Here is a 288,358-nt window from a genome sequence, read left to right on the forward strand (position 1 = left end):
GCTGCCTCTTACAACATGAGTGAGCTACTTCACATGCTGAGAATTTGAGGCACTATGTTTTGAAAATTCCTTTCTTTGGGGGGTACCAAACTAAAGAAACGCTCTCCTCCCCAACTTGTTTCAGGAGTATCAGTTAACTTTAAAATATTTATTTTAAGTCGCGTTATTTTTATATGCAGGGTACACTGTTAGGGAAGTGGATGCACAAGGATACACAAGACGGTCAGCGTCTACGGCTCGCTCCAAAACACACTTCAATGACTTTATGAAGCTGAAAATTAAAACCTGTCTTAACTTCCTAATTTGCTGTTGTTGCCACTAAACGATAGTTAGCTATTAATAAAACATCCTAATTACACAGAACTTTTGCAGACAAGGGTCCAGAGAGCCTTGAAGTCCGGTTAACGCGCCCCTCAGATGAAAATCGTTAGCCATTTTTTTTTCCTCCTGCCCCTCGAAAGACTAAGGGTGGCGCTGTCGTCACTCGTTCCGCATTGGGGCGTGCGCGGAGGAGGCGGGTCCGCGCGCCACCCAGAGCCGCCCTCTCGGAGCAGGTAGGACGGAGAAAGTCGCTGGTGCGAGCCCGGGGGCTCGGCGACCTCAGCCCGGCGAATGAGAGCGCGTCGGCAAGCCTCGCCTCACGCCGGGGTCCCGCCGCGAGCACGCTGCAGGGGCCGCACCGAGCCCGCGAGTGGCGCCGCCGGCGTGGCCCCGCCCCCGCGCCGCCGGCCCCGCCCCTCGGCCTGCCGGCGTCCTGGATCACGTGCCTCGCGATCCAGGCAACCAGGAGCTCCCCGGTTCCGGAAGTCACGCCCGGCCGCACCAGGCTCCGCCCCGGCCGCTGACGTCAAACTCAGTCCCTACCACTACCGAGCCTCCGCGTCCCGGTCCGGGGAGAGTCGCGGTTTCCTCCGGGGCAGCGCGGCCGCCTCTGGACCCCGGGTCCGTGGAGCGAGGGCTCTGAGGTTGTTCAGTGGACCGGCCGCGGCGTCCTTGCGTGCGGTGCAGAAGAGCGGCGGCTGGCGGGCAGCCGGCCTCCCCGCCCGAGCTCTTCCCCCTCTCCTCCGCCCTCGCCGCACTTGGTTCCGCCGAAGCGCACGACGGTTCCGCCCCCTTCTTCCTTGTCATTGATGTTGTTGTTCTTGTCAGTGCCGCAGCCCCGACCGCCGGGAGCGCGAACCCGAGCCGGGGCCGCCCGGTTGGTGCGGTGGCGGCGGCGGCGGCAGCGGCTGCGGCTGCGGCAGCTACGCCGGCTGCGGGGGCTGCTGCGAGGACTGCGCGGGAGGCCGGGGGCGAGCGGCCGGCGGCGGGGCCGGATGGCTCTGTGCGGGCAGGCGGCCGGCGCCGCGTCGCTGCCCAGCGAACTCATCGTGCACATCTTCTCTTTCCTGCCGCCGCCCGACCGGCTGCGGGCCTCGGCCTCCTGCTCGCACTGGCGCGAGTGCCTCTTCTACCCGGCGCTGTGGCCCCAGCTCCGCCTCTGCCTCCGCGTCTCGCCCGCGGAGCAGCCGCGCCTGGAGTTCCTCATGCGCAAGTGCGGCTGGTTCGTGCGGGAGCTGCGCGTTGAGTTCGCCGCGGAGAATTACCTGAGCGGAGGCGGCGGGCCGGGCGACGGCGGTGGTGGCGGCGGCACCGACGCGGGCACCGGAGGGGAGGAAGGAGAGGCCCTGCAGCTCTCCTCTCGCTGGCTGGAAGTGCTGCGCATCTACTTGGAGCTGGTGTTGTGCGTGCTCCTCAGCATCCGAAACAACAGGTAGGCTTGCGTGGGCGCCACGAAGGTGGGAAAAGATCCCGTGGGATGCGCCGTCCTTCGGTGGATGCAGCTGTCGGTCCTGACCCAGCTATTTCCTGAGACAAGAGGCGATAACGGGACTTTGTGACACTTTATCAAGCACCATTCCTGGTGCCTCCCAGGCACGGTTCATTCATCCGTTCTTGGCCATGGAATAGAGCTACCAAGGCAGTGGCATTCTTAGTTTATGCGTGGGAGAGTTAGTTGAGAGTGAGGCCTGTGCAAGAAACAAGAAGGTGTTCTGAATTCTGTACCTGACCATTGGCAATAGTAATTCGTAGTGAGGTCATGAGTAGTTTATGTCCATAACCATAAGAATTAAGCTACAAGAAATCTTTAGCCTGGCGGTGATGGTGCACGCCTCTAATCCCAGCACTCGGGAGGCAGAGGCAGGTGGATCCCTCTGAGTTCGAGGTCAGCCTGGTCTACAGAGCGAGTTCCAGGACAGACTCCAAAGCTTCACAGAGAAACCCTGTCTCGAGAAAAGGAAAAAAAAAAAAGTTATTGGGGAAGAAGATAGCAGAGTTGAAGCCCCTCCCCGTGCATCATCTGACTGAATTTATTCCCAGTGATTCACACAAAAGTAACGCAGTATAACATGGGGTGGGGAAAGGACCTGGCCACGGGCTTTGAGGGGTGGGGGAAGGGGGTAAGTATGGAAATGTCGTTTTGCATCAGGACTTTACTATAATTGCACCTAAAGCTCATAACGCATGTTCAGACTCCGGGACAGACTCCATATCCTAATCAGTATTTCATTATCGTCCTATGAAAGTCTAGTGTCCTTCAAACCATATTTGTATTTTCTGTTTCTGGATATTTATTCCAACCTTACAGTGACACTCACAATTTGGGAGAAAATTTAAAAAAGAAGAACCCTATGTAGTTGTAATTGTAGCAGTTTACGAATACTGTAGTGGTTTTCTGATTTGATCCTCTAACGCTGTCAGTCAGATTCAGGTTAGAAAGTATTGTCCCACTTTACAGACTGAAAACAGGTACTTAATAGGTCAAGTGATGTACACATTGTCCTATAGCATTGTTTTTGTCTAAGAGCAGTGCCCTTCCTCTTACAATAAATATCCCACTGTTGCTACCTTAAATAGGGTTGAGAGAGACTGTGGTTAATGGTAGGCATTATATGTCTATGTGTAGGTTACATTTTTTCCATAATCTGTCTCAAGAGGTATAGCATATCATATCATATGAGGAAGCCAGGCGTGATACAGATCTAGAATCCCAGTACTTGGGAGCTAGTGGCAGGGAGCTCATGAGTTCAAGGTCATCCTCTGTTGAACTGGCTCTGCTCTCTGAGGCACACGTGATGAAGCTCAGACCCAGGATGGACGTAGGCTAGAATCTTTCCCTGTAAGACTGATGCTACACAGATTATTAGAGATGGGTTGATCGGGATATGAGAATTAGCCTGTAAGGGCTAGAGTTAATGGGCCAAGCAGTGTTTAAAAGAATACAGTTTGTGTGTTGTTATTTCGGGCATAAGCTAGCAGGCGGCCGGGGTGCTGGGGACACGGCCCCGCCACTCATATTACAACAGAATGGCCAGCCTAGTTTTTGTGCAACCCTGTCCCAAGACACAAAACAATACAAAATCAAACTTTGTGTCTTGGGACAGGGTTGCACAAAAACTAGGCTGGCCATGAAACATGGCTGCGTTATTCCAGGGTTCTGTTTGCTAAGCTTTTCACAGTGAGCCATTCTACTTCCTTGCTTTGATTTTTGTCAAGATAGACTATTAAGGCTAAAATGTTCTTAATCAGGTTGGAGACTTTTGTTAGAGTTGAACATAGCTGGGGAGCAGCTGATTCACTCTGAAATCAACTATCCCTGCGAAGGGGTGGTGGGCTGGGGGCAGGAATTTAAATGATTTGTGGGTGGATATATAGCATATGTAGACAGTAGCATTCCACGTTTTGTCCTTAGCTCTCCTTTTCTCTTCCACCCTTAGAATTTAAACTTCTGTTCTTATGTACTTGTTTGTGTACCCACATGCTCTCCTGGCTCTGCTGATCACTTAGAACAACTGCCAGTCATCCATGATTGTAAGGTTTTGCTTTCATCTGCTGTAGTGATGGAACTGTATACTGGGTTGCGTGATAGCATTATGTATGTATATACATATATATATACATATATATATACACACACACACACACATATATATATATATATAGCTTGCATTCTATCTGTGCTATTTCTTTTAAACTATGTTGGACTGGGGTATAGCTTTGCAGCTTTGCTAAGTGTTTTTCTGGCTTACAGGAAGTCCTGGGTTCAGTCCTCAACACCCACTTAAATTAGCAGTAGTAGCACATACCTGTGCTTCGATACTTGGAGAAGGCAGAAGGATCCAAATTCAAGGTCAGCCTTCGCTATATAATTAGATTAAGGTAAGGGTGGAATACACAAAACCCTTCTCTTTAAAAAAAAAAGAAGTTATGTTTATACATTTGGAAATAAGTTAATATCTTTATTTTTGGAAATGTCTAAAACCTCTGATACTGGAAATATTCAAATGCTAAAAATATAAATGATACTTAAGTTTTTAAATTGAAACCATTTTATATTAAGTTTCCTTCTTTTTTTAGTTGTTTTGTTTTGAGATAGGATTTCTCTGGCTGTCCTGGAATTCACTCTCTAGACCAGGCTGACCTTGAATTTACAGAGATCCACCTGCCTCTGCCACCACAGTGCTGGGACTAAAGGGGGTGTACCACCATTGTCTGGCTTAAACTAAGTTTCTTATTCACTAACTTTAGTTTCTAAAGTTTACTGAAGTTATTGAAGTTTCTTAAAGCCTATGGCTTTTTGTGTGTGTGTGCTTTTAGTGACATTTGTGATTCTGTGATCAAGAACTATGGACGTGGGCAATGGTGGCGCATGCTTTTAATACCAGCACTCCAAAGAGGTGGATCTCTGTAAGCTGGAGACCAGCCTGGTCTACAGAGCTAATTCCAGAACAAGCTCCAGAGAACCCTTGTCTCAAAAAAAAAAAAAAAAAAAAAAAAGAGCATTCTTTGTATAAGCTATGGACCTAAAAACTGTAAGTGGAGGCTGTTCGTTCATTTACCAGCCGCCCAGACCTGAAATAATCACACTGAAACTATGTTAATTGCAACACTGCTTGGCTAATGACTCTAGCGTATTCCTTATATCTTAAATTAACCCATTTTGATTAATCTGTGTATTGCCACATGGTTGTGGCCTACCAGTATCTGGCGTCTTCTGTAGCTACAGCTATATGGCTTCTCTGACTCTGCCTACTCTCTCTGTGTATCTTTTCCAGCCTGGCTTTACTGTGTTAAGCCATTGGCAGAAAGCAGCTTCTTTATTAACCAGTGACAATAAAACATACTCATATCATACAGAGGGCAATCCCACATCAAAAAACTGTGTTAACAATGTCACTTAGTAGTTTTTTGATTGTTTTCAAACCCTAAAATTTAATAACTAATGAGAGGTATAAATATTAACATAGTTTTTTAAAATTTATAATGCGTTTACTTTGCTTTCTGCCATTTTTTTAGGCGGAAGATTGTGAATCATTGTTTCAGATATTCCACTTCCAAGCTTTGTGCTGAATTGCTTTATTCAGTTCATAGTTACGTTATTTTGTTTCAGATATGTTCATGCCCCCAAAGGAAGAGAACTAAAACTGAAGCCTATAGTTATAGGGTGTTTTCAGGGTTATTGATTGTAGTTCAATTTTTGATTGGTCTTAATTATAAAATCCCCCTAGTCAGATAATAGCAGTGAATGCTGAAATATCAGAGACGTAAAGGAGCCAGCCACCAGACAAGACTTTTTACTCTACCGAACCCTCAAATTGAACAGGGCAAGACCCTGTCTTCACGAATTCTCAGACTGAATGCTGTCCCTACAAAACTTTAGATTGAATCCTGAGCTCCTGTCTCTTCCCACTGTATATTCCTCTCTCTGCCCAGCCATTATCGGGGGACCAGCTTCAGCACCCCCGTAAGGGCTCAGAGCAGGGCATCTACAGCAAGTGAAAATTAGCTGGGAAAAAGGATCCGAGGGGTAGACCAAACTGACTCAAACATCGCAGGGGGAGACGTGACTGTGAAGCTCCCCAGCAGATACCAGGAAGATTAATTAAAAATGGAACCTTGAAATCACTACAAAAAAAAGAAGAAGTTTTCATGCACTAACTACATTACTTAAGTGTAACTAGAAGTTTTATATGATTAATAATTGTAGAACACAGCAGCACTGTTGCACTTTCTGAGTGTTTCCGCTTCCCTGGTGGCTGGGAACACAGCCTTGGTAGTCATAGCAACCCGTGGGCATGGGAAGAAGGCAGAGTACTTGCTTTACGTCTAACTGCCTGGGTTAAAAGAAATCTCAGCTGGGCACCAGTGGTGAACACCTTTAATCCCAGCACTCGGGAGGCAGAGAGGCAGGCAGATCTCTGTGAGTTCTCCTGGTCTACAAGAGATAGCTCCAGTACAGGCTCCCAAAGCTACAGAGAAACCCTGTCTCAAAAAACCAAAAATACCAGCAGTGTGCCTGCCAGCACCCAGGTAAGAATTACTTTCTCTGGAGCTGGTTTTAGTGAGTCATGTCTTTTTTTCTGTATTTCTAGGGGTAAAGGCATAAACAGTTAATTTCCTGGGCTATGATCTTATGTTAATTGAAACCAAGGTGAAGGGTAAATACAGAATATCAGTGGCTTGTTGGGTTAGTGCAAAGACCAGTGGATTACACCTTCCTGAGTCTGCTGCTAGAGAATTCAGAGCCACACAGACCTGTTTGTCAGTAAGAGCAGACATATTGTCTCTCTCCTCAGTGCCTCCTGCATGGGACTCCTTTCTTGTCAATAAGTCCTGTCAGTAAGGGTGATTGTGGGGGACTAACTTACGTAGATCTGACTATGAGAACAAACGTGTGACTGGGTGCTTTCCCACCAGGGCTTCACGGTGTGGAGAAAGGCATCCAGTTGGTGTATTGTTGGTTCTACTGCAAAAGGTGATTCAACACTTTAATGCCATAGTTAGAAAGAACTTTTGTTCCATTGTGTTTTAGTCCTAGGTCATAGAAAATACGGTATAACTGAACCTGAAACTAGAAATCTCTGAGAGTCTCAGTATACTAACTAGGTAAATTACAGCTTAAATTTAAATGTTAGTTAATTAAATTCTTATAAAACTAAAAAGTATGCAGTTATTTTAATTTTTTTGGAATTCCCAAGGAATGTGTTGGTAAAAAGAGAAAAAAAATGAAAACTACAGAAAAAAATAAAACAAACTCACCAGATATAGTGAATGTATGCATCTTTTTGCAAAATTATAGTGTTTATACCTTTTCATCAATATGTACATTTTTCTCACAGTGAAAATTTTTGTGTGAGAGCTTTAAAAAGTTAACAGTACCATAGACAAACACAAAGCAGAGATGTTTTAAGTTTATGCTCGTATAGGTAAGAAGAGCACAATCTCTCTCTGTCTCTCTGTCTCTGTCTCTCTCACTCGCTCGCTCGCTCGTGCGCACACCCTCTCGTTTCTTGGGGTTTCTGTAATAGTGAAGAATACCGTGGATGGTATTCCTGGCCATATGGTTTTGTAAGAAGCCTTTTATGTTCACTCAAGGAGCCAATTTCTATTTTGCTTCATACTGCTACAGAAAGCAGAAAGACTTATAGAGCACAGGCCCTTGGAACTACAAAGAGCAACAGAGGTGACCTTCCTATTACAGCTGACACTGTTCTACAGGACTGTGAAAAGGCCTTCTCCCCACCTTTCAGTATAATTTCCAAATAGCTGGTCTTCGCTTGCCTCCTATTGAGTACAGAGGACCTCTAGAGCCTAAATGCCCAGGACAGGACATCTAGTACCAGAGAAGAAGGATGAACATCAATGAGATTGGAGTAATTTTTCTTTAAATGCACAGACACCAACATGATCATATGATCACTCTTTATGCATTACTTTCCTATCTGGTATTTTCTGATATTTCAGTTGCCCATCAGCCATCATCTAAAAATACTATATGGAAATTTTCAAACATGTTTTAAATCACATGTCATTTTTGATAGAATAATAAAATTTTAAACTACTGAGTTCTGGCCCTAGGACATGAATCATCCATCTATCCAGCACATCTGTACTGTGTATGCTGCCCACCTACTAGTCACTCACTAGGCACCTAGGTTATCAGATTGAATGACTAAACACCACTGTACTGAAGTTTAAGTAACCTATACTTAATAACAACCCCAAACACAAGTACAGGAGGAGTGATAGCAACAGTTCAGATATACCACAGAGAAGCTATAAAAGTATGCTTCTGTGATGTCTCTAAATCTCATCAGGTTGACAGTCAAGGTTAAACATTACAATTCCCAGTAGAACACACTTTCATAAATGTACCAAAGAATAAAAGCACCAAGGCATGAAATCTGGAAGGACAGATGGTCTGAAGCTGTGAAACAATATTGACAAGCATATTATGAAGTCAGGAAGAGTTGACAGGATGAAGAACTCAGGCATTCTCAAAGACAGAAAAAAAAAACTACACTTTAAGAGATCATGTTTGCAGCTTTCTTTACTGTTTATTGTAATTTTTCTCTTTCATTATTATTATCATTAATTATAAATTAAACTTTGTCATCAGTACGCAGATGTATAAAAACAAGGTCTATAAGAAGTTTGGTGTATCCATGGTTGCACAATCTGTGAGGGTCAGGGTCTTAGAACATGTTTTCTTACAGATAAGGCAGGACTACTATGTAAATATGTGAACAAATCAAGACACCATGACAAGACACAGTCTAAAGAAAATAAACTTTATAGCAATCAACTCAAATGAATTTTTATTAATTGCTTGCAAAAAATTCAAATCTTGAAACTCAGTAAGTTCCAGAAAACAAGGCACACACATATATTGCATACAGGCACCCATACACAGCTTGAAGAACTAAACATAATGGTGCAGCCTTTAATTTCAACACTCAGGAGGCTTAAGCAGGGGGATCACAAATTTAAGGAGAGCCTACTCTACAGAGCAGCTAAAGACTAGTCTGGGCGACTACTATACCCAGCAAAACTTCAATCACCGTAGAAGGACAAAACAAGATATTCCATGACAAAAACAGGTTTAACCAATACCTAGCCACAAACCCAGCTCTATACGAGTACTAGAAGAAAAACTCCAACCCAAGGAAATTGGCTACATCAACAAAAACACAGACAGTGGATGATCTCACAGCAGCAAATCCCAAAGAAGAGAAAAACACACAAAATAACATCACCAACAACGAAAACTAACTTCACAGGAAATAGTAATCCCTGGTCATTAATATCCCTTACTATAAATGGACTCAACTCACCTATAAAAAGACACAGGCTTTTTGGATATGAAAACAGAATTCTTCCTTCTGCTGCATACAAGAAACACACCTCAACCTTAAAGACACTTTGCCTCAGAGTAAAGGGTTGGAAAAAAAAATTTCCAATCAAATGGACCTAATAAACAAGCAGGTGTAGCTATCCTAATATCTAACAAAAAAGACTTCAAACTAAAATAAGTCAATCAAAAAGACAAAGAAGGACATTTCATATTAGTCACAGGAATAATCTGTCAGGAGGAAATTTCAGTAGTGAACATCTATGCACCAAATACAAGGGCACCTTCATATGTGAAAGAAACACTTCTAAAGCTTAAATCATACATTAAACCCCATACACTTAATAGTGGGAAACTTCAACACTCCACTCTCACCGCTGGACAGGTCAGTCAGACAAAAAACAGAGAAATGAGAGAACAGATGTTATGACTCAAATGAACTTAACAGACATCTATAGAGTATTCCATCCAAACAGAAAAGAATATACCTTCTCAGCACCTCATGGAACCTTCTCAAAAATTGGCCACATTCTCAATAACCAACTTCAACAGGTACAAAAAATTGGAATAGCTCCATGTATCTTACTGGATCACGATGGCTTAAAATTAGAATTCAATAGCAACACTAATTCTAGGAAGCCCACAAACACATGGAAATTAAACAATGTTCACCTCAATCATCAAGGGATCAAGGGAAAAATAAAGGAAGAGTTAAAGACTTCTTAAAATTCAATAAAAATGACCAATACAACATACCCAAATTTATGTATGGGACACAATGAAAGCAGTCTTAAGAGAAAAATTCATAGCACTAAATGCTTACATTAAGAAGCAGGAAAATCCCACACTAGTGAATTAGCAGAACATTTGAAAACTTTAGAACAAAAAGAAGCAAGCTCACCAAAGAGAACTGGACGGCAGGAAATAATCAAATTGAGAGCTGAAGGCGGGCGGTGGTGGCACACGCCATTAATCCCAGCACTCGGGAGGCAGAGACAGGCAGATCTCTGGGAGTTCGAGGCCAGCCTAGTCTACAAGAGCTAGTTCCGGGACAGGCACCAAAGCTACAGAGAAACCCTGTCTCAAAAAACAAACAAAAAAAAATTAGAGCTGAAATTAACAAAATAGAAACAAAGAAAACAATACAAAGAATCAGTGAGACAAAGAGTTGATTTTCCAGAAAATCAACAAAATAGACAATCCCTTTACCCAAACTAACCAAAGAGAGAGAATATCCAGATTAATGAAATCAAAAATGAAAAGGGGGACATAACAACAGACACAATAAATCCAGAGAATAATCAGGTTATATTTTGAAAACCTGTACTCCACAAAATTAGAAACTTAAAATGGACAACTTTCTGGATAAATACCACTTACCAAAATTAAATCAATACCAGATAAGCATTCTCTCCATATGTGTTCAATATAGTTCTTAAGGTCCTAGCTTAAGACAACAAAAGAAAATCAAGGGTATACAAATTGGAAAAGAAGTCAAACTCTCACTATTTACTGATGATATGATAGTTTACATAAGCAACCCCAAAAATTCTACCAAGGAACTTATACGACTCATAAACACTTTCAGCAATGTAACAGGATACAAGATTAACTCAAAAAAATCAGTAGCCCTCCTGTACACAGATGATAAATGGGCTGAGAAAGAAGTCAGAGAAATGTTACCCTTCACAATAACCACAAATAATATAAAATATCTCGGAGTAACTCTAACCAAACAAGTGGAAGACTTGTATGACAAGAACTTTAAATCTTTGAAGAAAGAAATTGAAGAAGACACCAGAAAGTGGAAAGACCTCCCATGCTCTTGGGTAGGCAGAATTAACATAGTAAAAATGGCAATCTTACCAAAAGCAATCTACAGATTCAATGCAATGCCCATTGAAATCCCAGAAAAATTATTCACAGACCTCGAAAACAAAGTATTCAACTTCATATGGAAAAGCAAAAATCCCAGAATAGCCAAAACATTCCTGTACAATAAAAGAACTTCTGGAGGCATCAAAATCCCTGACTTCAAACTCTACTACAGAGCTACAGTACTGAAAACAGCTTGGTATTGGCATAAAAACAGACAGGAGGACCAATGGAACCAAATCGAAGGCCCGGATATTAATCCACACATCTTCAAACACCTGATTTTGGACAAAGAATCAAAAAATATCAAATGGAAAAAAGAAAGCATCTTTAACAAGTGGTGTTAGCATAACTGGATATCAACATGTAGAAGAATAAAAATAGACCCATATCTATCACCATGCACAAAACTCAAGTCCAAATGGATCAAAGATCTCAACATAAAGCCAGCCATACTGAACCTTATAGAAAGTGGGACGTACACTTTGAATACATTGGCACAGGGAACCACTTCCTAAATATAACCTCAGTAGCACAGACACTGAGAGAAACAACTAATAAGTGGGACCTCCTGAAACTGAAAAGCTTCTATAAAGCAAAGGAGACAGTCAACAAGACAAAGTGACAGCCTACAGAGTGGGAAAAGATCTTCACCAAACCCACATCAGAAAGAGGTCTGATCTCCAAAATATACAAAGAACTCAAGAAATTAGTCATCAAAAGAACAAATAATCAGAAAAAAAAAAAACTGGAGTACAGACTTAAACAGAGAACTCTCAACAGGGGTATCTAAAATGGCTGAAAGACACTTAAGGAAATGCCCAAATCCTTAGCCATCAGAGAAATGCAAATCAGAACAACTCTGAGATTCAGTACATAAGTACATTGAAAATGCAAAAAGCATGGAATAATTTTAATAACCAAAGAGAAATATTACAGCTAAATAATATAATAGAGTAAAAATTATCAGTGAGGTCAATAGCAGACATGATCAAGCAGGTGCATCAGTGAGCTTTAAAATGGAGGCCCAAAAATGTGAGCCTGTTTCCACCTTGTCTGAAGGTCAGAGTTTGAGGTTGCTCAGAATTGTTTATATAACCAGGGCTACACATTCTGACCAAGGTATGGTTACTTGGTCCTTTTGACATTAAGATGGCCCATACAGGTAGATCTATTCCACCCTGGCCAGTGGTCAGGATATTCAAGAATACTTCTGCTCCTTTTTTTGAAATAGGAGGTTTGACCTTGGGAGTGACTGCCTGCAGGATACTTCCACATAGGGAGGCTCACTATCTAAACAACAGGATACTAATGGCTGATACCTCAAAGAATTGAAGCAAATAACTCTTCTGACATTTGTATCATGTTAAAGCAGTCTTTTGTCCACTTCCCCCTGCTGTATTGGGGTATAAAATTAAACCTGGGCAATTTCAGTATTCACTGGAACTCCCTCCCAATACTATCCTATGTTTTCTGTTTTATTATTTTCACTTGTGTCTTCGTCCTCTTTACTGTTTTTCTGATACCCATTCCTCTACCCTGATAAGTGGCATTTTCATTGAGGCTGGTCTCTGACACTTAGAGAAAGATGATTTGAAATTCATTAAGTTAGAGAAGCAAAAGAAAAATTAATTGAAATGAAGAGGACCTAAAATGACATGACTCCACCAACCAGCAGGTGCAAGTAGTGCAAGCAAGACAGTTACATTTCCTTTTCTGAGAAGGAACCTGGCATCCAGATTCATGAAGCCCAAAGAATGAGTACCCATCAGAATGAGCACCAAGTGGCCTAAACTGATATGATTGTAACCGAACTGAATGCAGAGGTAAAGAGAAGTTTTTATGAGGCCATCACATAAAGTGTGCCTTCGTAGGTCTGTCAGTGGACTTCACAGCAGATACCTTGCCCCAGAATGTATAGTCTGAGAATTGAACAAGAAAACAGCCCAGCTGGAAATCAGGCCCAAAATCGGGCAGACACCTCACCAAAGATGATGTGTGGGTTGCAAGTAAACTTACAAAAAGCTGTTCACACCATATGGTCTCAGGGAAATACAAATAAAGCAGTGAGATGCTACTGTGCATCTAGAGTGAAAAGTCTTAGTTCAGAGCTATAACATTACATGTGGATGATAGTAAGATGGTAGAGCAACAAGATTCACGTTCATCAGTGTAGGAATGAAAAGGCACAGCCAGATGATGTGCCATTGAGTTGCTGTGCAGATTATTGTGCATATGTGTATAGGTTAAAGTGCTGGGGTGGGCTTTGATATGACTTGCTTCCTTTTGTAGTGGGCAGCAGTGCTGCTGAGGCTCATAACTAGTAAAACTAATGAGAATAAGTGATTATTGAGTGCTCAGCCATAAAAGACTTCAAACTGAGCAGTGGTGGCGCATGCCTTTAATGCCTTTATTCCCAGCACTTAGGAATCAGAGACAGGTGGATCAAGGCCAGCCTGGTCTACAGAGTGGGTTCCAGGACAGAGCAGGGCTACACAGAGGATCACCATCTTGGAAATAAACAAGAAAGCAAATAATGAGCCGTCCATATAAAACCCCTCTAAGGCTCAGGGGTGTCACAGAAAAAGGGATGGAGGGCCAGAGGAATAGGTAAATGGTAGGTCATACCTGGGCATGACCTTGCTGTTGCATTCCTTAACTCCCAGCTATGATTACTTGCACAAGATTGGGCCTGTCAGCATCCTGTCATGGAAGGGAAGAACTGCTGGGCCCCATTTCACCCTGGGGAGCTATGTGCATTTAATGGTAACCTCTAGGAGGTTCCAGACAACTCATCCTGTCATGGAAGGGAAGAACTGCTGGGCCCCATTTCACCCTGGGGAGTTATGTGCATTTAATGGTAACCTCTAGGAGGTTCCAAACAACTCCTCCTTGGCTGTATTCCTGTGAGCTATCCTGAGTGATTTCAAAAAGTGTGGTGGGCGGTTATTTGGGAAGAGGAAGGGAATTAGTGTGAGTGGGAAGGGAAAGAGAAAAGGATAATGGGGTGAATATGGTCGAAACACACTACATAGATACATAAAATCTACTGTCATTCTAATAAACTGACTTTCAAGAGAAAAAGACTTTTTTTTCCAAAACCATACAAACTCATGTGTTATCTTGGCATATATGTCCACACAAAAACCTTCATAAGGATACTTACAGCAGCTAAAACTTGGAAGCAATCAATATGCCCTTCATAAGTGAATGAATAAAATGTGTTAATCTAGACAATAAAATAGCATTCAGTGCTCAAGAGTATAAGCTCTTAAACTATGAAAAGACATGAAAGCCTCAAAGTGAATTGCTAAACAAAAAGTCTGAAAAAGCTGCATGGGATGGTTCAACTGTATATAGGCAGAACTGCTGAGATGGTAAAAAGATCAGTGGTTGCCAAGTTATGGCGCCGTGACCCTGGCAGGTTACCCTGTGTGGAGGACCTCGGTGAGTGGGAAACAGACAAATATGCCATGCAGAGAGAGAGCTTGGGTATAGAGTTTATTTATTTAGTGGGTATTATGGTAAGGGGTTATGGAGGGGGTGCAGAGAAAAAGAGAGCTAGAGAGAGAGAGAAAAGAGAAAGAGGCTGCCTCTTCAGGAGACAAGACAGAGAGGGGAAGAAGAGAGGAGACCAGTTTACCTGCCTGTGCGAGGGGGAGGGGGGATTGGGAGTGAGTGTCCTTTTAAGAGACAAGCTCCCCAGGTGACAGGCCAGGCCAGCAGAATTATAACATCTGCCTTATGAGGTCTGGGATTCAGACTCTGGTAATGAGGCCTACTTGAAAGCACCTGCACCAACTGAGTCTTCTCACACACCACAGATCTTGTCTTTAATCCATTTAAGCCAATCTTTGTTTTTTAATTGGAGATTTAAGACTCTATGTTGGATTAGAGACTGGAGATCATTTACATTTAGGGTCTTATTGAGAAGTGTGTGTTAATTCCTACAATTATGTTATAGTTGTTTCCTGGTTGACTTGTGCAGTTCATTCTTAACTTTTATAATGGTGGCAGTCTGTCTCATTTGTACATAGTAATCTTTTAAGTATTTTTTGTGGTGCTGTCTTAGAGATCAGGAATTGCTTAGTTTATGCTTATCTGTTTAAGAGATGATGAATAACATTGCTAGATCTAGAATCCTTGGCTTGCAGTTATTTACTCTGGAGGCTAGAAGCACATCATCCTGAACACTCTTGGCCTTTACCATTTCTTCTGAGAGGTCTGATGTAATGCTAATTGGTTTGCCTTTCAAAGTAACTTGGCTCTTTTAGGGCTTTGAGTATTCTTTCTTTGGTTTTAATTCTTCACAGGGTCATGTTGAATTCTTCTGGTCATGTTGGGAGTTCTATATGTCTCCTGATCTTGGATGACAACTTTGCCTAGATTGGGGGGATTCTGCTGTAATTTCATTGAATGTGTTTTGAGGAGTTTGTTTGCTGTTTCCTGATACTTTTTCTCCTGCTTGGTCTAGTGTGCTGGCCCCTGGATCCATATGGTATGCTGTCCAGTGGGTCAGATTTTACCACCCATCTCTCAGACTTTGAAAGCAGAAAAAGCAGCAGTACCAAGGTTGGGGAACAGACACTTAAGTGTTCAGTTGTGCCCAGCATTATGACAGAGTTCCTATGGGCCTGACACCAGAGTTAGCAAGCAATCCCCAGTAGCCATCACCCTAGCTGGGCCATACCTGGCCTAGTTCTGGAGTTAGCACCAAACCCTAATTCATCCTTTGTGTTACAGATACCTTTAGTCTCCCTGTGTGAATCATGTCTGAGAGTTTTCTATAGATATAAAGCCTATGCAAAACATGGTTAGGGGGCAACCCAGAAAACCATGGTACCTGAATTAGGTATTTGCGCTTGGCATTGTATTTTTGGAAGCTTTATTCAGGTTGTTGTGAGCATATGGAAATCTACTGGCTAAAATGTAATATAAGGAAAAATAAAAATGTCATGGGCTAAGGGAAAGTGCTTCAGCCCACTGAGGATGGGACCTCTGCAGCCACAGAGCCTAAGTTCATCCTCAGAGTGTCTGTGTGTCTTCAATTCACAGGTCCGTGTGAACCTACACACCTGCCCCGTGTTATCTGTGACATGGCATGTTGGTCTCAGTCCCAGCTGTAAGTGTCCTTCATGTTTCTGTGTGGTGGAGCCCACACTTTTCCCACATAGACTGAGGTGCATGAATCAGTATTCCAGCTATAAGCAGTTACCTGGACCACTCTGGTTCTTGGGTGGTCACTTGCTTGGTGGAAACAGGAGACTTTTAGGGCTTGTAGATATAAAAAATGCAGTGACTGCTGCTCTCATTGGAGATAAAGCTTGACTACACCGCCTCTCCTGAAATGACTACCTCCACAGTACCATGAATAAGCTAGTGCAGGGGTCCCTTCCCCAGCATCTGCTTGGTGTGTAAATATCAGATTTCCCATTTTAAGCTGTGTTATAGGTTTTCTTTTAGTTCTCTTTCTCTTTTATATGTGTGGGTGTTTTGATTGCATGTATGTCTGTGCACCATGTACATTAATTGTCTGTAGAAGCTAGAAGAGGGTGCTGGATCCCCTGGAACTGGAGTTAAAGGCAATTATGAATCATCATGTGGGTACTGGGGCCCAAACCCAGTAAGACCCGTCTCAAAAAAGAAAGCTTAATCCACAAATTCATGTAGATTTGGAGATGGAGCCATTGGCATGAGAAGTAGATAGATCCTAAGTGTAAAACTATGGTAGCATTAATAAGTTTTGAAAGTAAGAGAGATAGGAACCAGTAAGCTTGATGAGTCATGCTGTGATTCTCTCACCTTCCTTCCCCGTGTGATACAGCAAGAATATGCTCATCGGTGCCTCCTTCCTGTTCTGTGACTGCCAGCCTCCAGAACTCTGTATGTACTAGGTAAATTTGTATCCTTTGTAAATTGCCTAATCTTGGGTATTTTGTTACAGCAACAGAAAATGCACTAAGACAGATGAATAACTCCGTAGTTGTTATGTTGCTATCAGCTTTGTGTTCAAAATATGAAAATCAGTCTATCTTCGTTTCATTCAAAGAAATAGGCTTTTAAATGCCAGGCTCCAGTATTATAAATCTTTAAATGTAAGTCTCCAGTCTTAATACATACATTTTGTAAGTTGCACGTTCATTTTTCCTTTTTGTTTCTCAATTTAAATAGAAATAAATGGCCTTCAACTCTGAACTTATTGCATTTACAACTATTTTCATTTGCAGAAAGCACTAAACTCAGAAGCTGAAAAGGCACTTCCTTCTAAATGTCATTTATATATGAAATTCTCAGTGAAGCAATCTAACGTAATGAATGAAATTTGCACAGTTGCTTAGAGTTTTGCTGGCTGTTATGCAGGTTTTACAGACATGCACAAGCCTAGTATATAGATTTGAACTGTCTTTAAAATGTGGTGGTTCCAACTTCTCTAATAGCTGTTACAAACAACTTTCTTTTCCTTTTTTTTATTGATATTTATTGAGCTCTACATTTTTAACTGTTCCCCTCCCTGTCTCTCCCCTCCCCCTCAGCACTCCCCCAAGGTCCCCATGCTCCCAATTTACTCAGGAGATCTTGTCTTTTTCTACTTTCTACTTCTCATGTACGTTAGATCTATGTATGTCTCTCTTAGTGTCCTCATTGTTGTCTAAGTTCTCTGGGATTGTGGTTTGTAGGATGGCTTTCATTGCTTTATATTTAAAAACCACCTATGAGTGAGTATAGGTGGTAATTGTCTTTCTATGTCTAGATTACCTCACTCAAAATAATGTTTTCTAGCTCCATTTTCCTGCAAAATTTAAGATGTTATTCTTTTCTGCTGTGTAGTACTCTGTTGTAGAAATGTACCACATTTTCCTTATCCATTCTTCAGTCGAGGGGCATTTAGGTTGTTTCCAGGTTCTGCCTATGACAAACAAAGTTGCTACGAACATAGTTGAACACATGTCATTGTGGCACAATTGAACATCCTTTGGATATACCCAAATGGTATTGCTGGATCTTGAGGAGGGTTGTTTCCCAATTTTCTGAGAAATCGCCACACATCCATAGGGGCCGTACCAGCTTGCATTCCCACCAGCAATGCAGAAGTGTTCCCTTTTCCCCACAACCTCTCCAGCATAAGTTATCATCAGTGTTTTTGATCTTGGCATGTAAGATGGAACCTCAGAGTTGTTTTGATTTGCATTTCTCTGATGACTAAGCATTTTGAACATTTCCTTAAGTGTCTTTCAGCCATTTTAGATTCCTCTGTTGAGAGTTCTCTGTTTAGGTCTGTATTCCATTTCTCTTATTGGATTATGTGTTCTTTTGGTGACCAATTTCTTGAGTTCTTTGTATATTTTGGAGATCAGACCTCTTTCTGATGTGGGTTTGGTGAAGATCTTTCCCCATTCTGTAGGCTGTCTTTTTGTCTTGTTGACTGTCTCCTTTGCTTTATAGAAGCTTTTCAGTTTCAGGAGGTCCCACTTATTAGTTGTTTCTCTCAGTGTCTGTGCTACTGAGGTTATATTTAGGAAGTGGTTCCCTGTGCCAATGTATTCAAAGTGTACGTCCCACTTTCTATAAGGTTCAGTATGGCTGGCTTTATGTTGAGATCTTTGATCCATTTGGACTTGAGTTTTGTGCATGGTGATAGATATGGGTCTATTTTTATTCTTCTGTATGTTCATATCCAGTTATGCCAGCACCACTTGTTAAATATGCTTTCTTTTTTCCATTTGATATTTTTTGATTCTTCGTCCAAAATCAGGTGTTTGAAGATCTGTGGATTGATATCCGGGTCTTCTATTCTGTTCCATTGGTCCTCCTGTCTGTTCTTTATTATTATGATGATGATGATGATGATGATGATGATGATGATGATGATGATGTAGATGTAGATGATGTAGCCGGCCAGAAGAGGGCACCAGACCTCATTACAGATGGTTGTGAGCCACCATGTGGTTGCCAGGAATTGAGTTCAGGACCTTTGGAAGAGCAGGCAATGCTCTTAACCACTGAGCCATCTCTCCAGCCCCCTCCTGTCTGTTCTTATGCCAATACCTCTTTTCAGTACTGTAGCTCTGTAGTAGAGTTTGAAGTCAGGCATTTTGATGCCTCCAGAAGTTCTTTTATTGTACAGGATTGTTTTGGCTATCCTGGGATTTTTGCTTTTCCATATGAAGTTGAGTAACATTCTTTCGAGGTCTTCGAAGAATTTTTCTGGGATTTTGATGGGCATTGCATTGAATCTGTAGATTGCTTTTGGTAAGATTGCCATTTTTACTATATTAATTCTGACTACCCAAGAGCATGGGAGATCTTTCCACTTTCTGGTATCTTCTTCAATTTCTTTCTTCAAAGATTTAAAGTTCTTGAGGCAGGCGGATCTTTATGAGTTCGAGACCAGCCTGGTCTACAGAGCTAGTTCCAGGACAGGCTCCAAAGCCACAGAGAAACCCTGTCTCGAAAAACTAAAAAAAAAAAAAAAAAAAAAGATTTAAAGTTCTTGTCATACAAGTCTTCCACTTGTTTGGTTAGAGTTACTCCGAGATATTTTATGCTATTTGTGGCTATTGTGAAGGGTGTTGATTCTCTGATTTCTTCCCCAGCCTTTGTATCATCTGTGTACAGGAAGGCTACTGTTTTGTTTTGATTTGATTTGATTTGGTTTTTTTTAGTTAATCTTGTATCCTGCTACATTACTGAAAGTGCTTATGAGTTGTAGAAGTTCCTTGGTAGAAGTTTTGGGATCATTTATGTAAACTATCATATCATCAGCAAACAGTGAGAGTTTGACTTCTTTTCTAATTTGTATCCCCTTGAATTCCTTTTGGTGTCTTATTGCTCTAGCTAGGACCTCAAGAACTATATTGAATAGATATGGAGAGAGTGGACAACCTTGTCTTGTTCCTGATTTCAGTGGAATCGCTGGGAGTTTCCATTTAGTTTGATGTTGGCTGTTGGCTTGCTGTATATTGCCTTAATTATGTTTAGGTATGTTCCTTGTATCTCTGCTCTCTCCAAGACCTTTATCATGAAGGAATGTTGTATTTTGTCTAAAGCTTTTTCAGCATCTAATGAGATGATCATGTGGTTTTTTATTTTTCAGCTTGTTTATAATGTGGATTACTTTGACAGAGTTTTGTATGTTGAACCATCCCTGCATCTGTGGGATAAAGCCGACTTGATCATGGTGGATGATGGTTCTGATATGTTCTTGGATTCGATTTGCCAGTATTTTATTTAGTATTTTTGCATCAGTTCAATGTTCATGATTGGTCTGTAATTCTCTTTCTTAGTAATGTCTTTCTGTGGTTTGGGTATCAGGGTAATTGTAGCCTCATAAAAAGAGATTGGCAATGTTCCTTCTGTTTCTACTGTGTGGAATAATTTGAGGAGTATTGGTATTAGTTCTTTGAAAATCTTGTAGAATTCTGAGCTGAAACCATCTGGTCCTGAGCTTTTTTTGGTTGGGAGACTGTTTCTATTTCTTCAGCAGTTATAGGTCTGTTTCATTTTCTTATCTGGTCTTGATTTAATTTTGGTAAGTGATATTTAGCCAGAAAGTTGTCCATTTCCTTTAAGTTTTCCAATTTTGTGGAATACAGGTTTTCAAATTATAACCTGATGATTCTCTGGATTTCCTGTGTTGTTATGTCCCCCTTTTCATTTCTGATTTTATTAATTTGGATATTCTCTCTCTTTGGTTAGTTTGGGTAAAGGGTTTGTCTATTTTATTAATTTTTTTTCAAAGAACCAGCTCTTTGTCTCATTGATTCTTTGTATTGTTTTCTTTGTTTCTATTTTGTTAATTTCATCTCTCAATTTGATTATTTCCTGCCATCCAGTTCTCTTAGGTGAGTTTGCTTAATTTTGTTCTAAAGTTTTCAAATGTTCTATTAATTTACTAGTGTGGGGTTTTTTTTTTCCAGCTTCTTTATGTGGGTGTTTAGTGCTGTGAACTTGCCTCTTAGCACTGCTTTCATTGTATCCCATAAATTTGGGTATGTTGTGTGATCATTTTCATTGAATTTTAGGAAGTCTTTAATTTCTCTTTTTATTTCTTCCTTGACCTATTGATGATTCAGGTGAGCATTGTTTAATTTCCATGTGTTTGTGGGTTTTCTGGAATTAGTATTGCTCTTGACTTTGTGGTTTTAAACCATGGTGATCTGATATGGTACATTGGGTTATTCCAATTTTTTTTATATTTGTTGAGGTTTGTTTTGTTACCGAGCATGTGGTCCATTTTTGAGAGGGTTACATGAGGTGCTGAGAAGGTATATTTTTTTCTGTTTGGATGGAATACTCTATAGATGTTTGTTAAGTCCATTTGAGTCATAACATCTGTTAGGTATCTTATTTCTCTGTTCATTTTTTGTCTGATTGACCTGTCCAGTGGTGAGAGTGGAGTGTTGAAGTCTCCCACTGTGTGGGGTTTAATGTGTGATTTAAGCTTTAGAAGTGTTTCTTTCACATATGAAGGTGCCCTTGTATTTGGTGCATAGATGTTCGGTATTGAAATTTCCTCTTGATGGATTGTTCCTGTGACTAATATGAAATGACCTTCTTTGTCTCTTGACTGATTTTAGCTTGAAGTCTATTTTGTCAGATATTAGGATAGCTACACCTGCTTGTTTCTTAGGTCCATTTGATTGGTATATTTTTTCAACCCTTTACTCTGAGACGATGTCTGTCTTTGAGGTTGAGATGTGTTTCTTGTATGCAGAAGAAGGATGGATTCTGTTTTCGTATCCAATCTGTTAGCCTGTGCCTTTTTATAGGTGAGTTGAGTCCATTTACATTAAGGGGTATTAATTACCAGTGATTCCTGTCTCCTGTTAATTTAGTTTTCATCATTGGTGATGTTAATTTGTGCGGGTTTTTTTTTTTTCTCATTTGGGATTTGCTGTTATGAGATCATCAATTGTCTGTGTTTTGTTGGTGTAGCCATCTTCCTTGGGTTGGAGTTTTCCTTCTAGTATTTCCTTCCTTATGTAGGGCTGGGTTTGTGGCTAGGTATTGGTGAAAGCTAGATTTGCCATGGAATATCTTGTTTTGTCCTCCCAACTTCTCTTCTTTTATACCTATTATTCTAAGATTTGGCCTTTTTATGGTGTCCCATATTTCATGGATATTTTGGGTTTAGCTTTTGTTAGATTTAATGTTTTCTTTGACTGATGAGTCTGTTTCCTCTATTGTATCTTCAGCACTTGAGATTCTCTCTTCCATCTCTTGTACTCTGCTGTTCATGCTTACGTTTGTGGTTCCTGATCTTTTTCTCATGATTTCTGTTTCTATGATTCCTTCGGCTTGTGTTTTCTTTGTTGTTTCTATTTCAGTTTTCAAGTCTTGAATAGTTTCTTTTATATGTTTGATTTCATTTTCTTGGTTTTAAGTGATTTGGTGATATCTTCCAATTTTTTTTACTTTTCCTCAATTTCTTTAAGGGAATTTCTCATTTCATCTTTAGAATTTCTAACATTCTCTTGAAGTTATTTTTTAGTTCATTTTTTTCTGTTTCATCCATATTTGGTAGTTCAGATCGTGCTGTTGTAGGGTCTTTAGTTTTACTTGTGTTGCTCTTTGTGATGTAGCATGTGATCTTACCTTTTCTATTCATCTTTTCCTCTAATAGGTGTGGTTAGGGCTGTCTGAGATTCTGTTGAATAATCTTCTAGGTGCCAGTGAATCCAAAGCTCAGATGGTTGTTCCTCGTGGTACAGTCAGTGTCACAGATCTAGTTACACCATTGGTTATTCCTGTTCCTGGAGATAGCTCAGTGCTCCTGTGCCTTGCTCTGCTCACTTGGAGTTTGCTGTCTCAGGCCTACTTTGGCCTAGGTTGCCACCTTTGCCCTGTTTCTGTAAATCCTGGTCTGGATCCCCTCCTGCAGAAGTCCCTGGCTTGGTGTTGAACCTGTTCTGGTGGAGATTGCTGACTCTGGTCACTGGCTCAGTCCTGTCCTGCCAGTGTCCCGGGACTGGGTTGGCTCCCGGTGAGCTATTTGCTCTCTTTCCTGGGTAGCTGGTTCTGACCCACTACCGTTCACAAGCAACTTTTAAAGAAAAGTTTTAAATTGCCAAGTGTCAGAGACCTTCTGTTATGGGTTACCTGGGAGGACAGTAGATAGTCTTCTTTGTGGCAAAAAAAAAAAAAAAAAGAGAGAGAGAGAGAGAGAAAATGATGAAAAAAATAGTGCTAGAATTTGAGAATCATAAAATACTATATTTGGGTGTTGTTTATTGGGTTTTGGTGATTAGGGTGGTTGAAGTGGGGTTTTGAGATAAATGGTCTTTCTGTGTAGACTTGGCTGTCCTTGAAGTCTGTTAATGTTTGTTTGCTTTTAAAATTTATTTAATTTTACTTGGTGCGATAGCACACACCTTTAAACCCAGGAAAGTAAGAGTAGGCAGATTTCTGTGAGTTCAAGGCCAGCCGAATCTTATATAGGGAGGTCTAGGACAGTCAGGGCTACATAGAGAGACCCTGTCTCAAAAGACAAAAACAGAGCAAACAAAAAAAGACTTATTTAATTTTATCTGTATGTGTGCGTGCCTGAGTATATGTTTGTATAACATGTGTTCCAGAGCCTGCAAGGTCAGATTTCCAGTATTAAAAATAAAAGCCATTGCAAAGTTCCAAATGGGTGCTGAGAATTGAACCCAGGTTGCCTGCAAGAGCTGTAGTAAGCACACTTAGTGGTTGAGTCATTTCTTCAGTCCCTTACATTTTTAAGAGTATGGTTTGAGATGTTGAAATGTTTATAGATTCATTCTGCTGTATAAACCACCAAACTCAAGATGTAGAACATTTTTTATCAAAGATATTCTAATCTGTCCTCCATCCTTACGCCTAAGGAAACAATGACCCAACCCTGCTATTTGATTGTTGTAGAATTTCATAGAGATAGAATAATACAATAAATACAGTTGTGTTGTATACAATAATACAATAAATACAGCTTTGCTTTATATCTGTATTATAGTATATATAAACACTTCATTCTTTTTTATCATTTGTTCCATTGTGTGGATATGTTAATGGTATATTTATTCACCAATTTGGTAATATTTAAATTGTTTCTAATTTTATTTCTGTTATGAATAAAGTTGCTGTGAACTTTTGGATCAAATTCTATCTCTTGAGTAAGGTCTTACAGTTGGAATTCTTGGCCTATATCTAACTCTTCAACAAATTGATGAACTATTTTCGGAGTGTATTATTTTGCACTCTCAAAATAACAGATGTGGGTTTTAATTTTTCCATACCCTCGCCCACACTTGGTGTTGTGAATCTCTGTGGTTATCTCACTATGGTCGTAGCTCCGTTCATTTTCCTGGTGAGTGATAATGGTGAACATCTTCTCACACGCAATTTACCTTTCTCCTGTCTTGCTTGCGGTGCCGCTTCAAACCTGTTAAATGTATTTTATTGGCTTTGGTTTTTTACTGTGTTTTGTTTTTCTTTTCTGAGATACACTCTAAATCTACCTCAGGCTGGCCTGGAACTCACCCTTTAGCAGTTTGGCCTTGGGCCTTTCCTATTGAGCCTCCCAGGTGCTGGAATTTCAATCATGTGCCTTCACATCTGCTTAAAATTCTTTTTGAGATCACAGTCTTTTGGTTTTTTCGAGACAGGGTTTCTCTGTAGCTTTGGTGCCTGTCCCAGAACTAGCTCTTGTAGACCAGGCTGGCCTCGAACTCACAGAGATCTGCCTGCCTCTGCCTCCCGAGTGCTGGGATTAAAGGCGCGTGCCACCACCGCCCGGCAAGAGATCACAGTCTTTTAATTAAATATATATATCTTAAAAATATTTCCTGTCATCTGTAGTTTACCCTTTATTTTTAACCATCTTTGAAAATAAAAGATTTTAACTTACCGAGCAACCTACGGTAAGGAAGGTCTAGCTCTTCTTGAACGACATGTAGTAGAAGTAAACACCTCTTGCCTGTGTGCTTTACTGTCCTGCACATTTGGGGGCATGTGATAGTCACCAGTGGAAGTTGGTCTGAAGGGAAAACACTGAGATCGTGTGATTCGTCAAAATATTAGTAGAAATTGAAAATGATGCAATTTTTTACTTTATAGAGTCTCATCCTCTAGACATTTTTTTTCTTTTAGAAGCATTATTTTTCTTTCCTCTGAGAAATTAACCTTTTTTTAATTAGATATGTAACAATACAGAATAACTTTCTTTTTGTTGTTTGGTTTGGGCTTTTGTTTTGCCTTTGCTTTCTGTATTGATTGGGAGGCATGACTGTTCCTAGGTATGCTGGAGTAGATGGACAGGGACATCTGGGAGAGTCCAGAGGGGACATAGCCACACTGAGCTGGACCATGTGGGGAGAAGGGAAGGAGAACCAGGTGCAGTAGCCAGGAGGCCAAAGGTACAAAAAGGTTGGGTAACCAAAATGTCTGGATTATAAAGGAAAGGGCAGCCTAGACCATGGACTAGAGAGGTGAGGGTAGAGGGTGGGGTATGCCAGTCACACCCTGTAACATGTAGGGACTGAGGGGACTGGGAGAACCTGGCAGCCAGGTCCACTTTGATGCTCAATAGACACTTCAGCTTTTTGTCCAGGTTTGAAACGTAACACTACCATTTATGAGTGTGGATCTTAATGTAACACTGCCATTTATGAGTGTGGATCTTAACTATTGGTTTGTTTTCTTGTGTTTTATTTAGGGTTTTACTGTTAGAAAAGTATTTTAGCTGAAATTATCTAAAGAGTTTTACATTGGTTTGGTTTGGTTTGGTTTGGTTTGGTTTTCCCGAGACAGGGTTTCTCTGTAGCTTTGGAGTCTGTCCTGGAATTAGCTCTTGTAGACCAGGCTGGCCTCCAATTCTTAGAAATTCACCTCCCTCTGCTTCCCCAGTGCTGGAATCAAAGGTGTGTGTGCCCCACTACCCCTGTCTCACTTGAGAATCTCTTGTGATTGACATCTCTTATAACTTAAAGTGCTGCTGTTCCCAGTGTAGCGTCATTACTTGTACCTAAGACCTGTGAGCTCAGCATTTGACTTTGGTCACAGTGTTGTCTCCAGTCTTTAAAGCTTGAGTAAAAGCTTTATACCTGGTCCTCCTCCCTTACCATCTTGCTGTTTTTCCATACTGTCGCTCTGAATATGCACAGCAGGCTGAAGGTGATTTGCTTCTAAGTGAGTTAAAAGGTGGAAATTCTTTTAAAAATCCTTTCTAGCCGGGCGATGGTGGCGCACGCCTTTAATCCCAGCACTCGGGAGGCAGAGGCAGGTGGATCTCTGTGAGTTCGAGACCAGCCTGGTCTACAAGAGCTAGTTCCAGGACAGGCTCCAAAACCACAGAGAAACCCTGTCTCGAAAAACCAAAAAAAAAAAAAAAAAAAAAAATATCCTTTCTACATATTTTAGTATGTGTGTATTAAGCATTTAGAAAATCATTTTAATCATTTTCTCCTATAGGAATCTCCAGAAGTTCAGTCTGTTTGGAGACATAAGTGTCGTACAGCAGCAAGGAAGTTTATCCAGCACATACCTCAGCCGGGTAGACCCTGACGGCAAGAAGATTAAGCAGTAAGTCACACAGTAAGCTTTACAGAACCATATGTTAATAATGAGTCTAGCTTTTGACTGAAAAAAATCACAGACAATCAAGAACAATGATATTTGTTTCCTATAAAATATATAGATATAGACAGGTGTGTGTGTGTGTGTGTGTGTGTGTGTGTGTGTGTGTGTGTGTAGGTAACCTACATGTGTGAAGATTTCAGATCTCCAAAGATCCCATGTGAATGCTGCATAGGTGTAGTATTAGGGGCGGCGGGGCCGCGTCCCCAGCACCCCAGCACCCCAACACCCCAGCCGCTCGCTCGGCTAGCTTATGCCCGAAATAACACACAAACTGTATTCATTTAAACACGGCTTGGCCCATTCTCTTCTAGGCTAATTCTCACATATTAATTTAGCCCATCTCTAATCATCTGTGTATGGCACCCCAAGATGCGCTTACCAGGAAGATTCTAGCCTGTGTCCATCCTGGGTCGGAGCTTCATCCCGGGAGCAGGGCATGGCATCTCTCTCAGGCGTCTGTTCCCGAGAGGAGAGCTGTGAGTCTCTGACCTCACTTCCTCTTCCTCCCAGCATTTTGTTCTGTTTACTCCACCCACAGGGCCAAGCAGTTTCTTCATTGGCCAATGACCTTCCTCCATCACATAGGCATGGTGGACTAACTATAATTCTAACCAGAAATCCTCCAGCAAGCTGGCTAACAGAGACTAGCCCTGTCAGCAACCTCTGGTTTGATGGAGAAAGCCTGCCTCAGACAGACACACGCACACAGTATTGGGATAGAATACATGTCCTAGAAACATCTTAAACAGTGAGTTTTAGTGGTGGTTATGTGACACAATAACATAAGCCTTTTAGGATAAATCATATTACTGTATATTTTATTTTATGTGTTTTAAGTGTTTTGCATGCACCACCTGAGTGTCTAGTTCCTACAAAGTCAGAAGAGGGAGTCAGATCCCTGGAGCTAGTTAGAAATGGTTGTGTGCCGCGATGTGAATGCTGGGAGATGAACCTGGATTCTCTGCAGAAAGAAGTTCTCTTCCAGCCCCTTACTGCTATTTAAAGGTGTTATTTTTTTATAAAGTAAGTCATATGTCATCAGTCTTTTCTTTCATGATGTTAATTTAAAAAATGCTATTTTCCTCAGATGAAAAACATTTCTACATGTTTAATGTATCTTATTTGTTATATTGTAATGTGAGTTTAATTTCACTTGTGGGTTGCTTAGAAATCAATTAATGAGAAGAAAATGTATCTCAACATTAAATGCTATGTATTGCCCCCCCCCCCTTTTTTTTTTTTTTTTGGTTTTTCGAGATAGGTTTTCTCTGTAGCTTTGGAACCTGTCTTGGAACTAGCTCTTGTAGACCAGGCTGGCTTCGAACTCACAGAGATCCACCTGGCTCTGCCTCCCAAGTGCTGAGATTAAAGGCGTGTGCCACCACCGCCCGGTGTATTCCCCTTTATTTAAAGTCATTATTAAAAGATCAGTGCTGAATGCTAGTGACATCATTGTGACATGTTTTTCTTGTAGAATTCAGCAGCTGTTTGAAGAAATACTGAGCAATAGTAGGCAACTAAAATGGCTGTCCTGTGGGTTTATGCTGGAAATAATCACCCCAACGTCACTGTCGTCTCTGTCTAACTCAGTTGCCAGCACCATGGAGCACCTGAGTTTACTGGACAACAATATTCCTGGCAACAGCACTCTCATCACTGCAGTTGAACTAGAGCGGTTTGGAAATCTGCGTTCACTTGCCCTGGATTTCTGTGACTTCACAGCTGATATGGCAAGAGTCTTAACCGATAGCAACCATGTGCCTTTGCAGCGACTGTCTCTCCTGGTCCACAATGTTTCAGTGATGCACAAGTCATTAGATAACATGCCAAATGATGAGCACTGGAAAGCCCTATCACGGAAGAGCTCCAGCCTTCGGGTTTATCTAATGGCTTTTGATGTCAAGGGTGAAGACATGCTAAAGATTCTGAAACCCAGTATACCACTTGAAAGGGTTCACTTTGACAGCTACGTCACTTGTGTCTCAGGGGCTATTGTTGATCTTATATCCAGGCAGTACGACAAGTTCCTCACCCATTTTATATTGATGAATGATGTAATTGACACGTCTGGTTTTCCAGATCTTAGTGACAACCGAAATGAAGATCCATTGGTTTTATTAGCATGGAGGTGCACAAAGCTCACTCTTTTGGCAATTCATGGTATGTGGTTTTGTTCACTATGACTTGATACTGACATCATACCTAAACTATTTTATGCTGGTAAATGTATCAGGAGTTGTTAGCAAGTTCTGTCTCAGCGCCCTTCTATTGCTTTTTCTTGCCGTGGGGCATTTGATAGTAATTAGCTAAGAAAACAGATGTGTAACTACCTGCAGTGGATATATTCACTCCAGTCAGAAGATCTGAAATGTTTAGGACAGAAAGAGGTAAAGCGTGGCTTTGATATTTATAGCCTCATCTTTTAGATTCTAGATTGATGTATTATATTTTTTAAATAATCTGTTAGGTACATGTTTATTTCTTAGCCATTCATCTTAGTATGAATGGAGTTGCTATTCAGATAAACTAAGAGAACATTTTACTTCAAAGACAGTCACAAATCCATAATCTCAGCTCTTGAGAGACTGAGTTAGGATTGTCATGAGTATGAGAGGGCAGTCTAGAGTCTAGGCAACAGAAGTGAGTGCTTTCTAGGCCAGCCTGAGCTACAGACTGAGACCTTGTTTAAAAACTAAGAATAAGCAGGGCATAGTGGCTCACACCTTTAATTCCATCACTCCAAAGGCAGAGGCAGGCGGATCTCTGAATTCAAGGCCAGCCTGGTCTACAAAGCTAATTCTAGGATAGCCAGGGACTCTACACAGAAAAACTCTGTCTCCAAACAAAACAAAACAAAAAAATACAATAAATATTAAAGCAAGCAAAGAATGTCTTTTTGGTCTTTTGCTTGTTTGTTTGTTTGTTTGTTGTTTTGAGACAGGGTTTCTCCATGTAACAATCCTAGTTGTCCTGGAACAAGCTTTTGTAAACCAGCCTATTATGCCGAACCTGTTTTGTTGTTTTGTTTTTGTTTTTTTAGATTTTTATTTATTATGTATACAGTGTTCTGGCCAGAAGAAGGCACCATATCTCATTACAGATGGTTGTGAACCACCATATGGTTGCTGGGAATTGAACTCAACCTCTGGAAGAGCAACCAGTGCTCAACCTTTAAGCCATCTCTCCAACCCTGCAAAGAATGTCTTAAGCTCACTCTGCTAACTCTTTCATTGTTTTTGAAACTTTTTTTCTTAGCCTAAAGCTGTGATTTTTTCAGGTTTTACTTGATGATTGGGCCATCCAGTTACAGGTAGTAGCCAGAAGCAGATCCATATTGACGTCGAGAGGCGTTGCTGAGGGGATGTGGTTGACTGATTAGGTGCTGACTGTGCAAGTGTGGGGCCAGAGTCCGATCCTGAGCTCACACAACTGCCAGGCAGCGTGGTGGCCGTCTCTAGTCCTCTACTCAGACAGACAGTCCCTGCGTCAAGCTGGCTATAGCCACACTGGCCAGTCGAGCTCTGCTTCAATTTCAAGATCCTGCCACAACAAAACAGAGAGCAACCAGGAAAGACAGCCAGTGTCATCTTGAGACCTCCACAGTCAGGCACACACATGCATACACACATGTACATGCAGTATACATGCAGTACACACTATAAAATAAAACAGGAATCAGCAGGGGGAAAAGGTTATTTAAAAGTTTACTTAAACCGCCCTTTTAAAGCTTTTTCTTCTTTCAAGACGTTAATAGAGGCAAAGCTTGCCTGTCATCTGTCCCCTTACCTTCCCAGAGGTGGCCTCTGTTCTAAAGTTGGTGCATACTCCTATGATTTTTATGATTTCTGATAATGAACAGTTATTTTTAAAGTTTCAAGTGTCTTGACTTTGGACTCTTGAGATACCATAGGAAATGATTTTTTACAATGAAAAATTCTAGTTTATTATATGTTAGGTTTTTTTGTTTGTTTTTGTTTTTTGTTTGTTGTGGTTTTTCAAGACAAGGTTTCTCTGTATATCCCTGGCTGTCTTGGAACTTGTTCTGTAGACCAGGCTGGCCTTGAATTGAGATTGCCTGTCTCTGCCTCCCAAGTGCTGGGATTAATGGCATGAAACACCACTGTGTGACTCTATATATTGTTAATAGGGACTTATATAAGAAATAAAATGTGCTCCTTATAATAAATCATTATCCAAAGTTAAAAATGTATTTATATACTTTAAATGTTTTTTGTTTTGCTGAATAAATACCAGAATAAGATGATCCACTACTTACCAGCTAGTGTTCTTAAAGATGGTATGAAACTCTTAGGTAGTCATGTTTCTCTGTTCTCAGTTTAAGGGGAAAGGACCAGCATGGTGAAATACCAGTGTGAAGCTTCTCACGAAGCACTTACTGAGGAACAGACTAACTTATCAGAGACAGAATAAAACAGAAGAGAATGACAGAGTTACCTTTTGCTTATCTTTAAGGTTACACCGTGTGGGCACACAACCTCATTGCCATTGCTCGTCTTCGTGGCTCTGATCTAAAAGTGCTTGAAGTCACCGAAGAAAGCATTGATTTTGACCAAGGTGAACTAGCCGACCAGGATGTGGATCCAGTACATAACCTTATTGAGCAGGTATCCCTGGGCCTTGGTCAACCTTGGCACGCAGTCTTGGACATTGAATCACTCAGTGTCTTCACTGAACCAAATCGTCATTTTTACAGAGAGATGCAAAGCTTCAGCGAAGATATTTAGCTTTTTTAAAATGTATAATTCCCGTGGCTACATATGCAAGTAGGGTCCCATTATGTTTTTTTTTTCCAGTAGTATAAACTAATCCTTTTGTGCTGTGTTTAATCAGTATTAGCTTTATAGAATTATATATGTATATTCTACTTCTTGATCAAAGAACGTAGTCGGGTATTGGTTTTAGAAGTTCAAAGTGACACTGTATAGGGCTTTCACGGTTAATGAGATTGTTACCAAACCTTAAGGACATACAGCCAATGATTATCTGAGGTTGCTGGCTAACTTTTTCACTGAGTTACTCTGCCTTTTTGACATTTTTATTCTTTGTTTGTCAGAATCCAGAGCTCAGGAGCCAAATATTTTTATACAAATATATATATATATATGAATATCCATAGCCTGGTGGATTTGTATGCAATGCACTGCATCTATGTATTCTGATAGCATCTCATTGATTTTGGTTTGAAATGGAAGGGAAAAATAGTATCCCAAATGAGTTACCTTTAACAAGGCTGAGTTTAACTTTCATTACCTGTATAATAATTGATATTGCCAATTACCATTCTGAATTTCATATAGTATAAGTTAGACATTGCTTAATCCCTTTTTAAATGCATTTACATAAACATGAGCACTCAAATTGCTGGATTTTTTAAACTATATCCGACAATTTTTTTCATCTGTTACATTCAAGTTAGCTTCTTTAGCCCAGATATCAAAACAGTAGAGGAAGAAAGGAACCATATTCCAGGGAAACCTCTGAGGCTAAGTCAAAGCACAGAACTGTAGGCGCACAGGCTTGCAAACCAACATTACTCGTGAAATCCCTAACAAGTCACTGGATTCTCTCTGTCAGCGCGCGTGTCAGCTGCCAAAGAATAGATTTACATGAAGAAGTGCCCACATGCTGGCAGGGGCTGGCTGGCTTTGGCCAGCCAGATACTGCTAGATTGTAATATTTAAGGTCGAATTTCGACCTGTGGTACACAGCTGTGCTGTGGCTCAGTCAGCAACCTCAGAACTCTGAAGAAAAAAAAAAAAAAGAAAAAAAGAAAAAAAATGCACCTGTTTCACTGTGAATAGTGAATGTAAAGGAAAGAAAGGAAAAACCAAAAGCTTGTTCCATCCCAGGTATGAGCTGCTATGATACATGAAGAACATTCCATGAAGTATGTTTTAAAACCTTGTTATATCTGAGCGGCTTTAAAAGCCAATTTCACTGTTTCAGGGCAACCGCGGTACAGACGTGGTCTCTGTGAGACTTCCACCTGACCCAAGTTTTAAGTGGTACGAATGTTGTGCATTTAACGTTAAGGACAGTCTGCAATAATAAAGTAAGTAGCCAACGTGGGTGCCCAGCAGTGCTGAGACCTGGCTGCTCTATTGTAAGCTTTGGAAACACAATTTATGCAACAGATGTCCAGATATGATTCTATTTATGGAAAAAGTTTATATGTTTTACAAATGGTTTTACCATCTTATATTAAATGACCTTTTGACAGGTGTGCACTGTTTTGTCTCCAGTGAGCACATACCATGCGGATTTTATATGTACATCAGTAGTGTGAATCCACTGGCACAGTGTGTGTAAATGCCAGATGTGGTGAGATTTTATCTTGTATATGTGATCTGATAAAATAACTCCTGACAGAAACTGTAAGGAAACCAGCTGAATGTCTGACCTGATGACTGATGTTGTGTGGTTTATGTTAAATGTATATTCTTTTAATCAATGAATAAAGCATTAAAAAGTGACCGTTGTGATGTATTTCATTGAATATGAAACACAGAGTGTTAATGTTTAATAAAAAATTTTAGACTGCCTGGTATAGAGAGTCTAAATTGTCACTTTGAGAAAAGGCAAGCTTAAAAACAAGACACTAAGCCAAGCATGCTAGCACACTTCTGTCATCCCTGCCAGCTCTTGAGAGATGGAGACTGGAGGATCAGAAGTTCAAGGTCATTGTCTTAGTTACTTTCCTGTTGAGGGGACAAACACCGTGAACAGGAATATTACAGAAGAAAGTGTTTAATTGGGCTTACAGTTTCAGGGGGCTGAAGTCCAAGATGAAGGAGGAAAAGCATGGCTACAGGAACATCTGAGAACTCACAAGGAGGCGGCAGAAAGAGCGAGCAAGCACAGGTCTTTCCATATCTGATTGTTCTATTGCTGTGAAGAGACGCCATCAACAGGGAAGCATTTAACTGGGGGCTTGCTTATTGTCTCAGTGGCTTAGTCCACCATTATGAGAGGAGAAGGGCACAGCAGGCAGGCATGGTGCTGAAGAAGTAGCTGAGTTTTACATCCTGATCCTTAGGCAGCAGCCTGGGGCCAGGGGAATGGGAGTACTCTTGGCCTGGCATGGGCTTTTGAAACCTCAAAGTCCATCCCCTGCAGCAAATCACCTCCAACAAGGCCACACCTAGTAATCTTTCCAGACAGTCTCCCAACTGGTGACAAAGCATTCAAATGTTATGAGCTATGGGGACCATTCTCATTGAAACCACCACATCCACCCTCGGTGACAGGCAACCCCTCCTTCTCAAACAGTCCCGTCAACTGGAGACCAAATATTCAAACCAAATATTCAAAGCCAGTGAGGTCATTTATTCAAACCTCTACAGTCATCTGCTAGTGCAAAGTGAGTTTGAAGCCAGCTTTGGCTGTGTGAGGCCCTAGCTCACAAAAGGCCACTAGACTGGTTAACAAAATCCCAGTGTAGTGTGTGTTTAGTATACATTATTGATACAGCAAATTTAAAGGTGCTTCTTATTTTTTTTAAATTCTTTATTAGATGCAGAAACATTTTAGTGAGTATTTAACCGTGAAAGCTCTATACAGTGTCACTTTGAACTTTTTGATTATTTCTTAGACAAACGGATGCCTTTGAGTGACTCAGCATGTGTGTGTACATAAATGCACCCATGTGTTTGCAAAGGAGAAGACTTAGTAAAGAGGATGAGCATCCAGGTGAAGGGTGAAGTACTGAACTGAAGGGCTCAGCTTCTGGGCTCTGGTTCTGCCTGCTTCAACACAAGCTCCTTTGTCAGTTTTCTTATCTCTTGGCAGGCCCCCTTAATCCCAGGAAGCAGATCTCTTGAGCTCGAGGCCAGCTGGTCTACAGAGTGAGTCTAGGACAGCCAGGACTTCACAGAGAAGCCCTGTCTCGGGGGTGGGGGGTTGTAGGAAAAAAAAAACAGCTTGTAGACCAATGAGATAATTGTTAAAAAAAAAAATAGTGAATATTTTCAACACAGTAAAAATACTACTTTACTTGTTTTGCAGGACTAAAAATATACCTTAATTATAAGGTGTTTCCCTTGCGTGTGCAAAGACCCTGGGATCTATCCCCAGCTGTGGTGGTTTGAAAGAAAATGACCCCCAAAGGGAGTTGCACTATGAGGAGGTGTAGGCTTGTTGGAGGGAGTGTCACTGTGGAAGTGGGCTTTGAGGTCTTCTTTGCTCAAACTTCCCTCAATCAACTTCCTGTTGCCTGCAAGATGTAGCACCTTTAGCTCCAGCACCACATCTGCTTGCACGCTGCTGTGCTCATCATGACAGTGAGCTGAACCTCTGAAACTTTAAGCAAGCCACCCCAATTAAAAGTTTTCTTTATAAGAGTTGTGGTCATTGTCTCTTCACAGCAATAAAAACCCTAACAAAGACACTAGCACTGCTAAAAAGACAAGAATAAAATAAAATCATTTTTCTGTATCTCCCACTGTCCTGAAATTAAAGAATTTAGGGAGTCTGTAGGGTGGGGCTGGAAGGACAGAGTGCTTACGACTGAACACACACACACACACAATGCAGAAATTGCTTTGCTTGGGCTTATGACAAGAATCACAGTGGCTCTTTATGACACCAGTAACAACTGCGTACCTGGAGTAGCACGCAAACAGATATGAATGATATTCAGGAGCCACACAACACTGGAATTGCTTTCTGGCCTTTGTCACATTCTCACAGAAAATAGCATACAGCATACACACTGGAAAGAATTAGGATCCCCGCACCACCCACTAGCCTGAAACATCTGTATTTTCTTTATAATTACTAAATAAACTGGTTTTTTTTTTTTCAAGACATTGTTTTTTCTCTGTGTAGCCCTGGATGTTCCGGAACTCGCTTAGTAAACCCAGGCTGGCCTTGAACTCATAGAGATCCTTCTGGCCCGGCCTTTAATCCCAGCACTTGGGAGGCAGAGGCAGGTGGATCTCTGTGAGTTCAAGGCCAGTCTGGTCTACAAGAGCTAGTTCCAGGACAGACTCCAAAGCTACAGAGAAACCCTGTCTTGAAAAACAAACAAACAAAGAGATCCTTCTGTCTCTACCTCCTGAGTACTGGGATAAAAGGTGTGCACGGCCACTGCTCAACTAGCAAAATTTTTACAGAGAACTTTTTCTGCACTTACTGTGTGTGTGAATACACCTGCGCATTTGCCTGCCACAGTGAATGTGTGCAGGTTAGAAGACAATTTCCCGGGGTGAGTCCCAGGGAGCAAATCCAGATTGTAAGACTTGCTGGCAGGTACCTTTTCTTACCCACTGAGTGATTCCCTGCCTCTTGAATAGAACTTTCAAATATAATCTTGTCAGTTGTCAATCTCTTCAAAAATTCAGTACTGCCAACACCACCAAGAAACACCCAGCAAATGGCTGATGTTTTAAGCCTTTTTTTTTTCAATATCCATTTGGAAATATATGCAATTAAAATTAAGACATTTAACAGCTTGCTTGCTTGCTTTGGTAGATAAGTTAAAATTGCTTACTATATGAATTTCAGTTTTAAGTGGATTTTTTCATTGTAAGTACTTCAAAACAGTGATGCTACAAATGGCTACAGACGGTCACCTCCACTCTAGTTCAGCTACTATCTGAGACACCACTGGCAGCAGGCATGAGCCACCAGCAGTTGCTTTAGGAAAGTTACATTTTTTTTTAATGTACATTATGCTTGAGCAGAATTGCAGAGGAAAGCAGAGTGGGGAGCTCAGGTAGAGACTCAGGCTACTACACTGTTGTGGACTAATCTTTCTGTACACTGTGAAGATGTGTCACTTGGATTGGTTGTAAGAACTTAGCTAAAAAAGAAGCCTAAGCTCTCAGCCGAGCTTTCCTGCTTAATAATCCTCTGTGTGGTTATTTGGGAGGTGGCAGGTGGGACCGAGAGAGACTCGCTACAAATGGAGTCCAACAATAGGGGCATGTATTTCCCATAGAACAGGAGAAAGCTTTAAAAATGGTTGCAAACACACAAAAGCTGAGCCAAACTTGGCTCATGTGGGCCATGGTACAGTCTCTCGGCCACTGCTGCGGGACTGAGCCGCCAGAGCACCATGATTAAGATGCTCAGCAGTTTCAGATTTTGCTCATGTGGACAGAAAAGGTTACAGATACACAGTAAATCAGGTTCAAATGAAAAAAAAAAACTCTAAACAGGTTACAGTATGTTTAAAGATGTGTCTAGAAAATGGGTATAGGCAGTCATAGAAAAAATGGTTTACAAATAAGATAAAGTCTGTAAAGAGACAATAATATAAAAGGAAAAAAACACACAGAGATGGGAAGCCTAGATCATGTATCACCAATATTGTGTTCATTTTGAATTTTTGAATGCTAGTGAACAGAGAACAACAGCTACGGAGAGACACTGGACTCGCTGAACTAAACCAGCCTAGATATTTTAAGAATGCAAGTCAGAAAATGTATTACTTTGGGGAAGGTTATGCTTTTGTTTCCTTCAAGGTTGATAGAGATCAGGTTTGATCAGGGGAGACCCCCTGAAAATCCTGGCTACAGGCATAAAGAAATAAACCTGGAAAACTACAACACAAGTGATGTCTATTTTACCTGCTCAAACATAAAAAAGAAATCATCTTTGCCTGGCTTGTTAGAACACATAGTTTATGCTCATGTTAATGCAGATATGTATGTTACCTTTGAAAGTTTATGTGCATTCAGAGCAGGGTAAGAGACACCGATGAAAATGGGTGGCCCAGGTGATCAGCCCTTCAGAGTGCCTCAGCTAGTTTCCTCAGTTCTGCATCCAAAATAGCTTCAAGGCTACTGGATGAGATGGTCCAGCCTCACAGACTATTCCAGGCAGGACTACAAATAAGCTTTGTACTTTTCCATTGTACAGAGACTGAACAACAAATGTTATGGCTAGTTTTTTCCAGAACTTGACCATTATCCCAATTTTCTCAGGGTTACCCAAAAATGTCATCACCTCCAGGCAACAGGAAGCAGTCTAGAGAATATGATACCCACATTCCCAAGAGGTGCAATAGGTAGTTTTTGGTTATTCAGTGGGTTATAGATGTTTGTCATCACTTAGGAGGCTTGGTTACAGATTGTTATTATTGGTCATGGTCAGGGAGAAAACTAAACAAAAGAGGTTAAATTTAAGTATCTCTTTCTAAAGGGAAAAGGGGGGGATATAATATTGAAATGATGAGATAAAAGAGTGAATTGTTGAGTCTACTTTTGTTTTGGGTTTTTTTTTTTTTTTTTTTGAGACAGGGTTTCTCTGTGGCTTTGGAGCCTGTCCTGGAACTAGCTCTTGTAGACCAGGCTAGCCTCGAACTCAGAGATCCAAATGCCTCTGCCTCCTAAGCGCTGGGATTAAAGGCGTGTGCCACCACTGCCCGGAAAAAAAAAATTGTAGCCCATGCTGGCCTCGAACTTGTCATCCTCCTGCCCCAGCATCCTTCAGAAAATCCTACTGGCATGCACCATAACCAGCGAGTCTACTTTGGAACAATCACTAGAGTCTCACGTATTTTATATTGGTATAGGTGTTTGTATATTGATACAAATAAGATTACTTTTGTTGTATTGATATATGCTTCTAGTCTTGTTTAAGATATTGTACCAATGCAGCTCATTTAAAAATGTAAAGTTTTATTACTTAAAAACTATTTTGGATAATAAAGAAATACAAGTTAATAGTCAACTACAACAATCGAACCTAGTCATTTTAGCTATGTTTTCAGGGTCATACAAAGATATACTTTAAATAGAGATGGTCTTCAAATACTTCAAAGACCTACAGAATATGACATTTAAAATATTTTACTAACCTGAGGCTTTTTATGCCAATGGGACACATCTGCTCCTGGCAACACTAATCTGCTTCATAAAAGGGTGATGGGCATGAAAAAACCTCCATGTGGACTTTGCTTTCATTTGTGGCAAGGTTAGTCACTGCACAAAGAAACTGCCTTTGCCTCAACTGCTGACAGTATGCTTGCTGTCAAAATTGAACAAACAGGACACAAAAGTTTGCTAAATTTTGCCAAGACAAGGTAGGACAATCTGTCAAAATTCCTGCTTCACAGAAAAGTCTATCAGATATTTTAGGTCTCTAGGCCAAAAGTTGGTTGCCCCAACATTATAGAGGAACTTTGGGGTGACTGTTAAGGCAACCAGATGTCTCTATTGTTTCTTACACACTTTCTCTTTCTCCTATTTTAACATTTATTAAGTTTGTTTCTTAAAGGCAGGGTTTCTATATCTAGCCCTGGTACTTGCTGTGTACTCAAGAACATGCTGGCCTTGAGTTTACAGAATGTCTTTTTCTGCCTCTGCGTGCTAAGAATTTCTCTCTGTCTCTCTCTCATGCGCGAGTGCACACACACACACACACACACACACAAATTGTTTTTAAACTGCTAAAAGAAAACTAGTTGGTGAACCAAGTTTAAAAAATTCTGAAATTCATAGACAATATCCTGGCGTTCTTTAAAATGTAGTCCATATTTAAATTTTTAAAGTTTATTAGTTTCTTTTGGGCCAGTCATACCTAACTGCAAGAAGTAGGGTATATATTCTGTAAGATAATCAAATCAGAAAGATCACAAAATCATTTACCTTTATTTTATATAACTTTATATGTGCGGATGTTTTGTCTACATTTATGTCTGTGTACTACAAGCATGCCTGATGCATTTTTGGAAGCCAGGATGCTGAGAACAAAACCCAAGTCCTCTGCAAGAGCAGCCAGTATTTTTTTTCTAGAAAGATGGATCCTGTTATATTTTTTAGTTATTTTTATTTATGTACATGTGTTCCATGGAGGCTGGGAGAGAGCACTGGATCCCCTGGAGCTAGAATTATAGACAGTTGTGAGGTTGGACTCAAACCTAGGGCCTGTGCAAGAGCACCCAGTATTTTTAACCCTTAAGCCACTTCTCCAGCCCTGCCAATATTCTTAACCATTGAGCCACCATCTCTCCAGCCTCAAATGCTTTACTTTTGAACCACTGAATTATTGGTACAGGTAAAAAGATTAATTTATGGAACCATGTTTATGTGAACCTGGCTGATTTTACTATTATCAATGCCAAACAAGAATTTAAATCAATTAAAAATTTATTTGATTAAACATAAAGTTACTTTTACATTTGTCTACAACCATGGTGAACATATTCCTGGTATAAAGACACAGTCTTTTAAGTTTTAAGACATCCCCAACTATAAGATTACATATATAAAACTACCATAATTATGGATGAGGTAATCAAAGTAAAATATACTATCCAGAATAAAATAAAATGGAAATAATTTACTCATAAGATTCATATTTAAATCATCTTTATTTACAAAATACTATCCTGAGAATTATAATTCCATTAAGCTCCAAGTTGAGCAAAAATATAATCATATAAAGTAACAGCCGTTACTTAAACTGAAAATGAGAAGAAAATGACTGTTTAGACCAATATCATCATCAGATCTCCGGTGTTTCTGGAGGTTTAGCTGCAGGTTCCTTTGAAGGTGGAATCAAGTCTGGCCGGAGCTCACTCCTACTTTCAGGATGTGGGGGTGGGGAAAAGAACCCAGCTCTTGGGGGAACGTAAAGTGGAAAGCCCCTTGGTGGTGGTGGTGGTGGTGCGAACACATTTCTCCCTGTTCAAAGAGATTAGTGAAGCACAGTGTGAGCTGAAACCCTGTACTGCACACCTGCCACACCACGAGCACCAGCAGCTATTCTGATACTCAGACACACACACACCAGAATATCTGATCTCACAAACTAATTCTGACCCTAAAAAAAAATGTACTTCTTCAACTACACAGGATTAATAAAATATCATTAATTTCAGGTATGTTTGTCCAATCTTCGCAGTTACATAGATCTCAATACACTCAAGATTTACTTTTGGTTTTTTAAGATAGGGTTTCCCTGTAGCTTTGGAGCCTGTACTAAAACTAGCTCTTGTAGACCAGGCTGGCCTTGAACTCACAGAGATCCATCTGTCTCTGCCTCCCTAGTGCTGGGATTAAAGGCGTGTGTTGTCATTGGCTCAAGATTTACTTTAAAACAGGTTTTCAATGTAGTCAAATTTTTGGTGATTCTGATGGAATATTCTACTAAAAACATTATCTGTACTGCCAAGGACCACCTTAAAACTTACCAAACAATAAACTCAATTGATTTACCTAGAACTTTAAAACCAGAGGTGAGATCAGAGAGCAGCTACCCAGGACAACTAAGCTAGTTCCTGTTTAGTACTTGAAAACATGATTTACTATGTAGAAATCTGTGGTTCCAAAAGATAAAGTGTGCTGTAAAAGCAATAAATTGCTTTTATTTTAAAATGTAAGGGAATGGAAGAATTTCAATAAATTTGACAAAATATAATCTTAGATTTTAAATAAATACAATCAGCTGGGACTATTTATGGAAAAGACTAAAATATAAGTAATTATTTTAAATAATGACCACAATAACGTTTCTAGCAAATGAAATAACATAATTTTAGTCTTAAAACTGCTTGTAAATTCAGGGATTTTCTGATAAAATTCAAATTCCGCTAAAGTGGATCAAGGGAAGCCTTGGCTTCCTTTGTGGCTGGACTGTAACCTGTGAGCCATCTAATCCTTTTCTCCTGGTTCTGGTCAGTGTTTATCACAGCAACAGAAAGCAAAGCTGAAGAAAAGCACAGATAAATGTTGACACATATATGAATTTTTTAAAAAGCCGACCTGGGAATAGAGGTGGTGGGCCAGGGAAGTCCCTTGGTGGAAAATAATCTCGAGGCGCTGCATAGATGTTCCCTGGAGGAGGTGGAGAAAAAGGAGGAGCCCTTCTCACGAACTGGCTCCTTGGATCCACTGGAAACAATGGGGCTCTGACTGGAAGAAATGGTGGAGGAACAAAGCCACGGCCAGCTGCTTCACACTCATCAGGGCGAGAAGAATCAGGCACAGTTGAGTTCTGTAACAGATTGACAATCAGCATCAGTAAAGCGGCTCAGTTCACAGCTCCTTTCCCAGGGGCGCCAGACAGAGAAGAAAGGCGCATATGCAAAAGCCAACCATGACATTGTGGAAGGTGGGAGACCAGGTCAGGTTTCCATACTGGCCTATGAGCCGCTTGTTCACTATCTTTAAGTGTTTGTACTAACAACAGAAAACTTTCAGCATAGCTGAATAGTCTACCTACCTCATCCTAAAACACAAGTACAGTTCAAGCATAGCAATTTTTAGACATTTTAAAAAATAGTTTTATCAAATACACATACAAGAAAATGTTAAGATATTGATGCCAAATCAATGTTATATTTTAAAACTAAAATATTCTAAGATTCAAATAAAATTTCAAGGAAGAAAATCTAAAATTGTGTTCAGCTAGGAAAGAAGCTGTAAAGTCATCTAAAAGTTGTACTTTTTTTTTTTTTTTTTTGGTTTTTCGAGACAGGGTTTCTCTGTAGCTTTGGAGCCTGTCCTGGAACTAGCTCTTGTAGACCAGGCTGGTCTCGAACTCACAGAGATCCGCCTGCCTCTGCCTCCCGAGTGCTGGGATTAAAGGCGTGCGCCACCACCACCACCCGGCTTAAAAGTTGTACTTTTTTTAAAAAGTGGGAGCTATCAGGTTTCTCTTTTTTTTTCTACTCATTTGACATGTATGGGTGTTTGCCTGCACATATGTCTGCATATCATATACAGTCAGTGTTCTCAATAGATAGTATAGGGCTTCAGATCCCTTGAGACTGGAGTTAAGAAGGGTTGTGAGCGACCACGGTGCTGGGAATCAAACCCAGGTCCTCTAGGAGAGCAGCCACTGTAAGCCATTTCTCCAGTCCATTCTTGGGTTTTTTGAGGCAAGATCTCCTTATGTGGCCTACACTGGCTTTGAATTCACAGTCCTCCTGCCTCAGCCTGCCAAAATGCCAGGGTTTCATGCATCATCAACACCTGGCTGCAACTTGTATTATTTTCCCACAGGTTACAGCCAGAAATGGAATGTTGTTAATGCTACGTAGGAGTATGGTTTATTAGTATCCTGGAAGTGGAATAGCTCTGTCCTTACTCTACTAAAACCAAGAAACTGGATATAGAGAGATACATGGGTAGAGTTCAATTTTCAATACTTACACCAGGATCATCTTTGGTATCATTTTTACTGGATTCCATTTTTGAGGGTACTGGCCCATCTAGACAGAAAAATCAAACCAGAAAAACGTATGAATTCTCAATTGGTAGACCATTCCCAGATACCAATGACACTGGCATGTTCCACTGCCCTTGCTGGACAGGAGAATAACTTGGCAGGAATACAACAGTAGTCCATATTAGGATCAAGAGCAGCCTGCAGGCTGAGGAAACTTCACCAGAACAGACAATCTTCTGCAGTGTTGTCCTAGGCGATCTTGCTGCTGCAGTCTCCTGAGTGCACAACTTGGGAGTCAGCACCCCGCTTCCGTCTTTTCTTTTGTCCCCTTTCCCTCAGTACACAATATATACTTTTATGAAAGTACCCTTAAAAAACATCTCAACAAGGGCACAATGAAAATTTAAGTTGATTTTCTGAATCGTATTCTTTCTTAATGTTACATTCTTTGATAGCTACGGTACAGCTTCAGTGGCTAGTTGACTGGTAGTTGAAGAGGTCCTGACAATCAGATGAAATCTACTAAATATGAAATGATTAAATGAGATAACTGATTGAGAACATGGACTCAAATTATTTTGCTGATCATCTTTTACACATACATTGATATTTGCTAACTAATATCCTTGACTGCTAACCAGGATATATGTAAATGGATCGAAAACAATGAGAAGTTAGCTCTGGAACAGAGTAAAGTTTATATCATAGGGAGATAAAGTAAACCCTTACTATGGTACTAAAACTAAGCTTCAACACATGTATTAGATGACCTACCTATAATATGAGACAAGAAAGCACTGGAGAGATGGTTCAGTGGTTAAGGTGGTTAAGAGTACTGGCTGCTTTTCCACAGAACCTGGGTTCAATTCCCAACACCCATATAGCAGCTCACAGCCATCTGTAACTCCAGTTCCAGGGGATCTGATGCCCTGTTCTGGCTTCCCCAGGAATCAGGCATGCATGTGATGCACAGAAATAAATGCAGGCAAAACACCCGTACAGAGAATATAAAAATAAATAAACTGTTTTTTTTTTAAAAAAAAAAAAAGATAACAAGAAATACAAACACAGCCAGGCAGTGGTGGTGCATGCCTTTAATCCCAGCACTCAAGAGGTAGAGCACTCTGTGAGTTCGAGGCCAGCCTGGTCTACAAGAGCTAGTTCCAGGACAGACAGAATTACACAGAGAAACCCTGTCTCGAAAAAAGAGGAGAGAGAGAGAGAGAGAGAGAGACAAACACAGGAAATTTAGGAAAGATATTTTGTCCTTAAAAGCAATCTGGGGCCAGGCAATGGTGGTACACGCGCCTTTAGTCCTAGCACTCAGGAGACAGAGACAGATGGACGTCTGTGAGTTCAAGGCCAGTGTGGTATACAGATTAAGTTCCAGGATAGGTTCCAAAACTACACAGAGAAATCCTGTCTCAAACAATTAAGGGAAAAAAAAAAGCGCAATCTGGAATAGCAATTATATTAGCCTTTTTTCAATTCCCAGTTCTCTACACTATCACAACTATTTAATCACAGGCACATGTATGCTCAAACGCACGCGTGTGCGCGCACACACACATTTTTTTTTCTTACCCATTTTATCCAAAGAAGGCATATTATAACTTCTGAGTTCTGCTGGTCCAGAGAGTCTACCGGAATTAGAATAAAATCTATCTTGCTTTTGTAAAGATGGATCAGAATATGGTTGACCTAGAAAATTTTTAGGATATTTTCATTATGGTAAACATAAGTCTAGTTTACTTGTGCTTATACTGACTTAAGCATTTCTCTGAATCAAAAAATTAAAGACAAAACCTGTGACCTATGTTTTGTCTTTGGTATTGGTAGGCACTAGTCAACAATTTGAGAAAAGTTAATTACTTTGCCTTTGTATTAAACAGCAAGCATACTTTGATGCATCAGAATTTGAAAGCTTCGATTACAGCATAGATATAAGCTAAATCTACAGATAGAATGCAAAAACAAGACACCTTAGGATATGTGAAAACAGAATTCAGTTAAGTTCATTTCACCTTCAAATTAATAACAGCACCTAAAGGAAACCACATCAACATGTCAGGGAAAATGCTGAGAAGAGCCTGCCAGCAAGAAGGAAAAGCAGAGCAGAAAATCTGGCCAACAATTACATCTCTCACCACGTCAGAGAGTAAGCCAGAAACCATGGGTGGTCGGATTTTCTCTAGCTTCAGAATTTGGGGTTTAGTCCACACGGAAGGAAAGATCCGGCTCAACAGGCGAAGCTAAGGCTCGGCTCAGATGAAGGACCACAGCACAAACACAAGTTTGGACGCGAACTCGAAAGCTAAGGCTTCTGCAGCCACCCTCATTTAGAATAACAAAATGAGGACTTTATGAGGTATAGCATGAACAGATTAACTCCAAAGAGAGACAAAGAGGGTGAACTGTGTGGCTTCCGATGCATATCTTGGTAATTTTATGCAAACCTGACAGAGCTAGATAGGAAGGAACCTCAACTGAGAAAACACCTTCAAAAGATCGGGCTGAAGGCATTTCTTAATTAGTGATTAGTTGTGGGGGGGAGCAGCCCCTGGTGGATGGTGCTATCCTTGGGCTGGTAGTCTTGGGTCCTATAAGAAAGCAAGCTGAGTTCTCAGTAGTCCTCATTGTCCGCTATGTTCAGAGAGTCCGGTTTTATCCCAGGCTTTTTCAGACCCAGGCCAGCTGGTCTTGGTGAGTTCCCAGTAGAACATCCCCATTGTCTAAGTGTGTGGGTGCACCCCTCACGGTCCTGAGTTCCTTGCTCGTGCTCTCTCTTCTTCTGCTCCTGATTTGGACCTTGAGATTTCAGTCCTGTGCTCCAATGTGGGTCTCTGTCTCTGTCTCCTTTCATCGCTTGCTGAAGGTTAATATTCAGGAGGATGCCTATGTTTTTCTTTGGGTTCACCTTCTTATTTAGCTTCTCTAGGATCACTAATTATAGGCTCAATGTCCTTGGTTTGGGTTTCTGATCCTACTGCACACACTGACTTTGTGGGAGCCTAGGCAGTTTGGATGCTCAACTTACTAGACCTGGATGGAGGTGGGGGTTCCTTGGACTTCCCACAGGACAGGGAACCCTGATTGCTTTTCGGGCTGAGGGGGGGGGGACTTAATTGGGGGAGGAGGAGGGAAATGGGAGGCGGTGGCGGGGAAGAGACAGAAATCTTTAATAAATAAATTAATTAAAAAATTAAAAAAAAGAAAGAAAGAAAGCTGAGCAAGCCATGGGGAGCAAGCCAGTAAGCAGCCCTCCTCCATGGCCTCTGATCAGTCCCTCTCCAGGTCCCTGCACTGCTTGAATTCCTATCCCAACTTTCTTCAGTGATGGACTACAATGTCGAAGTATAAGTCAAATAAATCCTTTCCTTAACAAGTTGCTCTTGGTCATGGTGTTTTGTCACAGCAACAGTAACCTTACTGCCCTACTACAGACAGCAGCAAAAAGTACTAAATTGCCTTCATGGCCTCACTAGGCAGGGGTGAACTCTCGTGAACTCAGTAATGGCTGTCTCTCCTCATCTGATTTAAGCTCATGGGAGTCCCCTGAAACATCTCTCCTCCACAAAGCCAAGGAAACCACCTAGATGAAACAGAAGGACATCTAATGAGCTCCCATGAGGAAGGATGTGACTAAGGAAAGTTCCAAAACTTCGGAATGGAAGGCTCATTTACACCACCTTTCAGATCTTAGCAAAGAGCTGTCTCAAAGGACCAGAACTAGTCCCGTATAGCAGAGGGTTAAGAGAAAGCCTTTTATCTAAAACAGACTGCCCCCCTTTTCTTCAAACGTGGGATTAATTAAACATAAGGATGAAATGGAGAAACTCATCCTTAACCAGGTCTCAAGACGCCACATTAGTATTTTGCTTCTAATGTTCACCAAAATATCAGAAACTCAGAGTTTATTCTTTCACAAAACGTATACATTTTGCCCTCCACTGTCAAAAAGTAAGCTGTTCCTTAGATCCAGGGCCTAACAGACAGCAGGAGCTAAGCAGTGCAATGCATGCTGTCAGAGTGGAATGGCTATACAGAAATCAGTAAATATAGTGTGTATGTGTGTGCATATGCCATGGCATAAATGAGCAGGTTCAAAAGATGGCCTTCAGGAGTCAGCTTTTCCTCCCACCATGTGGGTTCTGAAGACTGAACTTAGATTGTCAGGCCTATTGGCAAGTATCCTTTCTTCCTGAGCCATCTCACTGACCATGTGGTTGGTGGTTTTGGTTTTCTTTTTGTTTATTTGTTTGTTTTTGAGAACATGTCACCATTACAAGGGGCCTGGCACAACTGTCCCTTCCCTGTGGATGCCGGACTAGAGTTTATCTGAGGTGCTTCTGTGACGAGACCATTGACTGTTGAATGTCACATTATATTCACTGATTTCTATCACCACAAGACAAGCCTGTCCACTTTCTGCATATCAAGTCAATATTGTACCTGAAGTTCTAGATAGAGCAATAAGACAATTAAAGGAAATCAAGGGAATACAAATTGGAAAAGAAAAAGTCAAAGTATCAAAAATTCTACCAGGAAACTCCTACAGCTAATAAACACCTTAAATAAAGTGGATGGATACAAGATTAACTCAAAAGAAAAAAAGAATAAAAGAAAAAAAAGAAATCAATAACCCTCCTATATATGAACAAAAAATGGGCTGAGAAAGAAATCAGGGAAATAACACCCTTCACAGTAGCCACAAATAATGTAACGTATCTTGGAGTAACTCTAGCCAAGGAAGCGAAAGACGTGTATGACAAGAATTTCAAGTATTTGAAGAAACTGAGAAGATACCAGAAGACAGTAACATCTCCCATGCTCATGATCAGTAGGATTAATGTAAAAATGGTCATCTTACTAACAGTAATTTACAGATTCAATGAAATCTTCATCAAAATTCTAATACAATTCTTTATAGACCTTGAAAGAACAATACTCAATTTCACATGGAAAAACAAAAGACTCGCCGGGCGATGGTGGCGCACGCCTTTAATCCCAGCACTCGGGAGGCAGAGGCAGGCGGATCTCTGTGAGTTCGAGACCAGCCTGGTCTAAAAGAGCTAGTTCCAGGACAGGCTCCAAAGCCACAGAGAAACCCTGTCTCGAAAAACCAAAAAAAAAAAAAAAAAAAAAAAAGAACAAAAGACTCAGGGTAGCTAAAGCAATCCTGTACAGTAAAAGAATCTCCGGAGGTATCACCACCCCTGATTTCAAGCTGTACTACAGAATTATAGTAATAAACTAAGACACCAACCAAATGGGGCTGGAGAGATGGCTCAGTAGTTATGAGCACTGACTACTCTTCCAGAGGACCTGGGTTCAATTCCCAGCACCCACATGGCAGCTCATAACTGTCTGAATTCCAGTTCAAGGGGACTGGCATCCTCAACAGACATACATGCAGGCAAAATGCCAATGCAAATAAAAATAAATCTAAAAGAGAGAGACACACCAACCAATGACTGGTCCAGCTTGAGACCCATGGCAGAAGAGGGACCACCCCTGACACTATCTGGAGAGCCAGGATCCAGAGGCTGGATAGCCCAGAGATCTACGATAGTACCTAGGATAGAATCAAACACAACCAGCAGGAAAAAAGTCAATGAAATGATTCCTAATGATACTCTACTGTACTCATAGACTAGAGCATAGCATAGTCATCATCAGAGAGGCTTCACCCAGCAACCTATGGGAGCAGATGCAGAGACCTACAGCCAAACAGTAGGTGGAGCTCGGAAATTCTGCGGAAGAGGGGAAGGAAGGATTGTAGGAGCCAGAAGGGTCAAGGACATCACACACAAACTCACAAAATCAACTAACCAGGGCTCACAGGGGCTCACAGAGACCGAATGGACGATCAGGAAGCCTGTATGTTCTTGTGGAACTCTTAACAGTGGGAGTGGGAATGTCTCTGACTCTTTTGTCTACTTTTGGGACCCTTTTCTTCCTACTGGGTGGCCTTGACCAGCCTTAATATGGGGGGGGGGGTGCCTAATCTTAGTGTAATTTATATTCCCTGTTTGGAAGATAGCCCTGGGATGCCTGCCCTTTTTTGAATGGAGGAGGAATGGATCTGGGGAAGAGGAAAGGTATGAAGGATCTGGGAGGAGAGCAAGCAGGGGAAACTGTAATTAGTATGTAATTTATGAAAGAAGCATAAATAAAAAAAGTAGTAGTTGTATTCTAAATTCAACCAGCCACAACCAGTGTGAGAAAACCTCAGGAAACAGCTGTGACAAGCTTGACAGCACATGCAGCAAGAGGCTCAGCTCAGGACCTGAGTGGGAGAAAATCGGCCCCTGGTGCGCACAGCTTGCTGTACGCGGCTGCAGTCTGAGAACCTGAAGCTCCGGGACTATACCTGGCATCCACAGACACATCCTCCTGTGGTGGTTTGGATAGGAATGGCCCCCAGAGACTCATATATTTGGATGCTCGGCCATAGGGAGTGGCGCTTTTAGGATGCATGGCCTTGTTGGTGTCATGGTGGGAGGGAGCGTTGAGGTCTCTCTCCTATGCTCAAGCTACTCCCAGTGGGGCACACAGTCTCCTGTTGCCTGCAGATCAAGATATAAAACTCTCACCTCCTTCTCCAACACCCTGTCTACCTGCATGCCACCACACTTCCTGCCACATAAAGGGTGAACTTTAACCTCTGAAACTAAGGCAGCCCCAATTAAATCTTTTCCTTTATAAGAGACGCCGTGGTCACGGTGTCTCTTCACGGCAATAGAAACCCCAACTAGGACATCTCTCTACAGGCAAGCCACACCTGGGAAATTTAGAAAGTAGAAGGCAGGTCCCGCACCTCTACATTCCCCGCACTCCCAAGGAGGAGACACCTGCCAGCCAGAAATATGGTCACTCCAGGGAGGATGAGCTGGGCAGTCTCAAGAAAGGTGGAAGAACCTGCTCAGGATGCAGGAGGATTGCTCAGAGTTCAAGCAGCAGTGACAAAGAATTTTAACAATTATATTTGTAAACACACACATTTTTTTAACCCCTCAAGATACGTAATTAAATTCTGGGTAAGAAATGCTTGCTAAGATGACAATGGAAATTTTTACTGCTGTAGTTTTACATCCCTACATTGTTCAGATTTTCAAAAATAAGCATGTATTATTTGTAGAAGCAGTAATAACAATTGGGAAAACTTCCTATAATGTGAACAGTCACCTCATAATACTCTTTTTTCTAAACAGTATCACAATTTTTACAATAGAGAACACATATGGCCCTCTTTCCATCACTGTATCCCAAACACAAGATGTTTTGCAATTTTGAACAGTGACTGTTGTCTTCACACACCTGGTGGAGGGGCCATCACCCTTCGGCCGTGTTCCCACGGAGGTGACAGGGAGCTGTCAGAAGGTGCTCTGGGGGCATCATATACCCTGTCATAGTTTGAATCTCCTCTTTCAATATTCATCTGATGGTCCAGAAAATTCTCAGGGCCTCGTGAGCCTAATTAAAGAAAACCCAGATCTGTATTATCTCAAAAAGTGTCACAAAAGACCACTGTCAAAATCAAGATGCTTTTTCAAAAGTTAATACAAATTCAAACAAAGCTTCCCTGAAATACATTTGATTATGATTCTATCAAAACCATTTCCAAGAAGTGGGAAATAATTTTGCAATGTGTATAAACAAATACTTGCTTGCAGGCTAGAAAAATAGATTAGAGATTAGAGTATTTGCTTAATTAACAGATGGCTCTGAGATCAACCCACAGCACAAAATAAATAAATATCCAACAACACTTGCCTATAAATCCATCCTTAAGGATTACCACAATCATTATTTTATAATTACAGCTATAATTATAGCTAATAAATACTAAGTCAGAAAAACACGGTATAGAAGAAAGAAAACTGAAGACTTATACTAAACAAAACTATAAGATAAATAAAAGATAAGGTTTTTGTTGCTTAGGCTTGATTTCTGCCAATCACCATGGAGGCTGCACTACTGTATCAACGACCTACTACTAATCAAGTAGCTCCAGACAACAAGAACTCTATGAATGTAGTAATAACAATGATTATATATTCTGGTAAATCCCCACATTTTTCCTCCGCATCAGTTCATGAGAAGAAGGCTGGGAAGGGAGAATGCTCAGGAGTCCACAGGCCTTCGTGAGAGAGTCAAACATTCTCCTCATCACTTGCCACCAGGACCAAAGACACATGCAGCCAAGGGACCAGCAGGTGGACGCTGCAAACCTGAAACACGAACGCTCAAAGGGTTTTAAGAACTAGATGTTTACAATTCACTCAATAAAAATAAATTTCTTTCCTCCTACACAATATTATTCAAGCTTTCAAATTTCAAGATAATAAGAGGAAGGAGAAGGAGCCGCTCTGCCCTTTCACTGCTCATAGGAAACTTGGTCCCAATAAAGCTTTTAGATCTGTTGGTAACTTACCAAGAATTTCTGTAGCTTTTTAATAGACAGGAAACAACCTTGCAAATAATCTGAACACACTGTCACTTAAAAGCAATTAAAGAGAAGATGAAAGTACATAAACAGGAAAGGAGAAAGGAAAGGTAATTTCTGTGATAATTTCAGACATTCATTGGACTACAAGCAATCCTTGACTTATGCAATTCAAGTTCCAGTGAGTTAGCTTAGCCAAATAAACACTATTTCTAAGGTACTGTGTTCAGCTATGGATAGCTACTACCCATGTGTGCTGTGCAAAATTGACTTTGTCTTAATGAACATTCTTCCTTTAATGAAATGTGATAAAAAATGTACAGAATCAGAAATCACAAAGCACAATGGCAAATACTTGTGGCTGGCCGTAATTGCATTTATATTGGTATGTAACATGATATGACAAGCATTTCTTACTATAAGTCCAAGTGTAAAAGGTGGTGGCAAGGAGATTGGCTGATAGCACTAAGCCCAAATCTTAAGCAGACATGTAAATTTAAACACTTAACCCTTTCTGGAGTGTTCCATACAACCCCCTAGGACTCCGTGTCTGACATAGTTACTTTCCCCATAACTTTCCAGTTCAAAACCAACACAAGCAAAGCTCTTTCTGAGGTGAAGTAGGCTGGCAAGTGTGGACACAGTTCCGCATGGAGCAAACAAGGACAAGATAACAAGAGGAAATAGACTGAGCTCCCTCCACCTCAGGACCTAGTACTGGGCACCTGGGAACCTGATATTCTCACAAAGAACAGAATTTTATTTATTTATTTTTTTTAAATATTTATTTATTATGTATACAATATTCTGTCTGTGTATGCCTGCAGGCCTGCAGGCCAGAAGAGGGCACCAGACCCCATTACAAATGGTTGTGAGCCACCATGTGGTTGCTGGGAATTGAACTCAGGACCTTTGGAAGAGCAGGCAATGCTCTTAACCTCTGAGCCATCTCTCCAGCCCCCCAGAACAGAATTTTAGATGATTTACAATGGCCTTAGGTTTAGCTGAAGAACACAGTTTGCCTGAGAGACTCTAGAGTAAGTAGACTCAAGTGTAAAATATTGATGTTTGGTTTATTTTGCTGGGGTTTTTGTTTTGTTTTATTTTTAACATTTTTTTTTTTTAGCTTTTATGTGCATTAATGTTTTGCCACGGGAAGTTTAAAGACCCCTGGAACTGGAGTTACAGACAGCTGTGAGCTGCCATGTGAGTGCTGGGAGTCGAACCTGGGTCCTCTGGAGGAGCAGTCAGCACTCTTCACGGCTTAGCCATCCAGCCAGCCCTAGTTTGCTGTTTTTTTGAGTCTCACTTGTTCCTGACACACATTTAGTTTGTTACATCGCTTACATAAATGGTTAGAGACATTTCATTAGCAGGTCCTGTACTTAATACAGCTACGGAAATACAGAAACAGCAAGGTAAGTACGGGAGCAATGCAGGCAACCCCGGCATAGTATCTCAAAGCGTCAGCAAGAGTTAGGATTCCTGAAAAGTCCCCATGTAAACTCTGCCTAGGAGAGCACTCTGACCTTCATGATTATAAAGGGGGGATAGGGACTTTCATGTTATGATTTACTATTTTTTTTAAAAAGTTACTGAATTAAATATATACATATAAAAGTCTACAGTCTGATCCTATTTCATCAAAATGCATTTTATGCTGGTTATACTGCTCTATCTTACATATTCTTTAAAAGGTTTTATGTAGTATAATATAATTTTGAAACATAAACATTGATTCCTCATTATCCAATATAGGCTGAGTACTCCTTACTGGAAATACACGGTGCCATACGTGTTTGTAATTTTAAATGTGTGTGTGCACGCGTGCACATGCGCACACATGCTTATAGACCTTAAGGATGGAACATCAAGAATCCAAAATCTGCAATATGAAATGCTTCAAAATTCACAACTTTTTGAGTGTTACAGCCACAGTGTCTGCCATTTAGAGCACTCAGGATTTCTGAGTTTTCAGAACTGGGATGGCCACCTGCCTTAACCTGTACACAAGAGAAAAACATCAGAAGAGTGTACTATGGAGAGTTTTTGTTTTTGAGGCAGAATCTTACTATGCAGCTCTGAATGGCCTGGAACTCACTATGAAGACCAGGCTGGCCTCAAACTCACAGAGGTCCTCCTGCTTCTGCCTCCCGACTGCTGAAATTAAAGGTGTGAGCCACCATATCTGGCCCAAGATTCTTTACCCAATTAAAAAAATAAAATCTATGATAAGTGCAAGGAACGCTTGTACTTTCCAAATGTCTAGTCACAGATTGTTTTAAAGTAAGTGGAGATGAAAATGTAAAGGAAGGAAGAAATTTAGAGTAATAAAAAGGTTTAAACCATATACCTCTTCCTCCTCCCCCAGGAAGTGAAGGTGAGAGTCTGAGTGGACCCTCCAACAACGTTGGAGGAGAGAGAAAAGCTCTCGTTTCAGATGAAGGTCGGCCCAATGGTGAGGGACCAAATGGGGAGTGCTCTGGAATAATTAAAACAGCAGATGTCAATGCATACAAGTGAGCTGTACCATAAAGTCAGAATCCATTCAACAGCTGTCATCGGGTCATCCTATGTCAGCTTGTCTCGTCTGTGCCCTCAAGACTACACAGATTTAAATAGACGTTTAGTCAATTAAAATCATACAGTTGTATATATGAATACCTTGAATTCTGTCAGCTTTACACCTGTATACAGTGTTCCGACTTTTTTAAGAAGATTTTACTTCATTTATGTGTGTCTATGTGTGGGGTTTTTACATGTAAGCAAGCAGCAATGGCCTAAAAGGCCAGAGGCATTGGATTCCCTAGAGCTGAAGATTACAGGAATCATGAGCTACTCAATATGGGTGCTAGGAACTAAACTCAGGTCCTCTGCAAGAGCAGTATGTGCTCTTAACAGCTGACCTACCTCTTCAGCCCTGAGAGAGTTCTGATTTTTTAAAACATGAAGGTAGTAAGGTCTGTGTTAAATGTCACTTAATTTTATCTGTGCAATGCTAAGGGCAGGCTACAAGCTCTAGAAAAATTTTAAGTGGTTAAATAAACACAAGTCAAGACATGTTGTATATAAAAACCAACCAACAAACAAAAGAACCACAAACAAAACCAAACCATTAGTTACTGTAAGTAACCACACAAGCTAAACAAAGGATGCTGGCGATACTTAGGAGTTACTGAAAGATTTAGGGAGCATGAAGTTGGCTTCCTTTTTTCGTTTGCTCATTTTTTATGTTGCTGTTTTATTTTGTTTTTTGAAACAGTAACATATAGCACTAGCTGGCTTCAACTGGATATGTATACCTGACTGGTCTTTAAACTCACAATGATTAGCCTGTCCTGACTCAGACTAGGATTAAAGGTGTCTGCCACTATGCACAGATGATGTGAGAATTTGGCGACCGCATACTTCCCGCTATTTCAACCAGGAAGGTTTACAACATGGAAGCTTGATTTAAATCAGAGTCAGACAGTTCATGTTCAACCATGAAATGTTTCAGTTAAGTCTTTTTTTTGGGGGGGGGGGGGGTTGAAACAAAGTTTCTTTTTATATAGTCTTGGCTCTCCTGGAACTTGCTCTGTAGGCAGACTGGCCTCAAGATCTGCCTGCCTCTGCCCCCGAGTGCTGGGATTAAAAGTGTGCACTACCACTGCCCAGCTAAAAGTCAGATTTTGAAAAGGAAGTAAATACATAAAATACTCTGAAGAATCAGAAATTACTTTTGAATTTTACAAGTTAAAGTCTCAGATATTATCACTCATCCAATAAATTTGTCTGTAATCCAGATAACGAAGAGCCCTGCCATTTTACAAACGTAATCATTCTCAAATTGCGACTACGCTTCCAAAGGTAAAAATTCAGCATCAAGAAAGAACTTAAACACTAGGGAATTCACATTTGAGTAAGTCTTATAAAGTGTGTACCTGTCACACCCAAAGGGTTTACAAAAAGATTAAAGCATGGTTTACCCTCCCATAGAATCCTGATTTGAATTTAAACAAAAATTCTGCTTTTTGTTCTGGCACACTTCAAGCTTTGCTACTACTTGATTGAAGTCAATGATCTGATATTTTAAAATGTAAGACACATTTACATTTAATGAAAGTTGACTCTCAAAAATGATTTCCTGAATTCCAGAGGTTATTAAAGATAGATTCTACCTACCAAGATTTCATTTCATAACTACAGTACCTTAATTCCACTTCAACTAACATCACTCTGAAAATGCTTAGCTGTTTGGAGAGCATTAAAATATTCAGTAATGAGTCTGCAGAGGGCTAACTGCACCTTTGAGGGCTAACCTCCCTGGGACGATTAGAATCATCAGCTGCGAACTACGTCTGTCCTAACTAAGAATTTGAGTAGCCGTGTTATGTTAATTCTCACTTTATTCAAGCAAATTTCAAAGTATTGTTAATATGTAAATAGTCACTGCTATTCCGCTTAAGTACTTCTCATTCATTCTCCCAGAGTCAGCTACCGGTACCTTATTAAGAGCATTGGGCAGCTCAAGGAGCTGACAGCACTAAATACCTGCCATGACATTTCAATGAGAAAGGAGATACCAATCATTTCCATTACTGCTAGAAAAACAAAACCCAGAAACCCAAGCCCAGAGTTAATGAAACAGTTTCAAACAGAATCTTCACTACGAAATCCCAAATATCGTAGGTGATAATGTTAACTTACACTAAAGTAAACTATATACATAATATATATGGATATACAATATGTATTTTAAACAAGGGTTAAAAAAAAAGACTACCTCTGCCAAATGCTGTATTTGGAACATCAAGTGCATAAGGATCTTTTTCTAAAAGTTCAAGTTTAAATTCTGTCTCAGTTAATCTGCAAACAAAGAACAAACATTGCTACGTTACTCACCCGAAGGAAACACCACATTTTAAGCAAAGGCCACTTCCAAAGTAGCTCCTCTCACAAGCTCTACAACTGCTAAAGAGACAAAGGCCTACCTACCACTGGTCTGCCCAGATACCTTTCCACGGTTCCCACACCTCCTTGGGAAGACCGGCTTCTCATTAGAGGTACTGATGTTTAAAATTGCATGCCTCTAAATCAAGACTATGATGGGTGCTGTCTCTCCGAGTCCACATTTCTGAAGTAGAACAGCCAAAATAAACTAGTGCAAATGTGTCACTTTATAACCACGGAACCTGAGGCAGGGACTGTGACTGCTAAGTGAAAAGGCCAGGCTACAGCACAGACTGCTCTGAGTTACCTATACTTCCCCTTGTGAAACTGGAAATCCCATTAGCTCATATGACTACCTTATCTCTAAACTTTGTATCTTTAAATGTTACATTTTTAAACAAACGTGATTTAGTCCTGATTCTTAGACTTGAAATAAAACAACTATCTGACTTGAATTTCTGAGCTTCGAGTTGCAAGACAGAAACTGGCTTTTAATGATGCTAAAAGCAGAGTTTGGCAAGCAAGGGTAACAGTCTACGAGATGCTACCACCGCACATAAAACCATTTACTCTTCCGTTTTACTGTACACTTTTATTCTTTCTTTCACTTTATTACTGCACAGCAAGACCCAACAACAAACTAGTGCTGAGACAGTAAACACTTTCTCTACCTAGTGATGAAGAACACAGATACTCTAAGCATCATTGTGTCAGAAAGAATGCCTTTCTTTTGCCCGTGTTTTTTCTCCACTCATACTGGTTTAATTTTTTTAAAGTGACACTTTTTACAGTGTAACTTGTAAAAGCTTCTTTAAGGTGTCCCTGTAGTAGCCTAAGGTAAGTATTTCAAACAAACAAACAAAAAAACTGGGGCTGGAGAGATGGCTCAGTGGTTAAGAGCATTGCCTGCTCTTCCAAAGGTCCTGAGTTCAATTCCCGGCAACCACATGGTGGCTCACAACCATCTGTAATGAGATCTGATGCCCTCTTCCGGTCTGCAGACATACACACAGACAGAATATTGTATGCAAAATAAATAAATATTAAAAAAAAATCAAAAACTTCAAACCTGCTAAAACCAACAATATTTCATAGCATATTATGTGGATTTACTACAAACCTTTTAAAATTTAACCTTATCCAAGCATTACATAATGAAGAAATTCTTTGAAGCTTTTAAAGTATCCCCATGAATACTTACTTTTGTCTATTAAAAGCATTTTCTTTCCTTAAGTCATTGAGATTTCTTTCTAAAGTTCGAGCTGCCAGCTTGAAGAAAATAATACATTTTGAAACTATATCTATATAGTTAAACTTAAATACAAGAGCAGCACAAATATCAGCATGATGGCATGTAATATCACAACCAAAAACAGACATGAGTCGATATAAAACACTTAAAATTGAGAGAATTATTCAAAAAGGGAATGAACATAAAGCTTGAGTTTAATTGGCACTTGCTAATGTAGATTGCTACTAAAATGCAAAGTCTGGGCCTAAAGTTATTTGGTGATGTAAATATCCAATCCTAAGAGGCATGACGGCAATGGAAATGGATGGTCATTATGCCCAGAATTCTGGGAAACCACAAAAGTCTAAAACAGCTTCACAGGGTGCCAGTATAGTTCATATTTTTAATAACTTAAATACAGTCGGTGAATCTTACACCTCTATTAAGTATAAAACAATGTGCAGGGCTGGAGAGATGGCTCAGTGGTTAAGAGCACTGGCTGCTCTTCCAGAGGTCCTGAGTTCAATTCCCAGCAACCACATGGTGGTTCACAGCCATCTGTAATGAGATCTGGCGTCCTCCTCTGGCATGCGGGCATACATGGAGGCAGAATGTTGTATACATAATAAATAAATCTTAAAAAAACAAAAACCAATGTGCAAACACTAAGTAGTTTTAATGTGTATGCACACATGCGACTGTGAGTGCACGTGTTTGTGGTGTGTGTATTTGTTAGGAGCGTGAGCACCATGCCCAGCTTATATAATAAATACCAAGAACATGCAATGTTCCCAAATAATCACTAACAAAGGCAAAACATATGGTGCTGTACATGCTTCACAGCCATTCTGTGGACTCCACAGATTAGATGCAGCATATATGAAACATTAGATAGAGCAAATGCAGGAAGTGAGCTTACCATACACAGGTAGACAAAGACTAACATTGGTACAACCATTTACAAATCAAAGGAACAACTATTAGGTAGACCATACACAGGTAGACAAGAACTAACATTCTATAACTATTTACAAATCAAAGGAACTCAACTTTCAAATTTGCTTTCACTTAAAACTGTGAGACACACATGAGAATTGATTTTAACCAATGAATAAACTAAACATTCACAGAAAACATAGCCTAAATATATTTTAGTACTATCAAAAAAGATTTTTTTTGGCCGGGCAGTGGTGGTGCACACCTTTACTCCCAGCACTCAGGAGGCAGAGGCAGATGGATCTCTGACTATTTGTAACATGATTTCATCACTGATAAAATTAATAAAATCAATAGAGTGATTATTTTTTAAATACTACCTATATTTTTATCTAATCTACAATGAGTAGTATATTTCCTGAACGGAATTTGACAAAAGGGCTTTAGGAGAACTTAAAACTTACCCAATTATCATGTGCTTTCTTCTCATGAGAAATAACCTAAAAAATATTAAATTTATTCCTAAATAAAATTATTAAAATTATTCCTAAATAAAAACATTCATTCCTACCACTAATATTTAGGGCACAAACCATAAACTCAAACTGCCCAGGAATCTCTGAAGCAGAACAAGCATTTAGAAAGCATACTTTCACGTATACGTATGATCTGCTCTACTCAACTGTTAAACAAAAACTGAATGGAAATTTCTTTAATGCCAACAAACCTCATGTGATGATCAACTATGAGAGTTTCCAAGGAACAGATAACAAGCACAACATGGGACTGCATTGGTGACAGACATTATCTGGGCTACGTAATCCTCATTCCCAAAGAAAGGAAAGTCTTAGAATTTTTGGATTTCAGCATCTTTCACAGGTTTACGAAACACCTCAGAAGGGATGGAAGCTACAGTCCTGCAGCCACTCTAGAGTCAGAATGCTCTTGCTGTGTGCACAGCGGTCACACGTACCTGTCCTTGAAGAGAGTGGACTGTTTTCTCCATCTCTTCTTCGAGATCCTTGGCGCGCTGTCTATAAGGAACAAGTGGTAACACATAAGGAATGAGAGCACATGGCTACAAGAATACAAACAGAGTGTTCTACCTTAAGTACAACCCCGAGACTCACCTGTGGACGCTGACAGATTTTAAAGAGCATCTTTCCCTCCCCTAATTCTAACCTCAGCTAACCCTTGTGAGCAGTACTGCTTGAGTGGGGCTCAAACAGCATCACAAAGAACTTATATAATCCTCAAGGCTTCAGCCAGCCTGGCCTCGACCCCAGATATAATCTTCCTATCTCTCCATCCCAAGTGAAGGAGTCACGGGCAATGCCACCATGCCTGATCTTCAGGTTTTCATTTTCAGGGCAAGGAATCCCACAAGATTAACTCAGATCCTGTAATCTTGACAGAGTCCCAAGGAAGAAACTCTTTTACTTTTTTTTGTTTTTCAAGACAGAGTTTCTTTGCGTAGTCCTAGCTGTCCTGGAACTCATTCTATATACCAGGCTGGCCTCGAACTCACAGAAATCCTCCCAAGTGCTGGGATAAAGGTGTGTGCCATTCCTGCCTGGCACAGAAGAGGAACTCTTAAAAGGTGAAAACATAACTAACTGTCTTTATGAGACAAAGAAAGCAATTTTTCCTTTGAGACAAAATGCAAGTTTACTCTTCCCTAGGTAAAGAGATGTTCTATGACAAACTGCTGCAGTGTGCTTCTTTTTAACAGACATTCTAGTGCCTCCTTATATCCACTGAGGACTGGATGCAGGATGCCCCTCTGTATGCTATGAATATGTTTTATTACCCTTAGTTAATAAAGAAGCTACTTTGGCCTATGGCAGGGCAGAATATAGGTAGGCAAGAAAACTGAACTGAATGCAGGGAGAAAGAAAGTGGAGTCAGGGAGACGCCAGGTAGCTGCTGAAGGAGAAAGACTAGAACCTTAATGGTAAACCACAAGTCTCATGGTAAAATACAGATTAGAAATGGGTTAACTTAAGATGTAAGAGCTAGCTAGGAATATGCCTGAACAGCTGGCCAAACAGTGTTATAATTAATATAATTTCTGCATGAATATTCAGGTCTGGGCAGCTGGGAAATGAATGTGGTCTCTGTTTACAGACTGAACAAAAAAACCATAGCTAGCATTTACTAAATGCTAAGTGTGCCTTGTTCACTTAGTGGCACACTTACTGAATATTGATACTGTGTTCATTCTTCCCCATTTGAACAAAGCCCAATGAATGAGCTTTAATTAAACTGCTCTCTCCATTTCCTTCTTTGAGACAGGGTCTCATGTAGTCCAAGCTGACTTCAAACTCACTCTTAGCCAAGGTTGGCCCTGATCTTGTGATCATTCCGTTCCACCTCCCAGTGCTACCACATAGCATTCATATTTACAAGCTTGTTAACATTAACATAAAATATGTCTATATTTTATTTATTTGTTTATTTATTTATTTACTTTGGTTTTTCGAGACAGGGTTTCTCTGTGGCTTTGGAGCCTGTCCTGTCCTGGAACTAGCACTGCAGACCAGTCAGGTCTCGAACTCACAGAGATCCGCCTGCCTCTGCCTCCCAAGTGCTGGGATTAAAGGCGTGCGCCACCATCGCCCGGCTATGTCTATATTTTAAATATATATATTTAAAGTATATATATATATATAGTCCTTGAAAAGAAAACGTTTTCCTTTTTATATTTTCTGAATATCTGCAAAATACCAAGAAATTCAAATGCAAAGTAATGAAATAAAAATAAGCCAATCCACTGGGTGGTAGAGGCACACACCTTCAGTTCCAACACACAGGCAGGTGAATCTCTGAGTTCAAGGCCAGCCTGGTTTACAGAGTGAGTTCCAGGTCAGTCAGGGATACAGAAAATAACCTTGTCTCAAAACAAACACAGAAACAAATGCCATTTTGTTACTGTTTCCTGCTGCTGAGCATCCCACAAGAAAGAGAACTTCATACCTGTAGGTCTCCAGCTCCTGGTTCGCATGGCTGATCTTCTCATCTACTTTGGAAAGTTTTTCCTCTTTCTGTAATCGGTAATTTTCCTCTACTGTCAATTTCCTTAAAACAAAAATATTTTATTTCTCTTAAAGTATATAATAACTATAATCAACTACACTTTTAAAAACACATCAGAACCGGTGCAGCCCACAAAGGAATTTGCACACACCACTGCACAGACGGAGGGTAAATGCCAACAGATTAAAAGTTCAGAGGGTCGACAAGCTTTGCTGGTGAGACAAACATGGGCCACACAAGAGGCATGGGATGATGAGAGCAGCTGCCCTGTGCTCAAGGTACAGAATCCTGCCGTTTCCTATCTAGAACAAGGAGCACTGAGCAAGTCTGACTTGTGGAAGAGAAAGGAATCAGTTTTACATACGCCAGGCGGTTCCATCCAAAGACATCTCTCAGATTCCTTGACCCAGCTTGTCAGCATTAGTTTAAGGTGTTAATTTGATAAATGCTTAGAAGACATTAAGGAATTAAGGAATCTGCGACATAGCTTGGAAATTCCAACATCATTTACATTTTCTTCCAGGAAGAAAAACAGGCTTCAAGATGAAAGAACATTCTTAAAAGTGAATGATGCAATTGAATTGATAAGGTCCAATGATTACATGTAGGCCCTGAACATGTAACAGACTGTAAAGCCACTTTCCGTGTCTCCTGATGGAGTCACTGAACACGTCTCACCTGTGAAGCTTCATTTCGTTTTCTTGGTACAGTTCAGTCAACACTTCGAGTTTGTGCTGAAGCTTCTGCTTCTCGTTTTCCAACTGCATGCCTTCTGACTCCAGAGATGCATTCTCAGACTCCAGACTTCCGATACGCTCTAGAGAAATGTTTGAAGTCAAAAAGGTACAAAACTAAAGGAATTTTCATAAAAATAAAACCTATTAAAGACAGACAAGATAGGACATGCCCAAGATGATACAACTGTAGACAATTACTACAGAAAATAGCAAACTAAACTTTTTCCAGCAACAACAGAAAACTTGTGACATATTTTGTTTGCCTAATTGCTTTTCACTATTTTAACTGAGATGCTACATATGCTATTTTAAATTGTTAATATTATTAATATGAGGATCTCCTAAACCTTCAACAATTTAATGCTAGCATCTAATTTCCAACCTTGGAGGTAATAGCGCTGAAGGAAGGCTATGAGGATGAGTTTCAAAGGCAGGTATTTCCAACTCAGCATTCCCTATTTCACATGCTAAATGTCTTACAACCTAATGAGAAGTCACTTGGGAACTTGATGTTCAGGCTGGTGGACAGAGCCGAGTGGCAGAGCATTCACTGGAACACACAAAGCCCTAGGTTTAGTCTCCAGTACTATAGTAACCCAGTCTTCTGTTTAAGCCAAAACCTTACATAAGCTGGCAGATAACAGATGCTCATCTTCTAGCTCAGTGAGAGACAATGGCTCAAACAAGATCGAGACTGGAAAGAATAATACTTTAACTTTATTTCAACTGCTCAACTACTTAATCACCCACAAAAATGGGGAGATGGCTCAGTCAGTAAGGCACTGGCCATACAAACATGAGGACCTGAGTTCGGGTCTCCAGCACTCACATAGAATACAGGTAACGAATAAATGTAAGCCCTGTTACAGTGCGGAGAAAGCAAAAGTAGGATTCCTGGGACTCACTGGGCAGCTGTTCTAGCCAAAGCAACATGCTCCAGGTTTAGTGAGACCCTTTCTCAACCAACAAGGTGAAAAGCAACTGAAGAAAACCCTGAACACAGATGAACACACACACATACATAAATGGAAATGAACAATTCTAAGTAACTGTGAATTCTGTATAAACCAGCACACCACTGTTTTTTAAAATCTCATTTCTCTTTCATTATAATTACTATAACACTAAACAGCGCTAATATTAAGGGACCAAGAAGGGAACCTCAACTCTGACCTCCTCTAAATATGTGAGTCAATCTAACACAAGACAAGATACACTAGGAAATCATAACCAACATGGAAAAGTTTAGTAATTATATGTAATGGTATGCAATTATTCTAAAATGCCGGTTAACTAAACACACATATCAAAAGAACAGTGTGAAAATACATTAACAGTAATGGTACATGTGCACAAAATCATACATGGGGTTTTCTGCAAAATTGTGCATCAGAAAAAAAATTGTCCATCTATGCTGTCACTTAGCAAAGAAACCAATGCTGGCTATAAGAAGCTCTACTGTAACTGAATAATACTTAATACAAAGAAGCCTTACCAACGTGAGTTCTATAATCTGTATACACTCTAGTTACCGTCTTACTTTACTTTACAACTTTTCAAAATTAGTGTGTGTGTGTGCACACTCATGAGCCTGCATGCTCAGGCAGGCAAAGGCCAGAGCATAACTAGCAGGGGTCAGTTCTCTCCTTCCACTGGGCACTGAATTTCGGTCATCAGCCACTACTGAAAATCAATTTCTTAAATGTAAAAAACAACTGTAAAGAAAATTTTAAATTTGATACTTTTTATCACCTAAAACTATACCAAACATATACTCCTACATGGTGGTCTGAATGAAAATGGCGCCACAGGCTCGTAGGGAGCAGCACTATTATGAGGTGTGACTTTGCTGGAGGAAGCTGTCACTGAGGCTCTTCCTGCTGCCTGCAGTTCTAGATGTAGAACTCATAGCTCTTTCTCCAGCACCATGTCTGCCTGTGTGTCACTATAATGACAATGACAACTGTAAGATTGATCTCGGAACAAGTATGGTCTACTCCTTTAAATTATGTATATAGATTATTTACTGGCACCAAAACTTGGAACTGTAAGCCAGCCCCAACTAAATGTTTTCTTTATAAGAGTTGCCATGGTCATGGTGTCTCTTCACAGCATAGAAACCCTAACTCAGACGCACCATAATCCACAGTCCTACACGCTTTAAAAACTGTTTCATAAACATAAGAGAAATGGAAATGCCTTTACCAACAACAGCAAAACTCTCAGTAATTCATTCTCTTTAAGGAGAAAAGCCATTGAGAAAAACTTACCTTTAAGATTCTTTTTTATTTTCTCTACTTCAGATAATTGAGTGTAAATTTGGTTTCTTTCTCCTTCCAAGGCTTTTAAAGACACACTCAACTTTAAAGAAAGAAGAAAAAAGCAGTAATCAGCTATAAAAGATACACACATCTCCCAATCCGCCCCACTCTGCACTGCAGCTATTTTCCCTCTGATGATGTCATGCTAAACACACAGCCATTAGAGCAGTGCTAAAGCGGCCTTCACACTACACTATCAGGACTTCTCACTCAGGTTAGGAAGAACAGGGAGAAGGAATAAACCAGAAGAAAACAGAGCTATTATCTATTTCTAAAAATAGAATATGGAGCCATTGGGGTAAGAAAATAATAAAACCTGAAGGAAAACACTGCACAGAGGACCTATGAGATAAATACGTTAACATTTTAAAGCATCTGTAACTGAAGGAATGAGTGCAGAATTTAAACTTTTCTAAATTCTATAATTATGTGAATTTCTAAAGTTAACAGAAAAAAGCAATTGAAAAAAAAAAGCTCTAGGGGTTGGAGAGACAGTTCAGTGGTTAAGGGCACTGGCTGCTCTTCCAGAAGACCCGGGTTCAATTCCCAGCACCCACAAGGTAGCTCACAATTGTCTGTAACTCCAGTTTCAGAGACTATGACACCCTCACACAGACATACATGCTGGCAAAACACCAATGCAGATAAAATAAATTAATCTAAAAATTAGAAAATTCTTTTATTTATTTTTTTTAATTGAAAAAAATTCTGCCTCCTCTCCGCCTCCCATTTCCCTCCCCCTCCTCTCACTACTCTCCCCCTCCCCCTACTCCTCTCCCCCTCCCTCTCTAGTCTGAAGAGCAGTCAGAGTTCCCTGCCCTGTGGGAAGTCCAAGGTCTCCGCCCTCCATCCAGGTCCAAGAAGGTGAGCATCCAAACAGGCTAGGCTCCCACAAAGCCAGTTCATGCAGTAGGATCAAAACCCAGTGCCATTGTCCTTGGCTTCTCGTCAGCCAAAAATAGAAAATTCTAATCATTTCTCATATAACCTTATAAGGAAGCAATAAAAGCAATCTTTAAATTAGTTACTAAGGACAGACATATTTAATCCCTGCTGTAGGTCCTCCCCATCATCTTTATATTTACAAAATAATACAAACCTTACTAGCATTAATCAACTCATCCAAAGCTCCCTTCAGCTGAATTCCTACATCGAAAAATAAAACTATAATTATTGAGGACATCAAAATAAATGTATTAGTTCCTCAGCTAGTCTTATAACCCCTCTTCTTGCCACAGTGAACAACTTGGAGCTGAGCTTAGCACCTCTTGCCTTCAATCCCAATACTCCAAAGCTAGACAAGGGCATTACCATGAGTTTGAGGTCAGACGGGAACTATAGAGTGAATTTTGAGCCAGCTTGAGCTATGATGAGATACTGTCTCACCAAAACAGTAATCAAAATAAATTTAATAATTCGTATAAGGTAGAGTGACCTAATCTCAGCAAACTAAACATTAAAAACAATCAAAGTACTACAGAGTCCCAACAAGAACTGAATAGTCCTATCTAAACACTGGCCACAGACTCAACTATGTTAGATGCTTACGGCATTATAGCATCCAAAGTAGTAGTGAACCATGGCTCAAAATTAAGCATAAATTCTAAAAGAAAACTATTTCTTATATGATAAAGTAAAAGTGAAAAACTAAAAATATAACAGTTCCCGTTATGTGTTTTCGGAGCAGTTTGTCCATCCGCCCGAAATGCCATGTACTCCCACCACCTCATACAGCTGGACTTTCCAGTAGATCTTTCTTCACCTCTTCAGAGTTGTAGCTGCCTCTTTCTTTGTCCCATGTAGCCTACATCTCTTCATCACAACTTTAAAACACACAATTCCTAAGTTCTATATTGCCTGTGATCCTCAGTGGCATAAGGCCATCTCCCACTGTCCTGCTGCTTCCTGCCTGAGAAGCGACCCACCATCAATCTGTTCATTACTCAGTCATCTCAGTCATACAATCTGTCCCATCACTTCCTAACAGTATACTGCAATAAGTATCCTATTTTATTATTGATTCTCTAAGTCTCTTACTGTGGCTAAGTAATAAACTTCTAAAAGTACATGAGACCAGGAGAGGGCACAGTACACAGAAGGGGTTCACTCAGCACCACCTACAGTTTTAGGTTCCCATAGACAACTTGAAAACTATGTCTGTGAGTTGAGAAGTCTACTCATCATACAACAGGTCAGGGAGCCGAGACAGGGGACACAAAGTTCAAAGAATCACCACTGCAGCTGGGCAGTGGTGGCACACACTTTTAATGGCACTTGGGAAGCAAAGGCAGGCAGATCTCTGAGTTTGAGGACAGCAGGATCTATAGAGGGAATTCAAGGCCAGAATGGTGTATAGAGTGAGTTCTGGGACAGCCAGGACTATACAGAAAAACCCTATCTTGAAAAAAAAAAAAAAAAAAAAAAAAACCAAGCAAACAAAGGAATTACTGCTGAAATGAATTAAGCCTAGGGTACATGCGACATTCTGGGATTATTTTTAATGTTTTTAATTTTATTCTGTACTCTTTTCAAATTAAATTTTAATGAGTCAAAGGAATTGGTTTGAAAATACAGTAAATAGCTAAATGAACCTTAGTTTTGTGATTGCCACAATATAACCAGCAATTACAGCTATTCTGACACCCATGTGACTAGCAATAAAGATAGGCACCAGAGGGTTATGATCCAAGTCTAAGTGTTGTAATGAGAGACGTATGACACACGGGACAAAGGAGAAGAGGTGAAGGGAGATCTAAGGAGAGTCCAGCTATATGCGGTGGTGGAGTGCACGGCATTTCGGGCGGATGGAGACAAAATGTGCCAAGTACAAGTGAACGAGGAGCACGGCTCACACGTGGAAGGAAGAGGATGCAAGGCACCAGACACCATACCTGAGTGCGCAGCATTTTCTAGGTCATTCTTCACTTCCAAACTGAGATTACCATCACGTGCTGCGTTTTCTCCAAGGACAGCAGTCCAGACTTTCATCTTTACCAGGTTCTCCATCAGTGACTGACATTGAGCAAAAGGGGAAAACAGAAAGTAGTGACTGATGCTAATAACTTTAGAATTTAGAACTTAGCAGTAGTTTAAAATGCAATCCCAGGCCAATGAGGGCTCGGCAGGTAAAGGTATCTGCCACTAAACCTGATGACCTCAGTTTGAACTCCAGGACCCACATGGTAGACAGAGAATTGCCTCCCATAAGCGGTCCTCTGAGCTCCATACACACATCCTGGCGTGCACATGCCCCATACATACACACACAAATAAGTTTTAAAATATAATAAAGAAATTTTAAATCAATCCACATAAATTTCTCATGTGTTCTAATTTGCAACCTGCCATTAAGATATGTAAATAGTTATTTGTGAAACTGCAACATTAATTTACTATTAAACCTTAAAAAATAAAAAGCAAAACTTGCTGAGCATAGTACAACATCTTTAATTCCTGCACTTAAAAGGCAGAGGCAGGCAGATCTCTGTGCCCTCCTACTCTACAAAGTGAGTTCTGGTAAGCCAGGACTACCTCATGGAATACCTTGCATTCAAAAGAAAAAGAAGAGAGGAGGGAAGGGGAGGGGAGGGGAGGGGAGGGGAGGGGAGGGGAGGGGAGATTCAGAAGCTCTGGAACCCAGTCTCTGTCCCCAGTGCTGGGCTTACAACCATGCTCTCCTTTTAAGCATGTGCTTAGAATTCAAACCCAGGTCCTTATGCTTCCATTTCAAGTGCACTAACACACTAGACCATCTCCCAAGCCCCTAAAATAGTTTCTTATGACATTTCTTACATGTCTTAATAAGTAAGAGTTGAACCAGAGAGATGACTCTGCAGTTAGGAACTTGTTACTCTGCTAGAGGATCAAAACTCAGTTCGCAGCACCCACATCAGGCAGCTCACAACTGCATCTAATGGCTCTAACTCTGGGAGATCCAATGGCCTCTATGGATGTTTCTGGACATCCACACACATGTCCTTCACACATGTGACACTCACAACTAACATACATACAGATACAGAAATTCAAAAGTTAAAAAAAAATTAAGGTTTTCTTTTTTTAAAGTAAGAGTGGTCATTAACATACAGGGGTAAAAGTTGTGTGGTATTAAATCTCTGAGAGACAAAATCTAAAAAAGATCACAGACAACTTGGGCACTGCATTCACATGCACACACCTACACACAGGCACACACAAATAAGTAAAAAAATTAACATTTCTGGCTGGAGAGATGACACATGCCACAACAAACCTACAGAGGTCAGAAGACAACCTTTGGGGGTCAGGTCTTTCACCACTATGCAAGCCAGACTAGCTGGCCCTCAAGCCTCTTCCTCCACTGGCATCGTGTCTACACTATGCTATTTATCCAGTTTCTAGGATTCTGGGGATCTGAACTCACATCATCGGGCTTATGAAACTCATGACTTACCCAGTGATGTCACCACCCCATCCTGAGTTTCAATTTTTTAAAAAGCTTTTTTTATCAACGAAATAAGTAGCACAAACTTAGTAGAGATAGTAAGAATATTCAGTCAATACATATAAACTACAAACAATTTTTCAGCGTTTTCTTAACCAACAGTAGCAGATGTCAGCATAACAAGAAGAGGTAAAAATCATTTTCTGTCTTTATTTCTTGATAAATACCAGGCTAAAATCCCGGAGGAGAAAGACATGGAGTGTTAGCACACATATCACAAACCTGTGTATCTTCAAGAATGGATGTGACAAAAGACACAACAGCAATAAGAGCTTTAACAGTATTTGAATTTCCAATAAGTATAAAACTGTGGCCAAGTAGCCACTAAAACCAAAGAGCCGGTACCTTGATCTGATTTTCTTTTTCACTGAGAACTTGCTCTTCCTGTACTTTGGATTCCTCCAATGTTACTTTCTGGTTATTGAGTTCATTCATTTGTTCTTTCACTGCTTCAGCTTCCTGTAAAAGCTGATATGAAAACAATAACGAGGATGTGAGAGATAACACAATGTTTAGATACATTTATTTAAATGTTTAGATGTATCATTAAATGATACTACGAAGGTAGGGCTGCTACTTAAAAAGGAAGTCAGATGTGGCTCCCTTTTGTAAAGAACTTTTAAAACAGGAGACTGTGGAGTAACAAATATTCTTCAACTGATTTAAAAGGTCATTTTTTAATCAAGTACAAGGTTTCTGACACACACTTATCTGAAAGTCTAGTCAATTCTATCTTTGTATTCCATATAATATGCCAGAGCTCACTTACCTTAATGATATATTTATAGTCACCATGCTGTTTTACTCAGGGTTATCTGAAGATAGGTAACACTCAAGAATACTATTAATCTGGAACAGATATTTTGCAGATAACCCCAGCCTGAACTGCACTGTGAGTTCCAGTCTAGCCTGGGCTACATGGAGGGGAGGTACTTTTGATTATAGCATGAGAAATTTACAAAAGGCATTGTCACTATCACATTCTCTGAAATCTAAGATGGCATAACAAAATTGTAAAAGGAAAAGGCATCAACCCCCCACCCCAAAAAAGGAGAGAGATGAGGAAAAGAAAATTAGAGAAACAGAAGAGACACAACTGTGTCTACTGTCCACAAACAATAGACTGAAGAAACCTAAGCCAGTTGGAAAGTAGAAAATAAGACGATTTGACACAATCCAGAAAGGCTCAAGTTTTGAAGCAGTAACAACAGCGGTAAGTAGAACAAAGAAAAGAACTGGGGACTGGACAAATAGTGAGTAGTTAAGAGCGCCCATGCTTGATCCCCTGCACCTGCACAGTTCACAGCTGCCTAGAATCCCAGAGGGTCTAATGTCCTCTTCTAGCTGTCATGGCTGCCTGCACATGTATGCACATACCAACACATAGGAACACACACATACATGGTTCCTGTCCCTCCTCCCTCCCTGCTGTTCCTGTCTTCTAACCATGCACATACTCATTTTAGTTCTGTCACTTTATGCATACATCTAGCTGGATGTTCCATCCCTACTGGCTACCTTCAATAGTGCTGGACAGTGCTGTGCATGCTGCCGGGGGAAAAAAGGGAACACCAATGTCACCGACCTGTGAGCCACGCAAGCTACAATAACAACCTGCCTGACAAGATATGTCTACTGGTGTAGTAGTGGCAGAAATGTTATGAGGAACCAACTACTTTCTAATTGAAAGTAGTTCAACCACTTGAGTGCAGCTCAACAGGATGGAACCCAGTATAGCACAGTAACACACACCTTTCATCTCAGTGCTCAGGAGGCAGAGGCAGGGGGAACTCAGTCTGATCTGCATAGGGAGTTCCAGGGTAGCCAAGGTTACATAGAGAGACTTTGTCTCAAAAAAAAAAAAAAATCCATTCCTGACAATGTCAAGAAGTCCTCTGGTCTACACACAGTTACATATATGTATCCACATGCACACGTTACATAGAGAGACTTTGTCTCAAAAAAAAAAATCCATTCCTGACAATGTCAAGAAGTCCTCTGGTCTACACACAGTTACATATATGTATCCACATGCACACATTAACACAACCACACACACATCCACAAATCAATAAATAAAAAATTTAAATTATCACAATGAATACATAAAATAATTCTAGTAACCCACAGAATCAAGAGGTGTTTCTAGAAAGAGTGTCCAACAAATGAAAGAAACACAGTGTGGCCCATCATCATGTCATCTCAGAGCGCTAAAGACAACAGAAAGGTACCAACAGCTTGTGAAGAAGCTACCCAGCACACCAGTCTCAAGTCCTCAAGAGGAGGAAAGAGAAGCCAGTGCAGCAACGGGCGGTGGTGGCGCACGCCTTTAATCCCAGCACTCGGGAGGCAGAGGTAGGCGGATCTCTGTGAGTTTGAGACTAGCCTGGTCTACAAGAGCTAGTTCCAGGACAGGCTCCAAAGCCACAGAGAAACGCTGTCTTGAAAAACCAAAAAAAAAAAAAAAAAAAAAAAAAAGATTTAAGTTTAAAAAAACGCAGACAGAACTCCAGGTTTGAGGCCAGCCTGGGCTACACTGTGAGTTCAGAACAGCCAGGACTATTATACAGACAAACCCTGTCTCAAAAAACAAGCAAACAAAAATGTGGAGCAAATGAGTATCCAAACAGCAGAAACATGAAAGAGGACGAGGAGCGGGAGAACTGCTCAGTGGTTAATACCATGCAGTTTCTCCAAGGTCCTGACTTCAGCTCCCAACACCCCATCAAGCTGGTCACAGCCACTTCCAACTCCCACTCCAGAGGATTCAACACCCTCTCCTGGCCTGCGGGCACCTTAATCATGACCACAGATGCACACAAATACAGACACATAATTAAAATAACAATTTTTTTTAAAAAATGAAAAACAACAAGACATTTTCAGCCATGCAACCTCCTTTTAAAATTACCTCCTGTACCTCGTTATCAGAAAGTTAATCAAAATAATGAACCACAAAAGAACAAGTCTTTGATACAGGAAATAGAACGCTTAAGATGAGAAAACCAGAATCCTTGGCAGCTGAGTGAAATGAAGCCTCGGGATCAGAAGCCCAATAGAAATATGGAACAGATTCTTTTCTTCCTTCCTCTTTCCCCCTTTTTCCCCCCTTGTTGTTTTGAGACAGGGTTTCTCTGTGTAGTCCTGGCTGGCCTGGAACTACTCTGTAGACCAGGCTGGCCTCAAATTCTCAGAGATCTGCCTAAGAGCTGGGATCAGATCAAAGATGTACACCACCATTGCCCCACAGAACACATTCTTATTGCACCAAGAAAATCTAAGTTCCCAAGAAAAATGGCTTCCAGAAGAAAACGAAGAAAGGGAGACGCTCAGTGGTTAAGAGTGCCTACTGTTACCGGGCAGTGGTGGCGCACGCCTTTAATCCCAGCACTCGGGAGGCAGAGGCAGGTGGATCTCTGTGAGTTCGAGACCAGCCTGGTCTACAAGAGCTAGTTCCATGACAGGCTCCAAAACCACAGAGAAACCCTGTCTCAAAAGACCAAAAAAAAAAAAAAAAAGAGTGCCTACTGTTCTTGTGCAGGACTTGAGTTTGGTTCCCTTTACACTTCTCGGTTGGCTTATAACTGCCTGTAATTCGAGGTCTGTGGGAGATCTGAAACCTCTGGCCTCTAAAGACACCTGCACATGTATGCATACATTCACACCCAAAACACACACACACACACACACACACACATAAATAAAAATAATAAAATAGAAGAGAAGGAAGAGAAAGAGGTGGCAGCAGGCATAGCGACACATACCTATAGTCCCAGCAGTTAGGAGACAGCACCACAGAGTGCCTTCCAGGCCACCCTGAACTACACTAGACGACTTTCTCCAAAAATATAAATAAAATAATAATAATACTAGAATCTTAAATGAACAAATTAACCAAACCAGGCAGTGGTGACACACATCTTTAATCCCAGTAAACCATGCTAGTTTGCCATAAAAACTGGGTGGTAGTGGTACACACTTTTAATCCCAGCACTAGAGAGGAATATAAAACAGGTCTCACACAGTCTCATTCTGAGATTCCTAAAGGCAGAATCATCATTTCAGACTGAGGTAGAGGTAAGAGCCAGCAGCTGGCTGTTTTGCTTTTCTGACCTTCAGGCTGAACCCCAATTTCTGTCTCTGGGTTTTTATTAATCATGCTACAAAGACTACCTACGCGGTCATACACAATGGAAAAAGACAGTCTTATCTCAAACAGTGACGGTAAGGACCAACACCAAGCCATGACCTGTGCGCACTTCAACTCTCACACGAAACACACACATGCACGTGCGCGCGCACACACTGTGGAAAAGAAGGAAGGGAGGGAACAGAAGGCAGGGAAGAGAGAGGAGGAAACAGGGCAGGAAGACATATAGAATTTTCATGCCAAAAACTGTATTGGGAGACAAAAGGGAGGTCATATACATGCAGGTGCCTATGTGAGAGGAGGAAGAGAATGAAAGCTACATTTCCATCTTCCGTGCCCCCAGAACGCCTTCTTCCTCTGGGCCCCCGACTGGAATGCTTTCTCCGCTGAATGGTGCTAGCCCCTGTCTCCAGTGAACGTCAGAAGGCTGACCGCCTTGGCTAATCTCTCTCATGGGAGAAGAGAGAGGGAAAGACACTTAGACCCTCGGGAGACAGAAGTACACAGGGGACTGCTGCTCTCAAAAGCCTGCTCATTCATCGCACGGCTCCAGGCACCCAGAGCTTCGAAAGCTAAATTCAGATCTAAGTCTCTACAGACTACAAACCTGCTTCTGGCCTTCCTCAAGTTCAGATTTTTCAATCAAGGCCTCTTTTATTGCTCCCTTAAGTCGTTCTTCATTGATTTCAAATACTTTAAAGGTAGTTTTCACCTAAGTAAAAGAAATATACAGTTTATAACAATTTAACAGAAAGTTTCATGTTTATGTATTCTCCTCAGAACATAAAATTTAAGCAAAGGCCCAAACAGGCCACTGTTAAAAGCAGCAAAGGCAGAACCAACACTACTTTGACACAACAAACAAACCATGATCCAGGGCCCCTCCCTACCCCACCACTCATTTGCCATGTGACTCTGAGCAAATTATTGAACCTTCCCTGTACTATGCGGACAGTTTTGTTAATTACTGAAATAGGAAAGACAGAAATGAACAATTACTAGCTACTGACTTATAGGTATATTTAATGATTTAAAGTACTGCTTGTACTGCCTATTTGCCAAGCATGGCTTTACCTGCTACCTGGTACAGAATGACCTGGAGAAACAACAACGGGTTGTTGCCTTAAGCAACCTGCTGACAGCCACGTCAGCATTGGAAAAATCTTGCCTGCTTGCCTGACCACTTTGTGGTTTTAGAATACAAACCGAACCCAGAATGAAAGCCTTTCAGGAGCTGTCCTGACTTCAGTCCACTGATGACATCTCTTCTCTTCCATGCTTACTAGTGCCCAAGTACTTATTCCAGAAAGATCCCACACTACTTACTCTTTGTCTCCTATCCTAAACATTAGACTGTAGGAGGCAACTCTGTTTACTATTGTTACATATATACACACAACCTCAAGAGTGCTCAGCTACAGCCATAGTTTAAATCTACCCAGGGAAAAATAAATTTCATTAAAAATAACTCAAGTTAAAACAAATGCATATTTAAGATTCCCTATATTTCAAATACTAACGTAAATCTTATTACCTAATGTGTGACTATTCTTGGTAATCATCTATATATGGAATTAAATAAAATTGAAGCAAACTGTGAGTAATTTGTCTCAATTAAATCATTTGAAAAAGAAAGATCCACCTTTAATCCAGATCCACATTTTTCTGGTAGCAGCCTATCTAAAGGACATGGAAAGAGGAAGCTTTTGCTCTTTGCCTGCTTCTCCTTACTCTTGCTGGCAAGTCCATTTCTTCACTGGCAACAGAGCCTACTTCTTTGGGACTCTGGTGTATACTGAATATCTCATATATATCAGCCTCACAGACTGAGCAACTACTGGTCTCTTGGACTCGTTGTTGGTAGACTGCCATTGCTGGACTAGCTGGACCACAAACCTATAAGCCACTCTAATAAATCCCCCTTAAAGAGGGAAGGAGAGAGAGAGGGAGAGAGGGAGGGAAGGAGGGAGGGAGGGAGGGATCTATAGATGTCACCCTGTTAGTTCTATTCCTCTAAAGAACACTAATACACCTAATAATAGAAATAACATGAAAACATAAATGTTCTTCAAAAGTGACAGACCAATTAAAGTAATTCAACTTAACTTACTTCAGCCACTTGTGATTTAAGAGATTTTGATTCATCTTCTAGAGACTCTATCCTTTTTGAAATATCAGCCATCTGGAAAGACAGTTATCAGTCAATAAGTATTTAATAAGTCCCTTTAGCTCCAAGACAACATGTATTAGTTAGGTATATTGTTAATTTATTATCAATAAAAGTGAGAGGCCAGATGAAGAGGACTTGTCAACTTGCTTATAATGTGTTCACAAGGATTTTACAAATTACATGACAATAGTGCACCTTTTCAAATTCAATGTATCATAGTACTTCTCAGGTTCAAGATAAACCCACAAATTCATATTTCAAATAATCTCACACACATCAAGATTTTCTTTATGCCAGACTTTAAATTAAAAAAACGTTATAATATTCCTAATAATATTTTTAAGTTAAATATACATATATCCATTCACATTTCCCGTCTGGCTATCTTCTGCCCTGCCATAGGCCCAAAGCAGATTCTTTAGAAACCAATGGTAATAAAACATATTCACAGCATATAGAGGGGAATTCCACATCACTTCTCCCTTTCTGTCTAAATAAAAAGGAAGATTTTAACTTTAACACAGTAAAATTACATATAACAAAACAGGTATCAAGCAAGAATTATAGTTACAACATTTATATCTACCTTTAATCATAACTAAGGAAAACTATAATTATAACTATCTATTCTTCAATTCCATCAAAGACCCCAGAAAGATATATTACCTATTAAGTTAACAAGAAGTGCATTATAAGCAACTTCTAATAAAACTCTAGAATTGACAGAGACATCTCACTGCCTTGACAGTCACCCAAAGTTCTTCTGTAACATTGGGGCATCCATTTTCAGCCTGCAGGCCCAGAGTATCTGGCAGACTTTCCCATGAGGCAGGAAATTTGAATATCTGTTTTGCCTTGTAAGGACAAAGTTAATCAGATGCTTTCTTCTATGTCCTACAAAAAATGCCTGGCAGTTCTTTCATGAAGCAAGAACCCTGAAGGACTGTTTCACCTTTAGGCAAGTTCAGCAGTCATTTTTCTGTGGGCCCTACATGTCCAGCAGTCATTTTTCTGTGGGCCCTACATGTCCAGCTTACACAGAATGCCATAAAGCAGTACAGGCAAGAGCAGTCTCTTGCCCAAATGGCTAACAAACTCTCTATATAAGGAGCCTCTCCAATACCCATCATCCTCTTGAAGTAGATTGGTGCTGCCAGGAACAAGTATGTCTTATTGTTGAAAAAAGTCTAAGTAATTAAAACATTTAAAATGCCATATTCTGTACGTCTTTGAAAGGTTTGAAGAATACCTATCCATCTGAAATATATCTTTGTACCTCTAAAAAAACCACTAACATGACTACAAGCTTGACTATGATAGATGACTATTAACCTGTACTTAATTATATATTACATTTTTAAATGAGCTGCACAAAAACAATACCTTAATCAAGAGCAGAAATATGCATATAACAAAATTGACCTTATATTTGTATCAAGAGACTATGATCCATACCAATACAAAGTATTCATCTCTATATCATAACCCCCTTTTAATGAAAACAACACTTATAAACAACATTTGGGAATATGGGCATAGTTCTTTCCAACCTGTTTTTTGTTGGGCAAAGTATTTGGGGGGTTTCAGGGAGACCTTTCAGGGGTCTTGGTCCATCAAACCACATTTTTTACTGTCTATACTTTTGTTTTCTCTCTCTCAAGCCTACATACATTTTTTTTAACACACTAAGACATGTTCAGAGTTCTTTTTCATCTGAATCCGTCTTTATTGAATATCTGTAATCATTTTCTGACCAGAAGCGCTTTTTTCGTTTTAAATGCTAAGCAGGCATGGCTACGGCCAACTCCATGGCCCTGTCTGCTTGCTCCACCGAGTCCAACATGGCAGAAGTAGTTATACTGCCAGCTCTGCAAATCATTCTCTCCCCTCAACCCCCATAGCTCCAGGGACACAGAGGGTCTATGTTTCCATTAAGCAATTTGTAATACACTGCTCAAAGAACCCATTTAAGTGCAGGATCTTCCCTAAGAGCCAGAGCTATTTGTGCCACCAGCACCAGCATGAACCAGGAAGCCATTTCTTAATGAAGGCACGCAGTTTTTTTGCTGCTAATGCCGAGTCAGGAAGACCTCTCTTAAAGGAATCGTGCCTCTACTTGCTTCTAGCAAAGAGCCCACCTGAGAAAATGCTGCTACCATGAAGCCATGTTTAACTCTGTGTGTGTGTGTGTGTGTGTGTGTGTGTGTGTGTGTGTCTAGAATTCATTCCAAGTTCTCTCAGGTTTTATGTGGATGTAGCTGGCCCATGATGGTGTGCCATTTTGTAGTGGGAGATTGCTCATTTGTTTGCCTCCCAGTCCCGAAATAATCACACAGAAACTACATTAATTACAACACTATTTGGCCAATAGCTTAGGCTTCTTATTAACTAACTCTTTCATCTTAAATTAATCCATTCCTATTATTTTGTATATTACCTCAAGGCTCGTGGTTTACTGGTAAAGTTCCAGGGCATCTTTCTCCTTAGGCAGCTACATGGCATCTCCTTGACTCCACCTACTCTCTCTCTCTTTTTCTCTATCTATCTATCTATCTATCTATCCATCTATCTATATTCATATTTCCTGGCTATATTCTGCCCCTTCACAGGTCCAAAGCAGCTTCCTTATTAACCAATGGTAATAAAACATATTCACAGCATATAGATCCTTCACTAGAAATGATTATTCAAGTTATTTATGTTACTTCCACAGCAAATATGGAAATATGAAAATTTTCTTTGTAAATGTAAATGTATGGAGCACCAAGTGTTGGGGAACACACTTGCAATCCCAGCTCTTAAGAGGCACAAGCAGGAAGATCAGGAATTTGAGGCCAGTCTCCATTACACAGTTATACAGACTGGGCTATAAACCAAGACTGTCTCAACAAGAAAAAAAGAATATGCAAAAAAGACCTCTGATCACATCTGAAAAGTGAAAGATTAGATCTGGAAATTTTTGTTCTCATGGTCTTCTACATTATATTTTTCATGTGCATGAGTTTTTTGTTTTGTTTTTTTTTTCCTTTGGTTAGATTTTTTATTTGGTTGGTTGGTTTGGGAATTTGATTTATTTATTTTCATTTATTTACATTTTTTAAGATAGTGTCTCTTCTCCCTGTGCAGGCAAGGCTAGCCTAGAACTCCTGACTTGTCCTCCCAAGTGCTAGGATTACAAGCTTGTGCCACTATGGTTGGCTTACATGTAATATTTTAATCAGTGTCAGTATTTATTCAATATTTAATCAAAAGTATTAATATGTAAAATTCATAATTTTCTTAGAATACACAAGACTCACCAACTCATCTTGTTCACAATGTTTAGCTCTCTCTTCTTCTAGCTCCTTCTCTAGAAGGAGTATTTCATCTTCAAGTTCAGATTTGGATTTTTCTAGATTTTCACAAGTTGCCTAAAATAGAAAGCTAATTTTAATAAGCTAGATATACAAATTGTTAGGGTAAAAAAATCAAATGAGTATAATCAAACAAATTTATAAACATTTTATACATTTGTTCATTTCGCTAATATTAAAATAGCAGCAGGTCAAGCAGTTGCCAGCAATTTCTATAAAGAGTGTAAGTATTTCAGGCTCCCAGCAGCTAAGCATGAGAAACAAAGACTACCCATGAAGGAATTAATATGGCTACATTCCAATAAAACTTTTATTTACAAAGACAGAAGACTAAAGAAAATCCACCAAGCACAGCTTGTCAACAGTTCTTAAGCATGTTAAAAAGCATGTTACAGGGGAAAAGGACAAGTTCGATTTAATATAAAAAAATGTAAATCAAGATTGCATCATATTTTCCATTGAATGACTTATTTTTATAATAGTTTTAATTTAAAGTGGTTAATTATTAGATTCATTTTTGATATTTAAATACTATAATTAACATACCTCTGATATTTGTGATCCTTCAACAAACTTGTTAAAAGAAGACAAAAGTACAATGTGTTACAGTAGTCCACACCTGTTTACCTGTATCTCCCCAAATCTGACTACCTCATGACCGGACTTCTGGCTTGAATCAAGATTACTCTGTTGGTTTGATTTTTACCTGCAAAGTCAACTCTCTGCAAAGCTTTGTAAAACTTGTATTTCATTATAGTCTGTGTCCAACTACGACTACTGTCCTTACAGATGTTTATAATTACTACAATTAGCAGATAATTTTCTAAGGTAGTTAATGTGACTGCATCTCAACTCATATTTATTGTCATAACAAACCTGTGTGTTTATTTTACCTGTAATACCAAAATTAGATTGGTCTGAATAAATATTTCTTTGTTACCCAGTAACAACTTTTCTGTTACCGTGAATACCAAGCAGCTTCTAAAACTATGTGTTTTGTTTTGTGGCATTTGCTTTGATTTTGTGCATGTTTGTTTTTTGAGACAGACTTAGCAATCCTCCAACATTAGCCCCCCAAGTGCCGGGATGATAAGCATACCCTTTCATTCATAGAAACTAATAAATCCCTACTGGGATAGCATTTATGATAATAATAGAGGCAAACAATACAGAGAACAAAAGGTTCTCGATGCTCATTGAATAAACCTACAAAGAGTTCCTGAGGCTATTCACAGGTAACAAAGAAAAAAAAATTAAGGATTTATTTGGAGTCTAAACTTCTTGTGGATACTACAAGGGCATTCTAAATCATAAGACACAGACTTGCTGTGAGGACAGATGTTGACACTGCCACGCCGGACAGAACACAAAGGCACAATGTCTATTTTCTATTTCATCATCAGCAGGGGCAGGCTGCTTCTACCACCGAGGCTCATGACTCACTTTTCACAACCCTTCCATCTGTAATAGTATCAAGGCACTCCATCACATCCTAATCTGTCTGAGAAGACGAATCCTTGCATCCTCTAAAACAGGAGAGTTAAGTGTGTCTCTCCAACTCCCCATTCAGTGACATCATGTTCCGGACTGAAAGTGGCCATGGCGAAGTGTGTGAACAGGGACTGCTCTGTAGACAGGGATTAAACATGTACCACCATGCCACTATTTACATGCAAACCTCTGGTCTAATTCTAGTTAATGCCTGCTAACAAGGTAAGAAAAAAAAGTAATATGGTCACAACTTACTTGTCTCCTATTATGCTTGAATTTGTGAAAGAGTTCTATGTCTCTTTCCTGGAGCAAACTATGTCAAAAAAAGGAATGGATGGTCTCTTCAATGCATTCTTAGGAATACAGAATAAAGGATTTCTTTCTATAAATCTATAGATTCTGATAAACTGGCTATGTATCCTTCAAAACAAGTTAATAATAAGAGCTCAAATTGTTTTGTTTTCAAATGTTTTATGCCACCTACAAATGTTCTGTTTCTGTTTTTTCTATAACTTTTAAGATCCAGATATGCTATTTCCTATTTCTCTGAAATAATTATTTTTGAGAAGATAACATATTTTTAAAGTTTGTTATTTAATTAGAATCTTTTCCCTAGCTTTTAAATCATACTTTTTGGTTTGTTTGCTTGTTTTTTTTTACCTCCAAACTGTGTACTTCTGACTTCTTGTCAAAGTTGGCCTCCTTTAAAGATGACTCTATGCCTTCATACTGAATAAAACAAGGCAACATGTGAGTAAAAACTACAAACTTTATCTCAAAGTGTATCTAAATAGACGCCTAAAAGGCAAACAATCTATCTCCACACATGTAAAATTCTCTTGGAGCAAAGCTGTCCCAAAGTCTGCTGGGGGTGGAAACTCTAATAGCAAGTGTGTGAGCTCTGTCACCCCAAACAAACTAACACATGTTTACACCAGAGAACAAACAAAGCAAGCAAGGAAGATAAAATCTTTAAAAGACAAAATAATCAACAAGGAATAAAAAAACTAAGAATAATAAAATATAAAACATCACAAGATTTGGCAAATCTTTAAGGGGGTGATTAAACTGAAGACTATGTTGTTTTTGAATCAAGCTTCCTGCTGAACAACAGCTAGACAACACAGCAAAGGACAGAATCTGTCTGAAGGCCTCTGAGAACTATTCAAACAGTAAAGAGAATGGGAGGAGAGAGCCCTGCAGACAGGCAAACCCAGTGTGCATTTCCCTTTCCAGTAAGAGACTCACACAGGCAGAGAACTAGGTAAGGACTTCAGAATTAGAAGCCATGAAGAAACAATGTATATACTTCAGGACCTGCTAAGTCAGATGAGCTTTAGGACAGGAGCCTGTGCTTTCCTCAAAATTTCAAAAAGTATCATCTTGATAACTAAGCAAGACAAAGACAACACAAGAAAATAGGTCAATGTGTCTGGAAACAACTACTGCAAAATCCTCAATATATTTCTAACAAATGGAACTTAACACTGATCTCAAAAAGATTAGAAATGCAATCATGTGGAATTTACCCTTGACACTGAAGCTAAACCCAGTCAGTGTGATCCGTCACTTCCCCAGGCCACATGAGCACACACAAGCACATGGATCAACACAAGCTTCCTTTGACCAAAAGGTTTATGTGTAAGAGGAAAGACCCCCATCACAGTAAAGGTCATTTATGGAAAAAACAAGCAACACAACAAATGGAGGGGAAATGAAAGCGGGGCAAGGACAGCCCCTTCCTCATTTTATTCCTCATTTGTATGCTTATTACTTTAATCTGTAATTTTTATTTCCAATTACCTATACATACTTTTTTACTATTTTTATTTATTTATTTGTTCTAAACATGTTAGGTGTTGGGTTGGTATGCAGGAACTTGTGTCCTGCTGAGAAAGGCTCTTCTATGCATCCTTCTCCTCTAACCTAATACACAAACTTTTCTCTATTGCTTTTCATAGCTCTGACACACTTTTCCTCTTTTTCTAGTGTTCCCTTTCTGATCCTTCTTTATGTCTTAAATACCGGTAAGTAATACTTTCTGTGGCTTTTCATATCTCTAACACCTTTTATCCCAGCACTGAGAAGGTAGGAGGCACACATCCAGCACACACATATACATGCAAGCAAAACACTCATACACATAAAACAAAAATAAAGAGTATTTGCTCCTCTTCCAGAGGACCCAGGTTCAGTTCCCCTCACTTATACGGCAGCTCACAACTGTCTGTAACTCCAGTTTCAGGAGATATGGCACCCTCACACAGACATACATGCAAGCAAAACACCAATGCACATAAAATACAAAAAATAATTAAAGAAGAAAAAGAAGAGAAGGAGGAGGAGGGAGGAAGAGGAGGAGGAGGGGGCAGGGGGAGAGCTGGACAGTGGTATGCACACCTTTAATCCCAGCACTCTGGGAGGCAGAGGCAGGCAGATTCTCTAAGTTTGAGGTCAGCTTGATCTACAAAGCAAGTTCTAAGACAGCCAAGGCTATACAGAGAAACCTTGTCTCTTAAGCCTCAGCACCTCAGAATGTGTGTTTATTTGGAGACAAAGCCTTTAAATAATAATGGATAAAATGAGGCAGTAAGACGACCCCGGCCTAATATGCCTGGTCTCCTAAGAAGACAGAGCGAGACGTGGCAAGCAGGCAGCACTATCTACAAGTCAAGGGACAGGCCACAGGAGAAGCAAAGCCTACCTATGCCTCCATCATGGACTCTTGTTTTCAGAACTGTAAGGAAATTCACTCCTGCTGCTAAAGTGGCATTTTGTCACAGCAGCCCTAGCAAGCTAACATAAGCCGAATGAAAACAGTAAATAAAGTCTCTATGCGATGACAAGTAAGGGCACCACTACCCCCTTGGTAAGCAAAACTCGACACATGACACTACACTAAAATTCTAATCCTAAACCTCTACCTTCTAAGACACCAAACAAAACAGAAATGTTAGCCACAAGATATCTGCAATCCATACATCTGACAAAACTCATATATATAAGACATAAACTATTCAAAACAAAAGTCCCACTTCTATATGACATAAGGAGAAAAAGATTATGAGTGCTTTTAAAAGGGTGGAAATGGGCCAGTGAGATGGCTTGGTACTTAAGGAGCTTGCCGCCAAGACTGACTTCAACCCCTGGGACCCACAAGGAAAAGGAGAGAACCGACTCCTCCATGTTCTATAATCACCACACAAATGCCTTGGTACATATACACATTCACCAACACAAAGAGAGATACACAATGTCATTTTTAAGGTGAAAAAGTCTTAAAAATTCAAGTCCACAAGAAGACTATCTAAATGAACAAGAAACAAACGAAGGTGCTCCACCTCCCTAGTCAGGAAAGATAAGCACTAGACATCACCAGGGTGGCTGCAAAGAGAAGGGCTAAGTGAGGCGGGTGCTTGGCAACGGAGCTCTGAAGGCCCTGAGTGACCCACGGAGAACCACTGAGCCCCACGCTCTCCAATGACATCGTTTTCAGACAACTCTCACCTCCTTCTGAACGAGGCTGACTTTATCAAGTAGTTTACATTTCTCTTCAATTAGTGCTGAAAGTTCTAGAGCAAGTTTTCTTTCTCTTCCTGAGAAAGCAAAAGAAAGATTATTATAACTAAACTGTTACAAGTTTTATTAATTATATACAAGAAGCACGGGATCTACGACAGGAAAAAAACTTACCCACATAAAATCGGCTTTGAATCTGAAACAAATTTTTAACAAAATTACATTAGAACAAATACACCTTCAAGTAAATCTATATGACTTCTAAGTTAATAAGTTTCTTATGGCTTTACAGTGAGCATATGACCCAAAAGCATTCTATTCCCAGTGAAAACAATGCTACACAGTGGGCCTCCCACCCTAGAGCCACATTGTGCTATCATATTATAGGCTCTGAGACAGCCGCATTATAAAGACACCTGTTTAATTCCACTTAAACCCATGTTTCCTGGGCTGGAAAGATGGCACAGAGGTCCTGAGTTCAATTCCCAGCAATGACATGGTGGCTCATACCATCTGTGCCTTCTTCTGGCCTGCAGACAGATATGCAGGTAGAAAAGTATATACATAATAAATAAATAAATCTTTAAAAAAAAGATGTTTCCCATGCACATATTTGGCCCTAAGAAAAAGTATTTTTTAATCCCAGCACTCAGGAGGCAGAGGCAGGCAGATCTCTGTGAATTCGAGGCCAGCCTGGTCTACAGAGTGAGTTCCAGGACTGACTACTGAGAAACCCTGTCTTCAAAAACCAAAACAAACAAACGCAGACCCCCCCTTAAAACAGAAAAAGAAAAGGGTGGGGCTTTGAAACTAGTGTACAATATTCCTACAGAGAAAATCCTTTCAAAATTCCTTACATGCGAAAACATTTCTCTAAACCCATATTCACTTTCTAATAACTATATATTACCATGAGCAGCCCAAAACACTATGGCCTAACTTATTTCCCTGAAATAACAAGTTTCTCCAATCAGTTGTTCTGTCTAAAGACAGAATGAGGGTTGGAGAGATGGCTCAGTGGCTAAGAGCCCTTGTTACTCTTGTAGAGGACCAGAATTCAATTCTCATCACCCACATGGTAGCCCACAATCATCAGGAACTCCAATACCAAGGATCCTCTTCTCATTTCTGTGTGTACCAGAAACATATGTGATACACATACATACATGTAGGCAAAACAGTCATACATATAAAATAAAATGAATTTAAAAAACACAAACCCAGAATGACCATTCTCTTAGTCTGAGTGGTTACTTACTGATCGGAAGGCTCTCCACAGAAACAGGAGGAAGACGAGCAGTCCAACGCTAAGCACACAGATCATCATTTCCACTGAAAATCCATTGGCACCGAACTCCGCTTTCATATCTTCAGGCACTGCTGCCACGACCTTCAAGACAAAGGAAGTTAGCCTATCAACAAAGACAGGTACAGGTGGCTGAGGTCAGCTCTAGGAACATGAAATGGGCTGTCATGTAATACTAAACAGAAAACCTCCGACCATGTTTTCTTACAACTTACAGATGTGCTCGTACTGAGAGACAAGTGTGGTGTGAGAAACAGCTGTTTTCATACAGGAGCTATGAGGAGATTCCCAGAGCTTAAACTCCAGGAAGGTTTCAAGGATAAGGCAGGGGCGGCACGTGCCTTTAATTCCAGAACTCAGGAAGCAGAGGTAGGTGGATCTTTTTGAGTTTAAGGCCAGTCTGGTCTATAGGACTATTACACAGAGAATCCCTGTCTTGAAAAAAAATGTTGTGGAATATATTAGTTTAAAATGTGTTACACTCATTTATACTGTGGAACATTTGTTTAATGATACAAAGATGTGTTGCATTCTTTTATGTTGCATTTTTTTTAACTCCATAAAGCTGTGTTACTTTGCCTAAAACAACTGATTGGTCTATAAAGAGCTGAACAGCCAATAGCTAGGCAGGAGAAAGGAAAGGAGGGGGCTGCCTGGCAGAGATAATAAATAGGAAAAATCTGGAGAAGAGGAAACAAGAAAAGGAAGAAAGGAAGATGCCAGGGCCAGTCACCAATTAAGAAGGACAGAGAGACACATAGAATAGAGAAAGGTAAAAAGTCCAGAGGCAAAATGTAGTTAAAGAGAAATGGGATGATTTAAGTTAGAAAAGCTGGCTAGAAACAAACAAGCCAAGCTAAGGCCGGGCATTCATAAGTAAGAATAAATCTCCATGTATTTATCTGGGAGCTGGGTGGCATGTCCCCAAAGAGTTAAAAAACTACAAAAGAATATCAATGACCTGGGTTGGGTACTTTACACTGACTTAAAGTTCATGTTTTATCTATATGCATTGTGTTTGACAAAACATTTCCCTGCAGAGGAAAAACACAGATCTCCTGTTATTCACGGTCACATAGGCCAGGCTAGCTGGCCTGGAAGTGTCTGGAGCCTCCTGCCTCCTCCTCTGCCTACAGAGAAGGGCCAATTACAGATGCCTCTTCTCCAACTTTAATGTGGGTTCTGGGGATCTGAACTCAGGTGTCTTACCCACCAACCACGGAAATCGGAAAATACTTCCGGGGGACGGCGAGATGGTGAGGAGTACTGGTGGTTCTTCCAGAGCACCTGAGTTCAGTTCCCAGCATCCAACAGGGTCCATAATTCCAGTCCCTGGGGATCTGACATGCTCGTGTGGCATCTTCAGGCACCACAAACACATGGTGCAGGGGCATATGTGCAGGAGCAAAACACCCAAGCACATAAAATAAAGGGTTTTTTTTCCAATAAAAATAAAATGCTTTCAGATAAATTGAAAAAATACAACACAATAAAACTTATAAAATACAGCTAATCCAGTGCATAAAAGGGAAATTCATAGTTGTAAAAGCCTTTCTTAAAAAGATATTGGGCCAGGAAGATGGCTCAACAGGTAAGAACTTTGCCACCAAGACTGCTGACCAGAGTTTGAACCCCAGAACCCACATGGTAGAAGGAAAAAGTCAGATTCCTGGGTCCTTGGATTTCCATGCACAAGCACACACACACACAAATGAATGAATGAATGTAATTTTTAAGTTAAAAAAAAATCAATGCTATATACCATAGTAAAAGAAATTAAAAAAAAATGACATCAACAGATACTAAGAAAATATTTCACAAAATCAAACGCCCTCTAATAATGATCAAGAGACTCTGCAAACTAGGGTGACATTTCTCAATCTGACAAACAGCACCAGTACAAAACCCACAGCAACACCATCCTGAAGGTGTGCGAGGGACTGTTGCCCTAAGATCAGCAAAACACATCCACATAGCCCACTGAAGCATGAAAAATCCTGCAAAGTTTGCAAAATCTCTCCATGTGCCTCATTACCAGCCTTACCAAAACCAAGTGTTGGTAACTGTTAGGCGTGTGTTTTATGTGTCCACTGCATGAACATACACAGAAAAGCCAGAGGTTGACGTGGAGATGTCTTCCTTCTCCACCTTACTTTTTCTGAGACAGCGGGGTGTCCTGCTGAACCTAGATTCTTGGCTAAATGGTGACCAGCAAGCCGGGGGTTCCCCTACACACATCCCCACCCAACGCTAGAGCTGGAGGGCACTGCCTGTGAGGGTTCCAACTCCAGATCACACTTGCATAGCAAGGACTTAACACTGAGCCATCTCCCTGGGTCCTAACTGTTGATTTTAAGGGAGATGTGTGTGATCTGAAATTATGCCTCATCTACAGTATGCTTCTCGTACCACAAATCCCCATCTCAGTAACTTAGTGACACAGCCAGAGATTTAGGATTATTCTAGATTCTCCCCACATCGTATCCCTCTCCACAACTAATCAAGAAAGTCCTATTTAGGACCACCTTCTGTATCCTCACCACCTGTAGCACGAATTCTAATTCTAATATCTGACTTGGAGGGTCATGAAAACTAAGGATCAGAGAAGCAGTGCAGCCAGATACTAGAGAGACCTTTTACCTTAACAATGCCCAGACCAAAGGGGCGATCCTGTCCTCAGTGTCTCCTCAGACTACATTCTTAGACTGCAACTGTCTCCACCAAACCTCAGACTGCACTGATCTCTTGTCTCCTCCCCGCCTTATATTCCTCTCTCCAGCCTTATCACTCCGGTATCCACCTCCCTAGTGCTGGGATTAAAGGCATGGGATCACCTTTGTCTAAACTGTTTCTCTTTTAGACAGATTCAAGGTTGTGTTTCCCAGGGTGGCCTTGAGGTAACAGATCACTCTGCCTGTCTCCAGAGTCCTGGGATTAAAGGTGTGTGCCACCACTCCCTGGTTTCTAGTGGCTTAGCTCTACAGGCTGGTCTTCAGGCAAAGGCAAGCTTTACTTAAAACACAAACAAGATATCACTACAACCACTGTCATTTCTCCTTCCTGTTTTTTGGCCCCTGGCGTCTGACCTACATACTTTCAGGAAAATCTATCCTTTTTTTCTAAGTCTAACCACTGAAAAGCCTTCAATGGCTCTCCTGCACCCTCCAACAGTCCTTGGGTCCCACTTGTCCACAGTAAGCATCATTTCACATCACACCCTTGGCTCACTTTATGCTCTGAGCAGCTGAGCCCCTGTGCATGCTGTTTTCACATCTCCTTAAGCTATGTGCTCAGCCTCTAAAAAGACTTTCTCAACAATCTCTCCCTCCCCTTGTTTTTCATGTGTGCAATAAGCAATCGGCTTCGACTGTGGATTAGTTTTGTGTCTTCTCTCCCTAGAAAGACAACATGCTGACAAGGACCAAAACTCTTAGTTCACTGAGAACCTCCATAGAGCGTTTGCATTCATGGGTGGGCGCGCCCACAACACCATGGTTATCTGATAAGCAAAGCATGAGCATGGCAAGACTCCTTTAAATTCACAGAGCAAGAGGATACTCAGGACTGGTTAATCACAACAGCTGCAGTATTTAAATGGTCTTTTTAAAAATGCAAAGCAGTTTTCAAAAACTGTGTGTGTTTTCCTAAACATGTCAACAACAACAACAACCACTTACACCAAAAGAGCAAAACCTCCGCCACCTGCTTACAAAATGAGAGAAAAAAAAACAGATAAATACTTTGGATCCTGAGTGTTCACTATCTCTAGAGTTTACAAGAACACATTTTACAGTAACAATAACAAAAAGGAAGAAGGCACACTACAATTAAAGGCATCTGAAAAGGGCATTATTCTTTACTGGGGAAAAATAATGAGGAATTAGAATCTTGGCTCTGGCCCCGGCTAGGTGTCCTCTTAGGTAAGAAGTTTCACCGCCAAGAAACTCCAGTTTCCGGCAGCTAGAAGAACCACGTGTAACTGACCCCTGTTCAAAATAATGTTCAGGCAAACTGACTCCGGAACTGAGAACGGTGCGGGCCCCTCTGGAAGTTCCACGTTGCCTTCCGGATGCCCTAGTCCCTTTCCCCGCGGCGAGCAGCAGCTGAGCACAGGCCGGGCGAGCGCTGTGAGCTCCGGCTAGCTTCCCCCGCCGCAGACGCTCGGCCCCACCGGGCCCACGGCTCCCGAGCCCAGGACTCACCCAGCGCAGCAGCTCCATAAGCAGCCGCACGCACCCGGCGGCCGCCCCGGACCCCACCATCGCCGCGCCCACGGGCGGAGGCCTCGCAGCCGGCCCGCCGGCCAGCAGCAGGCCCGGGCGCAGTCGGCGGGGCGCTGGGAAGGCGAAGGCGCCGGCGGCCGGCCCGCACCACCGCGGGCCCCGCGGGGGGAGCCCGCCTCTCACCCCCGGTCTTGGTCTCGCCGGTGCGGTGGAGACGCCTCCTCTACCTCTACCTCTACCAACTCCGCGGACACGTCCGCGCTCGCACTTAAAGGGCCCAAGCTCCTCGCCTGGGCCTCCAAACCCTGAGTAAGGAGATACAGAGCGCTAAGCCTGCGACTGCAAACGCAGCCGAGGCCTCGGGAGCGGTCCCGGGGTGAAAATACACCCTTCGTCCCAGCTCCCAACGCGCTCCTGTCCTCTCTTCTCAAGCACAAAACCAACACTGCGTTGCCGGGCAGAGAGACGCTGGCCTTCGTCACAATTCCGGCCAGAACGTTCGGTGGTGCACGAGCCGGCGCGCGTCAAGCCTTCCGCGTCGGCACTTCGGACTCTGGCTACCGAAGGCGTTCGGGTCAACTGTGTGTGCGCTCCGGTCAGAGTTTAACGTCTGCTGGGCAAGGCCGCTTCAGTCCTCCTCTGCCCGGCCTTCAGGTTCACTCACCTGAGGTCACCTGGTGGGCACTAGCCAGGAGCCCCAGTCTTAAGCTCCATTAGCGCCTCGGTACCTAAATCAAGCCCGGGTGGACTTCTGCCCAGCACGGGGCGCTCACGGAGAAAGGAACTAAATGTAGCAGCTTGCCCTCTAAATTTAGGGCTCTATTTTTAGGGCCATGGCATAAAGTACTGAGAGAGACGATTTTAAGCATAAGGTTTAAAAGATAACCTGTCTCTAGTGCATGTTTTCTTTACCAACACCTTCGTCTTATCCCAAACTTAAGGTGTCTTCAGTTAAGCAGTTCAGAGGTGCCCGAGAGAACTTGACACAGGAAATCATAAAAACCTTTGTAAATTCCTGTAATAAAACCTTCTAGTGAAAACACCACTTTCATGCCACAAGCACTCACACAAAATCAGAAACATCCACGGTTACAGCCAGTGACTTAGGACCAAACTGAGGCCTACCTTGTCGAAACTCAAATTGTTCTTTGCCACATCACCCTAGGGAGTTTGAGAAACTGCTGCTATCGGAGGTAGCCGAAGTTGCTCAACACTCCAGTTTTAAGATAGTGCACAACTTTCATACGTGTCGGATTGGGTTGACATTAGCTTATGTGAATACTGAAGAAGTGAGCTTAAAATTTATCTTTACATTTCAAAGACCCTTAAAGCTTCCATTACAACACTGAATTAATTACTCAAAAAAAAAATTCTTCAGTGCATCTGGGCATTTTTAGTGGGCTCCAGAATCTTACTGGGATCTTAAGATTTGTAAATAGGAAAGAAAGAATTGCTCTGCTCAGCCTGTCTTCCGTGTGTTAACCGTGTGCCCCTTTCCAGTCTGAAATAGTTACCATCCCAAAGGCTAAAAGCAGAAATGAGACAAGTGAAATTTTAGAACCAAGAAAAACCCAAGCATACCTATAGCAAACATTTCTCCACGGCAAAAGCAGTAAACTTAACAGTCAGTGCACAATTTGAAATCAACTTCTGAACGCATTCACCGTCACAGAGACACTGACCTCCTCACGCAGACCTTCCCGCTCCATGTCTTAGGAGGTTCATGTTAAAACACCCCAACGTGGAAATACAGCTCTCCTGAACACTTCATATCCTTGAGAAAGAGTCCAGATCTTAATACCTTCTGCACTCCTGTTTCCACACACACAGTGTGATCCTGTTTGGACACTGAGACAGAGGGGTGCTATAGGTGGAGCTGTGACTACCAACCTGGAATCCAATTTCATGGACTTCAAAACTTATTGAAGACAATGTGTGCACACATATTTATGCCTGTAGATAGATATTTTCTTAAATATTATACATAACACACATTAAGATTCACAACTGGAAAGAAAAGTCCTAAGATTGCTAACTACTGAAACACGAAGGTTTTTATCCTACAGTCTACTCACAGAGAGTACATAATTCCTACCAGATAAAGATATTTCAAGACTGTTCTTTGTGGACATGAGATTTTATTATCTGACGAAGGACCTGCTTTCAAGGAAACGACGGCAAATGATATTAGTGCTCTTACCAGCCACGAGAGAGCATCCACTGACACGAGCCATTGCTAACCAGATGACCTGGTCCACAGCCTGAGAAACCAGTTTCCCTCATGAAGGCCCTATGTTAGAGCTGTGACTGGCTACTCCCACTGAGTTCAGCACCAGTGACACACAGAGAAGCACTCCTCTTTGGGAAGGAAGTCTGTCGTGACACACTGCTATTCTCTGTAGGTATGACGTAAGAGCCGTTCTCAGAATCTATTGAATCAGGAGCTACCTGTTCAATAGGAGTGGCCCGTGGTCTTGTTTATGACACCTATAAATGAAGCATTGTAGGGAGGAAAAGAGGAATGTTAGAACTTCAGTCAGCTATGAAATGAAGTTGGGAAAAAGCTGTGTTGGCTGCTATCACTCGGGTGAGACCAGGAAAGTCCATCTACACACCATCAGCCTGAAACACTAATTAACTGACCAGGAAAGTCCATCTACACACCATCAGCCTGAAACACTAATTAACTGACCAGGAAAGTCCATCTACACACCATCAGCCTGAAACACTAATTAACTGACCAGGAAAGTCCATCTACACACCGTCAGCCTGAAACACTAATTAACTGAAACAATCGCCACAACCAGGCAAGACAATGTTCACTCAAACTTAACTGGAAAATTGCTCCGGTTTTTTGTTTGCAGGAGCTTTTCAGACCTGTGCTATGGGTGCCTCAAAGCCGTGCCAGATTGCTAGGTTCCAGGTCTGTTAGAGGCTCTTCAGAACATTTAATCCAATGATTGTGGGCTGCGGGCCCCAGAGAAGCCAAGAAGTTAAAATACATGCAAGCGGTTGTACAGTACAAGTCTACGTTCGTCAGCCTGAGCATCACCAGAGGAGGGAGGTTTCTACTGCAATCTTTCAGCTTTCCGAGAGAATCCGGAATTGTTAAATGAACTCACATTTTAAATATCGACAATAGACTCGTGTGTGTGTGTGTGTGTGTGTGTGTGTGTGCGCTCGCTGTGTTTTGTTACGGTTGTTTTCAGAACTGGGGAACTAAACCCAAGGCCTTGTGCAAGCCAACAAGTTCTCTCCTCCACAGGGCTGCATCCCAAGCCCACATTGCCAGGCAGGGTTTCTCTGTGTAATAGCTCTGACTGCCCTGGAACTCTCTCTGTAGTCCAGGCTGGCCTCAAACTCACAGAGATCCACCTGCCTCTGCCTCCCGAGTGCTGGGATTAAAGGCGTGCGCCACCACCTCCAGGTCCGACAATGACTTTAAATGTACAATCCCACTTCACCAGAAGCCTATCAGCTAGTCTCAGCCTCTAACACTGAAGGTTTAATACTAAGACGCTTCTCCAAAGAATATGTAACTTTCCAAGACCACAAAAAATTAAAATAGACTTAAATTCAATATTTTCATGTCTAAAGAATTTCAACTGAGCCGGGTGATGGTGGCGCACGCCTTTAATCCCAGCACTTGGGAGGCAGAGGCAGGCGGATCTCTGTGAGTTCGAGACCAGCCTGGTGTACAAGAGCTAGTTCCAGGACAGGCTCCAAAACCACAGAGAAACCCTGTCTCGAAAAACAAAAAAAAAAAAAACGCTTTTAATCCCAGCACTTGGGAGGCAGAGGCAGGCGGATCTCTGTGAGTTCGAGACCAGCCTGGTCTACAAGAGCTAGTTCCAGGACAGGCTCCAAAACCACAGAGAAACCTTGTCTCGAAAAACCCAAAAAAAAAAAAAAAAAAAGAATTTCAACTGAGACAGTTAAGGATAATATATTTGACTACATTTACTATCCCACAAAAGTAAGCCTACTTTGTAGGTTTCATTAAATACATATTTTTTTTACAATATTTATTTATTTATTATGTATACAATATTCTGTCTGTATGTCTGCAGGCCAGGAGAGGGCACCAGATCTCATTACAGATGGTTGTGAGTCACCATGTGGTTGCTGGGAATTGAGCTCAGGACCTTTGAAAGAGCAGACAATGCTCTTAACCGCTGAGCCATCTCTCCAGCCCCCTAAATAAATATTTTATAGTGACTTAAATATCACGTTCTGATTAGTAAATTATTTTTTTTAAGTTCTTAATTTCTCTGGTATAATTTTCAGTGGAGGATATTTCTTTTTGTTTTTCAAGACAAGTTTTCTCTGTGTAGGCCTGGCTGCCCTGGATTGCAGTCTGTAAACCAGGCTGCCCTTGAACTCAGAGATGCACCTGACTCTGCCTCCTGAGTACTGGAATTAAAGGCATTTGTGCCACCACCACCCACCTGCAGAAGATCTCTTTTGTGCTTAAGTGGGAACCTGTTGCAGGGCTATATCTCACTTAGTAATAAGGTTTTTAAAGATGTATTTATCTTTATTTTGTGTGTGGGGGTATTTTGCCTGCATATATGTATGTGCACCATGTGTGTGCCTTTGCCCTGGTATCCAGAAGATGGTAAGGAATCTTCTGCAACTGGAGTCACAGATGATTGTAACCTGACATGTGGGTGCCAGGAAGTGAACCCAGGTCCACTGCAAGAGCAACAAGTACCTTTAATCACTGAGCTGGCTCTCCAGGGCCCCCTCCCCTTTCTCAGATGGAGTTTCACTTTGTAGCCCAAGCTGAACTCCAACTGACAATCCTCTACCTCCCAAATGCTGGTCTTGCAGATGTGTGAAACCACATCTAGCAGACAGATTAGCAACAAAAGAGAATGTGAACAGAATCTGGAGTTTTTGCTACAGTAAAGTTAAATACTACATACAGTGCTGGTTGGTTTGTATTCTTATTACACTACTTCAAGATCACAACTGTCATTTGCTACTAACAATTTCTTCAAGACTCTTAACCTTTTCTAATTGACTCATTTAGTATAATTTTATCGAAAAAACAAAACGAAAAAAAAAACAAGAAAATCATTATTTATATATTTTTTTAAAAATTCCTGCTGGTTGGTGGTAGTGCATGCCTTTATACCTAGCACTTGCGAGGCAGAGGCAGGTGGATCTCTGAGTTTGAAGCCATCCTGGTCAGTAGAGTGAGTTCCGGGACAGCCAAGTATACACAGAGAAACCCTGCCTCAAAAAAAAAAAAAAAAAAAAAACAAACAAATAAATAAATAAATTTCTAACAACATCTATTAACAAAACCTTTATCTGAGAGGAACTCACATAAGATTTCATGGAAAGGGAAGCACTGGGAGGCTTGTAGAGGGAAGAGTCACTCAAGCACATAAGTCATTCCTATATTCGGTAAAAAAATACTGCAAAAGATTTAAAGATCCATGGGGTGGGTGACATGGCTCATCAGGTAAAGGAGCTTGCTGCCAAGCCTAGTGGTTTGATCCCTAAGACCCAAACGGGGGAATGAGAAACAGACTCCAGCAAATTGTCTTCTGACCTCCACATGTGTAGTGTGGCGCTCTCTCTCTCTCTCTCTCTCTCTCTCTCTCACACACACACACACACACACACACACACACAGAGAGAGATAACACATTAAATAAATATAAATAAAAATTTTAAATCTGACTCACCCTTTCTATAAGAATTTCGATTGTTGAAAAAGCAGAATTCATGAAGCCGAAGACATCGATTTGAAGTAAGTACTTCAGAATCTGAAACTCTGCATCATGTTCTGTTGGTTTAGAAATAAAACATATCACCATGTGCTCTCTCATTTCCGAATCTACTTTCTTCTTCAGCCAATGGACTGGAACAGATAACCATATCTTACCTTGTTGAGAAACCAGCTGACTACCAAGCAAGGCACCTTCCACAGAGCCGTCAGTGTCCGCCACAGCAGGCCCTTCAGGGTCCTCCCAGAATTCTGAATCTTCCTCGTTCCTTTTTGAAGATGAACTTTTGGAATGTGTTTCCTCATGGACGCTCACAGGTAACTCTACTTCAGAGGCCATATCTACAAATACATAGAAGGAAACATCTTTTCTAAAATCCTTGCTTCGTCGTTGGCTCCTTTTATTTTCTGGAAAGTTATTGTTGGAAACAACGTGGTCAGTATGACACGACACTGGAGAAAATGCACAAAACATTAGCTGTGGCTTGTACCAGTTCTCAAAGTAGTGTGGCAAACTGACCACAAGTTTTTGGCTTAAGTAACAGAATTTGTTCTGTTAGACTTTCTGAAGTCAAAATCTTAAAGCCATATTTGCAAAGTTGTGTTCCTTCTGGTAAACTTGAAAAAAAACAACCTCTGAAGTCCTGTCTGCATGTGAGACAACATGCCCACGGGGCTGGAGGAAGACAGGCCTTGAGGGGCTGGTATTCACACGGTGCATCCTTTAGATATTGACCGAGGAAGATCAAAAATAAAAAAAATAAAATAAAAGTACTGTACTCAGTTCTACTCCACACACGTATGGGGGGGGGGGTGTCCTAAAAACTGTGTTCAAGCAAGCAAACAGATTTTTAAAAAAAAATTAAAACATGGGAAAAATTAAAAAATGAAACCAATCATGGTGGCACAAGTCTGTAATCCCAATATTTCATAAACAAACAGAGGAGAGTGACAAGTTCAAGATCAGCCTGGGTAATCTAGCAAGACCCAGGCTTTAAAAAAGGAAACCCAGAAACTGGTGAACATCAACACTTTTTCTTCTGCTGTATAAGCTCATGATTAAGAATAATAATCATTAAGGTGCCATCCCTTTCCAGGCAGTGGTGTCACGTGCCTTTTATCCCAGCACTCGGAAGACAGAGGTAGGTGGAGCTCTGTCACAGAGAAACCCTGTCTCAAAAAACCAGCCCTCACACTCACAAAAAAAAAAGTGGGATTCCTTGGGCTGATCAAGATGGCTCAGGGGGTAAAGGTCATTGCAGCAAAATTTGACAACCTGAGTTCAAGCTCCAGGACACACACAGTGCAAGGACAGAACTGATCTTGTTGAGAGACGATCGCTCAGCAGCTAAGATCATTATTAGCCTTTTCTTCCAAAGGACCCAGGGTTCAATTCCAGCACCCACACGGTAGCTCACAACCGTCTATAACTCCTGTTTCAGGGGACCTGACCCTCTTACACAGACATGCATGCAAGCCAAACGCCGGTGATCATAAATTACAAATAAGTAGGTTTATTTAAAAAGAGAGAGAGAGAGAACTAACTCTACAATTGTTCTCTGATCATCACAGATGCACCATGGCATATGCATACAAACACAGACACACATACACATGAATAAAAACACACATTTTTAAACTAAATAAATAATTTTTTAAAAAAGATTTCATTCCTGGGGCTGGGGAGATGGCTCACTTGCTGCATTTGCAGAGGATCCAGGTTCAATTCCCAGCACCCATATAATGGCTTACAGCCATGTGTAACTCCAATTTCAGGGGATTCAATGCTGGTTTCTGGTGGTACACAAACATACCTACAGGCAAAACACTCACATAAATAAAATAATAAAATTAATTAAAGAAAAAAGATTTCTGCCAGGCATGGTAGTACATGTCTTTGATCCCCACACTAGGGAGGCAGAGGCAGGTGAATCTCTGAGTTTGAGGCCACCCTGGTTTACAGAACAAGTTCCTGGTCAGCAAAGACAACACAGAGAAACACTGTCTGAAAAATAAAATAACAAAACGGTTTCATTCCTGTTAGAAACATGCACCCAAAAAGATATAATATGCAGACATCACTCAGTGAAACAGATTTTGCTTACTTTATCTGTTAGATAACCAGGGAGTCTGAATGGCCAAAATTATTTGCAGTGTCTACAGGATGCTAATATTGGTAGCTAATTCTATTTAATAAATAGAATAGTTACTACAAGAAAAGTCATACTAGAGTTTACAGTAATTGATTTCCAAAACTGAGCCCACTAGATCATGTTCACCATTAAATATAAAATCCACAATCACTCAAGATTTTTATTGTGTGCATGTGTGTGTGAATGTATGTGTGCCACAGCATGTGTGTGGAGGTCAGGGGCCTTTTGCAAGAGTCAATACTTTGCTTGTACCTTCTGAGACCTGGAGAACATTTACACAGAAAAACGGCAGCAACACTAGGTTATTTAGAAAGAAGGTTGAAAATGATAAGGTGCCGATCAAATGTCGCACATTGCTGTTCTTTATGTCCTTTCGGGGATTCATTAAATTCAAATTTTGTCCATGGTTGTCCCTTTAATCCCACATCCATTCCACTCCATTAGCATATACCATACCATACTACACAGTTGAGAGAGCATCTTAAAATAAAATGTGTATGTGGCCCACAGAACAAACTACACAGGGCTCATAGGGGCTCACAGAGACTGAAGCAACAATCACGGACCCTGCATGGGTCTGTCCTAGGTCCTCTGGATGTACGTCATGACTGTATAGGATGGTGTTCTCGTGGGACTCCTAACAGTAGGAGTGTGTATGGGGGTGTCTCTGAGTCATTTGTCTGCATTTGGGACCCCTTTCCCACTACTGGGTCACTTCATTCAGCCTTGATAGGAGGGTTTGTATGTAGTCTTATTGTAACTTGTTATGCCATGTTCAGTTGACATCCCTGAGAGGCCTGCTCTTATGGGTTTTTTGTTTTGTTTTGTTTTGTTTTGTTTTGTTTTGTTTTAAGGGAAATGGAGGAGGAGTGGATCTGTGGGAGAGGGGAGAAACTGGAATGAGTGGAGGGAGGGGAAACTATAGCTAGAATGCAATGTATGAGAGAAAAATGAATGTGTATGTATTTGGGTATGTGTGAGTGTGTGCAAGTGGAGGCCTGAGTGGACATTTTTCATCTGCCTCAGTTTCTCTGTACGTTATTTACTGAAGCAGGTCTCTCACTGAATGGAGCTCCCCGGTCCCAGATAGTCTAGCTCATCAACTTGCCCCTGCAACCTTCTGCCTCTGCCTTCTGGGTGCTGAGCATACAAGCAGCCACCATGCCTGCCCTGCTCTTCATGTTTGGGGAGAATCCAAATTCATCCTCACGCTTATGCAGCAGGTGTTTAGTCCACTGAGCCATCTCCACGGGGCAAACATGAACCTTTTTATCTGATTGGTACTTGTGAAAATTAACCATTTGGGGCTGGAGAGATGGCTCAGTGGTTAAGAGCACTGACTGCTCTTCCAGAGGTCCTGAGTTCAATTCCCAGCACACACATGGTGGCTCACGAGCATCCGTAGTGACATCTGGTGCCTTCTTCTGGCCTGCAGGCATACATGCAGGCAGAACACTGACATAATAAATAAATAAAAGTCTTTTAAAAATCATCTTAACAAATATAAATCTTTCCACGCCAACCTGACAGGCTGTATGTGCCCTCCAGCGTCATGGGCTCTTCCACGCTCTCAGCAGCAGAATTTTCAGTGGGGAGCTTTTCAGTTTTGTCACTTTCAGAGATATTATCTTGATTCAGCGTCTGTGTGGAGAATGGTAATTCTTTGTCCTCTGGCAGACTCTGGAAGCTCCAAGGGTTATAGAAGAACTTCTTCAGATACTGCATAGAATCGGAACCATCGGTCTTCTCCAAAGCGCTTTCCTTACCTGTCTGATCTTCTGTTTCCACAACAGTTATCATTATGCTTTCTTGTTCCTTTCTGGGCTCAAAATCATTTGCTATAGGATGTTTGTGGTTCTCGGCCTCACCATCTTCACGTTTCCCATCGTCTGAAATACTTTTGTCTTCATCGGCATATGCAAAGCCGAGAATACCAAAACCAAAGTCAAACCAATTTGGGCTGGGAATTGAGCTGTCATTGATGACCTTATCTTCCTTGTCTGCTGACACTTCTCTGTATGGAGCTGAGGCTTCTTCATCAGCTGAAACAGAATTGGGAACATCTTGTAATGGTAGATTGTATTCTTTGGACAATAACTCAAGTCCTGTGTCCTCCTCTCCAAAACATGGAGCTGAGGCTTCTTCATCAGCTGAAACAGAATCGAGAACATCTTGTAATGGCAAATTGTGTTCTTTGGACAATAACTCAAGTCCTGTGTCCTCCTCTCCAAAACCTAAATAACTTGTAAACCCACCACCAAACCAGCCCGTGGCTTGAGGCTTGAGGGTGTTCTCTGACTCAGACACTAGCTCATACTGTTCCTCTGGGACTGGACTGAATTCTGGTGTCTCTGAATCAAACGGGGCTTCTGGATCTTGCTCAGGCTCCACTTGGGGTTCTCCATTGTTTAGTTTCTCTGGGTTATTCTCCTCCTCCACTGTTAATTCTCCAGTTTGAGATGAGCTTTCTTGGGTGGGTTCAGAATCTGCTTTAAAAGTCTGCTCTTCAGCTTCTTCTCTCCCCAGTCCAAACCGTCCTTGCATTTCAGGCAAGTCATGGTCCATGCTGGAAGTGTAACCCTGCTCCCCACTGCCTGTACTTCCAGCCTCTTCCAAGTCCTTATGCTCATTGGAAATCTTGAACTCTTCACGAGTTTCTGATGCTGAAATTTGGTTTTCAAACAAAGTCCCTTCAAAAGCTGCATAAAAGTCAAGTTCTGGCTGAAAATCACTTTCATATATATTATAGTTTTGGTCTTCATATTCTTCATATGGGTACATATTTCCATCACCATCGCTGTTCAACTCACTATGCTCACTTCCAAATATGTAGCCTTCCCCAAGAAGACAAAGAAAGTCAGATTCCTAAAAGAAAAAAAAGTCATAAATACCTCTCGCTAAACATTTTGAGATAGCAGACTGTAGCCAGGTGTGTTGTTTCACACCTATAATCTCAGCACTGAGGCAGCAGAGACAGGCAGATCTCTAAGACTGAGGCCAGCCTGGTCTGCAGAGGGGTTTCCAGGATAGCCAGAGCTACACAGAGAAACCCTATCTTGAAAGAAAAAGCAAAACAAACCAAAACAAAAATCATACAAGAGCACTTATTGCTCTACAGAGGACCTGAGCTCAGTTTCCAGCACCTACATCAGGTGACTCTCATTCCCTGCCTCTAACGCCAGCTCAGGGGATCTAATACCCTCTTCTTGCCTTCCTGGGCATCTGTATACATGTGGCATACACTCACACAGACAAACAAATAAAAATAAATGTTTTGTTTAAAAAAACTATTTCAAAAGTAAAATAAAGTAAAAGGATGACTATGATTTTCCCAAAAAATATACAACTACCTTAACCCCAGAGTAAAACCTAAAATCAGGTCTCTGAATCTCAAATACATGTACTGATTTCCAAGGACTAATGATATAAGCTTAAATGAAAACTCTTAGAGGATGCTTTATTTGTTATTAACCAGCTGAAAAGCATAGATTATTAATGCTTTGAGTATATTCCACATATAAGTTCTGATGAGAAGGCATGCACATGGAGTAGCTACAAAATCCGGCGCCTCCTAAGAGTGTGCTAAGTGAATGCACACATTTGTGCAGTGATTTCAGGGCACGGGCTACATAACTTAAATGTGTTTCCCCAAAAGCATATACAGGAAACTTAATGCAATCGTCATAAGAGATGGCCCCTCGTCGTCAGTAATTAGCCCATGAAGGCAATGTGAATGGGTAAAAGCTTTTATCATTATCACTGGAGTGGGCACATCATCCCAGGAATGCTTCCATCCCAGGGGTGGGCTCAGCCCCTGCTCTGTCAGGCCTTCGCTCGCTCACTCTCTTTACTGCTACCATCGGCTCTCACATTTGGGTTGTTCAGCAGGTAAAGGTGCCTACCACCTAAGGACCTGATCATCAAACCCACATAGTAGAAGGACAGAAACAACTCCAGCAAGTTGACCTCTAACCTCCATACCTGGACTGTGGCACAAGGACACACACATGCACACAAACACACACACACACCCGCACACATATGACTAACGTTGAGCACAAGTATACCATGATGTCCATGCAGAGGTTAAAGGACAAATTTGTAGATCTGATTGTCTCCAGCCACTTTCACATGGGTCCCAGGGATCAACTCAGGTCATCAGGCTTTGTGGCAAAGCTCCTTCACTGGCTCAGTCATCTTATTACTGGCTCCATTTTTTTAATTGCACACTAATTATAACATCCCCCCAATCTACATAGAGTGATAATTGTCTCGCAAAAATGCACATAATGACTGCACTGAATCTGCTGAGTTTAGACAAATCCACTTCCTTAGCATCACTAGAATGTAGGCGGAGGCTGCTTGTTTCTTTCTTGGGACGGCCAGACCCAAAATAATCACACAGAAACTATATTCTGCTTGGCCTATTAGCCCAGGCCTTTGGTTAACTAACTCTTACATCTTAAATTAACCCATTTCTATTATTCTGCATTTTACCATGAGGCTTATGGTTTACCGGTAAGGTTCTGGGGTTTCTTTCTCCTTTGGCAGTTACATGGCGTCTCTTGGACTCCACCTATTCTCTCTATATATTTCTGTTTGGATTTACCACCTGCCTTTATTCTGCCCTGCCATAGGCCCAAAGCAGCTTCTTTACTAACCAATGGTAATAAAGCATATTCACAGCATACAGAGAGGAATCCCACATCACTGGAATCTAGGAAAATACTCCAAAAGTTTCTTGAGAAGCACTAAAGATTTAAGCCGGCACCTACAGAGTACGAAGAAACCAGCTGTTCTACCCAGAGAGAGTCCCTTCAAGAAAGAGTTGGCACATTCTAAGAACAACCCCAAAGCCAGTCTATCCAGGGGTATATGTGGCTTATGGGAGGAGGGGGGCATAAGACAGAAACAGGGCACAATCAGGATCTGTGAGGCCAGGGATGGAGTCTGAGCTGTATGCCAGGGCCAGTGAAAAGCCATGGAAGGTATTTAAGGAGAGGAATGATATGACCTGATCATTTGCTTTTGTTTTCACAAGATCCATTGCGTTTTGAAGAATGAACTGGAAAGGAGCAAAATAAAGTCAAGCAGTTAGAAGGCTACTGTATTCAGGTCAAGAAGTGATGATGCCTGGCCAGGGAAATGGTTTGGTGAATAAAGGCGATTACTGTGCAGCCTGAGGATGTCAGTCCCATCCCTGGAGTCCACTTAAGCACTGAAGGTGAGAACTTACTCCTCAAAGTTGTCCTCTGACCTCCACAGGTGCTCTGTGGCAATGACTCTTCCCCTTACTATGCACACTAAGCACAATAATAATGCCGGGCAGTGGTGGTGCACGCCTTTAATCCCAGCACTCGGGAGGCACAGGCAGGCGGATCTCTGTGAGTTCAAGGCCAGCCTGGTCTACAAGAGCCTAGTGCCAGGACAGGATCCAAAGCTACAGAGAAACCCTGTCTCGAAAAACAAAACAAACAAACAAAACAAACAATAATAATAAGATAAAATTGTGAAAAAGAGAGATGACGATGCCTTGGGCATACAGAGTGGACATACAGAGAAGAGAATGTGCTACAATACAGCAGAGATAGAAGTGACAGGACCAAGTATCCGACAGGAAGTGGACAGCTAATCCCAGTGCCAACAAAAGACAGTGTGGAAGCAAACAGTCTTATTTCGCCATGTCCTTACTTGTGGTAAAACCTAGAATCTGAGTTAAACTGGCAAGTCAAATCCATATATTGAAATATCAGTTTGTGATTCCTTTTGTTTTTTAATTATATATTTTATTTAGAGTATGTTGTGTCTCTCCAGAATTCACTTTTCGAACCACCATACTCTATTGCTCAGAAAGCAAAGTCTTTAACTGTGCTGTTTTTTCTAATTGTATTCACATACCCAAACCATGCCAAGAACAAGTTCTTTTATTTTTTTATTTTATTATTAGTAATATTAGTGTTATTTGGTTTTTTCGAGACAGGCTTTCTCTGTGGCTTTGAGGCCTATTTTGGAACTAGCTGGCCTTGAACTCACAGAGATCCGCCTGCCTCTGCCTCCCAAGTGCTAAGATTAAGGGCTTGCACCACCACCACCTGGCCAAGAACAAGTTCTTAATAACCATTGTTTACAGTCACTGAAGAAGGCACACAACCAATGACATTTATTCCAAGGGAGCCATTTTGCCAAGAAACTTTTGAATCAGTTAATAGCTAAGAATGAGCTTACTCACCTTAGTTGGCATCTCGACTTCTTCAGATATGAACACCTCTTCAATCTGGACTGCATCTCTGGGGAAAAATCCAAAGTCCTTTCCTTTCTATCAAAATGGAGAGCAAAGTTATAAAGGAGAAGTGATTGAAGCAGTCATGACTACTGAGCCTCAGTTCTCCTTGTGATCTTGACTTCTAGCTACATGAAATCACAAATCATCAATTGGCTCTCAAATGCCATCTAAAATCACGAGTGGGGACTGGGGGTGTAACGAGGTGGAGGAGTACTTTCTCAGCATGCACAGGGCCCTGGATACAAGCCTCAGCGCCAAACAAGCAATAACAACAAAGAGAACACAGGCGAGGCCTTAGCTTTTTGCTATTGGACAGAATAATATAAACTTAAGGGCACAATGACCCACACTGAAAATGCCCCTGTCGAAAATGGACTATATACTCTTAATATTCTCGCTCTCTCTCTATTCTTTTATCTTTAAGATTTATATATTTTTATTTTATATGTATGGATGTTTTGCTTGGAGTGCCTGTGGGAATCAGAAGAGGCCATCAGATTCTCCAGAACCGGAGTTATAGACAGTAGTGAGCTGCCATGTGGATACTGGGAACCAAACCTGTGTCCTCTGGAAGTATAGCAAGTGCTCTTGACCGCTGGCCATTGTTCCAGCCCAGTCTGTCCCTTATTTCCTAAGGACCTTCTTCTCTCAGGTTCTGCAGATTTACACTTTTTATCTGAGATATCAAAAAGTCACAATTCAGGTGACAGCTAAGGAAGACTCCGGAGGATGTGACAAAATTGGAGTTTTCAGTGTGTCACATTCAAAAAAGGATTTAAACTCCCAGATGTATCTCTCAAGGTAGCTAAGGTCTGTGTGTCCCCAAGGGAGGATGCAGTTCCTTTTGGCTCCTGTCGACTTTTCTGGGCTAGCCTGGTAACAGAGTCTTTTGACCCAGTTCAAGTACATGTAGGATGTACCCCAAGAGTGAAGTCACCACTCAACTACTCGTGGCTCTTCTTACGCCTGTTAAGGTTTCACAGATATTTTTCTGTCTTCTGATTGATCTAACACCATCACACATTAAACATGATTCTGCTAGCTCTCGTTAGTTACACTACATAGTAAGAGCAATAGGTATTCCATAGTACATAGACTGTTTAGAAATGGCCTAGGAGTCCACAGTATGAGTCCTTAATGGTTGTAAGCATGACTATCCATCTCTATTTGTGTTAGCAAAAACGCAGAGGAGCAATTAGACTAAACATTTAATGTAACACCAAACTAAAAGCAACTGAGACTTCACTCGGACTTTTATCCATTAAACGCTGTTTTATGTAGAATTATCATTTTCATACTTAGTAAACAAACAAAAAAGATTGTTCTCTTGGCCTCTTATGATTAGACTATGTCATTTTCTTATACCTGCGTCAGATTTCTGTGATGCATTGAAAACACACTAACAGTTATTTTAAAGCCATTCTAAGCAGTAAAGAGTCCCAGTAGCTGCAGAGCAGGGCAAATCTGGCCAGTGGCAAATATTTGGTTAAACTTCCCCTGGTGGGAAGAGAAAAGTTTCAGATACAGTCTGTGCCTTCAGACTGATATGGTGTTGCACACCAGCAACATCGACACTCGGGAGGATCTGGCATTCAGGCTCAGCTACACTGGGAGTTTATGGACAGCCTGGCCTATATGAAACTCATTGCTCATTCAGACAGTGAGCACAGAGACTGCACTGGGGAAGAACTTGGTACATACACAATATGGGAGCACTGTGGGACTCTACCAGATTGGTCATGTCTGGTGAGCTTGGAAGAAGACTCATCCATCATAGCATGCCGTTATTACAAAAAACATAATACATAGCAGAGATATAAATCTTTTCAATCAAAAACATTCCTTATTATCCTTAGAGATAGTTTAGGCTGCTTTTAGTTTGGCAAAATAAAAGGTCTCGCTGTTATTCTTTTATTGTCCATAAAAATATATATACCTTTCTTCCCTAGAGTATCACCCTTTCTGTTGACCTCTCCAACACACTTCAGCCCTCGCTCTTCAGATAGACATGCTCTGGAATCTCATCAATTAACGTCTCAGTCTTTCTCAAACTTGGTCACTGACAGCACAGAGAGATGGTTGTGGTGGCCATTATATCTGTTAGTACTCATAAAGGCTTTCTAAATAAATATGAATTCTAGGCTTAAAACAATCTATGTTATGTAAAGATAATTTCGAAGCACTGTTTTATTCCTTCATTTCAAGCTGCCTACCCAAAAACTTCTTTTTATAGAAATTTTAGAGCCATCGCTAAATGTGATTTGGTTTTTTTGTTTTTTTGTTTTTTTTTTTTTTTGAGCCCTGGCTGGTCTGGAACTTGCTATGTTGATCAGAGAGGCTGGCTTTGTACCTAGTACTAGGGTTAAAGGTGTGCATATAATCATATTTTGTTTGTTTGTTTGCTTAAGTATGATGAGGGTTTTAATATTTATATAGTGATAAGAGTTCCTTTATAGACTAACAGGGAGTATCCTTGTGCAAGTTGGCCATTTATTCCGCATTCAGTTCTTAAAACTAGATACTTACGCTGCCTGCCCACAGATCTTCTCTCTCTCCCGCAAGCTTAACATAAACAGATATCTCTTCGCCCTCAGTAAAGTTCAGGTACCGACAGTCAGGTCCTGTGTGATCTGTCAGGGCTAGGACTCTGCTGATTAAGGCTGCATAGACACATAAAAAAAAAAAGCACACACTTTAAAAATGTTACTGCCTCTCATTTACTTATTTGTAGACAAGGTCCTGTTATGTATCCTATACTAGCCTCAAGCTTAAAATCTTTCTGCTTCAGCTTCTCCCAGGTGCTGAGATTATATATATATATATATATATATATATATATATATATATGCATATATATATATATATATATATATATATATATATACCATGCTTGACTCCTCCAGCCACTTTGCCTTCCTTCAATCTATCCTTTAAGGTTTTCATTTTTTCTTTCTTTCTTTCTTTTTTTTTTCTTTTCTTTTTTTTTTTTTGGCAGGACTTCACTGTGTAACAGTCCTGGCTGTTCTGGAACTAGCTCTTGTAGACCAGGCTGGCCTCGAACTCACCGAGATCCACCTGCCTCTGCCTTCTGAGTGCTGGGATAAAAGGCGTGTGCTACCACCACCTGGCCATCCCTTATGTTTTGAAATGAGAGCTGGCCCTGATAGTTACACTTGTAATCCCCACACTCATGAAGCTGAGGTAGGAGGATTTCAAGAATTTAGGCTATGTCTTAGTAAGGGTTTCTATTGCCGTGGAGAGACAACATGACCACAGCAACTCTGATAAGGAAAACATTTAATTGTGGTGACTCATTTACAGTTTCAGATGTTCAGCCCATGTGTGCAGGCAGACACGATGCTGGCTATATCTTGATCAAAGGCAACAGGAAGTGTCTGTGCCACTCGGCCAAAAGCCTGCCCCCACAGTCACACACTTCTCCAGGAAGGTCATACCTACTCCAACAAAACCACAATAGTGCCACTCCCTCTGAGCTTCTGGGGCCAATACATTCAAACTACCACAGGCTATTTCTTTTTTTTTTTCTTTTTTCTAAAAGGTGGCTGGAGAGACAGCCGTGGGTGCTGGGAATCATAGGCTATTTCTATAATAGTAGTAGTAGTAGTAGTAGTAGTAGTAGTAGTAGTAGTAATAATAAAGTTTGAAATACTAATCTCAAAAACCAAAATAAACTTTTCACTGCACACAGATTCAAGCCCAGATTTTTTGGCACAGTATTAAAGATTATTTACAATGATCCCACTTACTCATTTTTTATTTAAATTACATTTGCGGGTGAGCACACATGTGTGCATGTGTGTGTGTACATGTCTAGTGTATGTGCAGAGGCCAGAGCACAACTTTTAAGAGTCAGTTCTCTTCTGGTATCCTGTGGGTCCCGGTTGTCAATAAACTCAGGCTGTCAGGCTTGGCAGCAAGCGCCTCTACCCATTGAGTATCTCACAGGCTCTCCCTTCCTTATTGCGTTTTATGTCTTAAAGATGTCTATATTTCATTTTATGTGTTTGAGCGTTTTGCTTGCATGATTGTATATGCACCATATGTGTGCCTGGTGTTCACAAAGGCCAGAGAGGGTACCAGATCCACTGGCATTGGATCTATGGGTGGTTGTGAGCTGCCATGTAGGTGCGGGGAAGCAAACCCAGATCCTCTGCAGGAGCAGTAGGCCCTCATAACTACAGAGCCATTAGATTTTCATTCTGTTAAATCCTAGGTGCATATCTGTAAGGCAAACAACCCCATTTCATTCTAAAAGTGAGCGTTTAGCTAAGGCTTACGGGGCTGGTCATAGAGCTATGGTTGGCTAGATCTGCCCTGAGAGTTTTTTTTAACTGCAACATCACCTTCCTTATCCTAAGTATCTATCTTCCCTCAGTCTTCTTGCTTAGCTCGAATCTTGCTTCCTGTCTGAGTCTGAACTCCAGCATTACCTGCTGTCCTCACAATTTTATGTCACCATTGTATCACCTTGATCTGTTGTGCCATTATTAAATAAAATTAATATTTCTACAGAGGAAGAAATGGCTTGCATTTCACTTTTATTTCCTTATTTCCTTTTAAAACATTGTATTAAAGCACATTCCCCGGAGACACGGGAGGCCCTCAGTGACTCTGAGTGAATCACGTATGCTTGATTCAGCCCTCAAGTGTCTAGGGTAACATACGCATCATATAACTATTATGGTGCTAACGTGTAAAATTTAAAAACTGATTAAGTCCTTCAATCAGAGTCAAAATAGTTCTGAGCGATTGTGGCCCAAGTCTTTAATCCCAGCACTCAGGAGGCAGAGGCATGAGGATTTCTGTAACTTTGAGACCAGCCTGGTCTACAGAGCTAGTTCCAGGACAGGCTCCAAAGCCAAAGAGAAACCCGGTCTCGAAAAACAAAAAAACAACAACAACAACAACAAAAAAAACGCATTATAAATTACTATGAATTTGAATTTCCATTGAATCCTAAAGATATTAAAGTGCTGATATAATACAAAATGGAAAAGAATTGTCATTGTAGAGTACTGTGGCCAGAAACTTCTCTACATATTGAATGCCTTTTCCTTAAGAAAAAAGGATAATGCATAAAAAAATCACCCATGAAATGTTTATATTTAAATTGCTCATATGTTGCATTTTGAAATGCTGACTTTTGGATATGTGGCTGCTGCACTCACAAATGCACAGCAGCTGTGGTTGCCTGCCAAAGATCTGTGAAAGATCAAACTATTGACATCCCAGCACAGAGCAGGGCGGGAAGGACTACTAGCTGAGGAGCTACTGAGTCCCTGGTTTCTGAGGGAGGAGTCATTTCTCTAGGGGTGTGGCCACTGGTAGGCTGCACGTGGTGCCGTGGATGGCTCCACACCCTCAAGGTGGTTCACAACAATCTGTAACTCCAGTGCCAGGGGCTTCCATGGCCTCTTCTGACCTCTGCCAGCACCAGGCATGCAGACACAACACTCACAAGCAAAATAAAATGAATAATAAATCTTTTAAAAATAACTTTCTTTTAAAAATTAAACCCTTTAATCCCAGCACTTGGGAGGCAGAAAGCAGGCAGATCTCTGTGAGTTTAAGGCCGGTCTGGTGTACAGAGTGAGTTCCAGGACAGCCAGGACTATCTCAAAACAAAACAAAACAAGCAAAAACCAAACAACAACAACAAAAAAATGATGAAAAGAAAGAAGACAAGGAAGAGAGGGAGGGAGGGAAGGAAGGAAGGAGGGAGAAAGGAAGGAAAGAAAGATGTACTAAACATTAGTTTCAAATGACTTCTGAGAAAGGTTACAAAAATTTTTATTCATAAAAATATTACTCCCGGGTGGTGGTGACACACACCTTTAATCCCAGCACATGGGATGCAGAAGTAAGCAAATCTCTGAGTTCGAGACCAGCCTGGTCTATAAAGCAAGTTCCAGGGCAGTCAGAGCTACAAATAAATCTTTTATACATATACATATATACATATATATACTAGAAATGTTTTGTTACATATAGTTATATTTTGTATTTAAATTTACATTTTGCAAAATTAAAAACAGTTTTCATGTTGGAAAGATAGAAATTATTTTCAGCAACTCTAAGATGAACATACAATATTTTCTTTTTCTGTTTTTGTTGTTGTTGCTCTATTTTGAGACAAAGAACTCACTATGTAGATCAAGCTGGCCTGGGACTACAGATCTGCCAACTTCTGCCTCCTGAGTGCAGGGACTAAAGATGTGTGTCATCATACTCTGCAGGATAAAGTTATTTTGCATCAACATGTGGAAGACAAAAAAATAAGTTCTTGGAGCTAGAGAGATGATTGAGTGGTTGGTTAAGAGTACTTACTGCTCTTGCAGAGGACCCAGAACCAGTTCCCAGCACCCACCTGGAAGCTCATAACTGTCTGTAATTCAAGTGCCTGGGAATCCAATGCCCTCTTTTGGATTCTGTGATCACTAGGCACATATATTGTATAATACATAAATACCTGTGGGCAAAATACTAACATATATAAAATAAAAATTTTAAACGTAAGTTCTCAGGCAACTTACTTAACAAAGTAGAAATTAATTTCTCATATTAGAAACTCGGGAATTTAATATTGAATGTTATCATATGTATTGGAACACTTATTTCAGCATTTTGCATAATAAATTAAAACAAATGACTAACATTTGATACAATTTAGACAGGTAAATCATGACACTTGAAATAAAAACATTTTTGGAGAAACTCACGAGAATCAGAAAGTGTTGATCGTGAAACAGAAACTAAAATGCAGAAGCTTCATAAAGAGAGAATTACCAAAACGCCCGATGTCTTTTTAAACTACTCAATCATCAAGAAATAGTAAAGTTTTTAGTTTTTACTTAGTTTTTGACACATGGATTAATGCCATTTCTGGCATATTTCTATACCAATCTTATTTTTGTCTTTTACGTTAAATTTATACTAACGCTGTCACAAAATGTTTTGCTTCAGAATTCCCTTTTTTTTTTTATATCAAGCTGTAGTTTATAACTTAAAGATTTCTCAATACTATTCACTTTGATTTCATCACACAGGTCCACAGTAGCATTTAATGTGACTTTTAGAACTCAATGTAAGACTGAAGAAGAAAAGCAAACTTACTTTCACACTCCAAGTCACCACACTTTTTGAGGTGCGCCAGCAGCTTTGTACCCTCCAGAACCTTGGCCAGAGAAATAAGCAGAAGGAGGATTCTTGGAACACTGATTTCCGCCATGCTTCCACAGGACACCAGGACTGCTGAACCAGCGTCAGAATGCTTGTTAGGTCGCAGACATGCCAGCCAAGCAGCAGACACTCTTCGGTAGCACAAGAGGAAACGGCTGAGTACTTTTCAGTTCCTCTGTAGCTACATTTTCCTGTCGGTTACCGGCTCAGCTTCAGGAATTAACACTCTTTGGTCTCAGTCTGCAGTGTCAGTTAGCCAGATGATACGGATGGGCTTAATAATTAACGGGGATTTTTAGTTGGACTAAGGTTTTGTAAAGTAGCCCATGTGAAACTGACTCACTGAAGGCAGCTTGCGCTCAGTAGGGCAGTTCTTCGGCTGCCACGAAAAGGTGGTCAGTCTCTACCGTCGTCTTCAGGAAGAGCGGTCCACAAGCACAAACCAAATGTGTACTGTATGCGAATTCTAACTTCAAAAGAGAAGGCACAGAGCCAGAAAATGGTGACTAATGCAGTCAGTAGATGCATTCACCGTGAATGACAATCTCAGTTCGATATTACCTGGGACCTACTTGGTAGAAGGACAGAACCGATCCCCACAAGTGGTAGTCGGACCTACAGTCAGAGAGAGAGAGAGGGAGAGAGAGAGAGAGAGAGAGAGAGAGAGAGAGAGAGAGAGAGAGAGTAAATCAATAAATGTAATTTTAAAAGTTAAATGCATAATCTAAATGAATTTACTCCTTTGCAAAAAAAGCTTCAAATGTAGAAATTAGACTAGAAACAATGGCTGTATATGTGGCATTAAAAAGACAGGATATATTTATACAAAAAACAGTATGAATTTATGTTAAAAGTATGATTGTGAAATGTGATTATCAGAAAAACTCTTCCTTTGGGTATTTGTAAAAAATATCTTCAGTGTTATTATGAAGTCATAATTAGAGCAATAGCTAAAACATAATAACTACTTACTATGATCCACATATTATCTGAAGTACTTAGGTAGTTTACATAGATACATGATGTGATTTCAACTTCATATCAGCTCTCTAGGGTAGGTGACATTATCACCCTGATATGTGCATAAGAACCAAAGTAGAGACAGGCTAAGTCACCCACATTCAGTGAATAAAGATAAATTTAAACCTATGTACTGTGAAAAAAAAACAGCACAGCATCTACTGCATCTTATGTCTTCTTCTGTGCAAAAACAGAAGTGGAGAATTATTCTACATTTAAAATGACATCTCTGAGGATGAAGGGGACATGAGAGATGGGAGAACCCCGACACTGCTCCCCACAAGGTGGAAATGTTTCAGAATGTGTTCTCCTTTATAGCTCTCTTTTGTAAAAACCAGGGAACATACGCCATTTAAAAATAAGGTATGAAAATTGAGTCATTTGAATGCTGTTGTTGCTTTAAGAGATCAAAGTCCTATATTGGGAAATTTTGTTTAAGGGACTAGATCTGAAGGTCCCCGAGTCCGAATGCAGTACACTGCACTCTAGTGCCAGAAATGACACATATCCATCACCCCCGACGAGCTAAAGGACCTTTGCTTTCAAAGTCCTAAAAGGACAGAAATAAATTGCCTGCTGGTTTGTTTACACAAGAGGGTCAGTCAGTCAGTCGGCTTGCAACAGAGCATTCCATAGCTATACACACACACACACACACACACACACACACACACACACACACGGTGTAGATTAGGTTCTTGACCAATATCATAAGTCCAAAATTATCATTATTAATGACATTGAAATAAAAATCAGCTCTTTGGGGCCAGGTGTGGTAGCACATGCCTTTAATCTTAGCACTCCAGGGAGGCAGGATTTCTGTGAATTTCAAACCAGACTGATCTACAGAAAAGTTCCAGGGAAAGACCCTGCATCAGTGAGAGAGAGTGGTTTGGTGCGAAGCTATTTTCACAATTTATTTTTATCAAAGCCACACTAGAAGCTTCAGAGGCAGCACGTCTAGGAAGAGCACTTGCATTTTTTTGTTTGTTTGGTTGGTTTTTTTGAGACAGGGTTTCTCTATGTAGCTTCAGTGCCTGTCTTGGAGCTTGCTCTGTAGACCAGGCTGGCCTCGAACTCACAGAGATTTTTCTGCCTCTACCTTCCATGTGTTAGGATTAAAGGCGTGCACCACCACCACCAAGGGAGCACTTATGCTCTTGCAGAGGACTCAAGTTGAGTTCCCAGTGTCCTGAGAGATCTATCACCTCTGGTACCTGCACCTCATGTGCACAAATCCACATATAGACATCTAATTAAAAATAATAAAAATAAGCTGGGCAGTAGTACAACAATAAAAATAAAACTTTAAAAATTAGAGCCAATAATAAATTGAGATAATAACAATTTTAAGTGTCGTCATTTATATTCAGTACTAAAGACCTCATTAATTAAATTCAGAATTAACGATGTTCCGAAGTAGTAATAAATGGGTAGATGAGATAGATGACTTAGTGGGTGAGGTGTCTGTCCTGCAAACCTGCTGAACTGAGTTTAATACTGAGTGTAATATAGGTGAAAGAAAAGAACTGACTCCACAAATCTGTTCAGATCAAGATTTAAAGATAAAAGAAAACGAAGCCGGGTGGTTGTGGTATATGCCATTAATTCCAGCACTCAGGAGGCAGAAGCAGGTGGATCTCTGTGAGTTCAAGGTTGGCCTGGTCTACTACAGAGTGAGTTCCAGGACAGCACAGGCTACACAAAGAAATTCTGTCTTGAAGAAAAAGGAAGGAAGGAACGAAGGAAGGAAGGAAGGAAGAAAGGAAGGAAGGAGAAGAAAAGAAAGAAATGAATTACTAAAAATAACAGCTACATCAATTTAGATATTACCTAACAGCTGATGCAGTCTGTAGATTAAATGTATCTATATTCGTCTACAAAGTCAACACTAAGGAAGATGTCATGGTAACAAAATGCAGCCATTGGAGATAAGAAAGCCTACTGTACAAAGCTGAAATCTGGATTGTTAAAGTCATACATCATATCCTCCAGACAAAAGCACAGAGCAGTCTTTCCACCAAAACATTGAAGCATCCTCATGAGTGTTTGATTCTTAATGTAGTGGCATTATTGCCAACACTATACGATATTGCCTCCTTTCTAAAGTCTCAAATTTCCTAAAGTGAAAATGTGTTTCCTTAAACCATCTGCCTGTCTCTGGCAATGTATAAGATAAGTTCGTTGAGGAACACCTTAGAATACATAACTGAATAGAGCCGTAGAGCTGTACCAAGGTCCAGGCACGAGACCAGAGCCTTTGTATAAAGTCCCCGAGGTCAGCAGGCGCATAGTAAGAAGAAAGGCCCAGGAACGACTGGGCGTGAAGCTTGTATGGAAGGTAGGATTATCTGCCCAGTCAGCTGACAGTCTCCAGGGAGGCTGGATGTCAAAGTCTGCCTTCACTGCGGGGAGTCACCTTACCCAAGATTACTCCTCCTCGGTGTTCCAGTGCCTCTCGGGGAATAAACAAGATAGGAAAGGGCAAAGTCATTTCTCATCCAGTGCTTCCTGCTGACTAAGAGTTGTGATTTGATGTCTTTGGTGCTTTTCTGCTTTCTCCCCCTTTCTTTTGAGAAAATTAATCCCTTGAGCCCCAAACCTATTCTCAGCATCTGCTTCTCTAGAAGGCCCAGTCTTAGAAACCATAAGATACAGACCAAGGGAAAAAAAAAGTAAACATACATGTTTCAGTCTATCATTTGTGCTAGTCACTCTGACTTCCTTGTGTGTTTGTGTTGCTGAAGTCCACAATGTAATTCTACTCACCATTTTACGTTTTGTTTCTTGGTTTTGTTTTTTGTTGCTGTTGTTTTGTTTTGTTGTTTCTAGATAGGGTTTTCTATGTAGTAGCTGTTGCTGCCCTAGAAATTTCTCTGTAGACCAGGATGGCCTTGAACTTACAAAGATGCACCTGCCTCTGCCTCCCACCCAAGTGCTGGGATTAGATGTTGGAGGAGGCCACTTGGTCCTGGCTGCTCAGCCCCAAAATAATCACACAGAAACTATATTATTTAAATCACTGCTTGGTCCATTAGCTCTTACTGGAAAACTCTTACATCTTAATTTAACCCATCTCTAGTAATCTGTGTATTGCCATGAGGCTGTGGCTTACGGGGTAAAGTTCCCAGCGTCTGTCTCCAACGGGGCTACAGGGCTTCTCATGACTCTGCCCTTATTTCTCCCAGGACTGAGTTTTTCCTGCCTCCTAAGTTCTGTCCTATCAACAGGCCAAGGCAGTTTTCTTTATTCATTAATGGTATTCACAGTATACAGAGGGAAATTCCACATCACCTCCCCTTTTCTGTTAAATAAAAAGGGAAGTTTAATTACACACAACAAAACAGGTATTAAGCAAGAATTATAGTTATATCTACTTTATCTTTTATCCTATCTAAGGAAAGCTATAACTATCAATTCTTCAACTCTATCAAAGACTCCAGAAGGATATAATATTACCTAGGTAAACAGGAAGTGCATTGTAAGCAACTTCCAAAACTGTTGGGGCCTGGTGCTAGCCCAGACTATAAATTATTTCTCTTGACCAGACCCCAACATAAACTATCTCTCTGGACCGGTGTGGAGGAGACGGAAATAAAGACACGACTCACTGGTGTAGAGGGAGATTCTCAGTGGTCCCTCCTGAAGTCCTGAATTTACATTCTGAAGAATTTCTCTCGTTTATTCTCCAAACAGCTTTTAGACCAACACATAAACTGAGCGGGAACTACACCAGCATTCTGTCTCCTAGGTAACCAGGTGAATGGCGTTTTGGCATCTACCTGTCTGCTGTGTATGCTAGCTGCCATGTAGGCTTCAATTAGCATCTCTATCAGGCATCCTCCAAATTACAAAAGAAAGAACAACATCATCCTGACCCTTTGTTAGGGCAGTGACAGCCTGTCTGCAGGGCTACATGACCTTCTCAGTGGGGCCTATGGCTTTAGAGCCTGGCTGCCACACCATATAGAAATATGGGCCTACACAAAACTCCAAAATTTACAGAGACATCTTGCTGCCTGGACAGTCACCCAAAGTTCTTCTGTACTGTTGGGGCATCCATCTTCAGCCTACAGGCCTATAGTATCCGGCAGACTTTCTCACGAAGCAAGAAATTTCAAAGACAGTTCCACTTATATTAGCAGTTTGTCAGTCACTTTCTTCTGTGTCCTGCAGAATGTCTAGCAGACTCTTTCATGAAGCAGAAACCCCGAAGGATTTTCTCACCTTTAGGCAAGTTCAGCAGTCATTTCTCTGTGGGATCTCCATGTCCAATTCATCAAACAGTCCAGGCAAGAGCAGTTTCTTGCCCAAATAGCAAACCAACTCCATAAGGAGCCTCTTCAATGCCCATTTTCTTCTTGAAATAATTGGTGCTGCCAGGAGCAGATGTGTCTCATTGTCATAAGTCCTAACTTCTTAAACATTTTAAATGCCATATTCTGTAGTCTTTGAGAGGTTTGAAGAATACCTATCTATCTGAAACACAGGTCTGTAATTTAGAAAATCTAACATGACTATGCACTTGACTATTATAGATGATTATCTATTAACTTATATTTCTTAATTGTACATTACATTTTTAAATGAGCTGCACAAACACAATACCTTAATCAAGAGCAGAAATATACATATAACAAAATTGATCTTAAATTTGTATCAAAAAACCAAGATCCATACCAATGCAAATCTCTATAGCATATCCCTCTTTAATGTAAAGAAACATTTTCAAACAATATTTGGGAATATGGGCATAGTTCTTCTCCAAACTGCTTCCTGCTTTTTGTTGGGTGAAGTAATTTTGGGGGGTGCTCATGGCGACCTTTAAGGGTGTCTTGTTTCATCAAACCACATTAGTCTGGAAGGATTCCACAGGCTCTCATCCTCTGTGGAAACAAAAGAAGAACCTCTTTTCCAAAGCAACATATCCTTAGATCCATATTTTGAAGGCAAAATACCTTTAATGTATATATATTGGTTTAGCTTACTAATCCCCAGAATCAAATGTCTCTCTTCAGTCAAAAAATTCAAAGAAAACCCAATAATATACATAATCCAGACTCTCTGTGAATTTTCCATCTTTACATGGCTTATTTTCCTTTACTCCTTTTAATCTATGACTCTCTGTACTTTTTTTTTCTCTTTATCTTCTCTCTCCCAAGCCTATGTACATTTGTTCAACAATATGACCCATTTAAAGGTCTTGGGTCTTGTCCATCTGAATTTGTCTTTATTGTGTATCTGTAATTATTTTCTGACCAGAAGTGTTTCTTAAAATGCTAAGCCCTTCTTATGAACTTAAGCAACACCATTGCTAGGGGAATTATGGCACTGCCTGCTTGCCCTGCCCAGTCCAGCATGGTGGAGCTGTTTGCTGCCTCTGAGAGCCATGCTCACAGTCCCATTCTTAGGCACACAGCCAGTCTATGTTGCCATTAAGCAAGTTGTGGCACTCTGTTTACAAACCCCATTTAAATGCTCCATAGACGGACCTTAACAGAGTTCACTGGCAGCATGGCCTAGGAAGCCACAGCCATTTCAAAACAGTGCGGCTTTTTTGCTGCTACCGCTGAATCAGAAAAACCTCTCTTGAAGGAGACATGTCTCTGCTTGCTTCTAGCAAACAGAGCCCACCCAAGAAAATGCTACTACCAGACATATTTTGTGTCTATGATTCCTTTTTAAGCTTTCTCCGGTTTTATGTAGATTTAGTTCACTACATTGGCACACCAATTTGTTAGAGGAAGCCACTTCTTGGTCCCAGATGCTCAACAGAAACTCTATTATTTAAATATATTACTCTGCCCTTCTTTCTCCCAGCATTCAGTTTAGTTTTCTCCACCTACCTAAGTTCTGTCCTATCAACACGCCAAGGCAGTTTTCTTTATTCATTAATGGTATTCACAGCATACAGAGGGAAATCCCACATCAATCAGAGGCATGTGCCACCATTACCTGGTTTGCGTTTTGTTTCTACCAATAGGAAATGAATAGACATTCTGATTGAAGGGTTGATAGATACATGTGAGGATTCTAAAGGGACAGTTTACAAAGGTGAAGACTAGGTTAAAGGGGAGAACAGGGATGGGAGCATCCTCAGGCAACTTGCTTGGCGAGAGCTACAGGAGATGCCTGCCAAACTGGAAGGAACTGCAAGCCTTCAGAAACGTCAGTGAATCTCAGTCAAGAGCACCTCATTCTTCATGGTCTTTTGCTATTCTAACAGCGCTTTCCATAGACCAAAACCAGCAGAACTGGCAAAACAGGGAGCCCTTTGAAGCAGCTGCATTCTGGGGGCATAAAGTATAGTGACAGATTGAAGAGTGGGCTAGAAAGGACAAAGAAAACACAAGCAGGCTGTGATTCCTTTCTTGTGTACTGTCAAGACCCAAGCCTTGAACTGTAGTCAGTTTGTTTTAAGTGTGTGTGTGTGTGTGTGTGTGTGTGTGTGTGTGTGTGTGTGTGGACATGCACATAGAGGTCATGGGACAACTTTCAGGCTTCTTTTCTCTCCTTTCACTACGGATTCTGGGATCAAATTCAAGCGTTAGGCTTGTGTGGCAAGCACCTTTACCTCACTGAGTCAATCCATGAACCCATAGCTCACCTTTAACAGTGCCTTCCTTTCTTCTAGCATGCAGACTAGGCCATGTAGTATGGGATATACTCCTCCACCTCAGAAATCTCGACGTATCAGAAGAAACTCCCTTTGTTCTTGGAGATCAAGCGAAAAGGCAGACCTGAAGGTCTGTGTCCCTGTGGGGCCTCATCATGGCTGTTTGTGACCATGAGCCTATCTCATCTCTTTTAAAGGAGGAACCTGCTTTTCAAAAAAAGATTTATTTACTTATATTTTATGTATGTGTTTTTGAATGCATGCATGTATGTATGTATGTATGTATACCATGTGCACAACTGGTGCCCACAGATTATAGAAGAGGGCTTAGATCTCTAAACGACCATGTGGGTACTTACTGGGAACTGAACCCTGGTCGTCTGCAAGAACAGCCAGTGCTCTGAACATCTAGGCCATCTACAGTTCACAGACCTGCTTTTGATTGTAAGTTATACTTCTTTTTTTGTTTTGTTTTGTTTTTCAAGACAGGGTTTCTCTGTCGCTTTGGAGCCTGTCCTGGAACTAGCTCTAATAGACCAGGCTGGCCTTGAACTCATCTGCTTGCCTTGGCCTCCCTAGTGCTGAGATTAAAGGTGTGCACCACCACTGCCTGGCTAAGTTATACCTCTTAACATATACAGGCTTTTTCTCCCCTTGTCATTCTCTAAACAAGGCTATACAGCAACTATTTGTACACCATTTACATTGCTTTAGGAATTATAATGGATTTAGACATGATAAAGTATATGGGGGAGGATGTATGTTGGCTATCTGTCAATATTATACCATTTTATATGTGGCTTATATGTAAAATGCACTCTGTTGGAGAGGGAGTGTCATAGAACCAGCCCCACGGAATGATTGTATAGTCAGTAAATGTGAAGGGAGGGCTGCGATATGGCTCAGGGGTAGAGTACTTACACAGCATACACTAAGTCCTGAGTTCAGTTCAGCATCGCAAACACAGTCATAAGCATGCATACCCAGAAAGCATGAAGGTAGGTGGGAATGGAGAGGAAAGTAAATAGAAGCCAGACAGCAATGCAGTCATAATGGGATCCTAATGAGCTGTGGAAGTGTGGAGTGGGGGGGGGGGGGGTTGATGTAGAAAAGAAAGCCATACAAAGTTTTAAGGAAGCAGGTGATATGATCTCTATTTTTTTTAATATGACTGCATTTCTAGATCCTACTTATTCTTCAGGACTCAAATAAAATCTCATAAATATTAGTACTTAATATTTTTTACTGAAATAATGCAGAGATGGATGAGTAAATAAGTAGATTTCTTTTTGGGAATAGGTCATAACTTATGACTAAATAAAATCCTGAATTATTGGATGGCCCCCTGCTATCTCACATTTAAAAAAAGAACCAAGTAATCTTTTTTTTTATTAAATTTTTACATTTGTAAAAAGTGAAAAAAACTGGTTGTTGGTGGTACAAGACCACCGCACGGCAGGTCTGCTTTTTCAATATTTGTCTTTGTTATTATATTGATGTTAGCAGCAACAGAAAAGTCTAAACATCTAGGAAGCAAAACTATGGAAAGCCCTCTGATTAACAAACACTGCAGTAATGCCTGCCCAGTTGCGGTGGTGTGCATGCACACAGTCATTTGGGAAGCAGAGACAGGAGGATTAGGAGTTTAAGGCCAGCCTGAGATGCACAGTTCGAAGTCCCCCTAGATTACATAAGAAACTATCTCAAAATGCAAAGACCAAAGACCTGGTCAGCGGCAAGGAGCAACACTGAAGAAATTCTTCTATCATTCTCTCCAAAACACCTGCTCCATTTCCTCCTGCTATCCTGGCCCCACGTATACACATCACCAACAACAACTGTTGTAGTGTCCACATATGTCCCTAGAAACCACACGCTATAGAACTTGTGAGTGTGAATACATGTGTGTGTCCATGTGTGTGCCGGCAGAAACCAACCTCCTGTGTAATTCCTCATGAGCTTTTTACGTATTTTAACCTTATGTTTTTATTATTGTTAGTGTGTGTGTGTGTGTGTGTGTGTGTGTGTGCACATGTATGCGTATGCATGTGTATACCTGTTTCTGAGGCAGTCTCTTGCTGGGATTAGGGACTTACTGATTAGCCTGGGTGGCTGTCCGTTAAATCCATGGCCCTTGTCTCTGCCTCTCCAGAACTAAGGTTGCAAACATGTGCCACAATCCAGGCTTTTTTTTTAACCACTGATATCAGAGATGGACATCACACTTATACAGTAAAAATAGAAAAATTAAGCCAGGCCGTGATGGCACATGCCTTTAATCCCAGCACTTGAGACATTGTATTGGGTGTTATGCCTCCTCAATTCTCTATAAGGCTTTTGGTCTACACTGATCTTAACGCTTTGGAAGGTTCCTTACTTGGGGCCGCTTGGGGCTTTCTGGGGAGAAGGACAGACACCCACAGAACAGCATCTCAACGGTTACACACAATACATACGTCATGTCACTTGACGTCACTAACTTTGATCACTTGACTGAAGCCATGTCTTCCAGACATCTCCAAAGTAAAGCAGCTGCTTCCTCCTCCTGCCCTATTCACGTGAGGAGAATTACTAGCTCCAGCCCGCTTCCCAGGAGCGTTTTGCTTCACTCCTGAGGATTATCAGAAGGTTCTCTGATGGGAAGAAACCCAGATCATTAGCTTCAAGATTTTCACCTACTTGTGCTCCACTATGTGTAGAGTTTCAGAGCCGACAGCTGATGTCCATACTGAACAAATTAACCAGTGAAAGCTGGCGGTGTTACCGCACCCCTTTAATCCCAGCACTCAGGGAGGCAGAGGCAAGGGATCTCTGTGAGTTCGAGGCCAGCCTGGTCTACAGAGTGAGTTCTAGGACAGCTAGAGATGTACAGAGAAACCCCGTCTCGGAAACAAAACAAAACAAGCAAAGAAAATTTATTTAACATTGAGGTGTTCACCTGCTCTCCTTTCTGTTTTGCCCTGCAATGTCTAATTTCATTTTTACAAAATAATTTAGGTCAGTCCCCTGCTTCTCCACTCTGTCAAAATGGTGATATCATACAATTGTAATATATTTGAATTTCCTTCTCACAACCTACGTTTCATCTCGAGTTCCTCTGTTGTCTTAGTTGATGTGCAGATCGTAGTTAATTCTATGTGATCTAAGGATATAGTTCTGTGAATTTTAATGAACATACAGCTGCATATCCACTACCACTATTCCACACACAACAGTCCCAAGGCATTTTAAAGTTAACTTTCAATATAAATTCTATTTTATCTAAATTAGATAGAGAATTCTTAACTTTGTCTATTCTGTTCACAGGTTTGTTAATCCTTTAGCAGAACTGAAGAAATACTTAAAACATAAGATCATTGAATGCAAATTTAATATATCTTTGTCTCTTAATATTTGTAAGATTAAACTCCAATAAAGGGTACCTTTGAGCCCTTGAACTAGTTCAAAGTTGAAAATGCTCCAACAGATACGTTTTAAGGTTTTTGGTCCTGAGTCAAGAACTCGGGCAGAGGCAGACAGATTTCTGAGTTCGAGGCCAACCTGGTCTAAGAGCAAGTTCCAGGGCAGCCATGGCTGTGCAGAGAAACCCTGCCTCAAAAAATCTACCCTCCTTGGTAGCACATGCCTTTAATCCCAACACTCAGGAGGCAGAGGCAGTCAGATCTCTGTGAGTTCTAGGTCAGCCTGGTCTACAAGAGCTAGTTCCAGGACAGCTAGGACTGTTACACAGAGAAACCCTGTCTCAAAAAAACAAACAAACAAACAAACAAAAATCTACCCGCCCCCAAAAAAGAAAAAAGAACTGTGAACTAAAAGTCACCTGTTAAACTCAAAATGTTTAATCAAAATACATTTATAAACCTAATTGCTTTAATATGTCATTTCTTCAAAAATAATTTTCATAACCCATTCTGGTCCCAAAACACTGCCTGGTCACTTACCTGCTTTTACCTACATCCCAGCACTCCAGCTAGCTTGGCTTCTAAGGAAGTAGTGGCAGGTGCTAGGCTATGGTAGCACACACCTTTAATCCCAGCACTGTGTAGGCAGAGGTAGTTGAATCTCTCAGTTTGAGCCCAGCCTGGTCTACAAAGCAAGGTCCAGGACAGTAAGAACTGTCTTGAAAAAAAGAAAGGAAAGAAAGAAGGAAAAAGATAGAGAAAGTGAGAGAAGGAAAAAGAAAAAGAGAGAAGGAGGGAGGAAGGAAGGGAGAGAGAGAGAGAGAGAGAGAGAGAGAGAGAGAACCAGAACAAAACAGCTTCAGTTAGCCAGGCATAATGGCGCATACTTGCAATGCCAGCGTGTTAGATGGAGGGAAGAGGATCAAAGAATCAAGGCCATTCTCAGCAACACAGTTGATGGAGGAAGGTCATTGGCTAATAAAGGAACTGCCTTGGCCCATTTTATTGGTTAGAAGATAGGTGGGAGGAGTAAACAGAACAGAACGCTGGGAGGAAGAGGAAGTGAGCTCAGACGCTGGGAGGAAGAGGAAGTGAGCTCAGACTGGACAGCTCTGCTCGCTGGAGCAGAGACACCATGCCCCGCTCCCGGGCAGACACACGCCATGAAGCTCCGACCCAGGATGGACTAGGCTAGAATCTTCCCGGTAAGACCGGTTCTCACAGATTATTAGAGATGGGTTGATCGGGATATCAGAATTAGCCAGTAAGGGCTAGAGCTTAAAGGGCCAAGCAGTGTTTAAATGAATACAGTTTGTGTGTTGTTATTTCGGGGCATAAGCTAGCCAGGCAGCTGGGGTGCCAGGGACGCAGCCCCGCTGCCGCTCTTATTACTACACACAGTTGAGTTCAAGGGCAGTCTAAGTTACAGGGCTGTTTCAAACTAAAAATAAAAACTAAAAATATATAAGTAAATTAAGCTTTATTAACAAAATTAGCCTTGATCTGTAATCAAAATTCTTACCAATTACAGAATAAATTAAAATGACAGAAAATCTTAAAGCATCAGAAGAGTTTAGCTTTGTGTTTAGCGACTCTTCTGTTGCGTTGACAGACACCATGATCAAGGCGACTCACAGAAGGAAGCTTATTCTGGCGTCCAGTAGCAGATAGAAAGTATCCACATTGTGGGGAGGCAACACAGCACATGGCAGGCAGGGTGACAGGAGCAGGAAGCCGAGAGTGCCCATCTTCCATGGCAAGCAGGAAGCAGAGAGAACAAATTGAGGTTTCTTAGGCTCAAAACCAGCCTCCAATGTCTTATTTCCTCTAGCGAGACTAAACCACCTAAAATGCCCAAACAGCAGCAGTAACTGGTGACCAAATGTTCAAAGACCTGAGCCCAAAGGGGGCATTCCCTTTCAATGCCTTGTTCTTGTAATTCCCAAAACAGAAAAAACAATTTTTTGTCTTTTTGTGCTACCTGATACTGAACCCAAGGGCCTGGCTCACTCTTGGAAACATCCTCGACCACTGAACCGCCCAGTCCCTTTCCTTTTTCACTTTTTATTTTGAGACAGGGTCTCACTAAGTTTCCCAGACTGATCTTAACTTTCTCTGTAGCCCAAGCAGTCTTTGAACTTGCAATCCTCCTGCCTCAGCCTTGGGTAGCTAGAATTAGAGGTTTGTACTGGCCTGGTCTCTATTCAACTTGAACAATGTGATTGATTACCTCGGAGAACTGAAGAGCAGAGTCGAAGGCAGTCAAAATTCAGTTGAATGGTGCACATGTGTGTGCACGTGAGCATGTGTTTACGTGCACGTGCATGTGTGTGTGACTCCAGGCTCACTATCAGCACTACAAAAGCAGCCTATTTATTTGTCATCTCTAAGTATCCAGTTTCCAGTAAAGAACTTAATTAACTACAGCCTCCCAGAGTTACAACAAAACTGGTTATCCCTTTCCAATACCAATTTATGAATCATCACCCTGGAAGGCACATGAACTATATCCAAATATAGTCTTATTTGCTTCATTGCTTTGAAACAATGTCTCACTCTTAGCCCACACTAGCCTAGATCTTAACAATGTAGCCCAGGCTATCCTGGAACCCTTCAGCCTCCCAAGTGCTGGCATTATAGCCATGAGCCACTTCATGGAATGTTTATCTGCTGACTGATGGATACGTGTACTTTTTTTTTAAAGATTTATTTATTTATTATGTACACAGTGTTCAGCCTCCATGCCTACAGGTCAGAAGAGGGCACCAGATCTCCTTACAGATGGTTGTGAGCCACCATGTGGTTGCTGGGAATCGAACTCAGGACCTCCAGAAGGGCAGTCAGTGCTCTTAACCTCTGAGCCATCTCTCCAGCCCTGGATACGTGTACTTTGAAAATCATAGTGAATACATAGAATTGGAGATAAACTTACCTATGTGGGTTCCATAATTAAACAACTCCTAAAAACTCATTATTACACCAGGTGTTTTAATTGCAGCACTCAGGAGTCAGAGTCAGGCAGATATCTGTGAGTTCGATGCCAACATGATTTATATAGCTAGTTTCAGGATAGCCAGGGCTACACAGAAAGATCCTGTCTCGAAAATAAATGAATGAATAAATAAATAAATGACATATTACTTTGAACTAAATTATAGTAAGATGCTATAATAATAAATAATCCACAAACTTCTGTAATTTTAGACCAAAAAAAAAGCTTATCTTTCATTTCCCAAGTTAATCTGGCCGTCTTTGGTGATTTTCTTCTAGATGGTTACCCAGAGATCCTGAATATTTTCGTTCTGTGACTTTGCACTCTAGATCACATGTCCACTGAAGTCACCACAGAAGTGAAGGAGGACATGCTGAGAACCACGTGTGGACTTTCACGTTCCAGCCTGAGAACACATCTCCTTTATCCATAGACACTGCAGAACCCAATCCTGTGGCCACAACCTGATGCTGGAAAGGCTGAAGTGAGCGCCCAAGAAGGCGAAAGACTTGACTTTAAGCTGGCTTCTCCCATCAAACCTCTGCAGTATGGTCCTGCAGATATGCACTGGTAGTTCTGAACTAGCCCTTATGCAAAAAAATTTTTTTTAAGAACTCTGGATTTTTTAAATATTTATTTATTTATTATGTATACAATATTCTTTCTACGTGTATGCCTGCAGGCCAGAAGAGGGCACCAGACTTCATTACAGATGGTTGTGAGCCACCATGTGGTTGCTGGGAATTGAACTCAGGACCTTTGGAAGAGCAGGCAATGCTCTTAACTACTGAGCCATCTCTCCAGCCCCCCTTCTGCAAAATTTTGTATATATATATATATATATATATATATATATATATATATAATCACTCGCCTGCCTCAGAAATTCATGACTTGTTTAAATGTACATCACAGTGGAATTTTGTTCAGACTGGTTGCAACTCTGAGTAACAGGTCATAATCCCTAAGTATAGAACACACTGTTCCAAGCTGCATGTTCAGTGCTGAATCATATGCTTTCACTCTGAGTAGGGCTGAAGACAGATAATGTCTTAGGGAAACTGAGTTCAAAGGCCTAAATGACTACATAGGAAATTACCTTGCAGCCCCACCCTAAAAGTAAGTCAAAAAGGACTGAGGACAACATGCTTGACATCTAGAAAAAGTAATTTTGCATTTGCTCCAGGACACAGACCGATCAAACAATCAAGTTCTAAGTCAACATTATCCAACTTCAACAGACTATGTGTGGATGTCGAGATGGCTCAGGGGGTACAAAACACTTGCTGCCAAGCTTACTGACCTTTGTTCAATCCCCAGGCCAGATGGTAGGAGAGGTCCAACTCCCAAAAGTTGTCCTCAGGTCTTCACATATGCTCCACAACACACATCCCCATATATACACTAAATAAAGCTTTAAAATAAGGAAGAGAATGATAGAGGAAGACACCTGAAGTCAACCTTCTGCCTTCACACATTGCACACAGGCACATGTAAACACACACACTCAAAATTATCCTCAGCTACCAGCCTGGTCTACAGAGCTAGTTCCAGGACGAGCTCCAAAGCCACAGAGAAACCCTGTCTCGAAAAAAAAAAAAAAAAAAAAAAAAAAAAAAAACAAAAAATTATCCTCAGCTACACAGTGAGCTTGAGATCAGTCTGAGATCCTCAAGAAGAAAAAAGAAGAGAAAAAAAGCAGAAGTGGCCTGTGTTTGCATGTGTGTATGTGCATTCCATGCATGACTGTTGCTCACAGTGTGTTGAGCTTTTGTTCATACATATACATACACACACACACACACACACACACACACACTTCAGCAACTAGGCTGTGGGGTACTTTTTCACAGACAGGGGTTGGTTTCTTCTTTTCTTTTTATTTATTTAATGTGCATTGGTGTTTTTGCCTGCATGTGTGTATTAGGGTGTCAGGTGTGGAGTTACAGACAGTTGTGAGCCACCATGTGGGTGCTGGGAATTGAACCCATGTCCTCTGGCTGATGAGCCAGTGCTCTAACCTCTGAGCCATCTCTCCAGCCCCTCTTGTTCAGTTAATGAAGTGATAGATAGATATGAAGTGAGCATAAAATGGCTAACCTTTGACTAAGCCATCTAGAATATGAGGCATCCAAGTATCTGTACTCATGACAGTATAGAGGTGGGGAACAATTCTCAAAAAACCAAGCCTATGGATCTCTGTGAATTTGAGGGCAGCCTGGTCTACATAGCAAGCTCCAAAACAGCTAGGTTATATAGAGATCCTACGGTGATGTTTTATGTCTTAACAAATAAAGGTTGTCTAAAGATCAGAAGGTAAAACTAAGTAACTAAAGCTCAGGAAGAGATGTCACACACCTTTAACCCCAGGATTCGGGAGACAGAGGCAGATGGATCGCTCTGAGTTCAAGGCCACCCTGGGCTACACAAGATGAGTGCAGAAACAGATCCAGGTGTTAGTGGTTCACACCTTTAATCCCAGTACTCGGGAATCACGCGCCTTTAATCCCAGCACTAATGGGGAATGTAAAACGGCAGGAGACAGAGGTTCAGGGCTCGGTCTGCAGTCACCCAGTCTTGGTAGAGGCAAGACTTCTCTACTTCTCTAGTGGCTTGACTGTTTTGCTTTTCTGATCTTCAACTTGAACCCCAATATCTTTTTCTGAATTTTTATTATTCATACTACAGAGACTCTGTCTCAAAACAAAACAAAGACCATGCCTGGAAGTGGTTTGTGTGACTCCTGGAGTTGGAAGGCTGAGATCAGAATTACCAATGTTGTAGTTCCAGTCTGAGTTAAAGATGCTTATCCAAACCAGTTAAACATGTCAATGAGTCCAACCATAAAGGGCAATTTTCTTGTCTTCCTGGAGGATGGATTCTATGATTCAATAAAGTATGGTCAGAAAACATCACAGGAGTCTATTCTGGAGACAAGAGGAAAACAGAAGCTTCCTACATTCTAGGAAGACATTTAAAGCTGTTTCGAAATATTAAGTAAATGAAGTTGGCATGCAATGAAAGCACAAAAGTTTTATTTATAACAGCAAACACACAAAAGCTGTGAGGAACTTAACTGTACAATCTGAACGAAGAAAACCATTGAGATTTTCATAAGGACTATAGGTGACAGGATAAACAAACTGAATTTTTTTCTGTTTCGATCGACCCAGCATCCTAAAGATGTTATTTACTCCCAAATAAATTAAAAGTTAATAGAAGGGAGCTGGAGAGATGGCTCAGAGGTTAAGAGCACTGACTGTTCTTACAAAGGTCCTGAGTTCAATTCCTAGCAACCATATGGTGGCTCACAACCATCTGCAATGGGGTCTGGTGCCCTCTTCTGGCCTTCAGACATACATGAAAGGAATGCTGTATACATAATAAATAAACAAACAAACAAATAAATAAGTTAATAGAAAGACAACTAAAAAGTCTATAGATCAAGTTCCAGAACAGCCAGGACCACACAGAGAAACACTGTCTAGAAAGACAAAAACAAATGAACAAACAAACAAAAATAAATAATTTTTGGTTCTTAAGAAGTTATTCTAAAGTTTGCATTAAAACTAAATACAAAGGCTGGAGAGATGGCTTAGCAGTTGAGAATACACATTGTTACTGGGCAGTGGTGACGCACACCTTTAATCCTAGCACCTGGAAGGCAGAGGAAACAAATCTCTGTGACTTTGAGGCCATTTGGTCAACAGAGTTCCAGGATAACCAGGGTTACACAGAGAAACCGTCTCAAAAAACCAAACCACACCAAACCAAACCAAAAGTATACATAGCACTCATGTCAGCTAACTCTAGCTTCCTAACAATCTGACACCTCTGGCCTCCTTGGGACTTACGCTCATGTGTACGTTAACCACATACAAGCGCAGAGGTAGTCATATCTCTTTGAGTTTGAGGCTAGTCTGGTTTACATTGTGAATTCTAGGCTAGCCAGAGTTACATGGTGAGATCCTGTCTTAAGAAAAAAAAAAATTAGTCAAAATCAGGCATAGTGATGCAGGCCTATAGTCCCAACACTTGGGTGATGGATGCAAAAGGATCAGGACTTCAAGGTTTTCCTTGCTTCCACAGATGTGTCCAAAGCCAGCCTGGGCTGTGGGAGACCATCTTGACACTCCCCCTACACACACACACACACACACACACACACACAAAAAAAAAAATCTGGTATCAAAATTTCATGAGAATAAAAGGTGACTGGAGAATATTTAGTTAAGCTCTGATTAATTTTTGTTGACAAAATGATAGACAAGCAAAGGAAAGTGACCTTAGTAAGACATTGTAAAATAATTTTTTTTAATAAGATTTTTTTTTTTTTAAAAAAATATTTATTTATTATGTATACAATATTGTCTGCGTGCAGGCCAGAAGAGGGCACCAGACCTCATTACAGATGGTTGTGAGCCCTCATGTGGTTGCTGGGAATCGAACTCAGGACCTTTGGAAGAGCAGGCAATGCTCTTAACTGCTGAGCCATCTCTCCAGCCCCCTTTTAATAAGATTTTTAAGACTTCTAAAAAACTTGTGTTTGAAGGCAGGTGGTGGTGGTGCACACCTTTGATCTCAGCACTCAGGAGGCAGAGGCAGGTGAATTTCTGAGTTCAAGATCAGCCTACTCTACAGATGAATTTCCAGGACTACACAGAAAAACCATGTCTTTAAAAGCAAAAAAAAAAAAAACCAAAAAAAACAAAAAAAAAAACTTGTTTTGTGTATATAGAAGTGTCTGAGGAGACTAGAAGAGGATGTCAGGATGTCAAATACTCTAAAGCTGGGGTTATAGAAGTTTTATCAGCCTGGCGTGAGTGCTGGGAAATTAACTCAGGCTCTCCGGAAAAACCCATCTTTCTAGCCCCTAAAGTGATAGATCTCAATATGCTCAAAATAAAGATCAGGAAAATGCAACTGATTATGGGTTAGGTGGAGAAGGAAATAAGGAACACATAGGAGACCTTAATCATAATTTTCTAGGTCATTTTACCTACAACGAAATCAGTGACCAAATAACTGCGCTTTGTAACACAAAGGTAGGCATCCATGACCATACTATGGCTATATTAGAAGTCCTCAAGCACACACTAGAACAGACATCCATTTGAAGGGAGCTTGAATGTGTTGCTCACACCCTCCTTTACGCTCAAGGACTGTGGGATACTGTTAAGGTTGAAGAAGTTGTTTAAGATTTAGTGTTTTGCTGGGCGGTGGTGGCGCATGCCTTTAATCCCAGCACTTGGGAGACAGAGACAGGCGGATCTCTGTGAGTTCGAGACCAGCCTGGTCTACAAGAGCTAGTTCCAGGACAGGCTCCAAAACCACAGAGAAACCCTGTCTCGAAAAGCCAAAAAAAAAAAAAAAAAAAAAAAGATTTAGTGTTTTATCTGCATGCATGACTTTGTAAGAAGAGGGCATCAGATCCCACTCTAGATGGTTGCATGTCATTGTGTGTTGCTGGGAACTGAACTCAGGACCTCTGGAAGAACAGCCAGTGCTCTTATCTGCTGAGCCATCTTCCCAGGCCCTTGCAAAGCAGTTTGTAATAGGCAGAGTGCTTGCCTGCACTGGGAGTCATGGTAAACATCAGGGTTACATGAGGCCTATAAAAAGATATGGGCTGTCAATCAAAGTAAAAACTTTTATTACTATTGTATGTGTATATGTATTTGTGAATAGAGATGTACATTTGCAAGAGATCGGTTCCAGGGATCAAACTCAGATTTATTGGGCAATTTTTTTTTCTTTTTTTTCTTTTTGGCTTTGGAGCCTGTCCTGGATCTTGCTCTGTAGACCAGGCTGGCCCTGAATTCAAAGATATGCCTGTCTCTGCCTCTCAAGTGCTAGGATTAAAGGTGAGGGCCACCATCGGCCAGGTTTGCCAAGCATTTTTAATTGCTGGGCCATATCACTAGCCATGAATTCACGACTATTTTTTCTCAAGACATGATTTTTCTGTTTAGTCCAGGAGAATTCACAATAGTTAAATGCACACACACATACACAAAGAATATTAGTCAAAGGGTCACAAACCCTTCTCCCTAAGATCTACAGTTAATGCCTACTGGGGAGACATTTACATACCTGTGCTCTTATAAGCAGCCCTAATTAAACTTGGAAAGTCGCTAAAATAAGAACATGAAAGGAGACTATTTGGGAAGAGAATGAAGAATGGGAGAAGGGTCAAGAGGAACAAATATGTCATATACATGTGAAATGTATATACACGCTAATAAGCCTCCATGGGCTGGAAAAATGGCTCAGCACCCACCTACTAGCACCCAAAAGGTAACTCAGGACTGCCTGTTACTCCAGCTTGAGGGACCTGACACCTTCCTCTGGCCTACAAACACACTGAGTAGTGAATATTAAATTTTAAAAAAAACTAAGCCTTCCAGTTGAAAAATGCATATAAATATGGTGCTTAATATTTATAAAGCTTTAAGTGGAAATTATAAACTACTCCTTTCTCCTTATGAATTATACTCCTTTGATCATTATCCACTAGCTGAGCTTAAATGTTTATATTCTTCATAAACATGAAAATTGTTCAAATTTCCCAGGTAAAAAAATGAGGGTTTGGACTAGCAGATCAGAGTTCTAGGCCAGTCTATCTACTGAATGAGTTCCAGGACACCCAGTTACAGAGAAACCTTGTCTTAAATGGAAAAAAAAAAAAATCCAAAAAAAAACCCCTAGGCTTCAGGTCCAACTCAGTATTGGAGATGTGTTCAGCCAATACAAGACCCTAAACTGAATGTTAATCATGAAAACAACAGAAATAAGCAAAACTTGTATCACACCATGGGCTGCATCCAGGGCCTAGCACGCTCTAGGCACTGCTCTACAGCTCTATTCCAGTACACAGGCTCTCAACATACACTAACGTCATCAAGAGTTATGAGTTCCTAACTGCTCTAGCGGAGGACTCAAGTTTGGTCCTCAGCAGCCACACTGAGCACTCTCACTCCAAGGGATCCAATGTTTTCTGGCTTCCTTGGCACCTGCACATACCCACACAGACAAACATATTTAAGTCAAAAATGTTGAGTACTCCTTCCTTAGAGGTTCTCCCCATTCCGTAAAACCCATGTGCTTTAAAAGACAGGTCAAACTTTTTTCCTCTTCAGCCATTTTAAATCTAGTCATTCCTTTACCAATCTGTTCCACTGCACAGGACAAGGTGTAATGTTTTACCCAGAGTACAAGTTGTTAAGCTGGTCTTGGTTTAAACAGGCTCATGAGTATAGGTGGTTCTATAGTTTAATTTTTTTTTTTCATTTTACCCAAGAAAAGGATTTTTTTTTGGGGGGGGGGGGTTGAGACAGGGTTTCTCAGTAGCTATAGAGCCAGTCCTGGAACTTGCTCTGTACAACAGGCTGGCCTCATACTCAACAGAGATCCGCCTGCCTCTGCCTCCTGAGTGTTGGGGTTAAAGGCGAGCACCACCATTGCCTGCCAAGAAAAGGATTCTTAAAAATTCTTTTCGCATTTGCTTTAACACATGGATTGTATAGACACAAAACTAAATGAAGATGTTTGTTCTTTTTTCACGCAAACTGTTTACTTGTAGACGGCATACTTAATATTTAAAGTCAAGCTAAAGCTACAATGTTAAAATATCAACTCAAAAATAGTCACTATCATTTAAATGCTCTCATATGCATCAGAACGTTAATACAAGTACTAATCTTAAACAGTCACAAGTCTAAGCCACATTTATTTGCACATATATAGTAATGGGCAACAGATACTCCAAGTCCATACAAATTTATAAACAAGGTTAATAATCACTTGGTACACTTGTGTGTTATCTTGTTTACATAGTCAAGTCTAGATGAGCTTCCTTCATTGTGTGAACTTTCATACAATACTTCCTTAAACAAAACTTCTTGAGAACACAAATTGGCATGTTTCAGTTATAGCCAACGGAAAAGACAAGACCACAAATTCAAAAACCAAGTTTAAAAAATACTTTTACCCCCCACCACCCAGGAGGTGATAACTCTAACAGATTTATACACTATGCTGTTATCACACAAGTAGTTAGTTGTAAGGACAAGAACGATGCTCCCATAATCATGAAATGACAACCAAATTATACTGTTTAAGTTATCTACCAACTGAATGGAGTAAATGAAAAACAGAAAAATGCTTAGATTAAAATAGTAAGATAGGAAATATTTAAATGTTTTAAAAGAACTATTCCCCGTCAAAGCTGTAAAGACCTGGTAACTCAAAATAACTGTTTTCAGGCAAATCCAAGTGATGAAACTTTCAAAAACATTCTGATCATGTTCAGTATCTTGTGACAAAAACTGAAAATGATATAAAGATATTTATTATACAAGTGTTAACAAGGACATCTCAAAAATAATGGAAGATGCACATTTATTTCTACAAAAGCAATGTATGGTACAGAACATAAAGGAACGAGTTAAAGATTTACCTATTAAAATATACAGATTCTGACTGAGGAGTAATGGGGCATTTAAAAAAGATGACAAGGGATGGTAATCTTTTTTATTATTATTATTTTTACATATTTTAGAACCTCACATAATTTTGATAAATAACTCTTACAAAATTATGCAAAAAGTACAAGAATGTCTGGTAAACAAACAGTCTGTATTTTCCAAAAAGAATTTTTACAACATGCAATTCTTAAGGCAGCATCTCCTTACAAGGTAATCCTTTTCACTCATCAAATCTTCTGCTGCAAATAGGCTAAGAAAGCCTGGCTTCTTCCATTAACGCCTTTTGTCTTTCCTGTCTGATTTTCGGTCTCTTTCACTTCTTGAAGATCTTTTGCCTGACCGACTACTCTCTGAGATAGACCTTTTTCTGTCAGATCGGGAACTCTTATCCTTTGATCCTTTCATATCTCTACTACCACCACCTTTGGAAGACTTGTGACTTCTCTCTAGTCCTGAAGTGTCCCTTCGCTTCCGGTCCACGCTCCTCCTGTGCTTCCTATCTCGGTTATGTCCTCGGCCCCTACTACGACTTCTACTCTCACTGCTACTGCTAGTGCTGCTGCTGCTGTCTCTGCTGCTGCTTCCACTGCTGCTGGAACTGCTGCTCGAGCTGCTTCGACTACTGCTACTGCCACTGCTGGAACTGCTGCCACTGCTGCTACTGGTGGAGCTGCTACTGGAGCTGCTGCTGCTGCTGCTCCGGCTTCTACTCTTGCTTGTCTTATTTCGTGCCCGACCTCTGCTTCTGCTCCTAGTTTTGTTTTTATTTTTGTTTTCTGAATGTACTGTCAAGACTGGCTCTAGAGGCACCTCAGGGAGTTTTATAGACTCTATAGGAAAATCCTTCCGCTCAGGTAGGAGATTTCCTTGCTCCTGAATCACCTGAAGTGGAGGCTGCAAAACTGTTAATGGCAAAGTCTCAGGCTGAGAGAGAGGCTGGGACTGGAGTACGGGTTGGGGCTGAGAATGGGGCTGGCTCTGGGGAAAGGGCTGAGGCGGGGGCTGAGGCTGAGCCATTGGCTCAGGTTGGGGTTCAGGTTCTTTATCTTCTTTTTCCTCAGACTCCTTTTCCACTTCCACAGAATTAATATTCTCTTTTCCAGGAGAAAGAGATTTACATTCTTTATCTGGCTCAACATCAAATTCCATCTCTGGCTCCAATTCTTTGCTAGTTTCATTTTCTGAAGGCTCTATACTTTCGACTTGATTACTTCCCATCACATCCTGCTCAGCAATTACATTTTTGACACTTTCAACCATCTCTAACACATCCATAACTTCTTCTGGCTGACTATCCTGCTGCTTCTCACCTTCTCTTACCTCAGTCTCCTCCTCCATCTTAGCCTCCATTTCCTGCTTTTGCTCCTCCTCCTCCTGTTCTTTCTCTGCATCACTATGAACTGCACCTGCTTCCTTCTCCTCGTCCTCTCCTGCCTCCTCCATTTCTACATCATTGTGCTGATTACCTGTCTCCTCCAACTCTTCCTCTCGCTGAGCCACCTTACCCTCTTCTTGTTCCGCCTTCTGTTCTTCATTACGCACCACCTGATGCTCTTTTTCCTTCATTGATTGTCTTCTAGGCCTAGCCTCCATTTTATTTATTTGTTCTGCAAATTCGATGCGTCTACCTTCAAATAAAGCTAAACAATAAAAATTACATAGGTACAACTTATAGTGGTTAAGAAACTTAATAGTAATTTTATACCATGTCACAAATTATCACCATTACCTAATCATCTTTTTATAATTTTAGGTAACTTCTTTTTTGGGAGGGGCAGTGCTGGGAACTGAATTTAGGGATCTTATTATGACGCAAGCTAGACAAGCACTCCATAGCTGAACTAAACTTGAGTCCCTGAATGTTCTGAAGAAATGACAATACTGATTATTGTAAATGTATTACAAGCTCACACATTAATATCAAATATTGACAGGACACCTACAGACCAAGAAATTACACTCTTGTAAACCTGGACATCTACCTGAGGATAACAGGGACATCTTTGCTGCTGAACTTCATGCTAGATGAAAATCAACCTTTTAAAGCAGAACCACCAATATAGTTAATGTTCTTGGTCTCAGGTACAACAAAATGCCCAATTACCAGCCTAGCAGTGTCTAGCCCTTCACATGAATATCTGACGGGAACTTATGTTTATTTTGCCTTGTTTTTTTTTGGGGGGGGGGGCGCTTCTCTGTGTAACAGACTTCTTTGCCTTGGAACTCACTCCGTAGACCAGGTTGGCCTCAAACTGAGATCTGCCTGCCTCTGAAGTGCTAGGATTAAAGGCATATATAACCACTGCTGAATTGTCCTATTTCTTTAGCATTCTTCAGTGCCTACTAAAATTATAAAGCAAAATAATCTTCCAAAATCTTATTATATATAATCACGATGTACAAAATGAGTTTGAAGTTAAACTCAATTATGCAGAAAATACTCCTAAACCCTATCTAACCCCACTATCAATTTCAGAATAACATAAAAACAACCCAAAACTGAACTATTAAATCATTTCTAAGAAACAGGCATATGTGAATGTATGATTTTAACATTAAGAAAATTCAGTGGACTTCATTTACTTACCATTCATTTTTCTCTGTGACTCTTCTATTAGTTTTTGGGTAGCTGGACACATTCTTCCAGGAATATAGAATAAATGGGGCTTTGTCTTAGTTCTTATGTACTTAATTATCTTGGCATTATGCTCATTCCATTCTTCTTGCTAAAGAAAATGTAAAAAGGTCAGCTGTCTGTAAACATGAAGGATCATCTAATTTAGGACTTATAAAACACGTCTCACCAGCTGCGCAAGCTCAACTTTCTGCTCCAGAAGCCTCAGTTCTGTCTGTTTGGCACGTCTCTCCTCAAACAGTTCTCGCCTCTCATTTTCCACTTGTTTTCTCTCTTCTTCAGCCTGAACTTCAAGTTTTTGTTCAATTTCTTGGCGTCTCTTTTGCTAAAAATAAATAGCCCAACTTAGTATATAAGATAATCAAGGTTTTAGTTCAATTACAAAAAAAACACTGTTGTTTTGATTACCTAAAACTTACAATTTTAGTAAATAAATTTATTTGCACACTTTTATCTGCATCACACTTCCAGATACTAGTAATTTGAACTTAGTATTTGGGAATGATTGCAATGGGCAATTTCAAGAAATCATGACTAAGGCCCTTCCCCATAAATATCTAAATTTGAAAGTCATTAGTCACAAAAGATTAGCCACCACACTGTATGATAAAAGTTTCTTTGATATTACTTAACATTTGTCTGCAGGATGGCTCACTGGATAAAGGCACTTGCTGCCCAGACCTGGGAAACTGAGTCCCACTCCCAGAACACAGGGTGGGGCATGCACTATTACCCCCACAGGCCTGTGGTGGCATCTACGCCTCCCTCTTCCCTGTTAGTTTTCCCACAGAAGCATTAACATCAGTTCCACTGAATGTACCCAAATAAAAATGTATAGAGGCCAAATGAAATAAACTGCAAAGGGCAGCCTTTTGCTTCTAGAGTGGTAAGGATTGCCTTGGAGTATGCAATAAGACTCAATTACAACTCTTGAGCCAGTCCTGGTGATTTAATGCCTGTAATTCCATCATGTGGGTATGGGAGGCAGGAAGACCAATAACTAAGGTCATTCTTAGTTACATAGGTAGTTCCAAGCCAGCCTGGATTACATGAGACCCTATTTCAAAAAGACAAAGTCAAAACCAAATACTTGAATTAGTTGCAAAGCCCCAAACTCCTTATTTGAAGAAAAATTTGAGACCGAGAGCCAGTAAGATGGCTCAAGAGGTAAAGGTGAATGCCATCAAAGCCTGATAACCTGAGTTCCATCCCCAAACCCACATCTTGGAGGGAGATAATCAACTCCCAAAAGCTGCTCTCTGACCTCACGCAATACACGTCCCTACCACATAAATAAATGTAATTAAACCTTCTCCCCAAAAAAGTGATACCTAAGTAATTAGGACTGTACTAAGACCCCACAATGAGGGGGCTGGAGAGATGGTTTGGTGGTTAAGAGCACTGACTGCTCTTCCAGAGGACCCCAGGTTCAAGTCCTAGCACCCATATGGCAGCTCACAACTGTCTGTAAAAGGTTCCAGGGGATCTGACACCTTCACACCAATTCACATAAATAAAGTTAAATAAATAATAAAAATTCTTAAAAAAACAAAAAACCCACGATGAGGCTGTTAGAGCTTAGGCCAGAGCCTATGCTCTCAATATTTACAGGTTCAGGCTCTTTATGACTATACAAAAAACATTTTAAAAAAATTCGGTTAAAAATAAATTTTGAAGGTTCTAGTGTTTCCTTAGATTTTATCTTGTATTCCCGTGTTCTTTAAAGAAAATCCTCCCCTCCCCCCGGTGATGGTAGGAGGGCCAGGGTTGTACTGGGAATTGAACCTAGGGTCTTAATTATCCTGGGCAAAGACTCTACCAAGTCTCCCCAGGACAGAATTTTTGAGACAGGCTTCTACTATGAATAGGAGCTTTAAAGCTGATAAAGTGTTTCAGCTTATCACTGACATAGGTGAAATCAAGAGTTCAAGGCCAGGGTCAGGTGAGATGGACTAGCAAATAAAGGTGTTTGCTAACTACTGGATGTCAATCCTTTGGGCCTACATATAAATTTTCCTGTTATCTCCACAGGACAACATAGAATATATGTGACCACATAGATATACACAATAAAAAAAACAGAGTATCTTAAGAATTAAGATCAGCCTGGACGACCTAAGACAATGTCTCAAAAGTAAATAAATAAATAAAAATCTTTTCTTTGATTGGTTAAAACGGCTGAGATAAAAAAAAACCACCAGAGGACCTGCACTTGATTCTAAGCACCCACAAGGCAGCTCACAGCTCTATGCCCTCCAGCCCTAACAACCTCTTCTTGCCTCCACATGTACTGTACAAAGTGCACAGACATATATAAAGGCAGCACCCATACACATAAAATAAAGGCAAAATACTATTAGAAAGCCAGGAATGGTGGCTCACACCTTTAACCCCGGCATTCAGGAGGCAGAGGCAGGCAGATCTGAGGCTAGCCTAGTCTACATAGTGAGTTTCAACACAGAGCTACACAGTGAAGCTCCCATCTCAGAAACTCAAAGGCAGGCAGGTAACCCAGCCAGCCAACCAGCTAGCCAACCCCAGCACTTCTAAGGCGGAAGCAGGAGCATAGAGGTCAAGGTCATTTTGATTTTATATATATATATACACACACACATATATATACACATATATATGTATATATACACACACACACACACACACACACACACACACACACATATTCAATACCAGCTGAGCCAGAGCCTCACATCAAAAGCCCTCAGCACAAAAGCAATGAGAATTTTCAAGCTCTTTTTAAGAACATCAGTCCTGCCGGGCTATGGTGGCGCACGCCTTTAATTCCAACACTCGAGAGGCAGAGGCAAGCGGATCTTTGTGAGTTCGAGACCAGCCTGGTCTACAGAGCTAGTTCCAGGACAGGCTCCAAAGCCAGAGAAGAAACCCTGTCTCGAAAAAAACAAAAAAGAAAAAAAAATAAAAAAAGAAAAAAAAAAGAACATTAGTCCCCGTTTAGCAATGAGTAAATGAGAAAAAACAAAATTGCACCAATACCCTTTCAGTCGCAACAGTAGATTCTTGTTTAAATTTTTGAAGGGTGCCCATCAACAAGCCAAATATCCGTCGATTCCTAAAAAACAGCAAAAGAAAATCACCGTCTGCAGAATCTACACAAAATCTGCCATTTTTAAAGAGATCCTATAGGCATTTAACAAAATGTAATTTTTTAAAAGTACGCTACTATCTGACATGTCCTGCAGATACCTTTGCTTCCCCTTTTCATCCATGTTTTGGTCCTGGATAAGGTCTCTACGTGTGCGCTCTTTGGAGGTAGCTACAACGGAAGACTGCAGCGCTGGCTACAAGAGAAAAGGAAGTCTTTGTGATTTTCTGCACATGGGGAACATGCTTCTCAAAATGCACTGTGAATCATGTTTATCCTCTAGTATTTAATTTCAATACCTTTTTAACATCATCATCTTCTGGGTCACTCTCCTGGCGTGATTCTCTTCTTGTTCGCCGCTCCCCACCCAGCCTATCACAGAAAAAATAATCTAAGTGATCACGGAACAATCAAGTGCACACATAACCAAAGGCAAAGGAGTTTTCTGGAACTCAGCTCCAGAAGACACATTCCATCAGTTTACACCTCTTTTACTTTTTTGTCAGTGAAAAAAATAGAAGCAAAAATGCTCAAACCAAATTCTGCTCTCTTATGGTACCAACATTTCTCACAATGATTTCAAAATGATTAACAAAACAGAGAGTGTTAAGTTACATCTTCTAATCTTATTGACTTTTCTAAGATACTGGCTAGCACAGGTCAAACACCAAGGGACTCCAGGGAGAAGTGATAGGCTGCTAAATCTTTATACAAACGCAGGAATATCCGTCCTGTCCCAGAAAACAAGGCAGGTACTGATGCTTCCCAAATCTTCTGAAAACATACCTACTGACTGCCCCTTCCAGGTCTCTCTGTTTGGCTGGGGGTCCTCCTCCACTATCTGAGAATCCACGCCTGCAATGAAAAACATTCAACAGAAAGCTTGAGAAACACAAGTTAAATTGGTATTTCTAGTTGGTGAGAGAACTTAATTGACTTCATAGTAAGTAAAAACCTTTCCAAATGCAGTAAACTTAAGTGAGCATTCACAGGACAATGTTGCCGTCTCCCCTTCTACAGATCAACACTCTACCACCAATTATATTCGCAGAAGTCAAAAAGCATTGACGGTATTTAAAAATACAATAAAGGTTTTAAGAACCTGTTCTTATTAATACTTTTTGGGGGGTGAGACAGGGTTTCTCTGTAACAGCCCTAGCTGTCCTGGAACTAGCTCTTGTAGACCAGGCTGGCCTCGATCCACCTGCCTCTGCCTCCTGACTGCTAGGATTAAAGGGGTGCACCACCACCGCCCGGCTCTCATTAATACTTTAACCTCCACTTTTCCATTACGTTTATTAAAAACCTAGCAGGTCATTACATCTGCCATATATATTTGGTTCAATCTGATTTTTTTCCCCCTAAGACAGGGTTTCAATGTATAACACTCCTGGCTGTGGTGGAACTCGCTTTTTAGATCAGGCTGGCCTCAAACTCAAGAGATTCATCTGCCTCTGCCTCCTGAGTGCTGGGATCAAAGGTATGCGCCACCACCCCAGCTCCTCATAATTAAGTTTATAAATTTATCATTATTTAACATACATGAAAGATCTTACCTTAGCAATAAACTACCACGTCCTCTACCTCCACCAGGACCAGAAAGGGCCAGCAATCTGGCTTGGATGGGCCTGTAAGAGATTTATAATCAGTGCACAAGCCCTTCTTTAAACAAATGCAAGGGCATCAGACTTCCACAGGCATGGCACGCCCTAAGGAAAACTGAGTTTTGGATCCACTTCTCTGAAACTGGAAATTACATTCCTCTTCCTTATTTCCCCAAGATCAGTATTTCGGAAAATACATTTATCTCGAGGCCGTAACACATTAATCAGGCTCGATTGGATTAGCTCCTATCTGCCCGCCCAAAGAGAGGGACACCTAGGCCAGAACTGGAAGAGGCGGCCACTCGCGTCCCCCGAGGGTCTCCGGTTTGGCCCGGGCTGGGGGCAGCCGGGGTGGAAAGGGGCTTTGTACTGCAGTTCCGGGCCTGCAGCGCCAAGGGCGGGAAGCCGTGGGCTCGGCCTTCCCACGGGTGCGGAAGCCATGCCGCGCAGCCAGGTTCGCTCTTCCTCGGTCAGCACCGGTACTCAGCGCCCTAGGGCGCAGAGATGGCGTCTCCCGTACTTAGCCGAGAAGCATGCTCGGCCGCTGCCCGAGAAAGTGGCCTCATGACCCCGGCCGGCCCACAACCGGCCGGCTGCCCTCCCGCCCCGGTTCGCCCCGACGCGAGGAGTGCCTCGCCGACCTCGCACGTTCCGTCCGACACTCACCTCACATCGTTTGGGTCTCGGCCGGTGAGCTTGCGGATATTCTCGTCCACGTTCTTGAGGCTCTCTTTGGCCTTTTCCAGCTGCTCCTGCAAAGTTCTCACCGCGACCGCCATCTTCTCTCTGCAGCAGGCTTCGCGAGTGCTCTACAGGCCGCGCACTGCCGCGCCGCGCCCGCCGCCGGACGCGGGATGACTGACAGCTCGCCCCAGCCAATGAGCGCAGGCGGGAGCTTCCGGGCCTCCACCACCCAGGGACCGGAAGGGGAAGACGCTTGCCGCTCCGTGACTCCGGACCAATGAGAAGCCGGCAGGGCGGTTGGCCCCTCCCCTTGCTGCCGGCGGGTGGTTGCGCTCCGCTTCTGGCGCAGAGCGGGGTGGGACTACGTCGGCGTGCTAGACCCGGGCTGGCGGATCCGGGAAGGCGGCCCCTTGAGTTTGCGATGCCGCCGATTTTATAGTGATTTTAAACATCTGCTGACACCCGTGGGACGGGAACGACCGTACCTTCCCTCTTTCCCTCCACAAGAGATTTCATTAGAAAGGGCATGGCAAGTTATGGTTGTTGCGCATGTGCAGCTCCGGAGGCGCTGGCTGCTTTTCGTTAAAGTGAACGGGCTGTAAAGGAAAGAACCACGAGTCTTCGTCTCAACAGTTAATAATTGTTGTGGACACTGCAAATAACTTTGCATGCCTTGGTCGATAAGAACTGAAAACTTGGATAAAATGGTTATTAATGATAAGGAAATTGAGGCGTTGCTTTCCCTAGGTCAAGCAAATCAAGTCTCTTGAGAGGTACTTTATGATCTGACCCTAGCAAGGCCTCTTCACCTAGCCTAGAGCCGGCTAATAGTAAGTCTGGGGAAGTGGTCAGTTTTTTGCTGTGTGTTTTCCAGATTCCAATCTCACCTCCCTGCAATACTAACATTGGAGCTGGTTTTGTTCCAGAATGAATGGACAGGTTGTAGTTCAGAAAATGATGCACACAGGTCAAGACCTTAGAGGATTGCTTGTGAAAGAAAGGACAGTTTTTGTTTTTAGTAACAGTAATTTGGTCTTAACCTGTATACTATTTATGCAGAGGCCCACAATTGGATAGGTGAGGAAGAATTTCACTATCTTATTAAATAGTAAATGTTACAGAACCCACCATCTACAAAACAGGACAGCCAGGGCAAGACAGAGAAAAACCCTCTCTCTAACAAAACAAAAACAGCCACTTGGGAGGCAGAGGCAGACAGATCTCTGAGTTCGAGGCCAGCCTGATCTACAGAGTGAGTTCGGGGATATCCAGCAATATATAGAGAAATCCTGTCTCGAATACAATTGCCACCCATCCTCCCAGAAAAAGAAGGAGAAAGAGAAGAAGAAAAGAAAGAGGAAGTGGAGAAAAGGACAAGGAGAAGAAAAATCTTTGAAATAGCTTGGGAGACGGAAGTATGAAGATATTAATATAAAGAAGTGAACGATATAAGGGCTGGGAGGTGGCTCAGAGGTTAACAGCTCTGACTGCTCTTCCAGAGGTGCTGAGTTCAGTTCCCAGCAACCACATGGTGGCTCACAACCATCTGTAATGAGAGCTGGTGCTCTTCTGACATACAGGCATACATTCAGACAGAACACTGTATACACAATAAATAAATACATCTTTAAAAAAATGATATAGCACATTAGCAAGAAGTGCTACAGAAAACAAAGATTGAGTGAGAGGTTATAAAGTTTGAAAACTAATTCTAACTGTAAACATGGTATCACTGAGTTGCTTATATAATTGAAGACAGGATCTTTTAAATTTTATAATTATTTTGTGTGTATGAGTGTTTTACCCACATGCATGTTTGTACACTACATCCATGCTTGATACCCCCAGAGACCAGAAGTAGGTGTTGGATCACAGGCACTGGAGTTACAGATTACCAGTTCTCTCAAACGATGACCCACCTCTACAGAGCTGAAGACAAAGTCTGTATATACTTATGTAAACTGTGTGACACGTAATATGTCAGTCTTGGTGTGGCAGGTGCCTTTTCCCTCTGAGCCATCTCATCAGACAAGTAAATCCTAACACTGTGGGAAGACACAAGTTTATGTTTCTAACACAGTGGGATAGTTTAATGACCTTACCAGAACCCTACTTAGTATTGGGACTGGTGGAGCATGCCTGTAATCCTAGCACTTGAGGGTTGGAGAAACAGCTCAGCATTAAAGATTGGTTGCAGATGCCAGGCAGTGGTGGCACATATCTTTAATCCCAGCACTCAGGGGGCAGAGGCAGGTGGATCTCTGTGATTTCTAAGCCAGCCTGGTCTACAGAGCGAGTTCCACGACAGCCAGGGCTACACAGAGAAACCCTGTCTCAAAACCCAAAACAAAAAATTGTTGCTGTTCCTGCCAAGGATGCAAGTCTGGTTCTCAGCACCCATATCAGGTAGTAGCATGGTTTTTTGAACCACCAGCCCCCGAATCATGACACAGAGACTTATTAAGTATGAAAGCTTAGCCTTGGCTTAGGATTGTTTCTAATTAGCTCTTATAACTTAAATTAACCCATTTTTGTTAATCTACATGCAGTTCCATGGCTTGTGGCTTTTATCTCTCCTGCATGTCCTGCTCCCTCTGTGTCTAGCGGTGACTCCTTTTTTTCTTCACTGAGCCCTCTTCCAGGTTAACTATTGTTCATTCGGCTCTTTGTTAAAGCAATCACAGTGACACGCCTTCACTCAGTGTAAAGGACTATTCTGCAATATTAGGAAGTTCACAATTATTTGTAAATCCAGTTCTTGGGGGTCCTCCACCTTCTGGCCTCCGGAGCATCCACACCCATGCCCGTGCACGTGTACATACACATACACACAATTAGGAATAAAATAAATGTATGCGACTGGAGAGATGGCTCAGTGATTAAGAATACTGATTGTTCTTCCAGAGGATTGGCATTTGATTCCTGGCACCCACATGGCAGCTCACAACCATCTGAAGCTCCAGTTCTAGGGTGTCTGATGCCCTGTTCTGGGTTTCAAGGGCACCAGGCGTGCAAATGGTGCATAAACATACATGTAGGCAAAACGCCCATGCACATAAAAAATTAATAATAAATTTTGCTGGGTGGCACACACCTTTAATCCCAGGATTCGAGAGGCAGAGACAGATGGATTTCTGTGAGTTCAAGGCCAACCTGGTCTACAGAGTGAGTTCCAGGATTGGCTGCAAAGCTACGGAGAAACCCTGTCTTGAATAAAAAAAAAAAATCTTTTAAAAAAGAGATCATTGCTGGGCCGTGGTGGCGCACGCCTTTAATCCCAGCACTTGGGAGGCAGAGGTAGGCAGATTTCTGTGCGTTTGTGGCCACCCTGGTCTACAAGAGCTAGTTCCAGGACAGGATCCAAAGCCACAGAGAAAACCCTGTCTCTAAAAAACAAAAAAAAGAGAGGGGCTGGAGAGATGGCTCAGCGGTTAAGAATATTGCCTGCTCTTCCAAAGGTCCTGAGTTCAATTCCCGGCAACCACATGGTAGCTCACAACCATCTGTAATGAGGTCTGGTGCCCTCTTCTGGTCTGCAGACAGAATATTATATACATAATAAGTAAATAAATAAATATTAAAAAAAAAAGAAAGAAAAAGAGATCATGGAAATCCTCCAGGCTGCTGCTGGTGAGAACGGAGCAGTGCCTTGCATCTGTCCCTGTTGTGCTGAAAGTCTCTGAACCTCCGTGATTACAGGCTCAAATCACCCCCTGTGGCTTTCAGGTGGAACTTTTATGTTTGATTCATACGATGAATGACATAAATTAATCTATATGCTAGAAAGAACTTTTAAGGAAAACAGAAGAAACAAACCTATCTAAATAACAATGATTCCAAGTTTCTGAAGAACTTTTTCTAGAAAGATTGCAGGGAAAATGTCCTTTGGGAACGCCAGGAATTTGCATTGGAGGGAGCTCTACTTGTCCCTTGAATCCAACTCCCGAAATCTTTGCAGTCAAGATGGCTTTCAGGTTTTTTGTTTGTTTTTGTAATCTGACATTTGCAGTCTGAGCAGCGTTTAGAAGCAGGTGTGCTGATGCAAACTTTCAACAGCAGCACTTGTGAGACTGGAGGAGCCCAAAGGTTGAAGTCAGCTTGAGCTATGCAGAGACACTCTTCCCGTACCCCCAATTCATTCATTCTTTCAGTTTATGAGACAGGGTCTTACATCTCAAGATGCTCAAATGGGTCACAAACCATATAGCTATAGATGACAGATCTTAGTCCTCTTGCCACTTTAGCAGTGTTGTGTGTCCGCATGGGCTCCTAAGTGCCATTGTGGCCAAAGGAATCAGATCCTCCCCTGTAGCTGGACTTACAGGCAGTCGAGAGGCACTTAATGCTGAGAACCGAGTTTAAGTTCTCTTAACCACCCAGCCATCCCTCCGGCCCACGTTTTATTTATTTATTTATTTTTTTAATATTTATTTATTTGTTTATTATATATACAGTATTCTGTGTGCATGTATGCCTGCAGGCCAGAAGAGGGCACTAGACCCCATTACAGATGGTTGTGAGCCACCATGTGGTTGCTGGGAATTGAACTCAGGACCTTTGGAAGAGCAGGCAATGTTCTTAACCATTGAGCCATCTCTCCAGCCCCGGCCCACGTTTTATAATTAACACCGAGATAGCAGAAACATTTTTGTTTGTTTTGTTTCTGGAGACAGGGTTTCTCTGTTTAGCTTTGGACCCTATCGTAGAATTCGTTCTGTAGACAAGGTAGGTCTCCAACTCAAAGAGATCCTCCTGCCTCTGCCTCTCGAGTGCTGGGATTAAAGGCATGTGAGCTACCACAGCCTGCCCAAACAGATTTTCTGCAATGTATTTATTTATTTATTTTTGACAGAGGTCTCATTTTGTAATTTATGCTGGTCTCAAACTCAAGGCAATCCTCCTGCCTCAGCGTGCTGGGTGGGATTACATGCATGAATCACTACGCTCCACTTTCAAGGCAGACCCCTTGGGTTTACCCTCCAGCCCTAGGGCACCTCGACTCTGCCTCGTCCTGGTGAGAACCTGGGTTAGTCGGTAGCAACTCCTTCATCACCCCCTCCCAGAGCCCGGCAGAACACCGGAAGTCGCTCACCCCCAGACCGGAAATTGCTCACGCCCCGCTCCCGGCGCCCTAGTCTTGGCGGGGTGTGGAGCTGTCACAGCGTCTCGGGGCCCAGTGGCGGCGGCCCTGGGGAGGGGCGCGGTCGGTCCACGGCGGCCTTCCGCGGCCTTGGCAGCGGGGTTAGGCCGCTGCTCAAGGGGTCCGGCGCAGGCCACCAGGGCGGGCTAACGGGAACCGTGAGTCCCGCACTAAATTGGAGCCGACTCGGCACTGGAGGCATCGGCGGGAAATGGCGGACGAGGCCTTGTTTTTGCTTCTCCATAACGAGATGGTGTCCGGAGTGTACAAGTCCGCCGAGCAGGGGGAAGTGGTGAGTGCTGCCACGTACTCTGGGATCCTGCGGGACGCACCCCGGGATCTTGCGGGATGCACCCCGGGGCCCTGCGGGATGCTCCCTGGGATCCTGCGGGACGCACCCCGGGATCCTGCGGGACGCACCCCGGGATCCTGCGGGACTCTTCCGTTCTTCTCCCGTTTCGTGGCCGCAGGCGCCTATTAGGTTAGACCGAATTGGTCCACCTCGAGGCATCCCACAAGCATATAACCTGTGTCTCGGCTGTCTGCCCCAAGTTAGTCTCGCATCCCTTTCTGTTTTGTGTCTTCAGTTTGGGGTACAGTATGCTTTTTTAATTTTTTTTTTTATAATTGGCCCTATGAGGATTTGCTGGAGAGCAGCTGATTTTGGCATATCTGCTTAAATTTCCTGGCTCGCCCAGCACTTGGAGAGGCCCAGTACCGCCATCCCAGAGAGACTCTTTCATCTCTTGACTCAGAATACCACTCCACACAATTCCAGGGCCGAACCGTGATGAACCTTGGCGTTAAAGCATAGGAAACCTTGTAAGATTTTTAGCAGTAATTATGAAAACACAAATTAATTACCTAAAATATTTGGTGTTCATTATATCAGAGCTTGTTTTCGGAGTTTGGCTAATAGTTAATATTGAATGACACAGTGGCCCCATCCTTATGGAAGTTACATCGGATGTGGAAGTTCTTATTTCCTCATGATTCTTTTAGAAAGCATCGAGTGGGACTGGAATTTAATGATTAAAGTATTGGGTCGCAGTTAGGCATAAAATCACAGAATGTTATCGGATTTTAGAAAATGAGACAGTCTGAAGTTATGGTCAGGTCAACAGGCCTTTTTTCCTTTTTCTTTTTTAAAAAAACCCATTCCTGGTTTGGCTGGAACTCGATATGTTGATCAGGCTGGAGCGGAACTCGCAGAGATCCTCTTAACTCTGCGTCCCTAGTGCTGGTGTTAAAGGCATGTGCTGACACACCTGGCAGGAGCCCCTTCTTTAATGCTGCTGATAAAGAGGGTGAAGGCCAGGGAAGGAAAGCATCCTGGTTACAGTCACAGAGTTAGGAAAGAGTGAGGACTTTGTTTTGAGACAAGGTCTTACTGTATATCTCTGACTGGCCTGAAACTTGCTATTTGTAGACCCGGCTGGTTTCAAACTCACAGAGATATGCCTGCCTCTGTTTTCCAGATGTTTCTCAGTGGGGGACTTAAAGTTAGGGAATGGAGTGGTCCATTTGCTTGTTATGAAGATAGCTCAGTGTGTGGACTAGAGCAAGATCTTTGTAGTGAGGAGATGTATTATTGCAGGAGTCAGGGCAGGGGATGATTGAACTAAAACAGATAAGAGAGCAGAGAGGAGGCTTAAGAGGTAGGGAGGTGGACTCTTAGGTGGACTCTAAGCTTTGGTTAAATATGGGAATGGAGGTAAAATCCCGTGGAGATAAAGCATGTGGGTTGGAGAGATGCACGGTTAGTAAGGGGATGAAGAGAAGAGGTACGGAGACTATTGAGTTATATGCAGGTTTAATTTCTAGGACACTTAAGGAACGGTGCTGACAAATTGTAAACTATAAGAAAGGTGGGCATGGCATAAATAAAAATACCATTAAGAAGATGATTGAAACTGAGGGTTTTGGTTTTTTAGAGACAGGGTCTCACAGTGTAGCCCTGGTTGACCTGGAGCTTCAGTGTTACCAGGATGGCCCAAAACTCTACCTCCCAAGGGCTGGGATTAAAAGCGTGTGACACCACACCTGGCCTTCAAAATTTTTAAATTTATTTGTATGGATACTTAGCCTGCATGTATGCCTGTGCAGTCCATGCATGCCCAATGCCACAGAGCCAGAAGGGGGCTTCATAGTCCCTGGAACTCGAGGTACAGACAGTGGTGAGCTGTTGGAAGAACAGCTAGTGCTTGTTAGTGCCGAGCCACCACAGCAGCCTCCTCAGATTCTACTTCTTCTTTCTTGCTATTTATTTATTTATTGTTTTTTTTGAGACAGGGTTTCTCTGTAACAGCTCTAACTGTCCAGGAACTCACTCTGTTCACCAGACTGACCTTGAACTCACAGATGTCCACCTGCCTCTGCCTCCTCAGTGCTGCCTCCGAGTGGCAAGTACCACCACTGCCGAGCTCAGATCCTGTTTCTAATTATACCTATCTATAACAGATGCCCTCCACCTTTACACATTTGTTATTTGCCCTAAACTTACATTTAGGCTTTTCTCACCCCCAAACAATTAATAATACATTCATTCCTTTATTTTTATCACGAAATCCACTCCTTTTCCTCCCTCCCTCCCTCTCTCCCTTTTTTTCTTTTGACACAGGGTTTCTCTGTATAACAGCTCTGACTGTCCTGGAACTTCACTCTGTAGACCAGGCTTGCCTTGAACTCACAGACATTCGCTTGCCTCTGCCTCCAGAGTGCTGGGATTAAAGATGTGCCCCACCACTGCCTTTTTCATCTTACTACTTTTTCTTCACTTTTTCAGTGGGTTAGCCCAAAATAATGCAAACATAGTTGTTCTGCTCACAACAGATCCTTATAAATAAACAAAAACCCCAAAAGTTTTTAATTGTTTACCTGTTTCAGTGTATTTGTAGTTGGGAGGGGAAAATCGACAGGGAGCAACAATGATGACAACGATGATAATTGAGTGTTTCAGTATTCAATTCTGACTGGCTTGGACTCACTGTGTGGACCATCCTTGCCTCGAACTCCCAGAGCTCTCTTGCCTGGGAGTGCTGGAATTAGAGGTGTGTGCCACCATGCTGCCTGATTTTTATTTTTTAAGTTACTTTCTGAGGAGACTTTCCCACTCCAGTGGCCTCTGTGACTTACGCTATGGTGAACAGTGGCCCATTAATTTCATTTTCAAACACTTGCAAAATAGGTCTCAGATTCAGGCGTGGCTGTCTGAGCAAGCAAGCATGCGGATGGATCAGATAGCGCTGTTACCGCCTTTGATGAGTACATGGACCTCCATTAGATGGTGCAGAAAACATTCTCAAAGTTGAGAAAGCAACAGAGTCGGATCATGCTACAAAATGTTTCCAGCTAGAGATGGCCGAGGAATCCAGAGGTTGAGAAGGTGACAGTGGTTGTGAGCACAGTCTGAGACACATGCAAACTGTTTTGGTGGCCCGTATGTTATTATCAGGTGACAAACTGTTTTGGTGGCCCGTATGTTATTATCAGGTGACAAACTGTTTTGGTGGCCCGTATGTTATTATCAGGTGACAGTGATGCTGTGAGATTGTTGTTTTTTTTTTTTTTAATTTATTTATTCCTTATGTATACAGTGTTCTGTCTGCATGTGTGCCTGCAGGCCAGAAGAGGGCACCAGATCTTACTACAGTTACTACAGCTGACTGTGAGCCACCATGTGGTTGCTGGGAAATGAACTCAGGACCTCTGGAAGAGCAGGCAGTGCTCTTAACCGCTGAGCCATCTTTCCAGCCCCCCTGTGAGATTGTCTTTGTTACAAAAGTATATTTTTAAACAAAATATAAATCTTTTTAACATTCTTATTTTTATTTTATTTTGTATGTAAGGGTGTTGTCTGCATACTAATTTTGCTCCTGGTAGCTGTGACACCGTATGCCTGTGAGAGGAGAACTCGGTACAGTCAACTCTTTACTTCTTTCCGTGGGTTCCAGGAATCAGCTTAGGTCTCCACTCTTGCTAGCAAGCACCTTTACCTACTGAGCCATTTCAATGACTTCTTTTTCCATTTTTTAATTTAAAAACTTTTAAAATGTGTTTGGATATTTTGCTTGTACACACACACACACACACACACACATTGTATCTATGCAGTACCTAAGGTGGTCAGATGAGAGCATCAGATCTCCTAGAGCTGCAGTTACAGACAGTTGTGAGCTGCCGTATGGGTGCTGGGAATTGAACCCAGGTCCTCTGGAAGAGCTCCTAATGGCTAAGTCTTCTCTCTTAGCCCCCTGCTGTTGTTTTAGGTTTAGGGGTAGTTCTAGCTCTTAAGAGAAAAATATCGTGATGTGTCAAGTGAGCCTTCATGGGTGTAGCTTCTGACATTTCTAGAAGACAGTCTCACAGCAAACTTCCTTGGCAACGTTCCCTGAGCCACAGGTGCAGGAGTTGTGTGTAGTAATTGGAGCGGCGGCGCTGCGTCCCCAGCACCCCGGTCGCCTGCTAGCTTATGCCCCGAAATAACAACACACAAATTGTTTCATTTAAACACTGCTTGGCCCTTTAGCTCTAGCCCTTACTGGCTAATTCTGATATCCCGATCAACCCATCTCTAATAATCTGTGAGCACCGGTCTTACCGGGAAGATTCTAGCCTACATCCATCCTGGGTCGGAGCTTCATTGCGTGTGTCTGCGGGAGCGGGGCATGGCGTCTCTTCTGAGGTGTCTGCTCCGGAGAGGAGAGCTGTTGAGTCTGAGCTCACTTCCTCTTCCTCCCAGCATTCTGTTCTGTTTACTCCACCCACCTATGTTCTAACCTATGAGGGCCAGCCAAGCAGTTTCTTTATTTTTTTAACCAATGAAATCAACAGATTGATATATGACACTCCCACATCACTTCCCCTTTTTCTGTTTAAACAAAAAAAGGCTTTAACTTTAACATAGCAAAATTACATATAACAAAACAGTTATCAAGTAAAAGTTACAATATTTACATCTATTTTATCTTTTTTCATAACTAAGGAAAACTATAACTATTTATTTATTTATTTATTATGTATACCATATTCTGTCTGTGTGTATTCCTACAGGCCAGAAGAGGGCACCAGACCTCATTATAGATGGTTGTAAGCCACCATGTGGCTGCTGGGAATTGAACTCAGAACCTTTGGAAGAGCAGGCAATGCTCTTAACCGCTGAGCCATCTCTCCAGTCCCTTGAATTTATTTTTGTGCAGAGCTAGAGATCTATTTTCATTTTTTTTTACCTTGAACAATCCAGTTTTTTCAGGGATTTCACCCCACCCCCCGCACACACCCCAGATGTTAGGGATTGTACCAGGGTCTTATGGGAAAGTGTTTTGTCATTTAGCTGCATCCCCAGCTTTGTTCACTAATGTATGTTTTTGCTATTTTTATGAAGAATCAGCTGTGGCTGTGTGAGTTTGTTTCTGGGATTGGTCTCTGTACTTGTGCCAATATCATGCTGTATTGTACTCAATACAGTAGAACTGGAGTGTAATAGAAAATCAGATATTGTGATGTCTCTAGCATTACTCTTTCCACTCAGGATTGCTTTGGTTTATGTGAATCTGATACAGTGTTTAGGTTTCATTTGTCTGGTTCTGTGAGGATGTTACTAGAATTTTGATAGGGGTTGGGTGCCGACTTCCACAGTATATGTTCTAATCCATGAACATGAGAGGTATTTCATCTACTGCCTTCTTTTTTTCTTCGTTTCATCAGCTTTATTTTTTTAATTAATTTTTTTGAGAATTTGGTGCATTAGTACTGTTTTTGCACCATTTCCACTTGTTTTTTCTCTTCCAACTTATCCCATGTCCCACTTTCAAACATGACCTATTCTTAGTTATTATTCACACACACACACACACACACACCCTACTAAGTTCTTTTAGTGTTGTTTAGGGCTGTAGTATTGTATGTATTGTTCAGGGCTGACTACTTGGGACTGGACAACCTGTAAGGGACTCCTCCCTCAAGAAGACTGATTCTCCCTAGTTCTGCAGTCCCTAATTGCTCATAGCTCCTCATTTAGGGGCGGGGCCTGTGAGGTCTCCCGTCTGTTGACATGTCAGCTGGTATTGTTACTGTGTAGGTCTTGTTTAGGTGACTGTTATTGAGAGTTTACCAGTGCAGCTTCCCTGTCATATACAGGAGGCACGACAAAGTCTCTTTGTCACTCTGGTCCTCTGGTTCTTGCAGTGCCCTCCCCATATTCCCTGAGTTTTTTTTTAAATATTTATTTATTTATTATGTATACAATATTCTGTTGTGTGTCTGCCTGCAGGCCAGAAGAGAGCATCAGATCTTATTTCAGATGGTTGTGAGCCACCATGTGGTTGCTGGGAATTGAACTCAGGACCTTTGGAAGAGCAGGCAATGCTCTCAACCACTGAGCCATCTCTCCAGCCCCTCCCTGAGCCTTATGTATAGGGCTTGCATTGTGAATGTGTCAGTTGGCATTGGGCAGGTCACAGTCAGTTGTCTTCTCTGTCTTACGGTTGTGTTTCTGTAATGGTCTCCGTCTGCTGCAGAAGAAACACGTGTAGGTATAAAGTAAGTATCAAGAGTGCAGTTAGAAATTGTACTGGCAAAAAAAAAAAAAAAAAAAGAAATTGTACTGGCTTAGGAAAAGGGCAGTGGAGGTTCTCCTCTGGAGTTCATGACTTCACAGGCTAGGATCATCGTTTCAGGCATGAGTTCCTTCCTCTTGAACAGGGCTTATGTCCAATTAGGTGGTTGCTGGTTACCCCCAAGACATAAGTGCCACTGTTGTACCCTCTGGGACATTCTGCTATGCTGGTATTTGCTGTGGTTTTTAGGCATCCCAGCTGGGTAGGACTGTTGATTGCTTTCTCCCTTGGCAGTTTACATATCATATTTGGATACTGTGGTAGCTAGCCTTCAGGGAGTATACTTCTAATTCGTTCCAGCCCAATTCATCCAAACTCTGTGCATGAAGTATGTTGTGTCTTCATCAGGTCCTGGGAGGCAGCCAAGGACAAGGGATTGTTTTGGAAAGTCTCCTGGACTCCTCTTAGCAGCAGCTCTCAGAGCGGTGTCCCACACCTGGCACTGAGGTTTTCCTTAGCCTGTGGCTCTGGGGTGAGCTTTATCTCCTAAAATGGTGTAACTTCATTCAAGTGTGTCAGTGTGTGTGTGTCTGTGTGCGTGTGTGTGCCATACTCACAACTCACACAAATTGAGTTGGAGCCAACTCTTTGTCCTCTGACTCCCACGTGTGCATGTGAGTATGGCGTGCACATGCTACACACACTACATGTAAGTCAAATTTAGGGCTGTTGAGTTGCTGACTTACAAAGGTGCCTGCCGCCAAGCCTGAGGAACTGAGTTGAATTCATATGGGGAAAGAGAACTAATGTCTATAAACTGTCCTCTTACTTCTGCTTGTGTGCCGTGATGGCCCCCTCAAAGTACTTATAGCAAGGACTGGTTAAGAGCACTAGTTGTTCTTCCAGAGGACTCTGGTTCAATTCGAGCACCCACATGGCAGCTCACAACTGTCTGTAACTCCAAGATCTGACACCCTCAAAACACCAATGTACATAAAGATAAAATAAATATAAAAATAGAAAAAAATGCTTAAAACATTTAAATAGAAAGTTGTTAAAGTTTTTATTGTGAGCCTTTTCTACCTTTAAAGTAATTGTGAATTGCCCCTCCCCCGATTTCTTTCTTTGTAAGTGGTATATAGAAAAGGTACTGATTGGGAGGGAGAGATGGCTCTGGGTTTAAGAGCACTTTGTGCTCTTCCAGAGGTCCTGAGTTCAATTCCCAGCAACCACATGGTGGCTTACAACCATCTGCAATAAGATCTGATGTCCTCTTCTCTGTAGGCATACTTGCAGGCAGAACACTCTGTACATAATACATAAATCTTTAAAAAAAAGATATTGATTAAAAAAATTTAGTTTGTGTGTATGTCCATGTCCCCGAGTGTGCCATGTGCATGTCATAGTGCACAGGGCACACGTGGAGGTCAGAGAACTCCTAGAGTTCTTTCTCTCCTTTAGTCATCAGGGTTGGTGGTGGTAAATACCTTTACCTGTTAAGCCATCTTCCTGGCCTCTGATTTCTAGTTCATTGTTTTAAAATACAAATGTCTTAGAACTCTAAGAGTATTCAATTTTTTTTTTGATAGGAAAATGGACGATGTATTACTAAGCTGGAAAACATGGGGTTTCGAGTGGGACAAGGATTGATAGAAAGGTGAGCAGTATGGATTTGAAAATTTTCTTCCAGGTAGGTTATAAACACCGATCAATTTAAGATCATTACAGAAGCTTGAGATGTTTTGTTTTTAATTCTTTTCTGTTTGTGGATGATAAGTTGAACATGCTCCTAAGAGGCTGCTGGTATTTTAGTGAGTGTGAGGCCCTGGGTTCCATCACTGGAAAAACAATTCTCTTTAGATCTGATGCTACTTTAAGTCTGTTATTCAGGCATTTGTTTTTTTGTTTATGAACATGGCCCTGTTATGTGACCCAGATTGTCTTCAGACTTATTATTCCTGCTGTCGCTGGGATTATAACCATTCTCTACTGTGCCCAGTTTTCCTTGTTTTCATAATTGAGAAAGACCTATTTTACATAGGTGATTTTTTTTCCCCATGAAAGGACTAATATATTGAAATTCCTATGTACAGTCTCATTGCATATTCTGCTTAGGGCTTTTTGGTTTTTAAAAACCGGAATGGAATTTTGTTTAACTGAATAGGCATAGAAATGCCTTGAAGTCTATGTTCATATCTTTGCTTTTTTGTATTCCTTTCTGAATATCTAAATAGTTTAATTTAGATAGATTATATTTTACATAAAACACTCCAGTTATGCTTACTTTTTGGGCAGGGGGTTTCGAGACAGTGTTTCTGTGTGTTAACCTTGGTTGTCCTGTAACTTGCTCTGTAAACCAGGCTGGCCTCAGACTCACAGAGATCTGCCTGCATCTGCCTCCTGTGTGCTGGGATTAAAGGCGTGCGCCACCACTGCCTGACTTTCTGTCTTTTCTTTCCTTGTTTTTCTTGTTGAGATAGAGTTTCATACTGTATCCCAGTGTTCCACCCTGCCCTGGAACTCGTATAGTCCAGGTTGGGACGCAGACCTGTGGAGACCTTACTTCAGCCTCTAGAGTGCTTGGATTATAGCACAAACCACCATGCTCACTTGCGTCATTTTTGTTTTTTTCATGTGCTAATTTGGATTATGACTGAAAGTATGACTGACTAATAAATAGACTCCTGAGCCCCGTGATTACATAACAGAGATGAGATGGGCTTTGCTTGGTTTATCCCTGTGTGACTGTCAGTAAATGTCTAGTGCTGGTGGCATTTAGAAATTAGTAAATAATTTGCTTCTTCTTAGAAAAAACTTCCTCCTTTGTTTCCTTTGGAAGAAATATATTGTATTACTTCAAGTTGATCTTTTTAGGTTTACGAAAGATACTGCAAGGTTCAAGGATGAATTAGACATCATGAAGTTCATATGTAAAGATTTTTGGACTACAGTATTCAAGAAACAAATTGATAATCTAAGGACAAATCATCAGGTATTTAGATAAATCTGTTCTTTGTTGAGTTGAAGACCTATTTTCTGAAAGTCACTTACTGTGAATGTCCTTTTTATCAAGTATTTACTATCCTATGCTTGTGTATGATGTGTGTGGTAATGTAGCTGCTTGCGTGGCTCATACTTCTCCTACTGAGGTTTCCAGGATCCAGAAGAGATTGTGAGGCTTGTGCACAAGTGCTTTTACATGCTGAGCTATTTTTGTTGGCCCTTAATTTACTTATTTAAATTAAATTCTTTGAGAATTTTTTATGTATATGAGAGCACCAGGTGCATACAGTGGCCATAAGAGGCTGCCGGATTTTTTGCAGCTGGAGTTACAGAAGTCTGTGAGCGTCAGTGTTCCTGCTGGCCCTGAACCTGGGTCCTATGCAAATGTAGTAGGTGATCCTAATAGCTGAGCCGTCTGTCTCTCCACTCACCTAGGACTCTTTCGTTCGGGGGGGGGGGGATAAACTTCATGTTTTTCTAATAATATTGTTAAGTCTTTTTCTCTAGTAGGGTAAAGGAAATAAGGAAGAGCGTAGTTATCATTAACTATAACTGTTTCCTTCCTCTAATTACATAAGCTGTGTTAAAATTTAAACTGTAGCATCAAGAGGCAGAGGCAAATGGATCTCTTGAGTTCGTGGCCAGCATGGTCCACAGAATGAGTTCCAGGTGACATAGAGAAACCCTGTCTTGAACCACCCCCCCCCCAATAAAAAGTAGCAAATGAGGGCTGGAAAGATGACTCAGTGGTAACCACTAAGTTACCACTAAGTTAGAAGAGCATTCATTGCTCTTCTAGAGGACATGAGTCTAGTTCCCAGAGCCCATGACAGATGTCTCACAAGCTCTCAATATTTTAGTTCCAGGAGGATTCAGTGTGTTGTGTCTGGCTTCTTTGGGAATCCACATGCATGTACACACACATAACTATAAACATATAATTAAAAATAAAAGCCCAGCTGGGCATGGTGGTATGTGCAACAAAACAAAAAGTAGCCTCTATCTGTGGGCAAAGGGACACCTCATTTTTGGTATTTTTATACCTGGGGCTTTCTACATTCAGGTTGGCAGGAACGTCATTCATGGCGGTGATTCAGTGAGAAAGAGATCAGTCTGGGTTAAACCTGAATAACTCACTGACCACAAGTTTGTTCCCTGACTGGGTCTGTGAATAGAGGTGGACAAAACAAGGTCCTTTTTAGCGTTAGTGAAGGGTCCCTGGACACAGCTCTTCATTCCACTGACTAGAAATGATAAAATGGATCTTCTTTTCCAAAACATATTTTTCAATAAAACTGTTAGAACTGGGAAAAACAAAATTTGTAGAATGTAGCACAACAGAGCAATTGGTGTAGGATTGTTCATTTTTATTCAGAAATATGATAGTATTCAGAACTATATAGTATTTATATCTTTAGAATAATTTCTGATTTTTTTTTTTTGGCTTTGGAGCCTGTCCTGGAACTAGCTTTTGTAGCCCAGGCTGGCCTCAAATTCACAGAGATCTGCCTGCCTCTGCCTCCCAGTGCTGGTATTAAAGGTGTGCACCACCACCACCCTGCTAGAATAATTTCTAAAGTCTCATTTGTAGACCATATTTAACTCTTAAATAGCCTGCTTTGGTTTGACTAGAGAGATGGCTCAGTTAAGAGCTTGTGCTGTTCTAACAGAGGACCCGAGTTCAGTTCCTAGAATCACTGTCAGGCACTCATAGCTGCCTGTAGTTCCAGCTCCGGAAGATCTATCTGATGTCTTTTCTTACCTCAGTGAGCAGCTACACTGATGTACACATTTTCACAAACAGATTTTTTTTTTATTTTTTTTTTGCTTTTTCGAGACAGGGTTTCTCTGTGGTTTTGGAGCCTGTCCTGGAACTAGCTCTTGTAGACCAGGCTGGTCTCGAACTCACAGAGATCCGCCTGCCTCTGCCTCCTGAGTGCTGGGATTAAAGGCGTGTGCCACCACCGCCCGGCTTTTTTTAAATTTTTCAAGGCAGGGTTCTCTGTGTAACAGTCTTGGCTGTCCTGGAACTCCCTTTGTAGACTAATCTGACCCTGTACTCATAGAGATCCGCCTGGTTCTGCCTCCCAAGTGCTGGGATTAATGGTATGTGCCAAGATCGACTACTCACACAGGCAATTTTAAGAAGTGAATCTTATAAAAGAACTTGTTTGGGTGTGCAGTGGTTGGTTTGTATCTTTATTTATTTATTCATTGGTCCATTCACCTGTCTGTCTATCTGTCTGTCTGTCTGTCTGTCTGTCTATCTATCTATAGCTGTATGTGTCTATTTATCTACCTGTCTTATCTATTTTATCTATTTATTTATTCACTCTATGGTCAGGCTGCTGACTTTGTGATGGAGTCATAGCTATGGGAAACTACACCCGCCTAGGGTAAGGTAATTTTTAAGGATTGAACACTAGATTGACTTCTGATTTTGCTTTTTGGTTGTTAAACAGGGCATATATGTGCTTCAGGACAACAAATTTCGACTGCTTACTCAGCTCTCTGCGGGAAAACAGTATTTAGAACATGCATCAAAGGTATTAATAAAATTTGATTTTGTAATAAAACAAATAAATTTAGAATAACAGGAAAAATTACAAAGCCAATCACAACTGATTGAAATTAAACAGTAATTTCAGCAGCTCATTGAGGAGCCCATGCTCATGTTCTTAAGTAATCCTTTTTTTCTTAAAGTAGATCTTTTTTTTTCTTTCTAGACTTTTTATTTACTTATTTTGCATGTATGAGTGTTTTGCCTGCTTTTATATTGTGCACCATTTCGGTGCCTGATGTCTGAGGAGATGGTGAGCTTCCATGTGGGTGCAGGGGATTGAATTCCTGTCCTTTGCAAGAATAACAAGTGGTCTTAACCATTGAGCCAACTCTCCAGCCCCCTATTTTTTTTTTTTTTTTTTTTTTTTTTGGTTTTTCGAGACAGGGTTTCTCTGTGGCTTTGGAGCCTGTCCTGGAACTAGCTCTGTAGACCAGGCTGGTCTCGAACTCACAGAGATCCGCCTACCTCTGCCTCCCGAGTGCTGGGATTAAAGGCGTGCGCCACCATCGCCCGGCCCCCTATTTTTTCTTAAGCTGAACGTTAAGAATGTCTTTTAGTAAACTGTTTGTCAGTGGCAGCAGCGGCAGCTCATGCCTTTCTCCTATCACTTGGAAGGCAGTGGTAGGCAGTTTGGGGCCAGCTGATATTAAAGGCCTATGTCACTGTGCCTGACAGAATAACAAATTTTAATGTGAGCGTTCCTGTGTGATAATTAAAGTGTCTAAGCAAGTATAATTTGCTACTTATCTGTAAATATTTGTTCATTCTTCCATTTTCTTTTTTTTTTTTAAAGATTTATTTATTTATTATGTATACAACATTCTGCCTCCATGTACGCCTGCATACCAGAGGAGGGCGCAAGATCTCATTACAGATGGTTGTGAGCCACCATGTGGTTGCTGGGAATTGAACTCAGGACCTTTGGAAGAGCAGCCAGTGCTCTTAACCACTGAACCATCTCTCCAGCCCCCATTCTTCAATTTTCTATTAAGTTTTACAAATTACCATACAAAGATAAATCATACAAAGATTTCATGATTTTTCTTTCATGTATGCTTTTTTCTTATAGGTCCTCCTTGCCTACCGCCCTCCCCTTGTCTGCCTTCTTTATGCTGACCTTCTAAGTCTTCTCCTAATATCCTCCTTCTGCCTTCATGTCACAAGGATTATAGTGCCCTCTTTTTTGTTTATAAAATTTTCCCTCCTATATCTGAAATAGATTGCAAATATAGTGTAGTTATGATGTAGAAATCACAGAGCTAGAACCATATGAAGTTAGGCTTCAAGCATTTTTATGGTTAATATACATACATACACACACACATACACATCATTGCTCTTTTTATTCACATTTTACTATTTTTAGTTTCCACTTAACTTTGGGGCACCTTACTTTCTTCAGGTGTGAAGAATAAGTTAAAGATTTTTCTTGCTGGGGTACTGAATTGATGTCTGCTGAGTTAAGAGCTCCTATTACAAAGCCCAGGCTAGTCTCCAACTTGTAGTGATCCACCTGCCTGAGCCTCCTGAGTTCTAGGATCACAGACAAGCTTCATAGCTACGCTTTAAGTCTTAAACAAGATGAGATGTTTGGTTGTAGGAAGCTGGATGCGACAGCACATGCTTGTAATCCCAGTATTTGGGAGGCGGAAGCTGGAGTAGGAAGTTTGAGGCCTGACTGACTACTTGAGACCCGGTCTCAAAGAGGAAAAAGGAAAAAGAAGCACAGAGATCTTTGCTTAGTCAGCAGTATTGATAGGAAGGCCGAGAAGATAGAAATTAAGGAGGCTAAAGTGGCTAGCTGCGCTAAGCGTCTAGTTAGATCCCTGTGCACAGCATGGAGAACACTCACAGGCCAACGCTGTTGTTTCTTGACCTAAACTTAACCTGTTGCTGTTCTGTGGTTACACTAGATTCAAAGCCTTGTTCTGCAGCCCCAGGTTGGTTAAGCTTAGTCATTTGCCCATGTGCTTTAGTACAGTTAGCTTTACTCCAACTGCCTTTTTACAATGTCTATGCTGTTTCTTTCTAGTTAGAGGTTGTGTGGTCTTGAACTCAGAGATCAGCCTGCTTCTGGATTAAAGCCAGCTTCACAGCTTCATTCTCTTCATTCTTCATTACCTCTGCCTTTTCCTCTTGCTCTCACTTCCTTGTCCTCCCCTTCTCTCATTCTCCTGTTTAAATACAGCAATGATGTATTGACACCGCAGCTTAAATCAATTCCCTGTTTACCGATACCTTATTGTTTTAGTAAATCCTTAATATTTTTTGTATGTTTTCGTTTTTTTAGTATCTAGCATTTACATGTGGCTTAATCAGAGGTGGCTTGTCAAACTTGGGAATAAAAAGTATTGTAACAGCTGAAGTATCTTCAATGCCTGCCTGTAAGTTTGTTTATCTTACATATGTTTTACATCATTTTTTTTCCAGGTCTGTTTCTTTTAAATGTAGAAGAAACTAGAAATTCTGAAACTTTCATTTTAGTATCATTTATTTCACATTTATTTTGGTAATATGTAATATCTTTTCACTCAAGGACTAACCAAAAACAAAATTTAATTGAGTTTCAATATATTTCTTTTCTTTTCCTTTTTATTTCTTTTTCCTTCCCCCCCCCCCCCCCCAGGACAGGGTTTCTCTGTGTAACTTTGGGACCTATCCTGGAACTCTGTCTGTGTACCAGGCTTCCTCGAACTCACAGATATCCTCCTGTCTCTGTCTCCCAAGTGTTGGTATTAAAGGCGTGTGAAGCCACTGCCCAACTGGATTTCTTTTTTATTAACTGACAAATTAGTAATGAAATACTCAGAATTGCTAGGCATGGTGACTCACGCCTTTAACCCTAGCACTGAGGAAGCAGAGGCAGGCAGTATCTGTGAGTTCGAAGCTTGTCTAGTCTACATGTGAACTCGAAGCCAGGGCTACATAATGAGACCTCCTTGTCTCAGAAAACACACACACACACACACACACACACACGGGGTCGGGGAGGGGACACCCAGGATGTAGGAAGGACAGACAACTGTCCAATGGGATAGACTTTATTGGCTACCTTAAGGAGTACGAAAAGACCTTTGACACAGCAAGTTCTTTGAGTGAAACTACTTCCTGAATGGAAATGAATATGCCTGTTTTCTGTTCTGTTCTTCAGGCAAATTCCAGGTGATGATACAGAAGCTGTAGAGTGAAGTGAAACACGAGCGAGGCTGCTCCTGTGCAAAGTATTGCCAGTGCTGCTCTCTGCTCACTGTTGGCGGTCTGTGCTGGAGCAGAGGGCTTACCTCACCAATAAGGTCCTTTCACCATGACGTAAACTAGCTGAACTGTTTGACTAATGTCAGTGAACTCGACGCCAAGATGTACAGCTCTTTATTTTAAACATCTTTATTTCGTAGTGTTATATGTATTTAACCATAGATTGAGAAGTGAAACTCAGGGTGTGTTGAATTGCTGTATAGGAAAATATGTACCAATCAGAATAGTTTCTATTCAAATGACCAAAATTTGTTAAAGTATAAATGTGTTTTAGTTATTTAAAAAAAGAAACCACTATGCTAAATTAAGCTTAATTTTTATTGTATGTTTATAATTTATTTCTGTCGAGAATTTGTATGCCTATATAAGGATTTCATTTATACATTGTATGTTTATATGTATATATAAATACATATGTTACTGTCTAAATTGTTTGAAGACTTAATTTTACTTTAATAGATTTCAGTCTTTGAGCCCGCCACCGATTAATCGAAGTGAAATGTAGATTAGCTTGGTAACTGTAGCACTAGAGAATATTAGGTATGTTGGAAGTAATTTTTATACTTACTCCTGCTCACATTATTCCTTTAAAAATATTTCATTTTAGTTTTTATGTGTGTGTATCAATTTTCCTATCTGTTCTGTTGGTGAAACTTAGGTTGATCCCATAACTTAGTGCTTGATATCAAGTTGACAAAAAAATCCAACCAGCTCATCTCTTCTACAAATGCTAGGAAAGTAATACCCATATGCAAAAGAGTGAAACCGGATCGTTAGACTAAAAATACACTCAGGAATCAACTTGTGTGGATCAATATAAAATACTTGAGACTCCAGTGATTATTCAAAAGTAGACTCACTGGTTGTGGTGGTGCATGCCGGTAGGATTTGCTAAAGGAGGCTGAGGCAGGAGGATCACAAGTTCAAGGCCAGTATGGACTACATTTTTTTTTTTTTTTTTGCCGGCAGTGGTGGCGCACGCCTTTAACTTCAGCACTTAGGAGGCAGAGGCAGGTGTATCTCTGAGTTCCAGACCAGCCTGGTCTACAAGAGCTAGTTCCAGGACAGGCTCCAAAGCCACAGAGAAACCCTGTCTCGAAAAACAAAAAACAAAAAAAAAAAAAGAAATTCCGTACTCTATACCATTGTGGATATAATAGATGGAACATCTTGGTATTCCCCCAGGTATGATACGATACAGCCCTTCTGTGTGCAGGTTCATGTAACATGGGCAATTGACTAGTCACTCTGGATGCTTCGCTGACATCCTGCTGGCATCGTCTATGGACGGTCTCGGGAAGTCCTTTGCAGTAACTCCCCTGCTGCTGGGATAAATGGTATTTATCCATAAGAACTGAAATGAAGGACCCTGGAGTGATCACAGCCAGGTTGACGACATTCTCACAATAGCCAAGAAGGGGAAATAATAAGTATGCAGGAATGGAGACAGAAGGAAAATATGGAGGTTGGGAAATAGTATTTTCAGGTGTGTGACTTTAGTTTATGCTGCATTTGTTTAACTCTGTGAAGCTGTGTTACTGTGCCTGTCTAAAACACTGATGGTCTAATAAAGAGAAGCATGGTGAATAGTGAGGCAGGAGCAAGGATAGGCCGGGCTGCCAGGCAGAGAGGATAAACAGAAGGAGAAATCTGGGAGGAGGGAGAACAAGCAGCAATGAGTGAAGGCCATCAGGGGCCAGCCACACAGCAAGCCCCGGAGTAAGAAGAAAAGTAAGATATACAGAAGTTAGGTAAAAGTCTAGAGGGAAGAGGTAGACGGGTTAATGTAGGTCAAGAACAGCTGGCAAGAAACAAGCCAAGCTAAGGCCAGGCATTCATAACGCAGAGTAAGATCCATGTGTTATTATTTGGGAATTGGGTGGTTGGTCCCTCAAAAAGTTAAAAGAATAAAACATCATACAACATATGGTATATACATACTAAATATTAACAGCCTTTAAGAAAATTTCTGGAACTATGGATATAGCAGAGTTGGTAGAGTATGTGTCTTGTATGCATGAAGCTGGGTGTCACCCCAGCACCACATACTGGACATGATGGGGCACAGCATTCCAGAGCTTGGTAGCTAAATGCAGGAGAATCAAGAGTTCAAAGCCATTCATCAGAACATTGTAGACACCAACTGTAGTCTTTGTGGGGTTTGAAACTAGCCCGTTTGTTCTATATGAGACTTTAAAAGAAAAAGTAAAGGAGGTTCTGCCATACTTCAACATGGATGAACTTTGCAAATATATGTTAAATGAAATAAGCCAGTCACTGTTTTCATTAAGATTCTAAATCCAGTCATACTGACAATGAAGATTGTCAAAATCTCCAATCCTTGTCCACTTGAAAACCTGACAATTACTTTAAATCATAAAATTCTTTTCATCCTATAATACAAAATATATTTAATTCATTTTTGCAAATGCCCATAATCCTTAGTATTCTCATAATTGTCCCATAGTCCAAAGTCAAGGCAACCTCATAAAACATGAGTTACATATTTGCAACATATAATGAATGGCAGAATAAATCTTCCTATTCCAAAAGGGAGGAATGGGGGCAAATCCAGAAAAGACAGACCTGAGCAAGACCAAAACCTAGCAGGGCAAACACCATATCCTCCACTTACACATTTCCCATCTGAGGAATCATGACCACTCCAAAGAACTTGGGTAGACTGCAACATGTTCTGACTTCTCTTGGGCCAGCAGTACTCCATGTCCACGGCTTTCCTTTGTTGATATCTTATGGTCTTGGAATCTCCAACATCTCTGGGTCTCCATGGCACCTTAAGCCTCACTTAGTTTCATGTACCAGGTGATGATTCTACCATACATTGCTTAGCCTCAGCCTGGAACCTTAAAAATAATTATTGGTACATCCCTGTAATCCTAACACTCAGAGGGTTGAGACATAAGATCATTAATCTGCCTGGGCAGAGTTATTAAAAATTTGCTTCAAAAACAACAAACTCGGGGGCTGGAGAGATGGCTCAGCGGTTAAGAGCATTGCCTGCTCTTCCAAAGGTCCTGAGTTCAATTCCCAGCAACCACATGGTGGCTCACAACCATCTGTAATGAGGTCTGGTGCCCTCTCCTGGTCTGCAGGAGCACACACAGACAGAATATTGTATACTTAATAAATATTTAAAAAAAAAAAAACAACAAACTCGGGCTGGAGAGATGGCTCAGAGGTTAAGGGCACTGACTGCTCCAGAGGTCCTGAGTTCAATTCCCAGCAACCACATGGTGGCTCACAACCATCTGTAATGAGATCTGGTGCCCTCTTCTGGCCTGCAGGCACACATGGAGGCTGAACACTGTATATAATAAATAAATAAATCTTAAAAAAAACCCCTAATATAATTCAGGTATGGAGGCACACGTCTGTAATTCCAGCACTCAGAAGGATCAGGAATTCAAGCTCATTCTCTTTACATAAGTTTTAGGCCAGCTTGTGATACGCACATGAGATACTATTTCAAAAGATTAAAAACAGAGCATAATAAAAATAGGTTTGGATGCTTGGTATGATGTTGCATGCCTATAATCCAAGCATTCAGGATGCTGAAGTTGGAAAAGGCTACAAATTTGAGTCCAATATTGGTAATATCTTGCTGGCTAGTTTTATGTCAACTTCACAAACTATACTTCTGAAAGGAAGGACCTGCATTTGGGAAAATGCCACCATTAAGAACGGGCTGTAAGCAGAGGGGCCCATAAGACATTTTCTTAATTAGTGACTATAGGTGGGGACATCCCTAGGCTGGTGATTCTAGGTTCTGTAAGAAAGCACTCTGAAGAGCTGGGCGGTGGTGGCACATGCCTTTAATCCCAGCACTTGAGAGGCAGAGGCAGGAGGATCTCTGAGTTCGAGGCCAGCCTGGTCTATAGATCTAGTTCTGGGGCTGTTACACAGAGAAACACTATCTCAAAAAACAAAACAAAACAAAACAAAACAAAAAAAGCACTCTGATCTAGGGAATACGCATTCCTCCATGGCCTCTGCATTAGCTCCTGCCTCTGTGTTCCCTCCCTGCTTGAGTTCCTACACTGATTTCCTTTGATGATGAACTGTGATATGGAAGCACAAGTCAAATAAATCCTTTCCTCTCTAAGTTGCTTGTGGTCATGGTGTCTCTAGCAATAGTAACCTTAATTAAGACAGAGATTGGTACCAGGAGTAGGGTATTGCTGTGACAGACCTCACATTTGGGAGAATTGTGAAAGAACTTTGGAACTCTCGGGATAGAAAAGCCACTGAGTGTTCAAAGCTTGGTGAACTGTTCTGTGGGAGCTTGGAAGGTAAGTATTTTATTGAGAGAAATGCAGACAATGGAGGGAGGCCTGGCTTATGAAGTTCCAGAGAAGTTTGAGAGTTACTCCAAGTCTTTCTGGGAAGTTGCACTTCGAGACCACTGCATATTTTAAATTAAGAATCTGTGGTTCTGGGGGCTGGAGAGATGGCTCAGTGGTTAAGAGCATCGCCTGCTCTTCCAAAGGTCCTGAGTTCAATTCCCAGCAACCACATGGTAGCTCACAACCATCTGTAATGAGGTCTGGTGCCCTCTTCTGGCCTGCAGGCATACATGCACACAGAATACTGTATATATAATAAACAAATAAATAAATATTAAAAAAAAAAGAATCTGTGGTTCTGGTTATCTGGGGCTAAAGACTGGTTATGATTACAAGATACCAGAACCACTAAAGTGAAACCTTTGCTTTGCTTCGATACTTGATGCTGGTCAGCTGGAGCTGAGAAGTTCGCAGTGATTAAGAAGAGGCCGGCATCACTGAAGTGAAATCTGGGAAGTGTTTGATAAATCAGCACATGAAAGCCGTGTTCCAGAGGTCAAGATTGTACTTCATTCATAGCTGGGTGTTGGGGCGCACACCTTTAATACCAGCATTCAAGAGGCAGAGGCAGGTGAATCTCTGTGAATTTGAAGCCAACCTGGTCTACAAAGTGAGTTCTGGGACAGCCAAGGAGCCAAGGATGTTACAGAGAAACTGTCTCAAAAAACCAGATCCCAGCATTTTGGAGATGCCAGTACCATGGGACAGCCGTCAAGAACTGCAGCAGCAGTAGAATGGAGCTGGCCTGAGCTTAGGAGACAAGACAGTCTGTGTGGGCTACAGTGGGTGGAGCCCAAGAAGTGACCCAGGCCTTTTGGAGGAGCCCAGAAGTTTGTGAGTGGATCCTAGGCATCGGACACTGAGTTACTCACACAGTTGGCATTTGGATTCATATTGTGACTATGCCCTGGTTCTTCCCTTGAATTGCCTTTTTGATTTTATAGAGTCCACAGTTGTCGACTTTGGTTTTTTTTTTTTTTGAATTATTTTTTTAAAGAGACTAAACTTTTTAAGTGAATTTTTAAGAAGACTGTGGGACTTTAAAATTTGTAAAGTACTTTATATTAGTAGTTCTCAATCTGTGGGTTATGATCCCTTCGATGTCACATCAGAGATCTTGTAATCATATATCTACATTACTATTTACTGTGTGATCTTGGGGATGAACAAGAAAGGGAAAAGGGAAGGTTGTGGCTAATAATGATATTTGTGTGTCAAGGTGACAAGAGGTTAGTTGTACTAAGGGAACACAGGGAAATCCTATCTTCAAAAGCCCAAATATCTGTCTCTCTGTCTCTCTCTCTCTCACACACACACACAGTAAAAGTATAATAAGAAATTGTCAGGCTGCAGAGATGGCCCAGAGGTTAAGAACACTAGCTGCTCTCCCAGAGGTCCTGAGTTCAAGTCCCAGCAACCACATGATCGATCGCTCACAGCCATCTATAATGAGATCTGGTGCCCTCTTCTGGCATGCAGGCAAATATGGAGGTAGAACACTGTATATATAATAAATAAATCTTAAAAAAAGAACAAAAAAACACGCCCCCCATATTGTTACAAAATACTGCACTATATATAGAAGTATACATACAAACAGTTAACATCAATGCTCCAGGCATAAAAGTTACAAATAAATTGTGGAGTTGTTCTCCACGGCTTTTGACACCCAGCCTTTACTTTTTATTTTTTTTTTGATTTTCGAGACAGGGTTTCTTTGTAGCTTTGAAACCTGTCCCGGAACTAACTCTTGTAGACCAGGCTGGCCTCGAACTCACAGAGATCCGCCTGCCTCTGCCTCCCGAGTGCTGGGATTAAAGGCATGTGCCACCATCGCCCGGCCAGCCTTTACATTTTGTGTGTCTTGGTGCTGAAGTAGGAGCCGAGAGGAATGGGCAGGCAGCAGGAAGAGACACTGGAACTCTTGAAACTCAGTGACACACTTCCTTCAACAGAGTCACACCTCCTAATGCCACACCCTAAGCATTCAACTATACGAGCCTATGGGGACCATCTTCTTCAGACCAACACAGTGGATATTAATTACCTCCACAATAACTGTACTTCTGTTATGAGAAGTCAGGAGCTGGATGAAGGGTGCGGACAGTTCTAGAGTCCTGAAAATACCCGTGGGGTTACTGTGCAAAGATCTTATGGTTCAAAATGTTTACTTCTATTTGTCTCCAGCACCCAAAATATCCCTACACCAAATTATATAAATGGTTTCTCACTTTTGTTCACAATCCTCACGCCAAATCAGGTATGGTGGCTCACAACTGTTATAGTATTTGGGAAACTGAGGCATAGATTCACACAAACTTGAGACCATGTTGGACTACAGAGTAACTTCCAGGTCAGGCTAAACTATGGAGTAACATCCTGTCTTAGCAGTAACAATCCTTTAGCTTGCTAGTGGAGTAATTAAGGTAATAGTTTATTATCTCTTAAGCCACTGCATAAGCAAAACTGCTTTGTAAATGTTACCTACTCAGGAATTTTACTGTAAGTAGTATATATAGCTTTATGCTACTAGCTATAGAAACTAAAACAAACAAACCGTAACTGATACTTCATCTGTATCGTATCATCAGTTCCCAGTGCATCCTTCCTTATTTATGTATATGAGTGCTCTATCTGCATGTACACCTTTATGTGAGAAGGGCATCAGATTGTACTATACATACTATATATCATTGTGAGCCATCATGTGGTTGCTGAGAACTGAACTCAGGACCTTGCTAAGAGCAGCAGTGCGCTTAGCGGCTGAGCCGTCTCTCCAGCCCCACAATGTGAAGCTTTAGGTCCAGCTGTGGTGCATGTTCTTGTTTTTAGACTTTATTGTTTAGATTTGTTTATTTTTAATGTATAGAAGTGTTTTGTTTTTATGTAATCCAGTATGCATGCCCGGCACCTGGAGGGCAGTCCACGATATAAGATCCTGACATGCCACCTCCTGCGGAGTCTGTATGATATCTCACGTAGGCTGTAGCACAAACTTCAAGGAAGAGTGCCCGCAGAGAAGGTGTGTGTGTGCTGTGCTTCCTGCATCGGAGCCCTTGCACCTTTGGCATTACCTGCTTATGTCTAGTTTCTTCTGGAAGGGAAGATAGTATGTTTACGTTTCCAGAGTCTATTGATGAAACACTGCCATATATAGGAGTACATGATGCTAATGGAGAAAGATGGGTTAACATTCAAGGCAAAAAGGTTTCCAAGTTTAATCTGGTGCTTAGTAAATAAAGAACAAAAGGCAAACTTAATTAAGCAATTAAGACAGATTCAGCAAAAATGGGATAAGAAGAGAGAGATAACTGCCTGTAACTTCTTGATACTGGTTTTGGGGAAGGTTTGAGGAGTTAGAAATATGGAGGAGAAGAAAAGAAGTTCTTCAGCATAGATGACAGAAATATAAAAAGACTGTAGACCCTGTGACTGTTAACCAGAACCGCTTGCCCTTAGCTCAAAATGCCATAAACTCATGACCTAGATAAAGATTTATATTGTAGCTAATGCCAAGCCATGTCTAGCATGACCAACCGCAGACTCACCCCAGGGACATCTGTCTGATGAAATTCTATTCTCATGTATCTGATATAATTATTCTAATAATCTGTATCACATGAAAAAACAATACATGCTGTTAAGCAATTTTTTTCTGTATAAGGATGAGTCTCATGCCTAGTAAAGATGCATTCAGATGCAATTCCTTTGAGTCTTGGGTCTGTTTTTCATTTGCTGACTCCTTACCCACCTGTTCCTGAGACCCTGTCCTGTCTGAGCTGGTCTATCGCAAGATGCTATGAAACTGATGGCACAGATGGTTGGCAGCTGCTATGCAGGTTCTGGGAACTGAACGTATGTCCTCTGCAAGAGCAGCAGTGCTCCTAACTGCTCATCATCCATCTCTACTCCCTTGTTTTTTTGAGGTAGAGTCTTATTATGTAGCCTAAATTGGCTTAGACCTCCAAATGCTGGGACTACAAGTTCGTACCATCATTAGGACACTACTGAAAATGATCTGCTAGAAAGATCTGGTGGTACAATTAAATGACTGAGTTTAAACCTGAACATTTAGTTAGTTTTGTTGACTATGAACATATTTGCCATTTCATCTGTATGAATTCTAATTATAAGGACACCCACAGTCTTTTATTTTGTTCAAGAGTCAAACAAAATTTGAGTAGTCAAAATACATTTAACATAAATACATATGAATATTTGTAAACAAACAATGAAACAGCACCAGGGACCGGTATAAAATTTCATCAGTTTTTATGCAAGCTGCTTAAGTAATAAGTCACACTTGATCTATTTTCAATGCACATGACTGAAGAAACTATCCCAACTGTTCATCAGACACCCCGTGGGCTTTTCCTTAGCTGTTTCAATACTGTCTACATTTTGAATATCAACTTGAGCTGCAGATTAAGATGAAACACTTCACAGAGTGTTGAAGAAGTGATGCACTCTGTTCTCAAATTGGCATTATGCTTCCTCGGACTCAGGCCGCCTTCGACGAACTATCTTCCATCCCCAGGAGTTAAGCTCTATCAAGATGGCTCATCAGCTAAATCACGCTGGTCAAAATACCTAGTAATAAAAGGAATTCAGTATATGCATTCATATCAAGTATAGCACTACCTGTACCAGTAAAAGCTCCCAACTCTATAATAAAGAGATTAAACTACAGCCTTCTACCTGATGGGAAAACAGCTTACACATGAAAAAAATGGGGCGAGGGAGGGGGATGCTGAGTTCTTCAGTAAAGCTGCCTGGGTTTGGATGCTATCTACCATACTACATCTGTGATGTTCAGGAAGGAGGAAAGTTACTTTTCACCTTTTTGCCATAGTTTCTTCATCTCTAAATCAATGGTGTAGGGTTAAATGAGTACCTATTATGAAACACTAAGAAAAAAGCGTGATATAAAGTACTCAGTAAAATTAAGTATATTAAACAGTGTAATTATTAATAGACCAAGAAACTAGATGAGCTGGGTAGCAGTGGTGGATGCCTTTAGTCCCAGCACTTGGGAGGCAGAAGCAGGGGGATGTCTCAGTTTGACACCAGCCTATTCTACAGAGTAAATTGTAGGATAGCAGGGACTAGCTAGACAAAGAAACCTTGTCTCAAAAAACCAAAAACAAAACAAAACAACAAAACAAAGAAAAACCCCTAGAAGTTCAGTTCAGGTCAGCATATGTGTATTCTCCAATCCTATCTTGTCTATGGAAGGGAATGGCATCTGGGTATTTAGTTAAGCATTATTTATGAAGCTTTAGAAAGGTGCTAGCAAAAATAGGACAAAGCAAACAAACAATAATAACAAACCATTGATCAACGATTAAAAACATGTCCAGAAAGAGACCTTAAATCAATGTGTACCTTTTGTTTAGATTTAGAATATATTTCCAAATAAATCCAGGTGAAACCCTGATACAAGGTATTCAATCAAACAAGGAATGGAGAAGCAGCTTAGCTGGTAGACCCTCGCCTGTCATACAAGACAATGGGTTATTTCCCCAGTACTGATAAAGGAAGGGCTGGAGAGACGGCTCAGCAGTTGAGAGAGCAAGGGCTGCTCTTCCAGAGGTCCCGAGTCCAATTCCCAGCAACCACATGGTGGCTCTCAACCATGTCTAGTGGGGTCTAATGCCCTCTTCTAGCATAAAGGTTACATGCAGATAGAATACTTGCATAAAATAAATAAATCTTAAAAAGAAGATATCTATCTTTAAAAAAAGAAAATGAAATTAAACATACTAGAAAAAAATATACAGCAACTGAAAATGAATGTTCTACCTTATGTGGATAACAAACAGGAAGTCAGATCTCCTAATTTACCTGCTAACTAAGCAGATCAGTAAATTCAAAGCAGGAACTCTTTCGTCATCTTTACTGCCCTGGAAAACAGAAAAAGTACAGTTTTTCCTTAATAAATTTCCTTTTAAGATGAAAATGTGAAAATTTTATTAGGTGATAGCCATCACTACATGGAATAAACATGGATGCTGGTGTTTGACTCACGCCTTGGACAGCAGAGACTGGGAGGCAGAAGCAGGAGGAGCTGTGAATTTAAGGCCAGCCTTGTCCTCAAAAGGGACAGACAAAAGAAAACTGAACTTACATATTCCCTGAAAACATTGGGGTATTTTTTTTTTTTTTGAGGCAAGTTTGCACTGTATACTCCCAGCTGGCCTGGAACTCCTTATGTACACTTGACTGTGTATGTAGACAGGGACCTGTCTGTTTGGTCTCCTGAGTGCTTAAAGGCATGTCACTACATCTGGGCCATCTTTTATTTATAAAATAAAATTAAATATAAACACATTATTTTCCCTGATCCCAAATTTCCTCCCTCCAATCATTTCCAAGTACTCCTATCTTACTCTCTTAAATTCATGGCTTCTTCTCCTCTTTACACACACACACACACACACACACACACACACACACACACACAATCTGCTTAGTCCATATACTGTTATCTATGCTCACAATTTCAGGGCTGGCCAATTGGTGTTGGAAAACCAATTTGGGGGCCTCCAGGTATCTGCATTCTTTAGTTACTAACAAGAGGCCCTTTATTTTACTCTCAGGCTTAGGTTCCATGTAGCTCAGTGGGGCCTAAAATTCCTATGTAGTCTCCAGGCTGTCCTTTATCCTCCTGCCTCCACCTCCCCAGTGCTGACAAGCTTGCGTTATCACACTTAAAATATGCAGTGCTATGGCTAGAACCCTGTGCATGCTAGATGAACACTGTAATCAACAGGCTATAGCCCCAGCTACAATCTCTTATTTTATTTTACTGGTTTTTCAAGACAGGGTTTCTCTGTGTAATAGTCCTAGAACTCACTTTGTATACCAGGCTGTCCTTGAACTCCGAGATTCTCCTGCCTCTGCATCTTAAATGCTGGAATTAAAGGCATGTACTACCACCATGCAGATTTTATTTAATTATGTTTCTATTTAGTGTGTGTGTATTTCCCAGTATATCAAACTCAGGTCATCAGTCCAAGATCATTATCTAAAGAAAGATGCTGTTCAGAAAGATTAACAATTAATGATGGGGCAGTGGGGGCGCACGCTTTTAATCCCAGCCCTTAGGAACCTGAGGCAGGCGACCTTTTGAATTGGAGGTCAGCCTGGTCTACAGAATGAGTTCTAGGACAGCCAGGGCTACGTGGAGAGACCCTATCTCAGGTTAAAAAAAAATTAATGCTGTTTCCAAGGGTTCTAGGTTTATGGGCACTACAACAGGGGTTGATACATACACTCCCGTTAGGTGAGCCTCCCCACTATATCACAATATAGCTGTAAGGTAGTAGATGGGGCCTCTGAGCTTCCAAAACTGAACTAAAATCAGTTTCTTTTCAGGCTGGGAGAGTGCTTGCCCAGCACACTCAGGTCCCTGGATTCGATTCCCCCGTACTTAGTAAACACCGGCTTCAGACACTTTGCTATCGCAGCACAAAACAGACTAAGAGGAGGATAGAAGTCATGAGCATCAGAGCCGAAGTTCTGGGACTCGGCCATTTTAGATCTTGTCTGTGTACCTTCACACTTCCTTTACCTGGGGGAAAAAATCTTCACTGTACTTTTTTTCCACATTCTTCTTTTTTTTGATTTTTTTTTTTTTTTTTTTTTTTTTTTTTTTTTTTTGAGACAGGGTTTCTCTGTGGCTTTGGAGCCTGTCCTGGAACTCGCTCTGTAGACCAGGCTGGTCTCAAACTCACAGAGATCCGCCTGCCTCTGCCTCCCGAGTGCTGGGATTAAAGGCGTGCGCCACCATTGCCCGGCGTCTTCTTTTTTTTTGAGACAGGTCTTACTCTGTAGCCATGGTTGGCCTGAAGCTCACTTGCAGACTAGGCTGGCCTTACAGAGATCCACCTGCCTCTGCCTTCTGAGTGCTAGGATTAAAGGTGTATGCCATCATGCTTGCTCCTCCCCCCCATTTTTTAAAAATATTTATTTATTATGTATACAATATTCTGTATACATGTATGCCTGCAGGCCAGAAGAGGACACCAGACCTCCTTACAGATGGTTGTGAGCCACCATGTGGTTGCTGGGAATTGAACTCAGGACCTCTGGAAGAGCAGGCAATGCTCTTAACCGCTGAGCCATCTCTCCAGCCCTGCCCCCTTTTTTGAGAGGGTCTTTTGTATAGCCCAGGCTGGACTTAAACTGCATTACTCCCCTTTCCACCTCCTAGGTTATAGGATTACAGTCTTGCCCACCATATTTGGCTTTACATTATTTAATTTAGTATATTTGAGACTTATTTTTGTGGCCGCTTTATTCTCGACTAATAACATATCCCACATTTTTTTTTTTAAATTTTTCGAGACAAAAGTTTCTCTGTAGCTTTGGAGCCTGTCCTGGAACTAGCTCTTGAAGACCAGGCTGGCCTTGAACTCAGAGATCCGCCTGCCTCTGCCTGGCAGAGTGCTGGGATTAAAGGCGTGCACCACCACCGCCTGGCTAATCCCACATTTTTCTACTTCATATATCACTGAGATCTTCTCTCCCACCATATACACGAGTAGACAGTTAGAATCTGAAATATACACCGTAACTCACCACGAGGAGCCTAACTTCAGAGCATCTTCTTGCAAGCTGTCGAATCAGTGAATGAGCCTCAGGCAATAAAGGCTTTTCAAGACAAGCCAGCAAAGCATAAAACCATCTTCCCTAAGTAAAAATTAAGAAGTAATAAATAAACAATGAAGCACCTATTTAATCTGCTTTTCTAAATGCCTAATGCTGTTATCTGCTTACATGCTATGAACAAATCAAGGGACAAATAAATCAAATGATAGTTCTTCTGTATTGTAGCCACAGACCTAGACCACTAGCTCCTTTAAAATAGCACCCAATTCCCAACAAACTCATTTCTGCTATTTGTACTATCGTTTAGGTCTCTCTCCACCTTTTTTGTGGATACAGTCTCATTGTGTAGCCATGGCTGGCCTGGAAATCACAGAAATCTACTTGATTCTGCCTCATGAATGCTGGGATTAAAGGGGATCTTATACCATGCCTTGTTCTGAGGCTATCAATTATAAGCAAAATCATTTTTGTTTTTTGAGACAAAGTTTCATTATGTATCTCCGGCTGGTCTCCAGCTTGCCTCTGCCTCTACAATGCTGTGATTAAAGGTGTGTATCACCACACTGGGGTGTATTATCTCATTAAAAATATGCTAAAGAATTGTTTTTGTTGAGACAGGGCCTACTTTGTAGACCTTGCTGGCCTTAGACTTGCTATGTAGTCCAGGCAGGCCTTAAACTCATGAGTGATCTGCCTGGCTCTGCCCTCAGTGCTAGGATTTCATTACTACATGTGCTACTACACCTGCCTGAAGATTGAAAGAGTGACTCTCAGAGAAGACCACATCCAGGTTCCTGGTGAGTATTAATTTTCTTTAGAAAGTTTTTTTCTCTTAATACCCACGTTTAAAACCTGCATCATATACATATATTAAATATATTTTATAGATATAGATACACTTTACATATATTCTTTCATATGTTACTATATTATAGATTATATATTTATACATATTAATTTAATTTATAAACATATTAATGTATAATTAATACATTTCTAAAAATTTTTCTCCTTCAAGACAGGTTTCTCTGTGTAGCTTTGAAGCCTGTCCTAGAACTCACTGTGTAGACCAGGCTGGCCTCAAACTCACAGAGACCTGCCTCTCTTTGCCTCCTGAGTGATGGGATTCATGGCTTGCGCCACCACCATCTGGCTCCCGTTTTATATTTTTTTTAATTATTATTTATTTATTATGTATACAGTGTTCTGTCTGCATGTTGCCTGAATGTCAGAAAAGGGTATTAGATCTCATAGTAGATAGTTGTGAGAGTTCATGTGGTTGCTGGGGATTGAACTCAGTACCTCTGGAAGAACAGTCAATGCTCTTAACCTCTGAGCCATCTCTCTAGCCCCCTGTTTTGTGTTTTTGAGATAAGGTCTTATTCTGTAGCCTAGACTGACCTACAGTTCATTATGGAGCTAAGGCTGCCCTCAAACTCTTACATCTGCCTCTCAAGTGCTACAATTCACAGACAGGTGCCATGGTAATCCCAGTCCCTATGACCTTCTTAATGAGGAAAATATGGTGCTTATTTATAAACAAGATTTGGATTTTATATTGCAGAACACATGAATACATATACATGCATACACATATGTAACTATAAATACCCCAGTTACACCTCATATAAGTAAACATAATTTTGCTTGCATAACGAAAAGAAAAAGATGTAATACTACCAATTCTGGAGTAAAATCTCTTTCTCCAAACCAATTACTCAGATATTCCAAGACACTAGTGACTGTTGCCTAAAAAAAAAAATAAAATAAAATAAAATAAAAAGCAGTGGGGTGGGGGCAGGCAGCGACATTAGAGATAAAACACTGACAAGTTCGACATGAGCTTCATTAACTATAGCTAAAAAGCAGCTGGAAGGTTAAAGTGGCTTTGTTCTTTAGGCTTCCAGAGAAAACCCTCAGTAGCTAGCAACTGGTCTTTTGTTTTGTTTGAGACATGGTCTCGCTATGTGGTCCTGACTGGCCCGGGTTCACAACGCAGAGCAGAGGGTCTCATACTTGTGGTCATCCTGCTGCCTCTGCCTCCCAGTGTGAGCACAAGCCTGATGCAAAGTCTTTTCAGAGAAACAGTCTTACAGTCTCGAGTGTTAACTCAGGCTTTAAATTTAGTTTGTCACTAGTAAAAAATTTCAAATACGCCTACAAAATGAGCCTTTAGTTTACTTACCAATTCAAACAAAGTTGAAAACCAACTCTAAAGAGAAGCAAACTTAGCTAGAGAAGGCTGTTTTAAAATCACACAGATGAAATCATCAATGCGTGGAGAATTGGGTACTTAAAAAAAAAAAAAACCCAACTATGACTACCAGCTTCTTTCCTTTCTGAGACAGGGTTTCTCTGTGTAGTCTTGGCTGTCCTGGAACTCGTTCAATAGACCAGGATGGCCTTGAAATCAGAGATCCACCCTGAGTGCTGGGGTTAAAGGCTCAATCACTGATTTGACAGCTTCATTTGCTTTAAAGCTGGCAATAAAAATCTCCTCTCCTAAATGACTAATGAATAAAATTCTATCTGTTTTTCCCATTCGGTCTAATAAATTAGCTATTTTATCCAATAAATTATGTATCTTAACCTTCACTAACTATGCTGAGACAGGTCCTTTAAAACTAGAACTGTGTCTTGGCCACAAGTACTGAATTTCAGATGTAGGCTTAACACACATAATTAAATGTACACAAATGAACACGTTAGTACCATATCAGGAACACAAGAGCCATCTGTCACGGGATCCTTTTACTTGATAAAATTTTGTTTGCTCAGCTATAAAACAGCCATTAACATTATTCTCTCACATAGAAATACAATCAGAATCACTGCAGGGCCTAGGACAAGACCCTGTACACTGTAAATGCTGAGTAAGTGGATTCAAACCCTTTCATATACACTGCAAGAAAAGACTGAGTTACTGTTTGAGGATGCTTACCTGATTCATTCTGCTTACAATGCTAAGCAGGGGAGGAAAACCAATCTGGAAGAGAAAAGGAGACTGGGGTTTACTAATGTCAGCACAAGTCGGGCTTCATTTACTTCTGGTCAAACTGGAAAATTTTGTGCCTAACAAAGGCTAGAAAATTCCACCATGATTATGAGGTCAAGGCCATCCTGGGCTACACAGTGACTTCCAGGTCAGCCCTGGGCAAGACTCTGTCTCCATATCCTCCACAAAGTTATGAAAAATTTTAAAATACTCTCAATATTTCATCTGTAGAATAAATTTATCAATAACTACTTATAACTTAGTATTTAGCCCATGCTCAATCATTCAAAACAAAACAAAACGAAGAAAACCAAAGCAGCTCTTGAGAAGTACACACCTACGTTCCAGGGCATGCATTTTTTTTTTTTAAGATTTATTTATTTATTATGTATACAACATTCTGCCTCGATGTATGCCCGCACGCCAGAGCAGGGCGCCAGATCTCAGTACAGATGGTTGTGAGCCACCATGTGGTTGCTGGGAATTGAACTCAGGACCTGTGGAAGAGCAGCCAGAGCTCTTAACCTCTGAGCCATCTCTCCAGCCCCCCAGGGCATGCATTTTTTTTCAGTGCCTCTTTCTCTACTATTCTTTGTGCTTTGAATTCAGATTAAAAATGCCCTTTATTAATTCCCAACTCTGCTTCACAAAAATCAAACCAAACCAAACAAACCAGCAAACCCTGAATCCTAGGCAGACAGGACAGCAATGTACGCATAATCCTAGCTTACTCAGAAGACTAAGGCGGGAAGAAGGTAATATCAAGGCCAGTCCCAGCAATGAGACCCCGCCCCAAAATAAAACCCCTTCCACCTTCCATAACAGAATCTTTTAACTCACAAAATCATTATATAACTAACATACGAGGCCGGGCGGTGGTGGCGCGCGCCTTTAATCCCAGCACTCGGGAGGCAGAGGCAGGCGGATCTCTGTGAGTTCGAGACCAGCCTGGTCTACAAGAGCTAGTTCCAGGACAGGCTCCAAAACCACAGAGAAACCCTGTCTCGAAAAACCAAAAAAAAAAAAAAAAAAAAAAAAAAAAAAAAACTAACATACGAGAGAATATGAGCCCAGTAAATTAGAAAGTGGGCTGATACTGTCTAAGCCAATGAACTAGGTGGGAAGTTGGTTAGTATTTCCTACACAGAATCAGACAGTAGTTAGTCTTTGTCAGTCACAATGCGTTTTAGTCACACTCGGCTTTGTTTGTAATGACCTGTGAGAAGAGAGCGAGCCACTCTCAGGTCACGAGGCACACACAAACAGGCTGTGGTAACTCCAGTCTACTAGTCAATGTCTGCATGTCTGTCACTGCTTATGTTCATCTAGGTCACCACCTACTTGGACATAATCAATCCCAGGGCTTTCATCTGTAGAAGGTCCAAGAGCCCCTTCAGCACATAACCTTTCACCCAGACAAAATTTTTTCCAGCCTTCTTCATCTTCAGATTTTGGCTGAAAGAAAAAAAATTACTTATTTCTATTTATTTATTTTTACACTGATCATCATAAAAACAAGCGAGGCTAAAGATGCCACTGAAGGGAAACTTCAAATGCAAGGAATAAATAAAAATTTTGGCTCATTTTCAAGAAAAAAAAAAAAGGAAACTGAGGGTCCCCTATATCTTGATTACCCCAACTCAAAGACATGGTGCTAGCTATGGACATAACTGTGTACACTCTCTAGACCCCTATGCTGGGACTAACTGCGAGAACTGTAGGCTGTGACTGCTGTTGGAGATGTGACCTTTAAAGCTGCATAGTGAACTCTAACTCGACGTCCTCTTTTCCAAAAACTCAAACCAATTCTACTATTCATTCATGCGTGTACATGTCAGAGAACACCTTGAAAGAGTCAGTTCTCTCCTTTCATGTGGGTCCTGAAGATTAAACACTGGGTCATCAATTGCCTTCACAAACGGAGCCACCTCACTGGTCCCTGCCTGGTCTATTTATAAAGGGGGATTTGGATCATAAAGAATACATTTTTGGGGCTGGAGATATGGTTTAGCAGTTAAGAGCACTAGCTGCTCTTCCAGAGGTCTTGAGTTCAATTCCCTGCAACCACATGGTGGCTCACAAAAATCTGTAATCCATCTGGTGTCCTCTTCTGGCCTGCAGGCATACATGCAGACAGAACACTGTATACATGATAAACAAATAAATCTTTTTTAAAAAAAGGAGTGTATTTTCTTCTCTTTCAGAAGATAAATAGCTTTTGCCACTTTCTTAAATGTGTGATTCTCTAAATGATTGGAGAAAATTGCCTAGAACAATGGTATTCATCTCTTCCCTAATTCTAATCTTTAACTGCTAATATTTTAGGAGGTTAATTAATTATATCTAAGTTGCTATGACACAGAAAGAAATATCTCAATATGGATCACAGGCTTCACTATTACACAGGTTACCGTGAAGCAGTATAAATATGTTCATTGCATGACATCAATATCTCACCAAGAAAATCTAATAATCCCCCCTTCAGTGTCTTTAAATTCTGAAAATGTATTTACATTCTAAAAAAGCAACAGTTTAGAAGAATCCTTAAAAGCCTGGAGAGGCCACACAGTCATCATTTGTCAACCTAAATGAAAAAAACAGAGATGCCCGCACGGCAGCACATGCCTGTCCCAGCACTCAGGAGGTAGAGGCTTGAGGATTCCAAGTTTAAGGATAGGCTGAGCTACATAGCAAAACTTGTTTTAAGAAATCAAGGGCTAGGGATAAGAACTACATAGCATATGCAAGGCCCTGAGTTCAATCCCTAGCACTGCAGGAAAAATAAACACATAGGAAGCCATAGGAGTACTTAGGGAGGTGGAGGAAAGGACCAGAGCAAACTCTGAAAAAGAAGTCTGAGGGCAAACAAAGAGCAGCTGGGCAGAAGTCCTGGTAGAGGTTTGCATTTACTTGCTTTTTTGAGATAAGATTATCCTATAAGCCCGGACTGACCTTTAAATTACTCTCGCTGGCCTCAAACTTATGATCCTCCAGCTTCAGCCTCCAGAGTGCTGGGATTTAGGAGAGTGCCACTGCTCCTGACTCAGAAGTCCTTCTGTATAAGGTGGTGGTGGTCTTGTGTAAGATTGTAATTTGACAGTCTTTTATGGATATTGTTAGGCTATAATCCTAAGGACACAGCCTAACTTCTCAGCCTTACTTATTATTTCGGCAGAACTGATACAGCAGTAATACTCTATTTTGTTCCTGACCATTTTCACATATCCTAAGTCTCTCAAGATAAGGTGAATCAAACAGTCAAGGGCCAGTCTTGGTGGTGCATGCCTTTAATTCCAGCACTCCAGAGGCAGAAGCAGGCAAAACCCTTGTGTCTAAGGTTAGCCTGGTCTACATAATGAGTTCCACATCAGCTGGGGCAATGTAGTGGGACCCTCTCTGAAAAAACTAAACACTGACTCAGACTACTACTATAGCAAACTGATATACACACATATTGGCATAGGTAGGAAAATAAAAATAATATAGACTAAGCATTTAACTCTTTAAAGACTAGACTACGGATTACTTCACAGGCACACGCTGGGTGACGGAAGCGGAGAAGCTCACATACCATTGTCACGTTGCTGTCCAACTGCTGAGATCTCCAGTGATGTCTGTGCTTGTTCACACTCTACAGGAAGCAAAGTTAATCATCTTCAGAGAACGAAAAACTAAAAAGAAACAAGTTTTTCTACAAAATTTCAACTACCCTAAAATTTATTTATTTATTTATTTATTTGGTTTTTCGAGACAGGGTTTCTCTGTGGTTTTGGAGCCTGTCCTGGAACTAGCTCTTGTAGACCAGGCTGGTCTCGAACTCACAGAGATCCGCCTGCCTCTGCCTCCCGAGTGCTGGGATTAAAGGCGTGCGCCACCACTGCCCGGCCCTAAAATTTAAAAAATACATAAATGCCAAATATATTCTGATGATTAGAATAATTTGGTAAGTAATTCACAAATACTTGAGTATTTATAATTATTTCAATTACAGACAAAGGACAGAAGTACATCTGAGGAAGTTTAATTTGATTGAAGGGGACATTTACCTGTCGAACAGCTGAGAACTGGACCACTTGCTGCTGCTGCCACTGAAGTGTTGGAGAATAACCTTCTGGGGCAGGCTGGCATCCTGAAAGCTGGAAATCAGGTCACAGATGTTAGGCTGTTTCAGTGCTGTAACTAGAATCTATGCCTATGCAGAGTAAGAGCAAAATCAAGAAGAAGAGTAAATACGTTTTAGTGAATGATAAGATTATTTAAGAGAATAAAGGTCCATTTTATTAGAGCAGAAAGGCAGGTAGTTCACTTTACATCTATGATCCAGTTAATAAAAGAGATCTTTTGGGGCTGGAGAGATGGCTCAGTGGTTAATAGCATTGACTGTTCTTCCAAAGGTTCCAGGTTCAATTCCCAGTACCCATATTACAGCTGAAAACTGTCTGTAGCTCCAGTTCCAGGGGATCTGATGCCCTTATACAGACATACAAGCAGGCAAAATACAAATGCGTTTTAAGTAAAAAATAACAAAATCATTTTTTTTAAAAAAGAGAGATGCTTTGTCATTTTACTTAGAAAAATATGGGCTGAATGTTGGAGGTGAAGTTCTTATGAAATATGAAGGATATGAATCTAAAGGATTATAACTTAATTCTATTTTTCTATAATAGTGAGGAGAAACAAAGAAGAGAGAATAAAGAATTTTGGAATGGTCAAAAATGTATCCCAAAACTCAAAGATAGTTGACTTGAAAAAAAAATCTACATTTTTAAAACCTTTTTTTTTTGAGGGGGGGGTAAGAGTGGGCATGGTGACGGCATCACGACCCCAGGAGTTCTCAGACGAAGTAGTTAAATACCCTGTGTGCCTAACCTTACTCTTGTTTCCTAAAACAGCACACAGATAACAAGTGACCAGGCATCGTCTTCTAATAAAACAATTGGGTAAATTTGAAAAAAGCTAAGTTTACATGAAATCATGTGCCATCAAGTAAAAATTTGTGAAGCTATATAAAACCTTATAGTGCCTGAATTAAAGCATCCATATTATAAACATTAAAGGAATTGCCTCAAACACAAAAAATTTATCAAAAGCCTTCCAAAAACACCCAAAAACTTGATCTCAAGCTGGGTGGTGGTAGCACACGCCTTTAATCCCAGCACTCGGGAGGCAGAGGCAGGTGGATCTCTGTGAGTTCGAGGCCAGCCTGGTCTACAACAGCTGGTTCCAGGACAGGAACCAAAAGCTATGGAGAAACCCTGTTTCAAAAATTAAAAAAACAAAACAAACAAACAAAAAAATACCTGATCTCAGCAACCGCCTACCTCCCCCCCTCCATTTTTCTGAGATAAGGTTTCCCTTCATGGCCTTGGTTGTCCTGGAAATCACTGTGTACACTGGGCTAGCCTCGAACTTCACAGAGGTCTGCCAGCCTGTCTCTCTAGTGCTGAGAGATTTTTAACTAAAAAGTTTCATTTATTTTGTGTGCATGTTTTGTCTGCATGCATATCTGTGTACTATGTGCAGGTCTGGTACCTGAAGGGGTGAAACGAGAGCATCAGAACCCCTGGAACTAGAGCTTAGTGATAGTAGTGAGTAGTCACGTGGGTGCTGGGAATTGAACCTGCATCCTCTGGAAGAACATCCAGGGCTTTTAACCACTGTGCCATCTTTCCAGGCCTGCAGTCATTTTATTAATTGAGTGCTGTTCATTTTCTTCATGCAATGACCAGATGGCGTAATTATTTGGTTATTTTCTGTGTCCTTTAGGAAACTGTTACTGTACAGGCATAGGGGACTTCCCTCATTCTTTCCTTCTGAGATGAGGGTCTTATATATTCCAGGCTAGCCTGAAACCCTCTATATAATAGAAAATTACCTAGACCTCCCAACACTCTTGTCTCTACCTCCAAGTGTTGGGATTACAAGTGTTTACCAACATGCCTTCTCTGTAGACACCTTTCCTCTATTATCTTCTGCTGTGTTCCTAGTATCCAGCGCAACCTAACTGCTTAATATAAAGTATGCAGGATAAGCAAACGAATAAAGACCAGAGTCTGCACGGAAAGGACAGAAAGATGCTACGACATTTGTGTTTCCGTTCTGAGAAAATACCAGGTCAAATGGAGAATGTGCACCAAGCACCAGTTTGATAATAACTATAAAGGTATAGCCAGTAAAACATTCCTTCATATTTTACTTGTAAAGGTCCGCATTAGTAAACAATTGAAGTATTTTTTCGAGGTGTGTGTATGTAATCTTTTAAATGACACACACATTTACACTTTCAGAGGGGTCTCATAATGCAGGCTGGCATCCAAACCAAAATTTGTGAGCCTGCAAGTGATGTCTAAGTTTGTAGGGAGCAATCTAACCTTACCCTACACACCGTAACTAATTTATTATTTTTTCTTTTTTCTTTTTTCTTTTTTTTTTTTTGCGAGACAGGGTTTCTTTGTGAAGCCTTAACTATCCTGGAACTAGCTCTGCATACCAGGCTGGCCTCAAACTCCCAAATGCTGGGATTAAAGATGTGCACCACCACTGTCAGGCCATAACTGATTTTCTTGATAAGATAGAAAATCTTCAGTCATTTGATTGTGTGTGATTAGAAGAGTCCCATTTGGTTAGTAAAACTCACAGAAATATTCACACTTTGCTTCCTCTTCAACTTCTTTGGATCAATTTGGGCTACCACAACATCTGGACACTGAGCCGCTTCGATCCTACAAGCAGTACATGTGTGAAACTTATTATTATTGCTCTTTGCTCGTGTCTCGTGTGCAGTGCAATAGATGCATGTTACTTCATTATGAAATCGCAAATAAAATTCAGACTCCCAACAAAAGAACAAAACGCCCGACACTGCCTAAATTAAAAGAGATTTAAGAGCACACCTTTTAACGTGCAATCAAGTTCAAGGCATATTTGCCCACGGTAGGTTGTATATACAGGGATCTTAAATTTCCCAGACCGCCCGAGACAGGAACCCAAACAGAGAAGGGACTCTGTCGCACACTGCGGGTCAAGCGCGACACCAGGTCTATGCCCACTCGCGCAGGGCAACATCACTCACTGCACCCTTCTCAGGTATTCCTGCGGCGTCCTGGGGGGCACCGAGGGATCGAAACCTTCCGTCAAGTCACAGGGCTCCACAGGTAACAACCGTGGCATCAACTCTTCCACCGCAGACTCGGCCTGAACCCACGCCATGGTAGTCAAACCCGCCAAGCCCTATTGCGCCTGCGCTCAGCTGATGCTGAGCTCCGGCGACCTCCGGGGCGGGGACGGGCCTAGGGGGGCGGAGCCACGCAAACCTGCTGGTTGCATCAAGTTTATGGCTCCGGCGGTGAAATGAAGCTAACGGAAGTGGTTCCGAAAGAATTTCTAGGTCTTTTTTTTTTTTTTTTTTAAACCTAATTTCATTTTCTCTTCTGAAGCTTGGGTAGGGAGCTGGGACCGAGGATGAACTTTTATAGCATTGAATAGTGTCTAAATTAATGCTGTACTGATCATTTTTAGAGTTCTAAAGAATTCAACCACTGGTTGAAGCACATTACATTCATCTAAATCTTAACAATCTTTTGACGAGGGTGGTGCCTTTCCGGCTTTGCGGGGGAAGAAATTGACACAAAGTGGAGGGATGGAGAGCTTTATTTATTTATTTAAGATTTCTGTCTCTTACCCGCCACCACCTCCCATTTCCCTCCCCCAATCAAGTCCCCCTCCCTTGTCAGCCCAAAGAGCAATCAGGGTCCCTGCCCTGTGGGAAGTCCAAGGACCACCCACCTCCATCCAGGTCTAGTAAGGGGAGCATCCAAACTGCCTAGGCTCCCCCAAAGCCAGTACGTGCAGTAGGATAAAAAACCCATTGCCATTGTTGAGTTCTCAGTAGTCCTCATTGTCCGCTATGTTCAGCGAGTCCGGTTTTATCCCAGGCCTTTTCAGACCCAGGCCAGCTGGCCTTGGTGAGTTCCCGATAGATAGAACATCCCCATTGTCTCAGTGTGTGGGTGCAGCCCTCGCGGCCCTGAGTTCCTTGCTCGTGCTCTCTCTCCTTCTGCTCCTGATTTGGACCTTGAGATTTCTGTCTGGTGCTCCAATGTGGGTCTCTGTCTCCTTTCATTGCCTGATAAAGGTTAATATTCAGGAGGATGCCTATATGTTTTTCTTTGGGTTCACCTTCTTCTTTTTTTTTTTTTTTGGATTTCTCGAGACAGGGTTTCTCTGTAGCTTTTGGTTCCTGTCCTGGAACTAGCTCTTGTAGACCAGGCTGGCCTCGAACTCACAGAGATCCGCCTGCCTCGGCCTCCCGAGTGCTGGGATTAAAGGCGTGCGCCACCACCGCCCGGCTGTTCTTATTTAGCTTCTCTAGGATCACTAATTATAGGCTCAATGTCCTTTATTTATGGCTAGAAACCAAATATGAGTGAGTACATCCCATGTTCCTCTTTTTGGGTCTGGCTTACCTCACTCAGGATAGTGTTTTCTATTTTCATCCATTTGTATGCAAAATTCAAGAAGTCCTTGTTTTTTACTGCTGAGTAGTACTCTAATATGTATATATTCCATACTTTCTTCATCCATTCTTCCATTGAAGGGCATCTAGGTTGTTTCCAGGGAGAGCTTAATTTTTATTTTATTTTTTTCGGAGAGCATCTTAGTGGTGTGCAGCTCATGCTATTCTTTTTTTTTTTTTTTTTGATTTTCGAGACAGGGTTTCTCTATGGTTTTGGAGCCTGTCCTGGAACTAGCTCTTGTAGACCAGACTGGTCTCGAACTCACAGAGATCCGCCTGCCTCTGCCTCCCTCTGATGGGATTAAAGGCCTGTGAGCTACGGCCGCACGGCTCCCTGTCGCGTATTTTAACCTTAACATGACTCCCCGACTCCCGAGATCTGCAGCTTCGCAGCGGTGTCTTTCCGCCACGTCCCACTCCTTATTACTCGGGTTACAGCCTTTCCGCCGCTCGCCCCGCCCCTTCCTGAACTATCCCCGCCCTCTGCCTGGGCCACTCAGGGACGTCTTTGCTCGCCCCACCCTCTTTATTACCCCCGGTCCGTCTCTTCCGCCACTCATCCCGCCCATTACCAACTGAGCGCCCCGCCCCTTCCGGGACTGTCCCCGCCCATTGCCTCCTCTCGCCCCGCCCCTCCGCTGCCCGCCCCGCGTCGCCTCCGCCCCTTTGACGTGGCAGAGGCGGCACCAGCCATGTTGTCCAGGCCGAGGCCGTCCTGGAGGCCGGGGGCGGGGCGGTGCCGCCCCTGATTGCGGTGCCACGGCTGCTCCCGGGCGGCGGAGGAGACTGACTTTGCAAGGCGGAGGCTGCGACTGGCGCGGAGCTCGTTGGAAGGTCCGGTGGTAAGGACGGGCGTCGTTGCCACCTCTGCTCCGCCCGGGCTGGGAGGCGGGCAGCGGGGTCTTAGGACGGTGTTGGCTCTGTCCTCGTTGTCCCCAAGCCTGAGGGCGAGGAGCGCCGGAGGCTGTGTGGCCCAGCGCTGACCCGAGAGCGCTGAGCCTGTCACGGCGACCGAGCGCCCTCATCTCCATCTCCAGGACTCCTGGTTCAGGTGGAAGCCTGGGAGCGGGGTGCAGAAGGGCGGTCCGAGCAGCTGGCCCTGCACCCACCCGCACCCCCTGGATGACAGGCTTTACCATCCCTGCCCAGGGCTTCTGGGCCCTGGGCCCTCCGGGTTCGTTTCTTGACTTCATCAGGACTGCCCTAGACTTTGAACCCAGGTGACTACATCATCCGTGATTCGGCCTTGGGCCTTGGAAAGGTTAAGGAGAAAAGTACCGGGGAAAGCTGATGCCTTGGGCCCGTTCCTAATGCTCGCCTTTCGGAGCGGAGCAGTACTGTGCACTCGGGCATCCATTCTGTCGGTGGAGCTTTACTGTTTGTGGAAAAGGAAGAGTAAGATTCACAGTAAATGCAGAGGTAGACTAGAGGGATGTGAATTCATCTTCTCACCTCACCTTCTGTCTGGTCCTGTCTTAACACACTCCCACCCTAAGCCGCGAGCAGCTAGGTATATTCGCTTAAAGAAATTTAAATATAAATGCATTTAAAATCTCTTCTTTCCAGGCTCTTCAAAAGTCCACATGGTTTTAATTGTTTCTTAGACCCTATAGTATTATTGCTCAAATTTCTCATCTAACTGATGTGAAAATTAAAGGCCAGGGAAGTTTATTCCCCAAGAGCATAACATTTGTTACTCAGTTCATTTCACTGAAAATTTTACAACTGGGCCTGGGAAGATGGCTCAGAAGTTAAGAGCAACCAGTGGGTTGCTCTTTCAGAGAACCTGTACAGACGTAGACACGCACACGCGCACTCGCACTCGCACACACCCACACCCACGCACACACACACAGCGGCTCACCACTGTCTTACAACCATCTGTAACTCCATTTGTAGGGCATCCACTACTCTCTCCTGGCCTCGACAGGCACTACACACACATGATATACAGATGCACATGCAGGCAAAACACCCATACCGAAAAATGAAATGGAATAAATACATATGTAAAATATTTTACAACTGAAATGTAGAGAGGAACAATGGTAACAAATAACTAAGGAGCTTAAATTTATTTGCAATTTGTGTGTTTTTCAATTAGGAATGCAATAAGGAGGTTAAAATGGGAATACAGAAAAACAAAACTAGGGAAAGCCTTTCAAGATACTATAGGAAAATATTTGCTGTGCTATGTGAAAGTGACATGATGCTTTTGTTCTACCAGGAGGAATTATTAAAATAGCTTTCACTGCTATAAATCTTTGGAAAAACGTGACATTTCTTTAGGATGGCCTTTTGTATCTTATGTCACCCTTTTAAAAAGATGAGTTTGTTAAGTCTGCATTCTAATGATATTTCAGGGTGTGTGTGTGTTTAACAGGGTCTCCAGGGTCTCACTCTGGCAGCCTGGAACTGACAGGAGATCCACCTGCCTCTGCCTCCCAAGTGCTAGGATTAAAGTTGTGTGCCAACTTTATGTTATGTTGAATTTATGTTAGGTAATATAAAACAATGCCTGGAAAATGCTAATACTAGGTAATAAAGTGCTTGCCAAAAATTGTTATCACATTAAGGAGGTTCGCGAAAGGGCTTTTGTGCTGGGATTTGTGATTTTCAGCTTGAGCAGTTACTGCTATTGAAAGTAAGGAAGTGTTGTGCATCGCCCTGTAACTAGACCAAGTGAGAGCAGGTGCGGCCTGAGCAGAAGTTCAGAAACACAGCGGATGTCATTGAGTAAATGTAATTTTAAAGCAGAGAGGTTGGGAGGAACACACGAAGGAAATGGAAATCGTGCTCAGATATCACTCAGGTGACATTTTGCATATGCTAATAAAATACAAGCCTTCGGAGTTAGAATCCAGTCCATAGGCTGGAGAGATGGCTCAGCCAGTAAGAGCCTTGGCTGCTCTTCCAGAGGACCAGCATTTAATCCCTACTCCCCCACGTGGCAGCTCACAACTGTTTTATAACTCGAGTTCCAGGGAATCCAACACCCTCACCAAATATAAATGTAGGCAAAACAACAATACACATAAAAAGAGCAGTAAATCATTTAAGAAAGTATTCTGAATGTAACATGCTTAAAAAAATATCCAGTCTACAACCTGTTGTGGAAACTTAAACCTGGCTCTTTGGTAAACACCTTCTGAGTCTTTGAATCTTTCTCACTGAGAGAGAGCTAAACAGTGGTTCTCGGGACCTCCTTTTAAACATTGTTGAGGATCTGAAGAAAAACATGCTTACTTTTGTATCTCTTAAACAAAGACTGCTATGTGTAGTCTGCATTCCAACAGAGAGGAGAGGGGAAACAGCTGAAGATTTTTATTTATGTAACCATGTCTTACTATGTGATCTCTGCTCAGTTTCTCTTCTCCCCTTACTTTTAGTATTATTTCTTTGAGACAGGATCTCACTCTGTCAGCCTGTAGCGCAGGTTACAGTAATCTTCCTGTCTCAGCCTCTCCTAGTGCTTGGGTTGCATGTTTGTACCGTCATACTTCTCTTTGCTGGTTATACCAGACTGGTTGGTTGTTTCTCTTTTCAAGGAGAGAGCCTAGCACATAGGACAGCAGCAGATGGAAAGTCATCCAAGCTTGGTGGTTTCCAGCAACTTCATCCATTAGTGCGGAATGGCTCACAGAATTAATCCTAAGTTTGACAACACTTTCCAACCTGGTCATATCAGTATTTTTTATTGACTAGAAACTTATTTCTCAGTTTTAGAAGGAATCCCAAATCAAGATGCTGTATTGGGTGTCTGGTGAAGGCCTTTTCTCTGGTGCATACGTGGTACTTTGCCGTGTATTCTCACATAGCAGAAAAGGCAGGATAGTTTCCTGCAGTCTTTTAAAAATAAAGGCAACAAACCCATTCATTTAAAATCAGTTTTATTTCCCACCATCCTTCTTGGCAACTTTAACATCCTTATTCTTTCTTCTGAGAGTGTAGGTCCATGATTTTCAATTCTGTTTTTAAACTTAATTGAAAAATATTTTGTGTTATGTGTATGGGTGCTTTGCCTGTGTGAATGCCCGTATACCACTTGTGTGCCTGTTGTCTTCAGATGCCAGTAGAGGGTGCCAGATCCCTTGGAACGGGAGCTATAGAATCTGGTTGTGAACACTAGGAATGGAACCCAAGAGCCAGTGCTCTTAACCACTGACATATTTCTCCAGCCCTCCTGTTCCTTTGTTTCTTTTCTTTTCTTTTCTTTTTTTTTTAATGTTTATGGGTACTTTGCCTGCCTGAATGTTTTTGCATTACTTGCGTACCTGGCGTCTTTGGGAGCCAGAAGAGAGAATCAGAGCCCCCGGAACTGGAGTGACAGATATTTGTGAGCTGCCATGTGGGTGCTGAAAACTAACTTAGGTCCTCTGCAAAGAGCAGTGAGCTCTTAACTATTACCATCTCTCCAGCCTCAGTCTTTTAGCCCGATTTCCTTCATTTTTGTTGATTAGTACTTGAAATTCTGTATTTTGTTTAAATTCTTTGGCTTCCATTCATGACGAACCACTCTGTGGTTTAAAAGCCTGAGTCAGGACTGAATTCTAGATGGGAAAGCCGACACCTTAGCCAGCCACTTAGAAAGTGATAAGCTACCTGGTTGTAGCGACACACAGTTATAATCCCAGCACTTGGGAGGCTGCAGCTGGAGGGTGACCTGGATTATATAGCGAGACCTTTCAGAACGATGAGATTGACAAACAATAACCAGAAAGCCTAAACCTGGCTGTGGTTTTGCAATAGTATCTTAACATTTTATGTCTTAAAATGCCTTCACAAGTTAGGATTCAGTGTCTACAAGGAGCTCTGTGCTATGTAAATCCTGGGACTCCACTTAACAGGCGTTTGTTTGCCTTGCCTCTAGTACTCTCTACCTGGTTTCAAGAGAAGCTTTCTTGTTAGCAGAAATGCTATTAAATGCTCTCTTCTAGAAAGTCAGGTGAGAGCTTGTCATTTTTGAATTAAAAACCATGTATATTTTAGAATTTTATGATTTTGTATGCTTATTAGAATTACATAACTTACAAAGTTGATGGGAATCATAGGGTCAAGTTCCCTATTTCCTTTTTGTCCTTTTTCCTCTATACATATTTAGATAAATAATAAGGATGCTTACTATATATTTGTCATAGTTTCTTATTTTTTAAATTTTACTTATTTCTTTTGTGTGTGACTAAGTGCATGTGGCTCATTATGTGCATAGCACACATTTGGAAGTCAGAGGACAACTTTGGTTCTCTCCTTGTACCATGTGGGTCCCAGGGATCAAACTCTGGTCATCAGACTTGGCAGCAAGTTCCTTTACCCACTGGGCCCTCTTACCTTGTCAGTAGTTTTTTTTTTTTTTTTTTTTAAATATTTATTTATTTATATTCTGTCTGTGTGTACGCCTGCAGGCCAGAAGAGGGCACCAGACCCCATTACAGATGGTTGTGAGCCACCATGTGGTTGCTGGGAATTGAACTCAGGACCTTTGGAAGAGCAGGCAATGCTCTTAACCTCTGAGCCATCTCTCCAGCCCCCCTTGTCAGTAGTTTTAAGAGTGAATTAAGTTATCTAAAATCCCTTCCTCTTACTAAGCTTCACGAGCAATAGGCTCCGTAGAGCCATTATAGATTATGAGTGGAGTTACTATATTTTCATTTGGTCATAATTTTTTTTTTCAAGACAGGGTTTCTCTGTGGCTTTGGAGCCTGTCCTGGAACTAGCTCTTGTAGACCAGGCTGGCCTCGAACTCACAGAGATCCGCCTGCCTCTGCCTCCCAAGTGCTAGGATTAAAGGCGTGCGCCACCACCGCCCGGCTGGTCATAATTTTTAATGTGTTAATATTTCTGGAGGTAGGAAAACATTTTTACTTTGAGTTTCTTATGAGGCTTCTGGATTTTTAAATATCTTTAATTTATGTTTCAGACAGAAATAAGAATCAAGCACTAAAATGACAACCTATTTGGAGTTTATTCAACAAAATGAAGAACGAGATGGTGTTCGCTTCAGTTGGAATGTTTGGCCATCTAGTCGGCTGGAAGCTACGAGAATGGTTGTTCCAGTGGCAGCCCTGTTCACACCGCTAAAGGAGAGACCCGATTTACCACCCATTCAATACGAGCCTGTCCTGTGCAGTAGGACCACTTGCCGTGCAGTTTTGAATCCTTTATGGTAATTAAAATACATGGAAGTAACTACTGTGGTAAAATAGTTTAGAACTGTAATTTGTGCCGGGGTTTAGCTCAATTGATAGAGTACTTACCTAGCACACACAAAATCCTGGGTCCAGTCCCCTGCATCGCATAAACCAGCACACCTGCGATCTCAGCATTCAGAGAGTGGAGGCAGGGGAATCAGAAGCTCCAGATTATTTTTAGCTACATAGCAAATTCAAAGCCTGGGCTACATAAGATATCTCAATAAAAAGTTATTTATTTAAAGAATTCCATTTTTTTTTGTATTTGGAGTTATAGTCAAAGAAATCCCAAGAGTTTAAATTTTAGTATTCTAGTTATAATGAATTAGTAATGTAAAGAGACCAGATAAAAACATCATTATAAGAACTATTATATCCTATTAATGGTGCTGGCTATGTATGAATGGTGCTGGCTATGTATGTAGGACTTGGAAAAGTCATAAATGAGTTAGCATGATATTCAAAAGGTGCTACGTATTTCTAAGGCAAAATCTCCCCGAAACATTTTTTAAATTTCTCTTTCTTTTGCCTTTTCTCCAATCCAGTTTGCTAGGGAATGCTGTCAGGTCTAATCCAGAGCACTGTGGAGTCTTCATCTTTTACTTGGTGTTGCTAGTGCTGGGATTATAGGCGTACCCAGTCTTCCTGGTTGATGTACCATCTTAACATCTCTTTTCTTCCTGAGCCTTGAGCATACCAGCTTACTTACAGCCTGGAACTGTGTCTTCAGCTATTGTTCTGCCTCCAGTTTTTCTGTCATTGGCTTCTTTTCCTTCAGGCTGCTCTTCAAGTTTTGAAGGATCTCTTTTGTTTTTATTGGTTATCTTTGCTGCTGTCAATTTGTGTTTTGTGAGACAGTCTCACAATGTAGCCCCGGCTGGCCTGGAACTTGTTATGTGCCCAGACTAGCCTCAAACTTGCTGTATGTAGTCCTCCTGCATCTGCCTCCCAAGTGCTGGGATTGCACGTATGTGCTGCCATGCTTACCCAAGAAGGCTGTGCTGTGTGTGTGTGTGTGTGTGTGTGTGTGTGTGTGTGTGAGAGAGAGAGAGAGAGAGAGAGAGAGAGAGAGAGATGCTATTGCATAGAGGTCAGAGGACTACTTTTAAGACCTGGTTCTCTCCTTCTCCCTTGGCTCTGGGTATTGAACTGAGGTTGTTAGGTTTACTTGGCAAGCACTTTGACCCATGAGCTGTCTTGCTGGCCCATTAGTCTTTATTATTGCTACTTTATAATCTTACATTATTAAGATGGGTGTGGTAGCAGAGGCCTACTACCTGGGTTCTTACGCTCCCAGTTAAAAGCAAGTCACTTTGATCATCAATTTTAATCTGTTCATGTCTTTAAATAAAATTAATTTTATTTAAATTAAGGTCCTTGTAAAATTAACTGAAACATTACCTAACTAATCTGTCTTTTCTTAAAACAGTCAAGTGGACTATCGAGCAAAACTCTGGGCTTGCAACTTTTGTTACCAAAGGAATCAGGTAAGGACATCTCTCTTTTTTCTTTTTTTTATTATTACTGAAAAAATTTCTACCTCCTTCCTGCCTCCCATTTCCCTCCCCCTCCCTGTAAGGACGTTTCTTAAGGATGCTAATGCTGTAGTGCTGGTCATGTAGGGACTGCTTATGTGAAAAAGGATAAAATAGTTGTTTTCTTTGCGTTCATTGGTTGTGGGTGGGTGTGCATGTGCAGAGGTGAGCATGTGTAGGTAAGAGGACAGCTTGAGAGGATTTGAGTCTTTCCTCTATTCCAGGGGCTCCAGGGATCAAACTCAGGTAGTTAGTGTTAGAAACAAGAGCCCTTAGCCACTAAATCATCTCACTAGCCTGAAAATAACTTTTTAATGATTAAATGAGACCAGCATGATCTGCATAGTGAGTTCCAGGACATCCAGGGCTGCATAAAACAGAAACAACAGAAACCTAGACAAAAATTTAAATGATGAAGAAATAATTTTGAGTTTAAAACCTTATTTCTGGCAATAATTTGATAACTTTTTTTTTTGTTGTTTGTTTGTTTTCAGTTTCCACCTACATATGCTGGGATATCTGAACTGAATCAGCCTGCTGAGCTTTTACCCCAGTTTTCAAGCATTGAATATGTAGTTCTGGTAAGAACGCTAGAGTAGGTATTTAAGAAAGCTATAAGTAGGCAAGGGCTTATGTCAGAATTATTATGAAAATGGAGATCACATTAAGGGCCTGACAGCAAATTGAATTGAGCATTTCACAGTTAAGAAACCTCAAGGTCGATTTGATGAAGGTCATTTCTGACTGAAATTATCTGATGACAGTCAGAATTCAGATTAGTCCTGTCTGTAATCCCAGAACTTCGCTTGTGGAAGCAGACCAATTGGGTTCAAGGTCATCTTGGTCTATGAGTTCAAGTCCACCTGGACTTTATGAGATCCTGTCTCAAAGCAACAAAAATCACAAGAATGTGGAAATTTAAAACTATAAATGTATTTTTGAGATAGTGCCTGTCTCCAAAGCATTGGCTGGCCTGCAGCTCCCTCGGTAGTGCAGGCTTTCTCTGTCTGTCTCTCAAGGGCAGGGCTTAAAGGTGTACATCATTATGCCTGGCCAGTAAAAAGTATCTGAATGTGGTACAGGAACAGAATTGTGATTCACTAGGACTTGTCACTATGTTTGACAAACCAGGTTAGGTTTTGATTTTCTGAAGAGTCATCCAGGCTTAGGAAATTATTTTCTAAACATTATCTCATTATTATTATTATTTTAAATAATCATTTATTTTTATCTTATGTGCATTGGTGTTTTGTCTACATGTATGTCTGTGTAAGGGTGTCAGGTACCCTAGAACAGGAGTTACAGACAGTTGTGAGCTGACCTGTGGGTGCTGGGAATCGAACCCGGTTCTACTGGAAGAGCAATAGTGCTCTCAACCTCTGAGCCATCAAATTATTTAAATATAGCTGTGCTGGGTTGGCTCTGTGGTTAAGAAGACTTGCTGCTTTTACAGAGGACCTGAGTTCACTGTACAGTGCTGTGTCAGTTTGTTCAAAACTGCCTGTAACTGCAGCTCCAGTGCATCTGATGCTCTGTGCATCTGATTCTCTGTGCTGGACTCGGGGGGCACCTGCACCCACACACCCACACACAGATACATAGTTAAAAGTGAAATAAGCCCAAACAAACAAAAATAATTTTAAAAAGTGACTGTACTTTCAGAAATACACTCACGTGAGTAGTTTATTGTTTCACTCAGTAGAAGGATATTTAACTTATTTTATTTTTATTTAAGTTTTGACAAAAAACTTGGTACATGGTTTATACTTTTAAAGTAATATATATTATCTCTTGTTTTTTATCTAGCACCCCACTTTGTTATTAACCCAAGCTTGTCCTGATTTTGTTGTTCTAAGTGAGGTCTCCCTGAGTAGCTGAGACTAGAGATGTGCCCATACCTGGCCTGAACTTTGTAGTTGTTAAATGATTATTCTCATGTCTGTCATGCTGGCCTCGAGTTTCCTATGTAGATGAAGATGGCCTTCAAATCTCGGTGGTCCTGCATGTGCACTACCACACTCAGTTTGAAAATGATAAATACTTATAATAAACTAAACTTCATGTAGTTAAGTAACCCCTCATGCATGTGGTGTGTGTTGAGACAGGATCTTGTTCTACAGCCCTGGCTGGTCTGGAACTCACAGGAATCTGCCTGCCTCTTACCTTCCAAGTGCCAGGATTAAAGGCGTGTGTTAACACACCCAGCTACATATAGCTAAATATATGTGTATGCACATATTGTTTTGCAGGGTCTTTCTGTTACCCTCCTTTTTATTTTGTTTTTGGTCTGTTTTGCTATATTGTGTGTCATCCCCTACCCCTGAGCTGAGGACCAAACCCAGGGCCTCTCTGTACTTGCTAGGTCAGTGCTCTACCACTGAGCGAAGGCAGGGTCTTTGTGTGAAACCAGGCTGGCCTTGAATTTATGTTGATCCTTTTGACTTGACTGTCTTCTAAGTTCTGGCATCAAAGGCGTGTATCTCCATGAATATGCTTCTAAGTTTAATTTTTCTTTAAAATTTTTTACATTTAAATTTTAAAAATTTTATACGTGTGTGCACAGCACAGGTTTGTGCCTGCTGTAGCGTGTGTTTGGGGGTAGAGGTCAGTGCTGTCCTCCTACTGAGGATTCCGGGGCTGGACTCAGTCCGTCAGGCTTATGCCACAAGTGCTTTCCTGCTGTGTCACCTTGTCAGCCCTTTAAACTTCAGTCTTCATTCCGTGCTGTGTCCCAGAGCTCTCTCCTAGGCCACATATATAACCTGTTTCTTTTCCATGGTGACTCTATCAGTTAAAAAGAGTATGCACATATTAATATTTCACTGTTTGCAGTTTTAATTAGTTCTTGATTGACTGTCTTGAATATTGTGCTAAAATGTTAATACCTTTATAAATCCGTTTCTTACTGCATTTTTTTTAAAGCGTGGTCCCCAGATGCCTTTGATATTTCTCTATGTGGTTGATACTTGCATAGAAGATGAAGATTTACAAGCTCTGAAGGAATCCATGCAGATGTCATTGAGTCTTTTGCCACCTACAGCTTTGGTTGGACTTATTACTTTTGGGAGAATGGTGCAGGTTCATGAACTTGGATGTGAAGGCATTTCAAAAAGCTATGTCTTCAGGGGAACAAAGGATTTGTCTGCCAAACAGCTGCAGGTGAGAGAGAATGGGAGTGCTCACCCGATTCTTTGTGTACTATGTATGGTAATACTTTCTAGATGCATGCTTTTTTTTTTTTTTTTCCGAGACAGGGTTTCTCTGTAGCTTTGGACTTGTCCTGGAACTCCCTTTGTAGACCAGGCTGGCCTCGAATTCACAGAGATCCGCCTGCCTCTGCCTCCCGAGTGCTGGGATTAAAGGCGTGCGCCACCACTGCCCTGCTAGATGCATGCATTTTTAAGAAACATGATGAATTCATTTTATTATAATTGCACTATGACAAGGCTTTAACGTTAGTATTGACTTCAATTTTGTTTCTTATATAATTTAGCTGTCATAAAAATTGAAGACTTTTTACTTTTTAGTGTGTCTTTGATATCTCTTCATGCCCACATATATAACCTGTTCCATTTCTGTAAATGGCTTTATTAGAATTTCATTGTGTGCTCTTATTAGGATGTCACTCTGTGCATTGTTTAGTTAGTGATTGTATATATGCAGATGTGTGTGTGTGTGTGTGTGTGTGTGTGTAGGTCTTAGGACAACCTAAGGCATTGTTATTCATCAGGCACCCTCTACTTTATATATATATATATATATATATATATATATATTTTTTTTTTTTTTTTTAAGATTTATTTATTATGTATACAACATTCTGCCTTGATGTATGCCTGCACGCCAGAGGAGGGTGCCAGATCTCAGTACAGATGGTTGTGAGTCACCATGTGGTTGCTGGGAATTGAACTCAGGACCTCTGGAAGAGCAGCCAGTGCTCTTAACCTCTGAGCCATCTCTCCAGCCCCTTTATTTTTATATTTTGTTTATTTTGGAGTCAGGCCCTCCCCTTGGCCTGGAACCTGATGGTTAGGCGAGGCTGGCTGGCCATTAAGCCCCAGGTCTCTGTCACTCAAGTAGTGGATTAAAGGTTTGCACCACTACACCCAGATTCTTTTGTTTGTTTTGTTTTTTGAGACAGGGTTTCTCTGTGGCTTTGGAGCCTGTCCTGAAACTCTCTTTGTACACCAGACTGGCCTTAAACTCACAGAGATCTGCCTGCTTCTGCCTCCCAAGTGCTGAGATTAAAGATGTGCCCACCACTGCCTGACTCACCCAGATTGTTTAATTCATTCTGCAATTGACATAGATCTTCATGCTTTGAGGCAAATCTTTTCCTAAGTCATAAACACTCTTCCTGACTACAATGTCTCGCTCTGTAGACCAGGCTGGCCTCGAACTCACAGAGATTCACCTGCCTCTGCCTCCCGAGTGCTGGGATTAAAGGCGTAAACTACTACTGCCTGGCACATGAGTGCAGGTGCTTGCAAAGGCAGAAAAGGGCATTCGATTCCCTAGAGCTGGGGTTGCAGGCTGTGAAAGACTGGTAGGCTGATATGAGGGCCACGCGATAGAAGTGCTGATCAAACTCTGGTTTTCTGCAGCAGCTGCAAGGTTCTTAGCTGCTGAGCCATGTCTCCAGTCCCTGTGTGCTTCCTCATGCTGCTGCTGCTAAGACTGCTGTATCGGATAGCTTCATTCCTTTCTTCTTAGGATTTTACACTACTTTATTAATAATATATTTTTCTAGATTTTAACTACTATGAGAGCAGAGAGTATTTTTATTTAAACTACTATGTTCCTGCTACAGAGTACGTATTTAAGGTAATTGTTGCTGAAAAGGATAAATGCGTATAAATTAAGAAGAAAGACATTTAAGTTAACCATTAATGTATTTTGACTGCATTAGGTAAGAAGTACTCCTGAATACCTTGCATTCTCTCTTTCCTGGTGACTGTCTACTGAGGGAGCTCAGTCTCCATAGCTAGACTGTTTGCCTTCTGGGGAAAGAGACCTTATGCTTATTTTGTGTTCCTAATTTGTAGCATAGCACCGTGAACATCTTAAGAAGTTGACAAATATTGTTGAAGTAAATAAACTGATCTCACTGAATTCACATCTCTTTATAGGAAATGCTGGGACTCTCGAAAGTACCCGTAACTCAAGCCACACGTGGTCCTCAGGTCCAGCAGCCACCTCCTTCCAATAGGTAATTAATATGGCAACAGAATTCTATAATTCAAGTAGGTACTTAAACACATCATGCTCTTGCCTGGGCAGTAGTGGCTCACACCTTTAATACCAGCACTTGGGAGGCAGAGGCAAGCAGATCTTTGTGAGGTCAGCCTGATCTACAAAGTGAGTTCCAGGACAGCCAAGATTATACAGAGAAACCCTGTCTTGAAAAACTAAAACAAACAAACATCATGCCCTCAACTTGAACAAAGGCATTAGGTGATACTATAATATTTAGTATTGTCAGGGATATAAATAGATTGCAGTAATATATAATTTTAAAAAACAAACTATAGTTTTTTGAGGCACTTTCTTTTTTACTGAAATGATTCATTTCTTTATCATGATGTTAGGAGTTTAGTTTTGATATGTTTCTTTTTATTTTTAAGTTCATAAAACCTTTATGTGGTTTGAAGGCAGCTATATAAAAATAGGGCCTCAAAAACTTCTATGGGTAGCTTTCCTATAACCTTCTAACCAGAGGTGCTGTTACTAAAATTGATAGATGTGTTGATGTGTCTTCTAACTATGTTGGTAACCTTAAAACTTTAAATTAAATTGATAGCAACTGTATTCCTTAGTTTGTAGCAGTAATACAACTGGAAGTAAAAAACAGACTATAGTATGGCGCCTAGTAATAGTTCTCCCCCACTTTCTCTGGAGACAGTTTCCTATGCATTAATGAGTTTGATCTCCTGATCCTCCTGCCTCCACCTTCTTAGTGCTGGGATAACAGGCATATACCATCATGCCTGACTCATTTCTTTCTCCCTCTCCTCTTGCCTCCTTCTCTTTCTCAGTCTTCTCTTTTCCCCCACTTCCTTGGCTCCAGCCTAGGGTCTCCTACCTACTAGATAAGCCCTTTTCTGACTGAGCTAGCTCCCCAATAGCAATTGCTTTTTTTTTTGTTTTTTCGAGACAGGGTTTCTCTGTGGCTTAGCAACCGCTTTTGAAGAGACACTCCAGTGTGTTCTGCTGCTCACAGAAAATTGTGAACTGCTGGTCTGCTGTGCATCAAATATTTTTCTCTGTTTTTAGGAAAAGTTCTTAAGATATCATACTTGAAGCTGGGCGGTGGTGGTGCACACCTCTAATCCCAGCACTTGGGAGGCAGAGGCAGGCGGATTTCTGTGAGTTTGAAGCCAGCCTGGTCTACAAGAGCTAGTTCCAGGACAGGCTCCAAAGCTACAGAGAAACCCTGTCTCAAAAAAGAAAAAAAATTATCACACTTGTAAATGGCTTTTGGTTTACTGTTGTTTTGCAGATTCTTACAACCAGTACAGAAAATAGACATGAATCTCACGGATCTTCTGGGAGAGCTTCAGCGAGATCCTTGGCCTGTACCACAAGGAAAGAGACCTTTGCGTTCCTCAGGAGTGGCACTTTCTATAGCTGTAGGACTACTTGAGGTAGTGATGATGAAAATGTAGTTTTGAAATGTACGAGTCTGCATGTGTGTGTGTGTGTGCACATGAGTGTGTGTGCACATGCGTAGTAGTAAAGTTGTGAGCCGAACACCATGGTGGTGGTTGGTGTGAGTGTCCCTTTATTTTTCTCTCCTCCTTTTCTTCTTTTCATCTTTTTCTTCTTCCTTGCTCCGCCTTCATCTTTGTCACCCTTTCTTCTGTCTTGCTATGTAGTTCAGTTAGTGCTGCACTTGAACTACGGCATCCTCTTCCTTAGACTTCTGAATGTAGGACTATCGCTGTGCACCACCCTGCACGGCTCTTCTCTCATTCAATAATCGCTGTACAGTACTGTTTGTTAAGCTCCACATCTCAGGCAGTTCTGGGGCAGAAGCTAGCTGCATGTCTATTTACTAGAAGTAGCATTAGTTTTCACAGTTAAGGGCTTGGTTCTACGGACCTGCTGTTCACTTCAAATACCAGCTACAAGTAGTGGTTGTTAATTGTACTTCTATGAGTTGGGTTTTCTTCAGGTTTGATTAATGCTATAGTGTCTGGCTCAGAGAACTTAGAGAAACCTTTTACTTTACTTATAGAGTGTTACAAAAGCCACACCCTGATAGAAGAAATACATACAGTTGAGATATCAGAGAAACGGCATGTCCCTTCTACACGCCACACTCTAGAAAGCGGCATGGGTTCAGCTATCCAGAAGCTCTCCAAATCCAGTCCATATGATTTTTAAAAAGGAATTTATTTTTGCTATTTTAAATTATGTGCGTGTGTGTGTGTGGGTGCGTGTCTGTATATCTGTGTGCATGTGTGTACATCTGAGTACAGGTGCCCGCAGAGGTCAGAGGCAGAGCTGGAGGTGTGGGTGTTGGTGAGATTTCATTGGGTGTAGCTTCTCTGACATTTCTAGGAGACATAGTCTTACAGCAAACTTCCTGTTCCTCAGACTGGTTAAAGCTTCTCCTCCGTCCGCAGTGATTCCTGAGCCTCAGTGCAGGAGTTGTGTTGTGGATGTTTCAGATGGACTGTGCTCTTCCACTCTGTGTTTTCTTTGGTTGTGGTTTTCTGTAATGGTTTCCCTGTTGCAAAGAGAGGCTTCCTTGATGAGGGTGTGAGGACTATACTTACTGGTTAGACTTGGAGAAGGATGTCTTTTTCTTTAATTCATTATTATTATTATTATTTATGGGGAGGGAGGGAGGGAGGGAGGGAGTAAAAGAGGGAGAGAGTTCGTGTGTGCCGCGTGTGTTTGTATGAGGGCATGTCTGTGTGCAGCAGTCCTTGGAGGACAGAAGAGGGTTCTACTCTGGAACTAGAGCTGCTGTGTGTGGGCTGGGAAGTTATTTATTTGAGACAGAAGTGTATGTATCTGCGTTTTGTTATCCTTTACACTTTCTGACTGAGTTCCTTTTCTCCATCAGTGTACTTTCCCCAACACTGGTGCTCGGATCATGATGTTCATTGGTGGTCCTGCTACCCAGGGGCCTGGGATGGTGGTTGGAGATGAATTAAAGACACCAATAAGATCCTGGCATGACATTGAAAAGGATAATGCCAAATATGTTAAAAAGGGAACTAAGGTAATTTTTAGTTGTTTTTTTTTTGTTGTGTGTGTGTGTGAATTATTTTCTATTTGTGCAACTTTCTTCTTTCTTTCTTTCTTTCTTTTTCTTTTTTTTTTCTTTGGTTTTTTTTGAGACAGGGTTTTTCTGTGTAGCTTTGGAGCCTGCCCTAGAAATCACCCTGTAGACCAGGCTGGCCTCATACTCACATAGATTCTCCTGCCTCTGCCTCTTATATGCTGGGATTAAAGGCGTGCACCACCACCACCTGACTGTAACTTTACATTTTTAGGAGTGGTTTGCAAAGCTATATTTCACTAATGGTGATTCTTGACTCTTTGTATTTTTTATGCTTGTTGATGTCCTTGTTATTCTTATTTTTAGTTCAGGCTATTAGTTGCTGTATTGTTTGTTATTTTTTGGTAACCACTGCCATATTTTTAACAATAATTGATGTCATAATTTTTGACACTGAGCTCTTTTGTCTTCTAATGAGTTTCACATTTGAGCTCAGAATTTTCTTTTGTTAAAGCTGCTAAAAATGCTTTAGGTTTGCTTATCTTTTTTCCCCTCTCTTTTCGGATGTGTTTTTTATTTGCCTGTGGATTTAGCTAGGAAAAGGAGCTGTGTAGTTGTCTGTTTTGTGCGTGTTTGTGCTGAGGAAGAGAATGTATGACTCCCTTTAGTTGTGCTTTACTTGAAGTAAAGATGTTAAAATATCAGGCTTCAGTTATTTATCTGAGACAGATCTTTGTGTATAGTACAGCCCATGATCCTCCTGTTGTAGCCTCCCCAGTGCTGGGATTTCAGATGTCTGTCTCATGTCTGGCTGTAAGTCAGGCTTCTAGAAGTCATTTTATCATTTTTATGAAACTGTAGAAAATTGAATGAGACTAAATCATATGTAAATTATGACAAATTATTCTTTTACTCTTAAATTATTTTGATGTTAGGAAAAATATTTATTGGAAAGTTAGGCTATATTAATTATATTAATCAAAATCTCTTGTAGCATTTTGAAGCGTTGGCTAATCGAGCTGCTACAACTGGGCATGTTATTGATATCTACGCATGTGCATTAGATCAGACGGGTCTTCTGGAGATGAAGTGCTGCCCTAACCTTACTGGGTATGTATGTGTGTATCTGATAATGCCTGCTTACAGATATGGACCAACACTGAGAGATTGGGAAATGAAAAACCCACTCATCATCTTGCAGCTTCATGGCAATATTTGCTGACAGCTTTACTGTGTCTTCTTTGGATTTTATGTTACTTTTTTTTTTCTAAAAAAGCAGGATTATAAAGGCACAAGTTCTTTTGAAAAAGTTTTTTCTAAAGTTGCTCTGTTTTAGTAGTGTTTTTGAGACAGCACATTGTAGCAGGCTTTTTCTTTCGAGCTACCAACAATCTCCCATGTTGAAGAGAAGAGGCTGCTTGTTGGTTCCTGGCTGCTCAGCCCCGAAATAATCACACAGAAACTGTATTAATTAAATCACTGTTGGCCTATTAGCTCTATCTTCTTACTGGCTAGCTCTTACATATTAATTTAACCCATTTCTACTAATCTGTGTATTGCCACAAGTCTGTGGTTTACTGGATAAAATTCTGGCGTCTGTCTCTGGTGGGGCTACATGGCTTCTCTCTGACTCCATCTCCTTCCAGCATTGAGTTTAGTTTTCCCCACCTACCTAAGTTCTGCCCTATCAACAGGCCAAGGCAGTTTCTTTATTCACCAGTGACATTCACAGTATACAGAGGGGACTCCCACTTCACTCCCAAATCATGACAGGGAGACTTCTATTAGTTTACTAATGCTTGGCCTAGCTTAGGCTCATTTCTGGCTAGCTATTTTAACTTACCCTGTTTCTCTTTATCTTCCTCAGAACTTCTTACCTTTTCTTTCTGTATGTTCTACCTTTCCTGCTTCTTCCATGTCCGTCTGTCTGGTGGCTGCCTGGCTGGCTGGCCCTGGGCATGTCCCTCTTTTTCTCTCTCATTCTCTTCTTCTTTTCTTCCCCGGAGCCTACATTTCTCCTCCTATTTATTCTCTCTGCCTACCAGTCCCACCTTTCCTTTCTCTGCTTAGCTATTGGCTGTTCAGCTTTTTATGAGACCAATCAGGTGCTTTAGGCAGGAAAGATGAAGCAGCAATACATCTTTTTATAACTAAACAATTGCAGCATAAACAAATATAATAAGCCCTTAACACAGTTAAAGTAATTTTTTTCAGTGTAAACAAATGTAACTCATCTTTGCCTAATTAAAATATTATTCCACAACAGCACAACTTGAAATTTATCCATTTAAAATGTTTGTTGAGGTTTTAGTATGTTCACAAGTATATGACCGCTACTGTGATTAAATTTAGAACTCTTGTCTGGCCCTGGAGAGACTGCCTGTTTCCTGTCACTCTCCATTCCTCTTTCCTGTCTCACCACATCCTCCTGCCTAGGCAATACTACTTGCCTCTTCTGGATGTTTCCTATAAAAGGAATAATAAGTGGTGGTTTACCATTTGCTTCTTTTAAAAAAATTATGTGTATGAATGTCTTGCCTATGTGTGGATACTGTGTATTATTTGCCTGGTGCCCATGGAGGCAGAGAGTTGGGTCCTTGGAACTGGAGTTACCAATGGTTATGAGCTACCTTGTAAGTGTGGGAGCTGAACTGGAATCCTCTGCAAGAGAAACCAGTGCCCTCGACTACTGAATCATCTCTCCAGCCCACCACGTGCTTCTTTATTATGCACATTTAGTATAGCCAGTATTTCTTTTCATTGCTGAAAAAAAGTAAAGTAGGGGTTCATCTTCATCCAGTATTGTCTTAGATACACCTATGGAAGTACAAACAACTAGTAAAGGAGGGGTTCAGCTTCATCCAATACTGTCTTAGATACACCTATGGAAGTACAAACAACTAGTAAAGGAGGGGTTCAGCTTCATCCAATACTGTCTTAGATACACCTATGAAAGTACAAACAACCAGTAAAGTAGGGGTTCAGCTTCATCCAGTATTGTCTTAGATATACCATGGAAATGCAAACAACTAGGAGCTCAGCAGGGGAAGTTCTAGATGTAAAGGCCCTGCTCATCTGTGCCAGACATTACAGACACAAAGTAATGCAGGGTGGAGATGAATTATTTCAGCATTGTGAAGGTCATTGAGAATCTCACTGAAAACAATGAAAGTTGGCCTAGAGTGAATTAGAAAGACGACAAGAGGAGAGACTTGGAAGTAGCTGATATGGACAAGAGGTTCTCAGGTTTGTACAGATAACTCGGGTTTCTTGTTAAAAACCAGTGCTCTGTAGTATGTGTGAGGTGGGGCTTGCTAATGGTGTTAATGTTGCTAGACCAAGGACCACACTGTGAGAAGTAGAAGTAGAGACAACTTTTGTAAACACCTACTGTGAAAAGGAGCAGTCATTAATGCATGATGCATGATCAAGTGTTGTGTAGCATGGATAATCTTAGATGATGTGCATGAAAGGAGCAAATCGGGGCTGGTTGGGTGGCTTAGTGGGTAAAGGCTCTGATGGCAAGCCCGATGCCCTCCGTTGGGTACTTGGGACCCACATGGTGGAAGGAGAAAACTAGTGACCTGGAAGTTGTTCTCAGACCTTCACATGCACGCTATGTTGCGTGCACACCCATATACACAACGTCATCAATGTAATTAAGAATTATTAATGAAAATAGTGTTAATTACATTTGTTTTGGGGAATGTCTTTACTATTTGTTCACAATCTAAGTAATTAATTTTTTTTCTAGTAACACATGAGCTCAGTTAATTGTGTTCTGTATGTTTATTTGCCTTTTCTGTGCAGAGGATACATGGTAATGGGTGACTCTTTCAACACTTCCTTATTCAAGCAGACTTTTCAAAGAGTCTTCACCAAAGATATACATGGACAATTTAAAATGGGCTTTGGTGGCACATTAGAAATAAAGGTAAGAACCCAAACTTGACATGTGTGATGTTTATCAAGTGAGAACCTTGTGGGCTTAATGGTAACTTTAAAATTAATCAGTCAAATTCAGATGTACTTTTAAAATAATGGTTACTTTGAACCTTGAATTAGAGATTTTGTTTCCCAGTAAAAGGTGTCATTAAGAGTATATGAGACTGGGATTATATAATAATGGTTAGAGAAGGAGCGTCTTGTAAGTAAATTTCTTATGTTGGATATTTTTGTGTTTTAGAGATAAGGTTTCATCTAGTTTGTCTTCTAACTCCTGATCCTCGTGCCTCAACTTTCCAGGTTTTGCCATGCCGATGTGTTCTACTAACCTGGCACTAAACATTACATATATATTTTATACTAAATTTATATGTTAGTTTTTGTTTATTTGTTTGTCTTATTTTTCAAGATGGGTTTTCTCTGTGTAGCCCTGAATGTCCTAGAACTCACTTTGTAGACCAGACTGCCTTAAATGCAGAGATTTTCCTGCCTCTGTCTCTTTGAGTGCTAGGATTAAAGGCATGCAATACCATGCCCAGCATATGCTAGTTTTTGTTTTGTTTGTTTGTTTTTGTGTGTGTATGTTTTTTTTTTTTTTTGGCAGGGTTTCTCTGTGTAGCCCTTACTCTCCTGGAACTTGCTCTGTAGACCAGGAGGGCCTTAAATTCAGAGATCTGATTCACCTGTTGCTGCCTCCCAAGTGCTGGGATTAAAGACATATACTATCACTGTCCAGCTGTGTGTTAGTTTTTATAATGGCAGAGGAAATTATTCTTTAGTTTTGTGGTTAATGTTGGCTGAACATGAAATTCCATTATGAATTTCAAATTTTAACTTAAAACACTTGTAGAGCTATGTGTGAATTACATGGATATTATAAAAATACTGATTTTTAATTTTCAATAAATGTTTCTTATTGACATTATCTTACTGAATGCTTACCATGTAATCAGTATGATAGTAGGAAATTGTAGAGATATGATTGGATCTGTAAGGTGGAAGTTTTTGATGTAGGAGTCCCTTTTGTATGCTCTGAATAATGTTTTATTGCTGTTGGTTAATAAAGAAGCTGATTTGGCCAGTAGCCCAGCAGAATAGAGCCAGGTGGGGAAATCTAAGCAAAGATACAGGGAAAAAGAAGGCGGGGTCTGGGAGATGCCAGCAGGTGCTGGAGAAACAAGATGTGAGAGAACAAGCCTCATGGTAAAATATAAAATAATAGAAATGGGTTAAGTTGTAACAGCTAGTTAATAATAAGCCTGAGCTAATAGGCCAAACAGTTTGTAATTAATATTAAGCCTCAGAGTGGTAATTTGGGAATTGGTGGGTGGGAGAGGGACCTCTAGTTACAGGTCTTGTTATTAGGAAAACTTCATCTGGAGAGAGAGAGATTAATCTAATGTATATGATCAGATGAACTAGCAGTAGAAAACAAAATGGTGTAGTTTAGGAAGAGAAGTGAGAGCGGGGTATAGTGGTGCACACCTTTAATCCCAGGTCTTGGGAGGCAGAGGCAGGTGGATCTCTCAGTTTGAGACCAGCCTGGTCTACAAAGGACAGCCAGGGCTAACAGAGAAAGCTTGTGTCTCAAAAATTAAAACAAAATGGCAGGGGAGTGTGGCTTTTATTAATTTCTGAAACATGAGAGGAAAATGGATTTTGTTCATTAGCCCAGGGTGAGGGGAGTCCTGAAGGCGAGCATCAACATGAGATGTTTGAGAAGAATGTCTTGTGAGAGTGGATGGTTTCTGCTGAAATATAGAAACCATAGTATTAATTATGTGAGCTGCTTGTAGATTGGAGATGCGCATGTCTGTTGTTTGAGGACTAATGAGAACCCTTGTTTCACTTGTATAGCCTGGTTGCCCTGCAGCTCACTATGTGTGCCAGATTGTCCTTAAATTCATAGAGATCCATTTGACTCATGTGCTACCATGCCCTTCAAAGTAGATTTTTTTTCCAGTGCTGGGAATTGAACCTAAGGATCTTTTCATTGCTAAGCTAGTACTCTGTCACTGAGCTACAGTCCCAGCCTTTTTTAATTTTTTATTTGCAAGACAACATAGTAGCTTAAATTTGATAGAAGGAGAAACTGAAGAGAGATTGGTCTTGGAGCTGGAGAGATAGCTCAGTGGTTAAGAGCACTGGCTGCTTTTCCAGAGGACTCAGATATGATTCTCAGCATCAACTCATAACTGCCTGTAACTCTAGTTTCTAGCCATCCAGTGCCTTCCTCTTGTCTCTGTGGACACTAGACATGCTTGTGGTGCACAGATATACATGCAGGCAAAACGTTCCCACACATAAGATATTTAAATAAGAGAGATCAATCTTAAAGACAGTTTTCTGTGGATAAGCAGTAGTTAAGCCTAGGGTTTTGATGTATGTAATTTGAATTTAGGGTATGGCATGACTTTGAAGTTAGGGTCAGATTCCCAAATGGAGTTCTCCTTTGGCTGGTGGTAATAGAAGGCGAGAATTAAATTAGAGCTTAATGGCTAATTATTTTAATTTTAGCATATTTTTATTGCCTTGTTTTTGAGATGGAGTTTTCTATGTAACTGTGGCTGTCCTGGAACTTGCTATATAGGCCAGACTAGCTTCAACCTCACATAGATCTGCCTGTCTTTGTTTCCAGGTGCTGGAATTAAAGTTGCATGCCACCATACCTGGCTTTTCACTGACTTTTGAGATTTAAATATGGAAGAATGTCTTACATTCTTAAACACTTAGAAACATCTGAATTTGTTAAAAAATTTTACTGTATTTTGTGTGTGTATGTGCATGTGTGCATATATATGCGTGTGTGTGTGTGCATGTGTGCATGCGTGCGCATGCACATGCTGTGTTGCTTGTATGGAGGTCTGAGGGCAACTTAGAAGAGTTGGTTCTTTCTTTCTACCATGTAGTCCCTGGAATTCAAATTCAGGCGGTCAGGCTTGGTGGCAAGTACCTTTGTCCACTCAAGCCGTCTTTCGAGCCCTGGCTTTACTTTTGAGGGAACCAAATGTACCATGTTCTTATTTACAGACCTCAAGGGAAATAAAGATTTCAGGAGCTATTGGACCCTGTGTGTCTCTTAACTCTAAAGGACCTTGCGTATCTGAAAATGTAAGTAATGTTTGTCTTAAAAAATACAGTCAATTTCTAGGCTAGCACAAAACAGATCCATCATGGAAACCTCTAGTTTTCCTTTTAAATTGTTGTGTGGTTGAGTCTCCGTTGCACTTCCATGGTAGTTACTTTATGTGGCTAAGCTATCCCTTGTCTTAGTGTTCTCTTAAATGAATTCTCATGACTTGGAAATTTTTAGGTTTCTGAAAGCCAAAATTAATTTCAAGTGTTTTTTTGTCACCAAAATTAGCAACAGAACAACCAAATCAGAGAGATTTAAGTTTCAACTCCTTTTTTTCCCCTTTGTCTGTTGAGAGACTATAATACATTCCAAAATTACAGTCATGTTGTTGTAGATAGGATGATAAGACAACACAAAATAGATAATCAGCTTTTGAAAATGACAAAGCAAAAAAAAAAATCAGTTTATATACCGTTTTTTTAAATGCTTGTTTATTTATTTATTTATTTATTATGTATACAATATTCTGTCTGTGTGTATGCCTGCAGACCAGAAGAGGGCACCAGACCCCATTACAGATGGTTGTGAGCCCAGATGGTTGCTGGGAATTGAACTCAGGACCTTTGGAAGAGCAGGCAATGCTCTTAACCTCTGAGCCATCTCTCCAGCCCCTTATATGCCGTTTTTATGATAAACATTTGTATCTAAATTTTCTTGACATTTAGAATGCTTATAATCCTGGTGCAGAGGACCTAGTCACATATGCATATATATAGAATCCCTTTACACAGATAGGAAGGTTGGGTAGAACGATAATGTTACTGATTAATCCTTCGTTAAATAGTGCATGCTTCAAAATACTTTGTATTCTTTTAATTTACTCAACAAACCTTTTAATGATCTTAATGTTTTGTCATGTAAAAATTGCTTACTTGTATTTAATTATGTGTTTGTGATTATCGTGTTTAAATTTTCTAAGCTTTTAACACTTATTGAATAAATCTGAACACTATGTTTTTCTTACTGGAGGCTTATCTCTGCTTTTCTTCCTCCTATAAATTGATAAATAATGTTCTTTCAAGCACCCTGTGTTTATTTTTCTAGGAGATTGGAACAGGTGGCACTTGTCAGTGGAAGATATGTGGACTCAGTCCCACTACAACCTTAGCCTTGTATTTTGAAGTTGTTAACCAGGTATGACTGTCTACATTTTTTTTTTTTTTTTTTTGGTTTTTCGAGACAGGGTTCCTCTGTAGCTTTGGAGCCTGTCCTGGAACTCCCTTTGTAGACCAGGCTGGCCTTGAACTCACAGAGATCCTCCTGCCTCTGCCTCCCAAGTGCTGGGATTAAAGGCATGCGCCACCACCGCCCTGCTACATTTTTTTAAAAAATAGGTTTTTGGTATTTTGAGACAGAATATGTAGCTCTTGCTCTCTGGAGCTGACCTTGAATTCAAAGAGATCCGCCTGTCTCTGTCTCCCAAGTGCTGGGATTAAAAGTGTATGGCACCATGTCTGGCTGCTTTTTAATACTGGAGGGTAAGCAAGTACTAAACTGAGACACTGAATCTTTCATATGAGTTGAAGGATTTATTTTCTAGTTCTGTGAACCATGACATTGATATTTTGATAGATTGGCAATGGATCTATCTATAGGTTGAATTGGGTAGTGTGGACATTTTAAAAATACTGATTTTTCCTGTTCATGAACAAAGATATCTTTCCATTTGTTTATGGTTTTGTTTAATTTCTTTGATCTTTGTTTGGATTTATTTATAGGTATGTTTTCACTATTATAATTGGGAATATTTCCTCCCCCTCTCTCCACTTCCTTTTCTTTCCTTCCCTCAGCAGTACTGGGGATTGAACCAAGTTTTTTCCCCTTTGACTAAGTCTTTATTCTTGCTAGGTAGCTAGGTAGATGTTCCACCATTGAATTCTCTATGCCTAGTGTTGATTTCCATTTCAGAGAATTTGGTATAGGTGTATGACAATGTTACAGTTTTTTTTTTAGACAGTCTTATGTAACCAGGCTGCCTTGAATTCCCTGCATAGGTGTTGATGGCCTTAAACTTCTGATCCTCTGTCTCTAAAGTGCAGGGATTACAGGCATGTGCTAACATGCCTGACTTTTTAAAAAATAATTATTTCAAAGTTATGTATATATGTGGGGGTTATGTGCCTATGTGTGCAAGAGCCCACAGAAGCCAGAAACATCATATTTCCTGGAGCCATAGTTAAAGGTGGTTGTAAGTCATCTAGTCTTTGTTCAGAAATCAACTTGATTCCTCTGCAAGAGTAGTATTCACTTTTTTTTTTGTTTGTTTGTTTGTTTTGTTTCTTGAGACAGGGTTTCTCTGTGTAACAGCCTGGCTGGGAACTCTCAGATATCAGCCTGCCTCTGCCTTCTGAATGCTGGGATTAAAGGTGTGTACCACCACTGTCTGGCCAGTATTCACTCTTTTTATTTTTCTCAATCAAAGCAAAATTTATTGCCTCCTGGTACCAGCTTATTGTAACAAGGTGATCTTTCTTTGTATTTAACTAATTTATTTTATATAATGACCACATCCTCCTCTCTCTCCTCTCCTCCCATCCCTTCTCTATATTTGCTAAGAAAGGGCCAGGGCTCCTGTGGACATCAGCAAAGCATGGCACATCAAGCTGCTTTAAGGCCAAGCACTTTCCCCTGTATTCAGGCTGGGCAAGGCAATCCAGCATGAGGGATAGATTCAGAAAAGCCAGTCTAAGCACCAGGGACAGCTCCTGCTCCTATTGCTAGTAGCTGCACAAATAGACTAAGCTACACATCTTTCACATATATGCGGAGGGCCTAAGTCCATCCCATGTAGGTTCTCTGGTTGTTGTTTTAGACTTGTGAGTTCCCATGAGCCAGGCTAGCCGTTTCCAGAGAGGCTAGGTAACGAGGAGGGCTCAAAGGGGGGACACTTGGATCTCTGTGGGAAGGGGAAATAGAGGAGGAGAGCTCATTGGACTAGGGGTGGGTGGGCAAGGGAAACTGAGGGTTCGGGTTGGGGGGTGGATGGAGGGGAAGAGTGCTGAGAGATGACTGGAAAGCGGGGTAGAAGCCTGATGCTCTTAACTGCTGAGACTTCTCTTTAGCTCCTGGACTTTTCCTTGCCCTAGAATGATTTTTTTTTTTAGTGCTAGAGAAGATATAGTTGTTGATACTGTGATACACCATAGTAGATTTTATTCTTGCTTCTTTATTTTTATACAGCATAATGCTCCAATTCCCCAAGGAGGACGAGGTGCAGTCCAATTTGTGACCCAGTATCAACACTCAAGTGGGCAGAGGCGTATCCGAGTGACCACAATTGCTAGGAAGTAAGTTTTTTAAATTTAATTTTAATTTTTTATTAGAGGATTGTAGGTCATACTCTCAAGTTGGGTTTCTTATTTGGGTAACGTTTATGACTAGAAAAGATTTATGATTAATGGTTTATTTGTGATTTATTTCTTTCAGACCTAGCTTATTTTGTAGAATAGTCAGTGATAAGTGCAATAGCAGTTTTTAAACAGTACTCCTCAGACAGCTAGGGCTGTACAGAGAAACCCTGTCTCAAAAACCAAGAACAAAACAAAATGAAATGTACTCCTCAGGGTTGGGAAGATATCCCAGTTGGTAAAATGCTTGCCTTGCAAGCATGAAGACTTGAGATTGGTCCCCAGAACCCATGGAGAAAAAGCTGGATGTGGTGGACCCATGTGTAATCCCAGCTCTGAGATACAGAGACAGATGCATTGTTGGGACTCTCTCTCCTGCTAGTCTAGTCTGTTTGGTGACCTCCAGGCCAGTGAGAAATCCTGTCTCAAAAAATAAGGTGCTTGGCTTCTGAGGACAACTCCTCAGGGAGATACTTCCCTGCCTTCCGTATCCAATGCACAAAGTGCTCCTGAGTCACACACTTAAAAACGTGTTTATTATGACCAGGTATGGTGGCACACACTTGTAACTCAGCACTTGGGAGGTAGAGGCAGGAGGATCAGGAGATTCAGGTCATTCTGATGGAGTTAAGCCAGCTTGGCATACATGAAACTTTCTCAGAAAAGCAAACAAACAAAGGGCTGAAGGAATGGCTCAGTAGATAAGAGCACTTGCTGCTGTAAAGAAGACCCAAATTCAGTTCCTATCACCCATGTCAGGTAGCTAACAACTGCCTGTAACTGGTTTCAGGGGATCTAATGCCTTCTTAACGCCTCGCAGGCACCCACGTATACAGACACATTTACATATACTCACTGCTAAATAATAATTAGTAACAACATCAAAGTAGAAATAGATAAGTAAACAAATTTATTTACATTATCTCCACGGGGACAATCAAATGTTGTTAATTTAGTAACAACACACACACACATACATATATGCTGCCTGTGACACTGAGTGAACCAGCTGGGGCCAGTGATAGAGAGCTCACTCACCCTGGTGGTGAGGACGCGAGCGAGCTGGCAGGTTGACCAACTCAGCTACACCCAGGCCCAGATCCAGGGCTATGAATTGGCCAGTCCCGGCATCCACCCCATTTATGAACTGCTGGAGCACAAGAGGGGCCAGTCCTGCAGATCCAAAACTGCAGGATCTCCCCAACACAGGGCAACAATGGGATAACCAAAAGGAGTCCCAGTGAGGATCCAGTATTGATAGTGTAGCAGAAGCCAGAGCCTTGAACCCATGCAATGACTCATTGCAACAAACATTTGCAAGTAAAGATGTCTGGACTAAAAGTGTGCTTTGTGATTTCACTGTGACACATTATAGCTACCATGTCGAAACTTTTTGTTTGTCTTTTAAATTTTATTTTATATTGGGGGAAGGGTTACAAGGGCAGAAGGTGGATGCAAACGGATGGGGAAATGAGTGGGTTTGGGGTGCATGGTGTGAAATCCACAAAAAAAAATCAATATAAAGTTAAAAAAGATAAAGACTGGTAGAAGTTAGTATATGTCTATACATACGTATATGGTATTCTCTGTCTATAGTGTGTGCTTATGTGCATGTATATGGACTTTAATTTTGTGAAAAGAGTTCTTTTTTTTTTTTTTTTTTAACAGAACTTGCCTCAAGTTTATTTGTAAAAACAGCATAAGGTCCTGAACATCTGCAAATACTGTGTAGGTGTTCACACCAGTCCATCTGTCTTCACACTGGCAGACTGCGACCTTTTTTATGGGGCCTTCACAGGGGCCTGGGCACCTTTGGAAGCCTGAGCTGCAGCTGAGGCCTCTGCCTTTGCTTGAACCTTGGGCTTTGTTTTTTGGAGCCTACGACCCCTGGCCATGTAGCTTCCGCTTCCCAAGCTTGGGGTGAGCAATTAAAGCCAGACGGGTGAGTTTGCGGGTGGGGCCCTTTGGCACCTTGGGCTTCACCACCTGGGGCTTCACCAGGGCCTTGATGGCCTCCACACGTGCGCTCATGGCCTTTGCATTATTTGCCTGCATCTTCTTCAGACCTTTCTTGTTGTGCTTCTTGGCAAAGCGCATGTTCCTCAGGAACTTGGGGTCAATACCCTTGAGAGATTCGTATCTTTGTGACCGGGGTTTCTTTTTTTTTTTTTTGGTTTTTTCGAGACAGGGTTTCTCTGTGGCTTTGGAGCCTGTCCTGGAACTAGCTCTGTAGACCAGGCTGGTCTCGAACTCACAGAGATTCGCCTGCCTCTGCCTCCCGAGTGCTGGGATTAAAGGCGTGCGCCACCATCTCCCGGCGTGACCGGGGTTTCTTGATGCCGTTTCTGTGCCATTTCCGGGACTGGTTGTGTGTGGTGTGGTTCTTGGACTTGGCCATGGCTGGACGGTAATCGGCGGCTCCCGAAGCGCCTGCGACCGGAAGAGAAAGAGCTGTGAAAAGAGTTCTTAGGAATGAGGTCACCATCAGATTTTTATATCATACATTCACACATGCTATTTCATTAAAAAAGATCTTGATTTGTGTAAGTATGTGTGCACATGTGCAGGTCACTGTTTGCAGGTAGAGGTCAGAGGACAGCGCTAAGGAGTAAGTTTTCTCCTGCCACGCTATGGGATCTTTGTGCTAGTGTGTCTACCCACTGAGCCCTATCCTCCTGACCCATACATAGTCTATTATCTTTACTATAAAAGTCTTGATGTCCTAAAGAATATGTTTGGTGATGTTCCTTTAGAGTTATTTTAGAAAATATTTTAAGGTTTGGTTTTATTTTTAGGCAAATCAGTATAATGAACAGCTAGTTGTGATGTTTTAGTAATGCTAATTAATCTGTGTAGTATTATAATCTTGAAATATTGAGGAGGTGTTTTATATTCTCTAAGTGTAGCTCTGTGTGGCAGCCAACTGTGGTATTATATAATTCATTTATAATTCTGTGCTTTCTTATTTCTTTAGCTGGGCAGATGCTCAAACTCAAATCCAAAACATTGCTGCATCTTTTGACCAGGAAGCAGCTGCCATTCTCATGGCCCGGCTGGCAATATACAGAGCAGAAACAGAGGAAGGGCCAGATGTGCTTAGGTGGCTGGACAGACAGCTCATTCGCCTGGTAAGAAGCCGACGTGTACTCTTCTCAGCTTGTCAGCTTTCATTTGTAGTGAATGTGCTTTACAGTGGGTGGGGAGACTGCAGGACGAACTCTTCAAAGGACGGGACCTCGTGGTAAAGAGAGCGTTCTCCCAACTCCTGTCAAAGTGAATGGCAAGCAAGACTTAGGATTGCAAGTTTTAAAAGTCCTTAGCGGGCTTAGGCTTCTTTTCTGTCTCATATCTCACCTTCACAAACTGCTGCAATTACCTGTTATATTTTAAAAAGAGAAACACTAATAAAAATCAAAAGGGTCTAGTGAATAACCAAACGAGACAGTTGTACTAGGCACAAAACAACATTTTTCACACTGTGTCTAGCCAGCTCTTAGCCTCACACTAAACATTCTGCAACACGTACACAGAGCAAGGCAGCTAGGCCAGAGGGCAGGCTGTGGACGGAGTGGAGGGTCCCATCAAGAGGAGATTAGTGGAGGTCATTTGGGAGGGAGGCTGGTACAATCAAACTATTCTACTTTTTGTGAAACATCTATTGCTCATTTTTTTGTGCCTTAGCTGTATGGTGTCCAAAACTGAGAATGGTTTTATCCAAATAGGTCACATTTGCTTCACCACAGCACAGGAAGGAATTATTTTGGCTCATAGTTTTTGGGTTTTTGATTTATGATCCTTGGCCTGTGATGTTGGGGCAGAAAGGTAGACTGTGATTATATAGTTCCCTTTAAGGCATGCTCCTAGAAATCAAAATACCTCCCGTTAGGCCCTTTCCCTCCCCACTGGTGCTGTGACTGGTGGTGGGCCAAGCCTCTAACACATGGGCCTGTAGGGCAGAGAGTTTTTGCTTGACAAAGAGAGGCTGGTAGTTAAGGATCACTGCCTGTTGTAGTAAGAGCTCACCATTGTGCAAGGCAGCTGGATGCCTTTTGCCATATTCTTGTATTTGACTTGCTTCTCTGTTACCTGTGCGAGTGACCTTATTTTATCCTAATTTTGCTTCTGTAAATCCTTTTCTTTACTAAACTTATTTTTTCTTTTGGGCACTCTCAGTATGGCAAACTTTGTACTAACAGCTTACTTTTGTAGCTGCTGTGTTGTGTTGGTTGTGTATCTTTCTGTCCTTGGCCAGTATTGAAGAAGATATTCCGATAGTCTTAGGAAGCTTTGTTGCCCACCCCAGTGGCCTTTACATAATCTTTATTTGCTTCAAAAGTCACTTACTTAAAACAAATATAAACCTTTAGAGTGAGTTATTGCATTTCTGAAATTCAAATGTTTTTTTGGTTGTAATTAATCTCTTGCTAAGTCAATATGTAATATTCTAATTTTACCCTATGTTGAATATCTGTCTCCTAAAAAGTAGCAACTTTTTTTAATAAACAGAATATTTATGTGCAGAATTTTCTTTATTCTATCAGAAACAAATCGAAAATATTTTATTTTATTTAGTGTCAGAAGTTTGGAGAATATCACAAGGATGATCCAAGTTCCTTCCGATTTTCAGAAACATTTTCCCTTTATCCACAGGTAAGCAGGTCAAAGAACTGCTCTTTTCTCTTGTTACCAATAGCACTGAGTTTCATCTTTTTTGTTGTTTTATCTTTTAATAATCATCTATGCATTTATTTTATTAGATTATTCTTTTAGTTTGGTAAATTTTTGGATAACCCAGCAATTAATTTTATGCTCTGTGGTTAATGAGAAGAATATAATATCCCTGTATGGGCCTTATAAATAGTCACTGTTTGTGGTGCCTGAAGGCTAGCTGAAGGTGCTGTGGGTGCAAGCAAGGCTAATGTCCATTAGCGGGCCATCTGAGGTAAGAGCTTCTAATTACAGCAATGCCAAAAGAGTGTGCAGTGATCTTTACCAATGATGTAATCTGGGGTATATTCATCGTCTGAGAACAGTTTTATAGTGTTGTACCAGGTGAGAGACATGAGCCTAACTTGCCTTACAGCTCCTTTACCATCTCTGTGCTTGTCTGTCATGTCCGTCCCCCCCCCCCCCCGCTCACCCCTCCCCCCCCCCTCCTTGTTTTTGAGACGGGGTCTTGTTTTGTAGCCAGTGTTCATTTTGAACTTGTCATGTTCTTCCAAATGCTGGGGTTATATACTTGTACCTTTAGTGCTTCAGTGAAATTCATTTTTGCTTATAAAAACTTTGTCCTAGCCAGGCGGTGGTGGCGCACGCCTTTAATCCCAGCACTCGGGAGGCAGAGGCAGGCGGATCTCTGTGAGTTCGAGGCCAGCCTGGTCTACAAGAGCTAGTTCCAGGACAGGCACCAAAGCTACAGAGAAACCCTGTCTCGAAAAACCAAAAAAAAAAAAAAAAAAAAACCCCACTTTGTCCTGGAACTTCAACTTATAATGTATAATGTTTTCCTTTTTTCCCTTTCTTTTCCCTCCCTCCCTCCCTCCCTCCCTCTCTCCCTCCCTCCCTTCCTTCCTTCTTTCCTTTCTCTCTTTTTCTTTTTTTTTTTTTTGAGATAGGGTTTCTCTGTGTAGCCCTGGCTGTCCTGGAGCTAACTCACTCTGTAGACCAGGCTGGCCTTAAACTCAGAGATCCACCTGTGTCTGTCTCCTAAATGCTGGGATTAAAAGTGTGCACCACTACCGCTTAGACCCCCCCCCCCCCCCACTTTTTTCTTCGTGAGGCAAGGTCTCCAGCCTAGGCATGCCTTGACCGTCTCGGATAGCTCGTTATTTGGGTGCCCGAGCAGAGCTCCTATCCCAAGCTTACCTAGCAAGCTCTCTTCCTGCAGAGCTATTTCACCAGCCCAGACATAGCACATGGATATCAGGATAAGCTTTCTTGGGATATACTTTAGAATATTTTAAAGAAAACATTTATTTTTTTATTTTAAATGCCTGTGTATGTGTCTGTATGAGCTTATGTGCACCAAGTATATACAATAGCCTGCACAGGTCAGGGCTTCTGATACTCTGAAATGAAGTTACAGGGAGGTGTGAATCACCCAGTGTGGGTTCTGGTAATTGAAAGCCTCTTACCCCTGAATTCATTAGTAAGTACACTTAACCGCTCAGCCATCTCTCTAGTCCTACTTTAGTATATTCTCAACAGAACGTGTTTTTGTGGGTTGCTAATGTGACACAATAATGTAAGCAAATGCTTTGTTAGAAAATTGCTGCTGCCATATTAAAATCAGTAAAAGCTGTCTCACCTGTTTTATCTCGTAGTTTATGTTTCATTTAAGAAGATCTCCTTTCTTGCAAGTTTTTAATAATAGTCCTGATGAGAGTTCGTATTATCGTCACCATTTCATGCGTCAAGATCTGACCCAGTCTCTAATCATGATTCAGCCCATTCTGTATGCCTATTCTTTCAGTGGCCCCCCAGAGGTAAGAGGAAAAAGAGATGATTTGTCTTGTGACTGTGACGTGTGGCATGAGAGAGTGAAAACAACATTGTTTTGAAATGAAGTTGGAATTTGTTAAATTATTATTGCAAGATACTAATTTAAAAATACTTATATGTGTTCCCTATATAGTAGGTGGTGTGGTAGTTATATCATTAAATACAAATCTGTTATAGAATATTCTCGGGTGACTGTGTTTAGTTTTTGGTTGACAAAGCTCCCTAGAGTTTATGATTAGTGTTTGAAGGCTCTGACATGGCCATGGTTCTGGAGCAGATGGCTAGCATCTTAGCTCATTGTCCGAGAGGACAGGCTGTCACGGTCGAGTCTCTTGTTTTCATGTGTCTTGTTTGCTTCTGGTCCTTTGAGAACATATGATACGTTGATCATAAAGGTACGGATTTGGAAGAGTGATAAAATCACCCTCAGCTATTTTGGGAAACTGTTCCACACACGTTTATCATTATCAAATAAATAGCTTTCTTTATGATAATTTGAATTGTTCATTTTACCATTTAAAACTATATAACTGCCTTTAATTCCAGCACTGAAGCAGAGATCTTCTTGCTTCTGCTTCCCTAGTACAGGTGTGTTCTACCATGCCTGTTATTACTTGTTCCACCTGATAGCTGTAGAATATCTTAGAGCTGGAGTTCTCCAGCTTGAGCACCTGTCCCTGATCAGCCCTAGCCATTGTGTAACTGCATTTGCCTAATGCTTTTCTTTTAGGTTCTCTTTCTCTCCCAGTTTTTTTTCTTCCTCTACCTGGGCTGTTCTCATTAACATAGTAACTTTTTTTATTTAAATAAAGATTTATTATATATATAGTATTATGCCTGCATGTATGCCTGTAGGCCAGAAGAAGACACCAGATCTCATTACAGATGGTTTTGAGCCACCATGTAGTTGCTGGGAACTGAACTCGGGACCTCTGGAAGAGCAGCAAGTGCTGTTAGCTTCTGTGTTCTCTCTCCAGTCCTGTTGTCTGTATTTTCTGTCCTCACATTCTCTTCTCAGTTTATTTGCAGCAAACTTGTTGGACAGTGTCCTTCAATGAATTGTCAACAGCATTTCTCTGCAGAGGGCTCTTTCCTTCAAAAATTTTGGCTCTGGACTTTGTCTCCTACTATTCTTTCTCAGTTTTCTTTCTACCCACAAAGAACTTTTTAGTCTCATTTTTCTGGTTTCTCCCCCTTTAGACTTCTAAATCCAAGTCTTAAAAAGAGATTAAGAAGTTAGTCTTGCCGGGCGATGGTGGCGCACGCCTTTAATCCCAGCACTCAGGAGGCAGAGGCAGGCGGATCTCTGTGAGTTCAAGACCAGCCTGGTCTACAAGAGCTAGTTCCAGGACAGGCTCCAAAGCCACAGAGAAACCCTGTCTCGAAAAACCAAAAAAAAAAAAAGAAGTTAGTTGTTGTTTTGAGACAGTCTCCTACTTTGTAGCCTAGACTGGCCTGGACTCTTCTCCTGCTTCAGCCTCCCAAGTGCTGAGATGACAGGCATACGCCTCTCTACTTGACACGGGCTCAGTCTTTGCATTTTCCGTATATTCAGTTTCTCTAAATGATGCAGTCTAAACCTATAGCTTTGGTTGCTATCTTGGTTTATGTGTTAATCAAACTTATAACCAATTCAGGATGCTCTATTTTGTATTCAGAGCTATTTTCTCATATACCCTCAATTTCTTATATCCCAAGCCTTCCTCTTTCCCTCGGTGTTATTGTCATCAGGCTTGGGGACTGTCTTTGATGTCTCCTTAATTATCTTATTTATTCATTCACTCATTCATTCATTTATTTATTTATTAAGACAGAGTCTTTGTTTATAGGTATATAGCTTTGACTAATCTGAAACTTGCTGTGTAGACCAGGTTGGCTTGGAACTCACAAAGGTCCTTGCCTCTGCCTCCTAAATGCTGGGATTAAAGTTGTGTACTGTCATGCCTGGCACATTGATTTTTAAAATTGTTACTTCAGTGTTAGAGAGATTCCCTAGAAAATTAGAATCTATTGAGAATTCATAATGTCAGGTAATGTTTGATAAATTTAAAATTTAAGAAATAAGATGAAGAGGGAGAAGTAGCTACCAAGCACACTCTGCTGGATAATGCTGTAATAGCTGATACCTTATATGCAAATTTAAAACAAAAATTGAAAGAACTTAGATGATAACCTTTCTATCTATCATTGCTTCCTTTCAGCCAGTTCTTCTGGATAGCAGCAGCATTCTTGCAGATCGCATTCTTCTCATGGACACATTTTTCCAGATTTTGATTTATCATGGTGAGGTAAGACAATGACATTTAAAGTTATGTATGTAATACCTTTTTTTCTCTAAAAAGTTTTTCCTGTCCAACATGTGATTCATATTTAGTCCATGATAAGCCTTGATTTATAATAAGATACAGGTTGACTGTCTAATCCCAAAATTAAAAATTTAGTGTACTTCAATATCTAAACATTTTGAGTACATTCATAGTTATTTAAATTTTTTAAATAAAATTAGTTTTTATTTATTTTCTGTGTAAAGAGGAATGCACGCACTTGTGCAGAGGTCAGAGGGTAACTTGTGGGAATCAGTTCTTCCCTCCCTTAGTGAGTGCCTGGCATCAGTCTAAGTCATCGGGCTTGGAGGCAGTTGCTTTTACCCGCTGAACCGTCTTCCTGGCCCTAAAGCTCAAAAGTATTTGAAATGCAAGTACTGTCTTTAGACATAAGACGTTTTTAAAACCTAAGTGAATTTTGTGTTTAGACTTGGTTCTCATTCCCCAAAGTATCTTAATGTGAATCTATTCATACCTGTAATATACATATAAATACATAAAAGTACCTGAAATCCATAGCACTTCTTCTCTCAGGGATTTATATACAAAAATATATATAAATGTGCTCCTTCATGGTATAGGATTTTAGGCATCAATCTAACTTATCCTGCTTGTGTTTATTTTGTTGTTTTGTTCATACACTAGTGGACAAATGGATTTACACATAGCACAGTATTATGAAAGTATAAACATGGACATATCACTCTCTTAGGTTTCACCTAAAGAATCAAAGGGAAAAAGTCAGCTTTTGTCAATGGACAAACTTGTCTTTTGTTTTACAGAAGCTTCTCAGTCTCAGGAGGTCCCATTTATTCAATGAGGTCCTTAATGTTTGTGCTGCTGGGGTTATACGTAGGAAGTGGTCTCCTGTGCCCATGTGTTGTAGAGTACTTCCCACTTTCTCTTCTATCAGGTTTAGTGTGTTCGGACTGATATTGAGGTCTTTAATCCATTTGGACTTGAGTTTTGTGCATGGTGATAGATATGGATCTATTTTCATTCTTCTACAGATTGACATCCAGTTTTGCCAGCACAATTTGTTGAAGATGCTCTCTTTTTTCCATTGTATACTTTTAGCTCCTTTATCGAAAATCAGGTGTTCATAGGTTTGTGGGTTAAAGTCAGGGTCTTCTATTGGATTCCATTGGTCGACTTCTCTGTTTTTATGCCAATACCAAGCTGTTTTCAATACTGTAGCTCTGTAATAGAGTTTGAAGTCAGGGATGGTAATGCCTCCAGACAATCCTTTATTGTATAAGATTGTTTTGGCTATCCTGGGTTTTTTGTTTTTCCATATAAAGTTGATTATTGTCTTCTCTAGATCTGTGAAGAATTTTGATGGGAATTGCATTGAATCTATAGATTGCTTTTGGTAGAATTGCCATTTTTACTATGTTGATCCTCCCAATCCAAGAGCAAGGGAGATCCTTCCATTTTCTGGTGTCCTTTTCAATTTTTTTCTTCAAAGACTTAAAGTTCTTGTCAAATAGATCTTTCACTTCCTTGGTCAGAGTTACCCCAAGATATTTTATGCTATTTGTGGCTATCGTGAAAGGTGATGCTTCTCTGATTTCCCTCTCTGTTTCCTTATCCTTAGTGTATAGGAAGGCAACTGATTTTTTGGAGTTGATCTTGTATCCTGCCACATTACTAAAGGTGTTTATCAGCTGTAGGAGTTCTTTGGTAGAGTTTTTGGGGTCACTTGTGTATACTATCATATCATCTGCAAATAACGAAAGCTTAACTTCTTTCCAGGCCAGCCAGGCTGCATGGTGAGACTCTGTCTCAAAATTTTTAAAAATTATTTGTTTTGTAATTTTTAAGATTTATTTTTTAAGTGTGAGTGTTTACTTTGGCCCCCATGCACCCCTGAGTGCAGGTGCTAATGGAGTTAGAAGAGCTGGAGACAGGCAGTTCTGAACTGCCTGATGTGGGTGCTAGTAACTCAGCTTGTGCCCTCTGCAAAGTACTCTAAACCACGGAGCCACTTCTCCAGCTACTACTTTTTGGTTTTTATTTTTAATTGATACCAGCTTCAAATGAACCTTATATCTTAGAAAGAATAATAGAGACAGGTTTCTCTTTTTTCTTTTTTAATGGTAATTTTTGCTTTAAACTTTGTTATTTGAGGAAGTCCAAAGTACATTAGTCTTTGAAATGCAAAACATAAAATTATACAGATTACACATTGATTGACTCAGATAACTTGGATTCTTTTTTTTTTAAATTTATTTATTTATTATGTATACAATATTCTGTGTGTGTGTATGGCCAGAAGAGGGCATTACAGATGGTTGTGAGCCACCATGTGGTTGCTGGGAATTGAACTCAGGACCTTTGGAAGAGCAGGCAATGCTCTTAACCTCTGAACCATCTCTCCAGCCCGATAACTTGGATTCTAAACCAGCCTTAAAATTTTAAATTAAATAAAATGCCTCTAGACTTATTTAGTTAATATAAAAGTGGATACAGTTGCCCTCTACAATGCATTTCTTTATACCATTATTGCTATCATTAGTAAAGTTTAGTTTATGTCTCTTATCAGAATGTAACTTTTTTTTAAAGGTTGTTACTTTATCTTTTTTTTATTAATTTTTATTGAACTCTACATTTTTCTTTGCTCCCTTCCCTGCCTCGTCCCTCCTCTTCAACCCTCTCCCATGGTCCCCATGCTCCTAATTTACTCAGAAGATCTTGTCTTCTACTTCCCATGTAGATTAGATCCATGTCTGTCTTTCTTAGGGTCCTCTTTGTTGTGTAGGTTCTCTGGGATTATGATTTATAGGCTGGTTTTCTATGCTTTATTTTTAAAAACTGCTTATGAGTGAGTACATATGATAATTGTCTGAGTCTGGGTTACCTCACTCAATATGATGTTTTCTAGCTCCATCCATTTGCCTGCAAATTTCAAGATATTTTTTTTTTCTTCTGTGCAGTACTCCACTTTGTAAATGTACCACATTATTCTTATCCATTCTTCAGTCAAGGGGCATTTAGGTTGTTTCAAGGTTCTGGCTATGACAAACAAAGCTGCTATGAACATAGTTGAGCACATGTCCTTGTGGTACGATTGAGAATCCATTGGGTATATACCCAAAAGTGGTATTGCTGAGTCTTGAGGAAGGTTGTTTTCTAATTTTCTGAGAAATCACCACACTGACATCCAAAGTGGTTGTTAACAGCTTGCACTCCCACCAGCAATGTAGGAGTGTTCCCTTTACCCCACAACCTCTCCAGCATAAGTTGTCATCAGTGTTTTTGATCTTGGCCATTCTTACAGGTGTAAGATGGAATCTCAGAGTTGTTTTGATTTGTCTTTCTCTGATGACTAAGGATGTTGAGAATTTCCTGGTGTCTTTCAGCCATTTTAGATTCCTCTGTTGAGAGTTCTCTGTTTAGGTCTGTACTCCATTTCTCTTATTGGATTATGTGTTCTTTTGGTGACCAAGTTTTTGAGTTCTTTGTATATTTTGGAGATCAGATCTCTGTTTGATGTGGGGTTAGGCCAGCACCATTTATTAAATATGCTTTCTTTTTTCTATTTTGTATTTTTTGCTTCTATGTCAAAAATCACATGTTTGTAGGTATATGGATTAATATCCGGGTCTTTGATTCGGTTCCATTGGTCCTCCTGTCTGTTTTTATGGAATACCAGGCTGTTTTCATTATTGTAGCTCTGTAGTAGAGTTTGAAGTCAGAGATTGTGATGCCTCCAGAAGTTCTTTTATTGTACAGGATTGTTTTGGATATCCTGGTTTTTTTGCTTTTCCATATGAAGTTGAGTATTTTTCTTTTAAGGTGTTAAGAATTTTGCTGGGATTTTATTGGGCATTGCATTGAATCTGTAGATAGTTTTTGGTTAGATTGCCATTTTTAGTATGTTAATTCTACCTACCCAAGAACATGGGAGATCTTTCAATGTTCTGATATCTTCTTCAGTTTATTTCTTCAAAGATTTAAAGTTCTTTTCATACATGTCTTCCACTTGTTTGGTTAGAGTTACTCTGAGATATTTTATGCTATTTGTGGCTGCTGTGAAGGGTGATGTTTCTCTGATTTCTTTCTCAACCCATTTATCATCTGTGTAAAGGAGGGCTACTTTTTAAAAAATATTTATTATGTATACAGTATTCTGTCTGCATGTATGCCTGCAGGCCAGAAGAGGGCGCCAGATCTCATTACAGGTGGTGGTGAGTAACCATGTGATTGCTGGGAATTGAACTGCTCTGGAAGAGCAGTCAGTGCTCTTAACCGCTGAGCCATCTCTCCAGCCCGCTACTGGTTTTTTGAGTTAATCTTTTTTTTTTTTTTTTTTTTGGTTTTTCTTGTATCCTGCTGCATTACTGAAAGTGTTTATGAGTTGTATAAGTTCCTTGGTAGAATTTTTGGGGTCGCTTATTTAAGCTATCAAACTATCATATAATCAGCAAATAGTCAAGAGTTTGACTTCTTTTCCGATTTGTATCCCCTTGATCTCCTTTTGTTGTCTTATTGCTCTAGCTAGGACCTCAAGAACTATATTGAATAGATATGGAGAAAGTGGACAACCTTGTCTTGTTCCTGATCAGAATGTAACTCTTATTGAGCCTGGTGGTGCATGCCTTTCATCTCAGAACTTGAGGTAGAGGTAGGCAGATCTCTGTGACTTTGAGGCCAGCCTGGTCTACAGAGCTAGTTCTAGGACTATACTGAGAGTCTCTGTCAACAATAACAACAGCAAATGGAAAACAAAGAATGTAAATACATCGGCAAAGATTCCTTGAAAGTCATTACAGGCATGCACCATCATGCCTGCTTTGACTTTACTTTCTTTAAACCATTTTTATATTGGTCTCCTTCCTTCCTTCCCTCATCATTGATTGGGATGTACTCATAGTCTGCATTGGTTTTGAACTCTGAGCTTAAGGAACCTCATCTCAGCTTTCTGAGCAGCTGAGGCTACAAGATGTGTTTATTGTTCCTGGTTTTGTTTTACTCTTAAATTGGGAAAGAACTATGCTAATTTTATATTCAGTTATATTTAATTAAATGGTCTCTACTGAAATAAATACTTGTAAGTTTAGAAATTGAGGTAAGTGGAAGTATTTTCTTATTCTCTCGTTTTCTGAAGATAACCCCCTTTGAAGAAGATTCTGCTCAAGAACTTTAGATTACCAAGAAATTTAAAATAATTCCTTTAATTGTTTTCAAATTAGACCATAGCACAGTGGCGGAAGTCAGGATACCAGGACATGCCAGAATATGAAAACTTCCGGCACCTTCTGCAAGCCCCGGTAGATGACGCACAGGAGATTCTTCACTCCAGGTTTCCAATGCCGAGATACATCGACACTGAGCATGGTGGCAGCCAGGTGAGGAGCGTGCTGTGTTGTGTGCAGGCTGCAGTGAGATGCTGCTGCTTGTTCTGATTGTAACTGAGCAGTCTGCCACAGAAGGCCAGGGCAAGGGAAGGAGACAGGAAGCGAAGGCAGCTTTTTCATTGCTTTGAGAACAAAGCAATACAGTTATTGCCTAGTTGTCTAGAACAGCCACATTCTTTAGTTCTGCGTTCACCATAGCTCTTAGAGCAGCCATGGTGTGCCATCCTGACAATGTGCCAGCTGTAGGTTAGCAAGAACATAACAACAGTTTGGAAAATAATTTAGTGTGCTTTTCTTAAAGTTGTTTACTGGTAAGGCCTATGAATATGAAGTTTTGGTAATTTGTTTCAGTTTTGTAGAAAGTAACTTATCAGGTTAAAGGAAAGCACTGTGGCATTAAAGAGAACTCTGTGAGCACGTGTCTTTAATCTCAGCACTCAGGGAGGCAGAGGCAGGCGGATCTCTGAGAGTTACAGGGCAGCCTGATCTGCAGAGTGAATTCTAGGACAGCCAGGGTGGTTACACAGAGAAGCCCTGTTTGGAAAAACCAAAACCAAAAAAAAGGGGGGGGGTGCTTTACGGTTCTTAGAGTTCAGAGCAGTGAATAGATCTGTGCACACACGTATGCATGGTCAGGTTTGGGCTACCTAGCACGCATTCATGAAATATATTCTGGCCACAGGTATAACAGCACTCTAATTTTAAGTTATTACACATTTTACTTGCTCCATAAATAAGAGAAGGGCATAGTCTGCTTACTGTCGTGTCCCTAGTATCTAGCACAATGATATTCAACAACTTTATTTTATTTATTTATTTTTTTGGTCTTTCAAGACAGGGTTTCTCTGTGGCTTTGGAGCCTGTCCTGGGACTAGCTCTGTAGACCAGGCTGGTCTCGAACTCACAGAGATCCGCCTGTCTCTGCCTCCTGAGTGCTGGGATTAAAGGCGTGCGCCACCACCGCCCGGCTCAACAACTTTAGATACAGTGTCAGTTATTACTTTTACTGTGTTTATAATATGAGCTATCATGCAGTGAGACTTTGCAAGTATTTTCCATGCCTCCTTCATTGCGCCTCATGCCAATCTGTTGCTTTCTCTACTTTATATGTAATAGAGTTAAGACATATTATTTGTAGTCAAGGAAGCACATTAAATGATGAAGCTAAGATCTTTCTTTCTTTCTTTCTTTCTTTTTTTTTTTTAACAAAAAACACTATCTTTCTGTATAGCTCAGGCTGACCTTGAACATTTCTTCTGTCTCAGCCTTCTGGATACTAAGGTTACGTTTGTAACCCAGCCAACCCAACTAGTCATTAGTAATTGAATTCTAGGTTTCTTACCTAGGACTAGTGCTGCTGAAGAGCAGGGAAAGATTTTGTATGGTTCTAAATTTCAAGGTTAGATTGCTTTTGTTCTTTTAAAATGAATTAAAGTTTTTGACAAATTTACTCATCAATATTTTAATATGTATAATGTTCCTTATTTATTTACTTATTGATTGACTTCATGATGATTAGCTGTAGTAGGGATGGATAAAATTTTACCTAAGTTATTGTCTGTGGCTTAAAATATTTGAGGTTCACTAAAGTAAAAGAATGTAAATTTTCATTTTTTTTGTTTGCATCATTTTATGAGGTTTCAGACTGTAGTAATATGGGGCGGCAGGGCTGTGTCCCCCACACCGGGCCGCCCACATGGCTAGCTTATGCTCCGAAATAACAACACACAAACTGTATTCTTTTAATCACTGCTTGGCCCATTCTCTTCTAGGCTAATTCTCACATATTAATTTAACCCATTTCTAATCATCTGTGTGTAGCACCCCAAGGTGCGCTTACCGGGGAGATTCTAGCCTAGTCCATCCTGGGTCGGAGCTTCATCCCGGGAGCGGGGCATGGCGTCTCTCTCTGAGGCATCTGCTCCCGAGAGAGCTGTGGAGTCTCTGACCTCACTTCCTCTTCCTCCCAGTATCCTGTTCTGTTTTCTCCTCCCACCTATCTTCTAACCAATAAAATGGGCCAGGGCAGTGCCTTTATTAGCCAATGACCTTCCTCCATCATTTCCCCTTTTTCGGTCTAAACAAAAAAAAAAAAAAGCTTTAACTTTAACATAGCAAAATTACATATAACAAAACAGTTATCAAGTAAAAGTTACAATAATCTTTATCATAACTAAGGAAAACTATAACTAACTATTCTTAACTCCATCAAAGACTCCAGAAAGATACAATACTACCTAAGCAAACAAGAAAAAAGCAACTTTTAAAACTCTAGAAATGACAGAGACATCTCGCTGCCTGGACAGTCACCCAAAGTTCCTCTGTAGCGTTGGGGCATCCATCTTCAGCCTTTAGGCCCATGGTATCCAGGAGACATTTCCATAAAGCAGGAAAATTCAAAGTCAGTTCAGTCACTATCTGTTGTGTCCTGCAGAATGTCTCGCAGACTCTTTCATGAATCAGGAATCCCGAAAGATCATCTCACCTTAGGCAAGTTCAGTAGTCCTCTCTCTGCGGGTTCTCTGTGTCCAGTTTATGCAATAGTCCAGGCAAGAGCAGTTTCTTGCCCAAATGGCTATCAAACTCCATAAGGTGCCTCTTCGATGCCCATCTTCCTCTTGAAGTACATTGGTGCTGCCAGGAGCAGAGTGTCTCATTGTCATGAAAATTCCTAAGTTATTAAAACATTAAATGTCCTATTCTGTAATCTTTGAAAGACATGAAGAATGTTTATCTAAAATATATCTCTATATATCTAGAAAATCTAACTAACATGACTACAAACTTGACCATTATGATTATCTATTAACTACCTATATACATTACATTTTTAAATGAACTACACAATCACAATACCTTAATCAATATCAGAAATACATATACATTTAACAAAATTGACCTTAAATCGCTATCAATAAAGCAAAATCTATACTAATGCAAATTATTCATATCTATATCATATCCCCCTTTAAATGTAAAAGAACGCTTATAAACCATATTTGGGAACATGGGCGCAGTTTTTTCTCTCCAAACTGCTTCCTGCTGAATGGGGGCGTCGTTAATTAGGTCTTTCATGGTATAACCTGTGTGCTAGTTTCATCTCAGTTGTTGGCAGTTGAGCGAAGCAATTTTTTGAAGGCGTTCACACCAACCCTTCAGGAGGGCGTGGTCCATCATACCAAATCGGAATAGAAGAAATGAACAGCGTCTCATCCTCTGTGAAAACAAAATAAGAAACTCCTTTCCAAAGTATCATATCCTTAGATCCAAATTGAAAATATCTATGTTGGATTAGTTCAGCAGTATTTATAAATAAATATCTTTTAGCAGTTGTTGCTCCTTCCTCAGCATTCAAATAATTCAAAGAGAGCATAATAGCATACAGTATCAAGATTCTCTGTGTATTTTCCATCTTTGTACAGCTTTGTTTTAACCTCTATTTCGTTTATTTTTACTTTTAACTTTTTGCTTTTTGAGACAGGTTCTCTGTATCTTTGACCTGAAGTAACTCTGTAGACCAGGCTGTCTTTGAACTCTCAGAGATCCGCCTGTCTCTGCCTCCCAGGCATTGGGATTAAAGGCGTGTGCTACCACACACAACAACTCTCTTCCTTTTTTTGTTTTTTACTTTAAGAACTTCAACTTTTAGTCTGCATATATTTTTAACACACTTTAAACCATTTAAAAATTTTCTTTGTCTCTGAATCTCTCTTTACTGTATATCTCTCTTTTTCTGACCACATGAGTCTTTAATTTACCAAGCAATAACAGTAGGACTAAAGGCGTGGCTTTGCCAGCTAGATCCAGTCCATTCCTTAGCTTTCCAGCCTCATGGCGGATATACAGGCTGTAGCCATGTTTACTGCAACAACTGTATGGCATTTCAAGGTCCCTGCCAGCAAGTGAGCTACAACAGACAACACTCAAGTCCTCTCTCTCGGTAGCCAGCCCTCCTGCCTCAAACAGTCAGAGTTTGCCCTGGCAGGATGGCCCAGAAAGCCGGCATTTTTAAACGGCGCAGCTTTTTTCCTGCTATGGCTGAAAACCGAAAAGCATGCGTTCAGCTTTTTGTCAACACCGTTTAAGTGTTTCGTGGCAGGACCTCTTAATGAGCTGCAGGCTTTGCAGCTAAAGCTGAGTCAGGAAGCCTCTCTTAGATGAGGTGCTTGCTTGCCTCTGGCAAGCAGAGCAGACCTGAGGACACAGCGAGTCTAGTTGCCATCAAACTAATCGTAGCACTTTACTCCATTTATGCTCTATTCAAAAGCTCTGTCTCCCGCAGGAGCCAGACAGAGATAGCAATGGCGGCACAGCCCCAGGAAGTCGCGCTTTAAAATGACACAGCCTTTTTTCTGCTACTGTTGCTGAATCGGGAAATCTCTCTACAGCACGCCACCAACAAACAGCAAAAATCTGTGTTAAACTCTCTTTCCCTTATTTTTAAGCCTTCTCAGGTTTTTTAAGTGGGTTTAGTTGTTCACACGTCTGGGCGCCAAATGTAGTAATATGGGGCGGCAGGGCTGTGTCCCCCACACCGGGCCGCCCACATGGCTAGCTTATGCTCCGAAATAACAACACACAAACTGTATTCTTTTAATCACTGCTTGGCCCATTCTCTTCTAGGCTAATTCTCACATATTAATTTAACCCATTTCTAATCATCTGTGTGTAGCACCCCAAGGTGCGCTTACCGGGGAGATTCTAGCCTAGTCCATCCTGGGTCGGAGCTTCATCCCGGGAGCGGGGCATGGCGTCTCTCTCTGAGGCATCTGCTCCCGAGAGAGCTGTGGAGTCTCTGACCTCACTTCCTCTTCCTCCCAGTATCCTGTTCTGTTTTCTCCTCCCACCTATCTTCTAACCAATAAAATGGGCCAGGGCAGTGCCTTTATTAGCCAATGACCTTCCTCCATCATCAGACTAGTTGGTAAAACCTGTATTTTCAGACTTATTTTAACATAATTCTTATGTTTACAATTAAAGCAGTTTTTAAACTTATTTTTATTTCATGTATTTGGGAGTTTCGCTTGCATTTACATTTGTAGACCACATTCATATAGTGCCAAAGGCAGTGGGTAGAGGGTATCAGATCCCTTAGGACTGAAATTACAGGTGGTTTTCAGTCACATGTGTTTGCTGGGAATCCAACCCAAGTCCCCTGGAAGAGCACCCAGTATTCTTAACCTCTGAGCCATCTCTCTAGTCCTATATATATATATATATATATATAATTTTTATATGCTGATTTTGGGATTCAGTGGTTTATTACAATATGTATTGTTGAAAGAATACATTATTTATATTGTGGCCTGTGCATTTTAAAATGTAATCCTTTTACGTATTAAATTTTAGTAAAATTATTTTTACCAATATATTCAGTTAAGTTGGTTAGATGGTTTGTTGTATGTAGCTTTTCTTACTAAGTCTGTTTTGACTGGCACTTTCATTTATTTACTTATCTAACTATTTATTTATTTATGTTTGCTTTTAAGGCACGTTTCCTCCTTTCCAAAGTCAACCCCTCACAGACTCATAATAACATGTATGCCTGGGGACAGGTAAGTGTGAATGACAGTCTCAGAAATAATTTCTTTTTGTCTTCTTAGTTATTTCAGTAAAAGCTACATTTTCCCTGTGTACTTAATGATGATTTCTGTGGGAAAATATAATAGAAGAATAGAAAATATAATTATCATTTGGTACTACGTTAGAAAATAAAAAAAGTAATCTTGACACATAAAACTTTGTCAGATTCCAAGTTTAGAACCAATACACTGGAGACAAGAGCAATCACGTCTATAAGACAGGCATATGATAATTCAAGTGTAACGTGTTACTCTGAGCTGCAGCCACAGGAAGCCAGGAGAGCCCAAGGGTTCTGGTTTAAGAAGGAGACTTCAGGGTGTGTGGTGACGGCCTGCCCCACCTTTGGAGAGCTCGTGGTCCGTTGTCAGTGAAGTACCAGACAGAACATGCAAAGTGTGACTACAGAGAACTAGAGAGGACCGGAGGGGAAGACAAAGAAGCGGTCCCATGGTGGTGACAGAGAGGGTGTGTGAGGAGGAAAGAGCTCAGTGAGAAGACCGTTAGTTTAAGGAAGGTTTTTATCTCCATAGGTGGAGATGGCTGAGCAGGGAATTCAGCTAGCAGAAAGTATGGGCTAAGGTGATAGGGTGTATGTAGAGATGAGCTGTAGATCTTAAAAGTGTGGAGTAAATTGTGGAGGACCTTGAATGCCTGGGTGAAGACTGAGCTGTCTTTACTTGATGTTACTGAAAGCTTTTGGTCAGAGGAGCAAATTTGAATCTTAGACATGTTCAGGTAGTAGTTGAAGTAATGCAAGCGAGGAGGAATGAAGCAGGTGACACTGAGAATAGGTTCAGGACGTGTTTCCAAAGGAGGTTTCATGGCACTTGCGTGGAATTTGCCGGAATCACATCATTCCAGGGTAGGTCAGCTTCGTACACAGTCTGAATCCTGACTGCATCCTGGGTTAGATGGAGGGGATAGCTACAGTGAACGCAAATGTGGTGTACTGTGAAGTTTGAACACACACTGTCACATAACTAATGCAGTACCTTGAGTGTGATTATAGTTTTGGAGTTATGTGACGTTTGTCATCACTTTTAGAAGGTACATCTGGATACATTTAGTGGTAAAATGTCTTGATGTTTTCACACTTTCAGAAATGATTCAGTAGAAAAGAAAAGGGAAACTTTAAAAACATAAAGCCAGCGTGGCTCATTGTTAATCAGTGAATTTAGGTGTCCCACATGTGGCTGCTTATTGTACTTTCTTCCTAACTATCTTAAAAGTAGTTGATAGGGGAACAGTGTAAGCTGGAGGTTTGAGCCCACATCTCTGGGAGAACATGTGCCAGTAAGTGGGAGAATGGAAGGAAAATACTGATTTTTGATATTGATGTTGTAGAGAGGTGCTCACCGACTAGCTGTAGGACACAGGATGGGAAGAATAATAACTAGCTGTTCAGGGAAGACCTCAAGCCAGAGCCCACAGGCACCATTGCCTAGTGCTAAGAGCCCTCATTGCAGCAGCTGCTCTAACGAGCCTGCTCTTATCAGCCCTGCCCACCACAGCCTTTTTCCTTCTGAAACTTAGCAATCACGCGAGCACATCCCTTTGCTTATAGAACTGTGCCAAAACTTGTCCTGATGGTTTCTCTGGATGACTGCATCCATTCTATGGCTTCAGCTTTCATCTTTAGTTTGGCTTCAAAGTGAGCTGTAGACTTGAATTTCCTATGGGCATGGAAGGCCTTGACCTTACCTCCTTCTATACACTAGCTTGACCTTCTTGAGTTTCTGTTTCCACAGAGCACCTTTCTAGTCTCTTCATGCCCAAGGCTCAAAGCTGGTCATTTACAACATTTCCCTCATCTCTGATTACTCACGTCCGTTTTGTCTATTTCATTTTCCCATTCCCTCTCATGCTTGCCATGGACCAAGGCCAGGCCCTCTTACTCCTGTCACAGACTGCTGGAATTCCTTGCTAAGTGATATTAAGACTTCAGCTACTCCATTTTCACAGTGCTCAGAATAGTCTTCTAATATAGTGGCCTGGAAGTCAGCTCTAAAATCAACACTCTTGACTAATTACATATGATATCAGTTACTCTTTATATTGTTACTGAGGGTTCTTACTGCTCTACCCAAATATCTTTTCTGTGGTTAGCTACCATTTTGACTGGGAGGTGGTGGCACACGCCTCTAATCCCAGCATTTGGAAGGCAGAGGCAGGTGGATCTCTGTGAGATTGAGGTCAGCCTGGTCTACAAGAGCTAGTTCCAGGACAGGTCCAAAACCACAGAGAAACCCTGTCTCCAAAAACCAAAAAAAAAAAAAAAAAAAAAAAGAGAAAAGTCATGAAAGATGGGGAGATATTTATAGTAAGGAAAGGAACTCAATCTTGGGAGTGTGGGAAGGGCATGACTATATGACTAAGCATACATATACATTATCAGTATCGTCTTTCACCCACGTCCATTTTGCTGGAGGGACAAGAAGCCAAGTGTAATACTAAGAAATAGAGTTTTAGACACAGAATATTTCATCAGCCAGCCTTCTACTGTACTTAATTTTGAGAACTGAGTTTTGGATCCCAGAGTAAGAAAACTTAGATATAGTTAAGAAAGTAAACTAAAATCAAAACCAAGAGGCTAGGAAAATAGCACCAATAACGAGTTCAAAGAAGTAAATAATAATTAGCATGGAGAAAAGGGGACAGAGGAGATTTTAAAATAAAATAGTACTTGTGGGACTGGAGAAATAACTAAGTCATTAAGACTGCTTACTGCTCTTGCAGAGGACTAGAGTGTGATTCCCAGCAAGCTATATGGCTGCACAGTTATTGGTAACTCCAGTTCCAGGGGATCCGATACCCGTTTCTAACCTCTGTGGGCCCTGCATGCATGTGATTCACATACATACATGTACATACATTCATACACATAAAATAATAAATAAACTTATAAAAATAATATTTGTGATGGATTATATATCAAGTGCTCCTAAGGACCAGGTGAGTCCCTAAAGGGCCAGTTGATTGGCAGACAAGCAAAGTTAGCTGTCTAGTTGGGTTTAAGAAAACCTGGCATTCAGTGTCAGTCCTGGTGAGCTAGGCTTTGTGGGGAAGAACAGTTTCTTCCTCCCTTCCTTCCTTTTTGTTTTTGTTTTTGTTTTTGACACAGGGTTTCTCTGCATAGTTTTGGAGCCTGTCCTGGAACTCACATAGATCCGCCTGCCTCTGCTTTCCGAGTGGTAGGATTAAGGCATGAGCTACCACCACCCAGCGAGCAATTTCTTTTTTAAAGGCAGCAACTACACTTTCCCTTCTGATGATTACTACCATTGACACAGTTAAGTGGAAAAACCAAATGCGGGTGGGTAGCAGGTGAGATGGGTGGGTAAAGCTCTTCACACCAAGGCTGATGACCTGGGTTCAGTTCCCAGGGCCACAGAGTGGAAGAGAGACTAATGCTCCCTAGTGGTCCTCTGACCTTAGGACGGATGGACGGACACACACACACACACACACACAATGTAATGAAATAGTAAAGAATAAAACCTAATAAAACACTACTGGCTTTCTGCTGCTACATTTCTGTATGTGTAAACTATGACTGAGTTTATGAAATTAAACATTTCAAGGAAGCATTTCCTGTCATTGCTCTTTCTGGCCTTAAGTTTCAGTATGAAAATATAGTTGACAGGCTTATATAGGAAATAACTTGTCAGGTTGGTAATCTGGAAGGAACATCATTCTGGAATGCTGGTTGAGATTGCAAACTCTCTAAATTATTTACTTCTCTCTGCCTTCACTTCCTGTCTGCAGAGTGTAAGATTTATATGTGCTCCATGCAGACAATGATACCTAGTACACATTGACTATTAGTTTTCACTGTTGCCATTGGAAAGTAGCTTCTTAAAATAACCCAGAGCTGGGTGGTGGTGGCGCACATCTTTAATTCCAGCATTGGGGAGGTAGAGACAGACAGATCTCTGTGAGTTTGAGGCCAGCCTGTCTACAGAGTTCCAGGACAGTCAGGGCTAAAGAGAAACCCTGTCTCAAAAAACAAACAACAACAAAAAACAAAACCCAAAAACAGAACCAAAAAAATTACATTGGGGCTGGTTAAATGGCTCCACAGGTAGAGGCTCTTGGGACAGTCCCATAACCCGAGTTCGATCCCCTGGTTCTACAAGGTGACAAGAGAAAACCAACTCAAGAGTTGTCTTCTGACCTCGGAACACTGTGGCCCTTCCTTCCATATCCCCCCCCCCCCAATATTTAACAAAGGGAAGAAAACCTATTTTGGACCTGGAGTTTAATTATTACTTCCCAGAAGCAGGGTTTTAAAAGCATAAATTTGAACAACAGGATTGTTTCTTTCTTCCTCTGTCCTCTGTCTTTTCTTTTAAAGACAGGACCTCACTGTGAGCCCTGAGTGGTCTGGAATGTGTTAGGTAGACCAGCTCTCCTCCTCCTTTTTTTTTGACTAGATCTTACCTTGTTGCCTTGCCTGGCCTTGAAATTACTATCCTTCTGCTTTATCCTCCTGGGTGCTGGGATTACAGTTTGTGCTGCTACACCTGGCCCTGGCCCGATGGTCTTTCTTGACATAGGGTTAACCAACAACAGCAGCAACAACAAACCATTTATTTATTTATTTAAACAAAAGCTGGGCATGGTGGTGCACACTTTTTAATCCCATCACTTGGGAGGCAGAGGCAGGAGGATCTCTGTGAATTTGAGACCAGCCTGGTCTACAGAGTGAGATCCAGGATGGCCAAGGACCTGTTTTAAACCCAGGCCAGATTCATAAGTTATATTTAAAATTAATTTAATAATTGCAATTTTGGAATAACTAGCTAAATATTTTGTTAAAAATTAACGGAATCTGATCTCTTATTTTTCTAAAAATCAAGAACCCAGTGACAGCTGCACATGTTAACATACACCTGTAACCTCAGCCTTTAAAGTTGAGGCAGGAGGATTAGGAATTCAAGGTCATCCTTAGCTACATAGTGAGTTTGGGGATAGCCCTGGGTACATGTCCTTGTCCCTCCTGGCCCCCCCCCCCCCAAGGAAAAAGTCTAAAAGTCTTTTCTGCCTCGAGTGCTATGAGGATGAAGTCCATTCTCAGCACTCAGATGTCAGTGTGCCAGAAAACGTCAACATCACTGGGAAGGGGGATGCATAGTACTAGTTACTGTGAAGGGCTCCTGAGGAAGTCTCTGGAGGAACTTTAGTCACATCTGCGTCAAACTCAGTTCCTTTGGGAAGAGCAGGCTGTGGCTGTGGGCTGATGGATGTCAGGGTTGGGAAGGAACTGGCTGCTGTACTGTCTGTAGTCAGTGCACACCATGGCGAAGATGTCACACTGGGGCTTCCATCACAGGAGGAGATCTTCCTGTGCTTGCGTCTCCATCAGAGTTCACAGGGGGACACGTGTTGTTTGTTCAGATCTCAATTCCAGAAAGATGAGTTAATTCTTGAAGGGAATGACAGTGAACTTGTTTCAAATTCAGCTGCTTTGATTCAACCAGTACCAAGTTAAAAATAAGGACATCAGAAACATTTTGGATGATATCTTTGCTTCTGAAAATAGAAACACGTTGATGAATAATCAAAATATAGAAACAAGATCCTGGCTTGTGAGTCAGGCCTGTGGGGGAAAAAGACTTTTAATAATACTAATAAAAAGAACACATGCATGCACACACCTACAAAGCTCTAGTGGGAGTGTTCTCCGTGAGTGGCCTGCAGAGGGCATCACTGTAACACTTGTGCAGTGCTTCACGTCCTCAGTGACGGAGAGCTTGAGCCTCTCTGTCTAGTCTCGGGTGTTTTTAAATTTTGTTACTGGGATCTGTGGGTGTGTGTGTATGCACACATGCCACAGTACATGTAGAGGTCAGAGCCCTCAATTTTATTCTAATTTGTCTCCCTGTCTTTCTGCCTTTTTCAGTCCCCTATGTCTTCTTCCCTTTTCTTGCCCTAAGTACTCCTTCTACTTTCATGTCAAATATACCCTATTGCTACACTCTTCGATTAAAATAACTTCTTCCTCTCTCACCCTCTCCTTCCTAGTCTTACCCCATATGCATACACACATACACACACACACACACACTCCCTCTCAGGCCTAGGTTCTATGTGTGAGAGAAAAATGTGTTTGTGTGTGTTTTTGAGTCTGGTTTACTTTTCTTAATAGTAATTTCAAGTTTCATCCATTTTTGTGTAAATATTATGATTTCTTTGCATCTAAATAATATTGCATTTTGCATGCATACCACATTTTTTTGTGTCTGTTCATCTATTCATAGAAATCTTGGCTAGTTCTGCAGCCTAGGTATTGTGAATAGTTCAGTAATAAATGTGAGTGTGCAAACATCAAGCATCTCTGTGGTGGGACTTAGATCCTTTGAGTACCACTCAGAGGCAGGACAGCGGGCTCATATGGCAGCTCTGGTTTTGCTTGTTGCTTGAAGGAATTGCTAACATTTTCATTGGTTCATACATCAATGAAAATATTAAGGCGTGTTTTTGAAGAACATCTGTAGTGTATCTATGGTGGCACACATTTCCACCAGCAATGGTGGCTCCTCTTTCCCTGCATCCCCTGCAGGTCAGGCCATCTGAAAGCCCTAATCCTGCACCCTCATACTGTTGGTCTTTGTGGTAACTAGCCCATCCTGAGGTAGTTCATTTCCTAGTAGAGACTTAAGTTCTGGGAGCAGCCAGTCCTGCTACTCAGGATGCCCTGGGGATTTAGATGAGTTCCTTCTCAGGAACCGTGGCCTTATGGTAGCCATTACTCTATTAAAAGTGAGTTCCTTGTCTGTTGTAGGGCTTTATGTGTTCATTCTTTAGTGCCACTGTGTGCTTTAATCACAAATCCTTCTCTTTTCCGCCAGGAGTCCGGAGCACCGATTCTCACTGATGACGTTAGCTTACAAGTGTTTATGGATCATTTGAAGAAACTTGCTGTGTCAAGTGCTGCTTGACATGCCCGACATGGTAGACATTCAAGATGAAGTTCTACTCCGGTTTCTTCTGCTTTTTCCATTTATCTATGGAAACAACAGAAATCTCTCTCTAAATCTGTTTTGTGTCAGAATGATTTGAGGTGACATATGAAAAAATGTTGATGATTGTAGATTAAGCTGAAGTATAATAAGAGCAATGAGAACAAGTTTGTTTTGTTTGGTGCAGTATTATAACTGGTTTTATAAATTTGAGGTCTTTCTGATTTAATTATGTTTAAAGAGTTAGAATGGTCTGCTCTGTAGTGCAGATACCACTAATTGTATATGCAGACAGATCCAAAGTGGCACTGTATCCTCACTGACCTGTTAGGGAGTATTTAATAGCAGCCAAAAAGGAACAAATTAGTAGTGATGATATACGAACAGTATGCTTCTTTGTTAAGTAATATTTCTGCTTTTTTTTTAAGCACACATGTATACCCTATTCTGTATTTTGTTAAGGTAGATTTATTTTTGTGATTGATTTAGGAATTATATGACTTTATAGTAGTAATTCTTATGAAGGGAATTTAATTTTTTTGGTTATTTGCAAAAGTTATTTAGAGCTAAAAAATTTGAGTGAGGTTACAACCTCACTGCTGACATTAAATGTGAAATTCCCACAAAGTACCCAACTCATGTGACTAACTAGAGCAATTTTTTTTTAAGGAAGCTAAAAAGATAAAGCATGTTGTTAGGGTGATTAAAGAAATTCTTTGCAGTAAAAAGATTATTGTAACTATTAATTACATTTTGTTTTTGTTATATCATTTGGTTGTTTCCCCTTCTTAGATAAGTTTCCCATTGTATCCTTTTGTAACACTATTTTAGGAGTTTTCACTTTTAGTTTCTGTTTCCTTGTGAAATTTATTAATTTGTGGTTCTTACTGAGACAGTATTATATAATGTTTAATTATGTCATGTGGGGATATGTTCTGTTTGATTTATTGATTAATATCATTCAGTTTTACCTTTAAAGTTTACTTGTAGCAAAAGTTTACACTGCTAAAGCAGATAAGTGTGACGATGAATTCAGTGTATCCATGCTGCAAATGCGTGGTGGTGGCGTCACGGTGGTGCTTTGACGGTGCTGAGGACAGTGGTGATGTCACGGAGGTGCTCTGATGGTGGTGACTGTGATTGTACTTGCATGGGCACAATCAGATGATGGCAAAACAGAAACATCTAATTGTTATACTCAACTCTTTAAATAAACTGCTTTGTTCTGTTTTATCTGAACTGAACTGTGCTAGGCCAATATGCCAATAAATATAAGTTTCTCTGTGTTCTTGGTTATTTTAAAATCTAGTAAAGCCCAGGAAGCTTAATGTAAAATTAGACTTTTTTTTTTTTTTTTTTTTGAAATAGGGCTTCACTGTGTTTTCTCTGGCTGTTCTGGAACACATTATGTAGACCAGGCTGCCTCAAACTCATAGAGATCTGCCTTCCTCTGCTGTGATTAAAGGTATGCGCCACCTGCCAGGCCTAAAGTTTTTGATTGATTGACACACAATTGTATAAGTTTTTAAGTACAGTGTGATAATCTGTATAGTCATGATCAGATTATCTTAATTAGCATTTTCATTTCTTCAACATTCCTTTGTGTGGGAAACCTTCCGACTTTTCTAATTCTTATAAAATATGCAATAAATTGTAAACTGTCGTCACTCACCTGTGCTAAAGAACGCTGGAACTTTGTTCAGCTATATTTGGGTTCCTTCCTCCCTTAAGTAGCCTTTTGCCAGGCAGGCTGTTGGTCACAACAGTGAGCAAAGAAGCTAGTGTAAATGTACAATAAAAAGAAGGGGTGATAGAGATAGATCCCAACCAGACAACTTCCAAACCACCAGGAGAAAGGAGGAAAGACTAGCAAAGGAAAAGTGGAGCCAATAAACAACAACAATAGAATAACAGGCTAATGCTTTTTAGTGTGTTTTGTGAAAATGCAAAAGTTAACTTTTGATGAGTTAATTGTATTATAGATTCTCTTTACTAATTTTCTTGCGAATGTCATAAAACTATTGATGGTAACATAACCATTTTCTACCAAACTTACTCAAGTTTGTTACTCTGGCCTTTTTCATTGTTGAAGAGCACCTTTGTCAACTTCAAAGGTGTGTGTTTTTCTTTTTTCTTCAGTTTAATACAAATTTAAACCAAGTTGCTGAGTGCTGTGGGCAGCTTATACTTTTAGACCAGTAAACAGTGTATTGGATAGGATTTAATATTACATACTCAAATGAGGTTTGACCAGGATTTTTACAGGGCAATCTTTAAATCTCTTTTACAAAACCAGCACATCCCTAAGGACTATGACTGTCAACCTATTAAACCACCTGACACTTTATGATATTGTCACTTAAGGAATTTAGGGCAGCCAGTTCAGTTGCTGACTAGGTGGAAAAAATGTTTGAGTCAGTCCATCAGAGAGACACATGGCCCACAGGACTGGCCACCCCTTTCCTATCTGCAGTAACCTGGATATTTTGTCAGAGAAGGGAATTTAGCTAATCCTGGTGTTATGGATCCGTTACTTTGAAAACATGGCCGGATGTGCTGGGGAAGCCACTTTTTTCTTTTTCTTTTCTTTTTTTTTTTTTTTTTGGCTTTTTTGAGAACAAGTCCCTCCATGTATCCCTGGCTGTCCTGGAACTCATTATGTAGATCAGGGATCCTCTGCCTTCTGAGTGCTGGGATTAAATGCTGCATGGCCTTAAAAAAAATACATCCATCCATCCATCCATACGTGAATGCTTGGGGGTTATGAATGACTGTGAGTCACCGTGTGTGTGGATGCTGAACTGAACCCATGTCGTTTGTCAGAGCCTCAAGTATTATTTTTGTAACTGGGCTGTCAGCTGGGCTGCATGGCAGGGTACACATTATGTTTTCTCTGCTGCTTAGTTGTCCTGGCTGGGCACTAGGGACCAGGAGGTGCCCGTCCCTTATTGCCTGATGTGTTTGGGCACAGGCCATGTTTTTTACGTTTTAACAGTCCTATCAGAGGCCAGTGTTAGAGGAGACTGAATAATTTACAGGCTCTCAGGTGTTGCCTTTGTAGCGGCTCTGAGACTGAAGTATGAGACTACAAGCTTAGGCGGGTATAGCCATTTGATTTTTATTATTATTTTTATTTATTTTAAATCTTGTAATTATAAAATTAGGAGATTTTTTGAATCCGCTCCTCTGTTAAAAGCTATAGATTTATCCATATAGGTGTTTTGACTTGTGGGTCAAATAGTCTCTATGCATTTCCATTGCCTGGCTCTGGATGCTGACTGAGGGAGGTAGAACCCTTTAAACATTTTTGTTTTTTGCATTTTTCTGGCATGGGCCAGACTCAGCTGGCTACAGCGTGTGCACGTGGATTGCCACAATCTCAGCGGTAACCTAGGCCATTGCTAAGACAAACGTATTTTTTTTTTTACTCTTTTCATCTGTTTAGCAGCGACAGAGGCTGCAGCTCAGTGACCAAATCACCACCACTTGCAGGAGAAGGCAAGGCCGCACTTTGGCCTCCTTGAGACCTGGAGCAGCCCCACCTGGCAGGGTCAGGAATTTAATATTTACAAGCTCTAAATATCTCTGTTTTTGATTTTGCTCCATTTTAGCTCCTCTAACTATTAAAATACTTTTAAGCAACTGCACCAATATCATTTTCTTGTCCCATATTTACAACTATTTACAGTTTTACTTTTGATTTTTTTCATCATTTTCTTTTGTTATTATTTACCATTATTTTGGAGTGCTTATTTTTCACCCCTCTGCCTGTGGTACAATTCCTCATGTATTCTCTTGCGTTTTGGGGTTTACCGGTCAGCCCCACATTGGGTGCTCTATGTCAAGGACTAGCCTCGACAAAAATACTTCTTACCAGGGTAGGGGCATGGGAATTTAAGGAATATAAGTAAAGAATATGAAGACGCATAAAAAAAATAACAGGAAAGAAACCATAGAAAGTATTGGGAGGGTATTCCAGTATTTCTATGAAATACATAGAAAGTATTTCAGGGTATTCCTGAAATTTTTTCCACAGCTTTTATACCCAATATAAATGGGGTGAAAGGTAACAAAAGACTTTATTAACATGACACAAAAGGGACTCACACAGTCAATGGTTTTATCACTTTGAGACATCAAATCATTAGCATTTTGTTCTGCAAAGGTGCTGAAGACTGGTCCTCCCCGGGTGACCTCATAGTTACAGCAGAAGAAGCAGAAGTACATTGGCATACCCTGACCACCTGTCAGGATGGCATTGAGCTCTCTTCATGTCAAAAGGACTCAGCAGTCACCTCCTGAGTTAGGATGGGCAACTATACCTGTCAATCTCCAAACTCTCTGACCATCAGACGAGGTGGAAATGGGCCACCAGTTTTTGGCCTCCACACTGTATGTTTTCAGATAAATCGAGAAATTCATAAAATCAATCGTCGTAGGGATTAAAATCTTAAGAATAACAAACCTGGAGTCAATCTCCAAACTCTCTGACCATCAGACGAGGTGGAAATGGGCCACCAGTTTTTGGCCTCCACACTGTATGTTTTCAGATAAATCGAGAAATTCATAAAATCAATCGTCGTAGGGATTAAAATCTTAAGAATAACAAACCTGGAGATTAATTGTGAATAAAGATTGCTCTGAAGTGGCGTATCTACGAAGAGCCTCCTAAAAGGAGGAATCCCATTTTACTTAGAGCCCTTTCTTCAAGGCAGTGTAAAAATAGCTTAATCTCCAGAGATTTAAAAATTAATCTTTGTGAAATCTTCATGAGATGCTCATAGGTTAAATGTTGGGAAACATTTGTGAAGAGGTGAAATTTAACAGAAACAAGAGCACCCAACTCAGTGCCGCTTCAGCTTGAAGTGCATAGAAACAGTGTGTGTGTTTGTGTGTGTGCACGTGTGTGTGTGCGTGTGTGTGTGTGTGTGTGTGTGTGTGTGTGTGTGGTGATAAAATGCTGCCTTCCATTCTGTAGGAAAGTTTTTGGTTTTAACAGCTCCAAGGAGATACCAGTGCTGCCACTGTGGGGGTCAGATGTGTCTTCGATGTTTCACGACTTTCCCGGGAAGATGGACAGTGGGTAATGCGCATTTTGGAATCCTGAGACTCAGGCTTGGGGACCACGGGCCTGGAATTGATAGCTCAAGTTCTGCAACTAGATGAGATGGCCCTTCATTAATTATTTATTAGGAACTGGGTGTGTAGGGAGCAAGTGTCAGGCACAGTCTTCCTCCTTGGGCACGGATTACACTGTCATGCATGGGCTCTTATGATGTTTAATTCTAAAACTCTATTTTTAATGAGAGCATTAAGCCTACTGATTTATCAAATATATATTTTTCAGCAAGGAAGTATTTCTATTAAAAAAGCTATCAAGTTGCTGAAATATTAATGGTAGTATGATATCATTTAACTGAAGAGAATGTTTTCATTGAATCCTGGATTATGATACCCAGAATTATGTTCTATATTTTAATGGGGATGTTAAGAAACTAAGATCCTGAGTAATAAATTGTGAAATGGTTCAATTAACAGCTGCTCTTAATTAAGAAAGATCTTACATTTAGGGATTTGTAGAAGAATGCCAATGCTTAGGTATGCTTAGTGATTGGTTAGCTAACTATTCCAGGTGCATAGACATGGCTCTACCTGAAACTAAAAAAAAAAAAATAAATTTCACTGTGATCTGACTTTGGACCAAAGACTTCTGCGTTATGTTTGCTGTACAGGCTTTTCTCATTCAAAGAGGGCATTCCAGTTACATTTATTTATTGAGTGCCATGCACACTCCTCGCACACTCATGGAAGTGAGTGATGATTGGTTTCCATTTGGCATCTACAGTCCAGCTTGGTTTCAGGGAGCTAATGTTTTATTGTTGCAGGCTTTTTGGCAAGACAGAATTGCTGTGCTTACTCAGCTTGTGTAGCGACAGCTACACCTGCTTCTCCATCGGCACCTTTTGAATCTAAGCCTATATCATTAGCTGTCTGTAACACTGAAGAGTCTTCCTGAGTCTGCTGAAGGAAACTGACTACTGAGTTGGAAAATCTCCTTCTGCAAGCTCTTCCACAAAACTATCAATAGCTTTGTGGAGGGCCTCCCTCCCTCCCTCCCTCCCTCCCTCCCTCCCTCCCTTCCTCCCTCCCTTCCTTTCCTACCCCCCCCTTTCTTCTTGACAGGGTCTCATTATGTAGTCTTGGCTGTCCTAGAACTCACCTTGTGGCCTCAAACTCATAAAGATTCTGCCTCCCTAGTGCCGGGACTAAATGAATGTGCCACCTTGCCCCAGTTGATGCATTTCTTATGGTTAAATTATTAAAGTGATGACTGCCAATCGGGCATGTGTTAGAATATGCAAAGCCAACTTTTGTTAAGAGGGTAATCACAAAATAGATTTGATAATGATGTAGCTAACATTGTAGGCTATGTTCTGATCTATCCCTATACTAAAACCTGTTAATAATTTCCTATCCAGAGTAAAATATCCAAATGCTCAACACAGGAGACTAGACCTGTCAGCGACTGTTTTCACATCCTCTCATTTGCTGCTCTGCTGAACTAAGCAACTGATGGGGGAGAGTCTTCTGGCTTGTGTTAATTTCATTGGTTAAATAAAGAGACTGCCTTGGCCCTTTAATAGGATATAAAATTAGGTAGGCGGAGTAAACAGAACAGAATGCTGGGAGAAAGAAGCTGAGTCAAGGAGTTGCCATGGTTCTCCCACTCCAGACAGACGCAGGTTAAGATCTTCCCTGGTAAGCCACCTCGTGGGCTACACAGATTTTCCGTGTAATTATTTCGGACAAAGCTAGCCGGGTGGCGGGATACAGCCCCGCCACTCTTATTACAACAAGCAACCAGTGTCAGTCTCTTCCTTAAGCAAAGGTATGTGACCCACTTTTCTCTTCTACCAAGTCTGAAGACTGGCTTGCTGATCTATGAAATAGTTTGGTATAGAAAAGTTTCCATCTAAGGGTAATTAATGGCGGTCAATGAGCAGCTATATTCTAGAAAGGATGGATAGGAACATTCAAAGGCCCCAGGCATCCCGTGATGAGAGGAAAGAGGGTAGACAGAGGAGCAGCACACTCTAGAAGCAGTGACTTGGTGCTGGGACGTCGAGGTGAAGGCTTGCCAGGGGCTGCTGCAGCAACACGGTTCCCGGATTGTGCTGAAGCCTCAGCATGGCTGTGAGTTCCTTTGATCATTGCTTCTAAATGAGTTCAGCTGTTGAAATAGCTATGCATTATTTGAGACAAATGAAACCTACCTGTGGAACAAAGGTCCTGGTGACTAATGATTTCCCCTTTGACCTGACTGCGTTGGAATAAATAGGTATCCAATATTTCCCAACCAACTCACAAATAAAATCTGTGGCATATTGGGTCAGAGTTACAGGAGATGCCTTCTAATATTTTTCTTTTTTTTTTCCTGTTTCTCTCTGTTTTTCTGAGACAGGGTTTTTCTGTGTAACAGCTCTGGCTGTCCTAGAACTTGCTTTGTAAATTAGGCTGGCCTCCAACTCACAAAGAGCCTCCTGCTTCTACCTGCTGAGTCCTGGGATTAAAGGCATGTGCCACCACCACCTGGCATCTGTTTTCTTAGAAAAGATAAATTTCACCCAGTTGAGGTGTCTTATTTAACAATATCCAGCAGAATTAATATTTATGACTTGTAGTGAGCCGGACAGGATCGCAAAGATGGCACCGACATCCTGTCTTGTTGGAAATAAACAACTCCATATTAGGCTATGCCTTTGAGAGCTGCACGTCCCCCGCTTCCCGCTTGCGTGGTGGATGAGGATCCTTGAGCCTATCCCGATGCGGTCTGGTGTCAGCTGTTGGTGGCAGCCAATCACAGGGCGACCCGTGTGCCATTTCCCTATTTAAGCAGCTGCCTAAGTGCCCTTCGACCCCTTCGCTTCATGCTGTCTCTCCCCTTAGCTCCCTGCCCTTTTCTTCCTGCCCCTAGTTTCCTGCCCCTCTTGCTTCCTGCTCCCCATCAATCAAAGGTACTCCAGTAAAGCGTGATCTGAGTGGAATCCTGATGTGGTGGTTGTTCTTTCTCGCCGGTCGAGAGGTCCGCCACAATGACTTTCTAAGTAGACAAGGACTTTAAAAACGCTAAAGTTCCTTTATTTATTTGTATGCACAGCTCTGAGTGGAGATCAGAGGACAACATGTGGGCATCTTTCCTTCTACCATGCGCTTCCAGGGACTGAGCTCAGGTCATCAGCACCTTTACCTGTGGTGCCATCTTATCTTCCAGCAACAGTAGGTCTTCATCAGTAATGGGAAACACATGCGATTCAACACAGACATTTGTAACTAGCACACTGAATAAACAAAAGCTGAATAATCACGGAAGGTGGATTTTTTTTTTGTTTGTTTTTTTGAGACAGAACCTCACTATGTAGTCACGGCTGACCTGGAACTCACTGTACACTAAACTAGAGTTGAATTCAAAGAAATTTGCCTGCTTCTGCCTCCCTGGTGCTTGGATTAAAGGCATGTGATTCACCACACCTAGCCCTGACAGGTGTGTGTGTGTGTGTGTGTGTGTGTGTGTGTGGTGTGGGGGCTTGAATCCAGGTCCTTATGCACGCTGAGCACAGAGCACTGCTAAACTGTACTACCAGGCTCTATCAGAAACACCTACTGTATTTTTGTCTCCAGCTGTCCCTTCAATGTTGTTTAGTGTCCAGCCACTCAGTGAACACTATCAGCCTGATGATTTTGGCATCACGTAAAAGCCTCTCTATTATAGATAGCCCCACTTAACAATGGCCTCGTTTTGTCCCGTGCTGGGCTAAGAAATCATTTTATCTATGTTTCCCTGTGATGGTTTAGCTCAGCTCATGTGGAATCTACTGTGTTTTCTCGACATTAGGCCAAGCCCTTTGCTGCATATTTATGCACCAGAGGAGTATAGATGATACACAGGCAGTCCTCATCCTGATTCCAAGGGATGGTTCTTAACCACTGTCTTGGGAATGACTCTGTTCTATCTACTCTTCATTTAGTCCCTGGAGATTTTCATCGTGATTCATCCACTCAACTCTTGTCCCATAACGATTTCTCTAGTACATAGAAATTCTTTTTTAAAAAAAATCTTTTAACTCATCATCATAGATTTTGTTTATCAACTTTCCCCCAAATCTTAAAAACTGATTTTTTCCTAAACACAGACACATAGAAATTGCATATCTTTGTGGAGCATAATCAGATTTCTCATCATGTGTACAATGGCAAGAATTGAGTGGCAACCGATCCTAAAAAGTCTGCTTTGGATGTGAAGAGAGCACTTGTCACAAAAGTATGAGGACACACATAAACGCTGGTTTCCAGCACTTGGGAGGCACAATAGGGAATCCTTGCGACAGGCTAGTTAGCTAGACCAGGAGGCCTGGCAATCTACAGGTTCATCAAGAGATTCTGCCAGCTGAAGACACCCACTGTCGACCTTGACTTCTGCACACTTGTGAACCTGCACACACATGAGCATGCCTACATATGCAAAAACTGCATACAGGCATGTATGGTATCACATGAAATAGATAGATAATCCATGCTTGTCTCTAAACTGCTGGGCAGTGGCCCCCTTGTGTTCCTAACGCAAATGGTTACTTGAGGTCACAACATCATATGGCCTGGTATGTGTGAGGGTTTCTGTCCATTGGCTTTGTTCTGGGCAGTGGTGGGGGATGGAGGTTGTATCCTTCGTAGACTACAGTTATGGCAAAGAAAGGCAAGTCCCTGCTTGCTTGGCGTTTGTACTCTTGTATGACACTGGTAAATGTCCACCCAGGGATGCTACCGTTCAGTCGTCTTCCCTGTAGCATACGCAGGTGACATAAACGCTGATTAACTAGAGGAGAAATGATTTATAGAGCAGCGCCCCGTGCTAAAAGTATCGGTTGCTGATGATTCGAGAAAGGTAGAAACAGAAATAGCCCGCCAGCCATATATCTTCAGGGAGAGAGGCGCACGATATTTAATCATCTGTCCTCCCCAAACTCTCTGGGAAGAAAACCATGATCTCATTTCAGATCATCAGTGGAAGATTTTTCCATGTGCTAGGTGACTCAGGCGTTAGAGTGTTGTCCTTTATTTGTGAATCTTGTGATTTGACAAAATTAGCTATGGAGTTTTATCTCTAGCCAAGTACTCTTTATCGCTAAATTTGAGAGTGTTGGAAAACAAAACTCAAGAGATGCGCTTTATTCCGGGCTTGTGGTTCTGCTGGGACATGTGTTACTGTGTGTCTCTCCGTTGTGTTGCCCACCGACTTGGAGAATTGGTCCCGTAGTTCTTGAGTGAACATTTAAATCCACCCAGGTTCCTTATGAATCTTTCAGTGAACAAGGGATGCAGTTACTAAGGAAGTGAAATAAGGAGCGATACGCTGAAAGGAAACCGGGAAATACGTCATCATGCCCATCAAGCGCCAAATGCGGTTTGGCTGCACTAGCACCTTTGCCCCACCAGGCGGCAGGAGTTACCACATAACAGGAAACTCCGGACTCCTTTCTGGTCTCTACATTTGGAAATTGTTTCTAATACTTTAAGTGATTTTTCCCCCTACCAACATCCATGCTTTGTTAATAATTGATCTTCCGAAGCTAATATCTGTTTCTGTCTGAAGTAATTGGACCCTAAAAGTAAAATACAGTTTGCTGAAAGGGTTCATAATGGGAAAACACTTTAGCTTCCCAACACAAGTGAAAAGCTTTCAGAGTCTGTGTTCCCATAGGAAAATGGTAAGTACATGAGGCCTTTAATTTTCTTTGTGACTCAGTTTATTTAAAAGTGGTAATTGTGACCCGGAAGCACATGGAAGCCTGTGTGGCCATGGAAGTCACGGCACCCTTGTATCCCAACACCAAGTTTGACCTCCACCCTCATGCACAGCGTTTAATATATTAGCTAAATTTCCATTTTGTCTACAACTTGAGTATAGATTTAAGGTATGAGGCTATTCCTAATTCAGCAAGAATCAGCCCCCAACCGGGACTTCACGTCAGAGAGCTACCTTTTGTGGACGATTTTACAGCTCGAAGCTGCCTCGTGTCCAGTTCCCTTGCTTGCACCAATCACCTGCCATGTGAGCGGAGTTCTTCCGTGCAGATATGCCACGGTAGTTAAGTGTTGTGGAGAGTTATTTCTAATCAGCCGTTTCTGAGTACCGGCTGGATCCAGTTTGCATAACCCAACAGTTTATCTAGAGAATTTAAAAAAGGATTTATTTTGCTATTAATGATGTATAGCTGTGTACATTGTGCATTCAAGTATCTTCACCTGAGTGCCAGTGCCCACAGAGGTTAGCAACATCAGATCCACTAGAGCTGGAGTGACGGGCAATTGTGAGCCATCCTGTGAGGGGTTCTGGGAACCGAATTCAGGTCGTCTTCAAGAACAAGCAGTGCTCTTAACCGCTGAACCTTTCATTCTCTAGCCCCAGACCTATTTCCTAAAGACAAAGTCTCAAGTAGCCTGGGATGGCCTCCATTCACTATGTTGCTAAGAATAACTTTGAACTTCTGATTCACCTGCCTCTACCTCTGAAGTGATGGGATTACTGGTGTGTGTGACCGTACTCAATACACGCTAGGCAAACACTGGTCTACAGCTTCTGCTCTTAGTGTTTTCGTAATCATTGCTAGAGGCCCGGAGAGATGACTGAATGCTTAAGAACGCTTGCTGCTTTTACAGAAGACCTGGGTTCAGTTCCCAACACCTACCCAGCAGCTAGAAACTGTCCGTGATCCCAGGGTAAGGGGAACCGACGCCTTCTTCTGGCAGCTGAAGGCACCAGGCACTCATGTGGTGCACATACACACCATAGGCAGAATACTTATGTGAATAAAATAAAAAGCTAAATCTTTTAAAAAGCATTATTAGGATTGGAGTGTAGCTTTTTAGCCTTTTTTAAATAATTTTTTAAAAATATTTATTTATTATGTGTACAATATTCTTTCTGTGTGTACACCTGCAGGCCAGAAGAGGGCACCAGACCCCATTACAGATGGTTGTGAGCCACCATGTGGTTGCTGGGAAGTGAACTCAGGACCTTTGGAAGAGCAGGCAATGCTCTTAACCTCTGAGCCATCTCTCCAGCCCCCCCTTTTTTGTAATTTTTAAATGAAATATTAAAACCCGAAATTGTTCAGACACTGTCTGCATTTTAAAAGCCAATGTTATTATTTGTTTCCAGTAATGAAGATTTGATAACTCCATTTGAGGTCCATTTTGTCAGCAAGAAAAGAATGAATGACTGAGTTGTGGGAAGCCATTTCAGCTTTCTAGCCATCTGAACATTTAAGAAATTTTCCAAGACGAGTGTGCTCCTGAAACAAAAAGAAAACAGACTCTCCCTTTATTTGGGAGGTTATTATTATTATTATTCTTATTATTATTGAGAAACCTGGTGCTTTATTATGAAACTTCCCCTCTTCTCCCCTCCCCTCCTCTCTTTCTCCTTCCCTCCCCTCCTCTTCCTTCCCCTTCCCTCTTTCTCTAGGTCTCTCTCACCAAATTATGAGAGCCAGTCACGTCATTTAGTGATTATTTACAAAAGCAATAGTAAATGTAACAACTGTTTTAGAATGGCAATGTTACACATCTCAGTGTATATGTAGGATATTTAAGAGATGAAGTGCTAATTTTAATGGGAAAGACTACATCTATATTCTGATTAGGTTTGATTTAGTACTTTTGGGATCAGAACCTTCTCTTCTGCTCCAGTAGCTACATTCTTTTACCATATTCAGTTAAGTTTATAGGCTGCTCACAATTCTTGTATGTTTCATCCACTTAGTATTTTATAAGACAATACACTGCACACTGCCAGTGGCCATGTCGGAGGAACAGCAGAGGCAAAAGACACCCTGTGGGCTGGGGGCTGGGGGCCTTGCCTATCCCAGCTTTACTCCTCAGGGTTTTGTTTCCTGCTGAGCTGGTCCCCTGAGGTCCTTTGCCATCTGCTGCTCCTCTGACTTGGCCAGCAACAGCAGACTTTAAATAAGTATTATCAAATGGCTCCTAGAGGGGAAACAGGTACAAGAGCATTTTTTAAAAAGGAGAAATCTGATTCATATTAACTTTGCACACACATAGGAAGTGTGTGGAACCACGGGGGTCCAAGGCTCAGCTTGCCACCTGCTGCTGAACAACTCTGGGCAGGTTCCCTAACTTCTCTGCGTCTGCATCCTTACATTCATGAAGGGAAAATGCTAGACCTACACAGAGTGTGTGAGAGTTGCTGGCTGAGTGCTCTAATATGCTTAGAACACTGTCTGTCTTGTAATAAATGCCCTCTGATTGCTGTCTGTCCTCGTGGTCGCAGGAGGCCTTTGAGTCTCTCACGTGTGACCCACACCACATCGTCACCTGCCCTTACAGAGAGGGACACAAAGGCTTAAGGATCTCAAGAAGGGTTTCGTGTCTGGCACACAGTGGACAGGAGATTGCACACGGATGCCTGACAAAGGCAAACTGATAGTCCTTAGTAGCGCCTGACACAAACGGAGGCTCCACTGCACACAGAGAGCATGTGGTCTGTGTGCTGATTGCCTTGACATCGGGCCCCATAGCGCTCTTTGCGAACGACCTGCGCGCTGTCAGCAGGGAGCTTGCCCCGGAACAGGCGCCCTTCCCCTTTCCTTGCCCCAGACAGCGACCAATTCTCTAGACCATTTGGTCTCTGGCTTACCAGACAGTCACCATATAGTCCAGGATTTTTCTCTCAGTGACCATCCCAGGAGACATCAGCCCAGGTTTCCTGGTGCCAGGACGCTGATGTCCTTTTGCTAGCTGTGGACCGTCATAACTTTCCTGATCTGCCCCTGTGTCCACCATCTGTGACTGCTCACTGCCATCCAGGTCCGGTGTGCTGATTTTAGGTTTTCTGGTAGCTTCTGAAGTATTTTCTCTGTCGAGTCTAGAGGGTGCTGTTTATCCACAGGCGTCTTGAGCCTCGGGTCTTACAATCTGTTCTCCCTCCCTTCTGTGATTTTCCTTGAGCTTGTATTACAGAGTGTCAGGTGGGGGTGGGCACCCCGCAGTCACTCATTCTCTGCATTTTGATCTATTGTGGATCTCTGCAATAGTCTCCATAGGTGGATGTGTGCGTGAGAGCTGCACTTTTTTTTATTAATTATTTTTTTTTTCATTTATTTTGCATGCTGACTTCAGTCTCCTAGCCCCTCCTCCCACCCCCACCTCCCCTCTAGCCTCCCATCTACTCCTCCTCTGTCTCTATTCAGAAATGGCCAGGCCTCCCAGGGCATCAACAAAGCGGAGCGCATCAAGTTGAGGCAGCATCAAGCTCTCTCCCTGCACCAAAGCTGGGTGAGGCACCCCAGCATAGGGAATAGGTTCCCCAAAGCCAGCTCAGGTGCCGGGGACAGACCCTGATCCCACCGCTAGGAGTCCCACAAACGGACCAACATATAAAACTGTCACACACATGCAGAGGGCCTACGTCGGTCCCATGCAGGCTTCCTAGCTGTTGGTCCAGAGTTTGTGAGCTCCCATGAACTCAGGTCAGCTGAGGAGAGCTACACACTTATATGGGTATAAAGGTAGGTATTTAAGAAACAGAAATTATGTTAGTTTAGGACGCTGAAGGAAGTACACTCTATTCTCGAGTCTGTAACCTCTCCTGGTGTGGATAATTGAATAGGTCTACAATAGCACTTAATGTGTTCAACTATATCCAGGCAGTAGTAGCTAGAATTTTTTCAGAGTAACTGGGGATGTGTATATGGTGTATTTTATCTTTTTTTTTTGTAAAGGCTTTTCAAATGTTTTAATCCTTTTTTTAAGGGGGAGGGTCTCTTATTGGCACGGAATATGCCATGTAGGCTATGATAACTGATCAATGGATGTGAAAGATACATTGGTCTCTATTTCCCTGGCATGTGAATTGCAAGCACATTTTTTCCTTCCCATTTTTTTTGAGTGTGTGTGTATGTGTGCAATCTGAGGATTTAGCTCAAGTCCTTGAGCTTCCAAGGCAACCCCTTCACTAATTGAACTATTTTCCCAGTCCTGTGTTTCAACCTTTTATTTAAGAATATTTTCCCACCTGAATGTCTAGTCCTCTGTATTTATCTTTCTGTTCTTGTTTCCTAATTAGATTCTGCACAAACTTGTCTCTTGTTTTTTTAAGATTTATTTATTTATTATGCATACAAGATTCTGCCTCCATGCGTGCCTGCAGGACAGATGAGGGCACCAGATCTCATTATAGATGGTTGTGGGTGCTGGGAATTGAACTCAGGACCTCTGGAAGAGCAGCCAGTGCTTTCAAGCTCTGAGCCATCTCCCAAACCTTGTCTCTTGTTTTTAAGTTTTAGTATTTTTTTTTTACTTCTTTTTCATTTGAGGGAACAATATCTTAAATGAAAATGAAAGCGATGCCTTAAGATAAGTGTTTTTTTTTTTTTCCAGGAAAAGTAATTGCTACTAAAAGCTTATCCCTAGGAAGATGAAGCCATTAGAGGTGGCTGGTTAGGACTAGAGGGATGGATGGCCAAGATGGCTGGAGTAGAACCTCGGCCACCAGTTTCTCTCCCTGCCACCTTCACATGATGGAGTTCACTTTTGTGAAGTTTTGTAGCATTTGCTTCTACTCAGCAGTTATATTCTGCCAGTTGTTTAGGTTTTAATATTCAGTTCCTTTTTTTGCCTTACATTCACTGTGCTGACAGGGACTACACAAGATGGGGGTGGGGTGGGGAGGAGAGTTATCATTAGTCTTACCCAGCGGTGTTTACCCTTGGGAGCTACACTAACTAGCCTAGCAAAATATGCCTATGAATGTAGTAGTGGAATGAACCTTATGGAAGTAGCCATCAGCTTTCCAGTTAAATTAAGGTCCACTCCACAAGCGGGCACTCTGCTTGGCAGTGCAAACCTGACCGAGAAACCTGTGGCTGTAGTGGTCACAGGAGGAGACCCTGTTATTACCATTTTGCTAAATGGGTGTAGCATCAAAGTGCCTTCTCAGTATTTACCTTAATCCCTATAGATAATGCACTTCCCTCTCTTCATCAAAGAAGCTTTTTTTATTTTATTATTTTTTGGTTTTTCGAGACAGGGTTTCCCTGTGTTAACAGTCCTGCTTGCCTTGGCTCTAAACGTCTTTCATGTGATGCCTGTAATTCCAAGCACAGCGCCTTTGTCTCCCCTCCTGTATTTCCTTTTATCTCATCCATCCATGCCACTTTATATTCTGTGGATCTCTGTAAAATAGCAGCTCTCCATCCAGCCTGAAGCCCTTTGACTTCTGCACGTTTAGTCTCTTATCTTGCTTCGTGTTCTGTTTTCATATATCTTTGCATTTCCATTGTTTTGAAATACAGATCTTATTTTCCTTTGCTTTCATCTTTCTTTGATCTCTCTCTCTCTCTCTCTCTCTGTCTCTCTCTCTCTCTCTCTCTCTCTCTCTCTCTCTCTCTCTCTCTCCTAGTTACAAAGTTTTGTTGCTGGTGTTTTCGGATTATTCGACCAGACTCATGTCATTCAACCTGACTCCCAGCTTGCTGTGATCCAAAGAATGACTTCGAATTCCTCATTCTCTGGCTTCAGTCTATAGAGTGCTGGGATAACAGGCGTGTCCCGCCTAGCTAAAAGCTCACGTTTTTAAAATTAAAGCAAGGGGGCTGGAGAGATGGCTCAGAGGTTGAGAGCATTGCCTGCTCTTCCAAAGGTCCTGAGTTCAATTCCCAGCAACCACATGGTGGCTTACAACCATCTGTAATGAGATCTGGTACCCTCTTCTGGTCTGCAGGGATACGTGGAGGCCAAGTGTTGTATACATAATAAATAAATAAATAAATATTAAAAAAATAAAATTAAAGCAAGCATGTGAAGCAGTGGGTTTCATTATTGCAGTCTCTCCCCTCCACCCCACATAGATGTCATTACACTTTGCTCCAATATTTCTCTTTCGCTCTAAGTTTTTGTTTTCCAAAGCATCTCTTCACTTACATCTCTCTAAGTGTTGAGGAGTACAGCCATGTCTTTGGTTACCTTACGTGAGAGGCCCTGTTTACTTTTCGATTTTTAAGTTAATTTCAAGTTTTAAGTTAATTTCTAATTTCCATCCAGTTTTTGCTAGCATAATCTGGGTTTTAATATGCAGATCACTGTAAAATATGAAAAGGAATTATCAATAATATTTTGATATTACTTTGTTAAATTGTTTTCCCAATATTTATGTTTGTCTTTTTCTCATTAGTTTGTTTTCCCAATATTTATGCTTGTCTTTTTCTCATTAGTTTGTGGAGCCCTGGCAGGAAGTTATTCATCACTTAGTTGTGTGTCATACACACACACAAACACACATGCAATTTACATTTATTTATTTACTTATTTGTGTGTGTTCACACATAAGCCACAGTATAAGTGGAGGTCAACTAGCAAGAGTTGATTCTATCCTTTTACCATGTGGGTTTTGGAGACCAAGGTATTGAGTTCAGGTCATCAGGTTTGGTGTCAAGTGCCTTTAATCAGCAAGCCATTTCAATGGTCCCTTGTCACATATTTTTCATAGACAATTTTGTGCAAATATAGAGGTAGCTCTTTTGGAGGATTTTAACCAGAATAACTTTAATTTTGATGTTAGCAATATTTAGTTAGTAAAGAGAGAAACACGAAGGCAAGTGTATATTTTCTCTGCAGTTGCAGAAACATCAAAGTGTGATTGCACAAACCTAGATGATATAGCTTGCTATGTACCAAGGCTGAATAGTATATACCACTTTTTATGTGGTATGATATTGATTGAAATATCCTTATTGGTTATAAACATGATTTACAATAGCTGGAAACATTACAGTAAAGATACCTTAGCATCTGTTTAAAGAACCGACCCTAAATCTCCTTTGTTAATTTATAGAGTAATGGTTAAAGTTTTGGGATGAGATGATCATTATGATTTTGAAGAACTCATGCTTTCAGATATTACATTATTAGACAAGTCGGCACTAGAGAATCTGGCTGAAGACATCTAGAGAATTGAAGATGTCAAGACAGACAACCCATAGAATTAAAAACCACATCATGTTCACATGTCATCAGTAGAACAAATTCTCAGAGACGTAAACACTAGTAGTTTACTTGAAGTAGATTTATTTATTTGTTTATTTATTTATTTTTGGTTTTTCGAGACAGGGTTTCTCTGTAGCTTTGGTGCCCGTCCCGGAACTAGCTCTTGTAGACCAGGCTGGCCTCGAACTCCCAGAGATCCGCCTGTCTCTGCCTCCCGAGTGCTGGGATTAAAGGCGTGTGCTACCTCCGCCCGGCTTTAGATGTATTTTTTTAAAAATGGACTAGCATAGTGGCTTTCAAACTTGGCTTGCATTAGAATGAATTGAGGATCTAATTAAAATGCATTCTTATTTGTAGTCACACCCAAAATTATTGATCCGGTTGGGTATGTCAGGAAGTGACTATATATTCAGCTAACAGTCTATCTTTCTTCTAGAAAGACAGGATCTCATGTAGTCAAAGCTGGCATCCACTGTGTAGCAGAAGATGCTCTGGCGCTAAATCTCCAATCTTCCTTCCTCCACCTTCCAAGTTTGGAATTCGAGGTATGTCTAACCATTGCCTGGCTTGACTGTACATGTGAAAGCAGTGCCATTGAACTGAGGGTACTGTGTGTGAAGCTGAGGCTGGTGGCTACACCCAGTTTTCTATAAGTGTTCATGAAGGCATGGGAATTATCTGCACAAAGATTTGTTTTGAAGACAAATTTCATACCATAGCACTTCATTGTACAATGTACTTGCTGACACTTGTTTTCTCTTGTACACCGAACCCAAAATTTAGTGGCTTGAAGGAAAAAAAACCTCTTAATTTTCTTAGAGTTTTTCAGTATTTACACAATTAGTTGTGTAGCTTTGCCCGAAGCCACTGCTGTCACTCACTTGACTCTTGGCTCATTAGAGATTAGACAAAATTTGGATACCAGGATAGTAGGGACTCCTCCACAGTCTGTCAGAAGCCCATGGGCTCCAATGTGGAAGTTTCAGATTTTCCCAAGACCTGAACCTGGCACAATATCATCTCACTGCACTCTGTGACTACAGCTGGCCCCATAGTGAACTGTCAAGCACAGGAGATGAAAGTGTAGTGTGCAGATACTTGGAGTTACAGATCACTGGGGCTACTGAGAGAATCTCACAGAGATCTCTGTGGGGGCAGACATTGGCAATGGGGAGACAATACAAGGGAGTGAAATTGATGTCCAATTATTACATCCTAGTTGGAGATACTGAGGATGGACAGGTACGGTTAAGAAAAAGTTCAGGCTACGGACTTTATTCAAGTACAAGTTCAGGCTAATTCAAGTACCAAAGTACAGCTAAGAGAATACTGCTGTAGGCGCTATATTGCTCAAGAAGGGCCAGGGATGTGGTCGAAGGTTGTGTGGCATTGTTTCTCAGAAGATGTGAACAAGCATCCACTCACCTTAGATAGGCAACCACTGACAAATCAAAGTCAGGTGTTGCTTACTCCTAAAGTCCATTGTGATGAACCAATGAGTTCTATTGGGAGTGGAAATGACTCAAGACAACTTTATCACCAAAAGCCCAGAGCAGCAAGGGAAGCTGGAAAAGCTGGAATCTGGAGTTCATGCCATAACTTGAAGCCAGTTTGACAGGTTGGAGGTTTATAAGGTTGCCTTCTTACGGGCAGTTTGACTGGTCTCAGTCTCTTTTAGGCAGTTACCCTGGTCTGAGCTTTTTATAGGCAGCTCAGCGTGTCTGCTAGTGTCTCTTAGAAGTCCTTAATGCTCATATATGCTTGGGGAGGGAGAGGCCTAACGATTCTGGTTCTTTTTTGGAACTTCCTAAAGCGATTGAGTTGTTTAGCTCCCCAGTTCAGCAAACTTCCCTGCAAGATGGATTTTTTTTTTTGTTGTTGTTGTTGAGAATATCAGGTATCTTAAGGAGCCTCCCTCTAAGATGGAATGTTTTGTCTCAGAGGAAAACTAGCACACAGCAATGAATGAGCGCAATCCTTGTGAGACTGATAGATGTTGCCAAGAGGGAGGCAGTTAACTGTGTGCCTCCAAGGTCACCCAGACTGCAATAGCCCCACACCCCTGATGCTTGATATTCTCTCCATATAGATGTGTTTTAGCGTATTTCTAGGCCACCATCATTCCTCATATGGCTTCTAATTTATTAGGCAGAGGTTAGGGCAGCAGGGAAAGAAATGTATGTAGCAAAGGAAAAGAGGAAAAGTATTTGGCAAAGTTGAGACAAGGATGAGACTGTCTGATGTTTCAGGCTTGTCTACTGTAGGGGGGAAATGTCTTCACGTTTTCCGCAGGAATGGTGTCTCTTAGAACAGTGTTTTGTTTTATTTATTTATTTATTTATTTATTTATTTATTTTCCTGTACTAGGGATTGAACCCAGAAATTTACACACGCTAGGCAAACACTCTTTCACGTTCCCAACTCTAGAACCGTATTTGAAAAGATGCAAAAGGATACAAAGGGAAAAGAGACAGCAGTTATTAATTATTCCAAATAGCACTGTGGATGATGACAGAAAGGAAACAACAACAACAAGACAAGCTTTGCTGCATCTGGCTAGATGGGGCGCTTCTGGCTTTAGTCAACTCAGTCATCACAGACAATAAATATCAGATCTGGCCTTTAGCATTTGCAAGGGGAATTTGACCTTTACATTTTAAAGGAAATGAGAAACAAAGAGACTACATAATTAAAAAATCTGTTTCTGTCTCTTAAAGGCAATTCAATTTAGGTCAGGAGCCAAGCATCTCCCTTTCCCTCTAATTGTTTTACCTTGGCTCCTGGTACCCTGCCCTTGCTTCTCCTGTGAATAGCTCATTAGTGTTGGGCCAGTGTTCCCATTGGGTGCACCACGCTAATGGTGGAAACAATAGAGGAAGCATTACAACCCAAGACATGTTAATATTGAATCCGAAATAGAGTAATGAACGGGATCGTGTGCCTCCTACATGCCTGTTAGCAATAAACTCTCAACTGTGGCTCATTTTCTATTTGACCTTCTTGGCTAACCACCATACAGAAGGACGGGATGAAAATGCTCGCCACTCATCAGCTAGGGCTCTGAACCTGTCCCCTTCTATCTGACCCCTGTTACCTTTGTTGTCTGGGGAATGCCCAGATAGAGAGGTTATATATAAATATGCACGTGGACATTTGAATATTTCCAGTAAAAAATATCAAGACAAAATCAAGAAATTAACCACGAGTACAGGGAAATTCTGGGGAAATATGACAAAAAAATAAATGAGTGAGACCTAAGTACCAGAAGACTAAAATTTTTGTTTTAGGGCAGGGAATACATTTACAAATTTCAATTATGAAAAAAATATAGAGAGGTTATTACAAGGTATTTTTTGAGGCTGTTATGGATTCGCTTTTCTGACTTCGGACTGAAAAATGGAATTGTGTCAGATCCAAAGCTTCCATAAAGTGAAATAAATAATTTCCAACATGAAGGGATACCTACAGAATGGGCAAATATCCTTGTCAACTATTCATCAGACATGGGATTAATAGCCACATACATAAAAAAACTAAAGAAATCAAATGCCCCAATGAACAAATAATCCAATTAACAAATGGGCAATTGAACTTTTCAAATGTCTCTGAAATATATAAAAAATAAAGGTCAACATCCTTAGCACTTCCGAATGACTTAGAGATTGCATCACACTTTGGGTAGAATGGCTGTCATGAGAAAACAAAGCCCAACGAGTGTTGGCAAGAGTGCAGAAGAAAAATCCTTCACACTGTTGGTGGAACTCTGAGCTGGTGAAGCCATGTGAAAATCAGCTTGGGGGTTCCTCAGACTAAGATAGACATAATGATCCAGCTTTACCAGTTCTGAGTATTTGCCAGAAGGAATCTTGCACAGCGTATTGGAGAGGCAGCTGCATGTCCTGTTGACTGCAGAGGCAGCTGCATGTCAGTGTTGAGTGCAGAGTGCACGTCGGTGTTGACTGTGGCACTTACTCCTGACAGCCAGTTATGGAATGACCTTGGATGTCTATCAGTAGATGGGTGATTAAAGAAAATGTGCAAGCACAATAGATACCCTGTCTCAAAAAAAAATACTAACGAGGGGGGGGAGGGAGAAAGGGAGAGAGAGAGAGAGAGAGAGAGAGAAGAGAGAGAGACCAGATCCAGAAAGACAGATATCTCATGTTTTCTTTCGTATGCAGAATCTAGATTAAAAGAAAAATGTAGGAGGCTGGAGAGATGGCTTAGTGGCTGGGAGATCTTTTGGCTCTTGTAGAGGCCCCAGTTCAGTCCCCAGCATCCACATGGTGGCTCACAACCATCTGAAACTCCTATCCAGGATATCAGATGCCCTCTTCTGATCTCCATCCCTAGGCCAGGTACATGGTGTACATAAAAACATACAAGCAAAACACTCACACAATAAAATAAATAAATCTAAGAAAACTCAAAAAACACAGAGGCAGAAGGGGGTTACTGAGGATGTAGAAAAAGATAAGGGGGTACAGAATGATTTCATACTTTATATATTTTCACATTCCCCCCCCCCAGTTAATAATACACGTTCTGTGCTTTGTTATTCCATTCTTGTTATTGGGTATGCATGAGGCACATGTATGTGGTGTGTGAGTATGCTTGTATGCAGGTGTGTACACCCATGCATGCACATAGGGAACAAAGAAGGACATCAAGGGTCCTGTTCCCTCACACTCCACCTTATTCCCTTAAGACAAGGACAATCATTGAACCTGGAGCTAGGCTGGCAACTAGTGAACTCCAGCCATCGATCCTCCTGTCTTTGGCCCCACAACTCTGGGTTTACAGGCATGGATTTTCATGAGAGCTCCAGAGGATTTGAACTCAGGTCCTCATGTACCAAATTTTCATTATCCATTCACCTCTTGATGGTTATAGTGTCGGATTCTATTCCCTTGCTCTAGTAAAGAGAGCAGCAGTCAACATGCACATGCAAACGTCTCTATGCAAATGACGAGGCGTGGAGCTCTCTGGGTATGTGGCCAGGAGTAGAATTGCTGGATCTTAGGTAGTTATATTTTTAATTTTTTTGGCGAACCACTAAACTGATTTTCATAATGGCTGTACTGATTAATTTGCACCCCCACCAGTGGCGAACAATGTTTCTGCTTTTCCCATACCCTTCCCAACATGTGTTGTCGGATTTCTTTAGGACTGGAGTGGTGTGGTGTCTCAACGCAGTTTTAATTTGAGGTTACCTGAGAAATAGGAATTCGAGCACAAAAAGTAGTTACTGGCCATTTGTGTTTCTTCTTTATAAAACTATCTGTTCAATTAATTAGCCAACTTGTTGATTGGCAGTTTTACTCCCTTTGCACTGAATTTCCGAGGTTCTTTTTTATTAACAAATTCTGAATTGTCTGAAGTGTAGTTGGCAAGGATTTTCATCCATTCTGTGGGCTGTCTGTGTGCTCCCCTGATATTTCCCTCTGCTGTGCAGCAACTTGAATTTCATGTTCTCCCATCTGTTGATCCTGGGGGCTGGTTCCTGTGCCATTGAAGTTCTTTCTATTCAGAAAGCTTTTGCTGACCTTGACATCTTGAAGTCTCTTTCATATGCTTTTGTCTAAGAGTTTCAGCATTTCATGTTTTAAATTAAGGGCTTTGATGTCTTTTGAATTTATTTTTTCCACAAAGTGAAAGATATGAATCTAATTTTATTCTTCTGTTGGTGAATGGATATCCAGTTATCAGTACTGTTTGTTGAATTGGCTATCTTTCCCCTCCCTGTACTTTTATCAAAAATTTGATGGGTGCCTTAGTTAGGTTTCTCTTGTTGTACTAAAACACCATGACCACAAGCACCTTGGCTAGGAGAGGGTTTATTTCAGCTTATAGTTTCTCATTGAGTCCATAACTGCGGGAAGTCAGGGCAGGACTTGGAGGCAGGAGCTGATGCAGAGGCCATGGAGGGATGCTGCTTACTGGCTTGCTCCCCATGGCTTGCTCAGTCTGAATTATGATAGCTCCAAGGTGAACTAGCCCATGGGTGATGCCACCCACAGTGACCTGGCCCTACCACCACCTCAACCACCAATCAAGATAAACTATCAATCAAGAAAATGCACCACATGCTTGCTCAGAGGCCAGTCTGGTGTGGGAGCTTTCTCCACTGAAGTCCCTCTTCCTAAATGACTCTAATTTGTGTCAGGTTGACAAAAAACTACCCAGCACAACGACCATAGCTTTGCCGGTTTATTTCCGGGTCCACTGTTCTGCTCCATCTTGCTAGTAGTCTGTTTTTCTGGCAGCACCAGGTTTTTTTCCCCTCTAATTACTATATCTCCAAAATAAACTTGAATTTGGATGTTGTAATACCTCTAGCTACGTCCTTACTTCCTAGGATTGCTTTGGCTATTCATTTTCTTTCCTGGTTCCAGGACTAGAATAGGATGTTGTAAATTAAACAAAATAAGGGTCACTTACCTGAGTCTGTTGGAAAAGAAAAATACTTCTGAATAGAATGAGAGCAGCTATAATTATGTTATGTGTTAATTTGCATCTCATCTTCCAGGCAGTTTGTGCAGGATAGGAAAAAACAATGAGAATTTCATAATGCTAATAATATTTCAGGAGAATAACTCACATGTGACAGTCAGATAGAATTCACAGGGTGACGGTGTTAACACACAGGAACCGTCTCTGTTGTTGGCCGTGTTTGTTATTCTTTACTCGTTTGGCTTTGTGGGGGGGGTCCAGCTCCCCAATAAACCTCTCACAGAGTCTTATTCTTACTTATGAATCAAGCTAGCTTTTCTTATCTTAAATTATCCCATGTACCTTTTGCCTCTGAGCTTTTATCTTTCTCTGTTCCTGGACACCTTTCTTTTCTTTTTACTCCATGGTTTATTGTTTTGCTGGGTAGCTGGCCCTTTAACTCCTCCTCCTTTTCCCACTCCTAGATCTCCCCTTCTATTTACTCTCTGCTGGCCAGCTTTTCCTATCCTTTCTCCTGCCTCTTTATTAGACCATCAGGTGTTTTAGGCAGGCAAAGTAACACAGCTTCACAGAGTTAAACAAATGCAATATAAGAGAATTGCAACACACCATTGCATCATTAATCAAATATTCCACAGTATAAACAAATGTGACACACCTTAAAATAGTATTCCACAACAGTGTCTGCTTCGGTTTGTGTGCATTCTGCATGCTCTTGTGCAAAGTAGACAGAGGTTTCAGAGATAGGGTCCTCCTTGAATGAAGGGCTAACCCAGGTTCTTTTTTAAAAAAATCAGATTGCTGGCCTGAATGTGCTGTCCTGAGTGGAACTTGATTTTCCTTTATGAGAGACTGATTCTGATGTTTTGGGGTAAGGGCTAGCAAGCACCTCAGGGACTCTCTTAAGACCAAAGGGTTTGGGAGGGGGTGCTCTGCCTGAGAGGAAGGTTTGAATCAAACTGATCTGAATGCAGGGAATGATTTGCAATTCCCAGCTAGGTAAGCTTGGCTTCCTTCTTCCCTTCCTTCCTTCCTTCCTTCCTTCCTTCCTTCCTCTCTTTCTCTTCCCTCCCACCCTCCCTCTCTTCCTTCCTCCTTTCTTCCCTCCCTCCCTCCCTTCCTTTCTTCCTTCTTCTCTCCCTCCCTCCCTCCCTCCCTCTCTTCCTTCCTTTTTCTCCTCCCTCCCCCTTCCTCCCTTCCTCTCTTTTTCCTCTCCTTCTCCTTCCTTCCTTCCTTCCTTCCTTCCTTCCTTCCTTCCTTCCTTCTTTTTTCTCCACATTCCACCAAACACAGTGCTAGGAAAGAACCCAGGTTCTCACTCTTCCTAGACAAGCACTGCACCACTGAGCTACACCCATGAATGCATCTTAACCACTTTGCATTTCAGTTTCCTCATCTGGAAGATGCCTAACACTAAGTTTATGCCCGGCGCCCTTGGCTTGTTCTGAACAGGCTACGCTTGTAGCTGATAGTCGGGAATTCTTCTAGTGAAGCGGCAGGAACTAAGGAGTGACCCCAGCTCTCTTTCCTTCCCATATTGCTTCTTGCCATTAATTCTGATTGTGCTACCTCTTTCTACTCTCCCTTCACTTCCTGATAGCTCTTCACAGCTCCCAGTCTCTGCCTTCTGAACCCAGAGCGAGAAGTTCCTGCAGAAAACCCTGCAATGGCTTCATTTTATACATCTCACACACCCACACTTGGATTTCCAGTACTTTCTCAAATTAGTCCCAATCCATAGTTTCTGTCCTCTTTGCCACTCACTCGGGCGTTCCCTCTGATCATCTGTTCACTGTTTCCGGTTTGCTGTGTGACTAACACACGGGCTCCTTTAATGCCCCTCTTCCCTCAAGGGCCCCTGGAAAGACTCCGTTCGAGCACAGCTCTGCTGCCTAATGGAGATTTCCAGAACAAAGCTGACCTTGAGGAGCCACTGGGAGAATGAGAAGAGGTGGCCAGAGCCGACCCCTCTGCTTCAGCTGTCTTTATGAGCGATTGCAGCCCCTGCTGAGTGGGCTTCACGGAGCTGAGACTGATGGTTAAAAGCCCAGATCGAGCGCTGTGACGACATCGCTGATGCCCCTTCCCATTTTCCACGCTGGCTGAACAGAGGCTCGCTTCCCACCAAGCCAAAGACACTCCTGGAATGGATTTATTATTCTTCCTAATTTGTGACTTCAATTAGACGCAAACAGTGACTTCATTATGAGTCGAGGTAGGGAAAAAGGTCAAGAGCTGCACACCTGGCCAGTGTTTTTAAGACGTAGGTAAGGTTTCTTAATCTTTTAAAGGGTCGCTAATTTTTGGTCACCCTCTATAGTAATCAACAATAAAAACCTTAAGATAAAGGTCTTATGAAAAATCTGCATACAAGATGTGGGGACCAGGGGGAGGTCCTAACCAGACAGGAGCCCCCCCCCCCCCCCTCGCGTCCTTTCTGTGCGCTCATGGCGTCATTGCTGCTTCATTACGGAGTTTTCTGAAGTCTCTCACACATAGACTCTAGGAGAGAAGAAAGAAACACGGGTTGTTCTTTGTGGGATTCCCAGAGCCCAGGGCCCAGTTTGTGCATATCCCTGGGAATACCCTTTCCTTCCTCTCTCCTTTAATTTTTTAAAAATATGGCAGGAACAGCTAACCTCAGCACATTCCCCCCCCCCATTGGAAATGACATAGAATTCTTCATTTAGTCTACAATAATCTTACTTAATATCTCCCCAGTTGCCCTCTCCTCTTCTTCCTGTCCTTTCTCCTCAAGTCAGGCTCCCATGTCATCCAGGTTGGCTATGAACTTTCGATGTGGGAAGGACAATTTTAACTTCTGGTCCTCCTGCCATCGTCTCCCTAGTGTTGGGGCTATGGGCCTGCATCACTAGTGGAAACCACGCCCCGGGGAGTGTGTGTGTGTGTGTGTGTGTGTGTGTGTGTGTGTATGTGCGCGCGCGCTTGTGTGCAGGCTCTCACATAGCTCGCGCAGGCTATCTTCATACTTACTGCACCCTTGCACTTCTGATCTCCCCGTCTTTACCTTGAAGGTGCTAGGATCACAGTGTGCACCATCATGGCTAGCTTTATGTGCTGTCAGGGGCCCAAACCAGGGTCCTGTGCGCTCTAGGCAGGCGCTTCACTAATGGAGCTGCGTCCCACACACCCCAGCTCCCAGCACTGAAATCTTACTATGTTCACCTAGGAAATCCCGCCCCCCCCACCTCCCCGCTGCTGAGGATTGAACCCAGCGCCTTGTACATGCTAGTAAACTCCTTCACGAATCTACACCATCACTCCTTCGCCTTTTAATTTTACCTTAAGGGGATGATTCTGAGGTAGTTTCTGTTTTCAGTTTTAATGCACCTAAATTTTTTATTGCACCTAAATTTTTATGAACTAATACAAGACTCATTTTTTAAAAATATTTATTTATTATGTATACAATATTCTGTCTGTGTGTATGTCTGCAGGCCAGAAGAGGGCACCAGACCTCATTACAGATGGTTGTGAGCCATCATGTGGTTGCTGGGAATTGAACTCAGAACCTTTGGAAGAGCAGGCAATGCTCTTAACCACTGAGCTATCTCTCCAGCCAAAGACTCATGTTTAAATGGGGGTGGTGATGATGAAACTAATCTGTTTAAAGTCGAGACATTATGTTTATCTAATAGTAATATATCAATGGCAAACAAATATATTTATGTGTATTAATAATATCATGAGGTAGGTTCACATTATTTCTAAAGTAAGACCCTCAGGGCTATACTACCTTTTTTTTTTTTTGTTTTGTTTTTCTTTTTTTGAAACAAGGTTTCTCTGGATAACGGCTCTGCTGTCCCGGAACTTGCTCTGTAGGCCAGGCTGGTCTTGAACTCACAGAGATTCGCCTGTCTCTGCCTCCTGAGTGCTGGGATCAAAGGTGTGCGCCGCCACTGATGGGCTGGTCAAACCTCGTTTTTAAAAAACTCTAATTTCAGACTTTTTCTGCTTTCTGATGATGTGATGGGAACACAATAAGCTTCTTTCAAATTCCTGCTGCCATGACTTCCCCAACACAAAGAACTGTGCCTCGGAACTCTTTTGTTTCTTCTCCCCAGGCATGGTTTGCAACAGGAGCCTGACCCAGACCCGGACGCAACTTGTCATACCTGTAATCCCCCTGCAAGGAGACTGCACGGTTCCAGAAACCCCAGCTGCTATTTCACCATCCGCCACTGGAGGGCCTCAGACACCATTTTGAATCTCTCCTGCCTCGTAGGAACCACACTCTACAGGCACCCTGCAAGCTGGGGCAGGATCTCTTCCCGGGTAATCAGCCTCACAAAACTGGTTTCCATCACTCCGGAAACATCGTCACCCAGATCAGGCAAGACCCTTACCTAGAAAATCTTCCTGCAAGTTTCCACGGCTAACCCGTGAGAGTCCAGTCTTCTATAGAGTCAGACACTGGCTATACCCTCAAACAGAGGGGCAGTGCAGTCACTCAGAAAAAGACCTTTCCGGGAAGGCTTTGGTTACTGCTCAGTCCCCAGAGCTGCGGGAGAACTTCAAAGTTCACCTCATGTGTTCACGGCTCCTGATATCTGGACCCCAGAGTCATCTGTGAGAGAAGATGGCATTGTTAATCCCACCGACTGCGAATAAGACCACTACCACAGTTTATAGCCAAAGTTGAAATAAGCTTTAATTAAATACTGGCCAGGTGGGTGGGTTCTGGCCAGGTTCACCTCTGGTTTCCCTGAAAATAATGGCCCTGAATCAAGTTTTGCCACAGTTTAAATATTTTCCATCAGATCCAATCAGGCACAAGCATACAGACTGACATATTTCCTACCCGTGAACCTCCCACAATGATCAAGCACATCCCGCGCAGATGGGTCAAACAAATTTGTTTAGGGGAGTGAAAACACTTGGGATCTCCCTTAAACAACAGCCTTCAGCATTTCAGGAACTAGAGGCTTGTGGAGCAGAGGCATTTTTGTTTCAGGGATCTCTTAGGCATGGTCATTAAAACTTAAAATGTAACTTTGGCTCTCACATCACGTCTCCTGATTAGAGGGAAAACAGTCTTCTAGGCTGAATCTAGGCCCTGGAACTCCTAGCAGCTCAGAGCCTAGGCCTGTTCTGGCTAAGGGCACCCCTGAGAAACATGGGATGAATGTCAAATGGAGACGGTAGAAGGCAGCTGTTCGCTCTCCTTAAGGAGAGAGAGAGAGAGAGAGAGAGAGAGAGAGAGAGAGAGAGAGAGACAGAGAGACAGACAGAGAGAGAGACACACACAGAGAGAGGGACAGAGAGAGAGAGAGAGAGAGAGAGAGAGACAGAGAGACAGAGAGACAGAGAGAACTGGCAGGAGCCAGTCCCTTGTGAAGATCTGACTGGATTTCACAGACATCAACTTCCTCTCAACAACTGTAGAATGCCATCGAGTTTTTAAAGTCACTTTTCTGGCTAAGATGTGTATATGGAAAGAATAAATTAGAACTAGCACAAATAGGAAAAAGACTTATCTAGACGCCAGATGTTGTAAGGAATTCATTCTAGATTTGCTTTGTATCATGGTTGAATTTAGTGTTATGAACTGTCAGTGTTTTTCTTGTGTTTTCTTACGTTTATAATGTTTGTAAATAAATGGCTTCCTCCCCCAATATATAATTTCAATAATCACATATTGTAATTACTGTAAATGTAATTGTTCCAGTCAAGCCCAATCTAGTGCTTATTTATGTTTTCATTCTGTCTCAAGACAGATTAGTTTTTAAATACTCCAAAGAATTACAATATAAAAAAACACATATTTTTTTTTTGTTGCAAAAGCATCAAAAGGACAGAACACATATCTTAGTGAAGAGAATGGATTAACTCAGACACCTTTGTCAGAGGATAATAGAGACTTTAAAGAGAGCTTTCAAAATGGAATAAAGTCTAATTTATTTTAAAGGTCATAGCAATACTACCTTTTTTCAAAGAAATTTAGATTTATTTGTGTGTGTGTGTGTGTGTGGTGTGTGTATGTGTGTGTGCATGTGTGTATATATGTGTGTATGTGTGTTTGTATGTGTGTACATGTGTGTGTATGTATGTGTTTGTGTATGTGTGTGTGTATGTGTGTTTTACCTAGGGCATCAGATCTCTTGGAGTTACAAATAGTTAGAAATCACCATGTGGGGGCTGGGAACTAAACCCAGGTCCTCTGCAAGAAGAACAATTGCTCTTAACCATGAAGCCCGCTGTCCAGTTCACTATGATTGTTCTTAGCTGCCATCTACACTCTGAAGTTTATACTGTCAGCCCCACTGAAACATGCCGTGAGCTGTATTTGCCCTGTGGAAATCTGGGTCTCTTATGCTGACAATTGCCTACATAGTCACCACATAATAGGCAGTTGTCACCGTTTCCCTTGGAAATAAACAAGGGTTCATTTTCTCAATCAGAAGCAGGCTTTATTCCAAGACACAATGACATAAGGTAAAAATGCAAAGAACTGTGCAGTTGTGGGGGTTAATTTTTAAAGATTAGTAGTTTGGGCTGAATTACAAATAAATTAAACACTAAAATACTGAGTCCTTATGTGATGAAATGGATTCAGATGGACAGATACTCAGGTGGCTGTGCACTGCTGGGAGGCAGGAGGCAAAGATGCTCGTGATTGGTATGTGCCTGGGTCACTCACTTATCCCCTCTTTTTTTTAAAAATCTTTTTTTACTATTAATTATTTTTTTTCATTTATTTTACATCCTGGCCGCAGTTTTCCCTTCCCCCTCTCCTCCTGTTCCCCCACACCTCCTCTTTATCTCATGCTTCCTCGATTTTCTGTGTTGTCTGACATCTTATAGAACTCTTCACTGAGCTCATTAAAGAGGAAGCTTCCAAATTAGCCCCAGGACACTCATGACAACAAAAAATGTTGCTGTGTGTCCCATTAGTATCTATACCGACTTTATCCACACAGGATGAGGCTGCCCGGAGGCTAGAGGAAACTGGCATTGCTTATTCGCTGCATCAAGTCTGAGGGCGATGCTAGCGATGTTCAAGACTGAGGGTGGTGGTGTCCAGTCACATTCAGGGGCGTGATAGGAAAACAGTCAAGGGGAGTGAGGGAGATGTTGGGACCCTGTCAGGAGAGCCTCTGTCCCCTCCTCCTTCCCCCCTTAGTGCATTGGACCTATATGGTGGTGCCTGGGTAGCATCTTATCACCTGGTGAGGTACTCTTAACGGTTTTCTAAAATTTTCTTTCTTTTCTGCCCTTGGGTCAATCAAATCAAGCATGATGGAGCACCCGTTATTAGCTAAATATTGTTCTGTGCAATTGGGACACATGAGAGAATAATAAGGAGCCCTGCCTTCAGCGACTGTACGTACTGTCTCTTGTTTATTACTACCTCCCTTATGTACTACTCGTGACCTTTGGAAAGTTGCTGAACCCCTGTGCACCTGCCATCAGCTGCCCACTGGGGTTGAGGTCAGGATCAGAGTGGACACCGAGCCTGGTGTGACGGACAAGGCTCCTACTCACCATCCAGGCAGCAAAAAGGGCTGGAAGTGGACTCAATTTGTTTCTGTGGGTGTATCTACTTAATTATTCATATGCACGTGTGTATGTGCGCTATGTGATGCCTAGTGCCGTCGAAGATGGTGCTAGAGAGGGCTTCGGAATCCCTGAACTGGAGTTACAGATGGTTGCAAGCTACCATGTGGTTGCTGGGAACTGAACGCTGGTTCTCTGAAGGAGCAGCGAGTGCTCTTAAACACGGAACCAATCCTCTCCAATGGGGAGAAGGGAGAGGCCGGTGGGATACACACTGTTACCGCTGCTGTGGCTGCTTGGTGGCAGCCCTGTTGGCCAGGTCCTTGGCCTCTTCTGCAGTTGCCAGTGTTCTTTCCTTTTTTTTTTCTTTCTCTTTGGCCGCTTCTGTTGTCTCAACAAGTGTATTAAAACAATCCCTACCTTGTAGCTTTGCCAAGATGTACTCAAAACCCTTCATTGCCTTGATCACAATTTCTTTTATCTTTTTTTCGAGACAGGGTTTCTCTGTGGTTTTGGAGCCTGTCCTGGAACTAGCTCTTGTAGACCAGGCTGGTCTCAAACTCACAGAGATCCGCCTGTCTCTGCCTCCCGAGTGCTGGGATTAAAGGCGTGAGGCACCACCGCCCGGCCACAATTTCTTTTGAAGTGGTCAAGACCAAAGTCCTGGACAGCTCTGGAGAAGCCAAAAAAGCTAGGAGGAGACCTAGGCTTCCTGTGGGTTTTGGTTCAGCAGCTGTTTTCAGAGCTCACATTGTGCCTTTATACCATCAACTGGTGTGGTTGATGTTCCGGGTGAAGGTGGTCATGTGACTCTGTGGTCCCACAGTAGAGTCTTCCAGAATGTACACCAACCGAGCAACGCTAGCAGGAACAGTTCCTCTGCCCAATGTGCCACCCTGTTTGTCTTGGTCAAGAATCTGGGACAGAAGATTGCAGTCAGGGGCCACCTCCCCGTGCACTGTGTGTTCAGTTAAGCTCTGTTTGCTATTGGGATTCAGGCGCCATTGCCACATGGCAGTGAACACCTAGCCCCTCACGCTTAGAGCACGTTCTGGCCCAGGAAGTACTCTACCATCACTGTGGCCTGGGGAGGTCTGGCACCAGCACAGTGTCAGGGTGTCTACCAGGCTCGCACCACAGCCTCTGCTGGCCTAGGCACAAGTTGCCGCCCCGGCCATAGGGACTACAGGGCTGTGAATTTTCTTAACCGAATATTATCTATTCTGTAGCATAGGTAGTTATTTAGAAATAACACTTAGAAAAAAGCGGAACTTGTCAGCGTCCAGTCACTCTCCTGCGGATGTGATACGATATCATGACTTTCCAAGGCAGTTCACAGAAGAATTTAATTTGGCTTACAGTTCCGGAAGAGTCCATTATGGTGGGTGGGGGGTGGCAGCAAGTGGGCGGGGGAGCAGGAAGCAGAGAGGTCATGTCCTCAACCGCAAACAGGGAGCAGAGGAAGAGAGAACTGAAAGTGGGAAAGGTTATCTACTCTGGAAGCCCATTTCCAGTGCTGCACCGTCTCAGACAGCACCCCTACCCGGGGACTGAGTGTTCCAGTGTCTGAGCCTGCGGGGGACATTTCCCATTCAAATCATCACAGTCAGAATAAAAATGGAGTTGCTGTGGGAAGTCCAAGGAACCCCCACCTCCATCCAGGTCTAGTAAGTTGAGCATCCAAACTGCCTAGGCTCCCACAAATCCAGTGCGTGCAGTAGGATCAGAAACCCATTGCCATTGTTCTTGAGTTCTCAGTAGTCCTCATTGTCCGCTATGTTCAGAGAGTCCGGGAACCCTGATTGCTTTTCGGGCTGAGGGGGGGGGGGGACTTAATTGGGGGAGGGGGAAGGAAATGGGAGGCGGTGGCGGGGAAGAGACAGAAATCTTTAATAAATAAATAAATTAAAAAATTAAAAAAATGGAGTTGCTGGGTCAACCCTAATTGAAAACTGTTAATGAAGCCCAGAGGTTGTGAGGAAGATTTCCTATGTGTGGGCACTTACTAGAAAAGCCTTCCAGAACCATACACACATTTGTGCCAAGGACCCCACAACCTCACACACAAAGTACTTCTACAAGACATAGACTCAGCAACCTCAATCTCAGACTGAAGTTACTCTTAGTATTAGTTTCCTTGGTAAAAGGTCACTGTTTCAAAATATCTGATCTGATCTGGATCCTCTTCATTGTGGTCTTGTTTTTTAAATTCCCCCTTGCTTTGACCTGTTTGGACATACCCGTCATTTACTATGGAACATGTATATTCACATTGTACTTGTCTGTTTTCACATATAAACACCAGTGTCCCCATGTGTGTGCGTGTGTGTGTGCATGTGTGTATATGTGTGTGCGTGTGTGCGTGCGCATGTGTGTATATGTGTGTGCGTGTGTGCGCATGTGTGTATATGTGTGTGCGTGTGTGTGTGCGCATGTGTGTATATGTGTGTGTGTGCGCATGTGTGTATATGTGTGTGTGTGTGTGTGTGTGTGCGCATGTGCACATGTCTGTGGATGTGAGAGGTGTTGTTCCTCAGGGATTGGCCCACATTTATTATTTATTTATTTATTTATTTATTTTATTTCCACATTTTTTAATTTATGACACAGGAGGGGCTGGAGAGATGGCTCAGAGGTTAAGAGCATTGCCCGCTCTTCCAAAGGTCCTGAGTTCAATTCCCAGCAACCACGTGGTGGCTCACAACCACCTGTAATGGGGTCTGGTGCCCTCTTCTGGCCTGCAGGCATACACACAGACAGAATATTGTATACATAATAAATAAATAGATAAATAAATAAATATTTATGACACAGAATCTCTTACTGGCCCAGAGTTTGCCAAGCAGGCTAGACTGTCTTCACAGCAGCTCCAGGCACCCTGTCTCCATCTTTCCAGAGCTGGGGTTACAAATGTTCATCATTGTGCATGAGTTCCGGGCCTAGACCCCAGGTCCTCATGCTGGCAAGGCAAATACTCCAAGCACTTCACCAGGCGAGCCATCCCCCAGCTCCACGGTCACTGCTCATTACAGTCTTTCCCTGATTGTTTCTCATTTAGATCAGGATTCATGTTCTGCTAGAAATGATCAGCATTTTATTTGTGGCCTGTGTGATTTGTGATTAGGTATCGTAGAAGTCACTGGCTTGTGATTAAAACGAATCGCAGTAGTCTGGGAACTGGAGAAAAGTTCCTTAGCAAGGATTCCAGTATTAAACCCCCAAATCTAAAAATAGAAAAGAGGCAATCCTTAGGATATGAGCGAGGCCTAATGCCTTCATCGATTTACGTATGAAGCATGTATTCCTTCCCTCACATACACATTGCTGAAGAGATGTCAAGCATTGTTACTTTCAGGTGCCAAGTTCTTTGTGTGTGTGTGTGTGTGTGTGTGTTTGAGGTAGGATAGCACTCTGTAGCTCAGTCTGGTGTCAAACTCATGGCAATCCTCCTGTTCCAGCCTCCGGAATGCTGGGATTATGTGTGTGAGCTGCCACATCTGTCTTGGTTACATTTAAAATTCTCTTTCAGATATACAATTGTAGCTTCAAATAATTTTCAAATAATTAAAAAATTTAAAGCAGTATTTTTTAATTGAAAATAGATTTTTTCATACAATATATTATATTACGTTTTCCCTTTCCCTAGTTCCTCTCACATCTTGGCACAGGGATTAAGAACCCTGGCTGCTCTTCCAAGAATTTCTGTTAATTCCCAGCACCCACAGGTACTCAATCATCTCTAACTACAGTCCCTGTGTGCTGTAGGAAATCCTTCAGCCAGTAGCCTTCAAGTTACCTGCCCACTTGGGCATGGCCTCTTATACTATAAATGCCAATGTCAAGTGCGCGCCCCCTCTCTCTTCCGGCTGCTGGATTTGGTTGCTATTCCCTGTTCGAGCAAAGGACTGTGATCTGTAAGTCTACCCCTAAATAAACAACCCTCTATTATACTCAATTCTGGGCTAGTGTGGGATTTCTTTTTAGCATCCACCTTCACTTGTGACTCCATGGCCATCTTCTGGTCTCTGTGGGTACTGCATGAACAAGGTGCATAGTCATACATGCACGTAAAACACCCATACACATAAAAAGCAAACATTTAAAATATTGATATTTATTTTATAAGAGGAAAGAATTAAAAATAAATCCCAAATGCGTATATCTATTTTTCATCAAAGCTAGGTTGATCATCAATTACAGTGGGCATTTGGGATTATTTGTTAAATTTCTCTTTGGGTAATCTGAGTGGGCTCCATTGTTTAGCATAACAAAGAATTTTATTATTTAATTTTGTGCTATTGGGTATCAAACCCAGAGCCCTACGCGTGTTTCTCAAGTGCTTTGCCATGGAACTAACCAAGCCTTCAGTGAACCGTTCTAGAAGATAATTTCCCCTTCATTTTTAAGCTAATTTCTTCAGTTAGCATTCCAAGTAGCAGGCTCTCTGAGTACATTTTCAAGAGCATTAACCACTGTATTTTGTTTTTTGTAGGAACTCTTAATCTTGCATTATGAGTTGTTGACTTTCTTTTCCCTAGGCCCTTGGTGTCACGGGAAGCATATGCTGTCTTCTGAGTCGAAATACAGTTATTCTTCTCTTGATGTATACAGATTTGTCCAGAAGATGCTGGCATTTGTTATATAACCTGAATGTTGAAAGGATAAACCCACGGACATAGATGCAGAATTGAAAGCAACATTTCTGAAATTCATTGATCTCAGCTTTTCAGTCTCATTTGAAGACGACAAAAAGATGCTCCAGGGAGAACGCAGATTCCGACTAAGGATTGAATCTGAGGGCGGCAGTGGGCAGGGAAGCCCCAACTTGGCATCATTATATTATCCTCAATATCAGTTGCACACAGATGGGAACACCCACTAGATACCTACGCCAACACACTTATGAGCTCATCTGAATTAATCTTTGTAAGAGCCTATGAGCCATGAATATGTAGTCGCTATGACAAACCATCCATGGGAGGACATATGACTTTATAACAATTAGAAAAGGCAGTTGGAACATCCCTTATCCTACAAGATCATAAAGAAGCCTCGGTTCACTCTGCTGTGGTTGAAACTTTGAAACAGAGGATGAATTCTCCATCATGCATTAGCATGGCTTAAACAGCTCAAAATTAAAGTCAGCAACACAATATTGATTATTCAAAAAAAAAACACCCAGCAGACAGCCCCCATGCTGCTATAAAACAGGTTATGATAGTGCCAAGGCTGTGCTTAGGGAGAGGGCCCTTGGCAGAATAAGGTAGGAAGCCTGTGAAGTGGGGGACTGAGCTCCTTTGCCCCTAAAATAAAGTCTGTGGATTTAAAGTCAGGGGAGTCAATTCAGTCTCTTTTAGTTTAAAACACACTGAAGCTATGGGTGAAAGTGGAGGGTGTCTTTATTTTCTTAGACAATGTCTTTGAGCATTTTCTTCCCCCACTAGTGCTGTGGGACAATGGTCTTGTACCCTGTTAAGATTTGTCATTTGTATTGGTTTAAAAAAATGCTGATTGGCCAGTAGCCAGGCAGGAAGTATAGGTGGGGAAACTAGAACAGGAGAATTCTGGGAAGAGGGAAGGGCTCAGTCTGCAATCGTCACCCAGACACAGAGGAAGCAGGATGAGAATGCCTCACTGAAAAAGGTACCAAGTCACATGGCTAACACAGCCAAGAATTATGGGTTAATTTAAGATGTAAGAGTTAGTTAATAAGAATCCTGAGCCAATAGACCAACCAGTTTGCAATTAATGTAGACCTCTGTGTGTTTCTTTAGGGCTGAACTGGCTGCAGGACCGGGTGGGGCAGAAACCTCTGTCAACACACTAGACTTCTTGTTTTATTCCCACCTGGACCATCCACACTGAGAGGCTTCACCTGGGTCTGCTACTTTCCTAGGTGTGGGTGCTGGAGGTCTGACCTTAGCAGGGAATCTGATCAGTAGCAGAATTGCTTCAAGTGATTGTTTTACGGTTTTAAATGCTCTGGAATATAACTGCATCCCAATACATCCATAGTATTTACAGATTGACACTTAAAATTATCTATTCTTGCTCCTCTTCTTTCCTTTAGCATTTCAGCATTAATATTAGACAGCAAGCCTGACTCTCACTGTCCCAGGGAAGGAAGGACACAACAATCACAGAAAGAAGGGTAGAGTTCATTGTGCTCTAAATAGTTTTTTTGGTTTTAATTTATCTCTAAGTAATCAGTTACCTTTTTGTATGTGTGTGGGTGTCCACGTGCCACAGCGTGTAGGTCTGAAGCCAGCTTTCAGCAGTTGCCTCCCAATCGTATGGATCCAGGAAGCAACACAGGACCTCAGGCTTGGTGTCAAGCACTTACTCACTGAGCCATCGTCCTGGCCCCATGTGTTTCAAATCAGAAAACAACAACAGGGCTGGGGAGCTCCTTCAGTTCTTAGAGTGCTTGTCTAGCCTGCATGAAGTCTTGGGTTCAATTCTCAGAATATGTGGCAGCAAACAGCCTTATAATTCCAACACTAAAGAGGTAGAGGCAGGAGGATCAGAAGCTCAAGGTCATCCTCAGCAACAAAACGAGTCAGTAGCCAGCTTGGGCTACATGACTTTAAAAAAAATGAAGGAGGATGAGAATGAGGAGGAGAAAGAAAAAAAAAGAAAAAAATCAAAGTAAAGCAAAACAATAACAAAATAAAAGAAACAGCCAGAAGTCTCGAGGCCAGAGAGAAACTGTTGATTCAATGGCAAATACTTGATTCTGCTTTTGGCAATGGCACAAACTCCTATCAGAGAACTTTCTCTAATAGACAAAATCCTTCAGAGGAACAAACAGCAGTCGTCATCCGGAGGCACCAGAACGCCAGTCTGAACAGGCTGTGCCTGTGAATGTTACATGGACATTTGAAGGGGAGGAACAGTGCCGACAAGCTCTAATCTCATAGATTTTGAATTTTAATTTTTAGCATATATAATTTACATATAATAATGGGTTCCACGATATTCTTGGGTATTTGTGCAATGCATTTTCATCATGCTCACTGTCTTTACCCTCTCGCTTCCTCCCACTCCCATTAAAAATCTTTCTTTTCCTGTCTCCTCACTCCCACTCTCTTGTGCACACGTGTGTGTGAGCTAATGGGTTTCATTAGGATTGCTTACAACAGTGTATGTAGGTTGGAGTTTGTTTACAGGAGCACAGATACTTTCCTGTGGCTACGGAGCTAAAGAAAATAAATGTCTCTCCCCTATTTCTTATACTTTTAAAATTGTTTTATATTGAGGTATACTTTTTTCTCCCCTCCCCTCCCCTTCTACCTTCTCCCATGATCCCCATGTTCCTAATTTACTCAGGAGATTTTGTCTTTTTCTCCTTCCTATGTGGATTCTTGTATGTCTCTCTTAGGGTCCTTGTATGTCTCTGGGGTTGTGAACTTTATTTCTTACAAATGTTAACCTGAAAGGGAGTCATAGTTGTCACTCTAAGATACTAAATGTGGATGGAAATCTCACAGCCTTCCTGAGAATAGAATTTAAAGTAACCACAATGACTGAAAGGGAGGGAGGGATCTTGGCAAATAGAGCCACAAAAAGGGAGCCCCAAATTCTGTGTATCATCTTCTTGGATTTCTGTTTAAACCCTGAACTATCCATAGGAAACAAGGCTCCAAGCTACTAAGCTAAGACTGAAAATTGAGATTGGATGTCAGAATGGATGCTTGAATTCTACCAGCTTCACCTACAAGCAGGAGTAGCAAATGTCTGCAGAGCAGGAATCCAGAGTCTCCATAACCTCTGATGTTCTAGATGCAACCAGAAGCTACAGGACAGGATGGTTGGGAGTGGCAGCGCTCATCTGTATTTCTAGCACCTGGAGGCAGAGGATCTCAAGTTTGAGATCTGGCTTCAAATATGCACTGAGAGCCTATCTCAAACAAACAACAGCAATAACAACAAATACCTCTGAATAAATAATGACGTAAAATTATTGACCAGAAAGATATAGGAAGGATACAAGATATATGCTTTCTCCTGTGTCAAGCAGAAAAGATGGACCTGATGGTGACCAGATTTTTCACTTAGCAAAGAAAGGTCTCTAAGTAGAAAGTTACTATGTTCAAAGATGCCAAGGAAAATACTTTTCTTCTTATATTTTCATTTTTTATGCACTACCTTTTTTTTTTTTAAGATTTATTTATTTATTATGTATACAGTATTGTTAGTATCCTGCATCTATGCCTGCAGGCCAGAAGAGGGCACCAAATCCCTTTATAGATGGTAGTGAGCCACCATGTGGTTGCTGGGAATTGAACTCAGGACCTTTGGAAGAGCAAGCAGTGCTCTTAACCACTGAGCCATCTCTCCAGCCCCCTTATTTTCATTTTTTAAAAATTATTGTTTGTTAGCAAACAAAGAATAGGTTTCACTGTGAGATTTTACACACACACACACACACACACACACACACAGACACACACTTTCATACCCCAGTGAAGAAATTGAAATTACAAAAATAACAAAATGGGAAAATTCGGAACTGACAAATACATCTGAATTAATCAATTGAAGAGGTTTAAAAGAAGGCTGAAGATGGCATATGTAAGATTTGAGGAATCTTAGGTAGGTCAATTGAAATGATCTAATCTAAAAGACAGAGGGGGGAAAAAGAGAAAAAGGAACAGAGCCTCAGTGACCTGTAGGTTACAAATTAATGGGAGAAAAGATACAGTATATAAGTGATAAGCGTAAGAGGGCTGCGTAAACTTTACAATAGCAGATAAAACTCTGCGACAAACATTACCATAAGACACAAAGGGAGCATCATTGCATTAAACAGGTCAAGATGGGGGTGGTGGTGACATATTCTTGTGTACCTCTGCAGTCATGAGGCTGAAGCAGAAGAATCTTGAATTTGAGGCCAGACTGAGCTACATAGAGAGACTTCAAACAAGCAAACAAACAACCCCCCAAACCAAACCAAACCAAATCACAACTACAATAGAACAAACACACAAACCAAAACCAAAGCACCACCTCTCCACTACTACAAACCTAAGCAAGCAAGCAAACAAATGAGGTCAGTACATAAAGGGGTCTTGGCAATAGCAAAGGCATGCTTGACAGTGGCGTTTTAAAGTACGTGAATCAAAATGACAGAAGTAAAGATAATAAAAATAATTCATGTTATTTCAGAACTTTCCAGATGCTCAGTGGATTGGTAAGACTGTTTAAATCTTAAAAGTCAGAACCTGATATGCTCAGAGGAGGACGCTTACAAAATGAACCCGGACATAGAGGAGATTACGTTGTGGCTATCTGTGGGGCAGGTCTGGAGCGTGGATCTTGGGGGGCTGAAGCCAGAGAAGCTTTCCTGATTTGGAACTGTCCTAGAGCCCAGAGAGCTTCCATAACATGGAGCAGGATGATGAAAAGCAAAGGATAAACAAAGCGGAGGCAGCCTCACTAGGACATCATGCTGAGCTCAGGGCAGCACACAGGAAGTAACTGAGAGTTTCTGAGCCCGTAAGGGCCACGCAAGTGCTACATAAGAGTCGCGTAACAGCCATGTGAGAGTATTGCGGGCACTAATAGGATACAGATAGCCTAGGTCTCATGCAAGAAGATTCGGGCATGCTACCTCCAAGACCAGTACGGAGCAGAGGCTCAAAGTGAGCACACTATGTATCAAACACCAGAACATGTCTTCCAAGACTAGGGGAGATGAGCTACTAGTGATTGCAGATAATTACTCGTGGACCATTTAACCTCCTTTAGCTATCAGGGATTTTATGGAATCCCAAGGGAAATTATGTCATATTCAGAGGAGAAGGAGAGGTGGCAGTGAGTGGAAGGATCTTAGCTGATAGAGTTTATTCAACTAAGAGTTATAAACCAAAACTGAATGAATTAACTTTAAGCAGGGAGACCAAGAGACTGAAACACATCTCATACTTGAACATTAAAATGTTTAAAGGAAGGTGAACATGATGTATTTGTATAGTTTAACAAGTCACCCAGTCTAAGAGATGGACATGCTAGTGTCCCCCATTTATCAATCACCCCCTTTCAGCCCCCTTCTTCCTTATAGTAACCATCATTTTATTATTTTCTTACTAATTTATACCTTGAAGATATTATTTTGGTGGTAAGTTTTAGTCACTTGCTGTCGGAGTAATTATAGCATGACGAGCCTTGTTTGGCCCACGATCACGATCACCCAGCCATAGCTTTCCAATGTCAGTCCCTAGAGATGGCTTTGCTGGGGTGTGGCACCTACGAATCTTTGCCTTCACAAAATGAAGGCACTGCTTGTCAAGTGTTCCCACCAGTTTTCACATCTGGCAGCAGTGTATGACTGAATCCATTGTTCTACGTCCTTGGCAATGCATCCTTTTTTGTGTATTTGTCAGACAATGTTTTGCCAGTCCTTATAAGAGTATTTTTCAGTCTTGATTTTCAGGTGCTGAATTACCTTTCCTTTCTCTAATAAAATAATAAATACCAGACACGTTCCAAGTCCCATCACTACCCCTGCATGACCCTGGACTCTGCCTTTTCTATTCTTATGGAAGAACTGCTTGTACTCTTCACCAAGGGCAGTCATTTCATTGGTGTGGATTCCAACTTGTAATATCCACTTAAGATTTTTGATCCAATAATTCTACTTCTTGCTTTTGTGTTACCATTGTCCTCTCTACCGGGTCATTTTTACCAGCATCTGGGCATGCATGTGTGCCTCCCAACTTAAAACACAGAAAATACCAGTTCCTAGGACCACCAACAAGCATTCCATTCCCTGGTTTTCCTTTACACCAGGACTTTCTGAGTTCTTATCTCCCTGTCTCCAATTTGCCTACCATTTTCTCTTAGTGTTCAGTTCAGTGTTCTATATCATTATTTCATTAGAATTTTTTTCTTATTAGAGTGGCCAGGGATGGTTGTATTACTAAATCATTACTTTCCAGTTGTTTTTTAAACTCATCTATCATCTGAACTTAACTTTATCCCTCTAATGTTATTCTCCACGATGTAATCTGAATTCTCTATTGCTAGCTATTCTTTCTTGGTTGACTTTGCTGGCTATTCCTCATCAATCTGATCTTCCAGCAGTGGGCACTGCAGACCTCAGGCCTTTGTGCTCCCTTGATGAGTTCATCTAGTCTCATGATTTTAAATAACGTAGTGAAGCTGGCAACTTTCCAATTGTCTTTCTGGAGCACTTCAAGGATGTCCAGATTTGTTTATTCAACTGCCTTTTTGACAAATTATTTGGTCGTCTAGTAAATCCCTTACCATGCCTGCAACTAATCAATTTCTTAAGGGTTTCCATGACATTTATTTATTTAGTTTAAATTTAGACAGAGCCTTTATCTTCTTGCCTGTGAGAGGTGCACTACTTTGGCTGTGTGTACCAACATGTATAGCGTATTTTAAGTTCCTCTTCAGAGAGTAACACCCACCCTCTTGTATTTCATTGAGCAGCCTCTCCATCCTTCCTGGTCTTCTTAGACATTTTGGAATTGTTCTTAACTTCCCTATTCTTTTCAGTCACATCCAACTAATAAACCAAGTTTTGACTGATAGATTAGATTATATAAGAGGAACAACACAAAGATAGGGAGGCCCCTCAAACCTGCCACCTTTTTCATGGTCTATATTTAGAGTATTAGTTACTGTTCTACTGTGAAGAGACACCATGACCATGGCAACTCCCATAAGGGAAGTCATTTAATTGGGGCTTGCATACGGTTTCAGAGGTTTAGTCCATTGTCGTCATAATAGGGAGTACAGGAGTATGCAAGTGATGATGGGGCAGTAGTTGAGAACTACATGCTGGTCGTAGGTAGAAAGAGAGAGACACCAGACCTGGCTTGGGTGTTTGAAATTGCAAAACCCATCCTCAGTGACATGCTTCTCCCTACAAGGCCACACCTCCTAAACCCTCCCAAGTAGTACCGCTCCCCAATGACCAAGCATCCAAATATAGGAGCCTGTGGGGACCATTCTTGTTCAGATCACTACAGAGAGGAAATGTTGACTTTCCTTCCCACCTTTTACAGCCCAGTTCATGTTTTAGATCACTAACTCTGTTGAAAATTCATCAATTCACCCGGGCGGTGGTGGCGCACGCCTTTAATCCCAGCACTCGGGAGGCAGAGGCAGGCGGATCTCTGTGAGTTCGAGACCAGCCTGGTCTACAAGAGATAGTTCCAGGACAGGCTCCAAAACCACAGAGAAACCCTGTCTCAAAAAACCAAAAAAAAAAAAAAAAAAAAAAAAAAAAAAAAAAAAAAAAAGAAAATTCATCAATTCATAAATTATCTTTTACTACTTCTCAGTCTGTTAGAATAGTTCGGCTTAACCTTCAATCCTGCAAATAATAATGGCAAATCAATGCTGCCCAACACCAAAGAGTTTTTATGAGATTAAGTTGAGTTAGTTTTTAAAAAGAGATTATAATGGTGCCTGGCTCATGGTACATTTAAAAAAAAATGGCTCTATTGATAAGCTGATGATGTTACTGCCTCCCTGGGCCTATAATTTATCTGATTTGTTTTTGAGTATGCAGTATGTAACATTGCGCTAAGAATCTTGTGTACGTTCGTTTAGTAAATGTTTATTAATAAATGGGTTCATAGGATATAGGTGTAGTTAGGTAGTCACAGATATGTTCTAGAAATACATACTTTGGAAAAACTGCTAGATTTGAGAGATTCACTATCAATCTCTGGCTCATTCTTTACTGGTTGAATGACCTTCACCAAGCTACTTAAGTTTTTGAACGATAGTTTCTTCAGCTAAAATTAGATATAATAGTATTCCTGAGTGATATGGTAAGGATCACTCAAGATGATGTGCATGGAAATTCTTGATAATCTCTAGCTCATGATGCAAATTAAGGTTATTTGGTATTAGCATTTGCGATTGAAGGCTTACCTATTGCAACTCTAAAGCAATGAGACTTACTATACATTGTATAAGAATATAAATTTTGCCTTTTTTATACTTGGCTTGCCCATATCTAGGGATCTCTTCGCTCCATGTGGGAAGGTGTTGTATGGCATATACTTCGTCTGCACAGGAAGACCGTGGGAACAGTTGCACACTCTGCTCCCTGAAGGGTTATATTTTGGCCTGCCTGCCTGATCACAATCACAGTCTGTTGCTCTTTGCAACACAGCCTCATCGTTTTCTTCTGTCTCAGAAAATTAGCTTGTAAAAGATAATGTAGGCTAAAAGCAATCAAACACAATTTTGAAAGCGGTTGGTAGAATTAAGATTAAAAAACCCAGTTGTTAGTCTGTTAGTAAATAACTGTTTACAGAACAAGTTAGGAAATGGTTATAAAACCATACCACCAAACCTCCCTTGACAATTATATAACTGTTTGGGGGGTGTTTGTAATCAATCTGTTTGCGTGATTGGTCAACTTGGAATCTTAGTCAAATAGAACCTACATCTTGCACATTTTCCCCCAGTGTGGGCTGGTCCGTCTAGACTGACACATTTTTAGAAAGTAAATCTCAGCTCTTCTGTCTAGGGAAATCCTTGGGAGAGGCAGTTTAATCAAAATCTCTACTTGCTGGTGAGGCAGTGTTTCACCCCATTTGTTAAGGGTTTCTTCTGTGTCCACTCATAAAGAACTGTTTTGTATTCTCCTGTAATCTGTTTAAACCCTGCTACTTTGAAATGTAATAAGCCAAGCTTCTGTGTTGCTGTATTGATTATGTTTCAGGTCCGAGGTATTGGTGATATGTTCTGTCATTGGGTGTTTAGCAACATTGATGAAACTGTTCAAGAGCTCATGAGTCACCAGTGGCCATGGCAGACTTGACAGTCATAGTGCACTTTGTACATAATTGGTTTGGTCTGTAGGATATAACCAGAACCCTTGCACCTTGCAACTCTATTAGCTGCTTTATTGCTTGCAAATTTACTTCAAGATTAGCTGTGCTCTGACAGTCTTGAGAACTTCTCAGAGATGTAGAATAGCTAACATGAGAGTCATTCATTTCGACATTCTCCCCTGAAAGTGTGACATAGGGTGGTTGGTACCAATTCTACATAAGAAAATGATACCTAATATGACTGAATAAGCAATTTTACATTTTAAAAACTGAAAGTATAGTATCATGAACTCTGAATAACTTGGGCTAGTGATTGGGGGAAACAATATTACATCTTATTTCTCTTTATAAGGGTAAATGACTCCTTAGTTCATTGTGTGTGGATGTGTTTATGTGTATGTTATTTTTCCTGGAGAAGGAAAGACCATTGGTCCAGCTGTGAATGAAAAAGTCAAGAAAGCTAGGAGGAAGAAAAAACAATCCTTAGTTTAATGTTCCAAATTGTATCCCAAGATGGATTTCCTATGCCACTGAAACACAGTCTTTCGGAAGCCTTGCTACAGAGGTCTTGGTCTAAGCTAATCAAAAATTTATTTCATTCTAAATTATGTGTATAGGTATGTGAGTACAGGTGCTCCTGGATGCAAGAAGAGGACAGCATATTCTCCTGGAACTCAAGACAGCTGGGAGCCATCTAACTTGGATGCTGGGAACTGAACTCTGGTCTTCGGCAGGAGTAGGATGAGCTCTTAACCTCGGGGTCATTTCTCTAGCCTGCTGAAGCTGAGTTTTAAAGAACAAGTGTGAATTAGCCAGGTCTGGGAGACGGGGGATGACAGTGCAGAGAGGAATAGGTAGAATAATGATGCTATTCACCTGCCACTGTTGCTGTCATCTTATCATCGTCCTTGCCATCATCATTATCACCACACCATCCCCCTTTGCCCTCATTCCCACTCTCATTGGTATCTTCACCCTGGTTCAGCAGAGGAGGAAGTATCAGAAAGGAAAAGGTCGTGACTACAGAACGGGGAGGCTGATTTGATGTAGGGTAGGTTGTATTTCCATAGGTGTTGTTCTTGGGCTTTGTAGAGAACTGACACTCAGCTGGGAGATATGTGCCACAGCTAGACATCAGGATGGTTAGAATGAAGATATAACTTCAGCGGATGGGGAGGTGGCTCAGTGGGCAACGTGTCTTCTGTGCATGCGTGATGACCTGAATTAGGATCCCCAGCACTCATGTAAAATTTGGGTGTGGCAGTGGTGACTGTAATCCCAGGACTGGGTGGGTGTAGGGACAGGTGGGTCCTGGGGTATTGTTGGCTATCCAGCAAATCCCAAACTGAGTTTATATTCAGAGAGAGATCATGCATCAAAACATGAGGTAGAAAGGGATAGAGGAAGATACCCAACATCGATTTTTGCTTTCCACTTGCTTGTCTTCATACACATGTGCACACATATGTATAGATTACATTCACACACACATACACACACACACACAAATGAATAGAGACCTCAGATTTCAAGCTTTCACTGTTTGTTTGCAAAGAATACAGGAGAGAGAAAGAGTGAGGGAGAAGAGAGAAAAATTATTTGGGAGGGTTGAAAAAAGGTTAATTGATGATATGGAAAAGGAAAAAGAGAAAGGACAGGTGTTTAAGAAGAATGAGAAACTTAGCAATGGGGAATGATGCAATATTAGCAGGAAAAGGAGAAAACAGTTTGTTCTCACACACTGAACAGCTACTGTGAATAGTGACAGAGGTAGCAAACATGATAAAAAGATTCCCCAGGGCTTATACGCCATCACATTGACAGAACCCTGCTTGTCTCTAGGTGTTCACAGTGTATTAGTGGACAGAGAAGCACAATGAGGGGATAAGTGCCACAGTGGGAACATTTCTCTGACTGGGATTAAGGCAGACTTTTCTGTTTTAGTGTGTGTGTGTGTGTGTGTGTGTGTGTGTGTGTATTTGCATGTGTGCAATAATGTCACAACATGAAAGCGAGTCACAAGACAACTCACAGGAGTTGGTTTTTCCTTCTATTATGCTGGTTCTAGGAATCAGTTTTATTAGGCTTGGTGAGACTTTTTTTTTTTTCTTTGAGACAGATTTCTTCCTTGTGTAGCCCAGGCTGCCTTGAGCTCATGATCTTTTCGCGTTGGCCTCCCAAGTGTTGGGCTTACAGGTATGTGCCACAATGCTCAGTGGAAGGCATCTGCTTCCTTTTTAGATTTCCAAAATCTAAAGAGGAGTTTTGTGTGTCTGTGTGTGTTTGTGCGAGGGTGCCTACAGAGGCCAGAAGATGATGACAGCTCCCCAGGAGCTGGAGTTATAGTGCGTGAACTTCCCCATGTGGGTGCTAGAAAGTGACCTGCAGTCCTCGGAAAGAGCAGCAAGTGTTCTCAACAGCCCAGCCATCATTCTAGCTCCCTTTCTCGCTCCTTCCCTCCCCACTTCTTTTCTTCCCTTCTTTCCTTGATCTAACCATATAGCCTTAACTGGCCTGTAGCTTGCTATGCAGACTAGGTTAACCTTAGACTCACAGAGATGTGCTTGCCTCGGCCTCCCTCCTAAGTGCTGCATTTAATAGCATGGGCAATACCTGATGGGTTCCTTAATAAGAAGGAAGTACTTGGGTAGGGTCTGAAAGGCTCAGTGGAGAAGAGAGATATCTTGTTGCCGAGGACACTGTATAAATTTTATGGACTGAATTGGGCCCCTGTCAAGTTCATATGCTAAAGTCCCAACTGCCAGTGGGGTTATATCTGGAGCAGAACTTTTCTGTTAAGCATATGTAAATTTTACCTAAAGTGGGGGCAATGCCATAGTGCCATTGCTATTTAGAAGCAGAAGAAGCTGTGAGCATCATTTTGTGTTAAGGGTCAGTGATGCCATCCTGAACAGCTAAGAGTATTTCATTGTTGTTCATCATAGAGTGAAGTTATCTATTCCTCTTGATTTTTTTTTTTAGAGAAAATTTATTAGTGTATTTCAGGTGTACAGTGATAGGTTTTGTAATGACATTTTAAATTCAGATACAGCATGTGCTTTAAAAATTTCCTGTATTGGGCACTGAACCTAGAGCCTCATTGTTTGGCAAGTGTCTACCACTGAGCTGTTTCCCCAGCCCCCAAAACATACAAAGTATCAACTATGTATTAGACAGGAAGCTTTTGATTTTCTTAAGGTGCTGAGGATTGAACTAAGGGCCTTGGGTTTGCAAGACAAGTGCATCTTACTGAACTATATCCTTATCCCTTAATATATTATGTGCTTTGACTATGTTGTCCTCTTGGTAGTAGTGGTCTGGGGCTGGAC

General features: G+C 41.3%; 6 protein-coding genes and 1 pseudogene across 19 annotated transcripts; 3 read left to right on the plus strand and 4 right to left on the minus strand.

The window, feature by feature from the left end:
- The first annotated feature begins 890 nt into the window (after positions 1–890).
- On the plus strand, positions 891–33,138 carry Fbxo33 (F-box protein 33). The gene is made up of 4 exons (XM_041658359.1): positions 891–1,753; positions 26,477–26,587; positions 28,119–28,804; positions 31,118–33,138. Exons 1-4 carry the CDS (start codon positions 1,131–1,133, stop codon positions 31,387–31,389), a joined length of 1,692 nt encoding a protein of 563 aa, XP_041514293.1. The 5' UTR covers positions 891–1,130; the 3' UTR covers positions 31,390–33,138.
- A 6,826-nt stretch (positions 33,139–39,964) lies between these two features.
- Mia2 (MIA SH3 domain ER export factor 2) lies at positions 39,965–110,869 on the minus strand. 13 transcript variants are annotated; one of them, XM_041658137.1, is made up of 30 exons: positions 110,432–110,681; positions 105,824–105,957; positions 103,244–103,330; positions 98,538–99,879; positions 95,021–95,203; positions 94,821–94,921; positions 84,851–84,982; positions 83,767–83,788; positions 83,581–83,669; positions 80,734–80,802; positions 79,129–79,155; positions 78,529–78,639; positions 75,170–75,241; positions 73,667–73,771; positions 69,255–69,377; positions 67,318–67,438; positions 65,526–65,572; positions 64,376–64,466; positions 62,047–62,185; positions 61,309–61,410; positions 59,306–59,366; positions 58,797–58,832; positions 57,367–57,434; positions 55,999–56,081; positions 53,587–53,715; positions 50,105–50,260; positions 44,369–44,485; positions 42,769–42,827; positions 41,377–41,608; positions 39,965–40,296 (listed from the first exon to the last, which is right to left on the minus strand). In XM_041658137.1, exons 1-30 carry the CDS (start codon positions 110,544–110,546, stop codon positions 40,118–40,120), a joined length of 4,332 nt encoding a protein of 1,443 aa, XP_041514071.1. In that variant the 5' UTR covers positions 110,547–110,681; the 3' UTR covers positions 39,965–40,117. The 13 variants fall into 13 exon arrangements, with proteins under 13 accessions (XP_041514071.1, XP_041514076.1, XP_041514072.1 ...); XM_041658142.1 differs by having other exon boundaries at positions 98,781–99,879; positions 110,432–110,679; XM_041658138.1 differs by lacking the exon at positions 80,734–80,802 and having other exon boundaries at positions 110,432–110,683.
- Positions 110,870–132,237: 21,368 nt separating this feature from the next.
- On the minus strand, positions 132,238–141,201 carry Pnn (pinin, desmosome associated protein). Its single transcript, XM_041658626.1, has 9 exons — positions 141,039–141,201; positions 140,325–140,396; positions 139,555–139,623; positions 139,068–139,140; positions 138,870–138,964; positions 138,660–138,735; positions 135,817–135,972; positions 135,600–135,738; positions 132,238–134,652 (listed from the first exon to the last, which is right to left on the minus strand). The coding sequence occupies exons 1-9, from the start codon at positions 141,149–141,151 to the stop codon at positions 133,286–133,288; spliced, it is 2,160 nt and encodes a 719-aa protein (XP_041514560.1). The 5' UTR covers positions 141,152–141,201; the 3' UTR covers positions 132,238–133,285.
- Positions 141,202–146,178: 4,977 nt separating this feature from the next.
- Positions 146,179–162,506, plus strand: Trappc6b (trafficking protein particle complex subunit 6B). Its single transcript, XM_041657916.1, has 6 exons — positions 146,179–146,488; positions 154,343–154,410; positions 155,628–155,745; positions 158,219–158,302; positions 160,610–160,703; positions 161,471–162,506. Exons 1-6 carry the CDS (start codon positions 146,408–146,410, stop codon positions 161,500–161,502), a joined length of 477 nt encoding a protein of 158 aa, XP_041513850.1. The 5' UTR covers positions 146,179–146,407; the 3' UTR covers positions 161,503–162,506.
- A 6,639-nt stretch (positions 162,507–169,145) lies between these two features.
- Positions 169,146–184,769, minus strand: Gemin2 (gem nuclear organelle associated protein 2). 2 transcript variants are annotated; one of them, XM_041658377.1, is made up of 10 exons: positions 184,619–184,769; positions 184,184–184,268; positions 181,593–181,682; positions 181,118–181,177; positions 178,888–179,001; positions 177,493–177,537; positions 176,232–176,300; positions 174,522–174,632; positions 171,741–171,841; positions 169,146–170,528 (listed from the first exon to the last, which is right to left on the minus strand). In XM_041658377.1, exons 1-9 carry the CDS (start codon positions 184,753–184,755, stop codon positions 171,779–171,781), a joined length of 774 nt encoding a protein of 257 aa, XP_041514311.1. In that variant the 5' UTR covers positions 184,756–184,769; the 3' UTR covers positions 169,146–170,528; positions 171,741–171,778. The 2 variants fall into 2 exon arrangements, with proteins under 2 accessions (XP_041514311.1, XP_041514310.1); XM_041658376.1 differs by having other exon boundaries at positions 169,149–170,528; positions 171,783–171,841.
- A 1,977-nt stretch (positions 184,770–186,746) lies between these two features.
- Sec23a (SEC23 homolog A, COPII coat complex component) lies at positions 186,747–240,461 on the plus strand. Its single transcript, XM_041658497.1, has 20 exons — positions 186,747–186,903; positions 191,979–192,224; positions 193,679–193,736; positions 194,279–194,365; positions 196,707–196,943; positions 198,914–198,993; positions 200,284–200,428; positions 201,859–202,017; positions 203,012–203,127; positions 205,828–205,951; positions 208,993–209,073; positions 210,143–210,232; positions 212,279–212,385; positions 215,420–215,573; positions 217,018–217,095; positions 218,769–218,930; positions 221,148–221,234; positions 226,466–226,621; positions 232,120–232,185; positions 239,065–240,461. The coding sequence occupies exons 2-20, from the start codon at positions 192,004–192,006 to the stop codon at positions 239,152–239,154; spliced, it is 2,298 nt and encodes a 765-aa protein (XP_041514431.1). The 5' UTR covers positions 186,747–186,903; positions 191,979–192,003; the 3' UTR covers positions 239,155–240,461.
- A 31,022-nt stretch (positions 240,462–271,483) lies between these two features.
- Positions 271,484–272,219, minus strand: LOC121452155 (annotated as a pseudogene).
- Between the last annotated feature and the right edge of the window lie 16,139 nt (positions 272,220–288,358).

Source organism: Microtus oregoni, unplaced genomic scaffold (assembly GCF_018167655.1).
Source record: "Microtus oregoni isolate MIOR12 unplaced genomic scaffold, Mior012 000009F_ref0000495, whole genome shotgun sequence".
Lineage (NCBI taxonomy): Eukaryota > Metazoa > Chordata > Mammalia > Rodentia > Cricetidae > Microtus > Microtus oregoni.

What these genes read in the sequence shown, in the direction of transcription:
- Fbxo33 (XM_041658359.1), top strand. Translation starts at nt 1,131, where the DNA reads ATGTTGTTGTTCTTGTCAGTGCCGCAGCCCCGACCGCCGGGAGCGCGA. An exon ending in CTCAGCATCCGAAACAACAG is followed by an intron (nt 1,754 to 26,476) that starts GTAGGCTTGCGT and finishes TTTCTCCTATAG; the next exon opens with GAATCTCCAGAAGTTCAGTC. An exon ending in CACTCTTTTGGCAATTCATG is followed by an intron (nt 28,805 to 31,117) that starts GTATGTGGTTTT and finishes CTTATCTTTAAG; the next exon opens with GTTACACCGTGTGGGCACAC.
- Mia2 (XM_041658137.1), bottom strand. Translation starts at nt 110,546, where the DNA reads ATGGCGGAAATCAGTGTTCCAAGAATCCTCCTTCTGCTTATTTCTCTG. An exon ending in TTAAATCACAAGTGGCTGAA is followed by an intron (nt 73,772 to 75,169) that starts GTAAGTTAAGTT and finishes TCTTTTACTTAG; the next exon opens with GTGAAAACTACCTTTAAAGT. An exon ending in CAGGAGCTGGAGACCTACAG is followed by an intron (nt 59,367 to 61,308) that starts GTATGAAGTTCT and finishes TGTTCCTTATAG; the next exon opens with ACAGCGCGCCAAGGATCTCG.
- Pnn (XM_041658626.1), bottom strand. Translation starts at nt 141,151, where the DNA reads ATGGCGGTCGCGGTGAGAACTTTGCAGGAGCAGCTGGAAAAGGCCAAA. An exon ending in CGAGACCCAAACGATGTGAG is followed by an intron (nt 140,397 to 141,038) that starts GTGAGTGTCGGA and finishes AATCTCTTACAG; the next exon opens with GCCCATCCAAGCCAGATTGC. An exon ending in GTCACAGAGAAAAATGAATG is followed by an intron (nt 134,653 to 135,599) that starts GTAAGTAAATGA and finishes TTTATTGTTTAG; the next exon opens with CTTTATTTGAAGGTAGACGC.
- Trappc6b (XM_041657916.1), top strand. Translation starts at nt 146,408, where the DNA reads ATGGCGGACGAGGCCTTGTTTTTGCTTCTCCATAACGAGATGGTGTCC. An exon ending in ATTTAGAACATGCATCAAAG is followed by an intron (nt 158,303 to 160,609) that starts GTATTAATAAAA and finishes TCGTTTTTTTAG; the next exon opens with TATCTAGCATTTACATGTGG. An exon ending in AGTATCTTCAATGCCTGCCT is followed by an intron (nt 160,704 to 161,470) that starts GTAAGTTTGTTT and finishes TCTGTTCTTCAG; the next exon opens with GCAAATTCCAGGTGATGATA.
- Gemin2 (XM_041658376.1), bottom strand. Translation starts at nt 184,755, where the DNA reads ATGGCGTGGGTTCAGGCCGAGTCTGCGGTGGAAGAGTTGATGCCACGG. An exon ending in CTGGGATTGATTATGTCCAA is followed by an intron (nt 177,538 to 178,887) that starts GTAGGTGGTGAC and finishes TTTCTCTTCCAG; the next exon opens with ATTGGTTTTCCTCCCCTGCT. An exon ending in TTGTAAGCAGAATGAATCAG is followed by an intron (nt 176,301 to 177,492) that starts GTAAGCATCCTC and finishes TTTTTTTTTTAG; the next exon opens with GCAACAGTCACTAGTGTCTT.
- Sec23a (XM_041658497.1), top strand. Translation starts at nt 192,004, where the DNA reads ATGACAACCTATTTGGAGTTTATTCAACAAAATGAAGAACGAGATGGT. An exon ending in TGTCTGCCAAACAGCTGCAG is followed by an intron (nt 196,944 to 198,913) that starts GTGAGAGAGAAT and finishes ATCTCTTTATAG; the next exon opens with GAAATGCTGGGACTCTCGAA. An exon ending in ACATGTATGCCTGGGGACAG is followed by an intron (nt 232,186 to 239,064) that starts GTAAGTGTGAAT and finishes CTTTTCCGCCAG; the next exon opens with GAGTCCGGAGCACCGATTCT.